Raw genomic sequence first — 288358 nt, 5'->3', positions numbered from 1 at the left:
CACTCCATTACATTATTGTTTTCTTTTCACTGACTGCCTCATCTAAACTTAATGTTCTACTAAACTCTTCATGTTAATCTGTCCTGTCCCTGTGCTGTTAAATATTTAAACCGCTTTATTTCTGCGCACTTTGCCCAGCAAGGGCAAATGCCATGTTTATAACTCTGGATGCTGTTATTGTGATAGTTATGTATAATATGACTCCTGGAAGTATTACATTATTTATTCATTCATTGCTGTGTATGAAATTCAAGGCTCTCAGATGGAGACATCACGATGCCTGAATGGTGCTCATGACACTGCAGCTCCTTTTTTCTCTGATTTGTTGGGTCAAAGAGATTCAGAGAACCTTGAGAAACTTGAAACTTTCAGAGGCAAGATGCAGATGCCTTTTTAGGCAATTTTGGAATAGTTCAGAAATAATGAGGAAACATAACAGTATGGTGCACTTTCTGCTGCAGTAAACATCAAAGGAATGTTTCAGATATTTCAGAATTTTTCTTCATCACGTAACTGCTCCCTTTCCTTTTGTTTTGCCACTGAGCTACATGTTTCTGTTTGTTGTGGTGTAAACAGTTGAGTGATTTACATAATGTTCCAGCAGAATGACTGCGAGGTAAAAGGTCTGTGCAATGGAAAAGCACATCCCAATGACTATGCTGACACATTATCAGGTTAGGAGTTAATGCTCTTATAATCACACATTACATACACTAAGAGCAGAGATGTGTCTGTCATTGTGTCAACAGTAGCTCTCTCGGCTGATAGAGGACTGAGTACTAAAACACACACTAGTCATTACGTGTCACTTGAAAAATAAATCAACTCAGTATTGTCATATTCATGGTTAGATATTGGCCAGTCATTCCTGGGTGGCCACCCATCCACCCATCCATCCATCCATCCATCCATCCATCCATCCATCCATTTTCAACTGCTTATCCGAGGCTGAGTTGTGGGGACAGCAGGCTGAGTAAAGTACTCCAAACGTCCCTCATCCAAGCAAAGCTTTCCAGCTCCTCCTGGGGGATCCGAGGCGTTCCCACGCCAGACAAGACACATAATCCCTCCAGCGTGTTCTGGGTCTGCCCATCAGGCCGGGCCTCCCACCAGTTGGACATGCCTGGAACACCTCTGACAGGATGCACCCAGGAGGCATCCTGATCAGATACCCAATGTCAGAAATCCCAACTCTTAGTTTGTTTTCATCTGGTTTTGTTTTCATGTCTCATCATTAACTCTCCTGTCATTTCAGATCACGCCTCCCTCTCAGCCTATTCAATCTGCTCATTACCTGCACCTGGTTTTCCCCGCCCATCTCCACACCTGTGGCTCATTCTCCCATCAGTCTTCAGCATTTGTATCAGTCCATTTTCCCCTTCCCCTCTGCCAGATTGTCTTGTGTTTCTGCCAAGCTATCCAGCATACTTTCCCTTTTTTGCCTGATAGCCTTTTTGTCCCTCCTCAATGTATATGGTGACTATGGCCCTGTCAGCATGCATAATTAGGCTACAGTTGTCTGGGTGCACAAAGGTGAAGTGGCTGGTCTTGTCATACAAAGTTTGATGAAGTGTCAACTGGACAATATGGAGATATTTGCATCTTGAAAGCCGGACTACAAATGTGGATAGACAGAGAGAAACACATGCAAGCCTAAGACGTAGTAAGATACGATATTCCTCACTATATGAAGTGACTGATAAGAAGATCTGTATAATGGGTTGTAAACAAATTCGTCAGGTTTTTATTTTGTAGACAATTGATCTGTATTTATAGCGTGATGGGATGACAGCACAATGAAGTGTTTAGTATCATCTGGACGACAGTGTGTGACACTGCATTCGAGAGTAATCCATCTAAGAGTAATGTGTGTGCAAAGCTGTATGAAAGCTCTGTTATAAATAATTTTAGTGTAACTTTATCACTTTTTTTCACTGTGAAAACACAACAGACCACCAACAGTTGGTCTTGTCGGAAAGCTATGATTCCGCTGTTTCACGTGATATGTGTGGCTTCTCGCTATGACGAACACTTGCGGAGAAAATCCATAGAGATGAACAGGTGTGAATTTCGATGCACTATGCGTTGTTCGGGCCCATAGGGTTAAGGACTAATCATTTTCACTTGAAGCCATAAACAAGAGCTCACTGCAAGAATTTAATCTTACTGATACAAACTGTTAGACTCTAGTGTCAACACACTCCCAACTGAGGCCTCACACTAAGGTGTCAAGTGGCTCAGAGCTGGATTCATATTTAGAGCTTCACACAGGGGAACAGATGAGCAAACTGCACAAACTACAGGAGCTGATCTCGTCTTTGTTGTTCTGCGTTAACTCTTCAAATCTCTTGCGGAAATAGGACTCATGTCTGCCAATGCTGCTTATTTGTCCTGGGCTTTGAAGTGATTTAACAAACCTCTGCAGGCTCAAAGGTAATTTGTATCACTCTTCACTCACGCCATTCACAGCAGAAGAACTGCAGAGGAGAAGGCCAAATAATTTATGTTTAATATGAATTTGTGGTGCCGACTGTGCCCTGTGAACCTGCTGCTTCTCTCACAGGGTCTTCAGTGCAACTTGAAATGAACAGATATATCACATTTGTCAACCTCTGCTATACTGCTACCCTAAAACAAGACTAAGTAGACCCTGTGTCCTTATTACTCCACCTGAATATGATATATTGACCTAATGACTCCTCAGTGCTTACCATCATCTTCATACACTGCAAGCTAGGTCACATTTATATTCCTCACTATGATCCCCCAGTTCCAGCAGCCACACAGGGGCTCCATTAATTGGCCCTTAGCTGCTCTGTGCATAAACTGATAACACCATCAAAAGCTCGGAGAAAGGCCCCTTACTTAGCAAAAAAAGAGAAACAGCAAAGACAGACTCAAAAGGATATCTCACTTTTGTATAATTTAATCTTTTGGCCCAAATGCAGGTATGTCTGTAGAGTTGCTGACCCATCACCTTCCAAAACTCTCTTCAGTTTCACACCTCAAGTTTAAAAGCTAAAATATTAGCCTCAAATTAAAGGTTAATTCCAGTTATTTAGGTCAATTACATTCATAGAGCCAAAGATGGCAAAGAGTGGTGTAGCAATAGTGCAATTACAGGACATAGAAAGAGAAACAATGACACTATTAGGTAAATTTAAACTTCAGATTACATTTTTGTAGTTTTGGCCATCATCTCTGTCTGCTACGAAAGCATGTTTCTCACAGAAGTAATTGATAATATCTCTTAACATATCAAACACACTTCCTAGAAATTCATTTACTTCTCACTCCAGAAAAACCAAGATGGCAATGGCCGAAGTGTCGAATCAATGCTTCAAAACAGGAGTCCACCAGGGCTGGATTGGCCGCCGGGCATACTGGGCAATGCCCAGTGGGCCACTGGCATATTTTGGGTCGGCACAATCATAATTTACTTAATGTAAAAATGTAGATATTTTTTAAAGCACGGAAAACAGCCCATTGGTTATTTTTCTACACTGACATTGGGTTGGCCCAATGAAATCTCTCAGGCCTTCCTCCTCAGCCTGACCCCTCCCTACTCATTTTCTGAGTCCTCCTGAGTTCGGGTAGCTGGCTGTTGGCCTTGTGCATAGTGGTGGAGTATGTAGCCTACTAACGTTTATTGATGGATGAACCGCCAAAGCGCAAGGAAGGTGCGGAGAAGCTATGGGAGAAAAGACACAAGAACTGCAGTACATCCCGTCGCACCAAACATAAATGTGGACCTGCAAGAGAGTTCAGGAGAAGAGGTGGCTGCTGGTGGAGATGATTCAGAGGAGGATGAGGAGGGACAGAAAGATATGGCCCAGGGACAGATTGAGGAGTAGCCACTGCCAGCCTGGTAAGGAGTAATATCAGCAGAATGAACGAGAGACTCTTTCATGTAGGGAGGGAGATTGTTTGTGTGCATCCGTGTCAGGGTAACTGACCCACCTCCCTACTTTCTCATGGTAGCTACGTCCATTATTTTTAGTCTATGGATTCCAGTGGCTTTTTAGCAAAAAGCTAAGCTGTTTCTATTTTGTTTGTTTTTTTGATAAAAAAAAATGTAATTCTCCAAGTTTCTCCAAAAATATTTTTGCTGTTGTAAAACAGTATATACTGTAAAACTTTGTTTAAAAGCCTAGTCCTAATTAAGAAATGGTCCACCTGCGTGCACTTTCCTCCACTCTTATACATCACCATGTGCTCCTCCCTCTTCTTGAAATACCATAAAACTTCAAATTAAAAGTCTAGTCCCAATTAAATGCCCAGTCCTTTTAAAATTCTTTGGATGTATAAAATGTTGACTATCCACTTAAAGCTATAGTGCGTCACTTCTGTCGCCTCCCAGTGGATAATGCGTTATTACAACTAATAAGCCGGCGGCACTTTCATGTACACAGAGTAACACTCGCCACACACCGTCTACACAGAGTAACACTCGCCAGTCGCCACACACCATACACAGAGTAACACTTGCTTTTGTGGTAGGATCCACTTCTGAACCGTGTCTCGGCCGCTTCTCCGCCATGTTGCTTTCTCTTTCTACCTGTGCTCTACCTCTTGCTGTGACACCCTCTCCTCCCCCTCCCTTCTTGTTGTGAGGAAGCATTTCCTGTGCGCCAGCACGGGAATGTCACCGGTCTACACGCATACTAAAAATGATATATATTGAAATTACCGCGAGATGTTAGAGGAGCCGATCGGCTTAATCAGCATTGTGTCATCTCCTCTAGTAGTGGCTTGGGTGAAACGGACATTTACGGACCTGTAGAAGTTACGCACTATAGCTTTAAGCTAGCATTAGCTAGCTGCTTAGATCACACATACAAATATAAATGTTGTAACTTTTGTCAATGCAGAGATGCTACACATCATTAGCTTGGTTGATTTCAGTTAACTGAAACCATGAGCACCAGAAAAGACTGTTATTCAGTCAGATTTGTCGGCATGGCAACAAAAAAGTGGTAACTCCCTTCCTCTGAAGCTGTCATTAAGTCAGAATATGATAATATAATATTCCTTGATTACCCAGTAAGTAATTTATATTCCTCTAGTCTGTAAGGGTCCACCAATCAAAATAATAACAACTGTTTTTCATAAAAATTAATCCAAGCTATGATTTGTTGTGTTTTAAGAGGATAAAGTGGCGTTGCATCGGTATGCTGGGTGCCATTATCCTCGGAAGCTATGAAACAAGTGTCACAACATAACTGATATGTTATCCAAAGCCTAATTTCTATACAAGTGTACTTTCAAAGACAATGACAGGGTTGGTGTCATCACTACATCATCAGAGTCCAAGAGGGCAAGCAGAAGTCAGTCAGAAAAAAGCAGTTAGACAGGTTGTAACCAAGCAATCAGTTTATCACTACTATCTACTTTATTTTGTTGTTTCTCTCTTCCAGAAGATTTTTTTGATCATCATGTTTTCATTGTGTTTCTTGTCCCTTCTTTGTAGCCATGTTCCTGCATTTTCAGATCTCATCAAGTAACTTGATTACTTAATGAGTGTAGGCTTGTAATTACCAAGAAACTTGTTTTTAAAAAGTTATATTAAAAAAGAGACACAAGTTGTAATAAAGTGAAGTTATCCTCTGACAAGGTTGTGCCAGCATCATGCAGAAAGTTTTCAGAGCAGTCCCCTCAGATAAACACTTTGATGTGAACCTTGAAAACACAGTTACACCTCTGAGACCTTGACAAATGGTGAATGTGTGTTTCCATGGGTCTTGTCTAAATGATATCTTCATGTTGATTCTATTCAGACTGTGTGAAGTGTGCACACCGAGGACTTTCTAAAGGCAAGTCTTCAGGTATACTCAAAGCCTTGACTTCTTAGTCCTTGCCATCAGTAATTGTTCAGTATGTGGTGTGGGACGATTTCTCTTTCAGCTCTCCCTCTTAGCTTTAAATACCTCGAGCCTTTCACCCTGTTCCAAAGCAAAGACACTGGATGGACAAATTAACAGAAACACCTAACCATATAATGCAAACTGATAAGACACCACAATCCAAGGCCTCAAAGAGGCACTGAACCAACACCTCTCTGCTAGACGTGTACAATGTTAACAAACAGGCTGTTCTCATGCACTGTTTAAACATATAGCTATGAAAAGAAATGCACTTTTCATAGCTTCATTTGGATCCCCATTAGTCACTACCAAAGGTAGCAACTATTCTTCCTGGAGTCCACAGAAGTAAAATACATTGCAATACAAAACAATGATCTATTTAAAATTCAGAGACAAAAAGACAGAAAATAACTAGGAAAAAAACAAAAAACAATAAACTCCATCTACAAAACAATCAACAATGAATCAACAGCAATAAACCTACTGATAATGATGACAATGTCAATAACAACAAATTCCTACACCATATCCAAGTCATCAGACCAATGACCCAGCGGGGTAAAGAAGGAAATAGTCACAGATTGCTGGATGGGTCACAAAGCACTGGACTTTCCAGCAGGAAACCTGTGTTTGGAACCATGTGAAACCAAGTGAGCTTTGAGTCATTTTAAGGTATGCCTCACCATGTTTCCTTTTTCTAAACCTAACCTCAGTAACTTTACTTGCCTAAACCTAACCTCCGTAATTTTACGTTAAGTAGATAACTTTACATGATGGTTATAACATCATCCGTGGGGCGCTAATTCATTAGATATCATAAGAGCTGCTGTATGAGGATACGTTCTAACAAAACTAAATGCTAGGCTTTATAAATGTATCTTTCGAATTACTGTCATAATTTAATGATGCTTTTATTGTGTCTACCCTTTTATTTAAAGCTGTAGTTTAGGTTTAGGCAAGTAAAGTTACCATGGTTAGGGTTAGGAAAAGAAACATTGTGAGGATGTACCTTGAATTGAAGTTCACACGGCTCCAACCACCTAGGAAAATCCGTAGTTTTGTGACCCATCCTACACCCCTACCTGCCTCCTTAAAAATTCTGAGGAATCTTTAAATTATATTTTCCTTGGTTCACTCCCATCAGGGCATTGGTCACATGATTGTAGCCTTCCAAAATATGTGGTTTATGCATGAATTACTGGCTCATCATTTTTTGGGATATATACAAATTTGCGTGCATTTCTTTTCATATGAATCCACATTTAACGGTTCAGTCTCAACACTTTCATCAATCTGGTTTAAAGCAGCAGTCACAGTGTAAAGGCTCTGATTACCACCTATACACTACCTGCTCGGCAGCAGCCAGACACAGTTAGAGCCTAGCAGCTGAAGAGGTATTTCCTCTGGAGTTGGTAACGTGGCCTCTCCACTCTGAATAATCATGTTGCTCTGTAACTGCTGTATATGTAGATAAATATAATTTTCTAACATTGCCTTTACAGCAGAGTTGATTAATACTTCTCTGTTGGTTGGTCAGTAGAAGCAGCACCTTTAACATTAAGCAGGGTTTATACTTGAGCATTGAATCAACACCATTTGTATGGCGTGAGCTCTGCTTAGATGTGTAGCCTACACTTAAGCCTGACATGCACCTCCCCCAGAAATGTAACCATACACTGCAGGGATGCAGACCTCCTGTTATTTTTTGTAAACTGAAAATAATTTCTCTCAGTGGAAACAAAGCTTTTATTTACTTTTGTTTCACAGATAAGAAGCAAAAAATCGCAAAGACAACAATGTTCCTACTAAATAACATTTGAAGTCTTGTGTGTGATTATAATGGCTTCTTATAAGCAGAGGAACAGTCCGCTAGCCACTAGGCTGATTTATGCGGGTCCATGTCATTGGTTCGACAGCCCATTGGTTCGACATCCCATTAGTCCGACAGTCCGCGGTGCTGAACGGCTCGCGGTGGGCGTATGGTACGCCGCGACCGGCTTGAGGCAGAGCAGGCTCACGGCTTATGTGTTTGCCACTTTCTTTTTCATTTTAACCCACACCATGATCTTTTCCTGACCCTAACCAAGTGGTTTTTGTGCCTAAACCTAACCAGACCTTAACCACAGGGCATCATGATGATTTGGGAACGGACTTCGGAACAATGAGTTTAATATGGTCGGAACAATGGGATGTCAAACCAATGGGCTGTTGAACTAATGGGCAGTTCCCGATTTATGCAATGGGAAATGTTATAAACTTATGCTAATAAATCTGCAAGCTGTATGTGTCGTTTCCCCACACATGCATCTAGTATAAGACAGTTGATTTGTGAGTTATAATGGAGCCAAATTTTGTAACATTACCTTTCTTAAATGTTGCTGTTGTGCCAGCTAATTATGAGTAGAGGAAAAACCTGTTAGCCTGCTAGGCAAATTTATGCAGTGTAAAATGTCATGGGCTTACTGTATGCTAATAAATGTTAGCATGTCTTATTTGTGGGGAAAATGTATCTATCAAAAGTTGTTTTGTCTGGGAGCCTTGTGAGTTATAATGGAGCTGAATGTAGCTTTTTTTTTGTTTAATAGTGTCACTATTGAGCTATGTTTTATTTGTGTTTAAGGTGTGTTAGTTGAATCAATCAAACTTTACTGCACCTTACAGAAACTCAACACAGTGACACAGAAACCCGACAGCCAACTAGCGTTTTAGAAGAAGAACCACCGGCCAAATGTAAATGCTGACAATGGTTCAGGCAATTTGTGTAGGCTACAGCTACTATAAATTAGCCTTCAGACATAGGCTGTGCACTACATACTGCCTATTAAATTAGTGGTATGCCATTACCAGCACTGTTCAAACTGAAGTATACTCAAGCAGTACATCTTCTCTGCATAACATCACTGTAGCTATCCCGTTGTTACCTGTCCTAACTACCGTTGAATAAAATTTGTTTTTCACAAATCAGCATTACCTCTTCCACTCATATTCAAATTAAAGTTATAAAGTATTTCAGCGTTAAATATGTTTTCTCCAGTGCATTATATATGTGAGCTCCCGCATTTTTCCTCTTAATGTGCCTTAATGTCACTTGTCATTGTAGCCAAGGCTAATTATTTCATCTGACAGTTAAGTATTTTAAATGTTAAAGATATGCTGATCCGTGCCTGAGTCCACTTGCAAAGATGGTCTTGAGTGTGGTTTATGTGTACTCTGGTACAGTGTGCATCATGTGTGCACACTAACTGTACTAAAACACAGAAGTGCACCTCTATTTAACTTGACTGCAAGAGGTTTAATAAATGAAACTGTCTCAGTTTAATACTGATGCCTTGCAGCCCGCCACTGACAGACACTGGCTTTGCTGCTGCCTTCAACCTGCAGTTGGAGCTTCAGCTGGAGGCGAAGAGCTCTGCACCTGACAGCAGAAGCTCTCTCTCTGGCCAAGAGCAGAGCTACGCCTCACTGCTCTGCCAGTCCTCACTGATGATGATCCCTGGGGCAGCAGTGTCTCTCTGTCGGGAACAGAACAACATGACAACAACAAGCTGAGCAGGGGGCAATCGTACTAGAATTAATCTTACTTAATATGAAAATGTCTTGAGTGTCCTTTGGGCTCAGCACAGGCACTTTCACCTCACCTCACCAATATCACTGATGCTTGGTAAATTTGTACCAGTGATGTTCTGGGTGGCTTTAATCACCCGCTGCAGAGCCCTCCTGTCCTGGGCCAGTTTGCAATGTTTCCAGTCAGAAGGCTTTCTATTGCTCCTCTGTAAAGGTTTACAAGAACTTGGCAAGAGAATTTGGCCCTCTCAAGTTTCCTGAAGAAATACAGCTCTTTCTGAGCTTTCCTTACCTAGGAAGAGATGTTTGTACTATGTCAGGTTCTCTGTGGCGCTAGAACCCTGGAACGTAAAACTATTGATTTGCTCCACCTGGGTTCTGCTGTGTAGACAGGGGTGCATTGTCTTCTCCTTATTTTTCCTAAAATCAATCTGTGTTTTTCCAACACTGAGCGGTAGGTTGTTCTCTGAGCACCATTATGTAAGATTGTCAATTTCCTCCCAATATGAATTTACATCTTTGTTGTCGGCAAACTTCACAGAGTTCTCTCAGTGCCAGGGCTTGCAGTTGTGGGTGTGCAGTGTGAACAGGAGGGGGCCCAGCACAAAGCCCTGGAGGGCTCTGGTGCTCAGCAGTCAAGTATAGGAGGTGCAATCACCAATCAGTGCTGTCTGTGGTCTTAGTTATGAGGAAGTCCAATATCCAGTTGCAGAGAGGGGCACTCAAGCAGAGAGTACTGAGCCTGCCAATCAGTTGATTGTGATTGCATTGCCTGCTAAGCTGAAATCAACAAACTGTATTCTGATGTAGGTATTGTTACTTTTAAGGTGTGTACGAGGGCTGAGGGGAGGGCAGTGGATATTGCATCCTCTGTGGATCTGTTGGCTCTGTTTCCAAACTGATGAGGGTCCAGACCAGCTGTGATATTGTTTTTGATGTTCTGAAGAACAAGATTCTCAAAGCATCAGAATGGGTTTGAGATCCACAGGGTGTTAAGGCATATTTATATTCCCTTAACACATAAAAATAGATATGTCTGTTTCAAATGTTGTAAACATCGGACACCCTACAACCTTTATGTTGGCATAGATGCCAATAGATGGCACTAGAGGGTGAGAGCCTAAAGTTTCACACAACAGTAAACAATGTAGACTGCAGTGATCTCTGTTGTATTTGGCTTGAACAACGCTACATTGCTCCCACAATCTCTGGTGGTACTGCTGCGATTCATCCGCATACATATATATATAAATACTGCCGAAATAAACACAGAGCACAGACAGAGGGCTCCATCCATCTCTGTCTCTGTATCTAACGTTGAGCGCAGATAAGCCCTTAGTCATTTAAATGCGGCACGGCAGACTTTTTAGGTGGCTGTCTTAAAGTTGGTGGGAAAACTTTCTTGTGACAGTTATATGTTGAAAATGTCATGGCCAGGGATGTAATCAGGCCCAGCAGTTTTGATCATATGAATTCTCAGAAGGGCTTACATCCATTGTGGATACTGACAGAAGCCAGACCTCCGGTAGCGGGACAGACTTGACACCTGACTCTTTGTTGAGAAGATCAAAGCAAGCAGAAAAAGTGTTCAGGCTTGGTAGATTCGTACCAGTGATGTTCTGGGTGGTTTTAATCACCTGCTGCAGAGCCCTCCTGTCCTGGGCCAGTTTGCAATGTTTCCAGTTTACTGATGAAGTATATTTCTCAAGACTGGTATGGTTCTCCTGGGTGGTGGCATCTCTGAACATATGCACTCAAAACAGTCCTGTAGAGCTACTGTAGCTTTAATGTTTTTTTTTCTGATGATTTGCCCTTTTAATTAGCTGTGAGAGAGTAAGCAGTAGAAGCAGTGAAATATGGTGTGATTGTCCAAAGTAGGGGTGGGCAAGGGCTTTATAGCTGCCAGGAACATTTGTGTAAACATGGTCCAAGTTTTTGTTCTCCCGGTGTGGGTGGGGATGCTGGTGGAGTCTAGGTAAAAGTGATATTAGGTGTGCTTGTTTAAAATCACCAGCTACAATAAAAATACCATCTGGTTGTTTTGTCATGTGCTTGCTCATGACCTCATTCAGTTCTTGTGGTGCACTTTTTCTCTCTGAGCAGATAATATGACTGGCATCTCAACATTAAAAATATCGACATCAGGGAAACATTGTCCATTAACTTTGACTATGTTTGAGGACCAAACATCATTGACGTAAACTCAGAGCATGGATGTATAAATAAAACTGGATACAATGTTGAAAAAAAAGAAAAAAAAAGAAAAAAGAATAATAATATAGACTATAGAAAACAACCCAGAAGCAGTTCCTCATTCATTCCCCTTGGGCTTTCAGTTTGTAGTGTGGATCCAATATTCCTCTCTCTGTAAGTCTATCCCTATCACCACCTCTTTTGCAAGGATGTATCATTTCTATACCTTGAAATTTAAGTGAACAAACATCGGCTGAATGGAAGTGGAAATTTTAATCATTTTTCCTTATGCTACTCTTATGTTCAGAAACCCTAGTTTTCGACTCTTGTTTAGTATTACCAATGTATGCTAACCCACAAGGGCATTTCAGAAAATATACAACAAATTTGGTTCTGCAGGAGATCGTAATGTTGAACTTTTTGCCTGTGTGGGGATGTAAAAAAAAACATCCCCTCTGATCATAGCATTGCACTGGGCACAGTTTAAATATGGGAAATTACCTCCTGCTGGGTTAGACAAAAAATGTTGAGGAGGCACATAACAACCTCTGACCAGGGTGTCCCTTAAATTCCTAGCCTGCTTATTGGCAAAAATTGGAAATTTCATGATAGAATGACCAACAGAGGGATCGCTAGATAAAATGTGGCAGTGTTTAATAACACACTTTTTGACCACTGTGGGGGTCAGTTTGAATGAATGCAAAAAGTATATATCTCACAATCAGCTACAGAGATTTGTACTTAATTTTGTTTGCACTCTTTAGGGTCTCAGGCCATGCACAAAATTTGGAAGTTATTGCTTGAAGAGGGGGTGGCTTATTACATTAAATCTAAATCTCAACATTTCACATTCCAATCGTCAAAAAATCACATCACAATAAATCAAGTTCAATAAAGTTTTTCAGCACATCTACTGAATGATGTCAAAAGTTTGCCTAAATGCAACCTATAGTCAATTCAATAGTCCATCACTCTATATTTTTAAGAAAATGCAAAATTAATTAACATCTATATCTCCAAAAGTCTTCATTCAAATGCAGCCAAAATTGACCCAACGCTTTTTTTTTTTTTTTTTTTTTCAGAATTTTATCACCAACGCTTTAACTGTTTTTGATATCTAAATCAGACATCACTAACCTAGGTGGACATTTTTCTTACTAAGCCATTAAAACAGCATGGCCTAATAGAGATTTAAACATAAATGAATGAGCATCTGTCTGATTGTCATAATATCTGTTGTTTATCTTTAATGCAGGCATCCTAAATTATCAAAGGTCTTGATCTTACCCAATTTTCAACTGTTAAAGGTAGGGTCTGGAGGATTTTCCAGTTGCTGTTTGTAAACACACATTCAAATTTGGCCCCTCCTATCAGGTTCAACTCTCCCGGGTGCACGGAGCCCGGAGGTACGGAAGAAGGCTTCACAGAAGAGGTTCAGGCAAGACTCGCGTTGGTGCATGCTTGGACACGCTCAGGCATGGCACCTGCGCTCTCTCATTGGCTGGGGAAATCTCCGCCCAGAAGCGGTGCGAGCTCACAAAAACATCGAAATACAGTTAAAGGGCAGGAGCTCTGCAAACAGAGTCACCACCACACCTGAGTAGAAGCCCATAGGTGATGATTAAGCAGGATTTCATTTGTATATGTCTATATTTTCTTTTGTTTGAAAATCCTCCACATCCTACCTTTAAAGATCCATGCTGACTTGAACCCCAGAATTGCAGCTATATTTCCCATGAAAGTCGTTCAGTGGTGGGCAAAGCCAAAAAGGTACAACTTCACAGGCATGGAATGACCTCGATCTCTTCACTCTCTTCTTGGGGCATTCAGTGTGGCTGGTTTGGATGAATGGTCAGAATATGTTGTGGACAGTGATCATCTCAAGCCTTGCTGCACTTGATTCAATCCCTGTGCCTCCACATGATTTTGAATTCAGCTAGTTTGACTACTAATCACTCAGTACCAGCCTGTGTTGATATGGAGGGCCTAAATCAGATCAACAGTGTGACACTTACAATTGAGCCTCCTGCCCGTGCTAATCATTAATAACAGAACAGTACCTTTGTCAGCATCAAAAGCCTGCCGAAATGAAATTGATTACTGTCGACACAGAGAAGCCTCTCCTAATTTCGATTTTGGCTGCTGTTGTAGTTTCCTGCAAACTGTGACATTGACAGATGCATCATTCTTCCTTTGCACAATATAGATTCAGGCCGTGCATTTCAATTCTCCTGTCAAATAGAAGAAAATTACTTGAAAAGGTAGTGTTGTTCAATAAATCCTGTTCACAGGATTGTGCTGTGGTGAAGTGGATTGACAGGAGAGTCTTAAATAAACGGTCTTCTCATCTATCCTCGGCTGAAGGAATCAGCACTATTGAATGATCTCATAAATTTAGAATTTTCCTTCCCCCTAAAGATCATGTTCATCCATCACAAGTAATACAGAACACACCACTGATAGGACTGCTTCTTGACCTTTAGCATCAGATTCTCAGTGGTAAGCAAAAAGCAGGGATTCAGTGACTCATCCCAAAACAAGGTGACATATTTGCTACTGATGGGAAGCAGTTTTTGCTATTTATTGCTAGTTATTTCCTTATGTGAGCTTAGCATTGAATCTTTAAACCCACTGAAACCTAAAAGATCACAGCAGAATTTTGCATATTTTTGCCCGTTTTCAGTACATCACATGTACACATACAGTATGTCACATAAGTGAGTACACCCCTCCCATTTTTGCAAATATTTCATTATATCTTTTCATGGGACAACACTATAGACATGACACTTTGATATAACTTAAAGTAGTCAGTGTACAGCTTGTATAGTAGTATAGATTTACCTTCCTCTGAAAATTACTCAAAACACAGCCATCAACATCTAAACAGCTGGCAACATAAGTGAGTACACCCCACAGTGAACATGTCCAAACTGTGCTTAAAGTGTCAACATTTTGTGTGCCAACCATTATTATCTAGCACTGCCTTAACCCTTTTGATGAACCACATCCATCTGCTCCATGATGTCATCATGGAGGAGTGGGAGAGGATTCATGAAGCAACCTGTGAGCTCTGGTGAATTCCATGCCCAAAAGGGTTAAGGCAGTGCTACCAAATGGAGCTAAATGCTAACAGCCACCGCTGCAACTAACAAACTCCACAAATCCATTCAGCAGCTCCACCATCCACAGTCAGACACACACGGCTGATTATCTACTTTATACAGCCTATTATCTACTTTATTATTACCAGCCTGTCGCTCATGCAGTATTTGAACATAACTGAAAGCATGGGTGTTCTTGGCTTCCAATGTACAAAGTCCACCGCTAACATTTTCGTCACGTCTTGATGGTGAAAATGACACATAGATATCGTCCTAGTTTTTATTATCAGGATTTTAAGCTTATTGTTGCGTTTTCTTCAGGGAACAAAAAGTTGTTAAAAAAATTCCTCATCGTTTTCATCAACAAAATTAACATGGACTCTCTGTATCCTGTGCACATAGCAACCTTGGCGACACTGTACAAAGGAGGCATGTGGTGGTATATAAAATGTGGCTACACATTCTGGCTGTGGTGGCTATGAACATACTGCATGAAAACTGCAACAACTATTGGTCTGCATGAGCTGTTGAGTTTTCCACCACAAGTTTCCGATGCCAGTGGACATGAAAGTTCTCATTCCTAGGTCATCAAATACCAACGCTTTGTCACACCCCTCAGCGTTCACATACAGGGTGACCTTAAGCATATTTATGTGACACAAAGAAAAAAGATCATGTTTTTGGTTAAAATAAGTATGTTTGTTAAGTAAAGTTATGTAAAAACGTCATGTGGGTGACATTGGTGCATGACAACTATACGTAAATTGCGTAACATAACATCAAAACATCACTGACTTTGGTTTCACACAGGGCACGAACTGCAGTTTCATGGGTAAGAGTCTTGTTTTGTTTGACACATGCACCTCCTCTTCCTCCAACCCTTTGCAGACTTTCTCCCTCTTTATACTACATCAGTTGTTATCAGTGTCAAGTATAGCTGCAGTTGAAAGTGGTAAGGGTGTAATTTTCATATTTATTACTATTATTGTTTGTAATATGAAAGACACAATGATTTACTGCTTTAAACATCTACACATGAAACTGTAGTGCAGCTTTGATTCATTTTTTATAGAGAGGGATAGAGTAGCTTAGTATCTGTGTTTCAGGACCACATTTGAAACCCAGAATCAGAGCAGTAGCTGTCACTGACCATCTTTATCATTGATGCTCGGGCCGCTTTTGGACATGTTAAATATCCTGAGATTACCTACAGAACATTTGCTCCCCTGGCATGACTTCATACGACACTGGAATGAACTGCAGTAGCAAATATTTAAGGTGGAAAGTTAGCACATTGTAGCACAGATAATTGTGGTTTATCATCTCTGGCTTTCAGCAGACATTTATTCTACATTAATGAAATTAAAGGCACAGCAGAATAATTCCCGGCTCTGTCATTGGCAGCATGTGGGCCTGTTTCTGCTGCTGTGGCCAAGGAAGATAATATGCAAACTGAGTACAAATATTAAAATTCTACAAAATCAGCCTCTGCACTGGGTGAAGTACTAGGAACGTCTTTATCCACCATTGACATATTATAAACATTATATCTTTACTGCTCATCTTACATTGTAGGTTGCAGCCTTATAATTGTCCATGTTTCCAGGCAGGCTGTAGTGTGTGTGTTTATGGCGTCCCAGATGGTTCTGGTAATCCAGTGTTTCTGTTTGTGGTGATGATGATGGTGAACGATTAAACTGTAGTTTCAGCAGCTAGCAGCTAATGGTGCCAGCTGCTAACGGTGCTAATAGCATGAACAGAACTCACAATAGCATAACTGCTGATAGAGCTAAGGGTATTAACCGAAGAAACGAAGGGTGGGCGCTATGCTTCCGCAGCATCGATGATGTCCCTGCCACCATGGGTCTGGACAGCGTTATTAGTGACACTGCAGTGTGGAGTGGTGGCGAGTAGCTAGCCAGTGGGACTGGGAGAGACTCAGTGGCGGCCTGTGGCACAGGCAGTATAGGCGAATGCTAAGGGCGCCATCATCCATGGGGGAAGAAAAAAAAAATCAACATGTTTATCTTTAACCATTTCTGTATTAATACTATTACTACTGTTATTTTGAAATATTACACAAGGTCACAACTACATAGTAAAGCCTACTAAATAATAATAATAATAGAGAGGCCTTTTTTTCTGGGTTCCTGCCGCCCCCTGTCCCACCTTCCAGCTCATTATTATTATCATGGGCAAGTTATCTGACGTCACTTAGACCCTGAAACACACTGTATTGTTATCATGTCAAAATGACAAAAGCTTTCTGGTGCCCACTCAACTACCACAACACTACTGAGAGGAGTAGATGTGGAGAGAGAGAACATGAAAAAAAAAAAAAAGCAATCAGTGTTGACATCGGCAGGAGAAGAGTTAATTATCATTACCTGCAAGTAGCCAGTGGCCACAACCAACAGTTCATGAAGGCTGCATTATTTATACTGTGAAACGCACAAGCTCTATTCAGTAAAAATGAGTACTGAACAGAGGCAAATGATAACACTCTGATGATGTGTTCAATGTACTTGAATAAATACAGCTGTTTGAAGGAGAAATTTGTTGATGTTTTCATAGATTACAAATGGATATTAGAGAGGGAATTGATGATGATGTAACATATATAGTAAAAAGTATTTTTGCTTATTTTTTTTTTATATTTTTCAGTTTTTCATGTAAAAAAAGGCTATGTTAAAGATTGTTTCATAAATGTTTGTTATTATAAAAAGGTAAAATTGTTATTGGCCCAGTATTTCAAAATAGATAAAGTTAATTTATACAATTTATAATTATTTTACAATGTCATATATTGTTTATTCTTCTGATTCATATGATTATTATAACACAAGTACAACATGTTACTGAAAACAAATTAGCGCATATTTTTAGCTTATTTTAGAGCACCAAAAGTTCTAGGACTGGAGGGACTCATGCTCGCACAACTTGGCTGTTTACCAAAACAAAAAACAGAGATGCTCAGCCAACCCACACAGAGGGAGCATAACTTCATTCCCTGCTCAGGACGCCATTACTCTACTTACTATATCCTTATACAATGGTTTGTATGATATTCTATGAATTAGCACCCCACAAATGACACTACGTCCTTAATGAAAGGTTATGTACTTAACGTGAAGTTACAGAGGTTTGGTTTAGAAAAAGAAACATGGGGAAGATGTCCATTCAAATGACTCAAATTTTACACAGTTCTCCCCAGTGGAAAGTCCTGTGTATTATGACCCATCAACCACCCCAACCTGCCTCCTAAATGGACTGCTCGGGACTGCTTCCTTTTTACTCCTGTTCTCAGATTAGTCACTTGATTGCAGCCTTTCAGAATACATGGGTGATGCATGAATAATTATTATGAAGTTTTGGTGCATTACTATTAGGGTTGGGATCCGGATCCGGCTCTTTTTTGGAACCGGTTTCATCACATTTGGAGTAACGGTTCCTGCAAACAGTCCCTAGATTGTAAAAAAAACAACAAAAAACGTCATGTGCACTTCCATTAGAGCGCGGCACGGGCCACATATTTCTGTCCGAACCCGACCGAGCCCGACATTATTTAATTAGCCTACTAAAGCACTAAGTTTGTGTCACACAGTTGTTATAGTTACAGGCTATTTAACAGGCCGGGTGTGCACCGTGGGTGCTCCGCGGAGAGGAAGACCTTCGTGTTTGAGACGGGAGCGGGCGGTCCGAGGCTTCCAGCAAGGGGAGAGGGAGAAATAAAACAAAATAAGATAAAATACGAAAACTTGTCTCCCTCTTTTATTTTATTTTCAGTGTTTAATCAAAGCGGAGGCGGGAGGTCCGAGGCTTCCAGCGAGGGGAGCGGTAGAAACAAACAGCCAATGTGTGTGTGTTCTGTTCAGGTGTTGTCACGTAAATAACAGTGCCCTAGCATGAATGCTTATAAGTATTTTTTATTACATTGCTGTGGTTAATTTGAGGTAATAGTGTGACTGTTGAAATCAGAGAATCACTTTTTGTTGTTATATATTCTCAGGGAGATGATACAAGCTCTAAATCTGAAATACACACCACACACAAATGTGTGTTTTCATCTAATTGTACTGTGCAACAGTTAGAATAAAGTTTTTGTATTTGTATGATTGCATTTGTGTTTATTATATACTTGTTTAAGTATAGCAACTATAATGAATATAATGTAGGAATCGGTAAGAGGAATCGGAATCATTAAAATCCTAATGAGTCCCAACCCTAAGTGGTGGATGGACTTTCGCCCAGAAGGCAGGTGTTTGCTACCTGTAAGATTGTAAAGCCAAACCCATTTTTTTCCTAAACCTAACCACATGCTTTTGTTGTCAGTAATCTGCCAAGGACCAAGGGGCCATCAAAGAGGAAGAAGAAGACTTCCAGCTGCATGCATAAATGCTTTAAAGGTGTTTCATCAAGGAAACACACTGAATGCATTCATGTCCCCAGTAGGAACCAAACGGTTTCGGTCTTAGAGTCACAGACAGATTAGAGAAAGATGCATTAATAGTTTGGAGGTTTCGATCTGCACATGGGTTTTGTTGACCTTATAAAAACAGTACAGTAACATGAGAACTGATGCTCTTTTAGATCATAACCCATATCATATATGACTCCATGCTCCATAGTCCCTACACAATTGATTTTTGATCCAGTAGTGCACCTATACATAACTTGACATCTTGATATATTATATTTTTGAGAGAGAGAAAGAAAAAAATCTATGGAGCTCATTTCTTGAATGACTGACATGCACATCTGAAGTGAAACCCCCTGTGACTTCACCTGTCAGTCAGATCCTCCTCTGCTCTCAGCCAGCACTAATCCTGTCTCTTTATACACTCACTGTTACATCATGAGTGTTTGCTCCTTTCACGGCCCTTAAAAAGATGGACCCATTAAAAGCAGAAGACCTGCTGCTAACAGAGGAGATTGACTGAACTGACACCAGGTGTAGAAAGAGAATAATATCTCAGCTCCTTCAGCTAAACTCTGTGTGTGTGTCTGTAAATGTGGCAGCCTCTTTATCAGTGTCTAAATGTTTCATCAGTCTGTTGTTGTTGCTGCTGCTGCCGCAGGCTTCGGGTTGCTGAAGATTCAACCTCTTTCACTTCTGAGGCTGTCTGAACAGAGCGGACACCACAAAGGCAATCCAAGTGCTCACAACACTGGATTCCAACATTGAGATCAAGTGCTGCTTGTTTAAAGCAAACCGATGTATCTGATCAGTGGTAAAGCAAAATCAGTAACATTCAAGAGTCTGTTGTGCATTTTTCCATACATCAACATTCTTAAACAAAAACCGTGCACAGACTGCAGAAGAATAAAACTGGATAGTGACAGAGCACTGTTTTGCATAACCTAGTTGGTACATTAAAAATCTATTATGTTTTTCATACAATTTAATATATCATAAATCTATACACTGCTGGTACTGTGGTTGGATTTTGATTTGAACCAGTGAAAAAGGTAACACTGTATAAGATTGCATTTTTCTGTCATTGATACTAAAATGAATGGACATTTATTTCATTAGATAATTTCATAATGTCCTGCAGACAGCATGAGCTAAACTGAGCAAATGCTATGCACATTGAATTATCGTATAATGATGGTGAAATGTGGTTAAAGCTCTGGAACAGCTTTTGTTATATAGTTTTATTCACTTGTTTAAAGATTTTTTTTAGCAGCTCTGCTTTTTCTGACAGTAAGAGAGAGAAAGAGAGAGAGAGAGACAGGCAGGAAGGGCAGGGGAGAGATAGAGGAGGACATGCATGACAGGATCCATGCATTTTGCTGCCTCGTGGTTCTGTATGAAAGGTTTGTTTGCAGAATGGAGGAACAGAGTTGTCTCACCTTTAAGCCACCATCAGAAGTAGAAACAGTGCCATTTTGGAGATCTTAAGATGTGTTATGTGTGTGACCCACTGCAGGACATTAAAAAGAGCTGTTAGCAGCTAAGTCAAAGAAGAAGAACAGCAGCCACAAATAGGGAAAGCTATGACAGTGATATAACAGAGATGGTTATTGACATGTTTTGTCAATGTTTGTGTGTGTGTGTGTGTGTGTGTGTGTATATTGAACTTGCTTTAGCTCTTTCATCATGAACAATTTTACTGCTGCTTTTCAAGCATTTCGGGGTCTGCTATCAGACATCTACCTTTTATTAAAATATTAAATGATCATTTTTACTTCTTGCTTTGTCTAAGTCTAACTCAGCTCTGAAATATTGAATGTCACAGCGTCCTTGAATTCACAATGAAGAAACCAGTTTAGAAAAACGTTATATGATACTGAAGCTTTTGCAAAAAAAAACCCCAAAACAAAACACATAAGATGTGTTCCCTGTGATGGTTTGTGTCTGTCAGTCCAGCTTCACCTCCAAACTGAAATGAAAGGAGGATAGGACATCAGCCAAAACACACACATACAGACACTTTTGGAAAATGATTGACAGTGGAGTTCATGGGATTCATAGACCTAGTTAATGGCCAAAAACCTGTCATGACATAGGTGCAGCCCATCAAATACAGACTACTAACTCTCAAGCTGTGAGTGTGGGACAACAGAGGCTACATTATTAACAATCACAAGAGAATCCAAAAGATGAAGAACAGAACCCTTAACTCCCTTCAAGTCCTCTGAAGGGCAATATTTCTAATATTAATGCTATTAATCCAACTCTCAAGGCTAGTGCTTGTAGTATTGACTGTATTCAGTTGTATTTGATGCAGGTACATTATGTATGAGATCGATGTCTGACTGCACAGTGAAGGTTTCATTCATGAAGCTGAAACCCTGGAGGCTGACCATGGAGCTCACTTTTTTCATCACAGGTTGTAGATGCTTTGACTTAACTATTTGCATCTACAGTATGTGATCCAGGATATGATGACCTGACTTTTGGTATACTCATGCAGTGATTCTGAAATTTCCTTGTCTGCAACATGTCATTTGTCTGCAACTCAGTATGAATATGTTGTTGCCTGTCTTGGCCAGGACACTCTTGTAAATAGTGACAAGGCTGATAATTTAAGTTGTAAATGTGATGGGGTGCTTCTATCATGCAGTGTGTTCCAGGCATTTAGTTCAGGCCTGCCTCCTCCCTCAACCACACCCCCAATTAGTGCCAGATTATATAAGGCCCTTGGTGGCTGGGCTCATTATTTTGGCTCCTGTCTTCTTCCCTGTTGTGGCTGGTTGTTAGTGGGTATGTAGTAGACTTCCTTTAGATAAGCCAGTGCTTTTTAACCCTGTGGACTCGGTTGCTTGCCTTTCATTTTTAGCTTTGCTCTTATCTGCTATCTGCACACAATGCACATGGAAACTCTGTTGTCCCACCCATGAGTGATCCTGTTAGTGCCCTATATTTGAGGTGGTAAGTAGGGTTCCAATGCAAATAATTTGGTATGCAGCATGGTGAGCACCATTCATTTTGTTTTCCCTTTTGTAGGTTAACCTGCTGCTGTTTGCCTTTTGTTGTTTAGCAAAACAGCAAAAAGATGGCAACCTTTGTTTTGTTTTTTGTTCGGTTGTAATTCTTTGTGTACAAGTTCTTTTCAGTGAAACAGGGTGCCATCTTGTTGGGAGACTAGGCAAATATGTTGAGGTCTTTTCAGTAAAGCAGCTGAATCAGACTATATTTGCCACTGGAGGATTTTTGTTAGATCTGCTTTATTCAGATCATTTAGTTAACAATATAACAGTGAAACTGAATCAGTGCTTGCTTTGATAGAGGTCCTGATACCCCACTATGGGAAGAGATGTATTCAGTTCAGGTCAATTTAAAGAGGGTTTAATGACAGTTTACCCTTGGCTATGGTCCTGTTAAAATCACTACAGCACAATGAGCTGATTAATACTGCAGGATGTGAACAGGGCTGTTCATGAGTTTACAGCAGAACAAGACAGTCTGAAACACACAATCCATTAAAAAAAACACACACTCAGCAACTAAATGAGAAAATAGAATTGGCTGATTCACTAAAGCCCCCCAAAACATTCAAGCACACAATCCTGATCATTTCTCAGAGCAAACCCCCCTGAAAGATATCTATCTATCTATCTATCTATCTATCTATCCAACTGTCTCTTCCATGTAGATTACTGGTTCTTATGTATCATGTCCATCTTGTGATTATGAGATCATCCTGGCATCCTGGAGATGCTTGGATACAAGATGGACATGATACATAAGAACCAGTACCCTACATGGAAGAGACAGTTGGAGGCCAAGATAAAGGCAACATGGAGAGAAGTTAGCCAGCTAGCAGAGCTACACAATGGTAACATGGTGTATAAAGGGGTACCAAGGAAATAAAACAAGCTCTCCATTCCTGAGGCACTCAAAACTGCCAAACAAAGACTAACTGCTCTGGCCACCTGGCTGAAGAGATACACCAAAGAAGTAGAAGCCAGGGGAATAAACAGGGTGTTCTCGACTGAACCAGCCAAGGTGTTCTCTCATTGGCAGGGAAATAACAGCAGGTCTGACCCACCAAGAGCTGAGATGGAAACATACTTGTAGTGCATATGGGAAAGAGAGTCATCACACTACACCAGTGCCTGATGGCTAGTGGACCGAAGAGCTGGCCACAGCAGTCTCCCTGAACAACAACCAGTAACCATCTCAATGGCAGACATCCAGGAAAGAGTGTCAAAGATGAAGAGCTGGACAGCAGTGGGCCCTGATATGATCCATACATACTGGCTGAAGAAGCTAACTGCACCCCATGAACGCCTAGCAGCACAGATGACCCAGCTGCTAAGGGATGGGACCCACCCAGAATGGTTAACACAGGGCAGGACAGTCCTGATCATGAAAGACCCCAGAAGGCAAGGCAAGGCAAGGCAAGTTTATTTGTAGAGCACAATTCGTACACAAATTAATTCAAAGTGCTTTACAGAACAAGAAAATGCATTAAAATCACAATACAAAATAAAAACATAAATAATCATTATAAAATGAACTTTAAAAGAGAAGAGTGCAGATAAGATCCTTTCAGTCATATATATATATATATGTATATATATATATATATATATATATATATATATGTAATATATATATATATATATATATATATATATGTAATATATATATATATATATATGTAATATATATACATAGAGGGGAACCATCTCATCCAACTACAGATCGATAACCTGTCTCTCCACAATATGGAAGCTCCTGTCAGGCATCATAGGGGCTAAGATAACTAGGCATATGGGCCAATACATGAGCGAGGCACAGAAAGGAATTGGCAGTAACACCAGAGGAGCCAAGCACCAGCTACTGGTCGACAGAGCAATTGCCCGAGACTGCAAGAGCAGGAAGATCAACCTGTGCACCATGGAAGACAACCCTAGAGGCCAACTCAAAGCCGACTGACCAAGTCAACATCAAATGCGACATATACCAAGGGGAGGCATTGTCATCACTGCTGTTCTGCATAGGCCAGAATCCCCTCAGTTAGATCATTAAGAAGACTGCGTATGGATACCAATTCTGAAGTGGAGTAACAATCAGCCACCTGCTCTACATGGATGACATTAAACTGTACGCCAAGAAGAGAGAGAGAGAGAGAGAGAATATATAAGAATAAATGAATAAATAGAAGAGGGGTGTCAAAGGTTTATATAACCACAACACCCCCTATCAGAAAGTAGATGGGAAGTAGAGATGAAATACACTGAAGTAGAGTTACTGGTGCTTGATTAATTATGTAGGGTTATGACATCCAATATTTTGTCTCCTAACTAACCTATCTTACCTAAAATTTCTAGCAAGGAGTCGTAGCTTAGGAGTGGTTAAGGAAAATTCTCAGAGCAATTCTGAGCATGAAAGGAAGAGAAACTTTGACCTTAGTGAGGAGGTGCGGTTGACCCCATTGCTCGGTATAATGCTGATCAAATATAAATCCAGATTCTGTTACTGTATTGCCTATTTCTCACCTCAAATGTTTTCAGAAACATATTTTAGCTTACTGTCTAACTGACTGTAATTTGAGAACTCACTAGTGGGAGCATTTATTGGTCCAGTGCAACACTGTGCATTCTGTTAGTTGTAGGTTTTCTACCTATTGAGCAAAAGCGAATACCACTAATTTCAAGTATTTGCATCTTTATGCTGCATAGACAGTTTTAAGGAGGGACCATCTTTCCAGCAGTGAAATACTTTTTAATGACGGGCAACCGAGCTCTGCGATAGTCTGTTGACCTGTCCAGGGTTTTCCCCCGCCTCTCGCCCAATGTCAGCTGGGTTAGGCTCCAGCCCCCCCCCCCCCAGCGACCCTCAAGAGGATAAGCGGTTGGAAAATGGATGGATGGGTGGATGATGGGCAACCGTTTCAAAAACTTGCAAATGACAGTTAATTAGTCATGTGCAAAGGGTTCAACAAAAATTGTCTGTGTTTATTCCTGGCCTAACTTGATCCTATAAGTCACAGTATTGATGCAACTGTAAAATCTTACGTCTCACCCCTTTAATGTAAATCTTCCATTTGGATCTTGAAATGACTGTTGTATAAAGGGTTAACACGGAATGGTAGAGCTCAGACACAGAGACATTTGTTTTTCATTGCCAGGTTAATGGACTGCAATCTGTCCATAGAGTTTGTTTTTAGTGAACCCTGGGGCTGCAGAGCCTGAACCAGAGGCAACAGAAAAATGAAGTCATTTCAGTGGCAGGAAGACTCAGTCAATGCCACTGTCAGAGACACAGCTGATGTCACAGCATCATTTGTTGTTAAATTGGGATTTAATTCAAAAACCAATAAGCCTTCATCTGCCTTATTATGTGTATTATATAGTTATGTAAAATTCACCTGTTTCATGTTTAAAAGGCTGTTATGTAACTGTGTACACACTGCCCATGCAGAAAAACATGTCCATAATTTATAGTGTCTGTAATGAAGCGCATTGTTGTATAAGATTAGTGCCGGCTTGCCAGTTTGAGCAACCCACAATGTGAAAGAGCATGAAAAGTAACATCCCATGAGGCTTTCAAATGTGGGGCATGGCTACATGTTGCCAGCTGAGATTAAACATTACACTGGAACAGCCAGAACTGCAGAGACAACTGGAGAGCATCTGCAAAGTGCACATCAGGGCAGGGGTAGTACTGGAGTCTGGTCTCAGGGCTGAGGATGTTAGCATGTATATGTTTTCACAACACTGTAGAAAAGAGCATCAGCCCCAAGATCCCAAGCACATACAATGGAGTCAATCTTCACATTGTGCTTTTTTATATCTGGGAGAAAATGCCAGCAATGACCCTCTCTGACTTGTCTCAGCAAAGGTGTTCTGACTCTGACTTATTTCAGTCTCGTGTGTGTTTTGAGTGTGACTTGTCTCAGTTTTGTGAGTAAAAGACTTGTCTTGGTCTTAAGTGTGTTTTGACTCATACGTCTTGTGGGTGTTTAAAGAAGAATATGGCAGGAATTGTGAATGTTTCTGCCAGTTCTGGAGAGCAAAGAGAAAGAAGCTGTGTACGCAGAAGAGACAAAGCGTGTAATGACCATGGGGGAAAAGTACACACTCCTTCTAATACAAACACACGTATGCTGCAAATCTATCGTTTGTCTTCCTCTAACTTTCTCAGACCTATTTTTCCTCTGACTTTCACTGTGCATGGTTGTATGGCTTTTTCCTTCCATCAGTCTTTTTCTGTCTGTCTCAGCCATCACTCACACTGTCTGCTGGGCCAGGCCATCCTGAGCTGAGGACTTGCTTCACGGTGCACCTTAACCTAATGAAGAACTCAGCTGGATCGAGCTGTCACTGTATTATTCATGGTGACCCCCAACACTGTGCACACTGAGCGCATGCACACACACACACACACACACACACACACACACACACACACACACACACACACACACACAAATTCCTCATTAAATTTTGATGAGCCGGCCCGTTGGGCACAGAATCCTACAGTAAACCGACTTCTTCCATCCTCTTCCATCTCTTTCCCATTTTCCCCCGTTTCCTCCTCACCTCCCTAAAAGTGGACATCACTTAATCATCTTCCTCATCCAACCTTCCTCATCTAACTCTCCACCTCATTGCTTTTGCATCTCTTCCCCTGTTTCTCTTACATTCTCTCCTGTCACCTTGCATTCTTTCTCATCTCCACTTTGTAGCAGCTGATAAGAGATAGAAGATAATGAAAATCAACATTTGAAAAAAGCACAAAAAATACTCTAAATATTTATGTTGCTGGTACAGTGAAAATTATTGCTGCAGATTTCAATCCTGCAGGAGGTAGGCTGCAAGCAGTCTGATCAACCTTGGTGATAAGGAACGATTTCAGCTGTATATATTCTAGATACTGTTTCACTAGCAAGGACCACGCCACAACAATATGTCTTTTAACTGTTTAAGGTGTTAGTTGTTGAGGGATGGTGAATGGATGAAAGTAGGGGTGAAGGTGGAAGAGGGATGTCTTCTGTTAGGATGGTCTGGGTGGATTAACTGGAGATTGGGCAGAGGGAGACTCAGTGTGGGGGTTCCATTTCAGGCATGTTTCTACCCAAGCTGATTACTGGCCCCCAAAAGAATCAGAGTCTGGCAACTGTGGATGCAGCGCCAATGCAGAAAGAATGGCTTGAGTAGTGTTCTGAGGATATACCTGAAATGTGGAGGACTTTGTGAGAATGTCTCTGGAATCAAAATTGAGTGGCCATTTTTCCTGCTTTGGTGAGAAAGAGGGTGCTGAGGTGATGCATTGGCTGCTTACCTAGAGCTGATGTATTTGGTCAGTGGCTCATATGGGCTTAGATAGGAGCTTAGGCGGAAAATGTAAATAGGAAAAGAAACTCCCAGTTGGTCTGTTTTGCTCTTTCCGAGTGTGGTGATGTCAGAAAGACAGGGATGATGAGAAGGATTTTAGGAGGATGAAGTAGAGGCAAATTTGGAGCACCTTAGGAAGCAGATGAAAGCCAGCAGAAACATGGATTCTAGGGTTAAGTCGACCATAGGGGATATAGAGCCTGAGCATAGACAACAAACACAGAGGCTTAGATGGTCAGAGGTGAGTGGCAAGCATCTAGCTGTGAGAGTGGGCTCCTGTTTACGCAAGCATTTGATCAGCATTGTGACATATGAGAGTAAGAGACATGTGGACAAAGGCGGCCTGTGATTAGTTTGATAACGAAGTTGATACCTTTTAGATAGGTTTGGATGGTGGAGGACCTGATTTTTTGATGGAAATGATCATAGGTGATAAAACTGCATATAGGCATGACGTCCAGAGAGGGAAATGGCAGCAGGTAAGTGGCATGACATGCCTTGAAGCTCAGAGTGGGACTCTGAGTCAAGGGCTTTGATCTCTGTGGGCCATGCAGAAGCGAACCATTTCCCTCCATAGTAACCACCGAAACCTACGGAAGGAGCTGCATCCATGTAAACTTAAATGTCCTCGCGTTGAGTGATGAAATCGTCATAGAAGAAAGAAATGCCATTCCAAGAAGGAAGGAAATGTTGCCACAAACGTATTTCCATTTTGCATGCATCGACCAAAACAACTTTATCATGGAGAGAGGGGATGGCTTTGGTTACAAGATTGGACAGGAAAGATTTGGCTTGTGGAATTATACAAATGGCATAATTGAGGTGGCCGAGAAGGGCCAGTAGCTGGTGTTTTATGCATTTGTCTAACAGAAGATAGTTTGACAGAAGCAGAGTGATGCACTGTACTTTCTCTGTGGGCACAGATGCCTGAAAAGAAATGGAGTCCGGGTTGATGCCTTAGGAACTTGATGGAAGTGCTAGGCCCTGAGGTTTTCTCTTCAGAGAGAGGGACACCAAGTTCTGAGAAAGCTTGTGTGAGATGAGTGAGCCCGTGGTGAGGAGGTGAGGATGGTGGAGTGACAATTAGAAAATCATCGAGAAAATAAAGAATGTAAGGGAGTCTGTGATTGTTGGTCCGGATCCAGCAAAGGGCTTCTGAAAGTGAGTTGATGATCTTGGGACTTCTGCAGCCGAAGATAAGGTGCACAAAAAAGTAATTAGCTCTCAGAGGTTCTGAGAGGGCAGACTGCAGGTTGTGGCAGATGTGGGAAGTGCAAGGAAGTATTACTAGACCTAGATGGAAACTGTAAGTGAAGCCATTGGTGAGAATTGTTTATGTGGCTGGTTTTGTAGAGCAGTGGCAAGGACACTTACCTTAATGGGTGTGCTGAGATGTTGTGCTAGTCAGTCTGTGGGTGTGGCTGGATTTTGGGGGCAGGTGCTCCTGGCATGAGCACCTCCACAGAAGGAGCGGACATGCAGAAGGCGGCAGTTAGAAAGAGACCAGCCCAGGTGGTTGAAGTTATTGCACACCATCCTGCCTGCCTGGTAGAGGATTGGCCATCCCTGTTTGTTGACTTCCTTTGGCATGGGAACATTAATTGCAGGGTGCATTTCTGCAGGCCTAGGGATGATGGGAGGTGGGGGTGCAGCGGACGGTAGACGTTTGTAAACTGAGGCGCTGTATGAGGAAGAGGGACAGGAGCGTGGACTGTGCATGCTGTGGCAGGGTGGGAGGGGGTCCACATAGCTCGCAAAAAAGAGATATGTGGGCTGCAAAGGCGTAATGAACATGATAACTATAGAATCCTGTGCCTCCAAAATGTAAGGCCATGTCTAGCACTATGGACAAGTAATCATTTAACTCGGATCTTCGAGCAGGAAAAGCTGAGCAGATAATATCACAGTACAGGGAAAATGCAAGGGAAAATTCTGTTGGTGTTAAGTCCTTGGATCTTGAAAAAGGATAGACCAGTTGGAAACTGAGGAGGTGGCTGACAATTGCCAACTTGATTAGCCTGTGGTGGAGCCCCTTGAGCTACTGGATGGGGCTCTTGTGCTGCGGTGTTGGCTGTGACGGAAAAGGAAGGAACAGGAGCCATGTTATTGTATACAGCAGGACGGCTAGAGGGAGGGATGATGGGATGAATGGATATGTGCACAAGGATTTTGTGAAGTCTGCAAACACAGGGATGAGAAGAAAGCTGAGATTATTTGAGAAAAGTCAGACACAGAAGGAGAAGGTACAGAGGGGTAATATGACCTGACCCCCACTAGGAGGGGCTGATGATGCAGGTTGTGGCCCTGGAGACGGCAGAAGCCCAATGACATCACTCGAGACAGCACTGGCAGTGATTGGTTCTGGAAGTGCGGGAGGCTTGGAGATTGTCGCAGCTGGAGTTCTGATGGAAGCTGAATAGAGCTTGAACAAAGTTGCTTTGTTGTAGTTGCTATGGAAGGGAAAGGCGACGGTCCATTCTCTAATGCCGGGCTCTGTTTGTGGATGTGGAGACGGCCCCATTGAAGAGGAGGGCGCATCAGAAGTGCGACGTGGTGGATAAACAGGGGCTATACTGGAGGAACACTGCTGGTGTTGCCAGCGTTGGTGCCAGCTCCTTCATCTGTGTGGGTCGCTATGTTTGGCCCACGTGGAAGGAGGAGAGGAGCCCGGAGATCGATCGGGAGTTGGAGAGATCTTGTTAGACGCCGGCTTGACCTTGGTACAGTTACCACAGAGCACAGACCTAAGTTTCGGCGTTGTCGAAGTTTGATAATGCTATCAGATATGAAGCGTGGTCTGTTCTTGAGAAATCTGAGACAAACAGAGCAGGATGGGTTGACCAGGTATAAGTGGGCTTGCCACTTAATCAGGGGTGGGGTTGAGGTGTGGCCCTGCTCCCGAACCTAAGTTAACAAATGAACTTCATTTATTTCCAATACACAAGATCATATATTGCAATGAGGTAAAATTGGTATGATCAAAGCAGTGCTCCAGGTGAGTGATACCTTATTCGTTCCATATTCATTCCATTCATGTTTTTTATTTATTTGAAGAGAAGTCAGGATTATTCTAAAGGTTTGCGGAGGGATGGTGAAAATTCACAGACTTTAATTAGCAGTGTTTTTTTCCAGGCTGCCCCAAGAGTTTTTGCAATGGCTATGTTCAAAAATCTGTGTTGTTTCTTCATGGCCCGGCTAATGAATAGGAGATCTGAAATGAGGAAGTCCTTGTGTAGCGCTTGTCTTTGTCTGTCCTGGATTCAGCTAGTGTGGTAGGGTTAATCCATTTCATTAAAAATTTAGTTGATTGGCCAAATAGTATTGATAAATCAATTGTGCATCCAGGCTTCTTTGGACTTTGGTTTTCTGCAGAGTTTAGTCAGTTTAGTTCAGGGTTTTTCAATTATTTTTCTGTGTGTGTGTGTGTGTGTGTGTGTGTGTGTCTTGACCAGTTAAATTTTATGTTTGCTTTTTCTTGGGGCACAGATCAAATGGCTGTCATTCCCCTCTTACTAACCCAAGGCCAATGCCAGCAAAGCCAATACAATGGACCATGCCAATCAACAAAGGAGAGGAAACCAAACAGCAGAAATGAGAGGCAGAGGCAAGGAACAAACAATGTGGATGGATCATTTTTGCCTCTTTTCCTCTCTAGAGGGAAAATCAGCCAGCAAACAGCCAAACTAGCAGTATTTAAAATTACACAAACAAATATGGACATGTGCATGTGTGCCCCGCTCTGCTTGGGAGGACTTCCAGCTGACTAATTCCTTTTTCTTGGCTTCTAAATCTGAACCACAGAGTGTATATAAAGATGGACAGCGCTTCGCCACTTCCTCCCACTGGAAAAAAAGTGAAACCAAAATATCGCCAATACAACCACTAGCATCTTGCAATGGTGACTTCATCAGGAGCCATCTGCTAACATAGAGGGGGTGGGGTTTATGACCTATACTGCAGCCAGCTACCAGGGGGCAATCAAGATGTTTCACTTTGGGATGTCGGTGGCTTAGTGGTAGAGCAGGGGCCCCGTATACAAGGTTGTTGCCGCAGCAGCCCAGGTTCGACTCCAGCCTGTGGCCCTTTGCTGCATGTCACTCCCTCTCTCTCTCCCCATTTCACGCTTGTCTGTCCTATCTATTATTATTATGTCTATAATCTCACCACATATTCCTCATAGAACGGTTTGTATGATATCCTACGAAAATGCACACACAACAGTTCTTATGCAATCCTATGAATTAGCACAAGAATGACATTATGTCCTTAATGTAAAGTTATGTAATTAAAGTAAATTTATGGAGGTTAGGTTTAGGCAATTAAAATCACTGCGGTTAGGTTTAGGAAAAGACACCTGGCAAGGATGTACCTTAAAATGACTTAAAGTTCACTCCAAGTTCATACGGTTCCAAACGAGCAAAAGGAAAGTCACAGGGGAAAGTTTTGTGACCAGTCCACCACCCCAACCTGCCTCCTTACAAGACCATCAAAATGTATGAATTTGAATGCATTATTTTTCGTAGTAGATCGGCTTGCTCTCTCTGCCTCAGGCTTTCCTCACTTGTCCGTGGAAGGGCAGAGAGGTATGTTCTCTCCACCTTAGGCTCTCCACTTAGGCACACAGGAGGGCAGGGAGGTGTGCTCTCTCTGCCTTAGGCTCTCTGCGCCTTCTCTTTATGCAGAGAGGCCCCAGAACAGAGCCATTCCGCCAAATATAATACTGTAAATGGAAATAAAGTTTTCTTTAAAAAAAAAAGTGGTCCTGACTGAACTGAACATTATGCAGTCAGTGAGCCAATATATCAAGGTAGCTAAGAACACTACATATTGCAGTGTTATGCAAAACATGCCAATCAGCATCAAAGCACACAGCAATCTGAATTTGAAATGTTTTTTTTTTTTTAGCATCAAGCTAGCACAGAATGTTATTTCTTCATAACGGTGATGGATATAGAGTAAGAAAATTTTTTAAAAAATAGAGGCGGGGCTTTTACTTACCACAACTACAGAGGCTACCAGCTTCATTTGAAACAGACTACATTATAAACGGGCTGTCATTTATTATTCCCTCTGTATTTTAATAATTTTACTTTTTATCCACTCCCGTTTGCCTTGATAAAGTTAATACAGATACAGCCATTCAAACTCAACACTTCCTGTACCTGTATAAATTTAAAAGCCCATTATAACTTCGGTTGAGAGAATCCCTTCATTTTCTAAAAAAGCTTTTATTGTGAAATATTTGCAGGAACTTGTTGTGGAGGATTCAGTGACTTGCATGTTTGCTTACGGTTCTTTAAATGTAGCTCCTGCCATCTGCTGGCACTTTACATGTTACTACAATAACATTTTGGCTGGCACATGAACAGACACAGTGACTGAAATAATAGTAATTGTAATAAAAATAGGACAAGAATTACCCTGTGGTGTGGTTCATGTAGTGTGTCATGTCTGTCGGCCAAGTCGGTACGATTTTATGACTCCACAATCTCGTAATGTGACATAGTGACTGTCAGAACGGACAGAAATGTTGTGTAGTGTGAACCAGGCATAAGTTCCTGAAAAGTTCTTTGAGTCCATAGCAAAATCCCTGCAGCAGAAAAGTGCTATTTACCTTCCTTTAGCATTGGACACTGAAGCCTTGTTCTTGGATAAGAAAAGACATGCACCTCTCTGTTCAGTGACAAGCTGTGATAAATGAGCCTTGTATGTAGAGCATTGCCTTGTGTGTTGTACGCATTTAATCACACTCTAACTGAGTTATATTTGGCATGCTGATCATTAACATAGTGGCATCAAAGGATCTGTAGTTGCAGATGTTCACAGTGTAGACAGAGTCATCCATGTGAAAGATGGCTTCAGTGTGCAATTGGATTGCATGGTTTTCCTCCCATACGTAGAATAAGTCCAACATGGACCCAGTTTAATTTAGCACGAGTAGATTTTTGCACAATACTGCAGTTGTAGTGTATTCAGTAGAAAAAAGGGTGCATATACACTCCCTGGTAAAGTAAATGCAAATTAGAATGTGGTTTGTTTGCAGCATGCAGGATTTTTTTAGGAAAGCCATTTGCCTTGTAGACCTGAGGGACTAATTATTTCTTCTCCTTGAGGATTAAAGTAAAAAACACATAAATCACAAATTGCTCTAAAGCTGAGAGGATGGAAGTGATTGTCTGGATGAGCCTCCTTTAAAGCTGACATACAGAGACTTATCAATGCAGTCTTTACAGGCAGGTGAGTCCTGTCTCACCTCAGTTTAATGGCTTGTTCTCTGGTTTGGTTAAAGGCAGGGTGCAGGGATAGCGGTGTCCAAACTGTAATGCTGAAGCCAAAGACAGCCCTTATATGTACGGCTTCAGGTGGACACAGTGTGCATTTCCTCCTCTTTCCTCTACCTGTCAGCTGGATTAGTTACAGGTCCCCAGGTCAAAAGACAGAGCAACTGAAAGCAAAACAAATAAAAATGATAGAAAAAACAAACAAACAGCAGATGAAAGAAATGAGACACTATGATCATAGCACAGCCAGAAAGCCGCTTTCCACTGTGTAAAAAAATGTTATTATTATGATCAGTCTGGAACAGCGAGCAGTACAGATAATGAGAAATGTTTTTATTTGTCTAACCACTTTCCTTCACTGTAATTAAAGCAAGGTGAGTGGCACATTAGTTTGAATAGAGATTAGTTTGTTTGCAATGTCAAGGGTCGACAGTCTTGCCTTCCTGACAGGGGAAAAAGAGACAATATGAAGCACAAACAATTTGAAAGGCCAATATCCAGTGCCTTTACTCTCTAATTTTAAAAGATTGTTAAAGCTTTTATATAGTTAATGTCTTGGACAGTCATCAATAACGTTTATGGGCCTATTTATAGTGTATTGATACTACTGGTCATAATAGTTACTGTAAAATAAGGATTAAATGAATGTTGCCTTACATAATTGCATGACTATCTCACTGGTAGAATAAAGAAAAAGCTTCTTGTGGTGCTTAATTATTTCATGAGGGTCAATTCTTGGTCCACTTCTTTTTACAGTATGCATAAATAGTATCATCTCTGCCACATCACATTATAATATGCATTTTATGCAGATCATACCATTTAATCTGTCAATGCAGATCTTCAGATCTTTTTTTTTATGCATTTCTGATCTCACTTGTCACACATGAGCTTGTTTTAACTCTTTGTGCTTGTGATGTCATCTCTTGGAGTATCTTTAAATGCTTCATATCCCTAAAATTTGTACAACCTAAGTGAAAAGGTTATGTAGTCAATAAACCATTCATCAGATTTTTTAATTTATCTTTTTATTAGTTATTTGAATTATGTACATTATTTTAGTCTTTGTTCCTCTCGCGCCACCTTGCATTCTTTTCACCACATGTAACATAGCTCAGTGAGTTCATAATTCACTGCACTGCGTTATTTTTCTGCAAGCTGCAGTCACTGATACAATCCTGGGCTGTTGGTAGTGGAGTTAGAAGCCACCGATGCTGAGGAGGATGGTGTTCCTGAGGAGTCTGCTGCATTAATGGTTGATCGAGTTAAATTGGTTGCTGTACTGGTTAATGAGGTGACAGAAGTGTTGTCCTCTCTTTCCTATTATATCTGCACAGTAGGGTGTTTGTAAATAAACAAGGATCGTTTAAATCGGACTCGTGTTAAAATCTCCCCCAGCCACGGCCATTGGTGCATTCATGTGCTCCTCGGACAGATGTTCTTCCAAGTTTAGTGTGTTAATGAGGTTTAAGTTGTAATGTGGGAGCAACATGGATGTAACAAAGACAATAGGTTGTATTTTATTGCTCTGAGAGTTAAAATGACATGTTCATAATGAAAAGGAAACAGATCAGGTGATGGGGGGACCCATTTTTCAGATTGTTTTTCTGACATCACATTACATGGCCCATGTGACATGCCGAAATGCATTATTATTGATGAAAGTTTAGTTTAGTTTAGTTTAGTTTAGTTTTTTGGATGTTGGACAAAGAAAATAGAATACATTCATTTGAAAATATAAATGAAGAGAGAAAAGGAAAAAATTTTTAATATAATTTTTGAGTCCATATGTCCGAGAAAAAGGGGATAGGGAGAAGCACTAAGCTTGTCGTGCCCTACCCCTAGTTTATACCCCTGACCAGTTAATATTTAAAATTAAATAAGCAGCATACTTACTTGAGATTTGAGCTTAGATGGCACTTATACATGACTGGTACTGCACTGAAGAGAAGTTTTGTGGGGTGGGCAGCACTAGCTGTAAAACATGCATGATACATTTACATGTATCACCTTGAAAGAACCGGAACTGTGAAAAGAATTGCACTGCCTATCACGAGTGCTACGTAAATAATGTTATTATACATGTGCTGTCCCTCCACCTTCAGCCTCATCAAAATGAATCAGAGTGCACTGTACCTTACCATGGGTGACAAGTTCCTCACTCAATGTTATATGAAAACATGAGGAGGTCTTAATTACGATGCTCCATGCAGACAGAATGAGTTACAAACTTAAAGTCTCTCATTCTTTTTGAAGATATTTAGACATTATAATAATTCTGAATGCAAAACTAATTTGTCAGTTGTGTATGAGATTTGTGTTTGTCTGTGGTTGCAAAGTCTTACCTACTTACAGCTGTCACAGAGTCACCTATTCTGAGCACTGCTCTAGTTTTAAGTGTGCCATAACACTGCTTCAGCCGGAGCCTGTACCTTGCGATGCGACACCTTCAGTGATGTAAACACAGTGTAATCTTGTGAGGCAGGGACACCACCTCTCTCATTCCCGCAGCACATGTACTCCCCCCAACTGTGCAGGCTGAAAGATCCAGTGCCGGTGGAAACGGGACGCCCTTTGATCACAGCAACTAGAGCTAACTGAGCACTGTGTAGGGTAACCATGACAACCAGAGAGGGGAGGGTACAGAGCTTCCAGGGGGTGGGCAGGAGTGCATAGGCTGAGATTGAAAGTGAAAAGAGGTGAGGATAGTGTCAGATGTGTTGTAGCTCAGAGTAGCATCGCCAAGCACCAACACTTCCCGATCCAGATGCTGATCGCAGGTTCCTGCACATTCTGCAGTAACACAAATGTACTGATCATTGTATTGACTATTCAGTTGTGTTTTTTTAGCATTGCCCTCGTTAGACTGTATAGACTGGTTGCCACTTGACAACACACCCAACAACTCAAACCCAAACCCCATTAGCTTGGTGAATGAATGGTCAATACTACAGCACACACATTTTGACTTGTCACAATAGGAAAAGCACGGCTTGAGCTAAGAAAAAGGTATGGGCCAGGTTTGTGTCTTACTTTTAAACCCCTGCAGGACTCTATATAGGATTCTTGGAGCCTGCTGTGGTGGCTGCTGCTCATCATACCTCAGCTTGACAAAAATATGATATTCTGGCCCCAGGAATTGCTAAGGATTGTAAAAAATTGGTAAACAAAAACTCCAGGGATTCAAATATTGCTTTGTCACAAAGACAGCTTAATGTTTTCCAGTGTGCAAACACTGAGGTATGCCCTTGGGATCTGGATCAGCCTCACAAAGGATCTGCAATGTGCCCACTTCATTTCTTTTAAAGGTGGTCAAACAAAAACCCTTTTTTTCTGTTGCCTTTCAGAGATGTGTGTAAATCTTTTATCAATTATTATAGTTACGATTCTTAAAATTATTGTAATTATTTCCTTCTCTCCTCCTTGTTCTATCTGGTCTGCATTGCACTGCCTTAACAATAGTAATAATAATAATAATAAAAAATGCATTTTTATTTAGAGGCACCTTTCAGGACACTCAAGGACACCTTACAAGACAGTAAAAACAAACAAAAAAAAACAAGTTGCAATGTATCCATAGATCATAAAATCAAACAATTCTGTAATATACAATAAAAGTTAATAAAATGACTAGACAAAAATCACAATTATAAACACTAGGTATAAAATCATTATAATAAAATCATGATCAATATGTATGTCCCCATTAAATCAGACTGAGTATGCCAGCTTAAAAAGGTGTGTTTTCAGACGGGATTTGAAAGTGGAAAGGGAGTCAATATTGCGAATGCCGTGGGGGAGAGTTCCAGAGGCAGGGGGCAAAACGGCTGAAGGCTCTAGAACCCATGGTAGTCAAGAGGGCAGAACGTGATGTGAGCTGGAGTGCAGAAGAGGATCTGAGAGTATAGGAGGGTGTGTAGATATAAAGGACTTCAGACAGGTATGAAGGGGCTTGATTATCAAGGGCCTTGAAGGTGAGAAGCAGAATCTTGAAGTCGATGCGATATTTAACAGGAAGTCAGTGAAGTTGCTGGAAACAGGAGTGATATGATCTATGGAGGGGCTTCTGGTAATGATATGGGCAGCTGAATTCTGAACCAACTGGAATTTATGAAGACCTGAGAGGAAGACCAAGGAGGACAGAGTTGCAATAATCAATATGGGATGTAACCAAAGAATGAACGAGGATGGTTGTGCTCTGAGGTGTAAGTGGTGGGTGAAGACGGTTAATGTTTCGTAGATGAAAGTATGCAGACCGAGTAACATTGCTGACGTGGGCCTCAAAGGACAGAATACTGTCCATGATGACACCCAGACTTTTAAACTGAGGGGACGGAGAGACTTTGGAGTTATCAATGGTTAGAGTGAAACTGTGCGGTTTGGCCAGAGTAGATTTGGTACCCACAAAGAGAACCTCAGTTTTATCACTGTTAAGTTTGAGGAAGTTGTACAAAGCCAAGATTTAAGATCCAGTAAGCAGTCAGAAAGGGATTTGGGGGGGAGAGTGGAAGTAAAATGCACAATATAAAATAAGCTTTTTTGGCAGCAAGGTGGTGCAGTAGTTTTAGCACTGATGCCTCACAGCAAGAGGGTTCAAGGTTCAAACCCACCCGAGGCCTGGGAATTTGCATGTTCTCCCCATATCATATATTTTCTCCAGTTACTCAAGCTTCCTCCCACAGTCAAAAGACATGCAGGTTAAGTGGTGACTCTAAATTGTCCATAGGTGTGAATGTGAGTATGAATGGTTGTCTGCCTTTATGTGTCAGCCCTGTCATAGTCTGGTGACTTGTCCAGGGTGTACCTCGCCTGTCACCCAATGTCAGCTGGGGTGGGCTCCAGCCCCCCCACAAACCTTAACAGGATAAGCGAATACGGAAAAAGAATACTGTTACTGCAGCTGTTAGAGGGACATTTTGCCATTTCTTTAACCAGCTCTGTGATTGCATTATGAGCAGTGTGTGCATGTACTGTACACGACATTGTGCAAGTAAGGGGCCCACTGCTCATTTTTGCCCCAAGGCCCCCAAGCTGGTAACTCTGGTCCTGTCCCCTGCCACTTCATCCAACAACAACACCAGCACTTTGATCCTTTTTATGAGATATTCTGAAAACAACTGGAAAACTGGAAACTGGAAATATTCCTGAATGAAACCTTTCTTCTGGTAAACTCATCAGCTGTTTCTTGTTTGTTTGTTTGTTTGTTTGTTCAACACAGTGTTTTGTTAGAACGTAATGATCACTGCAACCTTTTCGAGTTAGATTGTTAGTCTTGTTACTTTTTCTACCACTCTGTGATGTAGTATGGCAGCCTATAGCTATAAAGCAGTACTGCACTGTGATGGTGCACAGCTACAGAAGAGTGAAGTAGTTAGATAATGTACTGATGTCCTTATACAACTTTGTTGAGGTCACTTATGTGCAGGAAGTTTTGGTTTGTTGGCAGTGAATCAACCCTTAACGTCCTGGACTCTGCTCGCACACAGACTTCCCAATTAAGTCTTCCCCCTCATCGCCTGGGGAGAGCAAGACTTCACTGAGCAGCAGATCCCCGCTTGAATTCATTGTGGGCCTTAGCAAGGCATTCGCTCAGGCGGTGGAAGTTTGGAGGATGATGATGGGGGATGGGGTGAGGTGGGGTGTGGAGCGGGGAGGTGTGATATTAGTGGAGGAGGCTGTCTGCTTGCTAATAAAACTCCAGTGGGCCACCGCCCTTCCAAAGCCCCAGCAATTAAGGCTGTGACACAGAGTGTGGACAGAGCCCACCATGAATTCTGTCTCGTCAATTTGCAGTGATGTTTGGATCATTGCACACACCGCAGGTCACGTATCACAAGTTGGCAATTAGGGAGCGGAGAGAGAAAAAGCACTGTGAAAACATAACAAGCTTGGCAAGAGGAACTTTTTTTTTAATGCAGACTTATTAAGCTCATTACAGTGTATTTTTAGACAAATCATCCAACTGCTGCAGCAGATCATTTTGCTAACTTCACTTTTTTCAGCCACGTGGTTGAAAAAGACGATAGTTAATCTATGATTTCAGTCCTTGTTACACATTTGATGGCTTTAAAAACATCATATTGACGGTATCTAAATAATGTGTCAGAGTTAGGCTATAACATTTTCTGAATTACACTGACAAAATTCTTTAAAGTGTTTTATAGTATGTAATGTGGTAAATGTAATGCAATATTCCAAATCACAATTATTTGCAGCTAATATCAAATATAGCGCACACTTACACTAACATTCATTTTTTTTTTAGATGCCTAAAGCATGTTTTGCTGTGGCCCCATTCACTGCAGTACACTGTTTATCTTCTGTGCCGGTATATTTGGTTTATCAATCAAATCAAATCAAATCAAACTTTATTTATATAGCGCTTTTCACACATTAAAAATGCAACACAAAGTGCTTCACAAAATAAAAAACAATGAAAAACCCTGCCCTCCCACTCCCCACATATACCACGCGCACACACACACACACACACACACACACACACACACACCAACTGTTAGTATAGTAACATGGCAGGGCACTGAGGCACCAGATGAGGAAAAACCACCTATGGAGAGCCATCCACACCATGAGGCGCTGCAGCCACAGGAGTGCCGCCACAGAGACCACCCCAACCCAGATAGACCAGGGTGGACTCCACACATGGTGCAGAGCCCCCCAGTCCTCCAGACCTGAGGGATCTCAATCAATTTTATGTATCCCCAGTTGTCTACCCAGAAGTTAGCGCAACATCATATTTAGACTTGGAGAATGACTAAGTACAACACTGTGGATGACAGCTACTGTTAAATGTTACTGTCTCCTAAATCAGTGTTTCAGCGTACACTATTCCCTATGTATTGAGGCCCTGACACACCAAGCCGATGGTCAGATGTTGGTCGAAGTTGGGCTGTCAGTAAGTCTTTTTTGCTCTTGTTGCTCTAGTCACCCTGAGACCTGTACTACAGAGCCAGTTAAACTTTGCCAGGATATGTCTTTGTTATCTGGCTTAACTGCACCTAACACCGGCCGCCTGGATAACTGGTACTACCAAGATGGTTATCGACTATGGCGGGTGTTACTAATGAGCAACACCATCAGAACCATGAAGATTCAGAGGGAGAGTAGGGTGCGTCATGCCAGTACAGACATTATATCTCTTATATCCCGTATGCAATTATTTTAACCAAAACCATTTTTTGTTTGTGTGTTTGTTAACCAAGAAACTTTGCATTGGCATTGTTTTTCATCTGCTAGCACGTAATTTTAACACAGTTCATGCCCACCACCAAGTGCAGCTTCACCTCTGTGACTACCTCCGCTGCCTGCTTAGCAGTGGAGCAACAATGCCCCCCCCCCCACACCTCATGTCTGTATCTTTTATCCAGAATAGTGAGGCAGAATAATGGCGCAGCAGTCCTGCCTTGAACATGCTGTATAAAGGGATTCATGTGGGTAAGGGGGATAAAAAAGTAATCATCTCCCAGGATATTTTAAGAATACCATCCAATAACCTCGGTATACCACAGCAATGTTAAATTTTTAAAGGTGAAATGCTCTATCACTTAGTGAAGCTAATGAGTACTAGGTGTTTCAATCGTGTTCTAAAAATGTTTAGGATCAGTCATCAAAGGTGACACCACTGGACTGGATTTTGATGAAAATTTGGGGAGTGATGCGCCTTGCCATTGCTTTGTTACATTTAAGCATTATCGGCCAGAATGAGGTGACATATGTGACAATGATTGGCCAGTCACATGACATGTACACTGCATGTGGAAATGTGTTGAGATGAGGTAGAGAGACTTTGCTTTTTCCCCCCTTTAACCCCAATTCCCTCCCTGCCTGTGTGTTTCCTCTGTCACTGGCAGCTTCACTGCCCCTCGGGCTTCACAGTTTTTATTGTTTTTCTCTCTGTCTCCCGCATATTGTTTCTTTCCCTGACACACTGAATACAACAGAGCCTCCCACAGTGATGGAACTTCAGTAATGACAGTAGTCTGATGGGAGTTGGGAGATATTCTGTTCTCAGTATGATTGCTCGACTTTTATTTATCATTATTGGTAACAGCAGGAGGCCAGTCCCAGAGGAGAAACATTAGCTCTCCAGATAATATAAAATCCCATCAATCTTATGGTGGATTCCCACTGATACGGGTCCATAGCTACTGACAGGGAGTAATCTTGGGTGAGAGTAAACTTTTGAAAAAAAAAAAAATCTTCTTATAAATGAAATTAAATTCATAAACAAGGTTTGGGGGGCACACACCTGGCAGGAAATGCAGTAATGTCTTAGTAAAACAAAGCCACTTTTCATGCCTAAAAAGCTGCATGGAAAACAAAAACACCCATGTTTGGTGCCTCAAAAGCCACCGGAAATACAGCAATAATTTGCTAAGAAACAGTTGGTTTTGATGTTGGTCTTAAACAGTGGTCTGCAGCTTGGCAGGCATCTATCGTAGATGTCACACCATCCATCATCCCCTCCAAACTCAGCTCATATACTACGTCAATTGTTGATATGATTCATATGAAAAGAGCAAATGTAACAAATTAGTGGTTTGCAGAAATATACATTTTCTTCTGGCAACTTGTTTAAATGTTAATAATGCTAATGTTAGCAAACTTTGGATATGTTCCTAAAGGCTCTACTTTAGGACCACTTTTTTCCCTTTTTAATTAATCACCTCTCACTCTTTTTTTCTGATTTTCTGTGTATAATTATACAGATGATACTATTATATATACACCAAAAGCATCTTACTTATACCAATACCAACAACGGACGGCGCTGACATTGTTTACCAGTATGCTTTTAAAACAAAACTTCATCACCTAAGTCTTATTTATGACAGACTCCAAGACACCATTGCACAATGTTTGACACTTGAATGGCTCGCTTCATATAAGATGTCCATTTTACTGGCACCACTTAATTTTTTAATGTATTTACTTTAATTATCCTTATTGTCTAAAAAATGTTTTTGTTCGGTTTACGTCAAATTATTCAGTAAGCTGCTCTGATGAGATCCTCATGATAGTCCCCATTCTAACACTAAAGCAGTTGGCCTCTTCCACATGTCCACAAAACACATGTAGACTGGATGGGCAACCTCTCACAACCCCTCCCACAACCCTGCAAGGATAAAGAGCTGGTTCTGGACCAGTGGTTCCTGTCTCTATAACGACTGATCATTGGTCTTTTGATTGTGTCCAGTCTAAGGTTGTAACTCTTTCCATTTTCTCTCTCTTTAAGTTATTTTGTTTTGTCATTGTTGTGTGTTGTACTGTTCTGTTTTTCTTTTGTTTTGTGAGTTTGTTTGGGACCCCAAAACATACAACCTGATATAATGATACACATACAACCTGATATAAATAAAAATATATTGGTTTGTATCTGAGGATCCTTAAGTCCTAAATATTGATTTTCTGAAAACATAAGGTGAGATTATTTTACCTGTTTCTGACACAAGCAGGCTTGTTTAAGATTTTCTTTCTTGTCTCATATTTTCAGTCAGTGTACGTGCGAAGCTTAGAATGATGAAATACACATCTACCAAAAGCAAGTGTAAAAACCAGGCAAAAAGGAAAGGATTGATACTATGGATACACAAATGAATACATAAAGAAGAAAGAAAAATCTAACTATAGAAACATGCTGCACAGCACATCCAGATTAGTCCATGCAACATGCAGCTACAAAGCAGACATCAGTACAATGCTTTGTATATAATGTATGAGGGGGTACAAAAAGTTGAAGAGGCAGCATAGAACCCAACACGAGAATCTACTTTTGTACAACTAGTGATAAAGAAAGTGCCTGAGCTCAGCATCTGTTGTCCAGTTTAGCATTTCCTCGACTGTGTTATGCATGAGAGGGAGAGAAAATGCCTTTTAGAGAACTTCTTAAGCATCGCAGTCATCTCTCTAAAACTCTCTGCAGGGAGCACAGAGAAGCTGACAGATAGTCTTCCATGGAGTTTCCTTCCCTATTGCATGCATTTTACCTGCCCAGACACAAACAGGTTGTGCCTTCACAAACATCCCTGCAGCCATCCCTCCAGCCATAAACTAACAGGAAACACAGCTTTCAAACCATGTGGCTGTTCCCTCCCACCAGGCCTTTAGCTGTTTGAAAAAGGTTCCAATTTGTTTCCCATCCATCACAATATTGCAAAACCCTTTGTCTTCATCTGCCTCTAACAGAAAATATTCCTCATTTAAGTATTTTTAAATGACTGAAAAGCTTGTCTTGGAGGCTGAGCAAGCTGTCTGGGAGTCTGTTGTAGGAAGCGATGCAGCATGCCACCTGTCAAGGATTTTGTTGGTGTGTCAACAGAGCTGCCATCGGTAGTCAGATCCCTTTCCTTTCGTAGAAGCTTATATTCTGTCTCACAGCCAGCATACACAACTTCCATCTCTATTTACTAACTTCTCTCAGAAGTCACTGTGAAAGCTGGCTGTTGAAACACATACTGCTGCCAAGAGAGATGCGTTACACCAAGCCAAATCAAACCACACTCAGTCGTGTGCATACATCGCTCAACAGAAGGTTGAGGAGAGACACAGATTAGTGTTTTCTCCATCATAACACAAAGTAGGCTACAGGGCCACTTTATTCCACTGTGAACTCACCAAAGCATACTGAGCAGGTCATGATGACTGCGCCAAATGACCAGACACATTTTCAGTTCACTGCACTGTCAGACTGCAGATAAAGAAACTTTAAAGTCTACTGCTGTGAGATGATGCACAAAACAAGGCAGGGAGGTTAAAAATAGAGTTTCTCAGTCTCAGTGTATATTAATTGCAATGAACTTGTGGGGGCAGGTATTAATTGCCAGTACTCTCACATCGGCACCGAAATGGCTTGACTCTGTGGCTAGCTGTGTGTTGCTAACAGTTAGCCCTGTCACAGTAGTCTTATAATAACCAGGAGGGGGGGTTACACTGCACGCAACTCTACAATGAAATGAGATTTCACCCATTTTTAATAGACAAATTTACGGTAAAGCTGCAGTGACATAAAATTGCAAAGTCGCTCTGAATTCACAGGGATTGTTGCAATTGCAACATCGTAACATCCTAGAGGCACTGATATTTGTTCTAGTATCAGATTTTTCTATACCAGGTATGTGTGAGGATGCTGGTGTTCTATCACACAGAAAGCATTTTAACAGCTGGAGGCTGATTTTTGTGATTGTTTAATGAAAGTGGAGGTTTTTGCTTGCTCGTATTTGCGTTGCTGCATGCCTCACATTTCTGAACTCAAGGTGCCTGAACTCCTCGAGTTGAAAAAAATTCAACTCAGAGCAGAAAAGCACCCCAAGTTATCTCCACTTTTTTCCCATCGTCCAATCGGATGATTTGAGAGGCAGGTCTTCTATAGTGATCACTTCAAAAAGTTTACAGTTGGCAAACAATGTAGGAGAAACTGGGGGTAGCACTTGCTGGATACCTAGAGCCATACTACTTCCTGAACCACAGTTACAACAATCTCTCATTTACCCACGCAGATCTCCATTCCCTGTGCCCAACAAACTATTTGCTAAGAGACTCTAGCCCTCAACCAGAGCTACAGCAAGTATCCTCTGCCTGTCCATTTTAGGCACTAGATACAAATTACTGTAAAAATAAGTAGGTAGTTTTAGATAGTCATACTAAACAGTAGATTGATTATACGGAAAGTTACAATATGCAGGTAATGGGGTGGTTGCCTGGCAACAGTAAGTGTTTTTGTACTAGTGTAATTCAATAAAAAAAAGAAGAAAAAGACAGTGTGGTGTGCTTCGCATTTTGCAGGCCTAACACTGCCACTGTACTGCAGCCCTCCAGGAGCTCACAGCTGTGTTGCCCAAATCAAATCAAACCAACACATACCAACAGTAAAATGATTAATCTATGAATTAATTAAAGTGTACAGAATTGGCCTAAATTGAAAATTGAACTTAGTGTATGAAAATAGTAAGTAAAAAATTACAGGTCCACGATTAAAGAATAATTACAAAGAAGTTAGTTTCCTCAAAAAACCTACAGAATTTGGTAATGGGGAAATGGTCTATTTCCATTGAATTAATCCCAGTTAATTGCTGTTGTAATTTAAGTCTTTAAGTCATTGCATTGTTTATCTGAACAGGCACATGCTTTACATCAAGGACATTCCTACCATTCATAAAAACCATAAAATAGAGAACACTGTTAAGAATCAATTCAAAAAGTTGCAAAAGGACTCCCGCACACTGTCTAACTTGCAATAATTAATTTATATACGACGTTTCGGTACTAGACCTTCATCAGGCAAAACCTTTGCCTGATGAAGGTCTAGTATCGAAGGTCTAGGACCAAAACGTTGCAAATAAATAATTTTTTGCAAGTTACACAGTGTGCGGGAGTCCTTTTGCAACTTTTTGGTCTTCTCTCTCCAACGCACCTGTCTTTTTTAATAGAAGTGCAAAGTGTTTCCTTTGCTCTAAGAATCTATTCAGAAAAGACACCGTAGAATTCAGTTTTCTCTACATTAACAAAGCATGAGTATCTTAAAACCTACTTTAAGACTTTTACCATACAACAATACTCCAACAAACCACTAACAAGCATAGTCCATGTTTAATTTTCCTTTCAGGTAAAGATAATATATGGTGTTTAAATCATACTTGCCAACATTGGGTTTCCTTTCGGTGCACGTGTTAACCGATTGTGTCATCCACACGCAGCTCCGTGGCCGGCTCACGCCCTGCAGCGATCGTTTCGGCGTCTGGTCTATTTTCTGCACGAGCCACGAGCAAATGTGTCAAGCCGGGTGATGGAGACAACAGCTGGGAGCAGAACCACTTGTTGACCAGCGTGGAGAAATGCGCGTCTGATGTGAACGGAAGTGCTCTGGTTTGCGCGAGAATTTCAGTGCGCTACGCTTCATAGCACTTCCGTGGGCGGTGTGGCCCTGGCGTCAGGTGCCTCTCTTTCTCTATCCATCTCTGTCTGGGTGCTGAACTGAGCAGAAGACAGAAACCAGCGAGTGACTTCTTCTTCTTTTCCGGCAGTATCAACGCTACTTGGCGTATCACTGCCTCCAGTGAGTGACTGAGTCATGTCACCGGCTTACCTCATACACGCAGGCAGGCCAGGGTTGCCAGATACTGCGACAAATATCCCCCACAATATTACTTGTTTCCTTCACTGTAAAATTGGGAGATTAGCGGGAGAAATTACTGATCTGGAGCATCACGGGAGATAGGGTTAAAAGTCTCCCGCATGAATCGGGAGAGTTGGCAAATATGGTTTAAATAGAGGCGGTGTCAGGGTCAGGAGCTCAGACCGGAACAAAAGAGAACTAGATTCCAGATGATCTAGACAGTAACAACACAATGCATTTTTCTCAGGCTTAATGAAAATCTTGAAAATGTCTCCCAGGTTTACGCCGGATTTCACTGGATGTGTGTCCGTTGCGGAACAGCAGCGCTGGTTATCTGCTGCGTGCTCCGCCATCCGTCAATACCCACCGGCTGCGTTTGCTGTGCGGTGTGGTGTAGCTCCGCCGGAAAACATCTCGGTGCACCTCCATGATTAATATCTCCTCGTCCATGGTGTTAACAGGGTGAAATGACGTCTGAAAACCTCTGACCTGTTGACTTCAGGCCTGCCTCTGCCCAATCTGTAGTTTTCAAGGTGTAGTGCAGGGAAATATGATCTGCCGTGAACACTGTGTATTTCATTCATTCATTCATCTTCTAACCGCTTCATCCTCTTGAGGGTCGCGGGGGGGCTGGAGCCTATCCCAGCTGACATCGGGCAAGAGGCAGGGTACACCCTGGACAGGTCGCCAGACTATCGCAGGGCTGACACATAGAGACAGACAACCATTCACGCTCACATTCACACCTACGGACAATTTAGAGTTATCAGTTAACCTAGTCCTCAATCTGCATGTCTTTGGACTGTGGGAGGAAGCCGGAGTGCCCGGAGAGAACCCACGCTGACACGGGGAGAACATGCAAACTCCGCACAGAAGGGCTCCCACGCCCGGGATCGAACCGGCAACCGTCTTGCTGTGAGGCGAGAGTGCTAACCACCACACCACCGTGCCGCCCACTGTGTATTTTATTTTGAAAATGAAGCGAAACATTGACTAGAATGGAATCCTATCGGCACTGCTGCCGTGCCAGAGTGGAGACGCAACCAACACGCATCTGGTGGAAATAGGCCGTTAGACTGATGCATCAATCAGTCGATACATGGAGCCAGTGTGGGTGTTCAGCTGAGACGGTGTCACCAGCTGACATGAAGGATGTGACACATTGTGATTGATTTACTGAAGGACTGCTCAATGCTACAGCAACAGATTTCACTGATATATTCATGAATATTTTGATCTCGATATAAAATCCATCAGAGTGATTATACTTTTGGTTTGCTTTATTGCTTAACAGTATGGGCTCTAGTTTCCCGGCGCAGCGCAGGGTGGTGAACCCCGCGCAGAGCTAGTTTCGAGCAGCGCAACCCGAGGCGCGCTCAGTTTGGTAGTTTGGCAGACCGAGGTGCGCTGAGATGGGTGTGGCGGCGCAGCAGGGGGAGGTGTCGACAGATCCAGCTTGGCGCAGTGACAGTTTCGTGCCAAAAGGCTTTGCCGAAGGTGCGCTAAAAGCTCGCCATCTGAAACCAAGTCTACTGTCAGTGCAGGGGGAGTGCAGCCGGTGTAAGCCGAAGTTTGGCTGACTGGCGGACAGTGCGTACACGTCACCAAAACCTCACAGGCAGGTTTCCAGAATGTCAGGCACATTAACGATGCAATAAATAGCCACATAACCACTATTCAATGCAACTATCTGCAATCAGCACATAAATGTGTCTCTATATCAACTGTCCCGTCACATCTGATGTCAGATCAAAGGGGATTGGCACCGTTTGGCACGTTTGGCACGCGTAATGGAAACCCGACCTGATTTGATTAACACAGCTGCAAACTAATGAGTTCACATCCCTCTCAGCTAACCACAAACAGCCACAGCATCAGATAGGGAGTATATATTCAGCATCTGTCACCTTAGAAAAGTCAAAAGAAAAGAAACAGAGTGAGACTGCGAGAGAGAAAGAGAGAGCGCGCGCGCACGAGAGAAACGCAACATTGATTCACAATTGTGGTGACCTCCTCCCAGGTTACCTTTGCATCATCAGCCCGTGGAGGTCTGCTTGCAGTTCCATATATTCGGACACTGTGAGCTTGGACCTCCTGGACCAAAACATCAGTTTCCTCCTGGGAGAAGTTTGGCTGTCTGACGCTGCTGCTCTCTTCTGCCATGGCGAACTGAGTAAACTCTCATTACGTCTTCGCGTGGTGCATTTAAGGGCGAGGAGAGGGGCTCATTTGATTGGTGTGATGTGTGTAAAACCCACTCCACGCCTTCTCTCCTCCCTCTTTCCGACTTGTGCAGGAAGGAGGGACGGAGGTGGGAAAGAGGAGTAGCTGCGGCAGGCACACGGTGTGCCAAACTTCCAAAATCCGCCTGGCCACACCCAGTTGGCGAAGCGCAGGTGCGCTGCGCCTCCGCCTCGCCCGGTCTGTGAAACTAGAGCCCTTTGTCCTTAAATAAGATCTCAGTGAAAGTTGATATAAAGTTTGGCCATGTGCCAAGGAGTTTGTGGTATAAATCCAGTAATAGGGTTCCTACAGTACACATTTTTCATTTAAGAAATGTATTATAATATATAAATTAATGTAGAGAGATTTAAAAATACTACACAATGCTAAGTAAAATATCTATATAAGTACATATCTCCCCCATCATTACTACTGAGGAGAAATAACATTAAATACACCAGCTATCGAACAACCGCTGCACCTCAGCACAATATAAGCCATCTAAGCCCTCAGGAGTGGTGCTGGTATTTGAAGCCAATTTTACACAGTGGTCAAATTTTGAATTACAACATCCATGTAGTGAGCCATAAAAGTTCAAATTCACTGTGCAAAGGATGAGAAGGGTCGTTAATGATCTTCTCAGCTTTACTTCTGATTAATTCATCGTACAGACTACTCAGCTGCTTCTGTGGTTTCCCTAAGATCTTGGAGGCCATGTTCACTATTTTCTGCAGTTTGTTTCTCCATTTAATGTTCAGATTTCCATACTACATAATCATATTAAATGATAAGATACTTTCCACCAGGCTCTTACATATTGTTTCTAAAATAGTTTGACTCACTCCAAAATTATTGAGCTTGCGTAGCAAGTGGAGGCATTGTGAACATTTTTTAAAAATGTGATCTGTATGTATTTGAAATGTAAGACTGCTGTCAATGTATGTGCCCAAATATTTAAATTCATCAGCCATCTCAACTGTTTGTCAATTGATAATTATTGGCTTCATTATATTTTTCTTATTTTGTAAGATTAGCTCCTTGGTCTTTGAGACATTTATTTCTAAGGAGCTGGTTGAGCACTAATTTTAAAAGGTCGGTACATGGTTAAAATACAAATTCTCTCTTTCGGTATCGCCCTCCTGCAGCAACCAAGGCCATATCATCTGCGTACTTAAATAAACGAAAGTATGTATGATTAATATTAAACTCATTTGTGTACACAGAGAAAAGAGGGTGAAAAAATTGTACCCTGTGGTGCTCCTGTGTTCAATACGATCTCATCTGAGACAATACCATTTACAAGGACTCTTTGTGGGCGGTCAGAGAGGGAGTCTCTGATCCAATGAATAATGCCACCGTTAACCCCTAGATCAATGAGTCGCTGCAAAAGGATATGTATTTGCATGGTGTTAAAAGTAGATGTGAAATCAATAAAAGGAATTCTAACATCATGTGTGGGGACTTGTAAATGCTTTGTTATGGTGCTGAGCAAGGTTACAGTTGCAACATCTGTGCCCCTCTTACTTTTATATGCGAACTGTAGGTGGTCAAGGCCGTGTAATATAGAAGCTGTCATATGTCTACTTAAAACTCTCTCCATGCACTTACCTAAAATGGAGGTGAGTGCAATAAAATCTTTTAATTCTGAAGCCCCTGGCTTTTTAGGAATGGGCATAATGTTCGACATTTTCCAAATTTTGGGTACTGTGCACAAGTCAAGCAGGAGCTGAAATAGTTTAGTCAAAACTCCTTTTAATTGTATAGTACAATCTTTTAACACTCTACCTCTGAGGCCATCAGGCCCTGGTGCCTTATTGGGTTTTATACATGCCAGACTTTCATGTTCTGTGAGTGTCACTGGGACATATTGTGGGATAGAATTAGACACTTCATCCCGTCAGTACAGAAATTTATCAAATCGGCTATAAAATAAGTTTAATTCATGAGCCCAGAATGGAGAAAGGTGGGTCACAGGGGCGTCTCTGCTTTGCCTCCCTCCCCATCATTTGATTTAGACCTTCCCATGCTCTTTAAGCACTGCCAGAATAAAATCAATCAATCAATCAATTTTATTTATAAAGCCCAATATCACAAATCACAATTTGCCTCACAGGGCTTTACAACATACGACATCCCTCTGTCCTTAGGACCCTCACAGCAGATAAGGAAAAACTCCCCAAAAAAACCCTTTAACAGGGGAAAAAAACGGTAGAAACCTCAGGAAGAGCAACTGAGGAGGGATCCCTCTTCCAGGGCGGACAGACGAGCAATAGATGTCGTACAGAACAGATCAGCATAACAAATTAACAGTAATCCACATGACACAATGAGACAGAGAGAGAGAGAGAGAGAGAGAGAGAGAGAGAGAGAGAGAGAGATGCAGGTAATGACAGTAGCTTACAACAACATTATTGAAAGTAATATTATAGTTCTGGCTACTGTGGTACAATATGTTGAAAGTATGTATTAATATCTGGCAGTATACATGTGTGACAATAGTCATATGTGTATAATAATAGTAGAAGTATGACTAATGACTAATGATAACAGCAGCAGCAGGAGGCATCTGGCGGGACCACGACAGCAGCACAACCACACATCACGCTGTCCAGGCACCGCTGCGATATGAGTTAATCTGGGAGACAGTGGAGCACAAAGGCTCCGGAGGAGAAGCCAAGTTAGTGACATCCAGAATGGCCGAGTTAGCAAGATGCAGTAATAGAATACGAGAGAGAGAGAGAGAGAGAGAGAGAAGGAGAGAAGGTGCCCGGTGTATTATAGGGGGTCCTCCGGCAGACTAGGCCTAAGTCAGCCTAACTAGGGGTTGGTACAGGGCAAGCCTGAGCCAGCCCTAACTATAAGCCTATAAAAGTCTTAAGTCTAGTCTTAAATGTGGAGACGGTGTCTGCTTCCCGGACCGTAACAGGAAGATGATTCCACAGGAGAGGAGCCTGATAGCTGAAGGCTCTGGCTCCTGATCTACTTTTGGAGACTTTAGGGACCACGAGTAACCCTGCGTTCTCAGAGCGCAGTGTTCTGGTGGGATAATATGGCACTATGAGCTCTCTAAGATATGACGGAGCTTGACCATTTAGAGCTTTATAAGTTAACAGTAGGATTTTAAATTCAATTCTGGATTTTACAGGGAGCCAGTGCAGAGAAGCTAAAACAGGAGAAATATGATCTCGTTTCTTAGTTCCTGTTAGTACACGTGCTGCTGCATTCTGAATTAGCTGGAGAGTTTTTAAGGACTTACTAGAGCTACCTGATAATAAAGAGTTACAGTAATCCAGCCTTGAGGTAACAAAAGCGTGGACCAATTTTTCTGCATCTTTTCGGGTCAGGCAAAGTGTTTCTCTACTTCATCCTTGTACTCTATTTTTGCTTTTTTCAATTTAGCTCTTAATTCACATCTCTTCTCTGAGACAAGTTCTGTATTCCCGTTAACAAAAGCAAGTTTTTTCTGATTTATACAATCCTTTAAGTCACTGGTTATCCATAACTTATTATTTGGAAATATTCAAACTGTTTTTGTACTGATAATGTTACTTTCACAGAACATCATATAAGATGTGATAGTGTCTGTCAAATCATGTGGGTTATCACAGGAGTCAAAGAAGATCTGACAGTCCATATCTTCCAGACAGTCACTCAGTTCCTCCTTACAATCATCTGACCATATCTGTATATCCTTAGTCACTGGCTTTTCCCGTTTCAGCTTCACCCTGTAACGTGGGAGCCGATGTATGACATTATGATCGGACTTTCCCAGGGCTGGCTGACAGATGGATTTGTAGGCATCAGGTAAATTACCATAGCACCTATCCAGGGTGCGCATCAGACGGGTTGGGCACTCTACATACTGTTGTAATGTGGGCAGATGATTGGACAAGTCACAGGAATTAAAGTCTGGTCCAGGTATATAGGTTAATATGATGGTGATCTGGCCAAGTTCTCTAGGCAAGTAGAAGGGTCGAAAAGATACCACCAGAATTTCATAATCGCGGGAGCAGACTTTCTCCCGAACAGTGTACTGTGTGGCCCATTGATTGCCAACAAAAAGACACATGCCACCACCAACTGATTTCCGTGATAGTGTATTGTCCCTGTCCGGCCTCATCAATGTATAACAGGGCAGGTTTGGATTCATCATCCCATCTTTTAGCCAACTCTCTGTGAGACAGATGAGATTGCTTTGTCTAAAATCACTGTCATACTGGACTTTCGCCATCAGTTCATCAATTTTGTTACTCAAGGAGCGGACATTAGAGAGAGTTATTACCGGCAGAGGATGTTTGCAGCCGCGTTTCCTTAGTCTTTGTTTCACTCCTCCTCTCAAACCTCTTTTCTTTGCTTTAGACTTTCCTCGTGTCCAGGTCTTTTTTAATTCAGGATAAGTGTCCAGTATGTCCAAGTTAAAGGCTCCCCCTGACTTTGCTGGGGGTTTGAGCGACAGCAAGCATTCACATGTGTAAGTGAGGACGCCGTGATTTTCTCCAGAGAAACCTCGTCCTTCGACAAACAGCCATCCAAGAAGGCACACAGCCAGCCACAAAATCGTACCAAGCATAATCTTCATTTTGCCCGCACAAATATCCACCTCCGATCACTTAAAAACTTAACCTGGAAATCCAGATGCCCTGCCCCTAGCGAATTTGCTCTGCATGGGGATCTGGCCCCAACGAGCAGAGCCCGCTGAATCGCCATCAGACCAATCAGATCAGTCTATCTGACAGAGGCGGGCTCTGGGCGGGCATAACATGATGAGGACAGCGCTGCACCATAGGTGTCGAAAAGTAAACAGCCAAGATGGCAGCTGCTGAAGGACCGTGTCCATTCATTCTAACTTTGGAAGAAATGCTATGACATAGCTATGACATCTGCCGGAGGACCCCCCATAATACACCGGGCACCTTCTCTCCTTCTCTCTCTCTCTCTCTCTCTCTCTCTCTCTCTCGTATCCTATTACTGCATCTTGCTAACTCGGCCATTCTGGATGTCACTAACTCGGCTTCTTCTCCGGAGCCTTTGTGCTCCACTGTCTCTCAGATTAACTCATATCGCAGCGGTGCCTGGACAGCGTGACGTGTGTGGTTGTGCTGCTGCCGTGGTCCTGCCAGATGCCTCCTGCTGCTGCTGCCATCATTAGTCATACTTCTACTGTTATTATACACATATGACTATTGTCACACTTGTATACTGCCAGATATTAATACATATTTTCAACATATTGTACCGCAGTAGCCAGAACTATAACTACAATATTATTACTTTCAATAATGTTGTTGTAAGCTACTGTCATTACCTGCATCTCTCTCTCTCTCTCTCTCTCTCTCTCTCTCTCTCTTTCTCTGTCTCATTGTGTCATGCGGATTACTGTTAATTTGTTATGCTGATCTGTTCTGTACGACATCTATTGCTCGTCTGTCCGTCCTGGAAGAGGGATCCCTCCTCAGTTGCTCTTCCTGAGGTTTCTACCGTTTTTTTCCCCGTTAAAGGGTTTTTTTTGGGGAGTTTTTCCTTATCCGCTGTGAGGGTAATAAGGACAGAGGGATGTCGTACGTTGTAAAGCCCTGTGAGGCAAATTGAGATTTGTGATATTGGGCTTTATAAATAAAATTGAAATTGAATTGAACTACACTTATCTTTTTCCTTGAGAGAGGAACAGAAGACTGCCCTAGGAGCTTTCGCTTCCAGGAAGGACGCTTTTGCTGTTTTGCCAGATACGGCAAAAGCATAATATTTTTTATTTGAGATCAATTTTTTATTGGCCATTTTTTTCTTTTTTTAAAACAAAAAACACAAGAAAACGAACATTAACCCTTAGATACATAAGTGGGTCAAAAATGACCCGGTGAGGTTGTTTTCTTGCAATATCGATATAATGAAAAGTTGTCATCATTTCATATTCCAGCTATTCCTCAAAAAACAAGTTATTGATATCATGCCATTTAAATTTTTAACTTACATTTTATACATTTTAAGAAATTTAAGTTCTTGTATTACTACCCCAAGCTTCCATAAGTGGGTCAAAAATGACACTAGCTAGCTAACTAAGCTAACTAACATTACTGTATGTAGTGTGTGTGTGTGTGTGTGTGTCAATTATGACTATTATGTGAAAGAGTATGTGTTTCTCATCATCTATCATCAAATTTGCCTATTTTATACTTTGCGAAACTAGCTAGCTAACTAAGCTAGCTAACAGTACTGTATGTACTGTGTGTGTGTGTGTGTGTGTGTGTGTGTGTGTGTGTCATCCATGACTATTTTGTGAAAGAGTATCTGTTTCTTATCATCTATCATCAAATTTGCCTATTTTATAGTTTGCGAAACAAGTTAGCTCACCAAGCTGGCTAAGTCACAACTGCATATAGTGAGGAGACAAGAAGGCAAGAAAAGAGAGAGGAACTGTCTGGACAGTTACACACGCATATATTCTCTCTTTCTCTCTCTCTCTTCCTCTCTCCCTCCCTCACACACACACACACACACACACACACACACACACACACACAAACACACACACACAGACACACACACTCACACAAAATGGATGTTGACATTGTTCTATTGCTGTTGTGCAATTTTCTTTCTCAGTTTTCAAAATGTTTTAAAAATGTTCATAACGTTGAAAAAGTGAAAAATAAAAATATTTCAAACATGAAATTATTCTTGTGTGGACCACAACATCATACAAAATATAATACAAATTATTATTCCCAACCAAAATGACAAAAGTGACATAAAAACACATTGATTCTAACACGGGTCATTTTTGACCCACTTATGGAAGAGTGTAGGGTCCACTCACTCGTGCATCTAAGAGTTAATACAAGACACAAAAACAATAAGGATACCAATGACAAATAACCACAAGAACCACAAACACTTATACGAGCATACACACACATACTAACCTCCCCAGGACTCATAACCACCCCTGCAAAGATCGAAACAATCAATCTGCTCAATCAGATACAAAGAATAACTAATGAAGAGAATCATAAAAATGACCTTTAAGATAGGCCAACACCAAATTCAACAATCATTTGAAATTGAACACATCACACTTCTGCAGGTTCAGCGCCTGCTTGCATGGCATCAACAAATAAAGTCCATGAGCTAACATTTACAACTTTAGCACCATGCATACAGGCCACTGACATCTCCATACTAGCCAAGTTCACTACTGAGGATACCCATTTTTGAAAAGACAAGATGTGAGGAGCTTTCCATCTTTGAGCTATCATTCTTTTTGCAGCAGTAAGGCCGACCAATAACCAGCGCCGCTGCCTCATGGTCAAATTCAACCCAGAAAAATCATTTAATAACAAAATAACTGGAGAAAGAAATAGCAACATCCAACACCACTGATAACCTCCTAGCAACCCTTTCCCAAAATAATGAAACTGCAGAGCATTCCCAGACCATATGAATAAAAGTACCAGGGGTTCCCAAGAAACATAAATCACAGTTGGGGTTTTGAGATAATTTCACGAGAAATCGTTTCCGGGAAGTGCAATATAATCTGTGTGCATAATTATAATGAATCATTTGATGATTGGAGTTCCTGGAAGACAGAGAGATATTAGACCAGACCATATTCCAATTGATTGCACCACATGAAATAGAAAGATCTTGATGCCAGCAATGATGTACTGTATGTAGGGATTTTTCTGCGGCCTTATTAATAAGTGAGTAAAAACTAGAAACCAAGCCCTTAGTGGCTTTAACTGTACAAATTTTGTGGATGAGATGGGTCTTAAACTCCTCTCCACAGGGGACCCCGTATGCACGTAAAGCACTACGAAGTTGCAAATAAAAAAAGAAAGAGTTGCCAGGTAGGTTATGATGAGATTGGAGATCCTGGAATGCCCGAAGCCTATTATCCTCCAAAATGTCAGAAAGAGTGTGAATGCCTTTAACACTCCATTGACAGAAAGAAATAGGACGATTTTCTATACGGAGAGAAAAATTATGAAATAATGGTATATGAGGATGAAGCTTCAGGTGTGTATTAGTGTGTGATTCTACAATTCTCCATGTAACAATAAGATGAGAAATTATAGGTCCCAATTTAGATTTATAAGTCAAGAGGGATGTTAGAATAAATCACATCTTGAAGCCTTTGAGGACTTACTAACTCCTCTTCTATTGAACGCCAAGACACCTGGGCCTCTGGGTTAAGCCAGGTATGAAGAGCCCTAAGTGTGAAGGACCAGAAATAAAATTTAAAATTAGGAATGTCTAGGCCACCAGAACTTTTTTGTCTCTGTAAAATATACATTTTGAGGCGTGGGCATTTCCCTTTCCAAACATATTTTGTAATTTTTTCCAGTAACCAGCAGGGGGTGAAATAGGAAGCATGGAACTACAAAAGTTGATACGAGGTAATATATTCATCTTAATAATCGAGACCTGAGCTTGAAATGAACTGGAGATAGGTAACCAACACACAAGATCCGACTCCACCTGCTTAAGGCCTGAATTATAATTATTTGTGATGGTGAGATGAAGAGAAGGAAATATATTCAAACCAAGATATTTAAAAGTATGTAGGTAAGTATTTTTGTAGGAGGCGAAGCCTTTCTCATGGCGTCATTCAAGGGGAGAAGAGGCAAAAGCATAATATATCAGTTAGGCCCACTGATCGGCAAACAAATGGGGCTTAGTGCAATGAATACATCACCTTGTTTTTTGTTCTGATTGGCCATAGTGCTATCCAAAATGCCTCAGTTAGTGCTGCCCCTTGGGTAGGAAGGGTGTATCGGTGAGGGCCAGACTCAAAATCTTGTGTGAAAAAGATGTCTGCAAATCAGTGGATAGTACAATATTTTTGAGCATCACAATGCTGCGAAATGATTTGTTTCACTGTCAGGATTTGGTCCATTTTGTTTGATTACATTTTGAAAGTCTAGAAGAGCTGCCCGATTTAATAATTTTATCTCCATTCAAGTCGGCCAGTGGTAGCCTCTATTGTGTTTGCTCTATGGGCCCCAAAATGCGGAAGATGTGGATGGTTTCATACTATGGAAATGGAGCTTTTTTGGCTTCATGCGCCACTGAGCAACTTTCATAGGAATGACAGGAGCCCTGCCTCCAACGCTGTATCCAGTTCTCTTCATAGATCCACGGTGCCACTGACTTGGAGCAGCAACAGCTTTCTAGCTAATGTCTCCTTCTTATCCACAAACATGAAAACCTTACTGGTGTTGAAGCTTGGCGTGTTGAGCCAGAAGCTGAACAAACATCCACTGCTGAAAAAGTGTGTTTCTAGCATCAGTATGTAGCTAATTAGCTGATCAGCTCTGACAGTTAAAAAACCTGCGAATGTCAACATCGCTCAGACGATTAATGGTGTGGTCAGTTTTCTTTGATGCCACTGTGAACAAAACACTCTCTGTCCTTGGCATGGAAGCCACAGTTAGCAGCACAAGTGTGGTGAGACTGTGCCTTTGTGCCTGTATTGCCTCAGCTTTCAGTCAAATACATACTGTACACCAGGGGCCGTATTCACAAAGCTTCGTAGTACAAAGAGTTGCTTCTAACTCGATTAGGTTAATTTTGTCTACTCAATTAAATAGTATAGAGGTTTTTCTTTTTTCAGACAAAAAAAAGAAAAACCTCTATACTAAGAGTTGCTTCTGCTGATGAAATTTAAGAAAATTCTTAGAATTGTGACGTTTTCTCAGAATTTCCTCTTAAGGTTAAGACTTAGACCTTAAGAGAGCTCCCACAGTGAAAAACTGTTTGGAGCTGGGAGGAGGACTTTTAAGAGGCTTGAGAGATTCTTAAAGCAGAGGAGAAACCTGTGGAAAGACAAAGAGGTAGGAGAAATATTCTGCAAACTATTTTCCAGAAATACAATGATCACAATACTAAAACTAGAAAAGCATATCAGTGATGACTTGGGTCTGTCTCAACCTTCTATCAGTGGGGCATTGGTGGCTTAGTGGTAGAGCAGGCGCCCCATGTACAAGGCTGTTGCCGCAGCAGCCCGGGTTTGACTCCAGCCTGTGGCCTTTTGCTGCACGTCACTCCCTCTCTCTCTCCCCCTTCATGCTCATCTGTCCTATCGATTAAAGGCTTAAAAATGCCCCAAAAAATATCTTAAAAAAAAACAAAAACTTCTATCAGTAGAGTGATTACACTAACAATAAAAACCCTTTCACAGTCAGCAGTTCATTTCATTTCCACTTTCCACTGTCTGTGACAACCAATCACACCTGTTAAAAGGATGTATCATACCTAGAAATGGGGTCAACCAAACCTCCTCACTAAGATAAAAGTTTCTGTCCCTTCCTTGCTCAGAGTTGCGTTGAGAACTTTCCTAAATCACTCCTAAGCTAGGACTCTTTACTACACTTTTTTTTAGGTCAGGTTAGGAGTTCCCTGAGACTTTTCTCAGAATGTTTTTTTATATAGCCCCACGTCTCCTGTGTAAGGGTTTGGAAGCTAAAGGAGCATCTCAAATTTATCTCAATAGACATCAGTTCCTTTTAGTCAAAGAAATGGATGTAAAAATGATCTGACATATTGTAAAAAGGGATGTGTCACTTTGTCATTTTAGTTTAACTTTAACATTGATTTTTGATGTTTCTGTGTGGTGACCTTGCTTCTATCTATAGTTTTTTTCCATGACTCAAAGGGATTTTTTTTTGAAGTGGGATTGCATGGAGTACTTAAATATAGACAGTATATTACATACAGCAGTCAGTCAATACACCTTTAGTTTGGAGAAGCAGACTGGGGTCTGACACAGAAGCTAAGCAATGTACTTCTGTGGATGAGGTGAGCAAGAAAATGTATTTTAGCTTCCTGTAATGGAGAGTATTTTCACTGCTGTACCTTCCCAGCTTATTCCAATGGTGAAGCCACTAACAGCTTCAGCTCTTCACCTATTCTCTTGTCAAAGCCACCAGACTCCATTGACAAAAAACGTAATTTTAGCTTGCTGAACATGGGAGCTGCTGGTCTACCACCAGTTTGTGTTACAGTGTGACTCTGTTGCTTCCAAACTAACCCTGTTAAATGCTAAAGTCACACAAACAAACTAAGTGATCAAGGCAGTGGTAGACCAGCAGTTCCTGTATTCAGCAAAATTAAATCATTCATTCAAATCCCCATATGCCCCATATGCCAGAAAAAGATTTAGTATGTCCCAATACAGTATGTCAAATGCAATGTGCCAAAAATACCAGGATGTTCTACTACATCCGATCTGATTTTGCAGTATGCAAGCCAGCATGCTTATCTGGCTGTTCTGACCCACAATCCTCTGTGCAGCAGACAATACGTCACATCGACTGAAACAGATGACAGCTTGACTGCTCATTGATAGCTGTCACAATAACAGATGACAGTGCATTCAAATAACTGATGACCAGTCAAATAGTAACAAAAGGAATATTAATTGTATAAGTGAACAAAATAATAATAAATATTACAAACAACAAAAGGACATAACTATAAAAATAAGAATGACAGAGAACTGCAGGTGTAATTTCACTGTTGCAGATATTTGTTATTGGTACAGCATAACTTTTAAGTTAAGCTACAGTATATTCCTTGGAAAGTGACAACAACAGAGCTCTTAGGTTGATCTCCATCTCTAGTAAACTTGGTAGGTGACTTTGTTTTATCTCCAAGGTAACAGATATAAAAGCAAGAGGGTCAAAGTTTAAGGCGTAATGTCATGAGAAAGTAGTATGATTGTGTGAATACTGCATGCAACAGTATGTACTTTTTAAGGGCAGCTGCAGTACGGCTGTGGCTCAGAGGTAGAGCGGGTTGTCCACCAATCGGAAGATCAGCTGTTCCATCCCTGGCTCCTCCAGTTTGCATGTGGAAGTATCCTTGAGCAAGATACTGAACCTCAAATTGCTCACGATGATGCTTCCATCAGTGTGTGAGTGTTAAAAAACAACAACTGAGTAGCAGGTGGCACCCTGCATGGTAGCCTCAGCTATTCGTGTGTGAATTGGTAATGGGTGAATGTAACTTGTAGTGTAAAAAGCACTTTGAGTGGCTGGATGTCTAGACAGGAGCTATACAAATGTAGGTCCATTTACCATACTAAAAGTAAAAAGAAAAAGTATGCCACTTTGTTTTTCTCAATGGAGTCTGAGTATGAACAGCATGATATAAAGATTTAATTTTCCTTTTGAAAATCACTGTCTGACATTAAGGTAAAGCAGTGAAAATATTCTGAATATATCACACACTTAAACTGATATTGATGTTTTAAGGTAGCTAAAATATGTTTTGTTGTAGCCCCTTCACAGCAGTAGAATCAGTAGCAGTAGCTGTCGGCCTCCAGCCTGCTTCTCCAAACTGGGGATGCACTGACTGACATCTACTGTATGTAATATACTGTCTGTGGATAAGTACTCCATACAACCCCACTTCAAAAAATGTTAACTGTCTCTTTAAAGTATGATATTCAGTTGTAAAGCAACGCAGGTTAAATAATCATATACATTGTGCTAACAAATCTTTGTTTGATATGAGTTTCACAGGGAATAAAAAAACATTCTAAAGCAACCCAGTCAAAAGTCAACACACTATTTAAGTTTTTGTAGAATATACAGTCAAAACTTTTGAGGCTTAAATAACAAAACTTAGAAAGAAACCCTGATGGATCACTTTGTGATGCATGAAAGATTGTTGGCTGCAGCTGCTGGAGTATTCTCTCTGCAGATTATCTGCATTTGAAAACAATGATAGTGTGGAGGAAAGAGTGGAAGAGCAGGTTTAGCTTGATTTCCACTGCAAAGAATCTTTTTCTACAGTATGCTTCTTTTGCACATCCGCCATCAGTACTGCATTAAAGGGGAAAGCGACAAACTGGATGATGTATCTGTATGTGTTCGACGACATATCACAAATTCTGTACTAAAGTTAGCTTCACTGCTCTTCTCCAACCCATAGAAGTGTGGTAAGTCACTGCCATGACAACACATGCTGCCATTTCCTGACCTTGTCTCTGACTGCAGAGCATCTTTACTACTGCCATTGTTCCATATATCCCAACAATAATCAGGATTTTCATTCATCTGCAGCTTCAGGCTCCTCTATCTAGATTTCAGCCAATCATATCCCCATCTATGCATTAATCTCTGAATGTGCTCACATATCCTTTCATCCATCCATAATTAGAATCTCTCGCTGATTGTTCAATCTTTATACATTAACCTTTATCCTTTTCTCCTTTGCTCTCTTCCTTCTATCATCTCATCGGAGACCTTTAGCCTGATCTAATATCAAAGCTCCCTCATATCATATCAAATAAAGCTTTACGGTCAGGCCAAACATGGCCACTTACTCTCCACAGCAGCGTTCATCTTCCCCTCTGTCGCCATGCTTTCATACAGATGTCAAGCAGCCACCTCCAGCTTAGCCACTTGAAGGGAGAGTGAGCTCTGTGCGATGATCTCTAATTCATGTTCCTTCCTCCAAGAAATCACTCTTTATATATTCATTTCATGTTTATTTGGATAGGGACAAGTATGAAACCAAAGCCAGTCTGTAATGTCCGTCCCTATGGGCCTTTAAAATACAGTACATAAAACTCAACAACAAATGTATACATTAATGACACAAACCTCGACAAGAACTAGAATCACCACACCGCAGTTGTATGCCTCTGCGCACCTTGACTCACAAGTCGGTCTTTAGACGCTTTGCTTAACTAAAGACTGATGACTTTCTCCCTGATTTTGTGTTTAGATGGGCAGATACAATTTCAGAGTTTAAAAAAAACTCCCTACATTGTCGAACCAATAGTAAATCTGCAGGGCGGTCCTTCGGTGGCTCGCTGAACTCTTGTGCTTGTAAACATAGTCCCACTAGAAACACGTGTAGCGGTACAAAATGGCTCAGCCGTGCTTGCAGAAAACGCCATCAAAGTTACTGGATGTTTGTCGCGTTTGCGGCGACACATTCTCGCCAACTAAAAGAAACAAACATAATCTTTTACAGGCCATGACTCATCCGTCCGGATGGACTATAGAGGGAATTGCCTTGTAAACAACAAGGCAATTCCCTCTATAGTCCGGGTAGAAAACCAGCAGAGCTTTTAGCTATACATACATATATATATATATATATATATATATATACAGTACAGGCCAAAAGTTTGGACACACCTTCTCATTCAATGCATTTTCTTTATTTTCATGACTATTTACATTGTAGATTCTCACTGAAGACATCAAAACTATGAATGAACACATGTGGAGTTATGTACTTAACAAAAAAAGGTGAAATAACTGAAAACATGTTTTATATTCTAGTTTCTTCAAAATAGCCACCCTTTGCTCTGATTACTGCTTTGCACACTCTTGGCATTCTCTCCATGAGCTTCAAGAGGTAGTCACCTGAAATGGTTTCCACTTCGCAGTAGGCATTGGTGCCAAATTTGAAGAAATTCCCTTGAAGTGTTCTTGAGATAGCGTATTCACATGGATGGGATGGACGGACAACTTACAATCGCCAGTGTGGAGGCATAAAGACAGACAGAATAACATTGCATCCATTGCGCACTAACCTAGCACCACTGAGCTAGCTAACGTTGAACATATGAATTATGAATGCTGGGCTACCTTACATTTGTGAAGAAAAAGGCAAACATATTGATTAATTGGGAACCACATCTAATAACAGCAAAACACCCATTCACAAACTCTCACACAACTTGTGCAGTATTATCCAAGGCTCAAGTTCCATATTCAAATTCCAGTTGTATGCTCAGTACTTCCAAAACACATGCATTTTCCACTAAAATCTCACTTTTAAAACATGAATTGAAAGTTAAACTTATCTATGCTCTCTTCAAAACCAGGCTCCAAAACTAAAGTTTGTTTCCAGTTACTCATTCCCAATGTTTCCCTAGTCATTATTTGAGCCGCTTCTCATTGCAGTCTGTAGGGTCAGATCTTCCTTTTGTATGTTTTTGAATCGACTCATTCGCATAAGAAAAAGAGGATTTCCTGTTCTTCTGCATAATTCCTTCAACTCCATTAAGTACATCACAAGCGTGTACAGCATCCTTATCAATAACTTTGTCCTATTGCATCTTATGTAGTTCACTCTCTCGAGTTAAAGAAATCACATTTTAACTCATGCTTTGTATGGTGGAGATCTTGTTTTTAGAAAAACACTTGGGTATCGTCTCAACAGCAAAAATAAATTTGAATTATTGCACTTCATACTCTGAAAACAAATGAGCAACAAATTCAATATTTTAGTGGCATTTATCATGGATGATTTTCAAAACTGCAATGAAATTTGCAAAGTTGTGTCAGTGAAGATAAATTCTAATTATTACTGTGTTGATTAAACATAACAACATGATACTGTGGAAGACAATTTGAGTTTTGTTGACTAGAACATTTCACATGCAGTATTGATCCCAACACAGAGCAATAATCATGACAAAAAATGTGATCTGAATATTGAGAAAAAATAATTGCTATTATCCATCAGTGGGTAGAATTTTAGATCCCTTCACATTAAGCACTGGTTGAGATGCTCATAAGAGGAAGGAAAAAGCTCTTGAGCTGGTCAACAAACTGCTCAAGGTTGCAAGTCAGGTTTATTTTTGAGGGTTGTATTCTCAGATGCTATGGTAAATTCATTAATAACCAGTCAGTGCTCACCATGCTCACGGTCAAATATCAAAGAAGAACTCCACTGAGGGCTTTATCAAGAAAGCTCCTGTTATAAAACAGATTCTACTGAGAGCACAGATGGGGATTATAGTGTTATGTTTTCAACACCATGATCTGACTTTTAAAAAGAAGTGTGAAAGGAAAAAAACATTTCTATCTAAAAATTGGTTGACTTTAAACTTTGAAGGTCGAATAACTATTATCCAGAGAGGATTACATTTAACACTCTGGCAGTCATCTGTCTCTTCAAAGGTCTCTGTGATGAGAGCTGTGCCCTCAATCACTAACACATTCTCATTCCAAGTTGTCACATATCGCCACTTTGTCAGTGGACTTTCATGTCTACATATTACGTGCTAGGTATTCTCCTGTGTCTGCCAGTGATGTTCCAGGAAGCTGCAACCAATGCCGGGACATCAACAAAAGCTTGTGGTTAGCTTTAGAAAAAACATCATGGTTTGGCTCTACATTCATATGGGAAGAGAACACCGGACTCCCAAAAGAAAGTCCGCCGTTTGTTGGACCCATCCACCATACATGTAACCCGTCTAATTGGGACTTTCCAGCTCCTTATTTTACGTTGTTAGTGGCAGTGTTTCAACCTGACGCCATCCATCAGTATATCATACTGCTGCCACAGGTGCATATGGCCATGTTATGAACTGACACCTCCCATGTGTATCGTACTGCTGCGACAGGTGCCATCTGGCAAACTAGCAGACTATCATAACATCACGAAAGGTTAAATCCGGCTGTGTTAGAAACTAATGCCAACCAGTGACGTATCATATAACCTCAAAAAGTGGCTTTTGATGTCAGGTGTCTGACACCAGAATCACTGACAAAGCGGCAGTATTTGACAACTTTGGAATGACAATGGGCTGGTCATTACATTATCATCCTCACTATTTTGTGTCATAATGCAGGTATCTCTAAATGTGTAATTTACAAATCTATCAAAGGAAAAGCGTTGCATTGTGGGGTTTGTGGCAAAATGCTAAATAAACTACACATAAACCATTCTTAAATATTTCAAGCTGATGCTTTTTTTCTGTCTTGATACTAGTGCATACTGGCTATGTGGCTTCCAATTTGCTGCATTCAGCTTGTTAGCTAAGGGAAACCGAAGTGATCATTTATCCTGGCAGATTTTTTGGCACACACTTGTAATGTGAAATATCTGGTCTACTAGATCATATGTACAGCTATCAGAGATCTCTGGTCTCACTGTTAATCTATTCTGTTAAAAAAAAAAAAGGGGTAAGAAAAAAAGTAACATGGTTTTAGATCTAGACCACGACCCATATTTATCTAACTGCCTAAAGTTAAAAAATGCACTTAAGTGACAGATAAAAGTTGTTTTTTTTTAAAAAAATCTTTATTTTTCTACTACTTGCAACATTAAGAATGGATGCTCAATATTTCACAATAAATTACATTATTATCACCTCACAGGCTTTAAATGTGATATTTAACGAAATTAAATATTTGGTTAAATTTAAAAATTAAATAAATATTGTGAAATTCATACAGGTAAATATAGTAATTTTACAGAAGCATACTGCTAAATCACGGTAATATATGGAGTGTAGTTGTCAGATTACAGTGAAATACAGTAATTCTACAGGAGCATATTGCTAAATTACAGTAATCAAATGTCCATAAACTGTGATGTTACAATTAAATTCAGTATTTATAGGAACATACTATTATATCACAGTAATGCAATGGGCTTGAACTATGAGGTTACAGATAAATAGAGTAATTTTTAGGGCTGTACCCAAATATTCGGATATTCGAATATTCGTTTCTATGGGTAGGTATTCGTTATGAAAATTTGGTATTCGATATTTGTTTTTTTATTTACTTTTTTTATTATTATTATTATTATTATTTTTACATATTTTTTGGTGCTAAATGTAGTCTTTTGTTGTTGGTAAATGTAGGTTATCAATAAAAATCAAAACTTTTAAATTGCATTCTTAAACATGTGAAAATATAGTATCGCCTACCAACTGAGCTCATGCACAGCACACTTCAGCGCATCCGTCTGAGGCTGTGGATCAATGTCAAGTTTTACCACTTTATCACTATTCCCTCTAACTTGTCGCTTTTGAATTTAATATGAATTATGGAACCGTTTTTGTCAATGTTTGTTTCCCCCGTTTTGTACAATTAATTATTGTTTAAAGTTTCAACAAGTTTCTTTTGGAGTGCGTGACACAAGTGTGTTTTGAAAATGGCCGCGGACTGTCACCTGCTCAATGCATCAGTACCTTCGGATGCCATGACAGTAATAGCCAATAATGTCAAAATATCATTTACAGACCGATTTAACAGACGATCACTGCTGCCCGACCCGCAGGTCCATTTGCGGGTCCCGCGGGTTACGGGTCGACCTGCGCATCACTACTCAGCTCAGTCTATAAAGGCTGTACACAACAGTAAGGCTATAGACATTATATTCTATTCAGGCCGGCAGAACCAGCAGCGCATCGGCTCTACAGTGCACGGCACTGCTGATTAACCATTTTATTGCAGCACAGAGTGTCTGCCAGCAACCAGTTACTTGCAGAGGCTTCCTACAACTTGTTTCAGCGGTTCCGATTTAATCAGAAGACAAATTAAACAGGATGACTAGCCAATGTGAAAATCAAAAGAAAGCATAGAATAATGTACTGAAGGAGACTGTTGTGCCATCACATTTTTTTGTGGTTTGAGAGCAAAGATCCAGTCGCCGCTGTGCAAAACTCCGCAATACAATTAGGTCCAAAAAAACCCCAGAGTGCTTCGCAAGGAGTCTTTGAAAGGAGCCAAGCCTGGCGCAAAACCGGAGAGAGCAGGCAGCACGGCCACAGCAAACCCCCCAACCAATAATTTTTTTTTTTTTTTTTTTTAAGAAGACAGAAAACAGCATGGGGTCGCAATTGTTGAAAACTACTTTCAACTGCCATTTAAACAATATACAGTGAAAATAAATATCAAAGTAAGTAAATAAAAGTCAAGTTTTTGATATAGACAATTTTGGGGGGATTTTTTTACAGAAAAAAAATTCTTAAATAATCCAATCAGATTACTTCTGGACGACAGAGCCCATATCTCAGGGGATCTCTAGAGTTAGTAAAGAGGAGGCTGTTGTGGTTGCAGTATGGAAAAGAGATGAGCATGCTGGGATTCACTGGACCACTGATGAGTTGTCATTTGTGCAGACCTAAACTGGACATGTATAGGTTTCTTCTCTGGGTCTTGCCATCCAAGATGGTAGCTGAGACCGCATGTTCTTTGTTATTTAAACAAAGGACAGCCATTTGGGACTCATCTCACAGGATCATAGTCACACCTAAGTGAGAAACCAGTCTTCAAACTTGATTGTACAGTACTTTCACAGTGACTCATGTGACTCTATGTTGTCACCACGCAGGCTTAAGAAGGTCTGCTCTTCAGGCTCTTTTTCTCCTCTTTCTCCTGAGCTGCTGGCGGGCTCCTGCTCCTTAACCTCTGCAGAGGTAGGACATCACACAGGAGGGCCTGCTACACCTTTCCCCCGTTCTCTCAGAAGCAGAACAGTTAGTTAGTGTGCCAAACACAAGGTTTGTAACTAACTTTTCAACAACAAGGAGAACCAAGTTGAGTTAGCACCCCAACGTCTAACTCTGCAAGGACACAGAGCATATCCTCCTCGGATATGCACTTTCGGAACAAGGACAGTGCAAAGACTGCACCTGGAACAACAGTTCTTTCCAGCATTCATCTGCCTGCTAAGAAAGCAGCACACCACAAAGCAACTCTTCCATCCATTCAAGGATTGGTAATGTAACACCTGGGCATAGCATTATCACAGCTGTACAGGCTAAGCAAGACTGTTTAACTTGTTGTGATTGTTCACAGTTCAGTTATCGGTTAGTTGGCTTCGCCAAATCTAAGTGAGGTTAGTTTGCTAATGCTGTTCTCAGTTCTCGAGCATCTTGCATGCAACTAAACATCTTCTTTACTAACCCAGACCTTTTGCAACACATATCGCATACACATAGACATAGACAAATTACAAATTGGCTTTCAACAGAGCTACACCCAATGAGGAGACTCCGCTACTTTTACTTTGTCTTTGTCCTGACTGACCACAAGGTCAGGCAAAACCTCCCCAATCTAAAGCCATCTTTGATTTGGCCATCTTCATCTAGTTCTCTGTTGCCAGCCATTTTGTTTTGTAGGCCAAACGGCCTTTGTTTCACACACACACACACACACCTTCTCTCTCTCTCTCTCTCTCTCTCTCTCTCTCTCTCTCTCACACACACACACACACACACACACACACACACACACACACACATATACCCTCATCCTTTTATATAGTTAGTTAGAATTTGTGTGTTTTGTTGCTTTGCTTTCTTTATGAATAAATATATTTGGAATCATACCTGCTGTCTGTTTAATATTGCACAAGAGTGAATGAATAGTCAACCTCTGCTATGTCAAGAACTCCAAAATCCTTCAGCCTTTACTATTAATATGGTAATTTTGGTTATGGTTATTTCCTGAACTATTAATAAAAATTCCAAATTGCTAGTTTAGTGAACTTTATGAGACTGATATTACCTGGCTATCATTTTTTGCTTTTTGGGAATGGTGCCCCACAAGATGATTTAATGTAAATTAAGTCACATTATTTAATATGATTAATAATTACTATTAATAATTATTAATTATTTTCGATAGCCATTTTGATACAACAAGGGCTGCCCTGTGTTAAGGCTTAGATCCCAACAAGCATCTTATGTGATTTGTTTTGGAATGACTAAAAGATAACTCTATGGGCATTACTCATGATAAATTAATTTCAGAATAGGGCAAAATTTAAGCTGTCAACAAGCGCATTTGTAGAGGAGTGAGGGAGAGAGAACAGGGCAGCACCTGTGCAGTTACATTTGGATGAGAGAGGGAAGTGGTAGACCTATGTGTTACAGACCAATTAGTAGCTTATGTGCAGTATCCTCCATGATGATAATCAACTTATTATTTCGTCATGATGCAACTTTCTTTTGCAAACGTATGAGCAACTGATGCTGGCAGTTTGAGAGGTAGGTAGGTAGGTTCATTTGACAACAATTAAAAAACGTACATGAGTAACTGCAGATCAGTTTCATATACATTAATTAAAAATCGTCGAGGATTAAAATACAAAATAAAGCCCAAAGGCTTATTTCCACTGTGGTCCTCGATGACAATAAAAGCTGGCAACTGTGTCAATGACAGGCAAGAGTGGCATAGTTAAAAACAAACAACCCCCGAAAAACATGTGATTTTTTTTTTTTTTTTTTATGGAACCAGAAAGCACAGAATCTTCAATTAGTCAGCCATTTCCTAAGATTGAATTTAAAATTTCTCTCATTTGAGATTAACTTGAGAGAAACGGGAAGATCACACAGCAGCTAGTTTGTTAAAGTTTTGGAATGAGTGAGATGTAAGCCTGGACCACGCTGTTATAATAATTTGCTTAAAGCAGCTGTGCGGAACTTTTCGTTTTCGTTGATTATAGCGCCCCTTTGGTCGAAGTGGTATGACACCCACAGCCTGGTGTCATAAAGTCGCGACTGCAGCCGGAAATTACCGCATGCATTTGTTTTGGAGAGCAAGAGGATTAACTAACGTCAGGTCAGTCCAAGTAATTAGTGGAAACAGCAAAATTACTTCGTAAACCGTCGTCTTTCTGTTCTGATCTAATCTGTTGTGTATTTTGAGCTACTAAGGCTACCGTAGTAGTGTGAGCCTCTGTCTGTCTGTGCCCTGTCAGTGTTTCCCATACATTCATTTATCTGTGGCGGTGCGCCACGAATAAATTATCTCCGCCACATATAGATATTTCTGCTTTTGGCGCTACCTGTTCGACCTCGCTCATAAACACATTATAATGGGACTCAGTGTCTGTGAATGTAGCTTGTTGTTACAATTCCGGTGCAATAGGTGGCGGTATGCATCGTAAAGACGCACTTAACGCACCTGGTCCACCAGAAGAAGAAGAAGCAGACGTAGTAGCAGAACGGATCCAAAGACCTCTCGGTACAAATATGTGGGCAAACAAGTCCAAAAGTGGTCCGAACAACTCTAACTCATCATGTTATATTAGCTGTTTTATTAGCCTGTGTCTGTATTAACATAGCTGGAAGCTCAACATGTGCAGAGACATTAACTCACGCTGTTAGTAGTGTTAACTGCAGCGCGAGTCCCGTAGCAGCTCGCCACCCTGTTAATCAATTACAGTGGCTCCACTGGCAACGGGAGCGGCACGACAACCCCCGTCTGTCGCGCGACAACTCTCTATTTTACGCGGCTCTTCTATTTTTGGCGCGCTATGCTCCCCTACGCGACTCTCCAGCAGATAAAAACTATATGAAATAGTGTGCTAAACGAGCACAATGTGTTTTTAAATGAATAAACCATTATCAGAGGTGATATGTGATGATTTTTTCCATGCATTTACCCATGTTTATCCGTGACATTGTGTAAATGTCCGTGGCGGACATTTGAAAGCGAGTAGATGACAAACAGTACAGTAAACTTGTAGATAACTCAAATATATGTAATAATTTAGGTGGATAATGCTTTAGCATTTCATGCAGCCTACATGCAGCCTCTCGGCTCGGCAAACAGTAAACAACCCCGCTAGCGTCTCTACGTGTCGCCTCCGTACACAGTCAGTGGAGCCCAAATGAATAGGCCGTGACGCTACGCACAAAAACCACTTGGTTAGGGTCAGGAAAAGATCATGGTGTGGGTTAAAATGAAAAAGAAAGTGAAATCACATAAGCCGTGAGCCTGCTCCACCTCAAGCCGGTCGCGGTGCACCATACGCCCGCCGCGAGCCGTTCAGCACTGCGGACAGTCGGACTAATGGGATGTCGAACCAATGACATGGACCCCATAATCCTAACACAGCAAAGCTGTTACCTGCAGCCTTCGCTTGCAAAGCTAACGCTACTAACATTAGGTCAGTGCAAGTAATTAGTGGAAACATGCTAACATGCTAACGTTACACACAAATTAGTAGTAAAGTAAGACCTGTTCATAAATGTTCTGGTGTAGCTCTGAATTTCTTATAAACTGAGGACAACTGCCTGCTGTATATTTGTGTTCATGGTCACAGTCACAGATAATTTTAGATGATGCTCCTTCGTTATCCGCAATGACATCAAAAGTACAACCAAGTCCTCATAGATACATCTCTGGTAAAACTGTTAGGTGTTTTGTGTTCAGCAATGCTCGTTGCGTACTGCTTACTTGAAGAACACTGTAAACACGGCTCCTTCTTCTTCTGTGGTTTAATCGCTGCGGGCGAGCAGAATCACTTCCACCTCGGGTGTCGTATTCTGGTTTGCTGACTTCCTCTGTGTGTCCGACCCAAGCAAGGTTATGCTAAATAGTCATATAGAGAAATGCTTTTTTGTCGCCGTTGGGTTCAAATAAATATGCGGATCTTCAAGGGGGGGGGGGGGGGGGGCTTTAAGGTTAGGTTACCTTTGGAACACTGTCATAGACAACTTGGCATAAGTGTCGTAGAATTATCATAGGTGATGCAGAACAACCACTGCTCCACCCAGCTTGCTCTTGGTAAGGTGCTGGAAACATCAGTAAGTCCAAACTGCATTTTCACACTCTATCTTCTCTTTATGATTCCAGGGCACTAAACACACTGAATTGCTTAGATGGGGAGATATAGAAAGAAAGATATGCCAAAGGGAGCTTTTCTGGATTGTTACTTCAGATGCTCTTCAGCATACAGGCCTTAATGAGGATTTTGATATGACTGTTACGTTGGAATCCAAGATGTTTTTCCATTTCACAGAATTTGGGGTCTGTGATAAATGATGGTTCTCACAGATACCCTTTCATAACTCTTTATTCTACTTTTGTTATGAGATGTGTGTTTTATAGATTTGGGGATCTCTGATTAATGATGGCTTTAGCCTGATTCATCTCCAAGCCCTATTTACTATGTGATGGCATTATAATTTGACACTGATATAGAGTGCTTTGTGATTTTACATGCTTTTCTGTATTCACTGTGTTCCACTCCCCACTTTTTGTATTTTGGTATTGTGTGACAAGACAAGTATTGCTTCCACTTGTATGTCTCAGTCAGACAGTTTGCCATTCAGTACTTAAAAAACTACAGTTGGAGGTGGAGCGTCTCTCACCACGGTTGTGCACAGGTGTGTTGCTTAATGCCAGTGATTTGACTGAGATTGATTACTCTTGATTGCGTGTCCATTGTTACCTCACCTATGCTCTGATGTAGGTCTAATAGACCGAAAGCTCAACAATAAAGTGAAACACTGCGTGGATGTGAATGTCAGAAAGTCTTTTCTACCAGTTGAGAATTATGTTAGGTGAAAGATTATCGCTTATGACAAAGATTTTATAATTGTGTTAATGGTTAGTTTTGCTGTCTGGTGACTGGTCACATTTGAATCTGTTGATGCTTATTACCATTTGAGCTGAGGCGGTTATGTAATGTAATGTAGAATGTTGCATAGTTCAGAATAGGTAACCTGACAGAGTTAAAGACAAGATTTTACATTGTCATTGGCAGCACTGCTAACTGTGAAACAGTGGTGTTTCTAGTAAATCATCACGTTTGAGTGTCTTTTAGAATGGAGAAGTGACATGGCCTTGCAGGTCCTCCCATTTCTGTTGCCAGAAATATCCAGTGGGAAAGAAGACCGTTTGTCCAGCACTACTGGAAACTGTGCTGGCTTTGTGGATGTGCAGTTAATATTAATATCTTTATATTCCTGAAATGCAAAATGCTAGTAAGAGTGGTATTTCTAATAACTCATGCACTGTTGAGAAAAGTTGAAATAGACCACTAAACTTTATTGTTTCTACAGAGTCCAGACCCTAATGCCTGAGCCCTTCTTCATTCTGCTGGGAGATAAGAGCAGCTCCTCTCTGGATTTCACTGTTGTGAATGGAGAGACAGTCTTTGCTCGAGGCAAAGATATGTGCTTCAAATGTTTTTACGTTTTGACATAAAATACCAAAAGCAATGTGCCCCAGTCTGGGACATTTTGCAGATGGTGGTGTATCAAATGCCTGGCAGAGAGTCTCCTGCCAGTGAATTCACGAGAGCATCCATTAATGCTCATCCTGCTGTTTCTTTCTAGGAGGGTTAGATGTCCTCTTAGATAACTGTTTGGTTCTGTTTTGGAAATTTGGAAATTTCGATGAACTGTTCATTATGAAGACACATTGTGTATTTGTGTGTAATTGTGCTGTTAATGTCTTTTATGCAGTTTTGAATATAATGTAATAAACTGGTGCAATTTTATGGTCAAACTTGTAAAAAGCTTTTGTCTAATCAGAAGGGTAAAATGTACAATTTTTGGATTAAAGTAACCCAATTTAAAGATGAAAACTAATGAGTGAAGTAAGAAGCAGGAATATAAAGATGATGTTGTTATTAGGTTAAAATAACCATTTATTGTAATGGGTCAGTAACCCAGTGGAAAAAAATAAAAACATAATAAAGATAAAAAATAACTCGACAATAAACTAGAATTACCGCCTTGCAGTTGTATGCCTCTACCCAACCAGTTAAGTTTCAGTTTACATCCATGTCTGTCCAGACGTATATGTAGCCATAAACAGTAATTAAAATACAGATATTGTGGCAAAGAAGCTATAAACTAAAACACATCTTCCCCTCAGCACAATAGAAGATCTAGACAATCAGCACAGTTTCAAGGTGGACTCCCAAGGTTAGTGTCACCAATTCAGTATCTACCCAAATGTCTCCCTGTTCCTGAGCTATGATGTCGAGTAATCGACAGAGAGTGGTTTATGCAGAGCATTATGATGTCACTGTGAATCTGACCTTTGACCATTTCGACAGAAAATGTCATCACTTCATCTTTTTATCTTATTAGACATTTGTGTGAGATTTTTTCACAATTAGCATATGCATTCTTGAGTTATGGCCAAAAACTTGTTTTGTAAAGTCACACTGATCTTTGACCACAAAATTATAATCAGTTGATTCCTGCCAGATGAAATGAAATTCCCTCCAGGTGTTCCTGACATATCGCGTTGGGATGGATGTGAGGAAGTTCCCTCAAGGCGTTTTTGAGAGTATCTTGTTCACGAGAACAGGACAGACGGACTGACAGACTAACAACAAAATGCCTTCTGCTACAGCTGGCACCGGTGCAGAGGCATAAAAATCTAAATTAAATATAAATCTGACATCATTACTGTGTCAAAATAACCACATAAATAACCACGTATGGCCGAGTAACCCAGTAACATTAAAACTAGATGTGATTGGTGACCCAGGTTTTTTTATTTATTGGTACTGGGTAAAGTTATGGTAACACAATCAACCCAAAATCCATAAATGTTGACCCAGTATTCTGTTTTAGTGTTTAACCCAATAACCCAATAGGTTATCTCCAACATTTGAGCAAGTGCTCAAATATTGGAGATAAACATACTCATACTTCTTATTTTTCACCCAGAGTAGCACTTTATCTTCCTGATCCTAAAATCCACAAAAGTAACTGTCATGTTTTTGTTTTGTTTTGTTCTGTTTTTTCAAATTGTAAAAATTAAAATAATTTAACTGCGTAAATGCGACTTGGTTCCATCTCTGTTTCAGACACAAATGTATCATTCACTGAGTGCAAACACAACCTTCACTGCAGCCTGCAAAAAAACCTTCACACACCCATGATGACAAGTGACAAGAAACGCAGGAAAAGATTATGACAAAAACAAAGCCCTGCAGGATGGAGGAGACCTAACGATTGCAGAACTAATTCAACAGGTAATCTAAAAAGCTTTTATGAATGTTTACTGGATAATACAAATAACAGTAGGGTTTTTTTCTAATTTGAAGCTGCCAAAACCTAAAATATCAATATCTTTGATTCTTCCCATTTTCCATATAGTGTTTTTTCCCCTCTCAGACTTACATAATTATTAAGGTGGAAGAAAAAATTTAAACCTCAACACACTGAAACTCTAAGCTGATGATATTAACATGAATATAAATTATTTTGAACATGAATTAATGAATAAGAACATGCACTCAATCAAAATACATTGTCAGAATCAGCACAGGTTAAAACATCCAATGAACAGCCAATTAAAATCTATAATAACTATACATCATGTCCATCATATAAAAGTTGGAGCAAGCTGATAATCCAACTTTTAATAAATTACCAATCACAGCAAACCAATAAAACCATGACTGCAATAAAACCTTTCTATTTCAATTACTAAAAAGTAAGAAAAAGAAGAAAGAAAAAAGATATTTGACAGTTCGACATGGAATTGAAAAAACACCAGCCGCAAACAAAAGGCAGAAGTAGTAAAAGAGGGTTACATACTGAATCTCTGAGGCTCCAACTCCATGCTGCTTGCTGCTGAGTCGCTAAAGCAACTGACACCAAAGAGACAGAGAGCAGGGAGTAATACGCTGCCAAGCTCTCGCTACCACCACCACCCCAACCCTCTCTCTCTTCTGTCTGTCTCCTCTGTCTGTGTGGATGACTCTGCTGTGATGGTGCTAACCTAATTTCCCTCTTTTTCTGCCGTGCTCTCTCTCTCTCTCTCTCTCTCTCTCTCTCTCTCTCTCTCTCCTCTCTCTCTCTCTCTCTCTTGCTCTCTTTCTCCTCCTCTCTCTCTCTCTCTCTCTTTCTCTCTCCAGCAGCCTTGGTTGCCATGCACACCAGCTGACAGACTACCTACTCCATGTGTAGTGGTAGTAGCAGTAAACAGATAACGATTCTATTACCTGAGCCCTCAATATCAGACTTTTCTGAAGTTTAACATCATTAAAAAATCTGTCAAGATGTCCTGTTGGTAAGCTAAGACCCGTCCTCAGTCCCAGGTCATCAATTACAGACGCTTAGGGCTCTAGTTTCCCGGCGCAGCGCACGGTGGCGAAACCTGCGCAGAGCTAGTTTCGAGCAGCGCAACCCGAGGCGCGTTCAGTTTGGTAGTTTGGCAGACCAAGGTGCATTGAGATGCATGTGGCGGCGCAGCAGGGGGAGGTGTTGACAGATCCAGCTTGGCGCAGTGACAGTTTCGTGCCAAAAGGCTTTGCCGAAGGTGCGCTAAAAGCTCGCCAGCTGAAACCACGTCTACTGTCAGCGCAGGCGGAACGCAGCCAGTGTAAGCTGAAGTTTGGCTGACTGGCGGACAGTGCGCACACATCACCAAAACCTCACAGGCAGGTTTCCAGAATATCAGGCACATTAATAATGCAATAAATACCCACATAACCACTATTCAATGCAACTATCTGCAATCAGCACATAAATGTATCTCTATATCAACTGTCCCGTCACATCTGATGTCAGATCAAAGGGGATTGGCACCGTTTGGCACGCGTAATGGAAACCCGACCTGATTTGATTAACACAGCTGCAAACTAATGAGTTCACATCCCTCTCAGCCAACCACAAACAGCCACAGCATCAGATAGGGAGTATATATTCAGCATCTGTCATCTTAGAAAAGTCAAAAGAAAAGAAACAGAGTGAGACTGCGAGAGAGAAAGAGAGAGCGCGCGCACGAGAGAAACGCAACATTGATTTACAATTGTGGTGACCTCCTCCCAGGCTACCCTTGCATCATCAGCCCGTGGAGGTCTGCTCATTTGGACACTGCGAGCTTGGACCTCCCGGACCAAAACATCAGTTTCCTCCTGGGAGAAGTTTGGCCGTCTGACGCTGCTGCTCTCTTTAAGGGTGAGGAGAGGGGCTCATTTGATTGGTGTGATGTGTGTAAAACCCACTCCACGCCTTCTCTCCTCCCTCTTTCTGACTTGCGCCGGTAGGAGGGACGGAGGTGGGAAAGAGGAGTAGCTGCGCCAGCGCGCACGGTGTGCCAAACTTGCAAAATCCGTCTGGCCACACCCAGTTGGCGAAGCGCAGGTGCGCTGCACCTTCGCCTCGCCCGGTCTGTGAAACTAGAGCCCATAGTCATGCCCCTCAGCATCTTATAGCCATGCACAGGGCATCCTTTAGCATCTCTGCATAATGCACAGCTGAAACATGGTAACACATGGTAAATATTGTGAAACAGTGGCGGTTAGGTTTAGGCAACAAAACTACCAATACATTCTCATCCTAAAGCTGAAAAAAACATGCCAGTGCCACCACCACGCGTCACAAGTGCCGGCCCTAGCACGCACCGGATGTGTCACACTGCAGCTCGTCAATAGACAACCACTCAAAGTTATAACTTATTTTATTGAAAGATCTGTACCTCTTCTACCTCTGCATTAGCCTAAAGTCATGTGTGGAGAGCCACTAATTAAAGTTGATTTCTCACATGTAGAGCCAATCTCCATAGCTATGACTCACATGGCAGTATGTTTTTGGCCATTGTCTTTATAATGACAGGATTGTGGGTCATTCAGCTCAGCATATTTTAAACCTCACAAGTGTCATTATCCAGTCTTTGTCACACATGAGACAGCAACAGCTACAGAGTTCTCTTTATACATCCATGGTGAGGAGAGGAGTGGAGCTCCCATACGAGCAGAGAAAAAGAGAGAGAAAAACAGAGCTGCTACAGGAGCTGGTATGTACAAGCAGAGAGCGTGTGGGGGGGGAAAGCATTTAATTCCGGGGGCAGCGAGGCTGTAAATAGGACAGTAGCGTAAAGTACCGTGGGATGGCGTATCCAGGATCGCCAATGTGTGTCTGGTGATGTGGGGTTGTACACTGAAAATAATAGGAGCATATTTTTTGACATGTGGCGTTTGTCGCTGGTGTGTTTTGGCCGTAAGTCATCACATATCACTGTTTTGTCAGGGGCCTTTCACATGTACATATTATGGGCTAGATATCCTCCTGTGTTTGCTGTTATTCTTCCAGGATGCTGCAACCAACGCTAGGATGTCAAGCACATAGTTAGGTTTAGGCAGCAAAAGCAGGTGGTCACAAACTGACGCCATAGGGTATGTTGCAGTGCTGTGAAAGGTGTTTTTTTTTTGATTGACAAAGTGGCAGCATTTGACAACTTCGTAATGAGAACAGGCTGAAACCACTTGGTTAGATTTAGAAAAAGGGTCATGTTTTAGGATAAAATAAGGACGTTTGTTACATAACAATAACATATTGTGACGTAAATCCATCGTGAGCGACATCCGTGCGTGTTAACCATACATAAGTTACATAACATTATGTAAAAACAATGTTGATTTTTGGTTTCACACGGTACACAACTCTCTGTCTTTGGTTGTTTTGGCCCATTCACTTTCCCTCCGTTCCACCCTATATGGACTTTCTCGCTCTTTATACTTTGTCAGTTCCTCTCAGCATCAAATATTGCCACAGAAAGCCCAGTGTGTCTCATAAACACCTTAAAAGGTGCCTTTGACATCAATATCCCACAGAAGGGGGTGTGACAAAGTGTCTGTATTTGACGCCCTGGGAATGATATCGGGTCTTCAAGTCTTGATGCGATTAAGGATGTCACGATTACTTGATTTCACTATTAACCGCGATTTTAAACGCCACGGTTAATTATTCGTAAAGATTCCTCAACACCGTCACTCTCCAAAGATTATTATTGTTTCATTAAATTGCTTGTTTGAGGTGACAAATAGACCAGGAATCAGAATCCAGTTCCATTTAATCTCCATCAGTAGTTTTAATACTTTTGTATGAGGGAAGGAGTTTGGAGAGATGGTGAGTCATAAAACTCCTCATCATTCACTGATTAGTAGAGCATTCAGCTTCCAGCCGATCCTCAGTGGTCTTTTTTCATACTTAAATCTCAGCATAAGCTGAGCTCACAGGCTTTGTGAAACTAACAATATCCTGTTTTCTAATAAATAACATGAAGGAAGCAATACACTCCCAAACTGCTCTTCTACAGTGACAAGAGACAGATGGAAGGATGTGATAACACTGAGCGATGACGATGCTGCATTCGTATCACATGAGATGCTGAAACAATTATTAGGCAATTATGGAAGTAGAACATGGTTTCAAACTCATTTGCAGCTACTGTACCATCTATAATACTGTGCCAGACAATGCCACGTTGGTTCGGACATACTTTTGAACCTGAGCCTCTATATGTTTGTGAGAGTCGGAGAGAAAAAGGACAAAATGAGACAGATGGCAAAGAGAAAAAGGGAAGGAAGACAAATAGCACAAAGCCTGCTAGCATCCACTAGAGGCTGTAATTAAGCAATATCACACTCGAGCTCGTGATGTTGTACTGTGATATCGTCACGGCTGTGATTCGGTCATAGGCACGAGGCCACAGACAACGGTTTATACAACAGTTCAACAGTTAAATAAGCAAGGCTGATTCCGAAATTTTGAAAAATGAGGACAAATTAGATAATTTAAGCATTTTATGTGTCTTCCGCCAACAAAAATAGTTCCCTCAGGATTCCACTGTCACCGTTGCTATGTAACGCAGAAATGGTGCGCCAGGCACTTACTCTTCATACACATTTGTCTGCACGTTTCCATTAATTGTGCAGCCGGTGAAATAAGTCTCTGGTGACTGCATGGTGGACTGTGGCTTCACAGGCACAGCCGACTCTGCCTTCTGATCTGACAGTATGTTGCTTTTCTTCAAGTCTTTGAGCTCAGCTGATGAAACACTGACAAACCTGGATGTGTGCTCAGATGGATTCAGCTTCTCCTCTCCCTCATCTTCCTCTCATGACCATTCATAGTTCAATTCAAAACTTATTTTAGGAAATAAATCCATATTTTTGGCTGTTTGACAGTGGATGAATTAATTAGCCTACAACGCAACTGCTGACCTAACTGACACTAACCGTCAGTTTTGATTTGATTGTTGATTGCAATCAGCTGTGAGGCGGAGTGATACATACACAGTGAAATAACCATGATGTTGTACTCCAATATCATCACGGTTTTACTGTCTCTCGACCAATCAGATTGCAGGGCCGGAACTAACTGTTGTATAATGTTCATTATAGCCCACAATATTAAAGTGTTGGAAAGAAAAATGGAAAAAACAAACTGATGATCAATCATGATGCTCTTCTTAAAGCCATGCCAGTACTATGAGCAGCAACACATGTCAGTCATTGTATGAAGTGTTATATCATTTAATGCCTACAGTGTGCACTGGACGCCCCATACTTACGCAGGAATGGTACAGTCAAAGTACAGTAGCCAGGGTGTGCAAAGACAAGTATGGAAAGTGGTAAAATAGCAGCTCATCTGGAGCACTGACACAAGTTGATACTGAGAAATAGGTGAGTGGAGTCCCTGCTCTCCACTGTAGCTGTCAAGATGTACATCACAGAGGGGCACATCCCAACAGCTTCTAGCATTTTTTAGTTTAAACATATATTATATCATTCAATTATTTAATGATTATTCCCATTTGTTTTGCTGCTCTGCATCACTTTATAAACACATGGTTCAATTCTTTCATTCAGATTTTTTACTGCATATGTTGTAGTATTACATTATTTTACACTCCCATTCGTAATGTTCTAACTCTTGTGATTTTTACGCCCCCGTGTCAGCCAGGTTGATAATATAAAACAGGGCTATGCAGAGACCTTCAGGGGCGGGGCTAGGGGTGGCTACTTGGGCTCAAGCCCCAAATGTGAATTTTACTTTGGGGAAAAAAAAAACAAACAAAAAAAAAAAACGTCTCATGAGTAACGTGCAGTACCGGAGTCCAACAGAGAGGCAGCAGCTGCAGGAAAGTAGCCTGCGTACAGCGTGGCCTGCCTGGGCCTGCCCTGAAGAAGAAGTGTTTCCTTGTTTATTATTCTCCGGGGTAACTTTTTTTTTTCCATGACCGTGGGTAAAAGCGGAACACTTCCGATTGTCAGTGAATGGCCCGTGTTCACGGTGAGTACCTAAATCACCACTGCATGCATTAGAGGTTTTTAGGAAGAGCACACATAGTGACAGGCTGATCCCACCAAAATGCAAGGAGATACAGAAAGTCTTTTCTGCCTGCTGCCATACGGCTTTTTAATGTGTGCAATAATCTTATCTTATCCCCTGTCTTAACATCATCATCTTAACATACTTTTAACATATTTAACACTGATGCCTTCTTTTAATCCTGAATCTATTTGTGACTGATTTGCTTTTATTTATAATTGTTGTTTTTCGGTCCAGCATGTGGTTGCAAGTGATGCTGCTGTAACATTACAATTTCCTTTTATGGATTAATAAACTATCTTGACTTGACTAAAGGGTATGAGTTTATGTGTTCTCCAGTCACTTTATTTCCACTTTAAGGTGGTGGTAATTTGAAGGTTGTGGTGTTGCATTAAAAAACAAAAGCACCAATTTTTCGTACACATTTCATTCACCATCTGGGCTAAACCCCGGATGTCTTACAATCCTAAATCCGCCTCCGCCTGTTGCAAAATCTTTGTATTCTAAATGTTTCTTTCCAATGTGGTGTTGCTCTATAGGGCGGGAAACTGTGAAAAACAAAAAAAAATGCCTGCTCAAAAGCAATTTTATCAGTTTTGTCACTGGTTTTCATCTTAATGGCATTTTTATACAGAGATTAAAAAAAACACACAAACATTTACACATTCATTCACATATTCTTTCACAAACACTCAGGGTGTTGGGGTATGAAATGAGACTGTTTCCATGGCAGGATGTCACACAGCCCTGACAGCAGAGCTCACTCTCCCCCAAATGCTCCAATTATATTGTTTTCCTGCATGATTCATTTCCCAGTGGTTTATTTTCTCGACAAACACCTGCAGTTACCCAGAGGGAGCAGCTTAATCCAGAACGCTGACTGAATCTGACACAACTCTCATTTGTGTTCCTCAGTCAAGCCACATCGAATAACAGCAGTGTGTTCTGCTTTAACACACAGCCAGCAGAGGACACATGAATGAACTGCAAATTCTACTTGCTCCACCAGCAAAACCTTAAATTAGCTAAAGGTTTCACTACTGTCACATGGAGTACAAGCTTCAAATTTAATTTTGGTCAGTGTCAGCTCTGGCTTTACATCGTAGAAATCATTCAAAGGTGTGACAATACAAATAAAAGATGTGTGTTTTTGTCAAGCCGCAAACTGCGACTCTGAAAAATGAAGCCAACACAAAAGTGCCAAAAACTGCACTTCTTCTAATGCTCTCTTGAGGCTGGTTCTAAGAGCAAGTCAATCTCCATAGACCCCATGTTAAAATGCACAACTTTAAAGCACAAATAAACATGTTAACTGCCTGGTACAAAAAACAGTTTTGGTCTCTATAGCTAATTTCAACAATCACGACAACTGTATGCAGGTTAAATTTATATGTAACTTACCCAATTACATTTTATTAAGGCTTAAAGTTATGCTTAATTAAGGGCGTGGCTGCTTGAGGTGTCAAGTGTGTGCCATCCACTGATAAGTCACAACAGCGCTGGTAAAATAATGTTGGTTAGGTATCATAACCATGGCGTGACACTAGATTCACAGAGTATAGGTGTAGCTTTTGCTATTTCTGTGTATTTTCAATTAATTCTCCATAAGCGCTTATCCTTGTACAGGGTCTCTGAGGGGCTGGAGCCTATCCCATCTGACATTGAGAAGCAGGGTACACCCTGGACAGGTCACCAGATTATCAGTGTTGACACATAGATACAGACAACCATTCACAGTCACATTCACACCTACAGGTGTTATACTCACCAGTTAATCTAACCTTCATATCTTTGGACTGTGGGAATACACCAAGAGAAAACCCATGCTGACACCTAGAGAGAAGGAGGGACCCAGCTGACTTGCGGATTCAAACCTGGTACCCTCTGTGATGCGACAGTGACACTCACTGCAACACCATACCGCCCATGTAGTTTCAATTCATGAAAATCAATTATGACATTTTGATTTTGGTTGTCTAAAAAGTTTTTATTCAATGTTTGGCTGTACTAAAAGACCCTCTGGGGAATGGGGTGTTCAGTTTTTTCTTAGCAAAAGAAACTTGTTTTTCCCTAGCAAAAATTAGCATTAGCGTTAGGCGTTAGCCTGATAAGCACCACCCTCTTGTAAAAATATGGTCACCTTTCATCCCTTCTGGCTCTAAAAATTTAAGATGGCGAACTGGAGGCGGCACAGGAATAGAGGTTAACACTGTGGCCTCACAGCATGATAATTCCTAGTTCTAACCCAGGGTGGGGAAGTGGAGTATGAAATTTTTATGTTCTCCCAGTGTCATCATGGGTTTTCTCCTGGTACTCTGGCTTCGTCCCACAATCCAAAGACATGCAGGTTAGCTTAATTGGTGACTCTGTCTGTCTCTATATGTCAGCCCTGCGATAGTCTGGCAAGCTGTCCAAGGTGTACCCCGCCTCTCACCCAATGTCAGCTGGGATAGGCTCCAGCCCCCCTGCGACCCTCAAGAGGGTAAGTGGTTACAGAAAATGAATGAATGAACTGGAGGCCTCAAAACAGGAATCCACAAACCAATGGATTGTGTCATGGTTGCTATGTCAATCATTATAGTCTATGTGTATGTTTTTGTGATGCAAAAAGATAGTGATGCAAATGTCACAGAGTTTAGTCCAGCGTCAACCTCGCTGAACCATTTAGACCACTTGCACCAAGTCTAATGTGCCAGCTGTCAGTAGCTGCAGACTGCAGAGTGACAGATGGACACATAGAGGAGTATGTAGTCATATATGGACAGAAAAAAAAGAGACTTATATTATCAGACATGTGGTAACATGGCTAAGAATCTATGTCATGCTAACTGCTTTGTGGGGCTGTGAGACAATGGTTTGAGCTTAACACTGACATCGTTTAGCATGTTCACAATGTCAGTTGAGCGTGTAAGCATATATTTTAGAAGTAAGAGATATGAACACAAAATCTGGTTAAATTGTGTATATGAAGTCATTAGTTTCACTGTTGCTTTTTACATTGGCGCTTCCCCTGTGTTCATGAGCTCATGAGCTCCTCACTGGAGCAGTCTCAGCCCCAGGTAGAGGCTAATGAAGCCTGTCAACACACCTCAAAGGTTGTTGAGCAGCCAATGAGCCACCACTGCTTTCAGCCAATAAAACTTAACCTCCTGAAGCATGATATCAGTCTGACTGACAGATGACCACAGGGTGAATGTTGCAAAAAAACACACACCAGTGAGCCATAGAGCTGTATGATGAACAAATGTTAACCGCCAATGGAGGGGGGAACATATGTGCTGACATGGATGCAACAGAAAAACAGATGGAGGTTGCCTCATGTAATTGTCCAGTTTTTGTGATTGGATTGAATTATTATTACTAGGGGTGGGAATCACCAGAGAATCCACAATACAATAAAATCATGATACTTAAGTTATGATACAATACTACTGCAATTTTAAATATGTTGGGGATATGTATGTATGTATGGAGTATTGCGATAAAATATATTGCAATTTATCACTACGATAATACGATTACTGCAATTTTATTACTTTGTGAACATCTGTATTGTCTAAAATAAATTTTCAGTGTGTTTATCTCACTTTAGCCAATTTTTTGCAGCAACAAAATGTAGTGGACTGAGCATATTATTCCAGTAGGCTACCTCAATTTTAATTTGTATTTGTAATATTACACTTTGAGAGATATGTGCGATATCTTACTCAGAGTTATCATTTAAATGTGTCCATCACAAAGATAAATCTGGTAATCATTTAGTCTAGTTTACAGTAGAAAGCAGAGGCAAAGTGCAAACCTATAGTCCTTCAAACGACTACAACTCCATCTGTCCATTTTAAAACAACTGAGTGGACAAGGGAGAGTCAATCTCCATTGACCCCCATGTTAAAATGCCCAACCTATCAGAAATTAACATGATTTTTGGTCTCTACGGCTAATTTCAACATTCATGACAGCTGTAAAGGTGAATTTTATACAACTCACCCGTTTACTTTTTAAGGCCTAAAATTCCAGGATACAGGAGTTGCTACTAGCATAACACACTAATCACCCAATTGACCTATGGCAAAGTCCCGCCCTCAAACGCAATGAGCCAGTCACAGTGCGTATAGCCATTCCCATACACTCGGACATTCTCTGCCTGGACGTTCATTGAAATGCATTACAGAAAGTCAGTTTTGTTCGGTTTTATCAGCTTTTTCTGAGATTTGAAGTTTAAAAATGGTCAAACGGTGTGCATGGGGTACATGCACCGACACAAGGTATCCTGAGAGGCTGGGCGATGAGGTGTATTTTTTAAACTTTAAACCACATCTCAACCGAGAAAAGTGTCTCCTTTGAATAAATTTGTGTGGTAACGTTAGACCACAACATCAACTCAACGTGAATAAGATTAACAATGATCAAACTGAAGAAATATAAAGTTAATATAAAGTTATCTTTAACAGCTCTAGCTAACGTTAGCTAAAGGTAGCTCCTAGCTGCGTTGTTCATCATGTCACCTTGTTTGCTGGGAGTTCATTAGCCTGTTTTGTTCTAGTTTTTGTACTTTGGTGATCGTACATCATTGTTAGCTGTTGTCCAAAGGGCTCTAGTTAAACTAACATTAACTTCTGGAGCTTAGCTTCATTAACTTATCTGTAATCGCAGAGATAACAAAGGTTGGCAAACATTATGCTGAATGATTCAATGTAAATACTGTAGCACCAAACTAACAGAGAGACACTCTTGCTAAAGATGGTAAAAAGGCCGTTTCTCATATTCTGAGCCAAAAACCTTAACTTCAGTGGCACTTTATCTTGTCTTTAATGGCGATAGCAACGAGATGCGGTTCACAAGCGTACACTGTGACCTGTAAATTTTGGCTTGTAATTTAAGCTTTTCATCGACCTGCTCAACAATAAAGTAATTAATCTATCCCTCCAGTGCATAGTTGGTAACTTCTCAATGACATCTGATCATTATGTCCCCAAAAATCATCAATTTCCTCCTGCAAAATGCCGTGTACTGTGACACCTGTCATAGTGCCAGTCATTGAATGTTGATAGTTTGTCCGACTGAGTGGAGGGGGCGTGGCTTAGCCATAGGTCAATTGTTTGAGTTGTACTATGGGTAATGTAGACATGTTGATTATTTTTTTGAAAAACTGTCCATCCTGCATCTGACAACGTTTTGTTAGTGTAATGATAAACCGGTGGCGTTCTCCTATTAGCACTGCTGCATGCCTACTGCCACAACGCTCACCTGAAATCTATGCTGCCACTGCTGCTTCTGCTGATCTTACAGTATTTCAGAAGTCCCACCTCCAGCCCAGCAGACACCTGTAGGCCCTGAGTCTACCTTCCTCTTGGGAGGAAGCCATTATTTTCCCTTCCTGCTGTGCTGAGCTCGATGTTTCCTTGTGGGGAGTGACATCGCACTGCATTGCGACAAAAGTTGAATCAGGTCCAACTTCCTTAGTGGAGCATTCTGCATCAGGACTCCTGTAGACCCTTGCAGTGGTCTCATTGAAGAGAAATTGGAGCACTTTGAAGCAGAACTACTGTTGGTCTGAACACTGCCTTTGTGTCCCAAAATGTAATTGTTGCTTTAGAGTCTGCTATGCCCTGAGAGCTCTGACACACACTGTGTCATCTTCTTTGACACACAATGTCTTGTGTGTGTTGGATTTTGCATGCACCCGTTCCTTTTTTGTGGTACGCTGCAACAGCTCTGTGGATGTCCCCAGTGTACCGAGTGGAGCAGGGTGCACCCCCAACACATTACCATAGGCCAGCTACTTTGTATCATGTACATTTATCTGTATGGTTCCATTTATCTTGTAACCAGTACAATAAGAGTTTGCTGACTGGCTTCTTTCCTTTCCTTTGTCCTCTTGTGACTAGCAATAACTGTTCGACTCAAATGTTATTTGTAGAAATATGTCTTTTGTGGTGCTAAGTTTGGTATGATCATTGTTAATGTAGAGTGCAGTCTAGCACAGACTGGACCGTTTGTAAATTTGAAGTGCTCTTGGTACTGATTGTTTATTTAGAGCACCACACACTCAGAGTGGCAGCATGCCAAGTGCAGTTAATGTGATTAACTGTTTCTTAATACATATAAAAATAGGACGCATTATTTCTTTGAACAACAGCACTCACATTTTAGTGTAGAGCATCAGATTGGATTTACTAACGCACCAGGACTGTGCTCGACCGATAGAGTTTGAGAATTTAAACGCATTTCAGCAGATGTTCAGTGTGGTGATGTCATTTGCACAATATAGTAAACAAGTTAACTGTGCTGACGACAGATCGTATATATGCAAAAACGTTTGGCCAACACTAGATATCAAACAAAAGCCAGAGACTGTGTGGTATTAAGTTGCTATGAGCTGTAAATTCACTATTTCTAAGCAGGGTAGAGAAGATATTTGGAGCCTTACCGGCAGTTGCCTCTGTGTCCACAGCTGCCTGTACCAAAGAGTAGCTTTAAAGTGAGAAACACTCACTCTGCAGCGAAGTCTGGGGAGCAAAACATCCCCAGAATGCATGCTGACAGACAGAAAATAAACAAACAAAAAAAAAAAAGACAACAGCTTGACAGCAATTTCAATCAACTAAAGGTTCTCTGACTGATTATTTGAAACCCCAGCTTTCAGGGTGCAGCCCTATGAGGCACCCATTGATTAATCTCCCTATTGTAACAAAGGTTAAATTCGCAAATGTGGGTCACTAAAGAGTAGCTCAGCAGCTAAAAAACATACTCAAGCAAGGAGTAGAAGTATACAGCTTAAAAAAGGAACATAAAAAGTACAAGTTCCTTTAAAAAAAAACTACTTTTTTTACTCGTGTGTTACCAGCCCATTCTCATTCCAAACTTGTCAAATACTAGGGGTGTAAATCACCAGCTTCATCATGATACGATATTATATCGATTTGTTTGGATGACGATACGATGCTTGCCGATATCATAAAGTCTGTCATGATACGATTTTGATTCGATTCGATTCAGGAGCCTGCGATCGATGTGACGCGATATCATATGCCCATCTAGCACAATCATTTACATCAACTCACAAAAACAACTAGAATATGATTTGATCATTTTATTTCTGAGCTCTGTTTGTTTGAGCGGAGGTGCGCTTGCCCAGAAATGGTGACACAGACGTGCTATGTGAATTTCAAAATAAATGTGTATTTTTAAGATGACGATATGGATCGATGTTTTCATTTTGCATCGATATAATCGGATTGTTAATCAATGAATCGAAGTATCGATGTGGATCGATGTATCGTAACACCCCTATCAAATACCCTCGCTTTGTCCGTGCAGGCTTTTGCTGGGCACAGCTTGGTTTCCATGAAGTAGGCTGCTTGTGTCCTGTCTGGTAATTTTTGTTCGTTGCACTGAGTTGCAGGCGAATTGTAACACTTCTCTCTGTTCTGCTGTACAGCACTGAGCAGTGAGTTTAGCTGCTTTTACCCACTTGCTGTCTGCAAGGCTTCACCTGTGCTCTCCGGTATGTATTAAATTACGCAATACTAATCATAATTGGCTGTAGATGTTAAGTAATTTTTGTCCTGTGCACCTTTATTTTTAGGCTGTGCTCCGGTGTGCAGCCCGTCTCCGGCTGCCACACTCTGGGACAGACTGCTGTTTTGGCTCTCTCTTTTCCTGCACATATACTCTTTCTTCAGAGTACTGCTTTGGCTTGCCTGGTTAACACTGCTCATTAAGCAGTAACCTTTTATTGGTTTTCACATTGTTTCATTTCTTTTCTCTCCTTTTTCTGAGGTGGATTGATTCTGTGGCCTCAGTTCATTTGGTTGGTTATTTTATTTCGTCTCAGTTATCTAGTATTTGCACAAGTGTATTTGTGGGTTTATTTCGCCTTTGCTCAGGTAGTGTGATTTTAAGGTATTTTACTTCAACTGGTTTTGGTAACTACAGTATACGTCGTGCTTTTAGTAACTGTTTTCATCTTTCTTTTGTTTAACAGGTGCTGGTGGCCGAAGCAAGCAGCAGCCCACATCCCCTGGTGATGGTGTCCCTTCACAATTCCTTTGTTGTTGGTGTCTCTCTTGAATAAAATACTGCATTGACCAACTGAAAAGTATTCTTCATTTCCAATAAAATAATGACAACTGATCAACTTCAGCACAACAGGCACAAGGCCAACTTATACTGGTGTGATATTTTCCTTCATCGTCCCTGTTGTGTGAATACAGAGAGCCAGTTTTGATCGCAGATGTATTTCTGTGTGTAGGGCGGCCTCACCATACCATACCAACTTTATTTATAAAGCACTTTAAAAACCCAGTGGACCAAAGTGCTGTACACAATTAAACATAAAGTGCACAATAGGCATAAGACATAAAATATACATAACACAAAGCATAATAAAAACAATAAAGATAAAAACATAAAGTGCAATAAAATAACACAATATAAAACCAATAAAACATTTTAAGGCACAGCACATAAGTAAAATTAGTCAATAAAAAGAGTAATAGCAAATTAAAAGACATCAATTTATGCGGGATCAAAGGCCATGGAGAACAGGTGGGTTTTAAGGCGCTTTTTAAAAACATGCAGTGATGGAACTTGTCTGATGTCGAGAGGCAGGTCATTCCATAGTTTTGGTGCTACAGCTGAGAAGGCGCGGTCCCCTCTGAGCCTGTTTGTCATTTTGAGACCTTTCAGGAGCAGCTGGTCAGCTGACCTGAGAGGGCGTGTAGGAGTGTATGGCTCTAGCAGCTCAGAGAGGTATAGTGGGGCGAGGCCATTAAGAGACTTAAAAACAAATAAAGGAATTTTAAAATGGATCCTAAAACGTATGGGCAGCCAGTGTAACGCAGTTAGGAGAAATGTGCTCACATTTGTTTGTGCCACTTAAAAGGCGTGCGGTGGCATTTTGCACCATCTGGAGGCGGTTGACGGCAGATGCGCTAACCCCTATATATAAAGCGTTGCAATAGTCTAGACGACTAGTTACAAAGGCGTGGATTATCATTTATAAGTGTTGGCTTGAGAGAAGAGGTTTTATTTTTGCTAGCTGCCTCAGTTGAAAGAAACTTGACTTCACAACTGCCCTAATCTGACTGTTGAGATTAAGCCCAGGATCCATTATTACCCCAAGGTTTTTGATGGTTGGTTTAGTATATTGAGCCATTGAACCCAAATCAACAGGTGGGGTCCTAACAGTACCATTACAGACCATCACCTCTGTTTTGTTTTCATTAAAGTTTAAAAGGTTTAGTGCCATACAGGCCTTTAAGGCATTAAGACACTTAAAAAGTGGTCCCAAGGAAGGTGCATTTTTCTTTTTAAGGGGCAAGTAAATCTGGCAGTCATCTGCATAGCAGTGGAAAGATATACCATGTTTGTGTAAAATGGACCCCAGTGGGAGCAAATATAGTGAGAACAGAAGACCGAACCTTGTGGTACCCCACATGGGAGGGACGCACAAGAGGACGTGAAGTCACCAATGTTGACACTGAAGGTTCGGTCTGCTACGTAGGATCGAAACCACTCCTGTGCTGAACCCCTAATACCCACCCAGTGTTCTAGACGAGATATTAAAATTTTGTGGTCCACTGTATCAAACGCAGCTGTTAAATCTAAAAGCACAAGAATGACATTGTCACCAGAGTCAGTAGCTAAAAATATGTCGTTAAAAACTCTCAGTAGGGCTGATTCTGTGCTGTGGAGATTTTTAAAACCAGATTGGAAGGTTTCAAGAATCTTGTGCTTTTCCAGAAATGACATTAATTGACTATAAACTATTTTCTCAAGGATTTTTGAAAGAAATGGCAGTTTAGAGATAGGCCTGAAGTTTGCAGGGATTGTGGGGTCCAGGGCTGGTTTCTTAATCAGAGGCTGACCACTGCATGTTTAAACATTCTTAGGAAGACAAGGACAGACGGACCTACAGAGGGAAAGACCTCTTTAAAGAGTCGAGGAGGGACCGTGTCACTTAGGGACCCAGAAGGTTTCAGGTGGCCAACAATCTCCTGTAGGAGGGACATAGTAAGAGGCTTGAACTCATCAAAAATAGCAGAGCAGGGGACCAAGATGGACGGGTCATAGGCAGAAAATGTGATCGAAGCTCTGGATGAGGAAACTTTTTCAATGAAGAAATTTAAAAAGGTTTCACAAATAGCAGGAGATGGTTCAATGCCCGCAGTCTGCGGGGGATTAAGGACCGAGTCAATGATCTTAAATAATACTTGGGGCTTGTTATAATTTGAAAAAATAATATTTGAGAAGGGATTTCTTTTTGCATCTCTCACTGTATTGTCGCCAGCAGTCCTTTAGAATTTGAAAAGACACCTGCAGTTTATTTCTTTTCCACTTTCATTCCGCTTTGCGACATTCGCATCTGGCGGCTCGAGTAGCATCATTTAACCAGGGCGGCCTCACCTATGAGAGTATTTTGTTACACAGTGTTCTCATTTATCTAATTCCACAAGGAAATGTCAACTCTTTCTTGTAATCAACAAGCTGAAGGAATTAAGGGACATTGCATCATGGTGGATGTTTTTTTTTTCTTTTGTGTTTTTTGATGTGATCAAGTATTTGATGTTTTGCCGGCTTTGTTGGAGCTGCACTTCATCTATCCCTTAAATTGGCTCAGATGCAGTTCAGTGGTCCAGGGGGGACAATGATTAGTTCTAAGTTAGCTCCAGCTCAGATTGAGCAGCCAGATGTCACCTGAGTGAGGAAGGAGAGAGTGGCATTAAGGCATTGATTTATTCATCTGAGCGGTGGAGGCGTTTCTGGCACAAGCCCAGACATGCACTCCTTTAAGGCTGCAAACTCATTTTCAGCTTCACTCATCATGTGCTACCAGGTTTTACTCCATAACCTTCATTATCATTCATTTTTATTAATCTTCCCTTGTGTTTTCACTCTTTCATGTCTTCACAGATTCTCTCTGGCAAAGTATTTTCTCAGGTTTGCTTCAGTTGTTTTGCTCCTGTAGATCAAGGTGTAGGATTATCATCAGTGCTTTTTAATATCTTTCTATCTGGCTACCTGTCTCCATCACCACAGCAGTCTTTCTCTGTATGTCTTAAGTTCTTTTTGGTCTACTATGTGTGCGTGTGTCCACATGGTGTTTTACTACATCAGAAAAGCTGTGGTAGGGCACTGGGAAGCGCTTCATTAAAAATAGTACAGTCCAGTACATTTTTAATGATGTGCTGCATGTGGGTTTTGTTTCCATGACGTTGTTACAATAACATTAGTTAGGTAGCTAACATACGCGTTCTCCTCATTGGGAGCAATTGAAACTACTTTACTACTACTAAACTTTCATCTCTGTCAGAGAAAATAGATCGCAGTTCAGACTATTCACTTACAGCACAGCTACACTCACAGATAACTGATCCTCCTACCTGCCTGCCAAACAGCATCAAATCATAAACCTTCTGAACTGAGTGGAGACCTGTGGGGATCAACTGTGAAGTTCGGCGGTTGGTGGCTGCTTGCTCCGCTGCCATTTAGTGGCTAACAAGCAGAGCTAACAACTAACAGCCACCGCTACAACTGACAAACTTCACAAATCCATTCAGCAGCTCCACCATCCACAGTCAGACGCACACAGCTGATTATTTACCGCTGAATTACAGCTCATAACTTGCACCAATAGCTGAAATTGCTTTGGTGATTTTGCCAGGCTTGCGGAACATCCTGGCGCAGACTATTTTCTGGAGTTTGCCAGCCTGTCACTCATGCAACATTTAGAAGATAATGGTCAGCTTGCATAAGCAGCGTGTTGATTAATATGTTCATTTAATAGAAGCAATGAGAGGAGGATAATGCACAGTAGATCCAGGCAGGGGCAGATCAGTAGACAATGGGCCCCTGGGCACAGACACACAAAAGGCTCCATGATCTCTCCTACATAGGATCTAGACACACACTTTAATGTTATTAAGCCTCTTTTTGGCTCATTGTTTTGCATCTCTTTGTAATCCTAATGCATCCTTCTATCGTTTTTTTGTCTCTTTGTTGTCGGTTTGTGTCTCTTAGCAGTTCCCTTGCATCTTTCTGTGGTCATTTTAAATCTCTTCCTGGTCAGGACATGTTGATTTGTGCCCAGTAGATCCATTCAGTAATCATCCTGCACCTCCAGGATGTTGCTGTCATGCAATCACAAAAATTAATTATTCCCCTTTAAATCTGTGTGACCTTGCAATTTTGTCCATCACTGCAACATTCCTGCAAATTTGATGAACCATTGCATTTTCCTGTGAGTTTACTGTTAATCCCCATGCTCAGCATCATTAAACTCACTTCCTTGTGTTCTGGCTGTGAAGATGCAGACATGTGCAACAGAAACATCTCACATTTCGCTACAAAAATCACTGCTAAAGACAATACAAGGCAGGTTCTGTTGTTCATCACGAAAGTGGAGCTTTGTTGGAGCAATGTTGTGGTGGAGCACAAAAATAGTCATTCATTGACAAACACTTTTCTACAGCAAAACACACCTGCTGAATGGCTGAAACATGTTCACAACATACAAGACAAATCTATACCAACTGCAGAAAGAATCAAGGTGAGTTTAGCTTTATTTATACTTCAGCATCAAATCAGCACTGTAACCTACGCCGTAGCCTGACATGCAACTCCCAAGAAATGTAACTAAACGACACAGCGACATCAGCCCCCCCTTTTAATTTTATAAGTTGAAAACCATTCCCCTCAGTGGAAATAAAGCTTTTCTTTTCTTTTCTTTTCTTTTCTTTTCCAGATAGTAAACAAATTGTGTAAACAATAAAGCCTTCACAGAAAAGCATTTTCAGTCTTGTGTGTGATTTATCCTTGCTTCATATGAGTAGAGGAATTCTAATCGCTAGGCTAATTCATACAATGTGAAAAGCAGTAGGCTTGTGCTAATAACGTTAGCATGTTGTATTTGTTTGGAAAACATGTTTAGTATAGGACAGTTGTTTTGTCAGTGAACCTTGTGAGTTGTAATTGAGCTAAATTTTGTAACGTTACATTTGTTAAATGTTGCTGTTGTTCCTGGGTTCATATGCGTAGAGGAAATCTCCACTAGCCACTAGGCTAATTTAAACAATGTAAAATGCCATAGGCTTGTGCTAATAACATTAGCATGTTGTATTTTTTGGGAAAATGTGTCCAGCAAAAGACAAGTGCTTTGTCTGTGAATCATGCGAATTAATTTGAAGCCAATTTGTGTACTTGAGTGTACTTGCTATTAAGCCATGTTTAATGTGTGCTTTAAATCAACTAAACTTAACAGCACTTCACAGAAACCCCACCGCCAACTAGTGTTTTGGAGGTGTAACTGCAGAGAGATACAGACACACCACAGGTATAAGTGCTCGCTACAGCATAGGCCACATGCATAGGCTACAGCATAAGCTCTGCATAGAGCTAACCCAAAGGATCAGTCTACCTTCAGAATGAATTTTTTTTTAGAAAAGTTGCCGTCCTGACCTCCCATTATCTGTGGTGTCTAACCAGGGAGAATGTGGATAAAAGTGTATGAGCTCATGTAAATCAAAGGCATGATATGGAGCACTGAACGGACTGCTTGAAGGATTTTGTTGATTTTAGTTTTTTGTGCATCATCATTCAGTGATTTTGTGTCTTTTGATCTAGTGCTTTCATTAGTATGTTGAACCAGATACACTGAGAACATCATCCACGAGCAAGTTACGAGTCAGTGGGCTCTGCAGGGATAAGAATATATGATGAAAGCTTCACCATGAAAATATGTCACAAATTCATACATTAAAACAGATTTCCCTTGTCATCGTCCACTCTGTCTCTACAATGCCTCCATTAGATAGTAACCCAGGACATCACCCTCCTGTTGATCTGCATGAGCTGCAGCTGATAATACATAAAGGGCATGATTTAGTGACCACACCACAACAACACATACATAAAGCATGAGCTTATCTGGAAGAGCAGATGCAGCCTAATGTGCTCACATAAAGGATGGAGTCTGTATGTTAGAGGGAGGAGAGGCAAGTGAGACCGATCAGACCTACCATCTTTTAATGTCTTAACATTTAAGCAGTTCTTTGTCAACATAATCACTGCCTAATGCTTTTATTTCTAACAGGGTAGGAATAGGCTGTAGGTACTGAAGATGACATTTTCCATAAAACATGTTGCTACTGTCAAAAAGGGGATATAGAGCTACTAACACCGATAAGTTATTTCAGCCATAAAGGATGCCATGAGTAAAAATTGTGTTCATTTTGAATATAATGTTACGTGACAGGCAGTTGGTGCACTTCCAAGACTGTCATGGAGCTGTCCTATGTGAGTCATCAAAACAAAAGGCAAGGTACAAGTCTGGTTTGTCAAATTATATTTTGAAGGCTTAAGACTGGCATTATGGCCATCACCTTCTTGGATTTTTGGAGCCACAGGTGACCATATTTGCACCAGCGGATGGAGCTAACACTAACGCTAGCATGGTTAGCATGCTGCATTTACAACGATCTACACTATACCACTATTTACAATTTTTTACTCTAATACCATACTAGTCATAACTATTATGTACTATGTCACTAACATCATGTATGTACATGATGTTAGTGACAACCAATGTTTTTCTAAACACTACCACATGCTTTTGTTGCCTAAACTGAAGGAAATAACATAAAAACGAGGTGTTTGGGGTGCATTATATGTTTATTTTGACAAAGACTGTATGTGTGTACCAAGCAGAAACTGTACATTTCCTGTGAAAACAGAATTATATTTTGAAAAGGCACAATGCATTAACAAGTGGAAATTGATACGCCGTCCCACAATGTCAACAACATATGCAGGAGGTTACCTGCTGCATCTTATTTAGACACTAAAGTCCTCTGACAAAGCAGGGATATTTGACAAGCTGGAATGAGAACACAGCCAGCAGACGTTGAGTTTTATTAACTTTCATTTAGAGTGCTGTTTGTGTCCACCTGAATACAACTCCAATATTAACTCTCTTTTAGTTTATTTTGGTCTCCACCAACTCCTGAGGGAAATATCTGTCTCTTTAGCTGCTAAATGCTCTACTATGTTCACCAGCTAGTCTGTTTGTCTGCCTGCTGTTTGCTGCTGAGTAGGTAGTGTACATTGGGTTTATCTGAGCTCTTTCACTGACACCAGCTGCCTGCTGCTGCTGCTGCTGGAAACCAGGCCGATGAAAACAGAATTTGCAGATTGGAAGCCTGAAATGCTCCATAAAGCTGAAGGGAACAGTGGAGTTTGTGATATTTCTCTCTGGGTTTCACTTTTTATATTCTTATTTGATCCTCTGGAAATATATAAGTAGATCAAAGAATTCAACTACAGCTCCCAAGGTGAATTTCAGTAAGAGACACTGCCAATGCAGCATGCTAATGACAAGTAGAGGTCAAAGATTAGTCTTTGTAGAAACCTGATGAAACTTTCATTATTTTAAATCAGTTCAGTTTCAGATTATTGGTCAATGTCAGGGGATTTTAACAGTTGCATTTTGTTCCTGATGTCAAAAAAAGTGTTTGAATTGTGCCTCTTCTCCATAATGACAGTGGCTGAGGCTCATGAAATATTTAGTTTACAGCTGATGGCCAACATAAACCCACTGGGTTGTTATATTACACAGACATTTCCTGAATTGAGTATATATATTTAAAAAAACAGAATCTACAACCTGCAATTACCGTCCTAATGGTTGTATGCCTCTATGCACCAGTCAAATTTCTCATACAGTTGACATCCATGACTGTAAAAACATGGATGCTTCACACACATCTTCTCCCCAAAAGCACAGAAGATTTATATAATCAGCACAGTTTCAACAACACGGTCTCACTCTGAAGTTGTCGAAAACTGGCACTTGGTCAGTGACTTTTGGCATTCTTTCACATCAGCATGATACGCGGCGGGTCACCAATATTGTTTAACAGCAGCCAGCGGCATCAGGGGGAAACGTGGAGGGACAACAACTAAAGTTAAGGCAGTAAAAGTCGGGCAGGTGGGAGAGGTGGTGGATGGGTCCAACAACCATGACTTTCATCCGGGAGGTCGGTGTTCACCTCCTGCAAAATTGTAAAGCCAAACCCTGTTGTTTTTTCCAAAAACCAACTATGTGCTTTTGTTGCCTGAACCCAATCACATGCGCATGTTGCCTAAACGTAACCACGTGTATTTGTTGTTAAAGAAAAAAAAAACATCAATTTGCAGTGTTGTACCAACATAGTGAGTTTATTTTGAAAGAGACTATATGAAAACTGTACATTTCCTGTGAAAACTTAAGTGTATTTTGAAAACAGACATGTACTGTAACAGGCTGAAGTTGACGTGGCATCCAAGAATGTCAACAGCCAAAGCAGCTAGGGTACCTTGCAAGTCATATCTAGATGTGGAAACTCCATGACCAATATTTTTTGCAGAACATTATGTTTAACATTATGAAGTTGACCTTTGACGTTTTGGATATAAAATTTCATTTTTTAGCCTATTAGACATTTATGTGAAGTTTTGTCATAATGAGCATATTAGTTCTTGAGTTATGGCCAAAAAGATGTTTTGTGAGGTCACATTAAACTTGACCTTTGACCTTTAACCACCACATTCTAATCACTTTATTCTTCAGTCCAAGTGGATGTTGGTGTCAAATTTGAAGATATCCCTTTAGGTGTTCTTGAGATGTTGTGTTCATCAGAATGAGACAGACAAAGTCGCAGTGACCTTGACAGTTGACCTATGCCCACCAAAATCTAATGAGTTGATCATTGAGTCCAAGTGAACATTTGTGCCAAATGTGAAGACATTACCTCAAGGTGTTTTTAAGATATCATGTTCATGATAATGGGACATATGAATGGACAACCCAAAATGCCTCCGATTGCGGCTATTGCCGGCGCAGAGGCATGAAAAAAAATCCAATTGGAATTCACTTAGGAAAATATAATCAGTGGTTTGCTTCCTCTGCTTAGCAATTGTATTTTGCATCAACACTTCATCTTAAGGGGGGTAAACAGAGGCTAGAGGTTTTTCCACACTCTGAACTGTGTTGTACTAACTGAGCCCTCCTTTTTGGTTTTTGATATATATTTCAATGGATGGATGATTTAAAACATGTGTAAAAGACAGGCTGTTATCTCAACAGCGACCTAATTAGTTGATGTTTAATATGTTGAGATTTCAAAATGACTGTGAAAATGTTGTGATATAATTAGAAATGCAGTACAGCGAGACTGTCCTGTTCTACGTTTGCTTCTCCACTCTAAAACACACATTTTTCCAAATAATATCACGCTTCAAGCTAAATGTAATGTACTCTATTGCTTTGTGTGTAGTGTGTACATAGTTACACACACACTCAGAGGGTTAGGAACCTATCCATGGCTTGCAGTCTCATTCAGTGATTTTGGGCTCATAAAGGCGATGGTGCAGCTGAGGACAAATCTCTTTTCTCTGCTCCAGCTGGAGATGCTGCACATCCCCTCCAGCCCTACAGAGAACACTGCAGACATCCTCCCTTTTCTCTGCATCTCTCTCTGACTGTCTTTCTCTGTTATTATTTTGTTCCTATTTTATATTTCATGTCTGACCTTGCTTTCCTCCCTTTCCCATCTGTCTCTCGTGGTTGTGTGTCCTCTTCCTTTTTAATGGGGCTGGTATTTTGTCCTTTCTTTGTCCCTTTGGATTGTTTTTCATTTTTTTAAGTTTATTTCTCATATTACTGTTCTGATGAACAACTAGTCCCCTATCACTCCTCTACAAATCTGCCTAAGGAACACCAGTGTATAGGGAATTTCTACCACTTGGTGGTGTTTACACAGCAGCTTACTTCCTGAGGCTTTTTAATACATTTACTAATTGGCCAAGAACAAGATGACAAAAAATTAATAATGAAAATGTTTTTGACAACAGACCATCTCTGGGAAATAGGAAATTAAATTGCCACCTAATGGTTGCATGCCTCAGCACACTTGTCAAGTTGCAGTTATAGTTTGCATGTCTGTAAAAACATGGATGCTTCATACACATCTTCCCCCCGCCACCACGAATCTATACAATCAGCACAGTTCCAAGGTGGGCACCCAGAGTCATCAGTTCAGTATCTGACCAAATATCTCTTCTTCTGTTCCTGAGATATCACACTGAATAATGTCCAGAAAAGTGTTTTTGCAGAACATTGTCATGTAACAGTAAAGCTGACCTTTAACCTTTTGGATATAAAATGTCATCACTTCATCCTTTTATCCTGTTAGAATTTTTGGTGAAAAGTTGTCATGATCAGTGCATGAATTCATGAGTTTTGGCCAAAAACACGTTTTGTGAGGTCACAGTGACCTTTGACCTACAACTACAAAGTTCTAGTCAGTTAATTCTTGAGTCCAAGCGGATGCGTCTACCAAATGTGAAGAAAGTCCCCCAAGTTGTTCTTGAGATGTCGCATTCACAAGAATAAAACAGACAAGATCACAGTAACCTTGACCTTTGACCTATGACCACCAAAATCTAATCAGTTCATTGCTGATTAAAAGTGGACAATAATGCGGTCTTAAGATATCACCTTCACGAGAATGGGACGGATAACCCGAAAACACAATGCCTCCAGTCACAGTTATCACAGGTGTGGAGTACTAACAAGTAACACCAAGGCCAGAATCGCATCATATATACTATCAAGCAGGGAAGAGCAATGTGTCCTAATTTATAAGGTGATGGTCATGCATGCTGCTTACATCTGACACCTGGTCACAACCTTTAATAATGTCCCAACCTTACCTGCTTGTGTGCCCAGAAACATCCCAAACACAGCAAAATGACAAGAAATATAGGAAAGTCCAGGCAGAGGGCTGAGTCTCTGCAGACAAGCACACCACCACACACTTCTAGTAGGTAATAAGTGATGACTGAAAGACAGAGAGACTTTTGTATGAGTCTTTACAATGTTTTTAGGATAATTCTGTATAGTATGCACTGTTCTTTGAACACAGGTCAAATTTTTAATAGTACATAACAAGAGGCCGCTGTACACTACCTGCTCAGCAGCAAACAAGAGACAGACACAGAGATGAGCTGGTGAACATAGTGGAGCATTTAGCAGCTAAAGAGATAGATATTTCCCTCAGGAGTTGGTAGAGACCAAAAATCAAGCTAAAAGAGAGTGAATATTGGACTGACATTCATCAGGTGGATACAAATGCCACTTCCAATGAATTATAATGTTTCTCTGTGTCTGGGGGTGAGGAAATAGTTGCAGTTGCAAACACATTTGCCTCCATGATCAGAATAATCACCCAATTACCCAATTACACTGATGTGAATTTGGACCCTGACTGATTCAGGTGTGTTGCCAGTTAAGAAAATGAGGTATCTGAGATTATCTTTGCACCTGACTAAACAAATGCACCAGAGCTGGTATAGCAATATCAGGCTTTTCTGCTACAGTGTGGCCCCCTAACATCACCAAGGTTGTCTGACGCAGATGAAGCTGTGTGTGTGTGTGTGTGTGTGTGTGTGTGTGTGTGTGTGTGTGTGCGTGCGTGCGTGCGTGCGTGCGTGCGTGCGTGCGTGCGTGTGCAGGTAATCCACTGGACTCCCTTTTCCATTTGTCATCACTGGTGACATTAATGCCAAGTGACCCATGCTAGGTTTGATAAGTCATCTCTTAATTACAGATTGTAATAAGCTTGGTTAAATGAGTCCAGGTTTTAGCATAAAACAGGTCTCTGACATTTAATAACATGACAGTCATGGCCTGGGGGGCAGGAATGGTAGGAGTACCAAAAAAGCAGCCAGGAGTAGGGAGGGGTCAACTGACACTGGTGCCTCCCCCAGTCGAGGATTTTGAAGGCAAATATGAACAGTCAAATGCCGCATTCTGCATGCACCCAGAGATATTAATCATATGTGACTGATGGCAAAAAAGTTTCCTTTATAGAAAAAGAGAGGGATTTTTAGATACCAACACAGAGACTGATCTCATTATTGGTGTCCTCATGCCTGAGGTTTACATGGATCTTTTATTAGACCTTACATCTGAAAGCATCATTGTTATCCAGCTACAATAAGAAGGAATATTTTACTCGGGCATGTGAGTCTTGCAGTGCTGCAGTGATCTCTGTCCCATCCTACCTCAAAGAGCTGAAACCATCTCAAATAATCTTATTAAGATAGAGAGAAGCACATTTCCGATAAAACACTAACTACGTGTATTTTAATGAACTAGGCAAGAAAATATCAATTTTAAAATAGTAGTCAAATGATTTAGTATTGCACTTTGCAAAAACAGATTTTTTTCATTATTATTATTTTAGGTATGTTATGCTTTTATTAGATGGTAACCCAGTCACAGGTAATGTTCAGGGCAGTGCATTCTTAGTGATGGTCCAAAGCAGAGACAAAAGGGGAGGGTTGCGTCAGGAGGGGCATCTGGCAAAGAAATCCTATACTAAATCAAATTAAATCTGCAGATCATAAATCAGATTTTTTATGCCAGATCAGTCAAGGCCCAGCTTACCAATGACTGAATGAGAATGTCAAGAGTGTGTTGGAGGTGAAGAGTGTCGGACTATGAAGCTGGAAAAGTCAAGGGGTGACTATGAATGTTGTTGGTGCATATGTCCATTAAGAAAGAGGAATCCTAGGGTAAGTTGGATGAAGTGTTGGAGAGGGTGCTAGGAAAAGAAAGTGGTGATTGGAGCGAGTGTCAATGGGCATGTTGGTGAAGGGAACAGAGGTGATGGGTAGGTATGGTGTCAAGGAGAAGGAATGTGGAAAGACAGATGGCGGTGGATATTGTGAGAAGGAGGGAAATGACTGTGTTTAATACGTAGGTATCTCAAGAAGAGGGAGATGAACATGATGATGTCTAAGAGTGAAGGAAGGTGCACATAGGTGAGCTATGTCTTAAGGCTTGAACATGCTTTCTGCATTGAATGGTAAATGGATTGGACAGCACTTGTGTAGCTCCTTTCTAGTCTTCCAACAAGTCAAAGTGCTTTTACACTACATGTCACATTCACCCATTCATACACTCAGACTTCAGCCACACACTGGTGGCCGGGACTACCATACATGGTGCTACCTGCTAATCAGTGACCATTCACCCACACCCACACAATAATGGGGCAGCCAACAAGAGCAATCTGGGGTTCAGTATCTTGCCCAAGGATACTTTGACATGAAGACTGGAGGAGCAGGGGAACCAACCCTCAATCCTCCAATTAGTGGACGACCCACTCTACAGCCGCAGACAGATGCAGGCACATGCACATGCATGCGGTTCCATTCATAGTACAACTGAAGGTCTCTGTCAGCCCCCGGCAGTAAATGGGATTGCTGGAGGGTAAGCTTAGCGCTCCCCTATTGCTGACATTGGGCGAAAGTAAAACTAAAAAAAACGCTGCTTGTTCTGAAATGCATGTCTGTCAAATATCCAAGGTAAAACTAACTTCACTGTGGAGAGGCGGCTGCAACTGGCTTAACTGCAGTGTTTTAGACTGGAATGGAATTTGGAATGGAGTTTGTGATTGACAGTGCTTTGGAAATACACACCAGCATCAGCGAGTGGAGTCTTCCGACAGACTGCCATCTGGAATTCCTTATTACCATAAGCGATATAGCTCATTTTCACCGTTTGTACAGTACACAGACAACACACACTCTAAATAAAGACATAAACTTTGGGTTATTGAGTTTGTACCCTCTTTAGTGTCATTAGTTCATTCGTTTGTTAGTTGAATCACAAAGCTGTAATTGTGTTGTGTGTGCAGGGCAGAATTCATACATAATAAATGTGCGTTTCAGTAATATTTGAGAATGTTCAGAGAATGTTGCTATATAGCACTGTTTGTTACCTTCCCTTTCAGGGAAACTTATTTTGAAAGAAAATCAGTTCTGGTGGTGTAGACATAGTTCAGATGTTTAAACCCATCTGAAGATCTTTGAGGTGTGTTTTGCTGTGGTTCTATGGCATGAGTGTGGTTGAAAAACTGCTTCAATTAAATGTTCCTTTTATAAGTTACTGCCTCGCTACAATATGACAAATTTTATGATGTAAACTTAAAGTAAGCTTCCCCTGTTTGAAAGACAGCAGCCGCCACTGGGTTAGAGAGACAGCTATGAAGGTACTTGGTGTGTCATCTGGACAGAGGAAGGAAGCAAAGGAGACTTGGTGGTGGAATGAGGAAGTACAAGAAGAGGCCAGGAAAGAAGAAGGGGGATAGTCAAAGAAATTAAGAAAGTATACAGGAGTACAAAGACATGAGGAGTAAGATGAAGGGGAAGTTTGGCGAAGGCTAAGAAAAAGGCGCATGGTGAATTGTATTTGAGGTTGGACACTAAGGAAAGAGAAAAGGACTTGTACTGATTGGTTGACAGAGGGGCTGAGCTGGGAGGAATGAGCAGCAGGTTAAGGTGATCAAGGACTGAGACGGAAATGTGCTGACAAGTGAGGAGAGTGTGTTGAGAAAGTGGAAAGAGGAGAGAAGAAAGAGAGGTTGGAGGATGAAATGAGGGCAGCTATGAGGAAGATGAAGAGTGAAAGGGTGGTGGGTCCAGATGACTTATCTGTGGAGGCATGGCAATATTTGAGAGAGATGACAGTGGAGTTTTTAACTACATTGTTCAACACAATCTTGCAAAGTTAGAGGATGCCTCAAGAGAGGAGGAGAAGAAGCATACTGGCACTGATTTTCAAGAACAAGGATGATGTGTAGAACAGTACTAATTACAGAGGTATAAAGTTGTCAGTTGTCAGCAACAGCATGACGTTATGGGAAGGACTAGTGGACGTGAGGGTAACAGGAGCAGTGATGATTAGCACTCAGCAGTATGGTTTCATGCCAGGAAAGAGCTCTACAGATGCGATGCTTGCTTTGAGATTTTTGATTGAGAAGTATTCAGGTCAGAAGGAGTTGCAATTTTAACCTTGTGGAGAAAGCATGTGACAGGGTGCCAAGAGTAGAAGTGTTGTTTTGTATGACAAAGTCAGGTGTAGCAGAGAAGTATGTAAGAATGGTGTAAGATATGTATAAGGATATCGTGACAATGGTGAGGTGCGCAGTAGTGGTGACTGATGGGTTCAAGATGGAGTTGGGATTACATCAAGGGTCAGCTCTGAGCCCCTTCTTATTTGCAGTCATGATTGACAGGATGACAGGCGAGATCATGCAGGAGTCTCCATGGACCATGATGTTCGTGGATGATCTTGTGATTTGTAATGAGACTAACAGGCATGTTGAGGAAAACCTAGAGAGGAGGTATGCATTGGATGGAAGCAAAGCAGAATTCATGTAGGGGGAGGGAATGACAGGGAGCACAGCAGAATGGTGAGGATGCATGGAGTAAAGGTGGCAAAGCTGGGAGAATCTAAATACTTCGGGCCTACTGTTCAAAGTAACTGGGAGTGCAGAAGAGAGGTGAAGAAAAGAGTGCAGGCAGGTTCAAGTGGCTGGAGAAGAGAGAGAAGAATGATATGCAATGGCAGGGTACCAGAAAGAGTAAGAAGGAAGGTCTATAGGGTGGTAGTGAAACCAGCTGTGAGGTTTGGAGGCAGTAGCAGCAGTCTCCCGGGGCAATAGTGCGAGCAGGTGTGGCATGTGCCTATCTATCTGTAGGGCTCCAGATCGCTTATTCTGTCACATTTTGCAACCATTAAGCACCAGTGCAACACTCCAATATTATTAATATATGAACTGGAGAGATGATAGTTTGTTTCCCGCTTGCAGGGATCAAATCCTTATGTTTAAAGGTGGCATGGTTAAAGTTTCACTTTTAACAAGTTTAATGCTATTGTGAGAAAGCGAGGCATGTGTCCTCATATTCTTCAGTGGCCATTTAGTCTCATTTTGTCACCATGGAGCACCAGTGTGACTTGCAAAATGTAATGATATACAACCTTGAAAGCTGTTAGTTTGTTTACAGCTCACAGTTAATAAATTCTCGTGTTTAACAGTGCCACTGTAACAGTTTTAGTGTCCGCTACCTGTTAACAACAACTGTTGACCAGAAGCTTCAAGTTCACAACAAAAACATCAACTCTTCCAGCAAGAAATGAGGTGGGTGCTTCAAAATAAATAAATCAAAACTTTAACTTTTTCTAACATTAGTTTATTGACTAGTTTAGTATTTCAGTATTCTACACTATTTTAGAGGAGATTTCAAAATATTGAGATATATATATCTTGTATCGCGATGTAGCCTAAAAATATTGCGATATGATTTATAGGCCATATTCCCCAGCCAAACCTCAGCACTTGACAACTGCAACAAATGTTTCTCATTCTCCTCTGCTGGTCTGGTGAAAACAGCAGTGATTTTCTCCAAATCTGAAAGTACACTTTCACCATGCGCAGATCTGAAGCCGACTCGTAAGGGAAGTGTGTAATATGTGCAATCTTAACGTAGCTTTTCCATTTTGTTAGATTAGACAGAGCTGCTTAGGATGAGTGCATTGATCTTCATGTATAGAATCGGTCAAGTTCCCCTTTAACTGTAATAAATTAAAGCTTTTGCTTTAATCCCACTTTAACCCATGCAATTCCTGCTCTACACATTCCAGCATTTAACTCTCACATGTATGCATAATTCACAAACACACAGTAACATGCTCCCCTGGTAGAAATTCCTTGGAGCCTTTGATGGTGCATGTAGGTTAGATCACCATCACCCTCTGTCTCATTCAACATTCTCTTTAATACTGCATGATATCATCTTCATTATCTTTCCCTATCGCCTCACTATCTGCTCACACCTCACCACCACCCGTTCCATATTATGCACATAAGAATATTTTGCCATTACAATGTGTTATATAATTCAGTAGCCTAGTGTGTGGCAGTTGGTAAATGGCAACGAGCAAGCCAGAAGTGCTATTGGTGCTAATTGCTTTGGAGAGATAATGAGAGGCAATGTAAGGTGAGCCATCCTTTGGGGGTCGGGGTGTATTTAAGTACATGTACATGCACACACATAAGGATACAATGGAATATTTTCATGTAGCCATGTGAGCTGACTACACGCTCCCTTTAATATAGGGTGAATATTCAGCATTCATATTGATTGTGTTCGGTATTAATTTTATCCAATCTATTCTTCAAACCAGTGCTTCCCAACATTTTTTGCCAGTTAGCCTTTAAAATAAAGCAGTGTCTACTGGCATGACCAGATCAACCCACGGCAAAAAAATGAGTTGCTGTGCCCCCATCAATCCCTCATTCCTTCCATTTACTTGGGATATGTCCACCATCTCTATGCTTGAATGCATTTACCTGGTTTGCCTAGTTGGTACTATAACTTTGCCTACTTTCAGCCGGGCAAATTCAAGGTAAATATCTGGGTGGATTTACACAGAGAAGTTTAATAGGTAACTGTAATTCACAATGGAGGCACAATGGTGCAGTGGTTAGCATTGCTGCCTCATAGTCAGAGGGTTCCTGGTTTGAACCCTGGGGTGGGGGAGCCATTCTGTGCGGAATTTGCATGTGTCAGCATGGGTTTTCTCTGGGTTCTCTGGCTTCCTCCCACAGATGAAAGACATGCAGGTTAATTGGTGACTCTAAATTGGCCATAGGTGTAAATGCGAGCGTGAATGGTTGTCTGTCTCCATGTGTCAGCTCTGTGATAGTCTGGCATCCTGTCCTCTCGCCCAAGGTCATAGGCTCCAGACCCCTAACAGGATAGGCAGTAACAGAAAATCAGCAATGCACTGTGTGTTCCTGTGTGAACAGAGTTGTGGGACTTGTTTTGTTGCGTGGCAGGTTTGAAATCGATAAGAAAAAAGTATTCTCACGTCATAAAAATGATTTTAAAAAAGCCATGCAACAACAACGCTATATGTTCACTTATATGTCCAGCTTTTACAATGGCCATAAATTGTAATTAATTCAAAGTATTTCTAGATAAAAGATCCACTGGACAATAATTAGCTAATACATACAAGAGAAGCTGGACAAAATAAAGACACATTTCTTGCCTTCTCTCTTTCATCATCTTGTGACCCCTGAGGTTTATCCTAGGACTCTTGACTTGACAAGTGCTGCTCTAAACCACAAATCATGTGGAGGGTCACAGGAGGCTGGAGCCTCTATCCCAGTATTCACTGGGTGAGAGGTGGTGTTCACCCTGGACAAGTCAGCAGTCTAACACAAGACTATCAAATATAGAAAGACAAATGTAATCATGTAACACCTGCAGGTTATTTAGTTCACCAAATTATTTTTCATTCACCATTAAAAGTCATTGCCTGGTGAAAAAAACCAAGATATGTAAACTTTGTGCAGAAAAAACCCTGGTGTGTACTAAAACACTGTCCCCTGTCCTCTTCTTTCCATCTTTATCAATCAAGATGAACATTTTAACATAATTCCACAGTCCTGTGTTACCAAGCCAACCATTACTAGACGTGGAATGGTTTCCAGAGACCTTCTGCCCCTCACAGCTCAGGTCAAGCAGTGAGGAAATAGGCTCATTAACCCTGGACCTCTTTACTTAGATTCAACAGAGGAAACACAGAGATGAATGGAAGGCCTCCCTCAAGAAATCAGCTTTCCATTACGAAGTGTCTGATGCCAAGACAATGACTTAATTAAGGCTCTGTCTGGCTTTTGCAGAAATCATGTTGAGTGGTTTCAAATAAATATCAGTGTCTGGCTGAGAAACTGGATTAAAAAAAGCAGGGAGCTGCACTGCCCCCCTCTGGCTGTGTGTACTGCAGAGTGGAAGGAAACTACAGAACATACTGTTCAACTACTGACTGGTTAAAATGCTTTAGCTGAATCTTAATGAAAATAATATCCCCATGTTGTAAGTTCAATTCAGCTTAAATAAGTAGGGCAATATTCAAAGTTTCAAAATGTGGAATACAGATAACATCCAACATGGTCTGTTTATGAAAACACTGCAGTACTATAATAATCTGTATTTTCTCAGAGGAAGAGTTTCACAGTACACCAGGGCTTACTCTCGCACAGCGTCTCAGATTTTCCTACACATGGATCATTTGTGACCTCAGCTCTGGATGTTATTCAGTGACACAGACACATAGCCCCTGGCAGGCATTTTATCTTTACAGACACATAGTCGGCATGTATGAGATCACAAAAATACCTCTGAAGATACAATCTACTGCTGAAATGAAATAATATTTTGAGTCCCTCCCCAGGTTTGCATAGAGAAATACTATGTGAACAAACCTCAGACCTGACACTATGATAGATAATGTACTGTATTTCCATCTTTACTACAAAGAGTGTTGTGCTTTATACTGCCTTATCTTTGATTGTATTCAATTCTAGTAACTTTCTAGGAGAATATGAATGGTGTATGACCATATAGATTTAACCATAAAATATGCAGATGGAAAGTTAGTTTTTAAGTCCTGAGTAGTGTCTCCAGGTTGCATATGGCCCCAGCAATCTTCACAAAGATGATAGGACTACCTTTTTGTTGCCTGAGACTGAAAACCCAGGGCATACAAGCCATTAATAACTCATGCTGTTTGTAAGTGTTGTTAATTGTTGTGAAGGCACTGTAATACGTGATGGTGATGATTTTACCAAAATCAACTACATATATTTTTTTAATTTTTAAGTTTATTGGCCATTCTGTATCCTGCACAGCTCTGCACACACAGTACAGCCTGTTTTCATTCTGAATTTGTCAAATACCACTGCTTTGATGAGAACGTGCTTTGGTCACACAAGGAAATAAATTTGTGTAATACATTGTACATTTATTTTGAAAAACACTGTGTGCATCTAACAATCAGAAACTGTATCTTTCTTGTGAAAGCGGAAGTTTTTTTCAAAAAGACACAATGCATGTACAAAGAGTAGACTGACACGCCATGTTCTGGAATGTCAACAGATGCAGGAGGGTACCCAGCACATCATATGTTGACATGAAAATCCATAGACATAGGTGAGAATGTGTTAAACAGTCTCACGCACGGACACGTAGCATGCCTGGGCAAGCGCGTGCATTTGAACTCTGCTCAGTGGAATGCACGAGTTCAAACACACCCGTTTGCCCAGGTGCGTTACTCATATGTGTTTGGTGATGTTAGAGTGAAAATGCATGTGTTTAGGAAGTACTGAGCATACAACTTGATTATGAGAATTGGATTATACTGCTATTAGGGGTGCAGCGACTAACCCTAACCCTTGTACAACTCCTCCCTCTGAGTGGCCCTGAGACTTTTTTCACACTGCAATAATCCAATGTAACTTGTGCAATAACCCCATTTCACCCTGACTGCATATATTCTGTTTGTGTAAATAATCTTGTTCAGTTTACAATACATACATACATACATACATATATATATATATATATATATATATATATATATATATATATATATATATATATATATATATATACAGATATATATATATATATATATTTACGTTTTGTTTGTTAATAATTCCTGTTTATTTAACTATATATTTGTAAATGCTATTGTTTAAATTTCTTGTATTTTCACGTATCTTTCCTCTCTTGCAAGGAGCACCTGTAACATAAATAATTTCCCCTCTGGGATCAATAAAGTATTTCTTATTCTGATTCTGACTTATCGATCTGGATCAATATATCGATTTAATGATCAGTGATGCAAAGTGAAAACATCAATCTACATTGTCATCTTTTGCATACGCTATTATTTTGAAAGTCTGTGTCAAACAGCGGCAGGCAGATGGCAAGCAGCGAAGAGAGAGAAGAGTGAGGATAACATTGTTTACTCTGGAATAAATCAGCAGTGTGAAAATATTTTAGATTTTGGAGAAAATATAGGACAACAGACAGAGCACATGGCGTATGTAAACAATGATGTTATGAGATAAAATATGACGTAATGTTACCTGCCTGAACGAGCATCTCACTCCGCTAACTTCTAACTACAGCAACATTAGCTGTTCTGTTTCAACAATGTGTGGCTGGAAAAAAAAAAAAACATGGATGCAGGCTGAAATTCAACTACGCAGTTATTTCGGGAGATGCAGAGATTTAAACCAACAGAGAGGAAGAAAACATATAAATAATACATGTAATTAGTTATGAGTAGAGGAAAAAAGTCCGCTCACTGCAAGGCTAATTTATGCAATGTAAACATGCCTTAGCTAATAATGAGTGAGTGTCAAAAAAGAAGTAGTTTGTCTATGAACCTTGACAGTTATTACTGAGCTGAATTGTATACTTTCGTCAATTTAAAGTAAAATTTACTGCACTTAAGTGGTTACAGTTATTTACATTATTCATGTGTTGTTTTTATCTTTTATGGCTTCTTCTGTTACTGATTGTGTTTAATGATACGATATCGTCTCTTATCAATCGCAGACCCCTGAATCGCATCGAATCAAAATCATATCGTGCCAGACTTTATAATATCAGCAAATATCATATTGTTGTCCAAAGCATCGATATTACATCATATCGTAATGAAACTAGTGATATTCACCCCTAATTGCCATGTCTTGATACAGCTTTGATGTTATTAAACACTGTTCCCTTTTATTTCAGTTTATCAAGAATGATCAGTTTTTGGATTCTTCGTTCCCCGTGGAGACGTGAGGAAAGACAAAGTTTTCTTCAGAACTTCAACATGTGAGTGTAGTGGTGAGTAGTTGATACACAAATGATCATTTTGTGGGTGAAGAATAACTCATATAAGAGGTTATATAAGAGGAAGTAACACGTTTGTGAGGAACTATTTCCAGCAGTGGATGGATCCACATTTGGTTCTCTGGCAAGTATAAAGTAACTGTGTGTGCACGCGCCTGTGTGTGTGTGTGTGTGTGTGTACATGGTAATAAAGAAGGAACATTTCACCCAGTGTGGCTCACTGATGTGTTTTTAATCGTTTTTAACACACCAGTGGCACAGAGCAGGAAGATATACTGTATCAGGCTGTACCTACACACACACACTATACTTGTTAGCAGACACATTCAGAAGTATCTTATATCATTTATTTGGCCCCAAAATCTTTTTGCGGTCAAAGTAACTAACAGAAAGTGGAACATGCAGGGCATAATCAAGAATTCCACCTCCTCATGATTAAATCTTGTTTACTATGTTAATTAGAAGTGCAACAAACATAAAAACATACAACTGTGCAGCTAAAGCCCTCATTTTGAAGCTCCATGCTCTACATCTAGTAATGTGATTATAAATGAAAGAAATAATGTTTTCTCCAGCTCCAGTTTATAAGACAGCCATAAGAACCTTGTTTAAACACTGTGTTTGCATATCTGCATTAGTTTGATAAATACTGCAATAAGCCTTATACAATGAATTCCTGTACCAAAGATTGATTTAACATAACTGCAGTGGAAAACTCTGTCCCAGTGTGGAGAAAACTGTTGAGGTGGATTTATCCTCTGCGGCATCCCTGCCTATATGACAAACCCAAAGTAAATCACAGATATTAGAGTTGTCCAGCTCTGTGGTGGATTTCAATATGGAGGCAATGTGGAGATCATATTGTTGGTTGGCAATAAAAATCACTAGATGTCAGCTGAGTGAATTTTTCATAGTGGTTCCACTAACATCATAAAATCAATACATTACTTTTGTTTCAGTAATACAGGAAAGATTAAAGAGACTGTCATATTAAACTGAATTAAAGCTGAACCATGAGTGAAAGCTGGATCCCTGCTGCACTTATTTCAATGTCAAAGCTATACATACTTAAACTCTCATCAGTGTGTTTCATCACAGGCTATTCTCATAAACTGTTTGTATGTTTTCCCACAAAAATGAAGTGATGGATTGTGTTATTTTTCATTGCCACATGGTAAATATGCTTTGTTCTTTCAACATTAGTTTGTGCTGTTAATATGTTAATTAACTAACTAGTGTCAAGACGGTTTTCTGCTTTCCCTTTTTGAATGACAATTACAAACTAGCGCTGTCTGCTGGTATATGTCCTCTCACGCAGGTGCAGAACACACATGCTTGTTGGCTGTCTGTTTAAATCCCTTTAACCAGACATTTGCCTTCACCCAGCTCTTATCAAGGGAGAAATAACTGTGGCAAATGCTAAAGAAATGATTCTCTTTGCAACCTCATGTTAAATTTGAAGGACTTATTTCTTCATACACGTAGTCTAGCATTATATTTGCCATATAATTGGTTCGAAACGTTAAAGTTGCCTCCATTTAATCTACACAACTATCAACACACACACACACACACACAAACACAGAGCACTTTGATTGACAGCCCTCCATCCTCAGTGGGACTTAACAGATGGTTCATAATTGCTTCTGAAGGCAGCATCAGTCCACAGCTGAGACTTAATTGGAGGGTTTGGGCTTTAGGTAAATACTGTAACTGTTCTCCAGCCCACTTCGAACACCTGCAGCCTCCCCTCCATCGTCTTTAACACATTTGTTCTCTTTCTCACTCACTCACACTCACACATACACACACACACACACACACACACACAGACTCAAGCATTTCCTTCATCTGCCTGGTAGTGCTTGTTGGTTGCTACATGTTATTGTGCAGATTGTTTCTGCTTTAGGACTTCAATGGAAGTCTGTTGCACAAAGTATTGTATCAGCTACTGGAGGGCTGAAAGCTGCGTTGACAGTGCTATGTGGCTGTTTGTAACAAAAAATTACACAGTTATCTATTCCCGTGAGAGAGAAACTGGCTTCGTTTTCCAGTTCAGCTTCATACTAATTGAAAAATGAACCTTTGCAAACTTTAACTTCTACACAAAATACCCACAGCTGAGTACCTGATCTGTGTCTTCTGTCCCTGCACTGTCAGTGTCCTCTGTTCACGCCACCACATATTTGTTTTCACTGCACGAAATAATGGAGGTGAGGCTTGTGTTACGGAAACATTTCCATTGTCTTCTCCAATTTGGCATGTTTTTTCGTTTTTGCGGAGCATTCAGCTTCTTGCCTGTGTTGTGAGCATTTGCATTGCGTTATCTCATTTGCTTGTGTTGTGAGGATTTGCAGCGTATGTGTTGTGAAATCGATGAATGTGTTTTCTGAATTTGGGGTTGTTTTATTAATGCGAGTGTGTTGTGTGGAGTCGCGGGTGTTGTGGAGTTTGCATGTGTTGTGACCTCTCTCGGCCACCATAGTGAGAGTCTCATGGTCAACGCGTGAGAGTTGCCAGCTCTGTTCTTGACCAAAAGGAGGATCAGCTGGGAGGCGAGGAAGAGGAGGAGAAACTTCATCTTTCTGTGCAACATTTATGTCTGATTGTCCTGCTCCGGCGTACAAACACATTGGTGTCTAATGACCTTTATGTCAGTTATTGTTAGGCAGCAACCTCTCACAGCTGTTGTAAGTATTGTAATTACAATTTTACTTGCTCACTTGCTTTGAGGCACGCATTTCCCTTAAACATATTTTTAAAATGCTCGTGCAGTGCCACACCACAATGTCAGAGGAGATACACAGTCAGGACACTCAGTGCGTTTACGTGCACAGTTAAGTGGTGCTATGGTTATAGCTCACCTAGGCCATTTAATTGGACCACTGTACTTGTCCCAGTACACAAGCACAGGACAGGAATCTTTTTATTAACCGAAATATGTTCCACTCCGCTACGATAGATGGTGATATGCCCCCTTTCAGCTTGTTAGCATTGGATCTTTCACCTATTATGTCACAGACCAAACAACCAAGCAAGCTCTGGTTAGCTAGCGGCAAACTGGTACCACGATGAACCAAGATACAACTTATCAGGTCTGTCCACTTCATGTGTGCTGTTAAATATTTAACTCTTTCAGCTGACACGGTAGGAACTTTGTCTCCTCGTTGCCCAAAAATGCACGGATCTTGATGTAGATTTCACCATGTTGTTACCACCTTCTTCTTCTATTACACATTTAATGCTGTTTGACTTCCAGGTCAAAGCCTGCATCGTAATCTGTGGAGCATGCGCAGAGCACCTAGGCCAGTTTGGGTCTGATTGACTGTATACACTACATGCAGGGAGAGTAATTCAACTCCCAATCACATTATATGGGTGTGTAAGTCCGACTTTAAGAAATTCAATTGAGTACGATTTCAGTCAGACTAACATGTTTACATGTATTTTTAAAGTCTGGTTTTAGTTGGACTAACACAATAAATTTTCACTAATGTCATGTTAACGTACTGATTGTTGTGTGTTTTTGGCATGGAAATATAAGACCCATACAGATGAGCTCAGCAAGAAGATTTTCAAGTATCCTAAAAACAATTCAGTATTTAGAATCTGTTACTTAGTTTGAGTAATCTACTGGAATGCATCACAAATTACATTTTAGGGCATGTATTCAGTAATCTGTGGTGGAATGCATTTTAAATGTAACCCTCCCAACACTGCCAATAAGAGAGAATGTTGCCCAACATACAACTCCAGACCTCTGGATTCCATCAGTCTGTGCTTTACTGGTGTGCATCGGTCCCCATCAATACCTATTTAAGCTAATTGTGTTTAACACCACATGAAAACAAATAACCTGTCACTGACCAGCCATCAGCCTGAAGGACTTGACTCAGTGCTCTCTTATCCATCTCTGGCAACAACAATTAAAGCAAAAAAAAAAAACACAGCTGCCCTGTCAGAACCCTACTGCTGACAGCAACTGCAGACCTCTACACAGCAGGTGCTTTAAGCATTCAGACAATCAAAGCTCTCCCTGCAGCAAGGACCTCAGTTGCACCCAGCATTAGGCGTAATTACCAAATCCCTCCAACCTACGCATCAGAGAAGCACATACCCAGAGGAATAAATACAGGTTGTAGCAGAACACATGACTGGTCAACAGAGTACAGTAGCCACACTCAAATTATGAAGAGATTCTCATATAAAATTATCTATAGAACACTGTGTATATATACATATATATATATATATATATATATATATATACGTGTGTGTGTGTGTGTGTGTGTGTGTGTGTGTATTTGCACCTTATTTTTATTCTTTGTATTTGCATTCTTCCCAATTGCACTGTTGCACAGCAATTTCCCTTGCGATATATACATTTTTATATTATCCTTATCTATTTAGCCCAGCTACTGATAAGTCATTAGTTGTCTCCCTGAGCCAAAGAAATAAGACTGAAAGTGAAATCTCCAGACCTGCTAATGACCCATAGCCTCATTACACCCTGCAACATCAAAGTATTGGATATAGGGGCCCAAAGGTGATATGAGAAATAAATAAACACATTTCAACATGATTATGAATAAATGAGTAATTAAGTAATAATACCTGTATTTATTTCTGTGTCTGTATTAATTCATTTCTGTGCAGTTTTTTTATTTATTGTAGTTTATTTCCTTATCTTTATAATAAGAATAAATGTTATACCATTAGACTGTTCAAAGTGCTATGTCAAGGGTTTGTTCAGATATCTCGTTCACGAGAATGGGATGTCACAGATAGACGTATGGACAGATAACCCAAAAACATGATGCCCCCAGCCTCGGCACAAGTTACATATTTCTTTGTTGACTGGATTGTTATCAGTGACTATACAGACTCAAGGCCAGCAGTTGTTCAAATTCAGAGGATGAATTTCAGAAAGTCGCAGCCCAATTTGTATTTATTGTTCTTCTCAGTTACAGACCATACAAACCCTGCCAGAGACACACTGATGATGATGCATTTTTGTAGCTGGAAGTTATATGTGTGTCACATGTTACTACTACTATCATCCTGTGTGTCTTCATCCCAAAAATACAAGTGGATATGTAATTTACAAGATGCTGTGTTCATGCAGCAGAGCTTTGCACCAAACTCTCTGCTGATGAATGACATTCGTGTTCTTTTCAGCCATGCAGACAAAAAGAGCCGAGCTATTCCAGCAGGTCTGCAGAGCAAGAAAATCAGCCTGTTCAGAAACAGAGATGTTGCTACTTGACCTTTGCAATTATTTCATTATTTATGCTGTATTCAATTCTGTCGCATGGAAATCTACTTGTGCTTGATTAAGCTCCATTGCATAATTTTGCTATGACAAATGAATGTTTCCTAGCCATTATAACTGAAAATACAGACATGTTTCACCATTTATTTGGTAAATGTCGAGTGTCAAAGCAAAAATACCAGTGAATCACATGTGTAACCACATGTTACACCTCTTCAATAGGTGATGATAATTAGCCTGGTCACACCAGAAAGAGGTGCTGTGAAGTCCATCTACACATCTTTACAATGTATGGGCTAGGGTTAGGGGGTGGTGGGAGCTTGATAACATAGTGCCCATAGTTGCAGGTTGGTGATTCTGTAGTTGTTCTGAAGAATATCACTATCAGCACTACAGTATCATGCTTTAAAGCTGAGGTTGGTAATTTTTATAAAAATATCCTTTTGTGATATTTGCTGAAACTGTCACAACATCCACACAGTGGTACATGAGGCTGATAATCTGTTCCCCTCCCTCTTGTAGTACATTTAATGGAATTTGCTAGAATCCACCCCAGCTGAAGACAAACAACCAATCACAGCTGAGTCTCTGACGCAGCTGACAATCATGTCAATCACTACTCATTAACTACAATCAAACCAGGCATTCATTCATTCATTCATTCATCTTCTAACCGCTTCATCCTCTTGAGGGTCGCGGGGGGGCTGGAGCCTATCCCAGCTGACATTGGGCGAGAGGCAGGGTACACCCTGGACAGGTTGCCAGACTATCGCAGGGCTGACACATACAGACAAACAACCATTCACGCTCACATTCACACCTACGGACAATTTAGAGTTACCAATTAACCTAGTCCCCAATCTGCATGTCTTTGGACTGTGGGAGGAAGCCGGAGTGCCCGGAGAGAACCCACGCTGACACGGGGAGAACATGCAAACTCCACACAGAAGGGCTCCCATGCCCGGGATCGAACCGGCAACCCTCTTGCTGTGAGGCGAGAGTGCTAACCACCACACCACCGTGCCGCCCTCAAACCAGGCAGTGCTGATCAAATATTAGGACTGAGTATCATTTAAAAAAAATTACAATATCAGTACCCTTAAAATCATGCAGGGTGCCCACAATATAATGTATGTGATGGTAAACAAATGTCACACATCGATGCATATTACTTTATGTCGACAGCTTCAGAAGATAAATTAGCCGTTAAGTTACATTACATGGATGATTTTCCACAGAGGACTACTGTAACAATTTCATTACATAGAACAAAATTTCATGACTTTTTCTGGAAATCCAGTCAACCCAAGATGCATCAAGTGGCTGTGATCCAATCACTTACCACTATACCTTTCTGAACCACAATCAGCCTTACCCTCTATAGGAAAAGTGGGTCTATAGCTCATCCCTCTGTAACCTCTGCATCAAACTACAGACAGTGATGTCTAATTTTAAGTCTTCACTAAAGTCTGTTTGATGTTTATCAGTCAGATAATCAGGTTTTCAACCATTCTTAATTCACTGAACTGAAGGCAGGTAAAACTGAATATTGTTTTCAGCAAACCAACCACATGCAGACAGCAGAGACCAGAGACAACTCACCACAACAGGATACCGAACACATTCGATTCCCGACACATTGTCACTCATCACCATGCACAGGCATCTCACGGGTCACAGAAGCAAACACTTACCAACTTTGATGACATTGGCAGACAGGAAGTGGCTGCAGGGAAGGCTGGCAGTGCTCACAAAAGAGTCGCCGTCAGTTGTCACGGTAGTCCTCGACCTCAGCGACAGGTTGGGGGAGTCAGTCACCATGGCCATTCTTGCTGCCACAGACTCCATGACTGCTGAAGAATAATGGATAACTCCAGGTGTCACAGAGTTGACAGAACTTCAAGGATCAGTTACTGACCTCACACCATAAAGAGTCTGTCTGTCAGTGCCTTTAGAATCCAAAAATTGAGCTCAAGAAATTCCAGCTCCAAAAATATTTAATAAATCACTGGAAGGAGTAATCCTGGTATAGGAGCCTGAGAGCTTCCTCAAATTGAAGTTTAGCAGCAGTGAAAAGGGACTTAGGTTGTCTAGAGTGCAATGACTGACTGCTTTCTAAAGCTGTCAAGCTGTCAGACCAATCCTGAGTCAAACATTCCCAAAGCAACAGATTTAAAAACTGCAATCCAATCCAATATTCAAAAGTGACTGAAGTCACAGAAGGAAGTCTTTGATGAAAATTCCCAGACACATTCCTGAGAAGATGCTTGACAAGATCCTCAAATAACACGTTTTATTATTGTTGAGAAGCTGCAGGGGCTGAAGAGATTTCTAGTCTTTCCTCTGTGAAGAACAGATTATGATAAATGGCATCACTCAGAAAAACCTCTGGTCCTCCTGGTCAAAACCAGGGTTACCCACTGTCACCTACAGCAGAGGAGATGGACAGATCTATGGACAGAAGGACAGGAGAAATACATGAGACACATGAAGGAAACACTTGACAGGGTTTATGAGGACAAACACTTGAAAATAAACACTACACATGCAGTATCTGGTCAGAACAGAGAATTCTATCAAACTTGACCCCTTTAGTTTAATCCTTTAATGTATTGCACACAGTAGCCTTAGGTGAAATCAACCCATTTCAGTTTTTGTATTAATTACTTGTGTTAGAGCTCACTAATTTTTATATTCTTTTCATCTGTGATACAGAAAACATTGTGATTGATATTAAAATTAGCAAAAATCATAAGAGAGATGGACTATCCCCGACCCCATAGACTGATAAGACCATCCTGAGGACATGAGCTCAACATTCTGTTTTGCTAAACAGAACAATCACACAAACAATCAGTGTAACAAAACACCGGAGAACATCTTCTTCATCACCAACAGAGCCAGCTGAGAAATAATTTTTTTGCCAAATCCAGTCAGAACAACCGCGAAAATGTCTTTTCCTATAAGAAGCTCTGGGAGTGCAAACTCTCGTTCTTGTTTGACTGTTGTTATTGACTCTATTTCTGCAATAGCTTCACTTAATGCTGTGTTTACTCAACTAATGTTAGAGCTATTGCTTGTTGCTTCGGGAGCTGCCATTACTTAAGCACTATCACATGAGAGGGAGTGATGTTGTACTGTATATCGTCACGGCTGTGATTCGGTCAGAGGCACGAGTCTGAGTCTGAGTCTGAGTCTGAGTAGTACTCTCCAACACCTGGAAACACACACTAATGTGGAAAATATGTGCAATTCCCCTTAAGGTCCCTATGGACAGCCAATGTAGTATCTATTAGTTGTACAGTATACTGTATACTCAATAAAGCTCATATGACCATCATATGACAGTTAGACAAACCACCAAGTCAATAATAGACATAACAGAGTTTGCTGTGTCCCTCTCAATGTGCATTAAGACATATGACTGTCAGGGACCACTGAGGGTTACTTGACCTCAGATTCCATTAGCAATGCTGCTATGTTTGATCACAGCACAAGTCACACATGAAATCATTCAGATAGCTGTGAGAAAGTGAAACCGGGAGTGAACTGACGAAAAAATGTAGTAGTAGGGAAAGAGGAGGAAGAATGTAGTGAGAAGCATCAAATACAAATGCAACTGTCTAATTAAGGGATTTAAAATGTTACAAAAAATTCATGTAAAGCTTTTAAAAGGTTTCAAGACATTTGTTTGCTTTGGTTTGAGACATAAGTTCAGTCTAAGTACAATGTAGAATGACAACTGCCAGCATGTTACAACCCACTTCAGACTCACTTCACCTTTTCTATCTAAACTTCCTTTGTTTGCCTACCTTGACGCCTTCCGCCATCACTCACAGAAACCCACCCAAATAAAGATTGGATCAACCTAAGAACATTTACCTTGCAGCTTGAAAGGCTCCTTTAAATCAGCATTCAAAGTTTAAAGCTCTAATCTTGTGTATGTTATCCGCCGCCCTGCTAAGGACTGAAGAATGTGTCTGTTGTGTGTGTAATGTGTAGAGGGGGAGTGAGTCAGGGTTAGTTAGATGTAGTGGGCCGGTTGGAGGACGTGTTGAGAACTGTTTTTGAAAGGTTGGCGGTCAGAATGGCTGAGCTGCAGGTCTGGGCTCGTTCCTGTTACCATCAAACCCAAATACACACTCCACCTGGACACGGGAGAAGGTGTGTGTGACTTAGCTGGAAGTTGAAGTGGTGACGCCAACATGCCGTCAGAAACGCTTCGGCTGGGGTTAAGATTTGAAGTTTTGAAATAACATTAAATTCAGGTGAATGTTGTAATTCACTTCATCAGTGCACCACATTCTGAAGCTGTTTTTGAAATATGCTTGCAGGAGGCTGCAGTGAAAATCAACACATCTATAGTAAAAAGTATGGATTCATTTAGAAAATACTACCATGTTCCAAATAACCATCAACAGGCCACGAAGGGGAACATGTAATATGAAACATTTAACAAATCTTTTTTTTGCACTCAGTGTTTTGTTAGTGACTCAAATATGACACAGAAGTGTATTCATTCAACAGGATGTTCAGTCTACCCATGATTCCTTTAAGAATGGTTCAGTGCTATTTGAGAGCTCAATGGGGAACGGCGGTATTTTTCAGCCTGGACCTTATTTTCTCATGCTTTTATGTCTATGTGCGTTTTTATATTAGGTACGATTGGTTTGTGCCAAGCCTTAGTACAATATGACTGCTGTCATTAAGTGTCATTCGGTCTTTGTAATAACAAGTTGACATTGTTTGGGTTGTCTTGATTATGACAACTTGACATTAATCCAAGTGACATTACCAGAAGTTGTCTTTGTCATGACAAGTTGACATTAAATTTGTTTGGGTTGCCCTTATAATGACAACTGGACATTAACCAGAATGACATTACCAGAAGACGTCTTTATCATGGCAACTTGACATTAACAAGAAATGCATCCTTTTTTGTGTTTATGACAAGTTGACATAATGATTATTATGACAAAAACTGAATGACACTTAATGACAGCAGTCATAAACATTTATGACATACATAATGTTTATGACAAGTTCATGACAGTGTCATAACATAGTTATGACAGTGTCATGTCACCCTGATGTAGATACCTTCAAGTAAAGTGTTACCAACAAATATTGAGGTTAGCACAACAAACAGATTGGCTTGTGAGTCAGTCACTATCGTAAGCACAAATTAATTCACCGGAGCTGGAAGACCCACCTGCCAGTTCCCAGTGTGCCGGTCAGCTACAACAACACCATAGAGAGGGTTGTGCATAAGAAGTGGAGGGTGTGCCGTTGCTCTACAGTTGTAGGGGTGTGAATGGAAAAACATCCAACATGCTAACACACATCCAATGGCATCACCCAGTTTTGCCATTCACTAGTACAAGGAAAAACAGACCAGAGGCCAGCTCTTTATCCCCACTGCTTTTCAGCAGCCTTAGGAAGCAGAATGGGAAACGCTGTATGTGTTGCAGGTATATTAATGGAAACACACTGAACATGATAATGTACAGTGCAGCATCACCCAGATGTGCTGGTCACTGGCACACTTCTATAATGTAGCCTATAATGACATGACAAGACACAACAACTTTTGGGGGATATTTTTTTTGTCAGCACACAAGTGGATGAATGAAGGATGAATAAGAGAGAGAGCGCGAGAAACAGACTGCAGTGTAACCATTCAGGGCAGGTGAGCCCTGTCAATGTACATTCATTAAGAGTGCTTGTTTTTGCCAATGACAGGCTCAGACTGTTATTATGGGTGTCTGACAACATGACAGAAAGGACCCAACAGAGAAATTTTCTGTACTACTGTCCCTTGTTTTGTGTCCAAGTCTCGCGAAAGATGAATTCCTGTTCAGAAATCTTACAGACTTTATCACGCTGTCGAATTCAGCTGAGAGTTAAAAATGTTTTAGATAAGAGTAATATATGCTCTCTGTGCTCCAACACAACAAGCTTTTAGCAGCATTCCTCTCTGAAACTATTCGCATTTCTGTTTTCGTCCTGGAACAAGTCACCTCTTGTGAAATTTCAGAACGGGACTTACTGCTAGCAAGACTCGGACACAAAACAGACAGAAACAAGTGAAAGGCACAGTAAAACATTTAATTTCTCTGTAGGGTCCTTTCCGTAATGTTGTAAGGCACCCATAATAACAATCTGAGCCTGCTGATCAAATATTAGGACTGAGTATCATTTAAAAAAAATTACAATATCAGTACCCTTAAAATCATGCAGGGTGCCCACAATATAATGTATGTGATGGTAAACAAATGTCACACATCGATGCATATTACTTTATGTCGACAGCTTCAGAAGATAAATTAGCCGTTAAGTTACATTACATGGATGATTTTCCACAGAGGACTACTGTAACAATTTCATTACATAACAAAAAATTTCATGACTTTTTCTGGAAATCCAGTCAACCCAAGATGCATCAAGTGGCTGTGATCCAATCACTTACCACTATACCTTTCTGAACCACAATCAGCCTTACCCTCTATAGGAAAAGTGGGTCTATAGCTCATCCCTCTGTAACCTCTGCATCAAACTACAGACAGTGATGTCTAATTTTAAGTCTTCACTAAAGTCTGTTTGATGTTTATCAGTCAGATAATCAGGTTTTCAACCATTCTTAATTCACTGAACTGAAGGCAGGTAAAACTGAATATTGTTTTCAGCAAACCAACCACATGCAGACAGCAGAGACCAGAGACAACTCACCACAACAGGATACCGAACACATTCGATTCCCGACACATTGTCACTCATCACCATGCACAGGCATCTCACGGGTCACAGAAGCAAACAGCCCTCCCCATCCCTCCCTCACAGCCCCACACATACTCCCGAGCCTCGCTCTCCCTCACCACACAGCAGCCCTCCCCATCCCTCCCTCGCGGCCCGCACATACACCCCCGAGCCTCGCTCTCCCTCACCACACAGCAGCCCTCCCCATCCCTCCCTCACAGCCCCGCACATACTCCCGAGCCTCGCTCTCCCTCACCACACAGCAGCCCTCCCCATCCCTCCCTCGCGGCCCGCACATACACCCCCGAGGCTCGGCTCTCCCTCTCCGCAGAGAGCCCTCAGCTCTGCTCCCACGGCCGACCCTCGCGCCCTCCGGCCGGGCCTGGCCCCACCTCACCCTTCCCCTCCCTCCAGGGCTCCGGGGAATTGAGTTCTGTCTTCCTTTTTTTGGGTTGTTTAGCCACGTAGGCAGTTGTAGCCAATGCTGGAATAGCTGTTTTACCTGGTGCACTGTTCGCCATTGCCACTTGCTCTCCTCTTCTGCCGGCGGCACGGGAACACGCATATGCAGTAGAACAGCCAATAGGAACACAGTGGTCTGAGCTGACCTTTGATTGGTTGATGCACATCGGCACGATACTGATTCTTTAGAGGCCGAACACAGAGCCATGGTGAGGTGCACAAACCTATTGTTTGTCTCAGACCGCTTGATTTACATTATGCTTAGAGGATAAAATTTTTACTCAATTATACCAAAACAGTGTTGCCTACTGGAGCTTTAAGAAAAGACCTTTGGCGTTATCCCAGTGACAAGCCCATCATAAAAATTACTCCTGGAAATGAATCTTTACTTTTATGTGGCACTAACAAGCTGACTGACTGTCCCAGTGTTGCAATAAATTAAAGCTATAATCAGTATTAGTTACATTATTAATGGTATCATAATCACAGATTATTTCATGAGCCTGACAGGGGGCAGATGCCATAGAGAGCCTGTAGTGGAGGAAGAGAGGATAGTGGTGTGTTGCAGAGAGACCGTGTTGAATCCATGATAAACTATGAATGAAAACCCTCCCTGTGTATTTTAGTTTAGTTTCTATCAGTATTCATTTGTTCATCACTTTGGTTTTACTGCCTACAGCTTTACTGTGTTGGTTCGGTTGTTTCCAGCAGCTACTGTTTTCTAACATCACTGCACACTACCTGCTCAGCAGCAAAACAGCAGACAGACACAGTAAGAAACTAGCTGGTGAACACAGTGGAGCATTTAGCACCTAAAGAGACAGATATTTATCTCAGGAGTTGGTGGAGACCAAAAGCAGAGCTAAAAGGAGAAACATTATGGATGCAATCACGACTCCAAATGAATGAGCATATTGCTCTTTGCCTACTGTATATGTAGACAGGCACCTGTTTGCCGTATCAACATATTAAGGTAATAATATGGCAATGTTGAGCTCCAAGTCAATGTGGCTGGTTTCACTGCCCCAAAAATTATTTAATACAAATTTAATTCATCATTTTCTGTAACCATCTATCTTGTTAGGGGAACCTGTGCCAGACTATCACAGGACTAAGACATAGAGACATTAATGCTCACATTCACACCTACAGCCAATTCAAAGATATTTGACAGTTCAGCACAGGGGAGGGGTAGAGAGAGAGAGAGGGAGTGACATGCAGCAAAGGGCCACAGGCTGGAGTTGAACCCGGGCCGCTGTGGCAACAGCCTTGTACATGGGGCGCCTGCTCTACCACTAAGCCACCGACACCCCTCCTACAGCCAATATAAGAGTCACCAATTAACCTTCATGTCTTTGGACTGTGGGAGGAAGCTGAGCCAGAGTACTCAGAGAAAACCCATGTTGACACGGGGAGAACAGGCAAACGCAGAAGGGCTCCCCCACCCTGGGTTTCGAACCCCCCACCCAGGTTCAAACCAGGAACCCTCTTGCTGTTAGGCACCAATGCTAACCACTGCACCATCGTTCTGCCTTAACACAGGTTTAAAATGAAACAATAGCTCTTTTCACACAGAGATCTTGCTGTAGGGCCGCTATGAAGTCACTTTTTTATGCAGCCTTTGCATTTTTACACAGAACCAAAAAAACAGCAGCATCATGTTGCTCCAGTATGTGATTTTATATAGCATGCTGGCATTACGGAATCAATTGAGGCATGACATATAACACAACAGCACTGGCCTCTAGTGTGACACGTTGGCAGCACTTTATTAACAATAACAAAAACAAAACATGTCAGTAACAATCATTTATCGTCTCTGTTATATGGTGGCTGATCTCATCCTCTGCTTGGAGGGTGAGGAGCTTCCAGACCTCATTATTTTCCCACTTTGTAGACATTTCTGGGTGCTGTGCTTCTTTTTTGACTTAGCTGCTAACTGCAAACAGCTACATTTTAAATCTGCTGGCTGTCCATTTGTACAGACATTGTTTAGGCGCTGTTACTACCTCCGTTACTGGCTAAGAATCAAGATAACTCTGTCCCCCCATTCCGCGATTGTTTCCAACCTGGACCTATTTTCCGATCTACTTTTGTCTAAATGAATGATAGGATGTTCAATATGTGACATTTCTCCAGTACGAAGCTAGGGCTGACATGCCTGCAGCCTCTAAGCGTGCGATATATTAAATAATAGGGCACTGGGACAGTATCAAACAACGTCAAAATACGTCCACTAAAAGTGCATTTTGACCACCCATCCGATAACATAACAGAAAGGAGAAATGAACGTCTGTGTTTACCTTCAGGTGAAAATTCAGCCATGACTACTCCAAACAAACACAGTAACTCCCCGCGTTTGTAAGATCACTCCACGTGAGATTTCAGAGCCAGACTTTTACTCTCTGAGTGAGTGTTTTGACTTGCCACAACAAACATGTACGAATTTTTACCTGATTTTGACCAACTGGATCTGGATGAGCCATTTGAATTTGATGACCGCCTGTATTTATTTGAACACAGAGTACACGGACGCAGAGCTCATTGAAATTGAAAAGCGGACGAGGAAAGAGAGGGAGCAGCAACAGGCAGAGGAACATGTCCGAATCCAGCTAAAGGTAAACACAGACGTTCATTTCTCCTTTCCGTTATGTTGTCGGATAATTATACTAACAATCCGAGCCTATCTGTGTGAAAAAAATGCACTTTTAGTGGACGTATTTTGACGTTGTTTGACGCTGTCTGAGTGCCCTATTATTTAATATAGCGCGCGCTCACAGACTGCAGGCAGGTCAGCCCTAGCTTTGTCTGCATATTTAGACAAAAGTAGATCGGAAAATAGGGCCCAGGTTGAAAAAAACATTAGTTCCCCTTTAAACAGGCAGTGTAAAAGGTGTTAATGTTAACATGTGCAAACTAACCCATGCAAGGTGACCAGATTACTGAATGAAAACCAGGGACATTTCCAGTTCAGTGGTTAATATATCATTAAAATAATCTGTGTTATCTGTTCAATAAAAAAGGGAACAATTCTGGCTTTTATGTATTTTGACCATTGGTAACTGCTGCACTGTAATAAACTATGTTGACTGACTGATGAAATTGGGTACTAAGTAACTTTTTAGACACAAATCAAAGAAAATAGTCAAACTACAGTGGTTGAGACAGTATACAAGACAGAAAAGACAGACAAGCAATACTACCAGACTAGCACACTAACAGACACACTGTGTTAGACAGAGAAAACAACTACATTACACAAACACTACAGACAAGACAGAGCTTGGCTAGCTTGGGGCATCCCATATTTTTAAGAAGACATGCAAGCCTCTCACTTTTTTAGCCTGACGAAATGCCTTAACCACTTACTTAACCCATAGCTGAATCAATATCATAGTGAGGACAAACTCTTGCAATTTTTTTTCATATAACTGAACAATATAGTTTACATGTTATGCCTTATATTTGTTTATATTACTCGTTATACATTAATTGTATTTAATTATATTATTATATTATTACACTATTTCTACCATGATATCATCATACTTTTCACCAGAGGTGGCACCAGGCCATTATTTTGCAAGTCACAGGAAAAGTCCCAAGTCAAGTCAGGCAAGTCCCAAGACAAGTCCCAAGTCTCAAGTCCTAACTTTGAGTTTTGAGTCCTAAACAAGTCATGAGCTGCTCTTCACCACATGTAATGGCATTTTAATATTTGTTGGACGTTGTTATGTTTCTGTCTGCAGTTTTTGACCCCGATGTTTTTATAATGTATAATATATAATGTTTTCTTGTTGACCATCGAGTAGCCTAGTTAGTATTTTACTTTACAAAACAAAATTATCTTTGGGATAATTTTTTTTCAACTGGAATTCTTTGTGGTTCACATTTAAATAAGATATTTCTCATCTCTGGGCTTGGTGTAAGGTACCAAGTAGTTTTAAGTCAAAGGACTCAAATCCAAGTGAAGTGACAAGTCATTGCTGTTAAAGTCCAAGTCCAAGTCTAGTTGCAAGTCGAGTCCAAAGTCATCAAATTTGTACCTGTAAAATTAAAATCATGCATCCCTACTTTGCTGTATGACTGTAACTGTATCTGAATATGAATACTTGAAAGAACATTAAAAGATAGCCTACTGCAAACGCGTACTGGTGACAATAAATGACAATAGCAACATTATAGATAATACTTCCTGATCAATCAATTTAAGTTTATAATGTTGATAATAATGATGAATGGTGTAATGCTCTCTTTACAAACCTGGACAAACAGTGTGACTTGTGCAGAAAAAGTCACCACACGTACATGTCCAAGCTAAATGGACAGACTGAATGCTTACCACATTTCCACTCTGAGGCTAGGTGGATGTCTTATTCTTTTGATGTTTTGGTAGCTGAATCCCTCCCTGCATTCAGAAAAGGAGTCACTTAGAACAACAAATCCATGCCTAGAGACTAGCAGAGATTTCTACTCATATGAAGCCAGGATAAATCACACACAGGACTTAAAATGCTATTTTGTGGGGGCTTTATTGCCTTCACAATTTTTGTTTTTTTCTTATCTGTGAAATAAAGTCAGTAATATGTAAATGTAAGTACACGTCGCTGTGATTACATTTCTGGGGAGGTGCACGTCAGGCTATGGCGTAGGTTATGGCATAGGTTCTGTGTCGATGCAGGGCCTACATCATAGATATGGCATTGATTTGAGGCACAGGTATGAATCCTGCTTAAGTCTTCCAGTAAATAACAGTAATCCCTGAACACAGCAACTCTTTCCTGGAGAACTTTAACACTTCAACAGGTAACTTTTACTCATTACTGTTTAAGCTAGCTTGTGAACACTAAACTGCTTCCTACAGGCAGTTGGCACCCTCTTGTGCACTTTAACCCAAACTTTAACATTAATCTAACAATTTCATTAAATGAACTTAAATTTTTCATCATAATCATAATCATCATTTAGCGAAAGATGTTCCACATTATATTCTCAGCCTGTCCTTAGCACCAGTTCTAGCTAGTGGTGTCTAATAAATCAGCATGTTGTGTGTCAGCTAGTAGCTACACTATGTTCTCAACGTTGAGCAAAGCTATTATGAAGAGTAATGACTGTGAAATGGAACAAAAGAGTTCCTTTAGGCAGTAACATTAAACTGTAGGTCAACACCCTTTTTGTTGCTAAGTACAACAAGTTCGAGACAAGCTCAAGCATGGTCATGCACTTCACCTCTGTTTCACAACACCAAGCCTGACTAAACTGAACAGGAGAACAAAACCATGGTGTAGCCTGCGCTACAGTCTGCATAAAAGGGGTCCAGTCGCAGTGGCTCTTGTTAAAGTGTCAGGGCACAAGACAACTCTCATGACTAAAATTTACACAGCCACAATGACAGCTTGAATAACGCATTACAAGTGTTTTCAGGGGGTGAGTCAGTCTGTTTCAGCAGAGTGTGTTTTAGTTTGTGGTTTGGACCATCGGGTGTTATGACTAGCTTATACTCTGTGTTTTGTAGTGGCAGCTTTACTAAGCTATAATAGAGCAGGAGCCATCTAGGAGCTGATATTATCTAAAATATTGATGAGAATACCCCCTGTGTGTGTGTGTGTGTGTGTGTGTGTGTGTGTGTGTGTGTGTGTGTGTGGGCGTGTACAAAAGTTCTTGTACTTGTTTATGGGATTTAGCATGCACACATGCAGTAACAGCGGGTAGCCTGATGTTACAGGCCAACAGTCAAAGGCAAACTAACACAATGACTCTTTCTTCAACATTCCCCACCTGACTGCTCCCTCCACACAACACATGCACACACAATGGGATCCATTCAGTGCGCATAATTTAAAGAGATTTCATGAAAGTGTGCAATCAGTGGCATCTAACATAATGTGCATGACAATGAAGGCTCATAGTCCAGGCCATAGATGGCAAATTTTATTTTTTTATTGTGAATTTTATTAATACTTCTTTCAGTCTTGGCAAGGGCAGCGCATACCAGTTGCACTCCTTCCATTAGTACCTTTTACAATTTAAGACTTAGACATATATCTCAAGTTCACTCCAAGCATTTTGCTAAAAGGAAACTCAATTAAATAGCCTACAGTAGGTAAGGCTATACAACAACTTCAAGCAGACTGCTAAACGCTGCTTTGGGTCAATAGGATTCCGTTAGTTGTTGCAAATCTGCAGCAATGCTTTCAAAGTGTGGCAAATTGGCATCACTACTAGTATGAATAGTTTCTATGCAAAATATTCACAGGCAAGTATTTTATTTGCTGTCCATGGGTTCCAGTTTAAAACTACAGTCGTTAACAGTCACACAAGAATTACTATGTCAATTAGGTACAGTGTTGTGCTAGTTACTGAAAAATAGTAACTAGTTACCATTACTAGTTACTTAATTAAAAAGTAACTCAGTTAGTAACTCAGTTACTTAAACCAAAAAGTAATGCCTTACTGAGAAAAGTAACTTTTTAGTTACACCCCCACCCCCACCCTCCAAAAAAAACTCGACTTAGGACTCTCTTCTTGGCTCGCCATCACGCCATGACCTTGACGCATGCACACTATTGTCATCTATACTCTGAGTACATCCTGGCTGTAGATGACTGAGTGGGGATGCTAGAGGGCACTAGGTGCTTTTCTTTTTTGCAGTGTAGTTTTTCTAAGCCACAAAGAAGACAACGTTGCTAAGAAGGATCATGTTTTGGTAAACTCAGCCCTGCAGCCCAAAACATTTCCTAACTGTATTGGCTCATAGCTACATCGCCTAAGCGACAGCTGATGCAGTTTAACCAAGGGACTACAACTTGAATAAACAATTGAACGGTATAGGAAACATGCAACCGTCTTCTACAGTGGAGTCACTCGCTGTCAGGCAGCTAAACGTGTTACAACTACGGTACTTGGATACAAATATGGAAAATGAGCTAAAGAGAACATTTGAAGAGCTAACATTACATGATGATGTCGAGTCTGTCGCCCATTGTCTGTCCACAACAAAAGCTTCCTCGGGATAACAATGGATATCACGTCACTGAATATGTTACTGGGACTAAAAATCTGCAGAAGCGCTACCGCTTAATGTAATGTTACAGCACTGTGGTGAGGCCAGCAGGTCAACAGTGACTTCAGAGATAGTGGGAGACATGTTTCATTCAGATGCTCTGGTAAGAACTGTTCATATACCTACATCTGACTTGACTTTCTTTTATTGTTCAGGGCTAAAATGTTTTAGTGAAAGGGAATTTCAGTTTGTGAAGGAATACTGTATGCTGCACACCGTTTTAAAACCTGGCCAAAAGCGACGAAGTAATGCACAGTTTGGTAACGGTAACTGAGTTACTGAAATTAAAAACTAAGGCCAACTAACTGCCATGCAGCTCAACACAACAAAGACAAAAGAGCTGGTGGTGGATCTGAGGAGAACGAGGACACCAGTGACCCCTGTTTCCATCCTGGGGCATAACGTGGACATCGTAGAACACTACAAGTATCTGGGTGTGTTCATTGACAATAAACTGGACTGGACTAAGAACACTGAAGTCCTTTACAAGAAGGGACAGAGCTACCTCTATTTTCTGAGGAGGCTTCGCTCCTTTAACATCTGCCGGACTATGCTGAGGATGTTTTATGAGTCTGTGGTGGCCAGTGCCATTCTGTTTGCTGTGGTGTGCTGGGGCAGCAGACTGAGAGTAGCCGACGCCAACAGACTCAACAAGCTGGTCAGAAAGGCCAGTGACGTTGTGGGGGTGGAGCTGGACTCCTTGACAGCAGTGTCAGACAGGAGGATGCTGTCGAAGGTGCGGGCGATACTTCAACATGGCTCTCACCCTCTCCACAACGCTCTGGTCGAACTGAGGAGCACCTTCAGCCAGAGACTGATTGCTCCTAAATGCACCACTGAGCACCACAGTAAGTCATTCTTACCTGTGGCCATTAAACTGTACAACTCCTCCCTCTGATGATCGGACTCATTTGGCTATTTATAAAACAAAACACACAATATAATTACTCATTCTTATTTCATTTATAACGCTACAACCATTTCATTGTATATTCTATATATTTCAGATTGTCTACTTTACTATTTTATTATTTATTTTATTTTATTTTAATGTCTACTTTAATATTTTATTTTATTTTAGTTATTTCATCGTCTATTTTAGTATTTTATTTATATCTTCATCTTTATCTCTTGTTTCCATTCATGCTGTATTTCTATTTCTACTTTGCACGGAGCATTGGAACAAAAACAGTTTCCCCCCGGGGATTAATAAAGTATTCTGAATCTGAATCTGAATAACTAACAGCATTATTGTAGCGCGTTACTAATAACGCGTTACTGCCAAACACTGTTTAGGTATGGCACCAGTAGGGGCACTTTTTTAGGAAACACTTCTGTGGGACAAATAATAACTGTTGATCACCTGACATTTATTTCTAGCATCATCAAGTTTAAATTGGGATATGTTGGAATATGTTGGAATACTCTGTTTATTACGAAATTAATGTAATTCTCATCAGCCTCAGCTGTACTTTGTGTCTCATGCTAAATGTTATATTATTTTACAATCTAGATGTGTAAGCATAATTATTATTTCAGATTTATTATTGGTTTTAGAGAGCTTGCGGTTTGTGTGCTTGTTGGGCTGTTTCTCGGATGCTTATTTTACATGATTTGTAATAACTGCTTCCCAAGGCCTACTTCCCCCTCCTCCATTACGTCCTCATTATGTCTATGATAGGCGTAGGCGTTGGCAAGGTAACGTTAGATACACGGAAGAGGAGAGCGAGTGTAACGTTACAAACAAGACAGTCAAACGCAAACCCGGAGTTTTAAAACTCAACTGGAGTCGGTGATGACTGATGAGTTTTAGAATAAGCTAACAGTGCTAATGTTAGATGGTAGCGTTAACGTTACTAGTAAGTGGAAACGCACAAGGAAGATAATGTTAATGTTTCAGAGGCTATGCTACAGTAGGCTAATGTTAGCCATTAGCAACTGGATGCTGTGTTGTCATATAACATTATGAACTGAACTGAATTTCATTTGTCTTTTTTATGCGCAAAACAAAAACGAAATGACATTTTGCATACCCCAAACAAAAACGAAACAAACATTTAAAAACAATTTGTGCAACATATAGCGCAATAGTGAGATGAAAAGGGTCGACATTTCACAGTCAAAAACTCCACATCCTGAGAGCAGAACTGTGAGCTTCTCTTCACATCACAGCACCATGAATTGTTTGTGTATACACCACGGAGCTTACCAGACGATGCAGCATCCCTGTCTGCTCTATGTAGTGTTAGCCCCGTTAGCTCAACACCAGAGTCTGATATGTTACAATTCATCCATGTCTCAGTGAACACAAGGACACAGCACTCCCTCACTCCTCGGCGAGTGGATCTCCACAGTCGGATATTATGCGAGCGGTTACGTCAGTCAGAGGCCTCCACGTAGGGAAGACAGACAGGACACTCAGCGAATCATTGCATTCACTCCGAATGCAATGATTGGTCAGAGTTTTATTAGAACCATATGAGAATGGTATAATTATGAGTTTTTATTTCTGGTGGAATTCACTTACATTATAGCGTGCCATCAGCTTATGAATAGCATTTTAACCTAAACAAAGAAAAGTGTAAAATTTCCAGAAAGTGTGGCTTTAAGGATAGAATGGCAATGTCTGTTATTAGGTTATTAAATACTTGACAAATCAAGGTGCTTTGTCACATTGATGCAAATTATCAATATAAAAACCCAAAGCTGGCATTTATCAGTACAGCTCATCAATGACAAAATTGCCTTATATAACCTGAGATATTTCACTGGTAGTGATAGATACCACAATATAAATGGTACGGCAAAATACCGTTTAGTGGTCTGTCATACTGTCATATCATCTAACCCTAACTCTTAGTGAGAGCCAGAACATACAAATAATTTCTGCTCTGCTTTCATTTGGGCAAAAGAATGGTGGCATCAGTTTGTCCAACACTGAGTTCAGAGTAAGATTTCTGTACAACCACATCATCATGAAATTTGACATGAGTTTTCATGGTGCCCAGGAGATTATTGCTGATAATTTTTGACGGGCTTTTCCTGTGGTCCACAATCAGATAAAAAAATAAAAAAATAAATAAAAATACCAATTTTGTAATAAAAATAATTAATAATCTTATTAGGAAAATACTCTAAAATTTCATGAGCACATTCATGTTCTTAAGAGGACAAACCTTTTGCATTTTGATGACTAATAGCTTTTTCTTTTAAAATTGTGAAATAGCAACATCATCAGTATGTAGTTTGTTTGATCAAAGGATGAATCACTTCCATTTGTTTGCTATAATGTTCAGTCCTAATCCATTTTTTAGGAAATATGATATCAGTTTTCTATCTTACACTCAAAAGAATCCTTTACCTCAGTTAATGTTTTATTCTGCTGAACAAGTAAATGTACACCCACACACAGCACCAACAGCAACAGCAGCAGTACACTTTACCGGGAGCTTGGATTGTTGAATCTCTCACGTCTTTAAGGTGCTGGGTTTCGATTCTGTTATATCCCCTGTGACTGAGCTGAAAGAGGCTGAAAACCAACACCCTGCTGAAAAAAAACAAGCCTCTACAAAGGAATAGAAAACCGGCTTTTCCCATCAAACAACAATCATGATCATAGCTGCCAAGGTGGGGTGATACAGTTGGCCAGCGGCATGTCACAAACTGTATGTGGTGTGTTAATTGCAGGAAAGTCTCACACAGAAGCACACACACACACACACACACACACACACACACACACACACACACACTTTTAAAGTTGATCTAGCTATGATGAAACAGATAGAATAAAATATGAAAATAGGTTTCTCAGTATGTGTGCAAACCCTGCTGTTCTCTGTCAGGATGCCAAATGAGAGCCGATGTGGTTTTATTCTTTTTTATTCAGGGAAGTGGCAAAATTCTCTAAAACAAAAGTTGATTTATTATAGTGCAGTTGTGGAGAATGAACATTAGTTAGTGAACATGAGGGGCAGGGATGCCGCATACTGTAAAGCCCTCTGAGGCAAATTGTGATTTGTGATATTGGGCTTTATTAATAAAATTGAATTGAATTGAATGAATTGAATTATGTTTTTAGCTGCAACTAAAGGTCCCTGTATTGGTTGGTCAGTCGGACTGCTGGCCTGCCAGTCCACAAAGATTTCCTAACCCTTTGGTGGCCACAGTTTTTGCCCTAGGAGGCGTGTGTGTGAAGGTGTGTGAGGGTGTGTGTTTGTGTTCATTCCAACTAGCTAAAAGGAGGGGCAGTGAGAGTGGCCTTTAACAGAAAGGTGCATAACTTCCAAATGAATTCACAGACTTGCCCAAGATTTTGTGGAAAGATTGATGCCAACTGGGTAAAATGGGGGAAGGGGGGCAGTGGGGGTTGGCTTTAGACAAAGGCACATTACTTCAAAAAGTGACATGGCTAAACTTTGTATAAAGACATAGAGTGTGTCTCAAAACACATACTTCTGTTAGTACACTATATACACTACATAGGGTGAATTAAGGGTGACTGGGGCATAAGGTCAAATGGGACAGTATAACTATACAGGTTTTATTTTCTCACCTGATGAGTTAACAGAAAATTACACGGAGTGTTAATTCATAATGATGAACAGGAAAAGAGAGGTGTGCATGTGAAATTATATCAAAGTATCAAATAAATTGTGTAATAAATATGCTTACAATAACCTTGTTCAGTGATAAGATATGCTGTCCCAGTCACTCAAATAACACAAAAAGAAAGAGGTTTAGGGTCAGTTTAAAAGGGTATGTCACACCTCCTTGGAATATGATAAAACTTTCTTTTCTCCTCAGGTGGATAGGTAACATCTTCAGTATTACAGAAATGTATCAGTTGTTGGCGCATTTTTTAAATTTATGACAAGAAAGCTTACAGAAGGAGGAAATTCAAAAATTGTCCTTCACAAATCAATCAGTGGATGGGAAACACTGTATTGTATGTCCAACTCCACAATAGGTGGCGATATGCCCCCTTTCAGCTTTGTTAGTATTACACCTCTTTCCAGCTGACCCATTATGTCACAGACCAAACAATCAACAAACAAGTTAGCTACAGTTAGCTGGCACCAAACTGGTACCATGGTGGACAATGTTAATACTCAATAATACAGCATTTCATACTGTACGCTTTTTTCTTTTTCATCTCCTCCTCTGTTAAGCATTTAATGCTATTCAACTTCCAGGTCAAAGCCCGGGGCAGAAATTGTGCAGCATGCACAGAGAGGACCTAGGTCAGTTTGGGTCTGATTGATTGTATAGATGCAGGAATAATTCTACTCCAAATTGCATTACCTGGGTGTGTTAGTCCAACTTTAAGAAATTCAATTTGGTACTATTTCAGTCGTACTAACACGTTTACTTGTATTTTAAAATTCTGGTTTTAGTCGCACTTACACAATAAATCGTTTTTCTCTAATGTAATGCAAACGTACTGACTGTGAAGCAGGTGGCCCCTTGTATGGTAGCTTGGCCACCAGTGTGGGAATGGGTGAATGTGACATGTAGTGTAGTGCAGTCCATTTAGCTTTGTTTTTTATGGGCGAGGACATAGATGACAGAGAGGCAGAAATTGGAGAGATCTGTTTGTAGCTCAGCTAAAAAGGAAGGTAACGTCACCTCCATCTAGGCCTGATCAGCGATCAAATCGTATATTGGTGATTGGAGGGTTGCCAGGTGATTTGCTGGATATCAAGGTGAATTTGAAAAAAATAAAAAAAAATGGCGTTCTACCATGCATTAAGAGATGTTTTTGGGGAAATACATGACTGTCAGATACATGCACTGTCAACCCTGCGCTGACAGTGCAAATAAATATTGTTTTAATGTGTAACTATTGAAATGTTCACAAGGGTTTTCATAAATTCCTACAATGTTGCGGCACTGCTGCCTTTGCAGGTTAAAACTTAATGACAGCGACTTGAAGTGAGGAGGAGCAACACGTCTCCGGCTTGTCAGCGTAGCGGTGCCGACACAGCTGCGCTGACAAGCCGGACCCCCGGGCTTGACAACGCCCCCCCCTTGCCGATTTAATCGTGTATCGGCAATCTGGAGCAATGACAATCCACAATATGATATTTAGAGGCAATCACACAGCCCTACCTCCAAACTTGTGCTTTGGGGTCTTCATGGACATGTGTGTGTATATATATATGTATATATATATATATATATATACACACACACACATATATATATATTTATATATCCTTTATTTAACCAGGTAAAAGCCTCATCGAGATTAAAAATCTCTTTTTCAGGAGTGACCTGGCCAAGAGGGCAGCATACAACATTTTTACAAGTTACAATATGGACAAATAGACATATACAACTGTCATACCCAACAAATGAATAAAAACCACAATATACAATTAATATGAAATACAAGATCCAGGAAAAGAACAAATATGATGTGAGTACATCTTTAAAATAAGCAACAGTCACGATCCTTTAAAATCAACTTAAATTCCCCCCCAGTGATCAGCTCTGCCAGTTTCAGATCCTTCTGAAGATTATTCCAAGATGAGGGAGCAGCATATTTTAGCTATAAAAGTCTTTGCAGATGTTTTAGGGCATAGAACAAACAGCGACACAGCAAGTGTTATAGCTAACATTAGTTAGGCTGTGGGTAAGTGTTAGCATTAGCAATCATTCTACAGTTGCTGCTGCAAAGCTAACATGCAGAAAGGACAAGACGGTTTCCCTGAGCCAGCATACCAGCTCAAGACAGCAACACCCACAGTTGACCAACGGGTATTAGTTTTGTTGAAAAGTAAAACTAATGTTACCCACTTGTATAGCAATAACGGAGCAACCTCTGCATCTGTCTTCATGCTTTTTAACTCTCTGAGGTTTCTCCACCGTTGGAAAGCCCCATCAAAAGCGGTTCTTCGTCCTAGCCATTTTCTTTCTCTGACAATGCTCCTTTGTGTTTGTTTCTCAGCCATCTCTCCTTTTAATAATGCACTATGAATTTCTGCACCTCAACATGTGCTGCCAGATTTACTGCTCCTTTCACTCCAACTACCTTTTTCTTTATCCACGGCCTTTCCCCTGTCCTGTGCATGAGCACGGTGTGGTTGCGTGGCTCGGTCCAAGCCATTTTGGGGTCAGGGCTGTGTATGAACACTAGATTGTTTTTCAGACAACACAGAACAGACAACTGGCAGAGCATGAAAGTACATTCTCTGAATTTGACAGTAAGTGTTTTGGTTTAGAATCCCAGACTCCACCTTCAACGAAAGTAAAACCGGAATATCATCAGTCAGTGATCACCTCAGATCTCTCATAGGGAAGACTAAAATTGGATGTAGACATGAAGTCAGTTATGAACTTAAATTGCTCAATTGTAAAAAAAAAAAAAAAAAAAATACATCCACAGAACGTCTAGAAAGGTGTAGAATTAAAGTCTATATTTTCCTGAAAAAAATAATTACAGTAGAGAAATAATTGTTTTAGAAATTTTGACGGGCCCAAAATATGTCAATATTTTGATATGGTTACGTTGCAGAGGTATGGCATCATCCCAGCGCTATCCGTCGCAAATTCTAGCCGGCCAACGGAGAAGCAAAACCAGAATCAACATCAGTTCAGCCTTTGATCATTGGTGCCAGCTGAAGGCAGAAAAAGGGCTAAAAAGCCACGCAGAGGTTGCCGCTTTCCTTCTGGACAGGCAAGCTAATGTTTGTTTGCAACTAATGCAGCAGGGATGTAAAAAGAAATATCTGCTGAATATATCTAATGTCTAGTAAAGCCGTACTAGTAATTACACTGCATCTTCATGAAATATGCTAAGAAAAAGTAAGGATGATGGTTAATTTAAGATATTTTAGCAAGTTCTCTAGAAACAGCGGTTTGGGACTGTGATTGTTCCAGTTTTAGAGTTGTCAAATAGCGTCATAAAAAAGTAAATCTACTGAATATATCAAATATCTAGTACAGCCAAACTATCATGTTGTTATTATTATTATTATTATTGGTGGGAAATTATAACAGAGGAATATATTTGCCGTTTTAATATCAAGAACACTTTCGTGTTTTTGTTGGACGTTGTTGAATCAGGGAATCCATGTGTCCACCACAACAAAGGATCCTAACTGACTAATTACGTTAGCATTAGTGACGAGTAGAGCTAAAAATGCTTTATGGAGATTGTTACAGTGTGTTACAGGGCACACAAGAGAGGATTCATGATTTATTATTATTATTTTTTAATTACTATACCACAGAAGACTCTTCACTTGACATCGCTGTCTCCAGTGTCTGTCGTTTACGAACCTGGCAACCTGTAGAACTAAGGAGTGGAGTGAGAGTGGGCGAGTGTGAGTGCGACACCTACTGACAGGGAAGAATGAATCCTATCTCTATCACCTTTAAGGTAATCAAAATCAGCCAACTACCACTTTAAAAGTGACAATCAAGAGTCATGTCTAAACAAGATGTAGAAAAACGTGTGTATGTTTGGGCCAGGTTGTAATCGTCTGTGTACAGGTCTATCTGAAGAAAATGTTTGCCACTGATTCAGAACACTGAAATTCAGAAAAAAAAATGAAGCACACTCCACTCTTCAGATCACTTCACTGAATATTTGTGTCTCAAAAATTGATTTTGACGGACTCCTATTTGTTAATTTTTCTGTGATCTGTTTCTGTTTTACAAACTTTCTTAACATTTAATGTTACAGATAAGAGTGAATACAAGACAAGAAACTGAGTGTAGTCATAGTCAACTTTTCCCCCCAAAAAAGAAAACTGACTGCGGGCATGTTAGGACTTTGTATGCATGTGCAAGATTTACGTCTTAAGGAATAACTAGATTATAGCCCCATTAACCTTATTATAGTCTCATTTACATTATTATAGCCTTATTAACATTATTATAGCCTCCTTAACATCCAGACATCAGTAAGAATTACCTCAGACAAAGATTAACAAAACTATCAGGTTCTAGTTTCAGGCAGAAACGCAAAGAGTAGACATGTCTATTCAATATGTGAAATAATGAAGTTATACGGTCTTAAAAAATATCATCATCATCATCATTTATCATCTTCATAGAGAACATTCAGCATGTCGAGGAGAAGGCAACACACACATCACCTGCTTTGTCTGTTTTGCAGTGCTGGGAATGTAATACACAAAAGATCAAATGTCAAAGACAGAACTGAACTCCTGCACACACTGGTACATCTATGACAAAAAACATTTGATGAAGACCTTTTTCTACAAGGAAAGCAAGACAAAACGTAACCTAGAAATATGTCTTCTTCTGAAGTGGATTTTGTTGCCTGAATTGTTGGATTTAGGCAGTGCTTAATTTGTAAAATTAGAAGTAGGGGAACACTTTGGGCCTCTGAGAGAGCAGTGTTCCCTGACTCCCATAAGTGGGGGAACACTTTTTTAAGCGGCACCCGAGCCACCTCACTGCACGACTCCGAATGGAATGGTTGTGACATCTAGTGTTGTCACGGTACCAAAATTGGGACCCACGGTCGAGAAAAAGTGAAAGTATCACGGTTCTGAGTAGTATCAGGATACCACAGCCAAAATGAGGCAGATGTGCCTTTTGTCATTTATAAAAAGATAAATCACTTTTCTATAATACATCACTGATATTTCAATGGAATAAATTACTTATTGACTTATTCATACTTCAAAAACAGCATCAATCAATGATTAACATAGGGGGGATCAAAATAAAATAAATTAATAAAATAAAAATCACCCAGCCACCCTCCTCCCCTGATAAGTTAAGAACAGTCCCTTAAGCGCAGTGAGGTTTGTGGGCCATTACCTGCCACAAAGAGAGAAATGTGAACGGCTCGTTTCTCCTCTGACACATCACATACCTGTGTGCTGCCATGGCTCGGCTGTTCAGGTACTACTGGGTAGTTATGACGCCAACGAAAGAGGAAATTAGGCTACTGGACCTGGAGTCTGACTTCTCTGTCACCGGTAAGCCGTTATCTTGCGCGTTATCTGCTGTATTCCTGTCTGTGACCCCTGTTCAACCCACAATCACCTTTCGTTTCTGCTGCTGGTTGAAATCTGTACTCGCACAGCGTGCTGAATGATTTATTTTACTCGCACAAAACTATTTTTAGTCGCAAATGCGAGTAAAATGCTCGCACGTAGAGCTCTGTGGAAAACAAATCACTGCCGACAAGTAAAAAGAAATAAATAATAACTTTCACTGCTCAAAGATACATGTCTGGAAAACAAACCACTACAGCAGCATATTGAGTGCCAGGTGGCCAGCACGCGCCGTTATTGAACAGCGTGCGCCGTTATTGGACGGCGCATGGACACTCATCCTCTTCGATTGGACTTTGAACTTATCCCACAGTAGTGGTACGTGAGGCACCGTAGTAATACGGTACTCCACCCTGCAACACTAGTGACATCAGCCAATACTGTATGTAGTTTTTAGATGTGAACATTTCTAGACCCATGCAAATTAGTTCCGGAACGCACCAGGGCCTTTTCTGAAAAGATCCTGGTATGCGTTCCAGTACGTTCTGGCTCAAATTAAGCACTGGATTTAGGTCTATGACCCCCTTTACACCTCGCATTAGAATACATCTTGTATCCGACTGTGGATATGATAACCCAATTATATCAATTATATTATTTTCATATTAACCCAATTACATTTATACCTGGTAATGATATGTGTCTCTAGTATCCACAGTGAGATCCAGTTGAGATCCAATCGCTCTGCCCAGCTCAAAGAACCACCCTGTCCAAACAGGCCTGCCCTCGCCCATCAACAACCAACTAACTAAATAAATAAATAAATAAAATAATAATCAACCAGCCACCCTCCTCCCCTGACAAGTAAAGAACAGTCCCTTCATAAGTAAAGAACAGTCCCTAAAGTGCGGTGAGGTTTGTGGACCCTTACCTGCCACAAAGAGAAATGTGAACGGCTCGTTTCTCCTCTGACACATCACATACCTGTGTGCCGCCACGGCTCGGTTGTCCAGGTACTTTTGGGCAGTCATGACGCCAAGAAGAGGACATTATTGGAGCCGCCATATTTGACAGGAATACGTATTCCTGTCTGTGTCTGTGACCCCCGTTCAACCCACAACCGGCAGGATTCGCCTTTCATTTCTGCTGCTGGTTGAGCTTTGTACTTGCATAGTGTGCTGAAAGATTTATTTTGCTCGCACAAAACTATTTTTAGTCGCAAATGCGAGTGCAGTGACGGACGGAGTAAAATATTGCCACACTGCTGACGTTTTACTCCGTCCGTCACCGCACGCTGTTTGATTGTGTTATCAAAACACGCCGCTATTATTTGGCCTTGCTTTTCACTTATTCCACCAAATACGGAATGTGTGGTTTTTTGCAATATTCGGCCGAATATATTTGGTTACTGAATATTCAGTGCATCCCTAACTGAAACTTCATTAGTTTTTGATGACGATAATTAAACTAGTGTAGGGCTGACTATATAAAATGTGACTTACTTATATACATAAGAGATACGCCCAATGAGGTGTCAATTATCGCTTTTTAACGGCCGATGTGGAGGTGTGCGCATCGGAAGGTTGCCTCTGTGAAGGCCTTGAGATGTGATTATGGACACCACAAATGGCATTATTATTATCCACTAACACCATGGTCCCTTACCAAAGACATAAAAAGTTGCAGTATTCATTCATATTTTTATGCTTTTTGCAGTCAAAATCTAAAGTTTTTCACAAGCCATAACTCCCTGGTAACAACGGAGGGTTAACCTAATACCTGGAACAAGCACTGACGCCCCTTAAGGTTCTTGTGCATAAAACGCTACCCACTACTCCAGTAAATAGGACCTTGGATACGATCTAGCAATGGGAGATATTCTTGTCTGCCCAGCTCATGCAACCCTTTGGCCAAGGTATTAGCCAGAAAGCTAACGCTATGCTAGCAATATTCAAAGTCAATAACACTGCATATAGTCAATATGATTTAACAGCAAGACTGACTAGCTATTCTGCTGTGTCACTGTCCCCAAATCAATATCAAGATTTTCATGAACAAATGATTGTTCATGTCCATGTGTAATGTTAATGCCAGCCGCAGCCTGAAGTAGTAAACTGAATAGCAGATGGGATAGGAAATGATACACGGTATATAAACGACTAAGACTAAAACTAAATATCAGGTGCTAAGATTAGAAAACATTTATATGGGGGGCATATTGCTTGGCAAAGCTATAGCTCTAAAAGAAAAAAAACATCCCTTTCCAGAGCGCCGAGGCTTTACTCCACCAGCAAATATTTGACAGTCAAAAGTTAAGTTATCTTATGGCTCATTTCCAAGTCAGATGTGGTTTTCCTTTCTACATGGTCAACCAGATGATCTAGAACAGCCAGCATGTGAGCAACATATCTGAAAAGGTCAGAGAGACTTGCAACCAGATGCATAAGATGAAAGTGGAAAATTATTTGGTAGGAAAAAAACTGTACCTCTGAAAAGGTCATGAAGTGTTCTTCAATCTAGCAGAGACTGGGAGACTGGAGCTGTTTTGTTGTGTTTTTGGGGAGGGCAAAGGTTGATGATATTCCCCCATATTCAAAGAAAGAACAAAATGTGTGGTCTCTACCTCTCAGAATGTTAATGTGATTTTGTCATGTTTGAACCTGCTGTCACTCTCATCTAGATGTGCTGCAGTGGTAATTACACACTTCAGACACATTAACTACTATTCCCACTGCTCAGTATTTAAGATGTGATTGAGTTTGTAACATAATGACTATTGGGTTGTGTCACTACACAGTACACACATGCTCCCACTTGTTATTCTGCCAGAATAACAAGTGGCAGCATGTGTGTACTGTGTAGTGACACACACACACACACACACACACACACACACACACAAACACACACACACACACACTATAGTGATAGACAGAAACAGAAGTGAAATATCCTGCATAGCTGATGGTATGAGGGGAGGGTAAGTGAATTTTTGTGACAGCCCACATGCCTGTTTTTTACAGGGTTTATGTTTAATTACAGGTGGTAATTTCCCAACCATGGCAAACAGTCATAAGTATTTTAGCCTATATTTTTTTTATTGTCAACAAATGACCAAAACCAATAGTGTGTTAGTCTGTCTCTCAATACTGTCTAACTTTTCTACCCAGTCTTTGGCACTCAGTCCTCAGATCCTACTGAACATGTCATTCTATGGAAAGACTAAAACCAACAATGTGTAAGATGGGATTCAGCCTTTGTGAAAACAGCTCTCCGATAAAACAGCACAGGAGGCTGGACTGGTGGGGCATGTTGTTTATTATCAGAGGCTCTGCCGTTATCACAGCACCCACCATTCTATTTATCTTTTATCATGACCATTGTGAGGTAAACAGTATGATACAGCATTTGCATTACAAAGTAATCCATCCTTGCCAGATGAACAAGCTTTGCGTTCCTGCAAAAGGTGATCCATGTCCACTTTTTTGTCAGACAACCGTAATGTTGTATTGCCAGAGCCCTGTGTCCTGTGTTGGCACCCCCACTAGTCAGTCTGGACTTTTCCTTAGTCTTTCTCTCAATACTTCCTGACCTCCCCACCCGGTCTACAGTACTAAGCCCCAATCCCATCGGTTCCTACAGATCATGCAAAATGTCTGGGTTTTTTTAAAGCCTCACGCATACATAGCTTACCCTGAACTTTTAAGCAAACATTCTTGTACTGAATTCCCATAGGGTGACAATATTAGCCAGATGAATGATGGAAAATGGAAAGGCGGGACTTCCGGTTGAGAGCGCATGGAGTAGAGATGTGTTAACCTCTAGCTACTCTAAATACACCCCACCTGTGTATAACTGCCTGGTAACCATCGGAGATTTTGTTTATTACTTTCATAGCCATTTTCAGCTCCTTTTATTGGTAATGATGGCTCCCAAACTGGTCAAACCAAGCAAAAAAGCAGAAGCTGACACTGCCGTTAGCAAAGCTGATTTAGTCACTATACTATCGGACCACAGATCAACTTTGCTCTCCGAGCTCAAAACATCGTTTAAAGAACTGAACAAGAAATTGGATGGGCTCCAGACGACTGTCACCGATCATCACAACAGGTTAACCTCGTTGGAGGAGAATGCTGAGACTCTTTACCAGCAGCTGGAGAAGGTGGAGGCCTCCTGCAGTTCACTTCAGGCCAACAACCAGAGGCTACAAGCTAAGCTAACTGACCTGGAGGGTAGGAGCAGGAGGAGTAACATCCGGCCGGTCAGCTTCCCCGAGGGGATTGAAGGCCCCCAGCCCACCAAGTTTTTCTCCCAGCTACTTAAGGAGACTTTCAGTGAAGAAGTTTTCTCTTCTGCCCCGGAGCTGGATCAGGCGCACTGCAGCCTTGCTTCCAGGCCGGGCCCCGAGGGCAGGCCGCGACCTGTCCTGCTTTGCTTTCACCGCTTCCAGAGCAAAGAGCTGCTCATCCGGGAGTACCGAAAGAGAGGGACACTGACGTACCAGGGTCACACATTCAGGTTCTATGAGGATTACTCTCCAGAGGTGGTGAATCAACGAACAGAATACCGGACCGTGATTCCTCTCTGAACAAGATGGGGCTGAAACCCAATTTAAAATAGTTAGGGAAGCTGTGTTGTTAGTTCTAACAGCTGATGTCACCTTAGGGGTTGGTAAAGGGTTTTTCTGTCCTGCTGTCACTCCTTGTCAAGTTGTTGTTTATTTTTCTTATCTGACCATCTGGTTTAAACTTTATCTGCTTTATATTACCTGTCTGATGTGTAACTTCCTGTGCACACCATATCATTCACAGAAGCAGTATGAATAGTGACCTTAACTAAGCCTTAGCGCATCTAAAACATCTGAGGGCAGGAATTGCCTTTCTTCAGGAAACTCACCCTCGAAGTTCAGATTATTCCCGTTTAAACTGTGGGTGGGTGGGACAGCTCTTCCATCCCACTTTTCAGGCTAAAGCGAGAGGCGCTGCCATATTGATAAATAAGGATGTAGTATTTACCCCCTTTGACCCTACAGCAGTTTCATATAGATGCTACATTATAGTTACGGGTCAGCTTTATAACACTAAGGTCACACTGGCTAATATATACGCCCCTAACTTTGACGATGCTCAGTTTTTTCAACGCCTCATTAAATTACTTCCAGACCTAAATTCACATTTGCTCATTATGGGAGGAGATTTTAATCTCTGTTTGGACCCTGGAATGGACAAGTCATCAACCAGACCTGGTTTTGGGGTGACTAAATCAGCTTCCTGCATACAATCTTTTCTCTCAGAATTTGGAATTTCCGATAAATGGCGTTTCCTACATCCAAATAGTAGGGAGTACTCTCTTTTTCTAAAGTACACCACACGTACAGCAGAATTGACTATTTTTTCACTGACAATAAATTGATGCCCTACGTCTGGTTGCGTGAATACCAAACTATAATATCTGACCACGCTCCACTTGTGTTGAAACTAAATCTACCTGAAGCAAGAGCTGTTAGAAGAAACTGGAGGTTCAATTCCCTTTTATTAGCAGATGAAAATTTTGTGAAATTCTTATCAGATCAAATTACTTTTTTTTTTTTTTCTTTTTTTTTTTTAGAAATCAATATGACCCCAGATGTTTCTGTTTCAACTGTTTGGGAGGCACTAAAGGCATTCTTAAGAGGTTAGATCATATCTTTTATGGCTAATAAGAAAAAGAAGTCGCAAGCAAAACAATTAGAACTTAGTAAACAAATAGCCCAATTAGATAAATGCTATGCTCAACATCCCTCTCCATGGTGAGAAGGAGAGGGAAATTTTGGCCAGACAACTGAGGGGTGCTAGAGCCAAACAAATTATCAGTGGGGTGGTCTCCCAGACTGGCAATGTTTCTACAGACCAACAAGAAATAAATAATATCTTTAAAGATTATTACTGTAAACTTTATACTTCAAGCAATTCCTCCGATCTTAATACCATGCAGGACTTTTTTAGGGATCTACATATCCCGTCTCTGTCCCCAGATCAGGTCCCAGATTTGGATAAACCATTCATACAACAAGAAATAACAGAAACCATTAAATCACTACAAACTCAAAAGTCGCCAGGTCCAGATGGTCTGCCAAGTGAATTTTATGTCACATTCTCTACACAGCTAACCCCCATTTTGTCAGCCATGTTTTCAGACTCACTGAAATCAGGATCTCTCGCGTGTATAACACTACTGGCAAAAAAGAACAAGGATCCTTTAGACTGCGGATCATACAGACCAATCGCTCTGTTAAACACGGATTATAAAATACTAGCCAAAATACTGGCACGCCGTTTGCAAGACATTTTACCTTAATATTATATCTCCAGATCAGACAGGCTTTGTCAAGCAAAGATGTTCCTTTTTTAGCATCCGCCGCTTGTTGAACATTATTCTCCTTGCCAAAATTCTTCAGAATACCTTCTCTGCAGCATTTAATGTGTGGCATGGGAGGGGCCTGAAATGTCTCAATGACCTCTTTATCAATAACAAATTTGCCTCTTTTGAACAGTTGTCAAAGAAATTTACCCACTTCCCATGTTTTTTTTTTTTTTTTTGTTTGTTTGTTTTTTAGATATTTACAGATTAGGCATTTTATAAAAGGGCTGTCCCACAATTTCCTAACTGTCCATCCTTATCTGGTATCAGAACCGCATGGGAACAGGATATGCAAATAACAATCGATGAGGGAACTTGGGATAAGATTCTGAAAAGAGTTCACTCCTCCTCCATGTGTGCTCAACACTCTTTGCTTCAATTTAAAGTGGTACATCGGGTGTATCTCTCCAAATCCAAACTAGCTAAAATATATCCACAAATTGACCCTACTGAATGAATGCAAATCTGCGGAGGCAACATTAATTCACATGTTCTGGCTCTGTCCCAACTTGGAGGGGTATTGGAAAGACATTTTCGAAGCTCTCTCCACAGTCTTAACAGTTAAACTTGATCCAAACCCTCTCATATCACTGTTCTAGCTACCTGTGGGGGGCCATAAAGTTGTTGCCTTTACTACCCTCCTGGCTCGCCAACTGATACTTTTGAGGTGGAAAGATGCTGCCCCACCCTCAGTCTTTCACTGGATAAGGGATGTGTTGATTAACCCGAAGCTTACGTCTTTGGCACGTGGGGGTTACAGCCTTGGCACGTTTCTTACGTTGATCACTACCACGTTATTTTAATATTTTACATCACATGCAAAAGTGAGAGTCTCCGGCTTGTCAGCGCAGCGGTGTCGGCCGAAGTTGCTGTCATTAACTTTTAACCTGCAAAGGCGGCAGTGCCGCAACATTGTAGGAATTTATGAAAGCCCTTGTGAACATTTCAATAGTTACACATTAAAACAATATTTATTTGAAATTACTCTATTGAGAGATGAGATGAGAGATGCGCCCTGTCACTGTCAGCGCAGGGCTGACAGGGCACCTTCCGCTGAGAGGAGAGGAGAGGAGAGGTGAGGAGAGGAGAGGAGATGGATTGTAGGTCTGTTTGTAAATGGGGCTTCTCTGACAGTCATGTATTTCCCCAAAAAACATCTCTTAATGCACGGTAGAGCGCCGTTTTTTGGTGTTTTTTTCAAAATCGCCTTGATATCCAGCAAATTGCCTGGCAACCCTCTAATCGCCAATATACGATTTGATCACTGATTGTCCCAGGCCTAGCGCACACCATGTTGTACATCCCTCTGTAATGTGAAACAAGTTTAACCAACAGAGCGACAGCAGGGAGTTAGGGTTGTTCGTTTTGGGGTGCGTATTGTGTTGTGGGTTTTTTTTGTTGTTTTTTATTTTTTTTGTGTGTGTGTGAGTGTGTATATATCTGTGTAAATTGCAAATTCAATAAAAAGAACTTTGAAAGAAAGGAAAATGGAAAGGTATTAGATAGGATGATGACTCAGCCAGAACTGGGGTCCGTTATCAACTAGGTCTCACTCCAAAGTCGTCAAATCTGCTGCTTGGTCAGTGACTTCCAGCATCAGACACTAACGAAAAAAGCTGTCCTTTCAAATTGGCATGACGCATGTCCGGTTGCCATTATAGTTTAACCACGCCCAGTGGCGCCAGGGGAAACGCGGCTGGACAAGAATCAAAGTTAAGGCGGCGAAAGTCAGAGAATGGCAGGCAGGAGGGGTGGTGGATGGGTCCAACAACGACTGACTTTCACCCAGGTGTGTGTTTATGGTATGATTGTAAAGTCTAAAGCTGCTCTTTTTTCCTAAACCCAACCAAGTGTTTTTGTTGCCTAAACTTAACCACGTGTGTGTGTTTGCTCAACGTAACGACATTTGTTGTTAAAGGAAAAAACACATCAATTTGCAGTGTTGTACCGGCGTAGTGGGTTTATTTTAGAATAGAATAGAAAGCCTTTATTGTCATTGTGCAGGAACAAAGGATGCGACATACAACAAAATTGTAGGGGCTACTTCTTAGGTGCAGACAAGAAAAAAAGAAAATAATTGCATTTCTTGAAAGACACTGTATGCAAACTGTACATTTCCTATGAAAACGGAAGTGTATCCAGGTGTGTCCAGGTTGCCTGGCAAGTTGTACGTGGAAATGGGAAGTCCATGACAAAACATTTATATGTGACGAGGTCAGAGTGAGACTGTGTTGCTGTTAACACTGTTCATGCATAACCTAGTTAGTAATTCCCAAAGACATATACGTAGACACCACATTGACTGTCTCAGCCCATTGCAGCGATGCGTCAGCATTGCCATTATATTGGAAAGAGCAAGACTTGCCTATAAACTAATACAAGAAATAGAGGAGCTGCAATTTTTCTGGATGGAAAGCAGTCTAATGTTTATATTCATATTGAAGGGTTATATTGAAACAATTCATTGTCACAAGTAGGGATAGGCATGAGTACTCGAGTACTCGAGTACTCGTTTTGAACGTCAGTATTCGTTACACATATTGAGATTCGAGTACTCGCATTTCATTGGACGGGGCGGGGTCACGTGCACAGCCGCATACAACACAGACGCAGGTAAGCCCCGTCACTTGACCCCAAAATGGCAGCGATGAAGAAGTTGAAGAGTGATGTTTGGAAGTATTTTGAAAAGATCGACGAAACAACCGTGGATTGTAAGCTGTGTAACATCAAACTAGCTTATCACAGAACAACCAGTTCTATGCTCAACCATTTGCGCATCAAGCACAAAGAGAAGACCGCGGAGACAGACAGTAGGCAGCCTCTTATCACCGGTTTTGTTAGCAGTGCTAGCAAATGCCACTGCGATGCTGCAAGAGCGGAGAAGATAACCCAGATTCTAACAAAGATGCTCACTACAGATATGCTCCTGTTAAGCTTCGTTGAGGGTGAGGGGTTCCGCAAGCTCATGGAGTTTATCGAGCCAGAGTTTAAACCACCATCGCAGCGAACAGCGACTTTGAGAGTGGAGAGGATGTGTGAGGAAGGCATGGAGAAACTGAGGGATAATCTGCAAAATGCCGACAAGGCGGCTATTACTACAGACTCATGGACAGCTCTGACCTTATGAATGTGACCCTATTCTAATGCATTTTTTTTTTGTTGTTGTTGTTTTGCGAGTACTCGAGTACTCGTCAATAATGTAATGAGAGTACTCGAATATGGAAATTACTTAGAATGCCCATCCCTAGTCACAAGGTACTGCAAAACCCTACATTTATCAGGTATAGTCTGGACTTAAGTTAGCTGGTTAATGCTGTCTGCTTATAATCAGCTCCGTGATCACACCAGAACATAGTAACTTTCACCACTGCTCATTTTATAAAGGCCACTACAAGAAAACATGTTCTTTGTTGGATCAAAGATGTTTCTTTCGGGTTTCCAGCGATAGCTAAGGTAGCTAGAGCTAACAATAGTGAGCCTTCATTTTCCCAGGGTTGTGCCATGGTGCAGACAGGAACCAGTCCAAACCAATATTGTCTTACATTAACAAAGAACAGGTTTTCTTGTGGTGGCCTTTCTAAAATGAACAGCTGTCAAGGTTTTGTTATGATCATGGAGTTGATGCAGAGACAGCATTAAAAAAGCATTGTAAAAAGTTGACTCCTTCCATTTTAAATTATAATACATAATACACTCTTCACAAGCATTATCCACGAAAAATAAGTCAAATTTACAATTACCTATCACAATGAATTTCTTTTTCATCACATAAGTAATTCAGTATACGTGAGCCTAACACACTCACGTGTGCTGCTTTCAGCAGAGATTATAGCCTTAAGCCTAAAACTATTTTCTGCTACATGTCGGTCATAAATTCTTGAGTATAAAAATGACTCACTGCAGTTGTTTGAGATATGTAAAAGTATAATGCTTTTTATATAGAAAAAAAACGCAGCTTTCCTGTTTACTTACACTATGTTTACAGGTAAGTCTTGCTCTCTCCAATACGATGGCGATGTTGACATACGATCCAGTGGCCAATGAGGCAGCTATGTTTCTGTATCTATGTTTACTAATCTTGGATATCATACATATACATGATGTCCTGGAAGCTGTAACTGTTGATAAAACTGTGCCTGACAGGCCTACAGACCATCAGTAAAGTTTGAGTGCAATCAAGACCTCTGCCCCTGTGTGTTCTGTGTTCCAGAGACGCACTGTAGATGCGGAGCTGACATACCACTATAAAGGAATATTCATCATTCTCATCATTCTAAACGGTATAATTACTCAAACAAGAGGAAATAGTGCATTTCATCAGGTGGATTTTCAGCAGTAGTGTTCAGTGTACAGGCTGCTGCTTCTGCGTGCCTCCCCTGTTGGTCTGTGGCTTATTCAATTAAACTGAATATTGTTCATGTCTGCACTGCTGGAGAAAAGCCAAAGAGAGGTGCACACTGTGTACATTGTGTTGGACCAATAAGCCAAAGCCTGATAACCACCCTCGTACATCACTAATTGCTGGACTACGAGCTGGGTATTACCATTAATAGGGTGTCTGTATGTAAGTCCAGAGGAGCAGTCCACCTCCTGAGGCAGCGAAACAATTATGATAAACATATTAGGCTGGACCTCCATAATAATTACTGCCAGTTCCGATAAATTACCTTTAGATCAGAGAGTATTACATTGTTTGTCTGCTTGATTCACTGTACATGATTTAAACAGACACTTTATTCTCCTCTTAAGCACGTGTTACAATCAATTTTATATCCAATTACAGTGAATGACCTGTGACAGGTATCAGCTACAGCATTTTGAAAGCAGCTGTCTGTGATATGCTCCAATATGACCTGCATTACAGTATATTAAATGTAGACAGCTAAAAATGCTAACAAGAAATTGTAAATTATGAGCATATTGCAATAGCATGTCCTGAGGTCACATGACTTGGACCAGTGGTTAAAGTTACAACATTTTGTTATGATCAAGGTGTTAATAAGCAGACAGTGTTCGCTAGCTAGCGTGCTAGCAAGTTAATTTTCCCACAATGAATTATATTATATAGGGACGTCTACACAATTATTTAACCAAGGAAAATAAGCTGAATCCATGTTTGACAAACACGGTTTACATTGCTTCATGACAACAAATTATTTTACACCACATAAGTAATACAGTTAATGTAAGCCAAACAAACACTCCTCAGCCTGCAGCAATTATAGCCTAAATATCAAGATTCTATTTAACTAAAGCCAAAACTTGTGTTTTCTACTGCACATAGACTGCAAACCCTCAAATATAAAAATGACTCATTGCAGTCTGTTTAGAAATATAAATGTTGCAGCGTTTTTTATCTCGATATTCTGCAGCTTGCTCTTTTACTCACATTTGTTTACAAGCAAGTCCTGCCTCTGCAATATGGCGCCGCTTGTTGACATACGATCCAGAAGGCAGTGAGGCAACTATGTTTCTATATACACCTTGGAACGCTGCTCAGCCTTGCAGCCAGTTTTACCCAGTGGCCACTCGCTGTATTGCAGTGAAAAAATCAGAGGCCACCAATGTCATAAAGACCTCTGTAAAACTGTTGACAGAACACCTCAAACTGCAAACACAGTTCGTTATGACTATTTCTATGATGATTTTTTTTTATCCATGGCGTGTTTGTATTTGTAAAAGTTTCCTCAGGCTGAGAAAAAAGTTTTAAAAATCTGTGACATCATCACAATGTTAAGTCTATGGGAACTGGCAAGCAAGGCCAGTAGAACAAACACTGCATATTCAGCAGGCTGCATACCACATAAGTAAACCACAGAAGCTAGAAACTTATATGTGCCAGACGAGCAACTCCATTGGAAAGAATAGGTGCCATTTTGGTATAATACATTTGAAAGTAATTAAGAAAATGAGAGATAGTAGATACTACTAAAACCAGTAGTCGTAATAATGGCATTTTTTAAAGTTTATTTATGATTATAATGCCATTAGCTAATATCGGATGGGGGTGCTTGGTTGCCTTTCTGATTCAACATATTGGATTGGCTGAATAAAAGCCAATGAGTGGCCAATGAGGGCCAATGGTGCAGGACACACCACAAAGACTGGGGCAACAGGTGCTCACTGACAGCCCAACATTGTCGGCTGTCACCATCGGCTTGATGTTTGGGGGCCTTCAGACCCTTAACTGATCAAAGCAGACCTTGAGACAGGCAACACCCACTGTGAAAACAGGACCTGACTCCAGCCACTGGAGCTGCCATTTCTATTTTTTACATTTCATCTTCACTACAGATGAATTAAACAATATAAAATGTATTTAAGATAGTTTTGGAGTAGTTGGAAAGTTATTTTGAACATCTGACAGAGCTGGACGAGCTGTTTCTCTCAGCTCTGATCAGACTGTTGAGAAGTCAGTGCAGTTCTGACCTACAACATTTTATTGTTACACAGAATCTCTCCTTTCATGCAATGAGCTGCTGAGAGCAGACAGACTGGTAAACCATCATGCACACTGCGATACAACTGATACGGAGGCTTAGAGCCGGTGACTGGAATGTTTAAAACTGTTTAACTGTTAAGCCTAGCTTATGCTCGACGCAGTCGCTAGTGTGCCACAAATGACGTAATCGCACACCTGGCAACAGCCGCACACGCTGGCACTAAGCGAGGTCACGCACCTCCAGGATTTTGAAACTTTTCGCAAGCCGCGCTAGTGTTGCTCAGTTCAAAATAGATGAATTTGAGGGAAGACTAGCTGAGCTGGTACGCTCATACCAGTATTTGTACAACTCATCACTATGAGATTATAAAGACCATCTCTTCATCTACAGCCTGCGTTGGCTTCACAAGCTGGCTGTGCTCCCCAGTCAGATATCTCGCTACATGTAACGGGCGGACAGACCATCTTCTTTGCAACGCTTTTGTCTGGTCAAAAGCCATAAACATAACAATTCCTCCTCCTCTGCAATCCATACTTTTTCGTGCCGCCATCATTGCTGCTTACATTGTTTTCCACTTGCTTCTACTTCTACTGTTTTTTGCCTGCTTCTACTACTTCCTATAGTATTTTTTCTCTCCCGCCCCCTGTCTTTGCGGCGAATATTGCAACGGAGAATGCGCCAAGTATAAATGCCCTCGCGCTCTGTTGAGGTGCGCGCGCAATCTACGAACGGAGCCAGGCGAAGGTATAACTGAGGCCTTATACAGTTGCAAGAACACATAGTAGTGTTCTTACTGAGTCTCAGACATTATCTATTGTAGTTAGCATGTTTATTGGGATGCGCGCACACACACACACACACACACACACACACACACAAAGGAAAAGGTGCAGTAGAATTAGATGAGATTGATTAGATTTTGGGAAACACCTTGTCCGCTTTCTTTACAAGACTGAGATGTCAGGTCACGGTTAGCCTTGGCTAGCATAAAGACTGGAGGCAGGGGGAAACAACTTGCCTGATTCTGTTCCTGTAGTCAGCATGCCAATGACACGCTCCCACAAAACTTCAAGACATGTGTAGTGTGTAGTGATCAGAGAAAATCAACATGCAAAGCAAAGTGCTTCCTCTAGAAAAAAAAACCATTATTCCAAAAAGAGACTTCAGATTTGACACAGACTTTTGAGTAAAACCATGTGACTATCTCTGGCCTGCAAAGTAATTTTGAAACAAACACTTTTATACTTTAACTTCATTAAGTTTTACTTTTACTTAAGCAATTTTTCATGGGAGTAACTGGGAGTAAAAGATTTCCAGGACAAAATTAGCATGTGTAGCATGTGTATGCAGGTTTTTCAAACATGCAAAAACCTGCTAAAAATAGGCAATAGACTCCTTACCCATTGCCAGTCAACCAGCTGTGTACATGGCTCTGCAGTAGAGTATGCTGTTCTATGTGTGGGTTTTTTCTTTTTGTTTTGTTCTGGGTTTTTTGGGTGTGTCACATCATAAATGGGCCCAGCAAACGGGTTAGTAAACAGCAGAAAGCAGCATGCAGGCCAGTGAAGTCTTTGGTTATTTCTTTTTATATATCTCTTACTTATTCATACTTTCTTTCAAACCAGGTGCAGACTAATTTGGATCAACATTGAGTGCTGCTTGGGCAGAAACAGATGGTACTTTGTGGTCACAGGTCATTTTATCTCGCAGGTAAGTGGGCTAAAATTCGAGCTGGAGCTGAGGAATACCTGTTTACTACTGCAGAGTCATTTGACCGAGGTGTGAATACTGATTGTAACCTTTCACATTGCATAAAAAAGCCATACATTAATGGGTGTTAGCAGGGTTTTTGTGTGCAGTGGAAAAGGGGCTTAATTAGTCTCTTCCTCTACCTCCACAGGGACATCCTACAGTCAAACTGTTGAGGCCTTTCAAACCAAACTAAAACTCATCTTTTTCCCTTAACTTTTTAATTAATTGCTTATTCTCTCTCTCTCTCTCTCTCTCTCTCTCTCTCTCTCTCTCTCTCTCTCTCTCTCTCTCTTTCTTGATTCAGGCTTCTCTGTGTTGGACCTGGCTGTCCTACAGCCCCCCTGTCTCTCAATCCCACCGCCCTTCCTGTGATCTGGATCTTAATCACTTAGGAGATTCAGCCTCTCGTCCTGTCACTCTCTCACTCTGTGTGTGAATGATGTGCTTCAGTTTTGCTTTTTGTATGTTGGAATAGTCTATCCTCTTTTCAGGTCTCCATGGGTAAGCGGAGGACAGAGGGTGCTGTGTGCTGTACAGATTGTAAAGCCACTTGAGGCAGATTCATGATATTGGGCTATATGAATAGAAAACTGACTTGACTTGAAATGTAAATCAGCCACTACTTGATATTCATTGGAATGAAATAGGGCAATATTGTGATTTAATCCACTGAGAAAGATGCAAATGAAGCGTCACTCTTTTTGATGAAGTACACTTTGAATATATTCATATCTGAGAGGAATAAGATTTCATACAGTCACAGAAGGCATTTCATTAGTAATGAAACACAGTTCATCTAAAATGTATTTCAGGTGGAGTTTTTTACTGTCAACAAACCATGTGAAAGACCGAAAAAAATGTAACTACTAATGAGTACTGTGTGTGTATCAAACCCTGATATATCTTCTACCTCTGTGCTATGGAGCTCCATTATTGTCAAAAAACTATTAAAACACATCAGTGAGCCACACTGTGTGACTGAGTAACATGTTCTATCATTACCATGAACACATACACACACATCAGTTTATTCTGACTCAATCCCACATGCACTGTCCTGCTGCCACACATACTACTAGAGCACCAAATGTGGATTAATCCGCTGCTGAAAATAGTCCCCCATTAATGCAATATTTCCTCCTGTTTGCATAATGTATGATAAAAATCTACAGTTGGCAACTATATATTTAAACTATGAGCTGTTTATAAGATTTACCCTCTATGGATTTACCACTGGGCTACAGACTGAGGGATAAAGACAGAGTAAGGAAGATGGACAGTTTTGAGAGACAGACTCATTTCCACTTACATATGTGTAGACAAGTAAACCAGAAGTCCATTCATTCTTATGGCAATCTCCTCGCTATCAGATGTGCCTGCAAAAGTCCTCCCCTCCATAATATTTCAGTCTGCAATTTGCCGCGAGTAAACTGAACCTTTGTGGTGGATTACGAAGAGACCGTATGACAGTGAGTTTGTATGATTAAAAAGAACGTGTTTATCTAGTTTTAACACACTGTGAATCTGAGTAATGTTATTCAGCTAAAATATGGGTATATTTTGTATACAGTCAGTTTGTCATTATGGCTCATTCAGCCACCCATACGTCTTTTTAATGAAACAGACATGCCACATACCTAGAAATCAAAATGTTAACTGTACTGGTATTTGTCTATGCACATCAGATAATTACTAATAGTGACTATAAAAAAACATATGGTAGTTTTCCACTAGTGTATATACTTCAGTTATCAATTTAATCAATTCAATTTTATGTATAAAGCCCAATATCACAAATCACAATTTGCCTCACAAGGCTTTACAGCATACGACACCCCTTTGTCCTTAGGACCCTCGTGATGGCTTTTAGTTTTGGTGCCAACCCAAAATTTTCAGTGGCCCCATCTGGGCACCCCTGTGAAAAATGTTTGGGGGTGCACTGCAGGACTTTACATAAATGAACATCTTTCACATTCAAACCCTTGTCATACAAGTTCACACAATGCTGAGTTTTGGTGTCAGGTGTCTGTGGCAACTTTCCAGCACAGGAGCACCGGAAGTGGACGTCAACCAGACAGAGCAAAAGGGGGGAGAGATTCATTTATTTTTTTATTTTGTGTCTATTTCTGTTTAGCACTGCTTGCCCTTTTGTTTTCTTAATGTTTCATCTGTGTGTACGTGCTTCTGATGTTTTCTTCCGATACTACATACAATGTGCAAGTTGACATTTTGAAATACATTTTGAAAACAAACAAACAAAAACAGTAAGGGTAAATAAGACCATAGCAACGGAGCAGTAGTGGGCAGAAAATTCTAAGAGGTGGCCAAGGAGAGCTTCAGATAAAGAAAATAGTTAGTGATTAGAAGAAGGGTTTAAGTCAAAAACTCAACTCAGTAGTGTATTTCATGAGACCCTCCCTGCCTGGTAAGAGTTCACATCTTACAAACTACATGTTTACAGTGTGTAATGCAGGTTTTCTTTTCACAATGAGTGGTCTCCCAGTCCAATGTCACTTCTCTCATTTCCCCTCGTGTTTCTAATGTTTTTACAGGCTGTGTAGTACTCCCTTTGACAGTACATTTATATTGATACGTAAAATCTTTAAAATTCTGAAAACAAAATAAATTGGATTCATCATACATAAATGGAGAAAATGTATTATATATGAAGGCTGAATGTTTTTCCCCTTTTAACTTGTGGTGTTTAGTCTGGTACTGGCCAGTTTTGAACTATGTGGCATTCAGTTCATACACTCACTTTAAGTGTGCACAGTCCTATCAGCACCAAACAAACCCCTGTTTGTTTTACTTTATGGCCTAATAAAAAGCCATATGGTACGATACATATCCTCTGACTTCAAATAGTGTGTGAAGAATGTGGCAGGGATCCTCTCATGCTTTTAAGCTACTCAGATAGACTACTTACATTAAGCCCGGGGTTGAATGAGATTTACTGTTAGGAACATAATTGTGTGAGGGATGACTTTCCCACCCTAGGTACTGCAGGGTGTGGAAATCAGGAGTCTACAGCCAATGGGACATAAATATGTCAAGTTATAAAAAGTGTACTTGAACAGCATTTTTAAGACTGGATAAGTCACCTCATGACACATTTAAGTTCAGTAGCTTCAGATAAACTACCACATGCAATTCAATCACACCCAGCCAAAAGTGTTAATATCTGCTCCAAATGGCCACACACTGAAGGTGAGACGAAGAGTAAGTGCGTGTGTTTGTTTTGGCCTGTGAGTGTGTGTCATGGGGTCCTTTAAGGATGTCGTTATACAAACACACACACTCTACAAAGGCTCCTGTAGACTCTAATGTTATTTCATACTTGTACTTAGTTTAGCTTCACTAACACTAGTTAAATTCTGATCACTATAATATAAGCAACAATAAATGATACTGACACTTTTTTTGTTTGGTCATAATTCCACATCTGGATGACTCAGTAAATCATATGAAAACACAAGTTTCACATGTTATATCACATATGAAACACCATTTCACTAGTGATAACATTAATCTGACTGTTACAACTTCCACTCCTGACATCACATATTGTAAATCACAATATCACTTTGGATACATTTATATTAATAAAGTAATATATTGATATAGACACAAGTAAATGGTAAATGGACCTGCACTTGTGTAGTGCCTTTCTAGTCATCCGACCACTCAAAGCACTTTTTACAATACGAGTCACATTCACGCACACACATTCATACACTGGTGGCTACCACACAAGGTGCCGCCTGCTACTCAGTTTTTGACACACTCACACACTGTATCTGGAGCAATTAAGGGTTCAGTATCTTGCTCAAGGAAGGATACGCCGACATGCAGACTGACCGCTGATCTTCCGATTGGTGGACGACCCGCTCTACCTCTGAGCCACAGCCACACCGGTTTTACTTTAAATACCATATCTGAATAACCATTTCATATTAACACGGTGTGATGTCAACTTCACATTCTCTATAGCGCTATATAGTTTTATTTCACACACACACTACTGATTAAAAAGTTTGGAATCTGCTGCCACCAAAGCTTGATGGGTCCAGTCAGATATCTGAGAGGAGTACTCTATATGTTTAAATGGTATTTGATGCTTTTAAGCTGTATAAAGTCCTCTTTACAAATAGATATTAGTATGAAGGCTTTGTTGTGTACATGGAGTACTAAACACTGTACAACAGTTCAACCAGACAACTGAAAGAGACAGTGAACCCTCTGAGCAACAGCTAAATAAGAACAAAAGAAATTAGCCCTCATTAGTAAGGGAAATTGGAAGCTAAGAATCAAAATGGGCGCAGATTTAAATAAGAACAGATTCCTGTTTCACTGTCAAGTGCAAAATAATGTATTTAACAAGGGTTAGTACTGTTTGAATTGGATCAGGGAATATCAGCTGAACATATTATGGACTGACAAATCACAATTAATAATAATCAGTCCAACCACTGAGTAGACTGCAGAGGGTGCAAAGAAAACAGACTAACTAAATACTCAGAGCCCAATTGCACTGTTGTGATTCAATAATGACAGAGGGTCACTTACACTTTTCTGGACTGGAAAACAAATTTCAGAGTCAAAGGTATTTGTCATTGGTAGAGTTCTTGTCACTACCATATGCCACTGCCACACCATGACCTACACCATTGTGAGCATTTATACTTGTGTGATGGTGTGTCTGTCACTCTGCAGTTACACCTCCAAAACACTAGTTGGCGGTGGGGTTTTTGTGAAGTGCTATAAAGTTTAGTTGATTCAAAACACACCAAAAACCAACATTAAAATTGCTTAATAGCAACACTTTCAATTAGAAGTACACAAATTGGCTTCACTATAGTTAACATGCTAATGTTATTAGCACAAGCATATGATATTTTACATTGTGTAAATTAGCTTAATGACTAGCGACGATTTCCTTTACTGTTATGAAGCCAGGATAAATCCCACACAAAACCTGAAATGCTATTTTGTGGGGACTGTATTGTCTTCACAATTTATTGTTTCTTATCTATGAAATAAAAGTCAATAAAAGCTTCATTTCCACTGAGGGAAATGGTTTCAGCTTAAGAAAATAGTCAACATATAAACCAATCAGCTGTTAGATCAGGTGAGAGCCAGGCGTTTCCCATCATGCTCTGGGTCTTGTAGTGGGTGGAGATCAACTGCATCGTCTGACTCTAAAAACTGCAGCTGCCTCCATTTCATGAGAATTTTGTAGTCCACTTTTGCATGAGGTCAGAGCAAGTCGGGATGAAGCTGGACACAAATCTAACCAGCATGCATTGTGCGGCGATCGCTGGTCATCAAATCTGTGCCACCATGGCTCATCTCACACAAGCTTATTGAAAGAGTCTAGCCAGTCTTGGGCCTTTACACATGTGTGGCCCCTAGGCTGCAGCCTAGGACAGCCTGTGCATTGATCCATGCCAGGGATGATAGAGGTAATATCACATTATCCCATCTAAAGTGTGACAGGTAGTGTGTTTCACATTTTTTTTATCTCCCTATTGTTCTAGAAAAAAGGATTAGCATACCATTATGTACCGTTATCATTCCGGTACAGCATCAGAAATTGGGCCCATAAATCAAGCGTATCATGCTCCATCAAGGTATCATGGAGGCTTGGAATAAGGTGGATAAATAGTTATTAGTTATCAATAGCGGCTCGTGGTGAAATTGGGTGGGAGGGCTAACACATCAGGCCTATGGCCTATACTGATCAATAGTTCAGCTGCAGTAACATCACACTGAGATACAGTACAGTACCAGGTTACAGCAACAATGCACTACAACAAAACTAGAGAATTAGGCTAACTACAAAAATGTTCTGATGCCAAAAGCTCTCTCTCTCTCACACACACACACACACACACACACACACACACACACACACACTGACTATTTTGAGGCTATACACACATACAGGAAAGGTAAAGAAAGGGAAGGAGTAATGCTCCTTTAATAAGAGGTTAGAGCTTGGTCCTAGAGCTGCGTGGTATGGCCTAAAATCAATATCATGGTATAATATGGGGGGGATGTGGTGACGGCATGATATACCGGTTTTGTCTTCTCTCTTTTTTTTTTTACACCATAAATAAAACAATTTAAAAAGCCGTACAACTCTAGGATGGAAACTATTTATCGTCATAAGTAAAACAGTGGTTAATCCATCTATTATTGTGTATAAAACGTTATGTATAAACTTAAAGGGAAGAGGGAGTGCTCCCCGGCCCCCTTCTCCTGCGGGCCTGGGTTTGGTGCGGTCGGCCAGGCCACCTCCATCACGTAGCGAGGGAGGAGCCGGCCGCCGGCCGCCGGGCCCCGTTCTGCCGCCGTAGCCGGAGTACTGCGTTATGACGGTAACCACAAAAGCAGTACCGCGGCTCATGTTGCGGTAAGATACCGTCACCGCGAATACCGCCCAGCCCTACTTGGGCCTACCTTATTTGAAGCGAAGCTCACATCGACGGCCTTTCTGGGATGCAAACAGGTTAATCACCAAGTCATTTAAGTCCGCTGATTTTTGGATGAGGTCCCGCTCGACAGACGGCATTTAAAATAATCCACCTCGTTCAGCATGATGCTAACGCAACGCTCACTCTCCCACTACAGTAACAGCGGGCAGGCCCTCACTGTACTTCCACGCACTGTCATTGGCCAAAAGTCTGTGGCCTGGGCTGAATGAATTTAGCCCAACTGCACAGTAAATCAACAGGGCTTGTCACAACACCTGTCACTCACCATGTGACAACAATGATTGGAAGCTGATTCTAGGAGTATGGGCTGTAAAAAATCAGCCCATTTAGATAAATCCTGCTTTTATGTGACTATTTTAGTGCTGTTGCTGCTATAGGTTCCACCAAATACAATCAGTTCTAGGGTTCAGTAACTAATATTTTAGTATTTTCTTTAATTTAATAATTTTCTCGTCGTTATTGTGAAAGATAGGCAGGGCTTAGCCCATTTATACCAGCCGTCTCTGTTAGATATTAAGAAAAAAAAAACCCACTAAAATTCCAAGCTTTTAAATGGCAGTGTGTCAAATGTAACATTCACATGTAAAAATGTGTTTTCTGCATTCAACACATGAAAACCGTTAGCTTCTGATTAAGTGTTGTTTCACAACAAAAAAATATATAAATCTTAAAGGGGAACTAATGTTCTTTTCAACCTGGGCCCTATTTTCCAATCTACTTTTGTCTAAATGAGTGATAGGATGTTCAATATTTGACACTTCCCCAGTACAAAGCTAGGGCTGACCTGTCTGAAGCCTGTGAGCGTGCGCTATATTAAATAATAGGGCACTCAGACAACATCAAACAACGTCAAAATACGTCCACTAAAAGTGCATTTTTTTCACACAGATAGGCTCGGATTGTTAGTATAATTATCCGACAACATAACGGAAAGGAGAAATGAACGTCTGTGTTTACCTTTAGCTGGATTCAGACATGTTCCTCTGCCTGCTGCAATTTTAGTATACAGTCACTCAGAGAGTGAAAGTCTGGCTCTGAAAGTTATTGCCGGAAGTAACCGCTGGAGTGACCTTACCAAACGCGAGGAGGTACTCTCTTTGGAGTAGTCATGACTGAATTTTTACCTGATTTTGACCAACTGGATCTGGATGAGCCATTTGAATTTGATGACCGCCTGTATTTATTTGAACACGTACATGGACGTACACGGATGCAGAGCTCATTGAAATTGAAGCACGGACGAGGAAAGAGAGGGAGCAGCAACAGGCAGAGGAACATGTCCCCATTAAGCCCCTTTTACACTGCCAGATTTTCCGCAAATGTTTAGACATGCAGAGCCGGATTGGCGAGTTGATCCGAGGTGCCCAATTTTCTGCCTCGTAGGGTAGTCATATTGGCAGAACCCTTTTAGTTTAAAAAGACCGAGGCGGCCTTCTGCAACAGGAGGGCCTGTTGATGACTTGTGGGAGGAGCTGTTGATGACGCCGCATGTGCGAGCCACTGGCGGTGGATAAACAGGAAACAGCTGATAGCAGGAATTAGTGAGCAGCTAGTAGCAAGAGGGAAATGCAAACCTGACAGACACTGTAAAAATGAGCAACTGAGGAGACAAGAAATTGCGCGCCCTTCTTGTCCTCACAAGTGAAGAGGCCATGAACCGTCAGATGACGGGGACGGTGAAGAACGGGCCGATTTACGAGAGAATCACCGAAGCCCTGACCAGCCACGGCTTCCCTCCCACGTCACTGTTGACGTCACATGCTGAGCTACATGTTTTGTTACTTGCTCATGCCCCCATTGCCCCGAGGTAGGCAGCATTTTGCCGCACTCCCCGATTTTGTTTTTATACTGCCAATGCTGAAAAAAGACTGATTGGGCTTTCCTGCAAACCTGCACAATTCCTATCTAAAAAGGGCTCTAAGGAAACACTAAATAAATATATAATAATATATAATAATAACTTGCACAAAAAGTCCAATTAAAAAATATCAGTATTTGATATTTATGTGTAGATGGCGTAGGGATATTCAGCAAACGCTCTCCTGATAAGACTGAAATGCTACGGTAACACAGCAGGTGTGTATTGGAAGCTGTGACTGTGATTTCATACCTGTGATAACTCCACACAAGTCTGCATGGTGATGTTTATCTGTTATCATTATACTGTCTGACTGTATTTCTGTTGGCTTCTAACAATCAGTGCTGCTCCGCTCACATATGGTGAATATACTGCACCTGATGTATCAAATGAAGAATCCATTAAAACAACAGTGCTACTGAAAGAAAACCTTTACCTAAACTGACTGGTTCAGTGTCCGGGAAAGACTTTTACTTTTCTCTTGTCTAATCAGAATCAACATCAGGGGGACGTTCTGAAGATTCAGAACTTTTTAAGCGCGACAAAAGCTCCAATTTAAACATGATAATCACAAAGCAGAGCAGATGTGATTACTTTAGTGTCTTTATCAGCCTTCCAAAGCCTGTCTGGGCTGATGCCTTGAAACCAGCTTAGCGAACAAATACTGTAGTTTGTTGCTGAATTTTACACAGCGCATGCAGCCTGTCAAATATGTGTCTTACCTGTCGAATTCCCAGACTCTCCCTGTGTGCTCGAAAGTGGTTTAGTCCAAACAGCAGTGTTTCCCACCCTATACACCTTCCATCTGCAACAAGTAACAAGTAGCTCTTAACTTAAAGGGAGGAGGGAGAGGAAAACCTCAGCTCCTCCCCTCACTAAGAGCAAAGTTCAACTTCCTGGATGGTAGGACAGACTGTTGATACAAGTGCTAAGAAAAGTCCCTGTAAAAGGATAGGAGTGGGCTTATAATGGGATGTTCTCCGTAGTGGTTATAGTATACCTAGCTGGCTCTGGGAGCTGCACTGGGGAGACAAAGAAACTGGTTCTGCAACTTTCCGGGCAGATCACAGCAAAGATGCCTGAGCTTTAAATGAATGAATGAATGAATGAATATACTTAACCTACTTATACAGGTTGGTAGAAAAGTGCCTTGTAGCAACTTGTACTGTGGATCTTTATAGCTGCTGTGTTACAACAAGGAGTTTTTAGCAGCAATTGCGACATTGGAGTAAATGCAAATTTTGGAGGTGCAGTTAAAGGCATAAAACATCATTAAAACTGTTTCATAATATTGGCCAAGTGTTAGGATATTTAGTAGGTTGTACTGTTGTGTTACCAGCACATTGATAATGCATTAATGTGCAGTGTTTAATCATTCAGTAAGCATGATTGAACACCATTTAGACATCCATGCTGAGAAATAAAAGGTGCACATGATATGGTCAAACAGGTAACTTAATGAAAAAAATATGAAAAATCATTTTCGAGACTTTTGTTGTGTTGGCGTCAGGGGAACTTGTGACCTCAGTATTTGTAAAATCCTGGCTGTGAGCCTGACTGAGTCTTCTTTTAAGTCACTCAGTACGTTTACATGCACAGTTAAATCGAGCTATAGTCACAGCTCAACTAGTTCATTTAATTGGACTGGGAATTGGATTGGGAAAGGAGCTAAGTAACACTCCATAGTTAGGCTAAAATTTGTCAAGAGAACAAATGATATGGCCATTTTCAAAATGGGTTCTGAACTTGTGAAAACTTCATCCCAGTAAATGTTTTGTTCTTTGTACTCATATTCATATTAAATCTGTTTATTTCTCTTTTTAAGGAAAGGACAACCAACCTATGTGAAGACCAATGAATCACCTAACACATACAGATATATAGCACATTAAAACAGGATTGTTGTGGAACTCATAATGTTTACAGTGCCAGTATTAGTCTATGCACATAAGATAAGTAACATTAACTGTAAAATAGCTGATGATTTTTTTGGGCTGAGTTGATCACTCTTTGTAGTGATTTTTTGTCAGCTGCCGAGCACCCAGAGTACCACACAGACACACAGGATACTCTATGGTGGAGCGATAGAAGAGCACCAGGAGCTTCACAGACAGGTCACTTTTTTTGAGAAGCCTGAGAAAGTGGAGTCACTGTTGTGCCTTCTTCACTGCTGCCATAGTGTTGTCTGACCAGGTCAGTCGGTCAGAGATGATGGCACCCAGGAATTTGAAGCTGTGGACCCTCGCCACAGTGTCTCCATTGATGGACAGAGGGACTGGGTCGGTACCCCGCTTCCTGAAGTCCACAATGAGCTCCTTGGTTTTCTTGGTGTTGAGTGTCAGGTTGTTTTCTGTACACTATGTGACCAGGTTGTGGACCTCTGCTCTGTAGGCTGTCTCATCCTCCCCTGTTATGAGCCCGAGCAGTGTGGTGTCGCAAACTTTATGATGGTGGGCAGGTGCTCAAACAAAAAAAAAAGGGCAGCCTTCTCATGATTATTGATAAAAAGATAAAGTCACATACAATATCACATCTTTGACTTGCTAACATATTCGTTAATTTATTTTAATACCTATATAGTGATGCAGACAGGGTGTCATATCATTTGAACATTGCTGGGAACACATATTAAGTGGGGGTGTCTGGGGGTCCTCCCCCAGGAAATTTTGAGCCTCAAACACTTCATTTCCTGCAGTCTGGTAAAGTTTTCTGCATTCATTTATGGTGGAAATGTTGATTTATGTAAAGGAAAACAAAATTCATTGTCAGGCATACAACACACATTTAACTGACAATTGATGCCATGGGCCAAAATTAAAAACTAAAATATAGAATTCAAAAAGGAAAAGAAAAAACAAGTCTTGCAAAAAGGGCACTTATTACCTACAGACCAACAGGGCAGGTCCTCAGGCACCACCTGAAGTCTATCTGTGCTGTGTCTGTATAGCCTTGTCTTATGACCTCAGAATAAAATGACAGGAAAATCAATCTTAAATCATTCAAATCTATGTGAAATGATGATGAAACGAAAGTTTTATTCCTTTTCAAATATCCTCTTTGAAAATACAAGAGTTTATAAGGGAGCTTGTTTCTAGTTGAAGGTGTGCATGTAATACCTCCTCCGACCAGTAAGGGGCACTGTTGTCTGTTTTGTTTCTTACAGAGCATCAACTTCCTATTTGTTTCCTGGACTTAACCAGAGCCGTAGAACAGAATATGAAACCCATGCAGAATATAAAGACTGAGTGTGACACCATGGAAACAAGACAGTAGTTAATTTAGATGCTGTTATCGGTGTGCTGTGTATTTTCTGCAGCCCCGTATCATCTTTCATGTTTATTAGTCTGAGCATTCAGCAGTTTGTAGGCTACAGGATAACGTCAAGTAAGTGTTTTACCGGGTTGACAACAACATGCTGTAAAACTGAAAGATGAGCTCTCTGTTGTTAGCGTAGGGTTACAATGCCGCTCGCTCCTGCGAACCAGTCCCAGTTGATTCGGTCCAGTCAAAAGGACGAATATTATCAAAGCTTCCTGAGAAACAACGCAAACGAAGCTGTTCAAACACTTGCTGGTAAGTTTGTTCAAGTTCAGCTCACTGGGAATGAACGTTTTACCGTTTGTCTTCTTTAACTAGCTCACCTAACTAATATGCAACGTTAGCTTTAGAGCAAATTAGATGCTGCCTCACGCTGTCATGGCTCCTGCTGTCCACGTTGTGTTTTAGTAGATTGTAGACTGGGGAAATAATGGCCCGACACATAAACTTAAAAACTGATATCGATGTACAATAATTGTTCAATAATTTTATAACACTGTCGTAATTGGTGAAGTAATTGAAGCAACAGCAATACTACTTGTGAATGTATATTTAACATATGCTGCACATATGGTATGTATCGAATATATTTCTTACTCTTATTTCTCCTGATGTATATATTCTGTTGTACATTGTCACATTATGCACATATTATATTTCTAACTTCACACTAGTTTTATACATTGTAATATGGCATAAGGCACATATTTTATATTGCACACCTTATATACTCAGTACATCATGCATATTTTAGTTTTTTAAAATATTTTACATACTTGTGTTTAAAGATGCACGATTATATCAGCATGTCATTGGTATCGGCCAATATTGGCTTTGAGAGAGCCGGCCAACATGCTTTTTTTTAATTTGCACAATTAATGAATTTTGCATACATCGAAAAAATATTGTATTTCATGTCTCCATCTGCTGGTGGGCCATCACCATAAGAGTATGCATGTGTAATATGAAGTGAATTCCACCACAGAAGAGACTTGATGATCACTAAAATAAGTTAGAGAAAAAAAGTGTATATATTTGTATCGGTTATTGGTCAAATGAGTTGTTACATATCAGCATATTGGATGTCAGCAAAAGATCCAATATTGTGCATCCCTACTAGTGTTAACATTGTAGCATATTGCTGATTCTGACTCTCTGACATGTCAACTGATATAAATGTTGCTTTGTCACTTGGTAAATGCAGAGTTGAAGAGTAAAAGTTACAAAAACAGTCATGTATTGGTTATCGTAGGTTAAGCATGGTAAAAGGACACACAGATATCCATCCATTTTCATCCACTTATCTGGGGCAGCAGACTGAGCAAAGTACTCCAGACGTCCCTCTCCCCACCGATGCTTTCCAGCTCCTCCTGGGGGATCCCGAGTCGTTCCCAGGTCAGATGAGATATGTAATCTCTCCAGTGTGTTCTGGGTCTGCCTCTGGGCCTCCTGCCAGTTGCAGGTGCCCGAAACACCTCTAACAGGAGGCATCCTGATCAGATGTCAGAACCACCTCAACTGACCCCTTTCAACGCGAGCAGTGGCTCTACTCTGAGTTCCCTCTGGATGTGTGATCTTCTCACCCTATCTCTAAGGCTGAGCCCAGACACCCCATGGAGGAAACTCATTTTGGCCTCTTGTATCCGTGATCTCATTCTTTCAGTCACTACCCAGAGCTCATGACCATAGGTTAGGGTTGGGGCGTAGATGGACCAGTAAATCGAAAGCTTTGCCTTCCAGCTCAGCTCCCTCTTCACCACGACAGTCTGGCACAGTGTCCGCATCACTGCAGACAACGGGCCTTACTGCCTATCCATCTCATGCTCCATTCTACCCCCACTCGTGAACAAGACCCCGAGATATTGGAACAGTTCAAGTTGAACTCCTTCATCTGGGGCAGTGGGAGATACACTGATATTTGGTATTCATTTTCCACACAACAGTGAACTACGTCCGAGCTTGTGTGTTGTTTTCAAACCAAAGATGAACTGGTCATCATTAAAATAAAAGCTATTTTTGTACGTCAAAGTGATGAAGCAGTAGTTCATATCTGAAGCTTTGTTGCTGTGGTCTGGTCTGTGTAGGAAATCCAGCTCTTGTTCTCTTTTGAAGTTTGTTGAACTTCCTGTAGGGTCCAAACGATGGCTGGACTGGAGGAGAGAGATCGAGCTGCTGTCAGACCTTGCATACTATGGTTTAACAACATTCTCAGGTAGTAGCAGACTAAAGCAACAACTTTACTTATGTATGTTTAATTAATAGTATTATGATTAAGTAATAACGATATGCATCATTTTTCTCCCCAGGTTACCAAACCCTGGGAGAGGAGTATGTCAATGTCATCCAGGTGGATCCCACTAAACGTCAAATCCCCTCTCGGGCCAGACGAGGCCTCTTCATCCTCTGCCATTCCTTCTTTCCTTACCTCCTGGACAAGGTCCTGGTGTGCCTGGAGAACGAGCTGGAATGTGGACAGGAGAGCCGCAGCGGTGTCAGGCAGCAGCAGGCAGCATCTGGGCTGTGGAGCCTGGAGTCTTGGCTGAGGAGATGGATGCAGAGGGCCGTGGGGCTGCTGACAGAACCCCAGAGGAGAGCGTGCCTGCCAGCTGTGTTTGTCCTCCATCAGGGCCTGACCCTCCTGCACCGACTCCATGTGGCTCTATTCTACATCAGCGGCTCTTTCTATCATCTGTCCAAGAGGGCGGCTGGTATCAGCTACGTAAGTGATTTTTTTTTACATTTGTATGTCTCACATATTAGACTGAATAAAAACTTTGTTTTTACAATGTATTTGACAAATAGATGAGTAGGCCCAGCCATAAAGTAACATCTATAGCCATGTCTGCATTCACACTTCACTCATGTAAATGCACATTCTCAACCAAATATCAGAGTTTGAGTGTTTGTACCACCTCCATAATGTATTCACTATGATTTATGAAGTTAAAGGCAGTTTGAGTTTGTTAATTTATTTATTTTTTTTTATTGGTCCAACTTTTAGTTACGCAATGTATAGGGCCGCACAATAATAAGTAGTACATCATCGGTATCGGCTGATGTTGGCTTTAAAATAAATTATCGGATTCGGCCAACATGACATTGACAAGTGGTGAAACTCCTCACCTTGTGCTGAAAAGTTGGTAATATCAGGTTCAGTTGACCAGTTAATAATAATAATAATAATAATAATACATATTATTTGGAGGCGCCTATCAAGTCACCCAAGGTCACCTTACAGAGCATAGAAGATAAAAGATCAGTAAGACATCATTAAAACAAAACATCAACATAAAAACAAGTGTAGTGCACAGTGTCCAGTTAGAGTGAATATGCCAGTTTGAACAGTTGGGTTTTGAGTTGGGATTTGAATGATGTGATGGAGTCTGACTGTCTTATGTGTGGAGGGAGGGAGATCCAGAGTCTGGGTGCTGAGCAGCTGAAGGCTCGGACACCCATGGTAATGAGGCGTGAGGTGGGGATGGTGAGGAGTCCAGCAGAGGTTGAGTGGAGGGTGCGGGGGGGGTGTATACCTGAAGGAGGTCACAGAGGTAAGTGGGGGCCAGATTGTGGAGAGCTTTGTAGGTGAGGAGAAGGTGTTTGTAGTGGATGCGGTATTGTACAGGGAGCCAGTGAAGTTGGATGAGAACAGGGGTGATGTGGTCAGATGATTTGATGCAGGTGGTGATCCGGGCGGATGAGTTCTGAATGATTTGCAGTCTGTTGATGAGTTTGGTGGGGAGGCCGGTGAGGAGGGCGTTGCAAAAGTTATCATCGCACAATGAACTGAAATGGTAGTATATGGAAGGCTGATAGGCAGAAACAGTGGAGGAGTTTTTATTGAGCAGTGCAAGGATGGCCATGTCATCAGCATATTTAAACCAAAGGATAATACTGGATGGACTTTGACAGTTGTTTATAGAGAGGGTGTCGAGAAACAGACTGAGTCGCACCCCTGTGGAGCACTGGTAATGAGAATAATGGTGCGTGACAGTGAATTGTCACCCCTTATTGCTTGTGGTCTCTTTCAGATTAAGTTATGGATTCAGTGGATTGGTAGTGATGGAACTTGGAGGGGCTGTAGTTTCTTGATCACCTGGTGGTGCTGTGGTGTGTTGAAGGCAGAGGTAAAATCAGTGTAAAGAAGTCTGGTGTAGTTTCCATATGTTGTAGCAGACAGTGAACTGCATGATCTGCACCTCTCATTTGCTCAGATGCAGATAGAAGAGGATCCAAGTAAATACATGTTGTTTGTTGTTTTTCAGCTTTTCAACATTTTGGGACATATTTCCTACTACTATTGTAGTTAATTAGTTTACCATTAGTTGCGCAGGCAGGGTGCCAGTATGGGATCTACAGTAATGAATAACTCTATCTTGAAGAGAGTTTGCTGCCCATAATTTCACAGGTTATTGCAGGACCTCTCAGATTCTTACGCAGAAGCCATTTTGACATGTCACAGCAGGACAAGCACAGATTTAAGAAATGAAATTAACGATGCTGCTGTTGCTTTAATTTCAAGATCCTGGTATTGTGCATGTGTGCTTACTGTCACACTCACTGGGATTCTTGAATAGAACTGAGCCAGTGTTAATGTCTTCAGCACTCGGACTGCGGCCTCGTGCCTACGACCGAATCACAGCCGTGACGATATCACAGTACAACATCACGAGCTCAAGTGTGATATTGCTTAAATAACAGTAGTAATAATATTAGCAAAAAAATAGTAAAAGATAAAACATTTTCATTGATTATTTTTTCCAACATTTGTGGCGCCCCCTATGGATGACGCCGCCCTTCACATTCGCCTATACTACCTCTGCCACGGGCTGGCACTGTAAGAACGTGTGGGCTAATTAACAAACAGCTTCCAGTAAAACACAGTATAATTCAGCACCACTACAAACAAAGTGATCCCAGAGTTGAATCAACATTTTTCTAAAACAGTTTCAACACAAACAGAACATTGTAACTTTCATGATGGAGGATTTAATGTTGGACTATTGGATTGGACTGCATTGGTTTGAGCTATGCGTGTATGTGACCTTGCAGAATGAAGATGATTGATTACTTATTACATTTCATTTTAAGAGATAATGGATACTGTTTTTACTTAAAAACCTGAATACATTGAATATGTCCTACATTTTCCAAATGATCCTCCAACATTTATGTAAATCCTCACCCTACAGATCTTAAACTGCCTGTCTATTATAAACTGAATGTGTCTATTATTAACTGAATGTGTGTGTGTGTGTGCGTGCGTGCGTGTGTAGCTGCGTGTGATGGGGCTCAACAGCGATGATGGGACCATCAGAAGCAGCTACAGGCTGCTGGGGGTGGTGTCCCTCCTCCAGCTTCTCATCACTGTGTGTCTGCAGCTCAACAACTTTAGACAGAAGCAGAGAGCCAGACAGGAGTGGAAGCTCTACAGGAACCTCAGGTACAGCACCAGACCCACACCAGAGGACATGTGTAGGACGTCCACTTACAGTCAATATACATGGGGCGCGTACACGATGCGTAGGCGAGGCTGAGTGGGGTTTTTACCTGTGAGACTATGTCTCTGTAGCATGTGGTTGCTGTCAGCTTCACTGTGTGCATACTGAGATGAGACAAGTGATAATGCAGTTTTTTATCCAGGGTTTGGGAGTGTGGGCTATATTAACTGGTACTAAAGTAATTACTGGATTATTTTAACTACAGGATGCACTGATTTGATTGATTTATTGTAATGTAAAAACACAGACAGGGTTGTTCTGCAGCTTCATGTTACCTCTGGTACATTGAAGTATTCATTCAAATCATTTTAAACACACCACACTTGTTGTTTTTTTTTACACAGCTCTATGTAGTTTTAGAGGAAAATAAATAAACCAGCCAAGTGAAAATAGACTGGACAAGGGTGGCTTCCGTGGTCAGGGTATTAACTTCAGTTGATTATTACAGTGGAGCTCTACTGCAAGCATGCCATGGCAGACATGTTGCATTGCTTCCGTGTCCCATGAATTTTGGCCATTAGACCCCACCTCTGTCTAGTCTTAATCTAAGGACAGAATTTTAGATTAAAACAACCGATCTTTACTCTGCAGTTTAATATTTTTAGTGTTGAAGTGAACAGACTTTTGTTGGTATCTCAAATATTGTCCTACTCAAAGACATTAGAAGTCATCCTCCATGAAGAAAATTGTCAGTAGCTGCTTAGATGTCTGCTCTGGACAGCACAGACCTGGCAACAGTCAGTTGAAATGGTTATAATCAGGTCATTTCTTTTGGTCTGCAAGCACTCATCAAGTGAGTCATAAATAAAATTGTGAATGATGATTTAAGATTTCCAGTCATCACTAACTAGATCAAGATCAAGCCAGTGTGAGAACTACTGGACATTTAGTGGTAGAGGTATGGTGTAGCAGTAAAAGAATGAGATCCATGATTCGACCTCTTTGTACTGTCTGTCTCCAGTCCTCAGCACACACACAGGTCTGGCCCCAGAGCTGCTAGCTGTATCCTGTGCTTGGAGGAGAGGAGACACTCTACCTCCACTCCCTGTGGACACCTCTTCTGCTGGGAGTGCATCACAGAGTGGTGCAACACCAAGGTCAGGCTTATTTCATGATGAGCACATTTCATGCTATTTTAAATCAGCTGTCACACCCAATCACTATCTCAAACTGTATTACATAACTAATTGTTGGGAATTAACAACAGTCATTTTGAGGTATTGCGCAATTACGGTTCGAGGTCTATATCTATTATATATTTCCCAGAGGGATGTCAATGGTAAACCACTCATCAGTTAACTGCTGAGAATATTTTGACTAGTTATGCATGTTGGTCTATAGGTTAATTTTGCTACTCTTCTAGAGGTGTCATTTTCAGTTACAGTACAGGCCAAAAGTTTGGACACACCTTCTCATTCAATGCGTTTTCTTTATTTTCATGACTATTTACATTGTAGATTCTCACTGAAGGCATCAAAACTATGAATGAACACATGTGGAGTTATGTACTTAACAAAAAAAGGTGAAATAACTGAAAACATGTTTTATATTCTAGTTTCTTCAAAATAGCCACCCTTTGCTCTGATTACTGCTTTGCACACTCTTGGCATTCTCTCCATGAGCTTCAAGAGGTAGTCACCTGAAATGGTTTTCCAACAGTCTTGAAGGAGTTCCCAGAGGTGTTTAGCACTTGTTGGCCCCTTTGCCTTCACTCTGCGGTCCAGCTCACCCCAAACCATCTCGATTGGGTTCAGGTCCTGTGACTGTGGAGGCCAGGTCATCTGCCGCAGCACTCCATCACTCTCCTTCTTGGTCAAATAGCCCTTACACAGCCTGGAGGTGTGTTTGGGGTCATTGTCCTGTAGAAAAATAAATGATCGTCCAACTAAACGCAAACCGGATGGGATGGCATGTCGCTGCAGGATGCTGTGGTAGCCATGCTGGTTCAGTGTGCCTTCAATTTTGAATAAATCCCCAACAGTGTCACCAGCAAAACACCCCCACACCATCACACCTCCTCCTCCATGCTTCACAATGGGAACCAGGCATGTGGAATCCATCCGTTCACCTTTTCTGCGTCTCACAAAGACACGGCGGTTGGAACCAAAGATCTCAAATTTGGACTCATCAGACCAAAGCACAGATTTCCACTGGTCTAATGTCCATTCCTTGTGTTTCTTGGCCCAAACAAATCTCTTCTGCTTGTTGCCTCTCCTTAGCAGTGGTTTCCTGGCAGCTATTTGACCATGAAGGCCTGATTCGCGCAGTCTCCTCTTAACAGTTGTTCTAGAGATGGGTCTGCTGCTAGAACTCTGTGTGGCATTCATCTGGTCTCTGATCTGAGCTGCTGTTAACTTGCCATTTCTGAGGCTGGTGACTCGGATGAACTTATCCTCAGAAGCAGAGGTGACTCTTGGTCTTCCTTTCCTGGGTCGGTCCTCATGTGTGCCAGTTTCGTTGTAGCGCTTGATGGTTTTGCGACTCCACTTGGGGGCGCATTTAAAGTTTTTGCAATTTTCCGGACTGACTGACCTTCATTTCTTAAAGTAATGATGGCCACTGGTTTTTCTTTACTTAGCTGATTGGTTCTTGCCATAATATGAATTTTAACAGTTGTCCAATAGGGCTGTCGGCTGTGTATTAACCTGACTTCTGCACAACACAACTGATGGTCCCAACCCCATTGATAAAGCAAGAAATTCCACTAATTAACCCTGATAAGGCACACCTGTGAAGTGGAAACCATTTCAGGTGACTACCTCTTGAAGCTCATGGAGAGAATGCCAAGAGTGTGCAAAGCAGTAATCAGAGCAAAGGGTGGCTATTTTGAAGAAACTAGAATATAAAACATGTTTTCAGTTATTTCACCTTTTTTTGTTAAGTACATAACTCCACATGTGTTCATTCATAGTTTTGATGCCTTCAGTGAGAATCTACAATGTAAATAGTCATGAAAATAAAGAAAACGCATTGAATGAGAAAGTGTCAAAACCTTCAAGTCTCAAGCAAGTCCCAAGTCACTGTGGTGAAAATTTAGCAAATCAAGTCCTTGCTATGAGACCAGTAAGTTCAGTCGAGTCATCGGTCATGTCAAGCAAGTCACAAGTCAAGTCATATTCACAAACTCATAAAGATAATATAACATAAGCCGAAGCAGTCTTTCCTTCTCATGCCACCGTCCGCCTCTCCTCAACTAAATTTATCTGACAGCTTCAGTTATTAGTTACTTTACAAATCAAGATTTTGCAATTGAAACATATAAAAATGTACAAGTACAGCTGGAACTATGAATCAGTTATTGAATTGACAGAAAATAAATTTGCCATTATTTTCATAATCATCTACATCGTTTTTAATGCAAAAACATTTCATGGTTCCAGCTTCACTAATGTGAGGATTTTTTGCTGCTTTTGTTTTTTTATTATTTAGTATTTTTTATGTTGAGGTTTGAACTGTTGGTTTGACAAAACAAATATTATAAAGGTATGACTTTGGGCTTTGGGTAAGTGTGACACTATCTCTCACAATTTCTAGCATTTTTACAAACCAAACAATCGATTAATGGAGAAATAATCAGCAGGTGAATCAATAATAATAAATAATCATTAACTAATGAAAATGAGCTCCATCTTAACCAACTGTAAAATCCTGCTTTAACATTAATGCATCAATCAATCAGTCAATCAATCAATCAATTTTATTTATAAAGCCCAATATCACAAATCACAATTTGCCTCACAGGGCTTTACAGCATACGACATCCCTTTGTCCTTATGACCCTCACAGCAGATAAGGAAAAACTCCCCAAAAAAACCCTTTAACGGGGGAAAAAAATGGTAGAAACTTCAGGAAGAGCAACTGAGGAGGGATCCCTCTTCCAGGACAGACAGATGTGCAATAGATGTCGTACGAATCTAGTGTGCAGATACTTGTTTTTTATGCCTCGCCGACACAGAGACATAAATGTTTCTGGGCATAATGTTTTCGGGTTGTCCGTACATGCATCCGTTCGTCCTTGTGAAAACAAAATATCTCAATAACACCAACAAGGTGTTACTTTAAATTTGACGTCCACTTGGACTGAAAAATAAATTTATCAGAATTTTGTGGTCAAAGGTCAAGGTCAGTGTGTCCTCACAAAATCTGTTTTTGGCCATAACTCAAGAATTCATATGCTAATTGTGACAAATCTTCACACAAATGTCTAATGGGATAAAATAATGACCTTTGACCTTTTGGATATATAATGTATCCAAAAGGTCAAAGGTCAGCTTCACTGTGACATCATAATATTCTGCAAAAATACTTTTTTGGCCCTTATTTAATGTCATATCTCAGGAACAGAAGGGGAGACATTTGGTCAGATACTGAATTGGTGACACTAATCTTGGGTGTCCACCTTGAAACTGTGCTGATTGTATAGCTCTTCTGTGCTGTCGGGGGGAAGATGTGTGTGAAGCATGTATGTTTTCACAGGCATGGATTTAAACTCCGTGTACCACCGTACATGGAGGCATGCAACTGCGGGGCTCTAATTCTATGTTTTTTTACAGAATCTGCGCCCTGCACCTGCCCTTAAATGTAGGCTTGAGTATTCCCACATCAGTTTGTGTGTGTATGTATGCAAATATAACATTGTCACATGTGTGTTTGTGTTTACAGGCGGAGTGCCCCCTGTGTCGGGAGAAGTTCCAGCCTCACCGACTGGTGTACCTGAGGAACTACAGCTAGAACTAGAGTCTGATAATACACACAAAGAAACACAGTGGTGAGCTGTAATGCTTTGTAATGCCTGTGCTGTCAGGCCGGCCTCAGGAACATGTGGAGACATATCAGCGGTTTCCAGCAGTCACACAGAACTTTGTGCCAATATACTGTAGTTTCTAAAAATATTAACCTGTATATTCTTTTCATCCTTTTTTTTGCTTCTTTTGTTGTTGATTGAGAATTAAACATTAGATTGTATCAGTCAGATGTTGTAAATATCACTTTTAATTTAATTTAATCTGCTAATAAATTGTGAGAAATGTCAAAATATTTGTCTGTTTTGTTTATTAGGTTAGTTAAATATGAATATGATTCGAGGTGGTGTTGCTCTACAGTGATTATAAGCGGAACATTTACAGATTACTGTTTTTTTTTGGTAGAAAAAGTGTGTATGTAGCAAAATGTAAACACTATACTTTTGTTTTTCTACCTATTTTTTTTTTTTACAGGTGTAAGATCTCAGACTTTTTTATGCACTCAATATATTTCTCTAAAATTATACTCACAAATTTGTTAAAATTAGTGAGCACTTTTTCTGAGATAATCCACCCAGCTGACAGGTGTGGCATATCAAGCTGCTGATTAATCATCATCAGTACTACACAGGTGTGCCATGGGGTGGTCACAATAAAAGGCTCCTCTAAAATATGCAGTTCTATCACACAACAAAATGCTACAGCTGTCACAAGTTTTGAAGGAGCTTGCCATCGGCATGCTGACTGCAGGAATGTCAATCAGAATGGTTCCCCTCGAACTGAATGCGCATTTCACTGCTTTAAGATGTCTCCAATAATCTGCCACGTCTTTACCACCCTCCTGAAGTATTTGACATCACGATGGGGTCTAATGACCAAAGACTTTCCACGTCTCATACTTTTGTGCACATGAAAATTAATATTCTTTTCTCTAAGAACGAGTCTCTCCTGATTGAAATGATGCTGTTTACTGAGCATCTTGATATGCCACGCCTGTCAAGTGGATGGATTATCTATCTGCTCACTACCATGGATTTTAACAATCAATAAAATTTGAGAGAAATGTCTTGTGTGTGTATAAAAAAGTCAGTGGAACACTGACAGACTATGAAACTGTGAATGTAAAGATATCGCTTTGCAGAAGTCAAACAAGTATGTATCGTCAGAACACCCTGCTGAAACCAAACAGATGCTCTATAAAAGGAGCATTAGCAGTGAAACTCAACGTATTAATGATTATCTAGAGCTTTCTCACGCCCCAGACCAGCTGGCAGCACTCAAAAGTGTTTACACCCAAACATCGAGTCCCAACACTCTGGTGGCATATTCTCTGTCCTGTTGACAACCAGCCAGTTCATTTACACCGCTGTCATTTGGATAATCTGGTTTTCCCCTCCATGGAGAATATGGCTGACGGTGGAAGCAGATGCTGCCTGACTAGCACTGATCCCCGAGCTCAATCATGTCTATTAGAAACACTGCTATGATGGATGTCTGCTGCTCTTCCTCTTCTTTCTCCTCATCATTAACAGCCAGGCAGTTGGTGAATTACACCCTAAAATAGTATTAATTTGAAAATATGAAACTTCTCTGATTTTGACAGTAAAGCTGTGGATGTTTGCTGGAGAATGATCTCCATCTAGTGGACAGAAAGAGACTGCAGGCTGGGACACCATTAACACTACCAAACTAGAAATGAGTGGTTAGTATTTAGTGGTTTGTATAATACAGCAAACACTAAATATAATTATATAACTAATATAAGTGAGTGCATCCAGATGAACATATTCATTAGTGAAAACAAAAGACATGAGATTTTAAATGACATGTCATTGAACTGATATTCATTAATTAAAATGCAAACTTCCCTCATAGTGACAGGGACAGTATGACAGAGAAACAAACCAAAATTAGAAAGCACAGTATCACCTAGAAGGAAATTTGTATATTACTAAATTGCGTTCATAATAATGTTGTGGTGACAACGTAATTGCTGCCTGGATGATATTCAGAGACTTTTCTTTCAGTTAATGAAAGTCTACGTACCACACTGGATTCACATTGAGGTAGTTGGGCTGGATGACGGGCATACAATGTACAGCAGGCACGTGCACAGATAGACTTCAGGTGGAACTCAGGCATCTGCCCTTTTGCCCTCTGACTATATTATTTTTATATTATATGATTATATTTTAGTTTTTAAATTTGGCCCATGACATTAATTCATTCACAATTTAAAAGTGTGTTATATGTCTTACAACTGCATCTGAGTTGAGCCCCTGCCCCTCCCTCTTCAGCTTCCCTTGTGTCAGCCACACACAAATCGAGCGCACTGCAGACCAGCATCATGTTTCCCTCATCTGCTTTCATGGCCTAATCTGCCTTCATCTGTTTTCAGTATCAATATTTTTTGCAACTTGCCAGGTACGTTTATTATCAGCATTTTCTCACTATATTAATGGCTCACATAAGTGACCTAGCATTATGTCTCTTCAAAAACGTATCTGCTGCTGATTGGCACCTGAATATCAGCACCTGTGAGCATGGGTCCTGCTACAGTGGTCAGTTAGTGTCTGCTCCAAGAATCAGCATGCCACATTTAACTGATCTGGATAGGGCCTGTGCGATAGGGCAACTTCAACTGGTGTTCCGCAAAACCAAGTTGCGGCATTATTTGGAGTGGGCCCTAGTACCATCTGCAAACTGAAGGCCAAGTTCCATATAATGGGGGATGTCAGAGACAGGCCGCAAAGTGGGCGTCCCATGAAGATGGCACCTCAAGAAGACAGTTTCTTCATCCTGTCAGCACTTAGGAACTGTAAGCAGTCTTTTACAGATTTGCAGTTAAGGCTTTGCAGGACGATAGGGCCGACGGCTCTCTGCCCATACAATCTGGAACAGACTGCACGCAGTCAACCTCCGGTCTGCTGGGAGGCCTGCCATGACTGCCCTTCACCATCAGGCCCATTTGCGCTTGTGCAGGCAACACATGCACTGGAACCTGAACATGTGGAGGAATGTTATGTTCAGCAATGAGTCCCGATTCTGCCTACGGCAGTTGGATCGTAGGGTCAAAATGTGGAGAAGACGCGGAGAACGCTTTGCTGATTGCTGCACCGAGTAACATCTTTTGGTGGAGGCAGTGTGATGGTGTGGGGTGGCATCTCCCTCACTAGAAAAACTAGGCATGTCATCATTGGAGGCAATCTCGATGTAGAGAGATATCGAGATGAAATTGTGCAACCAGTGGCAATCCCATATCTCCACAGTCTGGGACCGACCACTGTCCTCCAAGATGACAACGCTCGCCCCCACAGAGCGGGGTTTATCAGAGAATCAGAATTTGGGAGTGGAGAGGATGGAATGGCCTGCCAGCAGTCCTGACCACAACCCCATTGAACACTTGTGGGACCAGCTTGGGCGTGCTGTTCGAGTGACCAACACAACCACGTTGGCTGACTTGTGACAAATGCTGAAAGACAGACTGGAATTCTATTCGGGTAAAATGGAAATACTAATTTGAATATTTTATATAGGTAGCCTACTTAAAGTTTACACTCTGTGTTAGACTCCTCCTTCCTTATTATTTAAAGGGGTCTTACTAATTAGTTTGTGCTAACTTAATTTCAGATCTTCGGGTAGACCTCTTGGCCAAAAAGGGCCATGAGTATACCAGAGAGCAGAGAGAATTTGCCCTCACGCTACACCTTCATGGTCCAAAGGCATATAGCTACCTGAGAAAGTCTCAACATCTTCCTCTCCTGCATCCCCATACATTGCAACGGTATTCTTCATGTTGCCTAATTGTTAAATAAATTAGCAGTTGCTCTCCGTACACTGAGGGACCTGGGCTACTCACAGTTTAAAGACTATGAAGCAACGGCTGAATTCATTGAGGTAATATGATTAGGGATGTACATAGGGCCATAGAGGGAGTAGAGGGAAGTTCCAAATACTTGCATGTTGAACATATGGAAATTTTGAATAGATTAGTATTAATTTGATATGATACCTGTTTAAAACACTCTTGTGGAGATGATTTTAGGTGCTTAAAGTTAATGCAGATATTTGCTTTTAGATGATTGACAGGCTCTTTGACATCATAAACAGCCGCAATCCCCGTGCCAAAGGATTCAAAGCTCCCCTAGGGGCATAAGTTCATATAATGCTCTGTTCCCATGTTCTGCATCGAGTTCTCTTGTTCTGATTCAGGTTCAAATGATGCTCTTGTTCCAATGTTTTTTTTTTTTTTTACTGTTGGAAATATCTTGTATTCAGTGTGTTTTCAGGTCATTACGGTATGCAGCAGGTAAGATGACACCTACCATGACTGACGTCTCTGTGCACTCTTCCACAACTGTCCTCCCCCAGACCAGTGAAGTTTATATGATAATATGATGCTGTCTTGTTCCAATTTGTTTGCTGTCTGCATTTTTTCTATGAGAATTGTTTTGTGTTTTTCAGGTCCTACAGGTGTTAAAATGGTAACTATGACACTGTGTTAACGTCATGCAGGTGTAAGTATTGCATGTTCTTTTTTTCAAGCTTTCCCTGTTCTCTGTTATAATATTGTTCCTAGTTGCTTCAGCATCCTAGAAGAAAATAAGGTTTGCAACCCTGTAAGAAGCACACAGTAATTTTGTTCCCAGTAAATTGGCAGTACAGTTTATCCACAAGGGATGCCACAGAAGCAAAAGATCTATGACAGTGGCCATCCCTGTCACCCTTTGCTGTTTCAGTTCTGTAGGATATGGTGGCAAAATCAATTTACTGCTTTCAGTCAACAAAATTCCTACGTGCTTCCTTGAGGTGTCTTGTTTTAACATGATCAGGGATATAAAACATTTTCTTTTGAAGGTACCTGTCTGTCATCGGGTTTGTCATCAACTCTGACACCTTGATGCTGATGATACCTGAGCTACTCCATGTCCAGCGGTATGTCTGCACCTACCGATTTAGCCAAGACCACTTGGAGCTTCTCTTTAATTCAATCAGAGCATCAGGTAGGGTTCACATTTTACAGTCTTTAAAAAACAATCAGAAAAGAACTTTTAAATAACTGTGCATGTGTGTGTGTTGTTTTTTTCTTTTAAGGGGGCTGGAACAACAATCCATCTGCCAGCCAGCTCCAGGGCATCTTCCGGCATCCGATGGTCCGATGTGGTGTCTCACCAAGTGGGCAAGGCAACGTGGCAGCACAGGATGGCACAGTGTCCCTGCCTGCTGTAGAGGTGTCCTCTGCTGAAACTGCTGGAGAGCTAGATCCCCCATTTGCCAACATTGCAGCCATCATGTGTGACCACAGCTTCCTTCGTGCGCACTTTGGTGGTCTTGTGGACAATGCTCTGGTGTACATTGCAGGATTTGTTGTTCGGCAGGTTCTGAGAAGACTCTCTTGTGTTGTGTGCCGTGCCAGCCCGGTAAAAGACGCCATACTCACGAGCTACCACCTTCTTGTGCTGAAAAATAATGGTGGGCTGATGATTCCATCAGATGGCACAGTGAAGGTCGTGAAAGCAGCAGAGCGGGTGATTCGCCAGCTCCAATTAGGGCAAGCTCTCAAGGTATCAGTGGTGACGCATGTTGTCCAGGAATGGATTGGCACAGAGGATGTGTTTTTGCTCAGGGAACATATTGAAGAAACACAATTTGACATTGACAACCACCATTCAAATGGATGCCTGCCAAATGCTGAAGCTTACTGAGATTAGTAGTGTCTGTGTTTCTCAAAATTAGGCTGCACCACATTGCAAATATGAGTTCACTCAGGTACCAGAGTGGCAGCACAAGGAAGAAACTGTGCAAAACAATTCTCTTTCAGGGATTTCAGCTCCCATAGCCCTCATTAATGAAAGACGGGTTTTGTAAATATTCTTGTAAATATTTTTGTAAATATCTTTCTAGGGGGATTCTTTATGTTCTTGCACTTATCTTAAATATTCTGCTACTTAACCCTCCGGAACCTATTTTGTTTGAATGTTTGGAATCAATCAATCAGTTAATCAGTAAATCAGTAAATCAAAGGCACATGCAAAGGTTAGTCAAAAAGTTCACTAAAAAGTGCTGCAGTGCTGTTTATCTTTATGATGGGGAGGGGAGGGAGGGGAAGGGGGCATACTGATAAGGGGATGATGGGAGTTTAGGAGCTGGACAGCCACGGGAACTCTGTGTCCTGCAGCCTGCAACAAAGTCTGTGTCCTCAGGGGAGCCACTCAAACAAATAACAGCATGTGATGGATCCTGTAAGATCCTGCAGACTGACAGTCTGCTGTTCTCAAAGGGTAGAGACAGCTGATTTTATACCTACAATAATAATAATAATTAGAGTGATAATAAAAATAATAATAATAACGATAATAATAATAAAATAATGATAATAGCAATATAGTTATAATAGTGATAATAATGATAATAACGATAATAATAATAAAATGATAATAGCAATATAATTATAATAACGATAATAATAATAAAATGATAATGATAATAGTAATATAATTATAATGATAGTGATGATGATGATAATAATAATAATAATACAATGATAATGATAATAGCAATAATAATAATAATAATAATAATAATAATAATGATAATCAAATGCAATATATACCCTACAAGCAATTCTCTAAATAAAGACCTGAACACACCTGAACGTTTTCTGGGTTCCTTTTGTTCTCTTTATGTCTGTATCTGTCTGTCTGTCTGTCCTCCATGTCTGACGTTTGTAACAAACAACCCGCGTGAATATATGTTGACAATTGAACGATTTATGATCACTTTAATAGAGCAAACACGTCATTCCTCTATAGACCTAATGCGCTGTAGGAGCGAGTGGCACTGTACCAAGATGGCAGCGCTTTAGGCACACCCCTCCAATCGGCAGCAGTCAGCGCGGCGTCTATGTATATATGTCTGTGGGGGGGCCTCGGAGTCCAGGGGCTCCTCCCCCACTGGTTGTTTTTTTTTCTCACTCGGGTTAGCTGTGGGGGGGCCTCATGTCTTTCCGTTACAGCACTGATGACGGGGAAATATCAGAGGAATATTTACCACCACCAAGAAGGTCATATATGCAGCTCGGCGTGGGCGTAGTGGACGCGGGGTACGTGTGGGACATGTCCCCCGCACTTCCCATATCTGTGCCCTCCGTCCCCCGCACTTTTTACAGCTGTTCCACCGTTCAATTTGTTTTTCACAATGTGGTAACGTGTTTTTTCTGAGCCGTCTTTAAATGCACCATGAGTAGACTGCGCCAGGTGCATTCACATGCTGTCGTGTTGTGATCTGAATCAGTTGCACAGACGAGACGTGTGCTGCTGGGCAGTGCTGCTGTGTTAACTATGTTCAGCAAACCAGCCAGCAAGAAGCAAAAAACCTTGCACAGTTTCTTCCAAACAAACCGTGTAAGTTGAGTAATGTTGTTGCATGTAATGGACCTGCATTTGTATAGCGCCTTTCTAGTCATCTAGTGACCACTCAAAGCGCTTTTTACACTACGAGTCACATTCACCCATTCACACACACATTCATACACTGGTGGCCGAGGCTACCATACAAGGTGCCACCTGTTACTCAGTTTTAACACACTCACACACCGATGTAACAGCCATCGGGAGCAATTTGGGGTTCAGTATCTTGCTCAAGGATACTTCGACATGCAGCCTGGAGGACCCGGGGATTGAACCGCCAATCTTTCGATTGGTGGACGACCCGCTCTACCTCTGAGCCACAGCCGTAGATAATGTTAGCTAAATGATGACTAATTAATAGATGCCAATATATCGAGTTACTTTAGTTAACAAGGACGCTAATTGTTACCTGTTGAATCGCTTGCTAGCTAGTTTCAAGAATAAAGCCACTCCTCCTTAATTTCTGCACAGAACTTCTGCTCACTATTGCTTTGCACATATTTTTTTTTAATCTTTATTGCCACAATAGAAAGAGCAGGGTCAGGGAGGAGACAGTGGACCAGAGGCCAGCAAGGATGATCATGCAGGGTCTTCACAGGTGAGGAGAAATTATAACTGGCTGAGAAACAATATCTATAGCATAAAAGTGACTTTGAGGTTAATTTCCACTGCAATTTCACTACTACTATTCCTAATTCTATTTCAAAATTTTGCTTTCCACACCTTTTTTTTTAAATCTTTAAATCTTTATTGCCACAATAGAAAGAGCGGGGTCAGGGAGGAGACAGTGGACCAGAGACCAGCAAGGATGATCATGCAGGGTCTTCACAGGTGAGGAGAGAATATAACTGGCTGAGAAGAATATCGATAGCATAAAAGTGACTTTGCGATCAATTTCCACAGCTATGTCTCCACTACTTTTCTTAATTCTATTATAAATTTTGCTTTTCACATTTATTATCTATATTATTGCAGTAGATAGAAGAGAGACAGGGAGAAACCAGGCAAGTATCAGGACAGGGACCTGACAGCAGCACCAATTATCAGCCCTTCACAGGTAAGGAGAAATTTTAACTGGCTAAGGAAATGTCTATAAGATAAGAGTGACACTGAGATTAATTTTCACAACTATTTCAGAACTACTCTTATTTATGCTCTAAAATGTTTTTTGTCTGTATTGCAGTAGGTAGCACAGGGAGAAGGCTTAAAAATATTTGATTAATTTTGCACACCTGTGCTGTCATATTGGACTAAAATATAAAATACATCTTGATATTGATATTCATTCATTTATTCATTCATCTTCTAACCGCTTCATCCTCTTGAGGGTCGCGGGGGGGCTGGAGCCTATCCCAGCTACATCGGGCAAGAGGCAGGGTACACCCTGGACAGGTCGCCAGACTATCGCAGGGCTGACACATAGAGACAAACAACCATTCATGCTCACATTCACACCTATGGACAATTTAGAGTTATCAGTTAACCTAGTCCCCAATCTGCATGTCTTTGGACTGCGAGAGGAAGCCGGAGTGCCCGGAGAGAACCCACGCTGACACAGGGAGAACATGCAAACTCCACGCCTGGGATCGAACCGGCAACCCTCTTGCTGTGAGGCGAGAGTGCTAACCACCACACCACCGTGCCGCCCTTGATGTTGATATGTTTAGCATAAATTAAATTATGTGGCTTATTACCCTGTTATCTTGTCACTTGCATTCCATTTTGTGTGCTAATAACTTGCGAACAGGAATGGTGTTTTACTTAACTTTTCGTGTTCAGTGTTGTCATTTGGCATTTAGTCATCTGGCTACTTACCCTGTAGATGCTTGAGGGTCAGTGTGTTTCAACTCAACCAGTTTTGCAGCTGAAACTTTAGACTTTGATAGTATATCATTTTAAAGAACTCAGTCCCCTAGTGCTGCACTGTGGCTGTGTTATGTGGCTCGTTAGCCGCTAAGGAGAGGTGCAACTGAATGCGAGAGGATGATAAATCACTCAATAGACCTCTGAACAATTTGTCCTCCTCACTTCTGAAATGATGGCTACGCCACTGCAGCTCGGTTTGTGTGTTTGTCAGCAGAAAAACACCTGCCTTGATTTTCATGTAACTTGGTGAAAAGGGTGTAGCATGGGCTGAGGAAGAACCCCATAAATTTTGGAGCAACTCTGAATAACTGAAGAAATACACCAATTATCAATCAATCAGTTTATTTGTTTCATGAAATCACGTAAATCTTATGTCAGTTAAGTGTAACTGTTGTTAGTTTGGTTAATATATAGTAGTGGTAGTAAAACATAGATGTCAGTGTTCAGGATAAGGCAGGATCATTATTCAGTATCCTTGTGGCTTGAGGACAGAAGCTCCTCTTGAGCCTCTCGGTGCTGCCTGATGTATCCGGCACTTTCTTCCTGACCTCAGCAGAGTGAAAAGGCAGTTATCCAGGTGCTTTTTCTCACTTTGCAATATGTGACATTTATAGTTTGGCTGGGTTTGTTCACACCTCTCATCTCAGACATCACCAGCAAACACGAAATCAATGATCCATCACTAGAAGAGGGGTGGGATGTTAATGATCGAGGAGATAGAAATCCAAATTCAATTTTTCTAAGAGCAATAGAAGAAAAGGAAATCCTGAGTATTGTAAGCAAGTGTAAAAATAAAATGTCTACTAATTGGATTGAAATTGATACGACTCTAGTGAAGGAAATCATTGATGGAATTGTAAACCCACTGACCTACATCTGCAACTTATCCTACAAAACCGGTACATTTCCATGCCAAATGAAAACAGCAAAAGTAGTTCCAGTATTTAAAGCTGGGGATAAACATCACTGCACCAATTACAGGCCTGTGTCGTTACTTCTCCAGTTCTCTAAGATATTGGAGAAACTTTTTGTTGTAAGGTTGGACGATTTGAAGAACAAACTGTTGATGGACAGCCAATATGGCTTCAGCGAAAACAGATCAACATCTATGGCACTGATGGAGCTATTAGTAGAAATAACAACTTGTATTGATGATACAAAATATGCAACAGGGGTATTTCTATTCTTATTTCTATTTCTTGATTTAAAAAAGGCATTTGATACCGTTGATCATGACTTGTTAATCAAGAAGCTGGAAAAGTATGGCATCAGAGGGGTAGTGTTGAACTGGATGAATAGCTATATACAGAACCGTCAACAGTGTGCAGATTGGTGAACATAAATCTTCATGCATGGACATAACTTGTTGGATCCCACAGGGGTCAGTTTTAGGGCCAAAACTGTTTGTTTTATACATAAATGACATGCAAAATATCAAAAACATTGAAATTTGTGTTATTTGCGGATGACACAAATATTTTCTGCTCTGGGGACAATCTACAGCAACTTTTGGAGGTTGTCACATCAGAAATTAGTAAACTAAAAATGTGGTTTGACTCAAACATATTATCACTAAATTTGAACAAAACCAAAATCATGACAAATACACAAGTATACATTAAGATAGACAGTGTTATTTCCACCAAGCATTCCGGTATGGTTCAGTTCAGTTCAGTACGCATTTTTTGCGTTTCCAAAGTTGTGGATGGTACCAATGGAACAAGTACACCGTTCCCTACTGTCCCTATTTTTGGTCACCCCTCTGTTGAGGTACCCAGCACATTGATCTGGTACTAAAATGTGGAGCTAGAACCACCGCATTCCGTTGATTGGTCAATAGTGGATGGTCACTCTGTCTCAGGGCTGAGTTGTGCCTGGTTTAGAAGCTTATGTAACCTCTGTTCATACCATGGCAAGTGAATCTTTCGGCACACTTTAAATTTCAATATGACAACTTTGACCATTACTTGAATTTTATTGTCTTTCTTGGATGACATAGACTTTTAAAGAGTGGATCTTCAAGCATTAAAAAATATTTATAAATTTCAACCAGATTATGTGAACTGCATATATTCTAATCCTCACTTGAAGAAAAAAAAAAAGTGTTGTGTGTTGTGGAGCATCTTAAACCCCTGTGCTTGCCTGAGAAGGACTAAATGCACAAACCTGCTATTTTTAATATCCCATGGAGAGAGACTCTCACTCATCTGTTCTATTTTGTTCTGAAAATGTCGGCATGCAACCAGGTTCTGTGGATGATAAATGAGGTGCAGACTTCCCTCTGTGTCACCTGTGAAGAGGAAGTACAGCGAGTGCTGGACGGAGCAGTGAGTGACAACAACCCCGCCCAAATTTGAGAGTACTGTCTGTGGTGGAAATGCAAAATGGACCTAAGGTCTAGGTACCATGTCTGAGGGATTACTTTTGGTTCCAAAGTAGCCTTGGACCAAGACGTTGCAATTGCATGAACGTCTTGAAAACGAACCTCGTTTTTCGTGTGGGGGTTCCCGCTCTAGACCGATTCATGTCTCCATAAACGTTCAAATCAAACATGTAATGTACTCACCTTATAGCCACAGATGTTAGGAAGGTGTACGGGGGGTTGCCATGTGTTTGCATATCCGTTATTGTTCAATAAACATGCATTTTATCTCGGATGTCTTGAAATTTTCTTCACCCCTTCTTCGTCCTGCAATGAATGAGTGCACTGGCTTTCTACTGGGCCACAGCGCCACTATAGCGGTTGGGAGGTGTACTACCAATCGGCAATACACCTCCCAACCGCTATAGTGGCGCTGTGGCCCAGTAGAAAGCCAGCTATAGTGGCGATATACAAACACACGGCAACCCCCCATACACCTTCCTAACATCTGTGCCTATGAGGTGAGTACACTACATGTTTGATTTGAACGTTTATGGAGACGTGAATCGGTCTAGACCGGGAACCCCCACACGAAAAACAGGGTTCGTTTTCAAGACTGCAATGAACGTCTTGGTCCAAGGCTAGTTCCAAAGGTAATATACCTTAAGTGTTTGGTGGAACCACGGCTTAACAGTGCTGACAGAGCTAACAGATCATACAGGGGTACTCATGAGCACCGCTCTTGCATGCACATCCAGCCCGGCCAGTGTGCAGTGCAGAGCAGTGGCATTTCACTAGCCAGACTAATATTCGCTTGCTGTACAGATACAAACTTGCAACTGACCAAGTAAGCCACTTTATAAAATGAAGAAAACATTTCCTTATTCTCAGCTGATGGAGTGAGTGTTTCTCCTCAGACTTGTGCTGAACTCTGATGAGGCTAATGCTTATATACTAGTGGAGGGATAACCTACTAGGGCTGGGCGATATATTTTCAATCAAAATATAGATTTAGACAATACTGTTCATATTGATATAGGGTCAAGTTGCGTTACATAATGCATACCAGTGTGCATCTCTCCTCTCTCACATTCTACTCACAGCTCCATCCCACTCCAGATAAATGAAAGGACCACAGTAGCACACATGCATTTGAGTGCTGCGCTTCATGTGTGGGAGACAGAGCTGCCTGACTGTGTCAGGTGAGTGTTTGTTTGCTCGTTTGTGTGTGAGGTGGGTCACAGAGCATTGCCATTCTTCTCAGTAGTTGTAGTCTATTGTGTGACACTGAGACAGTGCCTAGATGCAGGCGACAGAAAAAAAAAATGCAGCAACAACAGACATTTCATACACAAGACGTATATACCGCGGACAAAGTGTCTTGCTCTTTCCCTCCCCTGGCCTCTCTGTTGATGCTCTGTGCATAAATAAATGTATAGCTGACATAAATAAAAATATTTAAATCATATTCTAGCACTAGATTCATTTTAAAACAACTTTTTAACTCCCCCCATGAAGATTTTTAATTGTTTCAAACAGTGGATTCAAGCCTACTTGATCCTTCTATACTCTTGTTATAGTTTTGTGTCTTGTGCTTCAAACCTTCAAACCTCTGTAGCTCCAGTGCTATGTACAACGTACAGCCCTGCTATTTATTTTATATCATTTTTCATTTGCATGTTGTGCAGCTGTGTATTTTCAAACGGGAATAAAATCCCTGTCTTTGTATTTTATTTTTATCAGTCTATTTTTATAAAAGTGCTTGTGACATCTCAAACGTGGCTTTGACATGTAGCTCATTTTGCATAAAATACAGAGATATATATCGTGTATTGCTGTTCAGCCTGAAAATACTGAGTTATGAATTTTTGCCTATATTGCCCAGCCCTTTAACCTATATACGTCAGTATTTTTTAACGAGCTCAAACTTTTCAGTCTCAATACTGTCACCTCTTGGTCAGCACATACAGCTGTGAAACAATCCAGGTATGTACATGCAGGGCTGTAGTTGTAAAAATAAAGCTGAGCAAATGATAAATGAAAATCATAAAAATGGTGGATGAACTACAAACCTCAGTGACCCATATACCAGACCAGAACCATTGAAACCAATTCATACGCTTACATTCGCTTTATTCCCCAACAGCCCTGTGTGCATGACACTGCACTGAAGCCAGGGTTATAATTATGTTAGTCCTTGTTAACTCAACAAAAAGAAACACAAGCAGTGGGGCATCGGTAACGTAGTGGATAGTGCTGGTGTCCCATGTACAGAGGCATTTCCTCACTGCAACAGCCACGGGTTCGAATCCGGCTCGCGACCCTTTGCTGCATGTCAGTCCCCATTCTCTCTCTGTCTTCCCATTTCACACACTGTCCTGTCATTAAAGGTAAAAAGCCCACAAAAATAATCTTAAAGAAAAGAAATCCAAGCAGTAGCATAGGATCCACTAAAAATAAATGCATTAACTTTGTTAGAATGTTAGAGGTTCTCCTTTCAGCCCGAGCTGTTTCTCAACAGTTCCAGAGCTGCCTCTTTCTCTTTGAGAAGCTCTTTGAGTCTTCTGATCTGTTCACATTGTTTCAGTTCATCAGAGTCCATGGATGTTGTTCTGTTACTGGCTGAAGCCTCATCAGAAGTCTTACAGTTGTGCTTCTTCTTAGCTGTTAGACAGCTGATCCGTCCAGATGTTTTTACATATTTTCTTACAGCCTTTGTTTTTCCCCCTCTTTTATTTGTCTGCTCTGTCCTCCAAGCCCACTTCTCTGGCTCTTGGGACCTGGCGCTGGACTTCACTACAGGATCTTGAGTACAAGGGATGCAACATGGACAGACTGTACGCTTCCTCGTTCTTCCCATTCTCCTTGTTGTGTTTGTATTCAGATCTGCACAAGTCTGAGTTTGTGGCCGGCCAGCTGTGTCCTGTGATTTGGGGATGTCATCTGTGCTGAGGAAATCTTCATCTATGGGTTCCATGTAGCCAATGACTGGCTCAGTTTCAACATCACATGATATTCCTTTGAGAGACGTGTTATCTGAATGGCACTTCTTCCTCAAAAGAGAGAGAGCTTGTGTGTTCAGTTTGAAATGTGAACATTTGAGAGGTCCGATGTCTGTGTGAGGACTTGGAGTGGCAGAGTCTTCTGACAGCTCCTGTCCAGTTACTTTTCTAACATTGATGTGACCATTGCTGCTGTCAGTGTCTTGTAGACTGTAAAGGTCCTTTAAAAAAAGTTCCTTCTCTTTTAGCTCACTGTCTGGTTCCCTGTGATCTGACCTTATGGACTCACTCCATAGAGGTTCAGCAATTAGAGACCAGTCTGAAGCTCCATCAATCCTCTGCAGGCAAATTTTCACATTGGCTGTTATCCCAAATATCTGTCTCAGCAGATTATCAGACCTTTGAAGGGATTCTGGTGCCAGTGAGGATGTACAACTTGCTGTGGGATTCACAGAGCTCTGCAAGTAGAAAAAAAAACTCTTTAAAAAAAACAAACAAACAAACAAACAAACAATAAACAAGACAACAAGTCTGCAGCCATGTTAGTAGCTCTGGCACAGTGGTTCTTTGAGCTAAATGCTAATGTCAGCCTGCTAACATTTCAAGATAATACTGAAATGCTACATATGTTCCCCATCCTCATTTAATGAGACATTTCCTAATTAGAACTGATGAGGCTGATGGGAGTGTCAAGTTTTTCAGGTGCTACAATAATGCATAAAGTTGGGAGATGCAGGTTAGGTTGGGTTTGGGTGGTAGATTAAGCCACATTGTTTGCTGGTTGGATGGCGCAAGTCAGAATTTGAAACAATTTCTCATCTTTTATAAATGGAATGCAGCTAGTGCCATATCTTCATGCAAGAATGTGGACGAACTCATAGCTCTCTTAACTTTTAATTGTTGTTTTTTTAAAACAATGTTTAATTAAATTCTTCTACTATATGCTACTTTAATGAAGAGTTTGTCCCCCACAGCGTCTGCTTAGGAACGTTGTGGCCTTCGGACAAATAGTTCAGAAATCCTGCTGTAAAGAAGACCCTTGAGACAAACTGTGATATTTGATACTGGGTTATATTAACAAGCATGACTCAGTTTGACTTTTCTGCACTGTCTCTGGCAGAGTCTGTTTTAGTCTCTGTACAGTCAATTGTATAAAGTTTAACACTGTGCACTTAAATGCAAAATATAATTCCCTCAGTCCATAGTAGGATGTCACAGCTAAGTAACGGTAATATGACAGACCCCAGGCAGAAGTCTGATGAGATGCCGACTAAAAAGTCATGACTGTCCCAGTGATACAGGATTTTTGAAGCTGATACCAACATCAATATTTAGAAGTTCCAAAATCCAATAACTTCTACTTGTAGAACTTGTATTTCTACTTGTTGACATATTGACATCATACCGTTACTCATGGCAACAAGCATGGCTGAAAGAGGAATTATTAATGACTGCAGCTTCAGTAGTGTGGAATAAACTGTGGTGTCCTGAATGTTTTATGAACAGCCCCGGATTTCTCAGACTCTTTTAGCGACTTACCGCTCAGAGGGAACTCATTCAGTGGCTCCTCTGGCAGCAGCACTGCGTCACTCCCTCTCCTCACTCCTGTGTTGTCAAGTGATTTTGTCATAAACCTTTGATAATGTAAACCTATGTGATGCTCGTGGTTCAACAGAAAACTACATATATGTGAAAGTCCAATAGTTACGGTATCATAACAGCCTGTCACAGGTTACAGCGTGATGATTAGAGAAATGGCAAAGCACGAAGGTCCAGGTGGAAAACAATACCTCAATCATTTAGGATTTTGCTAAAAGAGAAGGAAATCACCTGTTGATATATACATTATATTACATTTTTTGGATTTGGGAGCTGTTTAAATGTGTAGTTTTTGGTATATTTTATTTTGTTGAACTATTATGTATACAGAATCAGAATCTCACTCTGAGTTACTGTTGATGTTCACAAACTAAAGAAATGAGAGATCATTTTTATTTAGTTTTTACTGAATATTTAAAGGCAAACTGTTGACATGTAAAATGATGTCACTTTTTTGTTGTAATTCTTTTTTTTTTTTTTTTTTAAAGATATTTTTTGGGGCATTTTTAGCCTTTAATGGATAGGACAGACAAGTGTGAAAGGGGGAGAGAGAGAGGGAGTGACATGCAGCAAAGGGCCACAGGCTGGAGCCGAACCCGGGCCGCTGCGGCAACAGCCCTGTACATGGGGCGCCTGCTCCACCACCAAGCCACCGACGCCCCGTTGTAATTCTATGTTCTTAAAATAATAATTTTTTTAATACTCATTTGTCATATTGTCAAGAACATTGTTAGGGCAAAAATACCCGGAAATATTGTTATATTATTTTAAGTCCATATCGCCTAACCCTATTGATAAGTTCTGAACAGTCTGAACTGGGTATTGCCACTGATTTCCTGAATTGATTTAATTTTGATTCACAAAGTCTCAATTCAATTCAATTTCTGATTCAATCTGATATTGCTTTTAATGGGGATATTTCAGTTACAATATCAATTTTTGCTATTTTTGTATACTGGACATTTTACAAGGAATTAATTAGAAATTAACTGTTTATTGTTCATGATGCCTGAAAGCAGCAGGGATAAGGAGTTGGCCTCCAGATCACTTTTTCCTCCTCCCGTTAATCGGCACATCTGGGTGATGCGAGCTGGATGTGTTTCAATTCACATCCCCTACAACTACAGAGCAATGCCAGCCACAGTCCCATTCGGTGCTGTTGTCTTTGACCGGCACACTGGTAACTGCCAGGTGGTTCTTCCGGCTCCAGTGTTTTACTTTGCGCTCGTCATAGTGACTAAATCGCATGCCATTCTGTTTGTTTTGCTAACCTCAACATTTGTTTATTGTGTTTCATATCATAGGCCAACAAATATTGATCCATAACTCAGAATTATCAGACTTTGATCCTCTGCCTGACCCTCCCTGTGTCCAAGGCTCTTTGTTAATTTTAAAAAAAACTTGGTTATTTAATGGTTCTTAAAAATGTATTTCATTTAATACAAAGTGGTAACTACTGTATGTGAATGCATGAATGGGTCAGACCTGCAGCACTGGATTTGAAATGAACTGTAATAAACTGGAGCTTCTGTGCTTTGATTAGCAGCTGTGAAACAACATGACCCTCATTTCTTTAAAATTAACATTAGTTCTTCTGAGCTCATTTTGGTCAAAGTAACACAACAGTAGTGTAATAAGTCACTTATTACTCTGCACAGAGACTAATATTGTAAAGTAACTTACTTCTTTCAAATGATGATAACTAATAATATGTAATATATTACATTTTGAGAGTAACTTGCCCAACACTGATCACAAGATAAACTCAAATCTCACAGGCAATTCAGATTATTCAGATTAACGGGGTTAAAGCTTCACACATCTGTGGAAAAAAGCGTATATTAAAAGATGATCTTGGATTTTATGAAGCGATATCGGGTAATTCAAATGAAGATCGATTTAAATCAGATGAATCGATTATTTTAAACCAACCCTAACTGTGATTGGTTGTTTTAGTGGGCACTGCGAGGAGGAGGAACCTGATTGTTTTCACAGATTATCTGTCTCATATATCACTGTGTGGACAGACAGTTCCAGCAAATGTGACAAAAAGGTATTTTCAAAGAAGTTACCAAATGCATTAAAAATCTTAAAATGACACGGTTACATAATTTCCTGCAAGAAGATTGTTTTTAATCATAAAAACTTCAGAGTATTCCAAAGTCATAAAGGCAATAGAAGTGTCCTCACCTCCATTCTGTGGGTGTCCTCCTCTATTTGAGAGCATATTCCACTGCTGCTGTTAGACGTGTTGGGATCAGCTGGACTTTTTGTTTCAACATCAACTTCCATCCTCTCCAGCTGTTGGGTGGAGGTGATCTGCTGACTGCTAATATGTGAGCCCTCATTATCATGCATGTTCATCACTGGCAAATCACAAATATGTCTAAGATTTTTGACTGTGTTGTATGACATACTCTGGTCAGTTGCTCTTCTTCTATGGGCACAGATTTCATTGTCAGTTGTTCCATTCAGGTTCTTCTGTTGTGTTACACCACTTCTTGTGTCCGTCTGATCTGTTTCCTTTCTAAGTGGCACTTGTGTTTGTGGTCTCAAATCTTGTGTTGACTCAGACTCAGCTTTGGGTGGAATATATGACACAAATATTACATTGTCTTCATCTGGTTGAGTGACTGCTGACATTTGCGCTGAGGCCGCCTGTTGAGACGAGTCATCATGACCATCATCGTCACAAAGGTCAATCACCTCATCTGATTCATGTGGAATGATAACCCGTAGGCCCTGAGGTGCAACTGGCTCAAGTGATTGTTGGGATGAAGATACAATGATTTTGTTGAATTCACAACTTTTTTGTGCTGCTGTGGGTGAGTCACTTGTTCCCATTTTATATGCTAGGCTGCGATTTTTGGCCACATAAACCACATTCCTGTTGTCCGTGACCAAAGTGTTTTCCTGTCTCTGTCCGCTCGACAAAGAGGCTGTTTTTTTAAGGACGTCACAGTGTTTGTTAGCATTTTCTCTCTCTGCAACAATTCGAAGAATCTCTGAAGTAACACAAGGGGTAACAGGATCAACAGTTGGAGCCACTGTGCTTTCCTCTTCTTCAATGACCCACTTTATTGGGCTGTTAGGCCTTTGTGAAGCTTTTGGAATTAATTTTAAATGTGGTTTTGATCCTTTGGATGGAGTTCCACATGAAGTGCTACTTGATGTCTCACAAAGCAACCCGAGTGAGTGAAGTGGAGAATCACTTTGTAGAGTCGTGCTTCGATTGACAGTTGTGATGGGTGGCACGTAGACCAGACTAGATAAGCTTTGACTTGGAGAGGAGCTGGGTGGTGGAGTAAAAATCTGTTTCTTGATACCAGCAGGTCGTTCAGATGCTGGGACTTGTGAATTAGAAAGAATCTGAAGGGACTGTCCTCTGGGGAGTGCTGTGACTGAGGGCTGACTTGGAACTCTTCCTAACTTCCCACTGTTTGTTGCAGGTGTTGCCACTGGAGGTCCTATGGACATCAAATTTACATTCTGTTGCTGTAGTGGGTGCTTATTTAGTGAATGACCAAGATCCAAATCTGCTTGATTAGGGAAGACATCCATGAGTGAAAAATGCTTTCTGACAATTTGCTCTGTGGCAGAAGGATTCAAAGCTGACTTCTTTACCACCTGAACAGGTGCCGAGGCAATATTTATGGTTACAGCTTTCTGTGATGTAGGATTCGTTTTGGGTTGACTTATTTGAGATTGAACAAACTGTCCATTGACAATTTGTACAGGAATCAGTTTCATGATGTTCTTTCCATCGGCTCCAACAGCAGGCATTGCCTGGTAGAAGACACCGGTCCCACTGACAGAAAAAACAAAACAAAATAAAACACGGAAATACGTCACAAGGTTGTTTTAGATTAAAATACCCTTATAAAAATGAGTGAAAGAATTTCTCATTTACAAGTAATAAAATCAGGAACACAAATTTTAAGTTTAGACATATATTTTTATCTTACTCCTATAAAGATGCATACAATTTCAAAATATAACTCAGCAAAATGCCTTAAATTCAAAACTAAAGATGGAACATTTGTACATCTGGTTTGAGAATATAATCTGCTGACAAATTTCTGGAATTTGATTAATTCCCTTACTAAATCAGTTTTGGTTTAGTGACTTTAGTGAGTAAGAAATTTCTTAGAATTCTTAGAATTTCCCCTAAAGTTAAGACTAGGTCCTTGTAAAGATAAAAGTTAGGGTTAGGGTTAGTCCTTAAGAGAGCTCCTAAGGAGAAAAACTGTTAGGAGAAGAAAGGAGGACTTTAAGAGGCTTAAGAGTTTCATAAGTAGAGGAGAAGATGGTGGAAAGACAAAGAGGTAGGACGAATATTCTTCAAACACTGAAAATATTTGTGGTCAGTGTTATTAGAGATACACACACATTTAACACCCAATGCAATAATGCTGTAACACCAGAAATGAAATGATCACAATACTAAGATATTTGGAAAACTGGAAAAATGTAGCAGTGATGACTTGGGTCTGTCTCAACCTTCTATCAGTAGAATAATCACACTAACAATGACAACCCTTTCACAGTCAGCAGTTAATTTCATTTCCACTGGGTGTCCACACCTTGCAGACTCACAAAGGGGTGTGTCTCTGACAAGCAATCACATCTGTTAAAAGGATGCATCAAACCTAGAAATGGGGTCAACCATACCCCCTCACCAAGATAAAAATTTCTGTCCCTTCCTTGCTCAGAGTTGCTCTGAGAACTTTCCTAAATCACCCTTAGCTAGGATTCCTTACTAAAAGTTTTAAGGCTAAGTTCTCTGAGAGTATTCTCAGAATGTTTGTGAATACGGCCCCTGACAGCACCAGGAAAAAAAACACATAAGCCCCATCTTGTGGACCAAAAAAGCAATTGATTTATTATTCTAGTACCAAAAGTTGTGTATTTGCAAAAATGAATAATATAAAAGACTGATAATTGGCATCTGTGAAGCGATACAATATCACCACACAAAATATTGCAACGCTATGCTGTATCGACTTATCGACCACCCCTAGTATAGAAACAATTCTATTGTGTGTGTGTGTGTGTTTATCAGTTTACTCAGTGTATGGTTATGGTTATATGCTCACCCATTGGTGATTACTGATACTTGTACACGCTTCTGGATTTAAAAAAAAAAAAAAAAAAAGAAGGAAAGAAGGAAAAGGTAAAAAAAAAAAGAAAAAAGCCACTAAAGATCAATGGTAAAAATACATTTCATTTTACATGAGTTCATTTGGCAGGTGCTTTTGTCCAAAGCGCCAACCAGAGGCGTAAATATAGACTGGGCAAACAGTGGGGTGGAGGGGCCCATAGAGAGTGGCCCTTGCAAGTGATTCAGATTGCGGCCTTGAATATACACACCTGTGTTTAAAGGGGCCTGAAAAAAAAAAAAGTTCCTAGTTTAAAATGGTGTCATTTGTTATTTATGTCCTTAAAAAAGGCAAACCCATCTACATCATGGTTTACTTAATTATTTTGTTTTGCATAGTCAGTCACCCTCTAAAACAAAATGATATGCTTTTTCTACATAAAAACTACTAAAATAAATGATTCATTTCTTACTTTCTTCGATATTTTTGTCAGATATGCAATGATGACTGCTGGGTAATCTGTATGTTGATGTTGTCTGATGACAAGTCCCTTTTTTCGTCAAGAAAAAACATGTATGATAGTGTGCACTAGGGCCCATCACAATAGTGTATGCTGGGGCCTATCATAATAGTGTGTAGTGGGGCCCATCGTAACTGCCTTATGCCACTGGTGCCAACATTTGGTCTGTTAATATGTCAAATAAAAGCATTCATAAACAATACAGTTCTATCTTTACAGTGCAGCAGTTGTGCAGTCCTAAAGGAAACATTTAACATTTTTGGAAATGTTCTTGTTTGTTTTCTTTCTGACAGTGAGCTGGGCCCTATTTCAGAAAGCAGGCTCAACAAACTCTGAGCCTAATCCCGATCTCCAAGTTGACTGAGCTTGAGTTAGGAAAATCAGAGCTTTACGGCTCCAGAAAAGCTGATCAGAACTAGTTCAATCAAGTCTGAGTATGTTCAGCCTTAGGGAAGGCTGTTCACAGTGAGCACCACAAGCCATCATCAATGGAGTGCAGATAACATGATGCTCAGTGGTAGAAAGCGGTGTTAAAAAGCAGAGCCACTTACTTCATCCCAACTGAACTGGAGAGTTTAATGACCGCAAATGAAGACTTTGGACATGAAAAAAAAAAAAAAAAAAAAATCTATTATGGCAGCTGCAGCTAAACAGCGTGGTGACGGGAAAAGATTGCAGAGCGTGTTAAGAGGTAACGTGAAGTGACGCTTTGTAATGTGATGTGTTAATGTGTGTCTAATATACAGAAAAGATATGAACTCTTTTACATCTTAACAGTATTTACATATTTTAATATAATTTGCTATATCATCATTTTCAGCTGTAATCTGATGGGACCCAAATGCACTGGGCAGCAACTCAAAATCAAACACAAAATATTGTTCAGACTCGTAAAAATTTTGCTTATACTTACGTCATTCTTGCAGTATTAGTCATGTAAATTGAATTGCTGTGAAATGATTTCCTATTCACGTGATCGCCTTTATTCTCAGATAGTGCTACGATGGGGATGGTGAGTCCCATAAATACAGCCTATAACACCACAGAATCTCTGAATATATGAAAAGTATTCATGAATCATTGCATAATGTATCCACGTAGATTATTTTCGTATCTACACTGACAAACCTGCAGTTCTGTGGAATTCCTCTGTGATGATCCATTCTGATTTATGCCCAGGGAAAACCACAAAAAGAGGCAAAAGTCTTTTCAGAGCCAGAGACACATTTCTTATGGCCTGACAAACCGCTGTCTCGCTGATGTGTTCAGTGTTTCTGATGTTATTAAGAAAACTGCTGCTGCCTATAAGAATCAAAGGGCAAAGCATAGAATTTGTTACGATGATAATGCAAATCCACGATGTGTAATATTTGATTAATCTGGGTAGAACAGATTTTTAAGGTAAATGATAGAGTGTGAGGTGAAATTGTATCTTTCATATAGACACTCCTCCAGGAATGATAAGACAATCAAACGGGGTCTAATCACCATTTCTTTACACAACAGTCCCTAGATAAATTGTGCCTCAATGTTCACGACTTTTGTGGTGGTATTCAATACATCATTTATTTCAAAAAGGTTGGTAACAGGAAGTAGTTTGAGCGGAAGCTCTGTATCTTGGGTTGTCGGATGTGTAGAAGCTTGATCAATAATAATGTGGTTTAGCATTAAAGCAGCTTGATGTTACACTCAATGTCTGCTGCAGTAATCTTTAACGCACAACACGGCAACTTTATTCAAAAAAGGACACACCATTTCTCTCCTTCCTGCTATATGCACAGCAGGCGATCAACCTCAGGCTTAGATTAAACAAACCTGCGAGTCAGCAGGTTAGCTTCACAGAGTATGTTGCTATAGTAACTGACTCAGGGTTTCGCTGAACTGGCTTTGTGAAACGTTAAAGTCAGAGTTTCCCTCATCTCAGGCGGAACTCAGAGTTTTTACTAATCCTGCTCTCTGAAATAGGGCCCAGGTTGAGATCAACAGGCATTCGCACAGCAGACGATTTTGACTTGTCACAGTAGGAAAAGCACAGGTGAAAATAATGAAATTAAAGTTGTAGTTAATAACTAATTAAAAAAAAAACTTTTTGTCATTTTGCTGAACCTATCACTGAATCCACACAACAGCAGATAGATAATCTGTGAAAAATGTTTCATGCTTCTCATGACATTTACTTGAAGGCACCACAACTTAGCATGATGACTTCGCCAGGCTAAAAGAGAGCCACCTTCGTGACACTCAAAACTCTGGCTTCAGGCAAACATACCTCTCTGACAGACTAATCTCGTTTCACTGTTAATATTACAACCCTCAGGAAAACACTGCTAAACCTAACTGAGCAGACTGTGCTTGTTTTACACCTTCTGTTAATCCACACGTTGTGATTGCTCCAATAAATGTTACTTGTCATATCTTGTAAATGCTATGACCTATATCGGGTGAGTTAAAGTTTCATTCAACTCTACCTGTGAACCGAATCCATTGCCTTCGTTGAGGGATACATGACTCATGAAATCACGTGAATTTTGTTTCGTAATCTCCCCATCCAGCCGTTCATCGTAAGGACAACAGCAGCATTACTGAGTCTCGACTCAGTGTAATTCCTGGAACATGCTAACGTTAACGTTACATGTGTTTACAAGAAAGCCACGAAAATTCAACGTTGCTGGCAACGCCAAAGCACGCTACATATTTGCGCCGTTACTTCCGTGTCTAAAGTATAACAGGAGGCTGTCTATAACGTCGCCATGGCCATTCACAGACAAATTAAGCCACCGTTTTGTTCGCACCAACAACATTTTATACTGAGTTTTCTTCTGGCGGTCCACATCTCAACTTCCGTTTCTATAGCGCATCCATTACATGAAACTTCCGGTATGTTACGTGCGTTGTGTTCGAGGTCATTTTCATGCTTACTTTGATGTTAGATTCGCCGAACAGTGTTAGTTTGCAACCATAGACTCTCTGTTTGGGACGAATATAATTCGCTTGTGTTTTTTCCCAATGTCTTTTTCCATTTATGGATGCCAAACAAAACGCAAACACTGGTGTAGCTTTTCAAGCATCCTTTCTACTAACATCCGCTTAAACATGACATGTTCAGGTTCCGCTCAGTGCTGTGAGAACAGCAAGAGTAGGAGTTTCCAGGGTATGTTTCCTTTTGTAATAACAGTACGGTGAGGAGTAAGAAATAGGGTGAAATGATGTGACGTTACACATTCCTTCCTGTACAGTAGGTGGCGGTATGCACCGTCAAGCTGTTTGCTATCTGCCATTTAAACACAAACGTGGGTCCATTCCGTCCATTCATAGATCTGCTTTGTTCCTTCATCCACTGGTTCCCAACCTGGGGGTCCCGACCCCCACTAGGGTCGCTAAAGCTTCGTGGGGGGCCGCAAGGCTTTTTTTAACTAAGGAATGTAAGTAGGGCTGGGTCTGATTGCCTGAACCAGTTCAAATCACAAGGTCCCACTATGATTATATTTCTGATATGGTCTGATGTAATATGAATTTGATTCAGAATATTTCAGTTACAATGCCAATTTTGCTTAAATGTGAAAGAGATTCTTAAAAGAACGAATAGGCTACTGTAAATAGTACAAGGAATTATTTAAATAAGAAATAAATTCAGAACAGTATTAGAATTTAATATTTTATAACTAAATGTTGGGTCCTGTGCAGCAATGGTACAAACAGCAAAGTCACTATATAAAACCAATAAGATCTCACTGCAAACTAATCTAAACTGTCAATAAAATATATTCCTGACATCACAATACTGAGAGTAGTTTAGAACAAATGAAGAACACAAAGTCGTTCCTCCCTCAGGTACTGAGGAGTCACTACAGCTGGTAAACTTTAGGATATGTGGCAAACTAACCTCTCTCCCTCTCTCTCTCGCTCTCTCCCTTCATACATATATATATATATATATATATATATATGTATATGGTTTACACTTTTGTATATTAACTTATATTTGGAAAAATGATGCCTATTACATTTTGTATGGTGGCTTTTTATCAAGGCAAAGTAAAGGGACAAATGAGATGTAATACCTTTATTTTGAGTCCGTTATGTTTTGAAACCTCTATATTTTATGTTCCATGTGGTGCTGCTATATACAGTCAGTACCATGTTTTGGTACAGATTCGTCACTCTCATCACTCCTGTTTCGAGTAGCAGCAGGCTCTGATAAGCCCACTTTACTCTACCTGCTTTGCAGCAACAGCAGACAGACACATTTGGGGACTAGCTGGTGAACATAGTGGAGCTTTTAGCAGCCAACAAGACTAATTTCTTTCTTAGGAGCTGGCCATGACCGCAACACCAAAACAATACTTCTCCATGCCTTTTCCATGTGTCAATACATATCAGTTGACTAGAAGCTGGCCATATCAACTTAACAAATTCATAACTAGAATTACTGCCTCATGGTTGTATGGCTCCTTGCACTAGTCAAGTTTCTCTGACAGTTTACATCCATGTCTGTAAAAACATGGATGCTTCCCCACAACAGCACAGATCTATACAATCAACACAGTTTCAAAATGGACACCCAAGATGAGTGTCATCAGTTCAATATCTGACCAAAAGTCCCCTCTTCTGTTCCTAAGATATGACGTTGAATAATGGCCAGAAAAGTGTTTTATGCAGAATATTATGATGTCACAGTGAAGTTGACCTTTGACCTTCTGGATATAAAATGTCACCACTTCATTATTTTATCCTATTAGACATTTGTGTCAAATTTTGTCATAATTAGCATATGAATTCTTAAGTTATGGCCAAAATCCTATTCTGTGAGGTCACACTGAACTTGACCTTTGACCTTCAACCACCAAAATCTAATCAGTTCATTGTTGAGACCAAGTGGACATTTGTGCCAAATCTGAAGAAATTCCCTCAAGGTGTTCTGGAGCTATCATGTTCATGAGAATGAGACAGAAGCAAGGTCACAGTGAGCTTGACCTTTGACCATCAAAGTTTTATCAGTTCATTGTTGAGTCCAAATGAACACTTGCCTAAAATTTAAAGAATCCCCTTCATGATGTGCTCTTGAGATATTGTGTCCACAAGAATGAGACAAGACAAAGATGCAGTGACCTTGACCTTTGACCTATGAACACCAAAATCTAATCAGTTCATCGTTGAGCCCAAGTGGATGTTTGTGCCAAAGTTGAAGAAAATTTCTCAAGGTGTTGTTGAGATATTGTGTTCATGAGAACATGACAGACGGATGTCCCAAAAATAAAATGCTTCTTGCCACAGCTATGGCCGGCACAGAGGCATAAAAATAAATTCATAAATAAATAAAGCAGGGTTTTTTTGTTGTTGTTTTTCAATTTGTAAAATTGTCTCAGTCATTAAGTGAATCTTGCTGCATACTGTGGTAGATTGGTTTCCTTACAGTTAAATTCTGTTTCTGCTGGCTTCACCTGTCAACTTCAACATCAGTAACTATGTAAGTACAAATGAATGCATTGCAATGCAGTGACATAATTTGCATACATGACATTGCACATTTAATATTTAATTTTGTAATATTTCAATATAGTACATTGCATTTATTGGCCTGTAAGTATACAAAACAGAAGCATGTCACTAGTACTAATATACTCTAGCATCTTTCTTTAACATACACTATGATTCCCCAGTATGTCTGAATAGCTGTTTGCATGCTTTGAGCAAAGTACAAACTGGAATGAATAGGATGTAAAAAAAAATACATGTTCCTTAAAAAGTCTTCAAAGCTGGCTCAAGAGTGCATGAAGAAGGCACATCTTTACAAAAGTGATTTTTTTGGTGTTAATGTTTCATGTATGATGAAAGCAGGATGGTGCCTCAGTGGTTAACAATGTTGCTTTACAGAAGAAAGCCCCTGGGTTGGATATCAATCCAGCATGCTCAATTGTTTTAGTATGGAGTTTTAAGGTTCTCCCTGTGTCTGTTTCTGCAGGCATGCAGCCAGGTGAAGAGGGAAATCTAAACTGCCTGTAGATGTCAGCATGAGCCTGAATGAGTATTAGCCCTGACACAGGAATGTACATTTAAAAACAAGATGTCAGACAGGTGCAAAGTACAAACAGTCTGACCCAAGAAAGGTACCTTACATTAATGTCAATACAAACTAAATATATAAAGAAGCTTTTGTTGTTGTTGTTGTTGTTGTTGTTGTTGTTGTTGTTGTTGTAATATAGCTTCTCAAGAGATTTTATGAGCCTCTCAGTGACTGGATGTTTGTGATGGGATTAAACAACCTTTACAGCAATGCCTTGTTAAAAATTAGTGCAATTTGCTTCATAACCTGATTATATTGTGGTGTGATTCAGTAAACAGACAAATCAGATTCAGTCTGGTAATTACAACATTCATGTCAGACTGCTCAGTCCTTGTTTGCCAGCAGATCATCCAGAATACGCTCACACATGTACAGGCAGCGAGGCACGTGGAAGCACCCTAAAGAGGAGGAGAGAGGAGAAACACAGTTATCTTACTGACCAGGTAGAGCAGGAAGCTGCCCTGGGGAGCACGGCCACTGTGTGGCAATTAGTTTGTAATCAGTTGTTAGGTTATACCGTATGCATCACTAAAGCACAGTATAAACTGTAATATTAAAGGCCTTAAAGGGAAATTCCACCAATTTTCCTCCTCAGTGTGTATTCGCAGGTGTTGGGGATATGTGGACACAGTCATATAAAGTCTTTAGTGTCTCCAGAGGGAGCTGTGTGAAGTCGGCTAAATGTCCTCAAGTGATGTCACTTGAGTGAGTTTCGGTTATTTAGAAAAGTTAGAAAAAGTGGTAATGAAGGCCCCCTGCTGCATCGTCTGACATCAACATGTCTCAGCACATGAACACATTGCAAAGACTACAGCCAGTGGCCAACCAGCACATACAGTACAGGCCAAAAGTTTGGACACACCTTCTCATTCAATGCGTTTTCTTTATTTTCATGACTATTTACATTGTAGATTCTCACTGAAGGCATCAAAACTATGAATGAACACATGTGGAGTTATGTACTTAACAAAAAAAGGTGAAATAACTGAAAACATGTTTTATATTCTAGTTTCTTCAAAATAGCCACCCTTTGCTCTGATTACTGCTTTGCACACTCTTGGCATTCTCTCCATGAGCTTCAAGAGGTAGTCACCTGAAATGGTTTTCCAACAGTCTTGAAGGAGTTCCCAGAGGTGTTTAGCACTTGTTGGCCCCTTTGCCTTCACTCTGCGGTCCAGCTCACCCCAAACCATCTCGATTGGGTTCAGGTCCGGTGACTGTGGAGGCCAGGTCATCTGCCGCAGCACTCCATCACTCTTCTTCTTGGTCAAATAGCCCTTACACAGCCTGGAGGTGTGTTTGGGGTCATTGTCCTGTAGAAAAATAAATGATCGTCCAACTAAGCATAAACCGGATGGGATGGCATGTCGCTGCAGGATGCTGTGGTAGCCATGCTGGTTCAGTGTGCCTTCAATTTTGAATAAATCCCCAACAGTGTCACCAGCAAAACACCCCACACCATCACACCTCCTCCTCCATGCTTCACAGTGGGAACCAGGCATGTGGAATCCATCCGTTCACCTTTTCTCGTCTCACAAAGACACGGCGGTTGGAACCAAAGATCTCAAATTTGGACTCATCAGACCAAAGCACAGATTTCCACTGGTCTAATGTCCATTCCTTGTGTTTCTTGGCCCAAACAAATCTCTTCTGCTTGTTGCCTCTCCTTAGCAGTGGTTTCCTAGCAGCTATTTGACCATGAAGGCCTGATTCGCGCAGTCTCCTCTTAACAGTTGTTCTAGAGATGGGTCTGCTGCTAGAACTCTGTGTGGCATTCATCTGGTCTCTGATCTGAGCTGCTGTTAACTTCCGATTTCTGAGGCTGGTGACTCGGATGAACTTATCCTCAGAAGCAGAGGTGACTCTTGGTCTTCCTTTCCTGGAGTCGGTCCTCATGTGTGCCAGTTTCGTTGTTGCGCTTGCTTGGTTTTGCGACTCCACTTGGGGACACATTTAAAGTTTTTGCAATTTTCCGGACTGACTGACCTTCATTTCTTAAAGTAATGATGGCCACTCGTTTTTCTTTAGTTAGCTGATTGGTTCTTGCCATAATATGAATTTTAACAGTTGTCCAATAGGGCTGTTGGCTGTGTATTAACCTGACTTCTGCACAACACAACTGATGGTCCCAACCCCATTGATAAAGCAAGAAATTCCACTAATTAACCCTGATAAGGCACACCTGTGAAGTGGAAACCATTTCAGGTGACTACCTCTTGAAGCTCATGGAGAGAATGCCAAGAGTGTGCAAAGCAGTAATCAGAGCAAAGGGTGGCTCTTTTGAAGAAACTAGAATATAAAACATGTTTTCAGTTATTTCACCTTTTTTTGTTAAGTACATAACTCCACATGTGTTCATTCATAGTTTTGATGCCTTCAGTGAGAATCTACAATGTAAATAGTCATGAAAATAAAGAAAACGCATTGAATGAGAAGGTGTGTCCAAACTTTTGGCCTGTACTGTACGTTCTGCGCCTTCGTGAAAGGAAACAACTGCTTGTCGCTGCTAATTTATACAATGTAAAATGCCATAGGCTTGTGTCAATAACGTTAACATGTTGTATTTGTCTTAAAAATGTGTTTAGTATAAGACAGTTGTTTTGTCAGTGAACCTTGTGAGTTGTAATGGAGCCAAATTGTGATGTTACCTTTACTAAATGTTGCTGTTGTCCCTAGCTTCATATGATTAGAGGAAATCCCTGCTAGCTGCTAGGCTAATTTATACAATGTAAAATGCTATAGGCTTATGGTAATAACATTAGCATGTTGTACTTGTGGGGAAAATGTGTCCAGCGTTTTGTCTGTGAATCCTGTGAGTTATAATGATGCCAATTTGTGTACTTTACAGGACACACTGGTGATTTGTTATGATTTTTTGAAGTATGAAATGTGAAATGTCTTGAAATTTAGATTTAATGTAATAAGCCACACCCCCTTTAAGCAATCCTTTCAAATTTTGTGCATCAACTGAGACATGACACTAGATGATGAAAACCAAATTTCATTCAAATGTCTCTGACTGATTATGTGAGATCAACTTTCTGCTTGTATAGTGCCCCCTATTGGTCAATTTGAATCAAACTTTCAAGGTATGATTCAGTTACTTATGTAGGTATTTCCAACAAGTTTTTTGATGACTGGCTCAATGGTTAAGGAGTAAAATCAATTAATGGGCTGAGCCTCGCCCCCTCTAAAGTTCATTGGTCAATATCATCAAAACGAGAGCTTTGTCTCTTGATGATCCACACCCCTTGAGATGTCAAAAAAAAAAAATTTCAAAAAATTCAATATGGTGGACATCTAGTCAGGTGGACCCTGAGGGTTCTTGAGGCTTTCATAGAACCTATTCACCTGAACCTGTGTCGAATTTTAACTCAATCTGACATGTGGTGCGAAGCCAGTGGCCTTTCAAATCAAAATTTTTTCAATCTTAATTATAGTGCCCCAATATGGCCTATTGCCATTACATTTCTTGAGCACCATTTGCATGCAAACTTCCATTTATTGGTGAAAATTTAATGTCTCTACAATGTACCATCTCATGGGAATTTGCGAAAACATTTCTGAATGATAATAATAATAATAATAATGATAATAAAACATGACAAAAACAATAGGGTTTTAGCACTTCAGGCTTGAACCCATAATAAATACAGATGCAAATCATATAAATACATTCTGTTAGTAGAAGTGGTTCCTGTGCCTCTGAGCAGGGCTCAGTATAAATACAGAGGTGATGTCGGCAGGTGTTTGTTTAACAGTGAGAAATCACTGCTGCTCTATCACTGATAACTCTATTACCTTTATTAGTTTTAGCCAGAGGTGGAGTAAGTCACACATGTGCAAGTCTCAAGCAAGTCCAAAGTCAGTGGGGAGAAAATCAAGCAAGTCGAGTCCTTGCAATGAGTCAAGAAAGTCATTCTCACAAACTCAAAGATAAAATAATATGAGCTGCACCCAGTCCTAGAATGTAACTAAATAAATTTACTCAGGTATGCTTTTTTCCATGCCACTTTCGGCTTCTATTCCACTACAGTTTAGAGGGAATTATGTACTTTTTACTCCACTTCATTTATCCGACATCTTTAGTTACTAGTTGCTTTATGATGTTGGACTTTTACACACGAAACATAGAAAAACATACAAGTACAGCTGGAACTAAGAGTCAGTTAATGAACTGACAGAATATTAATTGCAGACTATTTTGAGGGATGCTAAAACATTTCATGGTGTCAGCTTCACAAATGAGAAATGTGCCGCTTTTGAGGTTTGAACTGTTGGTTGGACAAAACAAATATTATGAAGGTGTCTCCTTGGTTTCTGTGTAGATGTGACACCATTTTTCCACTATTTGGCTATTTTTACAAACCAAACAATCAATTGATTAATGGAGAAAATAATCAGCAGATTAATCCATAATGAAAATAATCATTAGTTAAAAGTTCAAAATCAGCTCCACCTCAACCAACTACAACAATAAATTCCTGCTTTTACATGAATGTATGAGTCACAATCATCTAATGAGATCATATATAGTAGTATAACAGTCACAGACATTTTTACAGTACTTTTACTTGTAGTACTTTAAGTACGTTTTCTTACTTAAACTTAAAATTTTGAATGCAGGACTTTAACTTGTAACAGAGTATTTTTAAAGGGTGGTATTAGTTACTTTTACTAGAGTAAAGGTTTTAAATACTTCCTCTCTTGCTCCATGCCCCGTCTGAATCATTAAGATCAAAGACTCCACTCACATTAACATAAATGCTGCTGTGAAAGAGCAGGGAAGATCATTATGCAAGAGTAATGCGAAATGCGAGGAGAGCAGGAACTGGAGGGCTCACTGAGCCGCAATGATGTATGAGAGGTAATTATCACATAGTACACAGGTGCGCACAGCAAACACACTCACACACAGCTTATGTTGGGAGACAAGGCAGGGACAGTTGTTACACACTGTGGCAGTTACAAAACCTCATACAAATAAGACAGAAGAGAGCCTGAGCATATACAACTAGCAGTGCATTTTTTAGTTGTCTGCAGTGATAAATGTGTGTGGCTGATGGCCCAAAGCTGACAGTGTGTCACTGGTTGCCAAGCACATTCAATACTGACTGAGTTATTGACAATTTAACTCAAATGTATCACACAGATAGAACTGAATAAAAGAACATTGTGAATCTCATGATGCGGCTGTACTTCTTTCACTGCCATTCCTCTGAGGAAAGTCATGAAGGAGGACAGAGCTCTTGTAGAGTGACCATGAATATTATCATCATGTATTGTGAGGTCAAACTGACCTTGACCTTTGACCCCTGAAATCCAATCAGTTCATTGTTGAGTACAAGTGAACATTTGTGCCAGATATAAGAAAATTCTGGAGAATTTTTTTCTGGATATATTGCATTCAGAAATGATACAGATGTGGGGTCACAGTGACCTTTGACTTTTGACCACCAAATTCTAATCAGTTCCTCGTTGAGTCAAAGTGGACATTTGTGCCAATTTGAAGAAATTCCCTCAAGGTGTTCTTCAGATACCAAGTTCACGACAGTGCAATGAACGAGGTCATAGTGACCTTGACCTTTGACACCAAAAACTCGGATCAGTTCATCCTTGACTGAAAGAGGATGTTTCTGCCAAATCTGAAGAAAATCCCTCATGGTGTTCTGGAGATATCACATTCACATGATTGAGATGGATGTAAGGTCTCTGTGACCACAAAAAAATCAAATCTGTTCATCGCTGAGTCCAAGTGGGCATTTGTGTCAAATTGGGGTACCTCAAGGCGTTCTTGAGATAATATGTTCACAAGAATGGGACGAACGGACGGATGGATGATGGGCTTAGGTATTATCTAATTTGTCATTCCTTCCTGGAACTTCACCGGGTATATACGGTATATGAAGGTATTAGTGCTGCTTTACCCAAGCTCTCAGCTTTTACTGTATAATATATACAGAAAAGAAACTCACAAAAAGTCAAAAAATGTGTCATTTTACACCTCTTTTCCTTAAAGCCCCTACAAAAAACTTTCATTTTGAGTTGATTTTGGCGACCCCTGTGGACAAAAGCAGTAGTGTTTTGCCGGAATGAAGCCTACATTTCCCATGAGCTCTAGCGCGTATTGTCGTAAAGATACTTACCTGGCTCATGCATGTGTTTGTTTTGGGGATGAATGAACCAAGACGGGAAAACTTTGCCCCCGCTCCTATCGGGGATCCCAGCTCACCTCTGCCGCGCCCCAGCTCCACCTCTCCAGCATAAGCGCCACCACCGCCGGGGTAAACGCAGCGGTCGGCTGGTAAGGCTGAAGGCCTGTTTGGCGAGCACTTCCACGGCTTCTTGGACTGAGTATGGAGCGGTGCCTCGCCTCTTCATTTCTCGGCACTCGCTGGACCCTGTCGACGCCTTGCTGGTACCTGTCGTCGGCCCCAATGAGGTGTTCCAGCCCCGCGGCCCCTGCTCTCCTCGTCCCCACTGGCGCAGGGTGAATCTGCGGCCTCTGTGTGTGGCTTCCCGGACAGCTAAAGCTGTGGACCTGCCAGCTCCTGCCAGGATTGGGCTGGTAAATGCTACATCGCTAGCGAACAAAACGTTTATCCTGAAGGATTTCCTGCCTTCCCGAGGATTGGATTTTCCCTGTGTGACTGAGACATGGCTGACTGTTGGTGAGTCCAGTGCTTTCACACAACTTTTACCCGGTGATTGCTGCTATCTTAACTCCCCGCGGACGTCGGGTCGAGGAGGAGGAACTGACTATCTATAAGCGTCACTAAATGTAAGCAGCTAGGTAAGATGACGTGTGCCGTCTGAGTGCCGTAAATTGTTTCATCCTGGGACCGACCCGGTTACAGTTTCCTAAAGGTATGGATATACACTATATAGAAATAGCTTATCTTCACACTGATGGTCTCATTTGCTGTTGTAGGTCACGCACAGACATCAGCAAAAACGAGAGACTTTTGCATATCCGGTTAAAAGTTCCTTGTAGCGGCTTTAATAAACAGAGAACCATACGCTTTATGAATGTATGTTTTGCTCTTTAACCAAACGATGCCAGGCTTAATTGCCTATTTAACTTGTGGTAAAACACTCTTCATTCAAACTCGACAGACACAAAATAAAACTCACTAAAACCATCTCGGTTAGTCTTGTTAGTCCTTCAGTTAATTAGTCCACTGTTCCAATAATCACCAGCTCTGGTTTGGTCAAAATTAATTCTTTATTCACCGGCTAATATGCAAAAACATGTTGTTTGTGTGGTCTTTCAGCTGTCACTGCTGTTGTGAACACAACACAGGCCAGCTGTTTACAGTCAGTCCTTTTAAGTTTATCTCCACCTTTCGCGGTAAGCTCAGATGCCTCTTGCACCACGTCAAGTCTAAGTCAAGTCTCAAGTCAGGAATACCAAGTTAAAGTCAAGTTGAGTCTTTTATCAGTGTTAAGCGGGATTGACTTCTGCGTCAAACCAATGCCATACCTACGGCATTGCCTCTGCTTTCCCGGAAATGTACATTGCAGCAACGCAGACCTCATAGATGAGAAACAATAAATTGTAAAGAAAATAATTTGCTTATAACAGCAGCATGTTGTATTTTTGGGGAAAATGTGTCCAGATAAAGACAAATGTTTTGTCTGTGAATCCTGCAAGTTGTAGTGAAGCTAATTTGTGTTTGAAATTGTCCCTACTAAGCCATATTTAATGTGTTTTGAATCAACTCAACTTTACAGCACTTCACAGAGACCCCACTGCCAGCTAGTATTTTGGAGGTGTAACTGCAGAGTGACACAGACACACAATGGCGTAGAGGTGCGTAGGCTATGGCGTATGCTCTACATGGAGCTGTCGCACAAGTATCAATCCACCTTTAAGGCTCATTTATACTTCCTTTACGTAAGAAAATAGATGCGTGTGTTTAAAGTGTTGTGAACATTACTGTCCTCCTACTTCCATGTGTCCTTTATGATGGCAGATACAGCTAATAGATGGCACTAGAGGGCAGAGTTAAAAGTTTCACACAACAGCAAACAAGGTGATGGTGGCGGTGGTCAGAATCAGTCATTATATTGTTTCCTTTAAACGGAGGCAGCGTTGTAGACAATGGTCGTCTCGACAGCCAATTAATACATCCCGACATCTGGACCAAGAATTCTTTTCACTATATTACCAATTTGTTCTGTTCCACCACTCTTTAAGTTTCTTCATTATCTCCTAAGGTTTTATATCGCTTGAACTACACTACACTGTCTACATGATCTCTGGTGGTGCTGCTCCATTTTCTATGTATTTGTAAGCTTTCAGAAAACATGCACAAATACGGACAAATTGTCTTTGTCTCCACATCTAACATTGAGCATAAATGAGCCCTTAATCAAGCAAGTCTCAAGTCCTTAAATTTGCTACTCGAGTCAGACTTAAGTTATCATGTGACTCAAGTCCCCAACTTCTGGTGTTAGCACACTGAACGTTGGCAGAAACAAACTCCATCCAGCAGTAATCAGCTGCCGCTGTCATCAGAAACAGATGTTGCTTTATTTGATGCTTAAGAGACTTAAGATGAAGCCTTAGTTTCATATCCAGCTCAAACCTAACAGGACAACTACAATGATGGGACTTTTGTGAACCTTGCTGTTATCGGCCAAGAAATACATCTAACAGCTACAGTGCTGATCTGTTTTAAGCTACTCTGTGTTCCAGTAGCATTTCATCCAGGTCATCTGGCAAGTTTTTAGGTTGATTTGGCATTCATTTAATTCTCCATCTCAGTTATGGTCTTACCTTTAAAGGGGCCTCCTTTAAAATCCAGTGCCACTTTCCCTTCTTGTGTCAAATAGCCGAACCACTCGCCACACTCACCATCAGGAAACTGTACAGAATCAGACACAAATACAGTATATCAGGCCTACACTGCACTGAAACATACAAATATACAGTATGTATTTTGTATATTCAAAAAGACATGCATTTAAGTTGAATGTTACGCAATTTACATTACATTACATTTATTGAGCTGACAGTTTTATCCAAAGCAACTTACAATAAGCCCTGTGTTCAAGTACAGAGCAGTAGTAAGGACCTAGTTAGCCTAGCTTGGCATAAAGACTGGAAACGGGGGGCAACTACTAGCCTGGCTATGTCCACTGACACCTCATAGGCTCTCTGATTAACATGTTCTTTCTTATTTGTTTAACCAGGGCGGTGGGTAGGTATGTGCAGGAACTATTTCACCCTTGCAGCTCTTATGTGCAGGCTCCAGCTATAGCATGAGCACAGGTTATTAGTTTCTGTTCAAACACGATAGTACCAAACCTGACATCCTCATTTAGGCCTTTTGCACTGCAGGAACGCAATGACCCGTAATTTAAGGTGTAGCCACAGGGTCTTGTATTCCGCTGTACTTTTAGTATAAACCTATATTTTGGCCCTGCTCAGGGGTTTAATAATTCCAAGTTGAGGTCCTCTTGGCAGGGAAGAAAAGTAACAGCTATTTAATAACACTTTAATCAGCCATAAATCAGGCAGAGCTTGTGTTTAGATAAGTAATGCAAGGAAGTTTATGTTAGTTTTAATGGCATATACTAGGGCTGGGCGGTATTCGCGGTGATGGTAACTTACCGCAGTAAACATAAGCCACAGTACTGCTTTTGTGGTTACCTTCATACCGCAGTACTCCAGCTACTGCGGCAGAACGGGGCCTGCCCCAAACCCAGGCCTGCGGGAGAAGGGGGCCTGGGAGCCACCCGCCCTCCCTCTTCCCTTTAAGTTTATACATACTATATAACGTTTTATACACAATAATAGATGGATTAGCAAACTTTTACTTCTGACGATAAATAGTTTCCATCCTAGACTTGTACGGCTTTTTAAATTATTTTATTTAAGGTGTAAAAAAAAAAAGAGAGAAGACAATACCGCAATATCATACTGTCACCGCATCCCCCAAATATAATACTGTGATATTGATTTTAGGCCATACCACCCAGCCCTAGCATATACAGTATGAAACATGTTTTTACCATTTCACCAAGCTATATCCAACATCCTCTGGTTTGTGAAACACACTACAAATGCACAACAGGAGTGAGAACAAAGACCTTATGAGTTGTTAAAAGTTTAGGTTACGGGAAGCTGCAAGTTAGTCATTAAGTTTACAGTTTGAAAAAGAGTGAACTGCGATGATAACACTCAGTGATGTTGTACACATTCACTGCACCTGGATGTTACTCATCAAGACAGTGGCAACTATTCGACAATATTTCGAATAATCCACCCCCCCACCCCCACCCCCGGAGACACGCACACAGAGATCCATTCATCTTTAAAGGCCCGAACATACTCGGGCCAAACGTACGCGGAACGGACTCTGCGGAGGTCCGCGCGGACTCAAAGCGACGTCCACAAGCCCTGTGCGCGCAAAGCTCCGGTGAGCTACGCGCACCGGTGACTGCTTGGCATGTATTTTTCACATCACAGGGATTTTTCACGGACATTTTTAGAGGAAAATACAACGCGGAAACGCACTCGACTATGAAAGCCCGAATGACTGCGGACATTCCTCGCGAAGTAGTAGTCTCTGCATGTTTCTCCTGTTTGTAGAAGAGCATCAAACTAGCTGGTAGCCCATCTCACACCGCTGTAGCAATCCTATACTGCGGTTAGGAGCTGAATTGCATGTCAAATAAAGGGGGGAAATAAGATGGCGAATAGTAAAAGTCGCATTAAAAAATCGATTTTTCAAAAATAAAACGACTATTCAAAAATTGTGACCCATCCCTAGTTTTTATGCTAAGCTTGGCTAACCATGTCCTCACTGCAGCTCTGTAATTACAGTAACACACATAGACAGTGTTGAGATAACCAAGCCCCTAGGAACAGCACTGGGATTTGAGGCCCATTCCCCATGGTGGCTTAACCATGGAATTACACCATTCAGGTCCATCGTGTGATGCCATCGGGCTCAAAAAGACTTTTCCCCACAGAATTTGGAAAGACACATCAGTGGGGGGATTTCTTTGTGTGTCACAACCCCTGTGAAATGACTCATTTCACTATCAGAATTTGATCCATTCAGTCAGTTGCCATTTCCAAAGTCTAGAAGAGTCGCATGATTACATTATTTTATCCCCATTAAAGTTAGCAGAGAGCTAAAGCAAAAGTTAGCTGCTTAGCAGGCAAGAGTCTTTAGTGTGCTTGCTCAGTCAGCAAGTGTTAATGTCATTGACGAAAACTATGATGAAAAGTTTTCGTTAACAACCTTTTATCCTTGACCAAAATGAGACGACAAGCTAAAAATAGATCTAAATAATAAAAACTCAGACTAAGTATGTTTCATTTTCATTGACGAGACGGGTCAAAATGTTAGTGGTGGACTATCTAATTTCTAAACACGATAAAGGCCGTGCCTGTAATTACCTTCAAATGCCGCATGAGCGACAGGCTGGTAACCTCCAGCCACCAAATACACTCACACTGAAGCAGCGTCACACTGAAGCAGCGTCTTCTTCTATCTTCTGTTTTTGGACTGTATATAGTATTTAAATTATTCCATTGTTTTTATTTACATTTTAGACAGTGTCCCAACTTTTTTGGAATTGGGGTTGTAGTTTTATTTGAGCGAGTTACAACCTACCGCAGTGCTGCCTTGATTCTCCTATTGAGCCTTATTTTGTGCTGATATGTGGGCTTTTGGAAGGTTTAACATTTTATCATTAATTGGCAATTCCATGACGATGCAGCCGTTGTTATGGTGTAATGCAAAAGTAATGTAACAAGTAATGTAAAAAATAAAAATTCTACAGGGAGTAAATAAAAATTCAAATGCACTACTTGTTTTTTTTTAAAGTAACCTAATGTGTAATGGAGCTGATCTCTCACTCTTGAAAAGAAAGAGAAATGTGCATTTCTCAGTATGTTTAAGTTTCCATTTAAAGAAGTGATAAAAAATGTACAGTTGTCCTTTTGTGCCCTGTTGACACTGCAGTGTAAACTCACATGGGCAAAGGTGTATTCATAAACTTCGAAAAATCTCTCCAGCAGCTCTGACTTCTTGGTTTGACTGTAGGCCATCAGGAAGGCAATAAGAGCCTCACAGTGGGGCCACCACATCTTCATACTCCACTCCAGCTGTCAAATACACAAGCAGGATCAGACTACCTGATCTGATGCATTTAAAATTTGATGATCAGTCAAAGGAAAACAATCTGTAGTTACACTATCTAGTACAAGGAAAATGCAGCAGCATCCATGATCTAAGGGAAAACACCATCATGTGTATCAATAGTTGGTTCACCTGTGTGGGGCAGTGACCATCCACATCCAGGAAAGAGAAGAGGCCGCCGTGCTCTTTGTCCCAGCCATTCTGATAAGGGAGTTCCACAAACTTGTTAATGGCAGTCCTCTGGAGCTCCTCGTCCCCCTGCTCTGCACTGAACTGAAGTAGGAACCAGCCTGCTTCCAGGGCATGGCCTGAGCCAGCAGGGGTTAGCATGTGGGGAGGACCAATGAAAAATGTAAAATGTTGAAGTAGGCAACAAAGAATAGGAAAATAGTTCAAGTCAAGCTCTCCCATGCAGTCTCTGTGTTTGCTATCGTCTCGCTGATTGGCCAGCAGGCAGCGCAGTGTTTACCTGGGTTCTGCACTCGGCCATGGCAACCCGGCAGCTCTGCTCCCTCCAGTGACACACTCTCTAGAATAGCTGTGCCATCTCTCTGTACCAAGAAACAAGACAAAACTAAAATAACCACCCTGTGGTTGTATGCTTCCACACACCACTCAAGTTTCTCTTACAGTTTACATCCATGTCTGTGAAAACATGGATGTATCACACACATCTTCCCCCCACAGCACAGAAGATCTATACAATCAGCACAGTATCGTCATTCAGTTTCATCATTTTTTCATTTGAAAAGAGCAATATCTCTTTCCAGAAATAATGACCTGGGGCCTCATTCATAAAACTGTGTGCAAGAAAGTTGACTAAAGGCGACGTACAAACAAAGCACAGAAAGTGCTTACGCACAAAAATATCCTGATTTATAATACTGTGCACACGCATGTCCCACACCTGTTTCCCTTTATGAATCACAATCAACTCGACTTTCGGCGCAGGTGAAGGAGCGTCTTGCCCCACCCATAAGTGCCTATAAACGGCCAGTGAAATGCTCTGAATTAATATTCATTAACAAGAAACAACACAAAGAGAGCACGTCAAATGTAATATTATTATTATTATTCTGTGCGGAGTTTGCATGTTCTCCCCGTGTCAGCGTGGGTTCTCTCCGGGCACTCCAGCTTCCTCCCACAGTCCAAAGACATGCAGATTGGGGACTAGGTTAATTGGTGACTCTAAATTGTCCGTAGGTGTGAATGTGAGCGTGAATGGTTGTTTGTCTCTATGTGCCAGCCCTGCGATAGTCTGGCGACCTGTCCAGGGTGTACCCTGCCTCTCGCCTGATGTCAGCTGGGATAGGCTCCAGCCCCCCACGACCCTCAAGAGGATGAAGCGGTTAGAAGATGAATGAATGAATTATTATTACTATTATTATTATTATTATTTTCTTGACTCAAATTATTTCTTAAAATATGTCTTGTTTTCATAAGCGATGCATCACATCCAGACACTGCCGCGCAGCAGCATTTTGCTCAAATGCCCGGGATAGAGGTCTGGGTCGGGGCATCAAGCGGTAGTGGCATGTTTTCAGCTGCGTCACATTGTGCAGCACAGCACCGGCACAGCTTGGTTCCTGCAGGTGCTCCTTTGTAACGCCAAGCCCAAAGCAGCGCATAGATCCAGTAGCACCGCATGCGGTTGTCAGAACTGGCTCATAAGCCACTCATCATCTTTGGCCAGTAGGTCCTGCTGGTCCCTGAAGATCCACTCCCTCTGGAGTCTCCCATCATCCACATCCTCTAACAGTGGCAAATAAGCCATTGTGCGTCTTTGCACACTGTGACAGCTGCTTTTCATAGCCCCCAATCAACTGATTGATTGCATGTGAAAAGGAATTCCCTGATTTGTTTATGGTTTTGTTTTAAGTGCACTCTTCATATATAAAACGTGAGAGGTCATATCTGTCTTTATATCAAATTCACAACATTTCTTCCTTTTCATCTTTCTGCCACAGGGGTCGCAGTTTCTCATGTCTACAGTTATTGTGCGTACGCATGGGTCAGAGCTTCCATGGAAGTCTGTACATTTTCCCGTCAAGTTTAAATTTTTTTCTATAAATCCCAAAGTTTGGGTAGAAAGTACCGTATGCTGCCTTCTTTGCGTCCGCCACGTTTATAAATGAGGCCCCAGGTTATTCAAGATAATCCACAGACCTTATTGTCAGCAGTTTTTTGTAGGAACTATTTTCTTTCGACTGAAAGATTCCCACCAACAGTATCACTGCACAGAAGGAAGTGTGTATCTTCTCATGCACGAGAGGCTCATAACAGCATGAGATATAAACATTAATGGCGTGTTTCTCGGTTGAGCTGTAACATTAGCTGGCTCAGTGGTGCTAGGTGAGCTAGCAACAGATCCACCTGCAGAGCGGGAGAGCCACCGTTTTAGATTTGTGCATGCATTTGTTTCAGAGCCACTGTTTCAAACTTGTGTGCGCATGTGCAAGCTCAAGACTGCGGGGCATCATGTCACCGGCTTCCATTGAAAATGTCTTGTAGCCTGTTGCTATGTCTCTCGTAGTGTGAACACAGCATTAGCGGTTAGCTCACTATCTAGAGTAGCTCACTGCAAGTAGTCACTACGTCACCAAGTCTAGAACCACCTGATTTGCAGGGATGAACAAATGAACTGTGCTGTGCTGAACTTTGCAGCATTTTATACTCAAAAGGTATATTGATATATACACTTCAAATTAACTATGTTAAATTTCATCACTTTATGAAGTCATTTCAACCACAAAGCATCAGTCATATTCTGTGTGTCCATACCTGGATGTGTTGGAGAATCTCATGTACACACCAGCTAGCCAGCTCTTTGTACTTCTGAACAACCTCCTGACCCCGGCCTTCAGTTAGCTGTCGCACCAGACACAACAGCATCATGGGAACTGCCATGCTGTTGGTGGGAACATCTCCTGGAAGCTGGGGCCGACCCAGGCCTGACGAATCCACCCGAACCCAGTGGATCAACTGCTCCATCATCTGTTCAGCCTCCAGCTAGCAACACAACAGAGCAGAATGCAGCCTATCAGAGTGATGGTGTGATAATGCTGTTAGGATGGCAGGAGAGGCTTAAGCTCGTTCAGGCATGTTTAACAAGAAATGGAACCTTTCATATAGACCCTTTTACTGTTAGTAAACAGTATGATGTTTTTTGGTGGGCAGGGCTTAGCTGCAGGCAAAACAATTCTCCACAGACATTAGCTAACGCTAGCTAGCAAGTTCTGTTGGCTTGTTTTAGACAATGGAAGAAGATGATGCAAGTGATGCATTCAAAAATATCCATTCCGAGTGCCGGAGTTCACTCTGGCACAAACTGGACCGTTCATAAATTCGGAGTGCTGTCTGAATGTACCATTGAATTATTCAGAGCGCGGCACTCTTGGAGTGGCAGGGCGCAATCTGGGCACTCTGTCTGGGAAGATCACACATCAGAGCGCCGAGCGGAGTGAATGTGTGATTAACCTGACCATTTGTTAATTCATATAGAAATAAAACGCTCCGCTAGTTCGACCAGCAGGGCTCTCATTTTAGTGTAGTAGAGCCACAGACTGAATTTATGAACGCACCATGTCAGGTCCCTCACTCTCTAGGACCACGAGTGTTACTTGAAAAAGTAAACACTGACCAACGGGACCGACCCGTACTCTCACTCAATGGATGGATGATTTGACAGGAATGCTGAAGGTGGGATGGCCGTCTTTGTGGTTGATTACTTTGCCAATCTTACAAAGGAGGTCGATACTTGAATGGTTTCCTCCAGTTTGTTTTGCTTTCAAAGCTAATGTTAGCTAATGCGCTAAAAAGTTAGCATTACAGAGAAATCCAATATTACTCTTAACACCTCCCCAATTTCCGATTATTTGGACATGATAACCCTTGATACACATAATGTTACTCATCCCTGCAACAGTAAATACTTTTCCTCTAAGCTGATATGAGGTGTGCGCTATACATTTTTGATTATTTCCTCCATCCAGTCCTTTGGTCTTATTACATTTAACCACGCAGTAGTTGTCTTCGTTTTTGTTGACAGGCAGTGGCGGCTGGTATGTGATCAAATTCAATTATTGAGCCATGACTCCTTTTATTCTGGGTCCCAATAACACAACAAGACAACATTTTAAGACTCCTAGCCTACAGCCCTGTGGTGGCAAGTTGTATTTTGCCTCTAGCTAATAAAATGATTCCATTGTGATGTCGGCACTAAAAGGGTCTAAAAGCTTCATGTAAGCTGAACCACTGATGAATGATGTGTCTACATAACACATGTAGTTAGATAGCAATGAACACATCAGATTTTTTTCCCTCTGGCAGAATGATAATGGTTGCTTCCAGACCTTTCTCTAGTGCTGACATGTAATTTACAGCCTGGTACAAAAAACAGTTTTAGTCTCTATAGCTAATTTCAACATTCGTGTCAACTGTACGGGGGCGAATTTTTTACATGACACACCCATTTACATTTTATCAAGTCTTAAAGTTAAGCATAATTAAGGGTGGGCCGCTTGAGTGACAGGCCAATAGTGTCCTGGGTTTCTCAGTCAGACCACTCCTCACTCCTCCACAGTGCCAACGCCTCACCCAAATATGGTCACTTCTGGCTCAAAAAACCCCAAAATGGCGACAGCTGAAATGCCAAACGTGAGGCTTGAAACGAGAGTCCACAAACCAGTGGGTGATGAAACAGTAGCTTTGTCCATTATCTTAACAGTCTATGCTGCCAACACATTCAATTGACCATATAAACATCTCTGAGGATCAGGAATATTCATACCATTTCATAGCACTCTGGTCAGCAGTCAGAATATCATCCTCTGCAGAGTTTGACAGACTGACCAACACTGTATTCTTGAGGCCCTAAAACTAGCAGCATACAATCTGGCAATAATATGTATAATATATAATCTAGTTATTGTTGTACAACCTATTATTGTTTGTACCTGCATTTCCTTGTCACCAACGACCCTGCTCAGTTCATCCATGGCCATGATGTAGAAACACTCACTGAATATAGTCCTCTGGATTTTGACTGCTTTACCATCTCTTGTTAGGCAGAAGGCACACTTCCACTGGCCACTGCTGCCGCTAGAGACACGGGCAAACTTTCTGAGGAATGCTCCTCCTAAGATGCAAACAGAATAACACAACATTACCATAAGATTAGACACATCTATATGAGCAATGAGTATAATACCCTTATCAGACATGAAAATTGCTGGCTTTATCTACCTGTTTAAATGGTGTCATTTAGACAAAGGAAGAACAGTGTTTTGTGTTCTTACACAAACTCCAGTGATTGATTTAAAAAACCCATCACTGACCACAGACTGGGCTTATAAAACCCACAACCAACTGCTGGGGTTTTTAAGTGCTACATAGTTGAAATTTTCTTCAGTACCGTATATTGTTGCCAAACTCTAATAGTCCAGTCAATCTAACTAGTAAGAAAGGGCCCAACATATCACATATTAAAAGTATACTTTAATGGATTTAGTGCAATTTTTTTTTTCCAAGTCAAAAGCAACATGGTCTGGGTAAAGTGGGACACCTAAAATTTTGGGGGTCAATCTTTCCAATAAAACACATTCTGAGACAGTATTTTAATGTCGAATACCTGTATTTGGGGTTCTACTGCCCCAGCACCCAATTTTTGGTCCAAAATTACCTCTTACATTCTGTGCCTCAGGGCTCCCTTCTAAACTGGGTCTAAGCTTTTCCATTATATCACTGTAAATACAACTAGAATTAATGATAATAATGAAAATATTGAAATATTGAAAATATTAACAACACACAATTAAAGGTTTCACATGATTGTTTTAAACATGATGGCTGAGTCACAAACTTTATAATTTTATGGCTTAAACAGTACACCAAAACTGAAGACTTATGAGGAGAGAAATATGCAATGCAGATACAAATTATTGATTCGTATTTTATCAATGCTGCCTAGTTTGACAGTCTAACCACAGTTTGAGCAGCGACTGACATGACTGACAGCTGCATTAGAAACTCTTTGGCTCTGACTGTTTGTTTGAATTGAAGAAACGGCAGCAAGGTATCCAAGCAGGCGTAGTCGGTTGTAAGCGGACATCGTCTTGCCCCTCATTTTCATACAAAGAGCGCTGTTTATTTTGCGGGGTGCATAACAGATATGCAGGCAACAGTTCAAACTGCAGATGAGTTAGCTGAAGCCTTCAAGTACGAACTCTGTGGGTATCCATCTGCCCTTTTGGAAACAAAAACACTGCTTCTCCCAGCAAACAAACTCCAAATTGCAAAAGCAATTGGGAACGCTGTGCCACATGATGATGCACCAGAAAGAGACATCCTATACGTCTTTGATCACCGGGCCCTACTCCACTGAATACCCTGGGAGATAGGGAAGACAGTGGAAACTTACATTGGTTACATTCTTAAACATTATGGGCAGTCAGTGGTGATTGTGTTTGATGGGTACAGCGGCCAGCCATCTACTAAGGATGGTGCCCATAAAAGAAGGAATAGGAAGACTAGATCAAAGGTTTCGTTCACGTCAACCGTGATGCTGAGGTTGGAAAAGCAAGAATTTCTGTCAAACAATGAAAACAAACAATGTTTCATAAACCGGTTGGGGGAGGGACTAAAATTTGCAGGGTTAGACGCTGAATGTTCAGGGAGACCCAGATGTGCTAATAGATCAAACAGCAGTGACAGCAGCATTGAAGCAAACAACCGCCCTTGTTGGAGATGACACTGACCTCCTCATTCTTCTGCTACACCTCTATCAGCAAGGCAAGGTGTACTTCATGTCTGAGCCTAAGATGTCATGTTTGGAGTTGGGAAAAGGGTCTCTCTGCGTCTGGTTCAACAAAGTGACTCATTCAGAGAACAGGCCAGCATTTTCAAAAACAATCTGCTACCAAGGATGAAATTGCTGCTGCAGGTGAAAGGGCAATGTTGCTTATCTACAAAGGCGGAGAAATGGATTCTCTCAGCGACCTCAGGCTGAAACGCTTCTATGCTAGGATGACTGATGGCAAAACAGCTATGCACCCTTGCAACTTGCCACCAACAACTCCCTCTGCCAAGTGTCATAGCTTCAGAGTGTATCATCAGATTCAGGAGTGGATGGGAGACTTGTTACCACCAGCGGAATGGGGCTAGAGGATCCAAGACTCATGCCTCATCCCTATCCATTCCAACCAAGACCCTGCTCTTCAGTCCTTGTTGGAGCTGGTGCAGTGTAGCTGCAAGTTAGGTTGCGGCACTATGCCTTTCAAATGCCACTGTCAAGGACAAGATTGCTCCCAAGCCTGCACAGAGTGCAGAGGTGTGTGTGTGCATATGTCAGCACATTTGGATGAGGACATAGAGTGACGATAATATGTAGGCCTACAGTCAGGGCATGTTTCAAGCTTAGCCTCATTTAAGGTTTTGTTTTGTGTGCTGAAATGCATCTTAAGCCCCTTTACACTGTCAGATTTTTAGCGAAAGTTGGGCCGTTTTGCCGGCAAGCTGCGAGCGTTTAGACACACAGAGTCGGATTGGCGAGTTGATCCGAGGTGCCAAATTTTCCGTCTCGTAGTGTATTATTGGCGGAACCTTTTTGGTTTTAAAAGAACGAGGTGCCCTTCCGCCACAGGAGGGGCTGTTGAAGACTTGTGGGAGGAGCTGTTGATGACGTGCAACCCACTGGTGGTGGATAAACAGGAAACAGCTGATAGCAGGAATGAGCAGCTAGTACTAGTAGCAAGAGGGAAACGTAAACCTGAAAGACACAAGAGCAAAGATGAGCAATTGGGGAGACAAAGAATTGTGCGCCCTCCTTGTCCTCGCAAATGAAGAGGCCATTAACCGTCAAATGATGGGGACGGTGAAGGACTGGCCAAATTATACGAGAATTGCCAAAGGACTGACCGCACCTTCCCTCGGAGCACATCACTGTTTACGTCACACGCTGAGCTACATGTTTTGTTACTTGCTCACGCCCCTCATTGCCCCAAAAAAGGCACATTCTGTATGAACAAAAGTAGGCAGGCGGCATTTTACTGCACTCCCTGATTTTGTTTTTATACTGCCAATGCTCAAAGAAGACTGATTGGGCTTTCCTGCAAATTTGCACAATTCCTATTTAAAAAGGGCTTTAGTTTTCATGGAAAACATTGCTAAGACATATTTGTATGTGGAGAAAATTCCGAGATAGTGAATGGTTTAATTGACTTGAAATTGAGAGATACAGATTCTATAAATTCTGAAAATGTCTGCCAGTAACATCACCTGAAAACGTACCATACCATAACTATACCATTATTTTCATGTTACAAGGCACACCAACTTGTATTGCTTTGTTAAGGCAGTTAAAGCTTGTTGGAAAGTTAAATGTTTACATGTAGATGATATTCAGTATATTATTTCATCTAAAAATATGTTTTAAATGCAGCTTTGTTTGCACAATTAATGTTTATGTTATTATCTTTTATGTTAAATAAAGTGTATTCTATAATTTACCGAATGAACCCCCTGGTTTCTTCAGGCTTCAGTAGTTATCAATATATTGTTTAAACTAGCACCATTATCACCAAATATTATGCTAATAATTTTTGCTATATTGTCCAGCCCTACTTAGGATTCAAAAAAGGTCATTTTGATGAAAGGTTACCCCCAAAGTGCACATATACATTCAGAACAGGTCATATCTGATAGTTGTATGTGAAAGAACATCCTTAAAAACCAATATATAGACATAAATTACATGTAAATGGCATGTTCAGAAGCAGAGATAAGCCCTTGTTAGTGTGATGCTGTGACACTAAGGCCCTAAATTTTGACCCCTGAATTTACCTTGTTCCACTAAGTATATTTTGGTATACTTTTAATATGTTATTTGGGTGTCTCTAAGGATCACATAAAACCTTCAGTGATTAGTATTGCAGTTTTTCCTTGGTCAGATCACAGATTGACTGGACTGCAAATAAAGTTCATGTTTTGACTTCATTTAAAAGTACCATTGTACTGTAAAACCCTTTAAAAGTCTCGTAAATAGTGTCACAAATAAACTGTGCTTGAGCTAAAAGCATGGCTGTTTTTCTTAGTTCCTTTAAAGATAATATTTTACAGATCCAAGATTTCGACACAACAGTGGTGACATGTTGTGCACTTTGTCGTGTCTTGATAATGATTAGCAGTAAGTACAGAGCAAACACTACCATGGCTGTCATTAATCACCTAAGTCTACAAAAGGACACTGCCCTGTACCATCTTTTGCAAAGATTAACCTGTGGATGAGTAAAACTCTGGGGTCACATTAAACAAATGTTAATGTCAACTACACATGAACACCTATGCTTTTAAGTTGAAAATATATTGGGGTCTGTAAATCTGAATAAACTGAGAGCAACTGATTTGTCTCTAATTTACAATCTGTGTTTGGCCAAACTTTAGATATTTCTTAAATACATATTTTTATTTACAAATGTTTCCATGGGATGGATTATGATGACTGGTAGTTTGTAAAAACAAACAAACAAACAAACAAACAAACAAAAATAACTAGTCCATACCCATTGAGTGCACAGTTGCCCACGTACAGTTTCACATGGTGTGTGTTTGGGACACGGGTCATAGGAAATTGCAGATAAAATAGTCAACTGAACCCACTAAAAAGAGCAATGTATTCAGACAGAGTTTTTATGAATTTGATAGTACGATTGCTTTATTGAAAGTACAGTAGTACATTGCCAATAGTGGAATAGTTATATGTTTTATTGACTTAAACGTGGGGCGCACTGGTAGGATGACTGGCTGACTGACAGAATGACACACTGACAGTTTCCGTGATTATGTACAGCATACCATGCCATGACTTAGTCATACCAAAAATCAGAAAAAAAAACCAAACATTTGGCCACGGGGGAGCCACAGCAATCAGTCGCATTTTAGTCATTTTTAAGCATTTTTCTGTTGTTATAGCGCCGCCCAGTTGCCAATTAGAGTTAAATTTCTCCAGTCACCTTGAGGCGTCCTGTTCTACATATCTACCAGGTTTAGTAAAAATCGATATGGCGGTTAGGCCTAGATAAGAAATTAGCTCTCTAGCGCCCCCATTTTGTTTGATCGGGTCAATAATGGAGGGGTCCCCTCAGATTATGTGTGGTCATATGCCTACAAAGTTGCGTGGTGATCAGTGAAACCCTTGAGATGTTATACACCTTTATGTGATGAGCCACGCCTTCCGCAATATTCATTGCCTTATAGAAGCTCAGTTTTAGTAAGTTTTCCAACTTTTGCCAAGAGGGACTTTAGATATTGGTCCCTAGATTATGTTCACAGAGTTTCATGCAGATCGGTCAAACTTCCTAGGAAGAGATCGATTTGAAGTGTTTTTCAAAAAATTCAAAATGGCGGAAAATCTATATAACCGGAAGTTATGGGTTCTTGAGGCAAACTTGTTCCTCATGAGGAGAGGCATTTCTGTGCAAAGTTTCATGTCTCTACGACATATGGGGCATGAGATATGCCCATTCAAAGATTGCAATTTCAATCGGTTGCTTTAGCGTTAAAAGCCTCCCGACAACGGGAGGCTTTTAACAGATGACGTCCTGATGTTAGCTTTGCTGCTGCTGTTAGCTGTCCCTGTCAGCTGCAGCCACTGATGCGTTCTAGACATCGTGATTTCCCAAAACTGAATAAATACCACACATAGCAACACAAAACTGCTTTGCTAGCTCAATCATGTTGTAACTAAGATATCCGCTGGAAAAGATATTTTTTCACGGACCGTTTAATGAGTTATTACCTATTACAGACACCGCTAACAGCTAACAGGGCTAACAGCCCAGCTAAACGTGCACACAGAAATAGTAATGTTTGTTCAGTCATTGTGTTTATAGACTTTACAAACATCGGATTAGTCTAAACGGGGATATAGTGATGTGAAAAATGTGATATAACTTATAGGCTATATATATATATATATATATATAGCTAAAAGCTCTGCTGGATTTCTGCCCAGAAGTATTTGTAAACAACAAGGCGATTCCCTCTATAGTCCGGCCGGAGGGATGAGTCATGGCCTTGTATAAGATTATGTTTGTTTCTTTTAGTTGATGAGAATGTGTCGCCGCAAACGCGACAAACATCCACTAACTTTGATGGCTTTTTCTGCGAGCGTGGCTGAGCCATTTTGTACCGCTACATGTGTTTCTAGTGGGACTGTGTTTATGAGCACAAGAGTTCAGCGAGCCATCGAAGGACCGCCCTGCAGATTTACTATTGGTTCTGCAACGTAGGGAGTTTTTTTAAACTCTGAAATTGTATCCGCCCATCTAAACACAAAATCAGGGAGAAAGTCATCAGTCTTTAGTTAAGCAAAGCGTCTAAAGACTGACTTGTGAGTCTAGTCATGTGCTAGTCTTATTCTGTGGTGCACTCAGTAAAATGCAATCTCCACAGACAGCTGTTCAATTGACTCAGATCTCCCAAAGTGCACATGTTGTGAACCTATGCACTATAACCAAAAGTCCAAAAGTGATGCAGCCTGAGAGAGATAAAAAAAACAAACCCTCTCTCAACACTTCAGTAGTGATAATAATAACAGGCCTAACTGGTTGAATCAAGCTTTACATTCACACACACCAGCTTTTGCTGCTTCAAGAATTTCAGGCTTGCGGAAGCGATCCATGGTTCGGTACAGGCGACAATACATCCACACCTGTGAAAGAAGCAAGCCAAAACATTCACATAACATCTAATGAACACATTTCATAAAGTGGATTACTTGTTTTACACTACCAGTAATACAAAGACCTACCTGTCTGCCCTGCAGCCAGACATACTTCAGCTCATCATAAACCTTCCCATTCCTCCCAATACAAGTGAAGAAGCCTCTGAAACACAAAGCAGACGTTCAAGCATTCTTCACAGGAATACAGACTGCATGCACAGTGCAAAGAAATGTACACAACTGCCAGGCATGGAAGCTGGAAGTATTATTTAAAAAAGCCATTACCTACAATATTTTCAATTCAAAAGCATTCAGGTGTAACTACAGTACCCGTGTACAGTGTCATGAGAGTATTTGAGCCAGAAGTCCACTGCATTGTCCAGTGCTTTCCGAATCTGCTCTCGACATTCCTCAAGCTTCGCCACAGACATTTTCCTTTCAAAAGGAATATGAAAATCAGTTTGTGATAGATGATAAGATGTACAACATTCCTTTGTTTACTTTCTCCTGAAAAAATACTTTTTGTCTTTTAATGTTGTTTTTTTTTTCTTTATTTACAGACAAGGTGTCACCACTCCAGTAAAAAAACTAGAATAACTGCCCCAAGGTTTTATGCCTCCATGCACCAGTTACATTTCTCTTACAGTTTACATCCATGTCTGTGAAAACAAAGCAAATGGCTGTCTGCATTGGCCATTCTGACTAATACACAGTAGCGGTTGCCAATAAAGCATTGAAGTTTTCTCAGGCTGATAGTACAAGGCAGGTCAATTTAATCAACGTTGTGATAGTCTGTAGTTGAGGAAAAACTTACTGGTAAATGGTAAGTTAACTGCACTTGTATATCACCTTTCTTGTCTTCCAACCACTCATAGCCCTTTTTACGTTTCATGTTACACACATATTCACACATTAGTGGCTGAGACTACCATACAAGGTGCCACCTGCTACTCAGTAACCATTCACGTGCTCGCACACACAGATGAACAGCCATCGGGAGCAATCTGGAGTTCATTATCTCTCCCAATACTTTGACATGTGAACTGGAGAAGCTGGGGATCGAACCGCATGCATGCCCCAATGGTGGAGTCACAGGTGATCAGAGATGGTCAAAAATGTACGAACAAATCTTTTTGAATGATTCTTTTAATTGTCCAATATATGCCAGGTCAGCCTGTTGACATCCGCTTGCTCATGAATCCCTCCTCCCACTCACAGCTACTGTAGGGTACCACTGTCACTGCCTGTGAGTGGACCAGATAAAAGACCAAGTGAACCATTCTCTCAAGCTAGGACATTTTCTGCTTGCCCAGAAAGTACGACAAATCGACCGTTTTTTTTTCCTGCGTGCTGCAGACACTGATACAATCCTGGGCTGTTGGTAGAGGAGTTAGAAGCCACCGATGCTGAGGAGGATGGTATTCCTGAGGAGTCAGCTGCATTAATGGTTGATCGAGTTAAACTGGTTGTTGTACTGGTTTGTAAGGTGACATGAATGCAGCACAAGGCTGTGCAGGTTACTGAGACATCTGTAGTGCTCTCCCTCAAAGAAGCTTACATGGTGGCATGCTGAAATGTATTAAAATGAATATAGGCTTTATTGATGTAAATTTAAACATTTAACAGTTAAACATGGCTGGTACTGCACTGAAGACAAGTTTCATGGAGCGAGCAGCACTGGCTGTTGAACATGCATGTACAGAGTGTCACAGAGAAACTGACATCGTATTTTGCAGGTTTGAAAGGTTTGATACATTTACATGAATCAACTCGAAGGAACCAGAACTGTAAAAAGAATCGGACTGCCCATCACTATGGGTGATCAACCTGCTTAGTGCTGCCTCAGTCAGTGACCTAATGAACGTTTCTGCATGACACCATGTTCATTCCCGGATAATACACAATAACACAAACAAACTAAAAGATTAAGGCACCAGGTACACCAGCAACTCTTGTGTGCTCTGTAATGTAAAATTACTGTTTCTGTCACAGGAGTCTGGTGGCTTTGAAGAGGCCATAGAGCAGCTTCAGTTTCCTGTCAGAAAAGGCTGTCTGATGGCAAGCTGAAATGGTAAAAAAAAAAAAATAATAAAAATAATGTCAATATAACATTAACTTAAACTTACCTTCATATTCTTAGGTGGTCTTTTTTATAAGGCCAAAAAAACATTTTGCTGCTGCTCAAAATGAAACAGTCAACAGACCCCTTTGACAAAAATAAGTAAATTTACTGTCCACAGCAGTACATTGCCAACTGCATCTGTTGTAGGTACTGCACTGACTATCAATTTATGTACGTGTTTATACATTACAAATGCAGTCTTATATTATACTGAACCTTAATGTGTTTTCACATGTTTGACTAAAGCTTTAATTATAATAGAATAGCACCATCTTCCAGCTCAAATCTTCCGAACAAACACTTTGCTCATTCTTCATGCTTACACACTGTCAGCAAAACTGCATGTGTTGGGGGAGAGAGGGGAGGACATCAGCACTATGACCTACATACCTAACCCTCACTTTTTGCCAAGGGCAGTGGGAGTTTCTATTTGAAAAACAGAAAAGAACACAGATGGACCCACCCTTTAACACTTTGCAGAACATGAATTATGACTTTTAGTAAAACTGGCATATTATTTACAACAAAGGTGCTCTGGTTAATGATAAATGCAAATGAATGAATTCACACAGCTCACTGTTTTCCTAAGCTGTTTTCTGGTAGAACAATGAGGTAACAAGTATCACACCAAAGATTTAAGTTGAAATTCTACCACAATTCTCTGAAACTGTATGCTGAAATTAAGGTTCAAGAAGTTAAGGTTGGACAGATATTCCCAGATTCAGACCTTGCAGGTCAGTAACTCATAAACGAAATATTGTTGAAGCACATATGACACTACGTTCTTACCTTGGTGAGGTAGACAACAAGCTACAACGTAAATTTCGTCAGAAGAAGCCATCTTTTGAGCTCGGCCAGTAACATTGATCTCTATGCACAACGAGTGCGCAGGGACCACCATCGTCTGATGCAACTCGTCCTATTTTGTTATAACTGTTGTATTCTCTTTTTATAGAAAAACTCAAACTGCAAAAATCAAGCACAATCTATATACCCGATACCAATCCGATAGCATTGCTGATTTAAGAAGCTACAAACCTTAACAAGACAAACACACTGAAGGCATTGGGTGTGACTACACTTTTCTTTCCTGAGACAAAATATAACAAGATTAAAACAAATTAATTCAATGAACCATTTATATGTTACAAAAGTAAACAGTTGTGCAACAGCAGCAGTAACTTCTGCATCAGCATTTAGATTCAAGTAAATTCGGATACAATCTTTTAGAAAGAAATACAAATGTTGCAGCTGAAACTGAATTGGGCAAACACAGAAACAGTAATCATACACACAGTAACCAAATATTAAAACAAATAGTAGTACACCAGAAAGGCAGAGAAGAGGAAATCTCCCTTCCTGTGTGTGCCAGTTGGTTTAGTGGTTTATTTCTGAGGTTCATCTATTAAAGATAGATTGTGTGATTTTTGCAGTTTGAGTTTTTCTATAAAAAGAGAATACAACAGTTATAACAAAATAGGACGAGTTGCATCAGACGATGGTGTTATTTCTTTTCTCTTACATCCTTTCCTGCATTCTGAGCTAAAAACTCATCTATCCCACTGTCCATTTTTGTATTTCTACTTTAACACAGCAGAGGACAGCATAGTCTTCTGATGTGCAGCTCCTCTTCTGTATGATTCAGTAGGCTGTTTGAGTCTATTGCACTGCCAGAGGGGGGTTTACACATGAACACAAGATTAATTGTGCAATACTCCATTGGGAAACCAAATAACTCCATATAGCAGACCCTTTCGTTCGCTCCATGTTGCTTGTGTTTGCCACTCTCTAATCAACTCTTGCTACATGTGGCACACAACTGTCGTTGACGTAGCTCGTGTTGCAAAGATTTAAAGGGGAAGGATCGGTCTTATGGATCAGCTGCTTTTACAGATACCCGATCCAGCTATAATGTTGATATTGCGGCCGATAACCGATCATAATATTGGATTGGTGCACCCCCTGGTGGGTGAAATGAAGGCAGTGGTGCCACACTAATAGTGAATTTATTGAATCATTTTACTAATAAAAAAAAATCAGAAAAATTATGAAATAGCATATTCCTCCAAATTGAGTTTTGTAGTATGATCAGCAGGAGACCATTAATGTGTGAAGTAATTGTGGGGATGCTACACTGCATAGTATTGACATTATTGAATAATTTTGTTTTATCTCTTTTCGGTGTTGCACTTTGTAGACGTCCCTGCGCACTCGTTCCGCAGGCTGTGCATAGAGATCAATGCTACAAGCCGAGCTCAAAAGACGGCTTCGTGAAATTTACGTTGTCGCTTGTTGTCTACCTCACCAAGGTAAGACAGTAGTATTGTATGTACTGCCACAACATCTCGTTTATGAGTTACTGACCTGCGAAGTTCGAATCTATGAATATCTGTCCAACTTTACCAATCTGGTTCAGAAATAGTAATCAGCTGGGTTAAGAATGAAAATTGGCTCCTGTTTTTGTTTTGTTTTGTAGCTTTGCCTACAAGACTTATTAGTGTATTATCTGTGTACCCAGATTATGGCTATAAGAAACATCCTCATCATAACCTCAGCCGATTGTCTAAAACACAGGCTGCTATATATGATTCCTACTGGTGTACTTGTAAGCATGGTGCTCATTCAGCCATCTGAGTGAATGAATGAGCTGAAGTAAAGACAATTCCTCCTATAGTGCCACACCAAGCAGAAAGAAATGAACAAGACAGAGTTCTAAGTAGGACCTTTTTTGTACCTCATTATTGAGCCATTCTAAAAGTAAGATTTATTTTCCTAAACTTGCATGTTGTGTTTTTTTTTTGTTTGTTTGTTTTTTTACATTATGCGCATAAGATTAAAATAAAATCACCTTTTATCTTTTAACTTTTATCTTGGGTGCACAAGTTGTTACGTACCATTACAAAAAAAATCACTTTGTATCTCTTCACTTTTATCTTGTGCACACACATTGATAATAACTTGTACGCACAGGATTTAAAAAACACGTTTTATCTTTTATCTTGTGTGCACAATTTTTGTTTTTTCAAAAATCACCCTTTATCTTTTAACTTATTGTGGGTGCACAAGTTAATATTGAGTTTCAGGACTTCAGGGGCTCCGTATATTTTAAAAATTGACTTGGCTTGACTTCATAAAAATCCAGTCATTCTGATATATGGGCTTATCACACCAGTGAGCAGAGCAGATGGTTGTGGGGAGAGGTCTGCCTATACGGCTTTCTGCCAGAACGGCATTTCTTGGCGAAGGTTAGGCGAAAACATTGTGGTTTGGGTTCATCGACCAATCAGAGCAGACTGGGGGTCTTAAAGAGACAGCAGGCAACACACAGACAAGACTTGGGGTGAATAGATGTGCTGCACCAATGGAAACAGAAGCTTCCCCTGCACATCACATCATGTAAGCATGTAGAGCCGCGAATCAAAAGCATAAATCTGAGAATTAGCATCACGTCACCTTTAATTTTGAATAGACGCACGAAACGCGCACTTGTCATCTAATTTTTCCCAACTTGGTATCTTCCCCCATCAAAAGTCAACAGCAAGCTAGCGATATTTTCTAACTAAAATCCGAGTCGGACCAAGACTTGTTTTCCCCTGGTGTCGCTTCAAAGCTTGACAGACAATCCATCTGCTGTCAGTTCGCTGCAGCAGTCTGTACTGTCTCTACTGTTAGTGTTCGGTTTATCAGCTGTGAGAAGAACCTGCAGGTAAAACTGGACTTATTAGACTTACCTTGTACTCCAAGTAAGGCAGAAACTGTAGAGACTATCCTGCAGCCGCTCTCCCCTGTTGTCATATGACCAGAGGCAACAGTGGCTCTGGAAAGGAAGTGGAAAGCGGATCTCAGCGCGGTTTGAACCGGAGTGCTCCTACTCTAGTAAATGTACCCTCACTCTGCGATCGAAAGACTGGAATCTGCTCCTGTGGCATAAAATCTAGATTACTTTATGGTTTTTAAGGTGCTGTCGGACAGAGGTCAGAGACCGGGGGAACATTGTGCAGTTATGTTGGAAACAAGAGAGAGCATTAAACACTATTCTTTTTAATTATCCCTGAAAAAAAAAAAAAAAAAAACAGAGAGAAAAGATTTTACAGCATACACACACTGTGTCCACATCCTGACACAGAGGAGGTAATCAAACTGAAGATTTTTAAAAGAGGAGAAAAACTTTATACTTAAATTTTTGGTGTGGGAGCATAATAATAAGCATTACGAATGAATGAATTAAACAACTGTGTTCTTTAAACGCACATCACCACCACATGATCTCAAGAAAGTACCAGCCTATGATGTGACTGGGTATATATATATATATATATATATATATATATATATGTATATATATATATATATATACAGTACAGGCCAAAAGTTTGGACACACCTTCTCATTCAATGCGTTTTCTTTATTTTCATGACTATTTACATTGTAGATTCTCACTGAAGGCATCAAAACTATGAATGAACACATGTGGAGTTATGTACTTAACAAAAAGGTGAAATAACTGAAAACATGTTTTATATTCTAGTTTCTTCAAAATAGCCACCCTTTGCTCTGATTACTGCTTTGCACACTCTTGGCATTCTCTCCATGAGCTTCAAGAGGTAGTCACCTGAAATGGTTTCCACTTCACAGGTGTGCCTTATCAGGTTAATTAGTGGAATTTCTTGCTTTATCAATGGGGTTGGGACCATCAGTTGTGTTGTGCAGAAGTCAGGTTAATACACAGCCAACAGCCCTATTGGACAACTGTTAAAATTCATATTATGGCAAGAACCAATCAGCTAACTAAAGAAAAACCAGTGGCCATCATTACTTTAAGAAATGAAGGTCAGTCAGTCCGGAAAATTGCAAAAACTTTAAATGTGTCCCCAAGTGGAGTCGCAAAAACCATCAAGTGCTACAACGAAACTGGCACACATGAGGACCGACCCAGGAAAGGAAGACCAAGAGTCACCTCTGCTTCTGAGGATAAGTTCATCTGAGTCACCAGCCTCAGAAATCGCAAGTTAACAGCAGCTCAGATCAGAGAGCAGATGAATGCCACACAGAGTTCTAGCAGCAGACCCATCTCTAGAACAACTGTTAAGAGGAGACTGCGCGAATCAGGCCTTCATGGTCAAATAGCTGCTAGGAAACCACTGCTAAGGAGAGGCAACAAGCAGAAGAGATTTGTTTGGGCCAAGAAACACAAGGAATGGACATTAGACCAGTGGAAATCTGTGCTTTGGTCTGATGAGTCCAAATTTGAGATCTTTGGTTTGGGGTGAGCTGGACCGCAGAGTGAAGGCAAAGGGGCCAACAAGTGCTAAACACCTCTGGGAACTCCTTCAAGACTGTTGGAAAACCATTTCAGGTGACTACCTCTTGAAGCTCATGGAGAGAATGCCAAGAGTGTGCAAAGCAGTAATCAGAGCAAAGGGTGGCTATTTTGAAGAAACTAGAATATAAAACATGTTTTCAGTTATTTCACCTTTTTTTGTTAAGTACATAACTCCACATGTGTTCATTCATAGTTTTGATGCCTTCAGTGAGAATCTACAATGTAAATAGTCATGAAAATAAAGAAAATGCATTGAATGAGAAGGTGTGTCCAAACTTTTGGCCTGTACTGTATGTATATATGTGTGTGTGTATATATATATATATATATATTTATTTATAGCCTATGTATTTAGATTCAAGGCTATTTTAAAACATCTGGGGCTAAAGCCTTGGAAGGCCAGGCTACACAACACCAAGTAATTTCAACAGTTTTTGGACAGCGTGTACTAAACAAAGTGGAACAAATACGTTGTTACTGATTATTTTGTGTGAGGTGTCCTGTTGATGTATGTGTTTGGGAGGAAACATTGTGAATGATGGAGAGAGAATAGATGCGTTCCTACTGTGTTGTTGACACACCAGCAGATGGCAGCATGGACTAGTCCACTGTGCCAGAATGCCAAGCCTGCTTGTCGTTTGTTCACATAACACACCAGGATTATGTAAACTTTTTTTTTAATGCTTCTAAAGGGAGACTTATTTCAGACAGTTTGCATTACAAACATGTACAGGGAGGAGAAGTGTGTGTGTCTATAGTGTGAAATTCTTCTCATCCATAATAATCTGGGTGAAGATGATGTATCTGTTCCCACAGTAAAAGTTAAAGGGGGATACATATTATTTCAAATAGCATATTCGGTCTGTCAAAAACTGTGTTATTGTTATGAATTATTATTGTTAATTACCCTTTAAGGGGGGTGGATTCAGAACCACTTACAAAACCCAAAGGTATATTACAGTGAGCATTTTGAGGTTCAAAAGGACTTTAAAAATCGCTGATGGTGAAAAGACATTCAGAATTGGTTTAAAAGTTTATGTTTTTTCACTGAGCTTTTGAAGACATTGATTGAACAATTACATGTAGACCATATTTCATTGGGATTTGCACTACTGACTTTCAACTGAGAAATTTGGATGTGATTTCTTATTTAGGCTCCAATATGATGATAGACTATTATTTCCATACTGCAGAGGATGAAAAATCTCACTATTGCAAATCCTGGTGAAATATGTCTAAATGTGAATATTCTAATACTGACAATATATACCACCTAGCATGACTTTAGTTTTCATATAGATTTTGAATGTAAAATTGCTGCACTGAACATGACTGTACGCACACAGAGCAATGGAGACATCACGGTACGACCACACACAGTCCGCTTCTCCAGTCACCTTACGAAACATCTTCACCACCTGCACATTTCGACTGTGTAAATTAGCAAAGTCTGGAAATAAAGCCAGTGACAGCTCTCACACAATTATTACAGTCCACATTCTCACGGTGAGTCCTAATCATATAGCAGACCAAGTTCACCAAAACAAGATTTAATAAATAAATAAACAGTGTTCACCTATCAAACTTCCATTTTCAAATGATATTCCATGATCAAGCACAGACTGCAATGATTTTTGACACAATAAGCAACACACTGATTGGTTTCAATGTTGACTCAACAACAAGATGTATTAAATAAACTTTCCTTTGTGATGTAAGTCAGGGATTTAGATGTTATTTGTCTGATTTGAAGGTTTATTCTGTCAACAGAATACATGTGTTACTGATGGAGATGTCTAGGAGTCAAACTAAATACATTCATCATAAACTATACACAGTCTGTTGTATATTAGCATTGAACTGTTTTAATTACTGAAGGTTTTAGCAATACAAAGACCTGCAGTAAGTGCAATGTGAGGATTCTTAAAATAACATCTGTACAGATGTGAAGCCCTGACTATATGTGACTGATCTTTAATGAAAGCTGTTGTCTTGTATTTCTTTCCTCTGAAAACATTAACCTAACAGTCAGACACAATTTATGTAGCCTGTGTAGTTGAGGGGACAGGTCTGCTCTGCAGCAGCAAACTGATATGATGCTGATTTACATGAGAATTCATGTAAATTTTAGGTTGAACCATGAACATAAATTACAGATCACCTGTAAAGAATATTGTTAGCTTATTCTGAGTGTTTCTATGGCTGCATCCCAAGTCCCTTAAATTTACTGCTAACCACCTAACCTAGCCACCTTATCTGACTGTTTAGTCCCTCCCACTTAGGAAAACATTTAAGGAGTCAGGAGTTAGGAGTGAGGAGCGAGGATTGCTGATTTGAGACATGAGACGGCCCTACTCTGAAGCGTCATGTAAAGCGACGTCCTCTTCTGATGACTGCGGCACCTATGGGCGGCACAGCTGGATCTGCTGCAGAACGGAGCCAGCGTTTGACGTACATCCCAAGTCACATTATATTCGCTGATCAAAGCCGTAACCTCTCGTGTTTCCTTCATCATTGCACCTAAAAGATCCCTCCTAACGCCTAACGCTAACTCCTTACTGGCAGGAATAAGAGACATGAGACGGCCTTAAAGATGGCAGACCTCGAACGACTTCCGGTTCAAGTCAGGAGTTAGGAGTTAGCAGTATACAATTAAGAGACTTGGGATGCAGCCTGATTCCGGTCTAGAGAGTAAAACTTAGTAAAATTAAAATTTAAAGTAAAACTTTAAATTCTGGCGCACCATTGATTTGGGGCGATGAGGGGTGTAAGAAAATCGATTATCTTAATGGCTTGGGGCTTTTCATGTAAATTATATTCTTTAAATTAAAAAGTTTCACAGCATTTTTATTAGCTTGGTGCTTTTATTTTGACGGAAAGGCGCATCCATCGAATTCCGGATCCTGTCTCACTCGCCCTGGTTCTGGTTCCTTACCAAACCAAAACAGCCACTTACGGCCCCAGACTAAAAAAAACGTATCCGGAGCTAACAATATGCAGGGGGGGCGGGGGTTATAAACTGATGATAATGTCCGGTTTTCCGTGTGTGTGTGTGTGTGTGTGTGTGTGTGTGTGTGTGTGTGTGTGTTAGAGTGCGGTACGGGCCGCATATTTCTGTCCGAACCCGAACCGAGCCCAACATTATTTAATGACCAAAGCACTGAGTTTGTGTCACACAGTGGTTACAGGCTATTTAACAGGCCGGTCGTGCTCAGCGGAGAGGGAGACCTCCGTGTTTGAGACGGGAGCGGGAGGCGGGAGGTCCGACGCTTCTAGCAAGAGGAGAGGGAGACATAAAACAAAATAAGATAAAATAGGAAAAACCTGTCTCCCTCTTTTATTTTATTTTCAGCGTTTAATCAAGGCGGAGGCGGGCGGCTGGAGGTCCGAGACTTCCAGCGAGGAGAGAAATGAAACAAACAGCCAATGTGTGTCTGTGTGTGTTATGTTTAGGTGTTGTCACGTAAATAACAGTCCCCAAGCAATAAACAGGACAGACAATAGGATTTTATTTATTTTTACACTACATTTTCACTGAAAGCTGACCGAATCCGACCCGAGCCCGAATACAATTTATAGCTACATTTCTGACCAAACCCGGCCGACCTGTCGGGTACCGTCGGGCTCAGAAGGCCCCAATAGGGGACACATACACACACTAGAGTGTGGCGATCTGAGCCCAACGGTACCCGACAGGTCGGCCGGGTTTGGTCAGAAATGTAGCTATAGGCCTAAATTGTATTCGGGCTCGGGTCGGATTCGGTCAGCTTTCAGCGAAAATGTAGTGTAAAAATAAATAAAATCCTATTGTCTGTCCTGTTTATTGCTTGGGCACTGTTATTTACGTGACAACACCTGAACATAACACACACAGACACACATTGGCTGTTTGTTTCTACCTCTCTCCTCGCTGGAAGCCTCGGACCTCCAGCCGCCCGCCTCCGCCTGTTAAATAGCCTGTAACCGTAACAACTGTGTGACACAAACTCAGTGCTTTGGTCATTAAATAATGTCGGGCTCGGTTCGGGTTCGGACAGAAATATGCGGCCCGTGCCGCACTCTAACACACACACACACACACACACACACACACACACACACACACACACACAAACACAGGGAAAACAGATTATCATCAGTTTATAAAACCCCTCCGGACGCCCCGGACGGGACGTGAAAAGTGGACATGTTCGGGCCAAAGAGGACGTTTGGTCAGCCTATATACTGCTAACTCCTGACTTGAACCGGAAGTCGTTCAAGGTCCGCCATCTTTAAGGCCGTCTCATGTCTCTTATTCCTGCCAGTAAGGGGTCAGCGTTAGATTTAAGAGGGATCCGTTAGGTGCGATGAGTAAGGTAACACGAGAGGTTCCTAACAGGAAGTCTTTTTCAGCTTGAGGCCATGACATATAAATACCCGCCCCCTACATCTGGCTCATTTGAACGAGATGGCGGAGAAACAGCGCAAGTGTACCTGTTACATGCATTCTTTGCAATGAAACGCTGTAATTCACATTCCTACGTGACTACAAAGAGTAACGCTGATGATATTTCGTGCAAGACTGTCATATTGTAGGCCAATTAAGTTTATTTCATTCACAATCCGTTGACTGTCGGTGATGTGTGGCTGTTAAATGTGCAGCTGCTCATGTCCAGAACCACACGTGTTGATATAACACCACATACACACACACACACACACACACACACACACACACACACACACACACACACACACACAAACAAACACATTTGCCCATCATTAATTGTCCTGCATGTCATGTGAGTCGAATGTTTAGGCTAATAGCTTGTAGGTAATATTAATTAGCCTATTAATATTAATATTAATATTAATTAATATTATTACTTTCATTGATGTTGTTGTAAGCTGCTGTCATTACCGTCTGTCCTGCATCTGTCTCTGTCTCTGTATCTCTCTTTCTGTCACATTGTGTCATACGGATTACTGTTAATTTGTTATGTTGATCTGTTCTGTATGACATCTATTGCACGTCTGTCCGTCCTGGAAGAGGGATCCCTCCTCAGTTGCTCTTCCTGAGGTTTCTACCGTTTTTTTCCCCGTTAAAGGGTTTTTTGGGGAGTTTTTCCTTATCCACTGTGAGGGTCTTAAGGACAGAGGATGTCATATGCTGTAAAGCCCTGTGAGGCAAACTGTGATTTGTGATATTGGGCTTTATAAATAAAATTGATTGATTGAGGTAGACTGACAGGTCTGATGTCTTATTCACTCAGCAGCTGACTTGTTGAATGATGGCGAGTGGATTTAATAATAGTGATAATAATGATGATTATAATAATAATGATAATGATGCTCATCACAGTGTCAGTGGCAGGGCTACAGACCGTTCTTTCGGCAAATGATCAGCGAATATAATGTGACTTGGGATGTACACCAAATGCTGGCTCCGTTCTGCAGCAGATCCAACTGTGCCGCCCATAGGTGCCGCCGTCATCAGAAAAGGATGTCGCTTTACGTGACGCTTCAGAGTAGGGCCGTCTCATGTCTCAAATCAGCAAATGGGAATAGCTCAATTAAACTAAAAAATGGCACTTCTCCTAGATTTGAGTTAAAACGTGGGATACATCAAGGATGTCCTATCAGTCCTGATTTACTTTTGCTATCCACCCAGTTATTAGCTATTCATATCAAAGCTAGTGGCCTAAAAGGCATATCAATCATAGATAAGGAAATCATTATCAGCCAACTGGCTGATGACACGACCCTTTTTTTTTTACAGGATTCCTCTCAAGTCAAAAACTGTGCGTTGCCATCTGTCTGTAATATTCCAATTAAGGAAAGAGTCACCTATCTGGGGATAGTTATAACTAAAAACCAGAAAGACTGATGTAAATTGAATTTTATCTCGATTTTAGAAAGAACCAAAAAAAACTTTATCAATGGCTTCAAAGAGACCTATCATTAAAAGGTAGAATACTACTCTCTAAGGCAGAAGGCATATCCAGGCTTACCTATGCTGCTATTTCCTTAGATGTTGATAAAAAGATTAGCAAAGAGACTGACCAGTTACTTTATAACTTTATTTGGAAGAACAGAACTCATTATATTAAAAAATCTGTCTTAATGAATGACTATAATAACGGTGGCCTCAACTTTCTTGATTTTACACTAAACAACACATCCAAGGTTAATTGGATCAAGCGCTATTTAAAAGAACCTACTTCTGTCTGGAATATTATCTCGTGTCATATGTTTTCTAATTTGGGTGGTCTGAAGTTTCTTCTACTTTGTAATTATAATGTTGATCGGATACCTGTCTTTCTCTCAAATTTCCATAGGCAAATGCTGTAGGCCTGGTTCCTTATTTGTAAGCACAATTTTTCTCCTAATAGATATTTTATGGAACAATAAGGATGTTTGTTACAAAAAGAAATCTTTATTTTTTGACAGTTGGTTCAGGAATGGTATTGTGCAGATGAATCAACTTTTCAATAAGGAGGGAAAACTTTTTGGTTACCAAGAATTTCTTTGTCATTATAAGATCCCTGTGAGACCTAAAGATTTTGCTGTGGTTTTTGATGCCATTCCATCTGGTGTTGTTATGCTCTATAAGGGTAATACCTTTCCTCCTCCTATTACGACACCTTTGATTGATCCAGTTGACACGCCTATAGGGAAAATATGTTTTCAACCAGTGTCCTGTAAAAATAACAAAAAAATCCACACTTTATTCCAAACTGATTGTATCTCTGTCCCATATGTATCTGCAACCTGGAATAAGCATGTTCAGGACTTATGTGCTTTGTTTGAATGATGTATTATTTGGCTTTACAAATTATAGGAGAGAATCAGACGGTGTAATCTCATCATATTCCTGGCCAAGTTTTATATTCATAAATGTAAGGTATTGAAAATCAAACCTTCCTTTTGTACCTTTAAAAAGGAGGCAGAGTCCTACATTAAAACACTATCCACCTCTTGCAATAGAAAAGCTGTGAAAACGCTGAAGCTGTGCTCCAAATTTAATGTACTGTTATGATTTTAATATATATATTTTTAATATTCTGTGCACCATTTTTATTTCATATTTGAATTTTGTTTGTAACCCCTGGCGTTGTATATTTGCTTGTTTCTTCATTTTCTTATTACTACTCATGTTTCAAAACATGATATTTATGTACATGATGCTGATGATGAACAAATAAAGTTTATTGAAGAAAAAAAAGTCTCAAATCAACAATCCTCGCTCCTCCTGACTCCTTAAATGTTTTCCTAAGGGGAGGGACTAAACAGTTAGATAAGGTGGCTAGATAAGGTGGTTAGCAGTAATTTAAGAGACTTGGGATGGACCCTTGGGATGCAGCCCAGGCTCTTCGCCCTACGTGAAGAGCCTGGTGACGCGAGGCTACGTTTTGTTAACCCATTTTTGGTGACGCTTTTATACTGAAATGTACGACCCGGAAATCCTGTTTTTCTGACGAAGTGAAAATACAGGAAAACACAAGCCAGGGACGTCTGTGAACTCAAGGTAGGCGCAAAAACAGAGGGCCTTTTTTTTTTTAGTTTGTTATCGACGATAGTATTTGTTTCGATGATAACCGAAACCTCATTGTTTCATGGCGTTGGTAACTTTAGCTAAGTTAAGTCCGTGTTAACTAGTTTCTACAGCATGTCGAGTGGAGAGCTACAAATAGTTTATTGTGACGCATCTGTTCGTTGGAACATCTAAGCAAAATTGTGTCTGTTAAAAAGTGATGGACGTCAAGAACGAGACGATCTATCTTCTCCTTCACGTCATACGTTATTTTCTAGATAAGGTTAGAAAGACATTAATGTGGAATGTGACGATGTTTATAACCCAAAGCCACTTAAACCTGAGACCTGTAAGCCAGTTCAGTTTACCCAGGTTATCTTCTAGTTATCTGGTTTGACTAACCCTAACACTGTCTGTATCAAACACAATTTTTTTAGCCTATGTAGGCAAGGGACAACAACATAAATTACAGATCGCCTGTAAAGCATGCTTAGCGTGCTTAGGGCTCCAAATCCACAATTCATCTAGTCCACAAGGGACCTCAAATGAACTTTCTTTAGACTGCCAGAGAGTCCGCTTGGGGTGCAGACTTCACTGATTAAATAACCCACATTTCATTGCAACACAGATGTGACATTGTGGGTTTTTGAACTGCCGAAAAACCGTATCATTGTGTAAAATAGTTATTGATAGTTAGGTCTATTAAAATGTTACTTGAATCGTGTAGGCCAGGAGTAATATTCCATCAACGTAGCTAAGAATATCCAGACTAAGGTGTAATCTTGAAGTTTGACTAAATGCCAACTCCCAATCTAGCGCCAACCTGTTCTATCAAGTGAAATCAGCTGGCTCCAGTTGACACTAATTCAAGCCCCTCCTGTTAAACCTCAACTCATGCACGCGCCCAGGGAAAATAAAAAGCCCACACTAGTCGAGTGCCGAACATGTTGCAAAATGTCAAAAAGCAGAGGAAAGGCTTTTTCTGCAGTGAGGCAAACGCTCCTTATGGAAGTGTATGAGGACTATAAAGACATGATTACAAAAAAAGGCAATACTGAATATTGCCGACAGGCTAAATGCATAAGTGACAAAGAAAATTCAGCATTTCAGCATAATATCATGTTCTATAAATCCCGCATCAAAGGGACAAAATATATGTAAGAACACCTATTAAATCTAACAATTCAAGTATGCCTAATGAAATTCACCAAATGTGTAAATTAATATTAGTGATAGACTATTCATCACATTTATCTGCTGATTCCTATGGAAAGTTCAGATGATGCATTTAATCAAACTATTTTATGTGAATCATCGCATTTATCATATAATTGATTGTAGATTATGACATTTCCGAAATTATCAGTTTATAGGAAATAATCACATTACATTTATCTATTGATTGTAGAAAATTCCATTTAGCAAATCCATCAGTTCAGTGGAGATGAGAAAACCTGAATGCAGGTGATAGTGAATCATCTATTTCTCATCATTTTGGAGTCAATTGTAAGCTCTATCCCTTATTATATCAAAATAAGGAAAATCCCCTTAAATATATGGAATGTGCTATAGCCTCCTGGGTCCCGGCAATTCATTTTTGTCCTCAGATTGTGTTCTGAAGAGGACATCCAGGGCTTTCTAATGATGTAGACATTATGTGGGTGGGGTTAACAGGGCAAACACACACCCTTTTCAAAATGGCTGCCATTATGTTTTTCTCATTTTTTGCTGCCAGAGTGGTAATTGATCATTTTCTGGCAAAAGTTATGATTATTTTGTTAATATTTAATTTGTTTACTGAATATCAGGGTCTTAACTTTAATTTAGAGAGATTTCAGAAATCCAGAGTAATTGTAACCTTTTCAAAATACACCTTTTATTCAATGTCCTCTGTAGAGGACATCGGGATTTAGTACCCCCTGTTTTTTTAACCAGTTTCCACGATTCAGCAGGCAGAAGGCCATTAAAGGGAATGATGGTTTTTTTTTTCATAATTTCTAATACATTTTAAAGGTTAGTGTGAAAGCAGAAATTTGGTTTGGAGTGAGACTCTGAAGTAATATGTATGCAAGAATTTGGAGGTTTATTGGAAAATAAGAACACCTTAGGTGAACGTACATTCCCATGCATCTATGGTAGGATACTACCTAAAAGGAGGATTTCGAGAAACTTCTTGCTCTATTTCCTTTAAACAATGACAATTCTTGCTGAGAGTGTATTCACACATACAATAGTATCTATAAAGCTTCACTCCACTGTTCTTTACCCTTCCTAGGCCACCACACACAATAAAATATACCTGGTCTTTGGGGTCTGTCACATAAGGGTCATAGGTCAAACTATGGGGCTCCCCATCACTTCTTATTGCCTGGGCAAGTGTTAAATGACTACATAGCAAGCATTACACCTTATCACATCATAGATAGTGAGGGGTGAGTGCAGTTGGACCACTAGGCCCTTAAACCCAGTGGTACAGGGTACCAATCCTGCACCCTGACTGCAACGCCAGGCCCATTGGTATAGCTATTAAGAATACACTCTACCTTGCTACATCTATCCATCATAGTGTTAAGCATTGAAGACAGCCACATAATAATTCCAGGGGAGTAAAAGTCCTTTGTAGCTCATATATTTAGAGATAAAGCATAAAATACCCCATAGTCCCATTGTAACTCAATTGAAACTCATTGACTAACTAACTAACTAACTGGAAATTTAGGACCCGACTAAGTCCCGATGTCCTCTACAGAGGACATGTGATAAAAAATAAATAAATGATATATATATATTTTTTTTTGATGCAAAATGTTTCTTTCAAGTCTAATACTTAAATTACATAAAACAAATCTTGATATCAAAACCTTTTTCTTCTGGGTCCCAGTACAAAACACCTAAGTGTAAATAACAGTGCAAAAAAACTATACTGTGTACTATAAACTATATAAAAACTTGGTAAATTTAGTCCATTGGAGGGGGCTCAGGCTGGGACTGGGGCTTAAAGATCATCCCAAACATGGCCAAAAGTCCTTGCTGGAATGCAAGCATCTGCTGCCTGGATTCCTAGATACCAGATCTAGGTCCAGATACATTATAGCAACATTTATCATTCAATATCACAATGTTCACCCCGAAAAGCTCTATGCCATCTAACTGACTTATAAAGGGTAGCAGATGAGTCTCAAAACCAAAGTTACTCATCTCCAGACTAGCTTGTTAGGTTATCCAAACTGTTAAAGTAAGTGTAGTTAAGCAAATATTACCTGCAGAAAAAAACCTCATTGGGACAAGCCATCGACACGACACTGATATCCTCCAGCGCTGAAGTTGGGAACTGGTTTGTTGTTGTTGACGGCTGCGGTGGTGGAGCTGAGTCCTTTGTTCCCGGGTCACTGGTGTAAGTTGGCTGATGTCCGAGTATGGCATCTAACTGGGCGTACCATTTATTGACTTGTTGGCACCGCTTCTATTGTTGTGGTCCTTCAGGTTTTTGTAATCCTGTTTCAATTTCTTAAGTTTTTCGCGGCACTGTTTTGCGGTGTGGTGAATGCCCAAGGAATCTAAATGCGCTGATATCTCTTGATAAATCTTCTCATTTCGCGAAGATGATTCAAACCTCTGCTGTATCACGTCTTCCATTTCTTGCTTTTCTTCTTACGACTCCTTTTAAAAATGCGACTACTCGTCTGCTGAGTTTTAAAAATGCCGGTTGATTTGTCGCTTTCTGTTGAAAACCCGCCTTGAGTATATCAAATCAGCACCAAGTAAACCCCAAGCCCCACCCAGGAGTTTTTTGGGACCGTTCTGAGTACCAACTCCAAGGCAGGGACTTCTTTAGCCCCTGTAAAAGTTCCGGAACTCTGTCCTTTGGGGGTGGTTCCTGCGGTGGAGACACGCACCAACGGCCTGCCCCCTGTAAAATTACCCCGAAGTTCCTGCGGTGGAAAAGGGCCTCTTGTCAGGCATTATCCCTAACTTAGCAACTGCCATTTTTAAGACACATAAAAGCTTCAAAATTCACAGTGGGGTATTTTCTAACGTATTTTATGTTGTAGATAAAACATTGAAGTCTCTTAAGCTTGTGATAACCACAAACCGTATTTCAGGCATCTAACTAAAAACCCATTCAAAAACATCATTGACTTAGAGATGAGGGAACATGGAGTGCCAAAATGCTAACTCATATCTGGGTATTAGGGCTCATTCCTGGGACGCTCTGTGGAAGTTGGTTCATGCCTTTTTCCCTTCAGTTGTTGCTATTGTAAAACTGGTCTTAAATTCCATTTCAAGTGGCATTAAAAAAGTCTTAAGAAGTTGTAAATCTAACTTTCCTTAAAGGGAAATTTTGGTTTATTTCAACCCGTCTCCTATCGTCCTAAATTTGTTTCAAGTGACTAGTGACATAGAAAAAATAGTTAGCATGTTAGCCGTTAGCCTAGATACAGCCGTAGCGTCAGACCTGTTAAAACGTAAGTGAACGGGCATACCTTTAAGTGCAAAGTTAGTCCACTAAACAAGCTTTTTTTCCACAAAGACCGCCTCATATCGTTAGGATAAATGTCAGAGAACATATAGAAAACGACATGTAAACGTGTTGTCTTACCTTACCGGTGTGCTGCCATGTTTGTTTACCCCTTTAGCTCTGCTTTCCAAAGCGCAGCCGAAATATATCTCACCAGCTCTAGATAAGGCCCAGCTGGATACTACTCCAGGTGGAGGTGTCTTGTACTCGGTCACATCCAGCCCTTGAAAATAAGGCTGCAACTGGTCCCATTCCTTGCAACAGAGGTATTCCTCTTCTGTGGGCACTGGGGCACAGCGTTCACAGGTACACCACCAATCTCCAGAGCTACGCAGCCTTGCAGCAGCCATTCCTCCTCTCTTGTCCTCTACCTGTTGTGCCTCTCTCTCTCCTCCTCCGTTCTTCAATTTCACAAAGCTCTTCATCAGTGTATTCTGGCTCAAATAAATAAGGACGGCCATCAAACTCTACAAAATCAAATTCTTCCTCCGCAAAGTCGAAGTCTGGCAAAAAGTCAGCCATTATTCTAGAAATCTTTCATAAAATAAATGAATGAACTTTTCAGGCTGCTGTCCGGTTCAGCCTTCCAGCTGCTGCTACTTGTTCAAGCACGCTATGAGATCGCTGCTTGTTCTCGCAATATTTCGGCTGCGCTTTGGAAAGCAGAGCTAAAGGGGTAAACAAACATGGCAGCACACCGGTAAGGTAAGACAACACGTTTACATGTCGTTTTCTATATGTTCTCTGACATTTATCCTAACGATATGAGGAGGTCTTTGTGGAAAAAAAGCTTATTTAGTGGACTAACTTTGCACTTGAAGGTATGCCCGTTCACTTACGTTTTAACAGGTCTGACGCTACTAGGTGCGCCCCGGCTGTATCTAGGCTAACGGCTAACATGCTAACTATTATTTCTATGTCACTAGTCACTTGAAACAAATTTAGGACGATAGGAGACGGGTTGAAATAAACTCAAATTTCCCTTTAAGCTGTAGGAACCTTGATGTGCTCAGACTGCTAACAGGGTCAAAGCCATAATTTTATTTATACTGAGTCCTAATTGTAGCTTACGAGTGGAGTGTTTTTACTTGGCTTTGATTTAAAAATGATGTAACAAAAACTGACTAATGTAACTTAGACAAACATGTTGCAGAAGAAGGAAAGCAGGGCTCTCAAGACAAATTTGATAGAGATATGGCCAACATGAATTATATTGTACTCATCAAATATGGCACGTTTTCTAATGATATTTAGGCTATAGCTTATGCAAAACCATATACACCACAGTTTCCACCAGTTTTAGTGTAACCACTGTAATCAAGAATGTGTCATCAACAGAGGGCACTGCACAATGCACAATGGAAGTAAACAATAGTAGCAGTTGCAGATTACATTGATTACCTGTGAATATTCACATTTTTCATTTTGTCTGAAAAATTAAAAGGTATTCAGGTTGTGATGATGGGAAACAGAAAATAGTGTCAATTTGTCAAATGAAATCACTTATCAGTTATTTAAAACTTTGATGTAAAGAATCATCTAAACTTGTAAAGTACCTAATCATTGCAAGAACTGTTTCGCCAAGGAATATAGAATGAGCGTATAAGAAAATATGGTTAAATCTCATCCCTTAATTTCATTTCAGAACATTAGTATTGAGCTGGGAGGAAAAAAATGGGAACTGCTGGTGTTACTGGGATCATTAACTCATAATATAACTCTTAATATGTACACAGGTAAACACACAGAGCATGGAGCTCCTTGCCAATCTAGAGATCTACATCCCAGTGGAAGCAGAGGTGAAAAGCATCCCTATACGGAGCTTACCAAAGTCAGTGCTTAGACGAATTGGCCTCCCTCTGTCTGACTCTGAGGGCTCCAGAAAGCTCACAGACTCTGCAGAAGGCATATGGATTTGTCCAGTAATCATGCGGATGAAAGGCCAGAAATGTGCCACCAACACAGGGAACAGTGTGGTGGAGAACATGTCCTCACTGCTGGGCAAAGAGTTTAGGGCTCAGCCGGGTCCCTTCCAAATGTCCTTTGTCTCCGCCAATCCCACAGCTTACAAGGTACTGAAGGACAACATACCTGGAAAAAATGTCTCCACACACACATCTCATCTCACCTCTCCATTACCTCATGGCACAGCATCGCAGACATATGAAGATGCTGTTGTCATTTACCACGGAAACGTTTACCTGTCTGCCAGGAGGCCCAGTCAAAGACGGAGTCAACGAGAGACTCGTGATCCACAGCCAGCGTCTCTGTCTTCCATTCCTTCAGCATCAGACTTGTCAACTAAAAGCCAGAAGAAGGTAACATGACATTATAGTTTAATAGCAACAAATCAGTAAAACAAAAAAAAGTGAAATTAGGAAATCATGGAAGGTCATTTGACAAGCGAGTGAAACAAGGCTGTAAAGGAGTCTTCAGTCATGCTAGTGGCTCTGTGAGGCTGTACTTAGGCACAGTGGAAATAATAACATGCTGATGTTTTGCAGGTATAATCCTCATCATGCTCACTATCTTAATTAGCATGCTAACATCTGTTAATTAGCATGTAGCTTAAAAACAGGAGGTGCAGGAGCAGGTATTTGGTCACAAACTTAAATATTGGACAAATTAAAAAGCTGACCTAATGATGGCACCAGATGAAAAGTCAGAAGACAAACAAATGCATTGTATCTCATCCTGAGGGGCACATTAGTATGTGTACCAAATTTCAGGACAATCCTTGTGACATTTTACTTAAAGCCAAAAATGTCAGCCTTGCATTGGCCATTGGCAGAGAACAATGGAGGAGAAACTGGTGATGCTCAGTTACTCACCAGGACCAGTGGACTCCCTGTAGTTAGTATTTATTTTTGTTATGCTAAGCCCGACGATAAACAGCAGGTTGTCAAACTGCCCCTGAGTCATCCTAAAATATGCCCAGAAACAGCCATCATAGAGGTGAGGTGAAGGTGAAGCTCCTGGACCAACTAGTGGTACTCCATGTGATCCACCCTCTTTTTTAGGGTCTCATGTACCCACACAGATCTCGGTTTCCTTGTGCCCATCAAACTATTTGTGGACAGCTTCTCACCCCCAACCAGAGCTACAGCAAGTACCCTCTGCCTGTCCATTTTAGGAACTAGATACTAATTACTGTGAAATAAACAAAATAATTAATTAAATAAAATAAACTGTAGACTGATTACACAGGACGGTTAGAATAAGGAGGTGATGGGGTGGTTGCCTGGCAACAATTAAAAGAAGCAGCAAGTCTGAATTGAAGTAGTGAACCAGTTGACATAGCAATCACTATGGCTACACAATGAGAGTGGCTATAGAGCACCTGGTAAGAGCCCCCAGACTTTGGTGACTCCTTGGAGTTGTATCAAAAAAAAAAAAAAAATAACTGGTGTAAACTTGGTAGACTCTGTGACTATTAACTCAGCACCACTGTTATTTCAACTTGTGCACAAGGAACATTAAAATCTATTTCTCAGATTGTCATGGAATTTAGTGAATGCTTTCACGCTCTGCAGAGGATGAACTCTTTTGATTTGAATGACTGCATGACCTTTCCTCTAGCTAGCCCCATCCTTAAGAAAAACTTTACATATTAACTCCACTAATTTATCTCTTAGAATAGCTAAACATCTGTATGTTGTTTTTTCTGTGCTACATTTTTGAGTTGTGTGGTGCAATTAGTGCTTCAACCTCAACTGGATACTTGTGGGACTTAACACCTCCTTTTTACCTACCCTTCGTCACACTGTTACCTGGCTTATTGAAAATGGCTACCATAAAGCACATTTTTTGTGTGAAGTTTAAAGCAGAAATTTGACCATTGTTATGGAATGATTTTGTGTGCGGTAAGATTTATCTGAGATTTCTTTGTCCTCCTGTAGCACGGCTCTTCGGAGGCTTCTATTGAACCTGCAGACACAAAGCCAAAACGGAAGAAACTACGTGTCATTTTGCCCCAAACCTCCTCAAAACAGTTAAAGGATTGTCTCATAAAAAAAGATCATCTCTCCACCACAGACCGGGTGAGTATAATAATAATACACTGAACAGATATTTAAATGCAACACATCTGTTTCTGGCAACATGGTGGTGCAGTGGTTAGCACTGTTGCCTCACATCAAAGGGCTCTGGGTGAGTTCACCAGCCAGCCGGGCCCCTCTGTGTGGAGTTTTTGTGTTCTCATGTTTTCTCCAGGTACTCCAGCTTCCTCACACAATCCAAAGACTTGCAGCTTTATTGGTGACTCTAAATTGCCTGTAGGTGTGAATGTGAGCATGAATGGTTGTCTGTCTCTATGTGTCAGCCCTGTGATAGTCTGGCGACCTGTCCAGGGTGTACCCTGCCTCTCACCGAATGTCAGCGGGGATAGGCTCCAGCACACCCGCAACCCTGTGTCAGGATAAGTGGTTACAGAAAATGAAAGAATGAATGAACTTTTGTCCCTGCTCCCATTTTTCACACGTTTTTGGTCATAAACTTGAAAAATGTTAGTGAGCAGTTTTCCTATTCCAAGATCCCCCAAAAGGTGTTGCATATCAAGATGCTGATTGTACAGCATTGTTCCCTCACAGGTAACAGGTCACTAAAATATGCAATTTTGCCTGACTAGTGCTCCAGAAATGCATTTTTTATGGTCACAGATACACCACAGAATCAGACAGTATCTGGTGTGACACCATGAGCCTCATGCAGTGTGACACCTCTCCTTCACGTAGAGCTGATCAGGGTGTTGATTGTGGCCTGTGGAGTGTTGGCCCACTTCTCCTCAATGGTTGTGTGTGGTTGCTGGATATCAGCAAGAATTTGAACACGCTGTCCTTGCATCTCCAACATGCTCAGTGGGTGACATGTCTGTTGAGTCTGCCGGCCATGCAAGAACTTCCAGAAGTCTTGTACAGATCCTTCTAACATGGGTCCATGCATAATCATGCTGCAACATGAGGTCACAGTGAGGATGAATGGCATATCAATGGATTTCAGGATATCACCATGGTATCTCTGTGTGTTCAAACTGTCATCAATAAAATGCACCTGTGTTAATTGTCTATAGCTTATACCAGATCATACCCAGCATCTGACATTAATAATGATAATAATAATAATGATACATTTTATTCATAGAGTGCTTTTCAAGGTACTCAAAGACACTTTATATTGGTTAAAAACAATCACAAAATAGACTTCAATAAAATCCACACTACGTTATTCACACATTAAAAGCCGTTTTGAAAAGATGTGTTTTGAGTAGTGATTTGAACTGGGACAGGTCAGTGCAGTCTCAAATGTTTTTGGGGAGAGCATTGCAGAGGGAGGGGGCAGCTATGGAGAAGCCTCTGTCGGTGCTTGGTCTTGAGTGGTGGAGTTCGGAGGTTGGCATCAGAGGAACGGAGGCTGCAAGGAGTGTGGCAGTGGAGAAGGTCAGTGACGTAGGAGGGGGCCTGGTTATGGAGGGCTTTATAAGTGAGGAGAAGGACTTTGAATTGGATGCGTTGTGGGACAGGAAGCCAGTAGAGGTTCTGAAGGACAGGGGTGATGTGATCGCAGGATCGGGAATGGGTGAGCAGACAGGCAGCAGAGTTCTAGATGTATTGGAGTTTATTTAGGAATGAAGATGGTGTACCATAAAGAATGCTGTTACAGTAAACATTTCTGGATGTGATGAAGGCATGGGTGAGAGTTTCAGCAGCAGTGGGGGAGAGTGATGGGCAGCGATGAGCTATGTTTTTTAGGTGGAAGAAGGCAGTAATGGTGATGTGATAGACATGTTTTTCAAAAGAGAGGTTGTTGTTGAAAATGATTCAGAGGTTGCGGATGTGTGGGGAGGAATGCAGAGTGGAATTGTCAGAGGTGAGGCAGAAATTGTGAGAGGTTTTGGTGAGTGATTTGGACGGATGATTATCATGTCAGATCTTTCACAGTTCAGTTTGAAGAAGTTGGGATGCATCCAGGACGTGATGTCGTTGATGCAGCTGGTCAGAGTGGACTGAGTTTCTGTGGTGATGGATTTAGTGGAGATGTAGAGCTGGATGTCATCAGTGTAGTAGCAGTGGAAGTTGAGACCATGGCTGCGAATGATGTTGCCAAGGGGGAACATATAAAGGATGAATAGGAGGGGACCGAGCATCGAACCCTGGGGGATGCCTTGGGACAGAGGAGCAAGGGAGGACCTGCAGTTTTTAATATAGATGAACAGATGAGGTATGATCTGAGCCAGGGGAGGGCAGTACTTGTGATGCTGAGCATTGAGAATGAGAATTGTGTGGTTGATTGTGTCAAAGGTTTCTGTAAGTTCAAGAAGGACATGAATTGAGAGGTGACCAGTGTCTGAGGTGAGGAGAAGATGGTTGGTGGTTTTGAGGAGGGCGGTTTCCATGCTGTACTGTGAGCGGAAGCCAGATTGAAATGGTTTAAACAGGTCGTTGGGGGAGAGGTGGGCTTTAAGTTAGAGGCAACAGCACCTTCTAGTATTTTTGACAGAAAGGGGAGATTTGAGGTGGATCAGAAATTACTCATGTCGTCAGGATCAAGTCCAGATTTTTTGAGGAATAGGGGTGACAGCAGGCAGTTTGAGCGTTTGAGGGACTGAAGTGGAACTGAAGGATGAGTTGATTATTTCTGTGATGATTGAGGAGATGGCAGGGAGGCAGTCCTTAGCAAGTTTGGATGGGATGGGGTTGAGAGCATAGGTGGAGTTTTTCATTCTGGCCATCAACTTGGGCAGCTCCACTGGGTGGGGGAGAAGTGAGTCAGAGTCTGATTGGTGAGATGGGGCGAGACAGGTGAAGGGGTTAAGAGAGTGGGGGTGTGGTAGTTGCTGTAGATGCAATCAATTTTTGTCTGGTAAAATGAAAGGAAAGAGTTACACTTGTCAGCTGTAAAGGATATTGAGATGTTGTCGTAGGGTTTGAGAAGTTAATTTATGGTGGAACAGAGGGCCTTGGGATTGGTGGAGCCAGAGTGTATGAGCTGTAAGTAGTAGGTGGACTGGGCTGTAGTGAGAGCAGTTTTGTATTGCTGAAGATATTGTAAGACCAGTGGAGCAAACTAGGTAGAGAATAGCCCCGTTTCCACCGAGTGGTATGGTACAGTATGGATAAGGTAGCTGGGTCAGAAAATCAGAGAAGTCTCATAGAATCCCTGACAAGTAGATTTTCCGTGAGGCAATTAATTCTCAGAGTCCTGCACTGGGTATGTAACGGATAATCCCCAAAATGCCGTGTAACAGCATAAAAAAAAAAAATAATAAATAAATAAATAAAATTATGTGTATAAATATGTATGTACATATTTATACACATATATACATACCATATAAAATGTCCTTTTCAGTCATTTTTCAGTTTTTATTTTTTGATAACTTTGGCTGTGTTCATGCATATAGCATGACATTTGGTCAGAAACCTTATTTTTGGTGATATTTTTGAAATTTTAAAGCCGTTCCTAAATCAGGCCTAAAATACACAAATGGCAACCTTTTACGACATCTCGCCCTCTCGGACGAAAAACGTACCCATTGAAACCCATTAAAACGACAAATGCAGAGTAGATCAAAAAATGGTCTTGCTGTGCTCATAAGGATGTGACAGTGTGGTCTGTATAAAAATATTGCACCACCCAAACAACCGATGCAACTGAAGAATGGTCTCAGATGATCTTGCAGGTAAAGACGCTGGATGTGGAGGTCCTGCGGTTGTGTGTCCAGTTGGATGTACTGCCAAGTTCTTGGAAACAACATTGAGTACAGCTTACAGTAGAGAAATGAACATTCAGTCTACGCAAAACAGCTCTGGTGGAAATTCCTACAGTCAGCATGCCAATTGCACACTATTTCAGAACTTCGGACATCTGTGGCATTGTATTGTTTGATCAAACAACTTATTTAAGAGTGACCTTTTATTGTGACCATACCAAGGCACACCTGTGTAGTAATGATAAGTTTAAATCAGCATCATGATATGCCACACCTGTCAGGTGGATGGATTATCTTGGAAAAGAAGAAGTGCTTGCTAACACAGAAAAGAATAGGGGCCAGAATTAAGCCTTGGGGTACACCAAGCAACAGGGCTGCCCCTGACCAAATTGGGGCCCTAAGCGAAATTTTATTTGGAGGCCCCCATCCCAAATGTATCATAGGTACAAAATGACCGTACAACAACTTGCTATTTAACTTGACAACCTTTATTGGCATTAACAAATGTACTGTAGATACAGTAGTTTGGCTGTATGAGTCAAATAAAATAAAAATAAATAAATATGGGGCGGCACGGTGGTGTGGTGGTTAGCACTCTCGCCTCACAGCAAGAGGGTCGCCGGTTCGATCCCGGGCGTGGGAGCCCTTCTGTGCGGAGTTTGCATGTTCTCCCCGTGTCAGCGTGGGTTCTCTCCGGGCACTCCGGCTTCCTCCCACAGTCCAAAGACATGCAGATTGGGGACTAGGTTAATTGGTAACTCTAAATTGTCCGTAGGTGTGAATGTGAGCGTGAATGGTTGTTTGTCTCTATGTGTCAGCCCTGTGATAGTCTGGCGACCTGTCCAGGGTGTACCCTGCCTCTCGCCCGATGTCAGCTGGGATAGGCTCCAGCCCCCCCGCGACCCTCAAGAGGATGAAGCGGTTAGAAGATGAATGATAAATAAATATTAAATAAAAATAACTTCAAACTGAAATAAATAAATAATCTGAGTCACAAATAGCCATCAGTTACTCATCAAAAGAAAGTTACTTCCACCACCTCAATCTCCCACCCTTGATTAAACACTGAAAATAAAATAAAAGAGGGAGACAGGTTTTTCCTATTTAATCTTATTTTGTTATATTTCTCCCTCTCCTCTCTCTGGAGGCGTCCGATCTCCCTCAGCCCTCCGCCTCTCCCACCTTAATTAAACACTGAAAACAGAAATAAAATACAGAGACATTCTTTTCTATTTTCATCTTATTTAGCTATATTTCTCCCTCTCCCCTCTCTGGGAGCATCCGACCTCCCAGCCCCGCACATACCCCCGAGGCTCGGGTCTCCCCCTCCGTGGAGCTTGCCCGCCCTCCCGTTCCCGCACATACTCCTGAGGCTCTTTTGGACGACATGTCGACAACTCTTCACCTGCTGCAGCTCTGCAAGTGCCTGCCAGTGCACCCCTCTTTTTGTTCAGATGTCGAGTGCTGTCAATCACTGCAGCGACGCATGGGCGGTCAGGTCTCTTCTCTCCTTCCTCGAGCTGATTCTATGCGCACCTCACGGTAGCGCATGTGCGTATCCATTGCGCATATGCGCAAATGCGTCCCCTCGCACAAAATGTGCCCCCCCATGGAAGATGAGGCCCTACGCACAGCGCGTGTTCTGCGTTTAAGGAGGGGCGGCCCTGCCAAGCAAAGTTCCTCAGAAAAATGCCTGCCAGAGAGAGAGGATTTAAACCACTCTTGAGCCAACCTACCTGTTGCCACCAGTGTGAATATTGAGTTTGATGTTAGTATGGGTTAGTTTTGTCCAGTTAGTTACCACACATAGGCAGAAGACAATATGGCTTGTGTCTCAATTGTAAAATCCAGTTCATTTACAATTATCAATAAACACCTGACAGAAATGACTCAGTATGTCTACAATATGGCAGGTTTCTGCTTTCATGTACAGTTAGTTGTATTCCTCTGCTGTCAACTGTGGATTTATGGTTTATCATGTACTGTTACTATGAATCCTAACAAGTGAACATTAACCTTATGTTCCACTACTTTCTATATCCTTCAGGAGCTGCTTAATGACCACAGGCCCAAAGAGAAACACACAACATGTGAAGTAACCCACAGTGACAAGGAGAAGGATGTGACACACAGAGCAAGTGATGTATCCTCATCCAAAACTGCACATAGTGTCCTTCGGTCCACTGACAGTCTACACAAAGTGGACAGTCATAAAGATGCTGATGGAGAGCAGTCTGCAGAGAAAGCAGCAGGCACAGGGCCAGCGTGGCTTCAGCCTCAGGGGGAGCAGGAGGAGGTGTTCAACAATGACAGTGGTGAATGTGAGCTACAGGACCTGGGCAGTAAGGAAGCTGACTATATTCAAATTGGCAGTGGTGAATCTGATAGCTTAGTTGGTATTGTAGAGCAAAGACGCAACCAGAGCTGGACCAGGAGAGAGTCTCAGGGTGCAGCTCGTGCCTTTACATCACTACCGGAGTGTGACTTCAAGGGGCTGGCAGAGGAGGAGGCGATTGATCGAATGAAGGCCAAACTCAGAAAGCAAGAAGCTACTCTCAACAGCCTGCCCTCTTCATAATGACAGCTCAGTCAGAGTGAGAAGCAGTAATGATGTTTTAGTTCTCCAGAATATGATTAGGAACTTAAGGAGACTCTGCTGTGTAGGATTTAGGAGGAATCGTAAATTGCCAGAAATGGAACATAATGTTCCTGACTATGTTTTCATTCATGTATAATCACTTGTTTTGAATTATTTACAGTAGCCCAGAATGGACAAACCAAACACAGGCTATAGATAGGGCCATTTGCATATTCGTGTCAGCCACCGTGGTTCTACATCAGTGATACTGAACTTACAGCTGACAGGCCGGATTTAGCCCACAATAGGGTGCCTTGTCACCCCCCAACCACATTTCAGTTCACAGTGAAATTAAAGTGATTCACACTGGGAGTTTTATTTGTACTTTTAACATACATTAAGTTGTTTTTACACAGCTGCTTGTCAACTGCCCTGACAACCGTCTATGTTCAAAACCTCTTTTCCTCTGCTGCCTTCCCCTCACTGAAATGACTGGAGGCAGTGAGTTACTGCGGTGTGAACACAATGCAAGGTGCCAGGGTACATAGTAAAGGATAATAATAGAGCTTGTTTATCAAAAAAAAAGCTAGGGGAGGATCCCCTGGTCCTTAACAGAAGTCCTAGCTAAGCTTTGAATGTCCTCAAATCCTAGGAACACCCCTGCATACATGTGCGGGGCTGCTGACTGGCCCCTGGGGGCCACATTTTACAAAGTGGCCCCCAGGAAAAACAAGTTGAGTATCGCAGTTCCACATGCTTATAACATGGATAAGTTTCAGTTGGTTGCAACATGCAGTCTCACCACCAGATGACACCAAATCCCACACACTAGATCAGTAAAAACAGGATACTAGTGTGCATGGAAACTGACTTGGTGACAGGATGATTGAAAGCTAGAAATTGCATTTCCTTACAGTCCCTGTGAAACGGAAGTTAGAGCTTCTTTAGTTTCTGTACTGTGATATATTTTCCAGTGAAACAGAATACTTGAGCGGTGAACAGTAACACAAGGGATTCACATCCAATCCTTTGCATTTGAATGGACAACTAAAAAATGGGCGGGCTTAGCATCTGAATTCAGAGCTACGGTGGAGTCCGCTGCTGTGGGGATTGTTGGCTCCACAAACACGTTTGTCGTTGTTGGATCAGGAGGACGTGGGAGAGATGCATGAATTAGATCTGAGCAACATTGTATTGGTAATAAAAACAAAGGTTTTGTTCTTCAGCTTTATTTGATTATCGTTTTACCTGGTTTTACACAAAAAGAAAAGACGGGGGGTTTTTTTCTTTTTGATTAAAACTTGTAAAATATTTTCATTTTATTTTTGAGGACTTCCATATTTGCTCTGAATGATGGATACTGTTGTTTTCTGACTCGTAACCTTTCCTCTAGGGTTGCATGAGGCCAAGCTTTACATGTGACCTAAATGGTGCATTCCAATAGCACTGGGAAGTCAGGATTTCCCAGTTCCCAATTGGAAATTTCAATTGGAACGACCTTTTAAGTTAAATTTCTGGAAAGCTGGAGGAACTTCACCAACTCCAACCTCAAAATCCAAGGTTGATCTGTGCATCAGCAGTAGTGAAAGCTGTTGTAATATGCTGTTCATTAGCACTTCTGTCCTATTTGTGTCTCACTGGAACAGTCATACACATGGTCCCGTCCAATTCCACAGACATGAACAATTCCTGTTTGTGGAATTGTTCCTACAATGTTTGTATGAGCAAAAGACAGAGTAATGTGTTGTTATGGACAGGTACTGCTTTTGTTATTCCCAGCTCCAAATTATGACTTACTAGGTAAATGGAAGGCAGCAAAACTGCTGTTGAGACTGCACTCAGCTCTCTCAAGAGACATGGTCATGTCGTAGTGGTGATTTTTATCTAACTTTCTTGAGAAATGCTTGTCATAATGGGAACATTATATGTAGATAAATGTCAGTTTTCCTCAATTTGTCATTTTTGCTGCTTTGCTCTGGGACCCTTGTTTCTCTCAGTTCCATTTATTAAGTGCAACACACACCGCCGCCATACGCCTCACGTCAAAACGCCCGCCTCCATTAAATTCTACAAACCAACCCACACGGCTGACGCGCCGCGCCGCTCTGCTTCAGCCCACTGCTCCATTTCCAGCATGGCCGGTGCTCATGGCGGCGCTGCGAGAAAAGCCTTTTATGTACGTTTCGGCCGCCGTAGTATCAACTCCGGTTTTTCCTCTTCTTCTTCCGTTACTAGCAGTTGGCAACCGTTGGCAACTAGTGTAGGTACAGCCATCTAGAGGGCTGGGGTGGGAAATACACGTCAACGGTGCCGCTGCACACCGCTGCCAGTGTGTTGGGGAGCGGCACTTGATGGCCACAGCACCGCGCCAGCGGCGGTGTGTGTTGCACTTTATAGTTATGTACACAAATCTTATACCTTGCTGACTTTTTAAGAGCCTGAAAACAGGTGCTCACCTGTTGTTTTGGTGACTCAAACAGGAGACTTTTCGCATCCATCCAAACTTGTCCCTGAATTGATTAAATTCAGCAAGTTAAGTTATGTGCTTGTGCCTCTGGTGAAATATTTATTGTCAAAGATATATAATGTTGAACATTGGTATTATTTTTATTTTTTTTCCAACAAAATCTCATAGAATATATTTCTGTTGCTGCAAATATTTATGTCTGCAATAAAAAAAATGTGTGTACAGAGTTGTGACTTTGTCGTTATTTAAAGGAACTCTTACCTTTCTTGCATTTCACACAGCACTTAAAATTTGAACATCCACAACCCCCGCCTCCCTCCAAAGTCCCATCCTCCTTCAACTCCACCTCCCTCCAAAGGTCTACTCCCCCCTCCTCCATTATTTCCTCATTGTAGACGTAGCTGTTTGCAAGATAACATGAGACACACGGAAGAGGAGAGCGAGTGTAACGTTACAACAAAGACAGTCAAATGCAAACCCGGAACTCAACTGGAGTCAGAGATGACTGATGAGTATTAGAATAAGCTAACAGTGCTAACATTTGATAGTAGCGTTGACGTTACTAGGAAGTGGAAATGCACAAGGAAGATAACGTTAATGTTTCAGAGGCTATGCTACAGTAGGCTAATGTTAGCCATTAGCAACTGGATGCTGTGTTGTCATAACATTATGAACTGAACTGAAGTCATTTATTTGACATCTTTATGCGCAGCACAAAAACAAAATGACATTTCACATACCCCAAGCAAAAAGAAACAAAACATTTAAAAACAACTTGTGTAACATACAAGAAAGAACATATAGCGCAATAGTGAGATGAAAAGGGTCGACATTTCACAGTCAAAAACTCCACATCCTGAGAGCAGAACTGTGAGCTTCTCTTCACATCACAGCACCATGAATTGTTTGTGTATACACCACGGAGCTTACCAGATGATGCAGCCTCCCTGTCTGCTCTATGTAGTGTTAGCCCCGTTAGCTCAACACCAGAGTCTGATATGTTACAATTCATCCATGTCTCAGTGAACACAAGGACGCAGCAGTCCCTCACTCCTCAGTGAGTGGATCTCCACAGTCGAATATAATCCATTTTCGTGTCCAGCGAGTGGACGTTCACCAGAAGGCCGCTGGGAACAGCTGGTTTGATAGGGTTAGCGCTTCCCCCCAGTTTTCTTAGAACCATATAAGAATGGTATAATTATGAGTTTTCGTCTCTGGTGGAATCCACTTACATTACTTACATTGTGCCATTAGCTTATTAATAGCATTTTAACCTAAACAAAGAAAAGTGTAAAATTTCCAGAAAGGTAAGTGTGGCTTTAAAGGAGCATTCAGCAGATTATCTCTTACATGACCTGCATCCACCTGCCACTACTACTCACATACAGTGTAGGGCTGTAACCAAGCCTTCTGCTGATTGTAATGTAGTGAGTTTAAAGGAATGCGCAGTGATCACAGACTCAAGGTAGCCTGTGTAGAGATTGAGCACGTCATCAGGGTGTTTACGGAGGCTGCAATACATGTACGGTCTCTCCAGTATTCCTCCTATTAAAGTCCAAACCCTGAATATACTGCAACGGACTGATTATTGAACATTACACTGATAGCTTAACAATTCACATCTGAATCATGTAATCACAATGTTTAATCTAAAATCAAACTTGCAACATTAGCTTATCCTTGTTGTGTTCTGTGTGACTTGCAGCATTGCTGTATTTTTTGTTTCCTCATTTCACAGAGGAAGGATGTTTCCTTCATTTCCTTTTGTTTTGTCTGTTAGCATGTGTTTTCTGAAGCTGCAGCATGGCGTGCTCTCAGGGTCACTTTCCACACTTCACCTAGGGTAGAATACTAGTAAAGTGGGACACTTTCTACATTCTGCATAATTTTTAGTTATGATTCAAATGTCTTAGCCCTCCATAGGATACTATTCTAAATAGCCTCAGAGTTCTATTACACTATACAGAAGGAAAAACAAAGAAATATTAAATGGATGAATCCTCCTCAAACACACAGTAACCCAAAACCATATTTTACCAGGTGCTACTGTTAAAGTGGGGCATCTATACTGGCAAACTGTAACACTTCAAATACATTCTTATTCAAGTGTAGGCCTAGTGAATACACAATAATAATATAAACAACAACAACAATAAACATCACCTTTTTTCTTAAAGGAGGTGTGTGGGTACAGCAGACTCCCACCACCTCCCTCCCTCCCGTCCTTGTCCCCTCACAGTATTTTGGAATGGGTGTAATTTATTTCATTTAAATTCAAAAAGAGGGACCTTCATGAAAAAAATTCTTAAAATTAATTCACAGGCTAAATTTGATTTCTGCTTTTTGCACAGCAGGTTATTCTACGCTAGTGGTGTGAGGTAGTTATGTTGGGCCCCAGTGCATGCTATTACGATTTCTTTATCGGTTTATGTGAATACATTTCTGAACTGATGGGCCCAATAGTGAACGCCATAGTACACATATTGTCTTGTCACATGATCAGACACTTGACACTGGATAACATTAACATACATATCATTACCCAGCAATCATCATTGCATATCTGTTTATCACAAACAATAACAAAGAAAATGAAGAATTATTTATTTTATTTAACAATTTTAATAGTTTATTGTAGTTTTTTTTTGAATAAGCATATACATTTATTATAGATGCTATTGACTATTTTACCGAAAAAAGAAGTGTTTATTTTCTTTTTTCTTCTTTTTTTTGGATAAAATAGTCAAGAGAAAAGAAACACACGATGGAGATGGGTTTACCTTTTTAAGGGCACACATAGCAAATGGCACTGTTTTTGACTGAGAGTTCTTCATTGAACGCAGACATGTTTATTATTTTCTATTTAGTGATGAAGTCAGTGGTTTTTTGTTGTTGTTGTTGTTGTTGTTGTTGTTGTTGTTTTTTGTTTTCTTTTGTCCCACTTTACCAGGGCTCACCCTATGTCCCATACAGAATGAATGGGACCAGACAATTGTACTCACTGACAGAAATGGGGTGGACAAAATGAGAGAAACAAATCACATAACACATCACAATAAAATCCAATACAATTATTATCACCTTTATTTATTCAGGGAGGGCCAATTGAGAGCAAGCTCTCATTTCCAATGGCGCCCTGATTACAGTACAATAAAATACAATTCAATACACATTACAATACGTATCAATAACAATAATATACACACAACAGAAGCATATAATGAAATCAACAAGTACATGTACATTCAGAAAGCATGAGGTCAATAAGAATGCGTTTAAAATGATTAAAAGGAATCAATGTATCCAACTGAAACTGAGACAGCAGATTATTCCATTTAAGAGGAGCGAAATAACCAAAAGCAGTTTTTCCTACCTCCGTTCTAACAGTTGGGATATTAAGAGCCAGTGAGTTTTGTGCATGAGTGTGGTAGTTAAAAGATCGAAAACTCAGTAAGCTCAATAAATAGAGAGGAAGTTTTTTAAGCAATGCCTTATAGATAAACTATATACAGTGTTGCTCCCTTCTCAGAGCCAGGGAAGTCCAGCCTACATTCTGATAGAGTTGGCAGTGATGGGTCATGAACCCATCGCCAGTAATAAATCTAATAGCAGAATGATAAATTGTGTCAAGTGGTTTAAGAATAGAGGGAGAAGCATGCATATAAATAATATCACCATAATCTAAAACCAATAAAAAGGTAGCAAGTACTAATTGCTTTCTACAGTGCTGAGGTAGACAGGATTTATTTCTATAAGAGAATGCCAATAAAGGCTTCAGCTTCTTTAAAAGTTCTGCAACATGTAAATTAAAAGACAATTTGTCATCAATCCAGATACCCAAGTACTTATAACAGGAAACCCTTTCCAATTCAACAGCATCACAAAATAAATCCTTTTAAAATGACTGTTGAATCAACAGTTTCAACTGAAACTGAACATTATAACCTCTTTAAGCAGATGATTTATTGTAGTGCTGTTGTATTGGGGTATGCACTTGTTAAAATTCAGTTCCAGCTTTCAAAAATGGATATCATGTTAACTATGATGAATATCCTGTTGGTAAGAACACAGTAGAACAAGTTCATCCCCAGAGACAGCATGTTAAGTCATCTGATATGAGCTGAGATGAGATTTGAAGCGGTGTGAGGAGTGCAGGGAGGAGACCTCAGTGCTCTGGTCCTGCCCTCCTGCTGCCAAACTATAAGACTAAAGGTCTCCTGGAGTCAGTCGACTCTGACAGGATGTGCTCCGCATGCTGCCCAGCTGCCACTCCACAGACACTGAAGGTAAGACTGAGTTTCCCTCTGGTGATTTCCCTCAACTGCGACTGACAAGTTGCTGATGCACCTGCTTCTTATCGAAGAGTTAATAGGAATTGTTCATAGTAATTGAATCACTTGGTCTCTGCTGTTTTTGTTTCTGCTCTTCTCTGCTACAGCTTTTTTATGGGTGCAAAAGTTTATCGCATCTCCCCAGAGAAGAGCTGGTTTCTACTGTAAATTCATAGAAAGGCTATCATTCAGGTTCTGACTGAAGGAAAAAGTGGAGGAAAACTGAATTAATGTACTTGTATTATTTATTTTTAGAGTACAGCACATCAGCTTACTCTGCAAAATATCAACATATTTGGAGAATTAAGTTTGCCAACAGTAAATGAACAATGAATGAATATTTGCTTGGATTGAATTGAAACAGTTCCCTCAAGGTTCTTCCTGTGAAAATGAACAAGTCTTATAAACTGTCTCCCTTTGGCTTTGTTTGACCTGTTATTAACACCACATAATTCCTATTTCTAGGAAACTTCCTGAGAAATTATTAAACATCAAGGAGCTATAAAATAAAGCATTACTTCATGTCTTTGTGTGCAGTTTGGATTTTGAACTGTTGATCAGACAAAACAAGCACTTCAAGGACATGAGTTTAGCTTTGGGAACTGCCGATGTACTTTTTTCTATTTTTGATCATTTATAATGTTGTTAGAGCTGATACAGTTCTAAGAGAAAATGAATTGGCGCAGCAACTTTCAAGTTTCATTTATACTGACAAGGACTTTTAAATTTTTTAAATTTATTTATTTTTAGCTTTTTCCAGAGCTTTTAACCACATTTCACCGTCCATCTTAGTGAATGGAGTCATAATGGTTTGCACACTTGCATACTTGTATTCAACCCACTGAGAATTTCCTCCCCACACATAAAACTACATTACAACAGTATATATTATGATTCATAATTGAATCTACAACTTGACAGCAGTCTGATTGCTGGATGGGGTCATGGACCTAAAACAGGGTCAAGAGCAGAAAAGGCTGAAAACCCTGCTGCATTCACTGATAAAACAACAACAACAAAAAAAACATTGTTAGTTGTGGCACTATATCTCAAGTATATCTACACTGAAACAATATCATTCAATAAGAAATCAAATGATACATATTCATAGTGTACTAATTTCTTCAGCTGCTACAACACTACTTGAGGTTCTGAATCTTAAAGGTTCTGTATGGACACCTGTCTCTGAGGCTGTTAAGTGAACTGCAGTCAGCAATGGCGGATTGGCCATCAGGACATTCAGGATGAATCCCGATGGGGCGGTCACCAACTGGGCCGGTGGGGCTGGTGGTCAAAAAAAGAAAAGAAAAAAAAAGACTAGTGAATGTCAAGCTAGTTGCTAGCTGACAGTACTGCAATGCGCGCTCCTCCCATGTTATTTGTTTCCTGTGAGAGGTTCAGAGGAAACGTAGGTGTAAATATAGATAAGATAAGGGCAGCCTCTTCCAATACGAAAGAGACCCTCGTTTTTCTTGAATTCTGATTGGCTCAACCGCAGTCATCAGTCATTACTCATGGCAGACCAGGCTAAGTTAGTTTGACCGAACCGGATAAAGCCGGTAAAAAAAGAAAGGGTGGCGTGGAAAAAAACTCAAATAAAAAAACTTAAATCTTTACAAGACGAGGCAGCAAAGTTCTCCAAAATAACCGACCTGTTTGGCCGCGGTGTTGGTCGACGGGCTGAGGCTGCTGGTGTTGCTAATGACGGAGATGGAGCTGGAGCCGACAGTGCCATTATAGCAGGTGCGTTAACGTTAGCTAACGTTCGTGAGTGTGTAATGTGCAAGGTTGGCTTTGGCAAATTGCGTATTTCTTCTAGGTGTCTGGTTCAAGAGGCTGACTAGCCTACTAGGTATTGCATTAAGTCATTATAATTTAAACCTGTACTAAAAGAAAATATGTGCTTGCTTTTTGCCTGTGGATGCATCATGCAATTAACGTTAGGTGGTGCTCCCAGTCCCAAGGACAATGAAGCTGAGGGACAGACTAACCCCAGTCGTGATGAGGAGGAGGATGAGACCAGAAATATGACAGGTGCAATGTGAAGGCATAGCCTACTATTCATTACATTGTAGTCAGAGGAAAACCTTTTTAGTAGTATTAAGTGGGATTTATTTGTTGTAGTAATAAGTTGACTAAAAGTTGATTATAGGGCCTATTGCCCAATTTATACCTCCTTAGTTCATGGCTGTGAGCCATGGAGATGTAAATTGGGCTGGGCAGGGCAGACAGTTATATTGTGCATAAAATTAGATGCATTAGGATAGAGTCATATGCTCTTATTTTAAGTTAAATAATAAGCACGTAGCCATTTGTGGCCAATTCATTATTGCATTTATTTTATAGTCTGGAATTAAACAATAACTGCTGATTTTCTTATGCAGTTGATTCTGAGGACAGCGTTTGTGTACTGTATACAAGCATATAGAAGATTATAGGTAGAAACGTGTGGGCCAGTGTGTGGGCTGGTGTGTGGGCCTTGGGCCGGGCTGAATTTGTGTCCCAGTCCGCCCCTGGCAGTCAGCAATGATTGTTTCCTGTAAAATTGGTCTTGAGTGTTTTACATAGACGACAGCCACAGGCTGTTATAGAGTGCTGCAGGAATGAGTATAAACCCTGAAATGAGTTAGCATTTTAGCACTCCTGGTTCTCTCGTCTTAAAGTCAATGTATTTTTTGAATAAGTCTTTGGTGAGATGGTTGAAATAAGGTCTGTGGTTAACACAAGCTTAAGAGGCTTTCATGTTTTGTTCTACAACTTAAAATACGTCAGTAAATACCCCCCTGTGGAATTTGAAGCTTTTATGTGTCTTATAAACGATGGTTGCTAACAAGTGGCTGAATGAGACTACAGAACAATATTGAAGAACATGACTGTAGTGTGTTTATAGCCTAATATTAGCTTTTTACATCTGCCGATTGCATTTATGGTGTGGCACTGTGCAGTGGTTAGTATTGTCACCTCAAAGCAACGAATGGGGTGAGGGGGCCCTTCTGTGCAGAGTTTGCAGGTTCTCCCCTGTCAGTTGCTTGGCAATACAAAAGAAATGAAAAAAAAAAAAGTTACATAGTACCTTACTACTACCAACTAAAAATTACTATTGATCATCATTAATATATAAAGAGCAAGGCCACAGCCAGGGCTGGGAATATAGAAATACTAACAAAAAAAAAAAAAAAAAAAAAAAAATTTAACTGTACCGTCCTATCTCCTTTGTCCACATTACTTTCAAATATATCTTCTCTGAATATTATGGACGATTGTCTGAACACTGATTCAAAACCCATAAATACAGTAAGACACATTGCTTAACTGACTGAAGCAGCAGTAGCAGATCCTGTGTGTTACATCACTGTTTTTGTCGATGGAGGTTGGTGGCTTTGAAAAGAGCATAGATGGAGCACTGAAGCCGTTTAGGCTTACCTGTCAAAACAGGTGTCTACTGAAAAGTAAAGCTGTGAAAATACTCACATTATAGTGTAAACTTACATGATTTCAATTGTTTTAGGTGGTTTTTTTTTTGTTGTTTTTTTTTTTAGGTGGCTACAATACATTTTGTTGCTGACCCCTCCACAGCAGCACATTGCTTAGCTCCCATGTCAGATTCCAGCCTGTTTCTCCAAACTGGGGGTGTGCCGATTGACATCTACTCTATGTAATACACTGACTATGGATAAGTACCCCATACAACCCCACTTAAAAAAAATCCGAACTGTCTCTTCCAGGTTTCATGGCTGGCTCCTTAACCCTTCAGAACACCAGGGCACACCTAGCACATGGATTTCAATCTGTTTTCATCAAGAACTTGGACAGAAAATTCATCCACGCTTTTGCTTTTGTTTAAGTTATGTATTAAAAGATTTTCCTCTTGTCTCCAGGTGTTCTGTGTTTGGGTGTGTATGTTCTACTCCACCATGTGTCTGGCAGCCTGGCCGCTGTCCTCAGAGGCAGCCAAACTCCGCTGTGGTTCTGATCTCCTTAGTGACCTCATATTTGTGTGTGGGGATCGTGGAATCTATTTAGGTAAGTCTGAATTTATGTTATCCATATGTTTTGCACAACTATCTAATGACACCACAAATGGAGAGATGTCAGTGTGGGGGCTGCCTATTGACAGGCACCCTGATCAGTTGGTGATTCAGTGCCTTGCTCAAGGGCACCTATCCTGTCCACACTCCATACTTGGACCATACAGGGTTTTGAACTGCAGACCTTCTGGTTCCCAACCCAAGTCCCTGAGCTACTGCAGCCCTATTGTGGCCGTAGAGGTTAGGTCACCAATATTATTAAGATTCATTCTCTGGAAACTGAGATGCAAGTAAATGCAAGTACACTTTTTAGATATAAACAGATAATTTTTTTGGACAAAAATCAATATTTAAGCTTGTGCCTTTTTGATGACAAGCTGAAGTTAGGGATTGTCCTAAAAGTACATGCAAAATGACCAAAAAGCTCCTCCAATCTTTGTTGAAAGGTTTTTAAATTTTCATATCATGCACACTTCAAACCAACTTTACTTTATCTCTGCTTCCTCCCACAGTATGCACAAAATGATCAATTATGCATTATGGCCCAATAAGCTTTGTAACTATTGTGGTTTTGTGTGTGTGTGTGTGTGTGTGTGTGTGTGTGTGTGTGTGTGTGTGTGTGTGTGTGTTTTGCAAATGTCAGACTCTGCTGTTTGCAGATGAAAGGAAAATGATTAAAAACATTAGCTGTAAATTCAGTTATTATAAAGCAAACATAAACTCAACTTGTTATGCAATGTATTATCTTATGATTCTTCTGTTCTTTGGGCCGAATTTGTTTCCACAGTTTTATATAGTACTGTTTCATCATTAGATACAACTGAAAGACATCTGACTCTGCTCACCAGTCAGCTCATTCTGACAGAATGAGCTGACTGGTACAACATGGGTTGAATTGACAACAGCCACTTCACAGTGGACCTTATACTGTGAGGCATGATTATATTAGAATATAATCTTTCCCACTGCACACAGAAAATCAACCACAGGCCCTTTCACTCGATTACCTTTACCCTGCTCTGGCCAAGGCCACTCTCTCCTTATGTTATCAGGGTGGTGGCAATCCACCAAAGTGGCAGCATACTCACCAGAACACTGTGCCTCAATGTGTGATAGCTTTGTTGTTAAAACACTTGTTATCTGAGGGCAGCAACACTTTCACACTAATGACAAAGAAAGGTGTAGACAGCAGTGAGGAGGACAGAGCCTCTGAAACTGAAATGGTTTAGAGGACACGGTGACGGAGCAAAATAGACAACTCACAGAATTTACTTTGCAGTGGATAGTGTGCTGAATGAGATCTCCATTTCAGACAGATTTTGCATACTAAAACGAAATATTTCATTAATGTAGTTAAGTGCTTTGGGCTAAGTGCTAACATCTGCATGCTAAAATGCCCACATTGACACATTGTTAACATGCTAATGTTTAGCAGGTAATGTTTACCATGGCCACCATTGTAGTTAGTTTACCAGTGTGCTAGCATGCTAACATTTGCTAATTAAAGGTCCAGTGTGTAGGATTTAGTGGCATCTAGCAATGAAGTTACAGATTGCAACCAAGTGAAACTTCCATGTTCCAAGTGTGTAGGAGAACTATGGTGGCTGATGCGAGAATGCAAATGGTGAGGGCCAGTGTTTGAGGTATCCACCTTGGGCTACTGTAAGAACACCATGGTGGACTCTGTGGAAAAGTTCCCGCTCTGCATGTCGATATAAGCGGATCAATCTAAGATAATAAAAACACAACAATTATTAGTTATAGGTAGGTAATTATATATTGATGAAAACATAGTTATTAATATTACATTCCATTTTTGCCAGTGCATCCTTCAAAATTCTGCACACTGGGTCTTTAACACTAAACCCAAAGTAGAACTGAAGCTGATAGTTTTGCAGGTATTTGGTCAGAAACCAAGTATGGGACACATAAAAATCAGGATCTGATGATATTGCTTGAGGAAACATCAGAAGACCATTAAAATAAATACAGTTCAACCTGAGGGGAACATGAATGTCTGAATTACATTTCACAGCTTTCCACACAATAGTTGTGGAGATATTTCGCATTACATCAAAATGGTGGGGCTAGAGGAAATAAATCACCAAAGTAATGAGGATTCGTCTTCTGAGAACCATAAATGTCTGCATACAATTTCATGACAAACTGCTCAATAATTGTTGAGCTATTTGAATCTGTATCAAGATAATGGACCAACCAACATATACACTGCTGTCCACAGAACACCCTGCTGGCTTGACTAAAAACACAAGCAATGCTAACCTGTTATCTTGTAAGCAGAGTAGCAACAGTATGAGATGTTTACAGTGCGATGATTGTCTCAGAAAATATCACAGTTTCACTGTATCACAGCATTACAGAATCATTATTATCATCATCATAAGACAAAATGACACTTGATGGAATGAAAACAGAGGGTTATTTTTGTGTTGAACAAACATTTTATTACTATAAAAAACCTGAAACCATTTTCTGATGGAAGTTTGGGTAAAACATAAAATTGAGATTGACTGCTACAACCCTACTGGAAACCATTTTGTAAAAATAGAAGTTAGTGTAAAAAGTCTCCCTTTTGACAGTTACAAAAATAAAGTTGTGATTCTCTGTCCAGTCGTGTTTGTTTTCAATATTGTACACAGTATGATAACTGTTACCTGTCAGATCATACCTTAAAACCAGTATACCACTGCAACCCTATTTATAAGACAACATCATTACATTTAAATGGGTTTTCACATGTGGCACCTTACAATGACAATGTTTTTCCTGCCTGTCATTTTTGTCTAGAGGAAGATAACTTACACCTACTAGCGAAATTGACATGAAATGGTATTTCTATACTCCCTAAGGAGTATAAAAATGGTATTTTTAAACTTTCCATTTCCTCCCTCGAGCAAGACCATGTAATTTTTTGAAATGCAATGGCTAAACCATCAGGGCAAACTATGCACATGTCCAATACATATATGTAAGGTGTAATGACTATTGCAATCAGTAGAAGCAAAAGACTTTGTCAGGCATGCAAACATTCAAAAGGTTTATGTATTTATTGCTACCATGAATGTTTTGCCTTTAGTGACTTCCTGAGGACATCTATGCTGGCCTGTTTTCTTATGTAAAGTAAGGAAGGCTCAAGAGAACAACAGGAATCTCACATTGGACGTTTGTCTCTCTGCAGGTAAAGGTACGTGGTCTGGTTACGGCACTCGGCCCAGAGGGAAGGGTATTGTTGACCAGTGCTGTCGGCCAGCTGGCTGTGAACTTCAGCATCTGGAGATGTACTGTGCCAAACCAAAGAGCCAGCAGCACACCACAGCTTACCCAGCCACAACCACAGCACTGCCTACCACTACACTGGCAGACACGGTAAGACCTCTACTGCTTGAACATGATATTTCAGTCTGACCTCAAGGTGCACTTACTTGCTTTTCCCAGTGCTGTTGCATCTCATGGTGCTCAGCAGTGACTGGAGTTGGCTCAGGTGTTGTCATGTGAGCTAAGTATGGAACTTTGGTCATAAGATAACAGGTGTCTCGCCTGTCTCTGTTCAAGGTGGTTCGGGGGTCACAGGGTGGGATCAGAAAGATCAAGTAGGTCAACCAATTCTCATTCTAAAGTTGTTAAATACCGATGCTTTGTCATGAGCTGAACAGGTAGAGGCCAGCATGAATGCCAAAATCTGGGCACAATTTGAGACACACCCATAGAAAGCCTACCCAAAGCCGACATGCATTAATACATTTTAAAACAAAGAGAGACCAAATCTGAAAGGAGACAGAGGATGGTCTGACCCAGTCCAAGTAGACCAGGGTATCAGTAGACCTGATCCAAAAAAGACCTACAGCAATACAAAGGGACCCGACCCAACCTGACTCAGAATAATTGGGACCCAGCCCCAGTTGGGTCTGGGACCCATGTGGACCCTTATGGACCTCTGCAAAGAGGCCAGTCACATCCAATGACAAAGATCTCCCCTAAATTAAGAACATTTGTACTCTTGACCAAAGCTGGATGTAATGACAACGAAGTACACTCTCAAGATAAGAATATTTTGTCAAGCTCTTCTGCTGTCTGAAGTAAAATACAACGCAACTTTGTCCTACACTTAGCATAAGGCAACAACCACCACAAGAAAAATTTTTTAAGAATAGTTTAAGAAAAGTATCCATTTATACATTGGTGTTGTTGGCTGATTGCAGAGTTTAATATATATATTACAAACATAAGGTCAAATCAGAATGTGAGCAATAATGAAGAGTGCATGAATAGTGACTTTAAAAAACCCCCAGCATAATAAAGTTGGTATCGGTGGTAAATCCCAGCAGATCAGTACAGGCCTCACACAGGGCCAAGAACAGCCAAGCTACATGTCCTTGAATCAACTCCTTTTTCTTATCTTTGTCTTGCAGGCGCAGCAGTTCCAAGCAGTATTTCAAAAAAGACTTTCTGAACACCTGGGGCCCCCCAACGGACCAAAGAGGGAAGCTTACAGAAGGAGAACACAGCCTTCTCTCAGACGGAAAAACAAAGTTTCATCATCCCGCAGGAGAGTTAAAACAAGAAGCACCACCAACAGGCCTCCCTTAACCTCTAGGCGTCCCCTTCATAGAATGACGACATTTGAATCATGACCCTTAACCTCATGAAAAACTAAATATTTATAGTTACTAGATTGGACCCAGCAAGTTTGAAAGACTGATGCTGACTGTTGTAATAAGATAAAAATTCTCTACTAAGTAGGGTTCACAGTGGTCAAAATCAGAGAGAGGGAGGGGACCACAGGGTTACCAGGTAACAAAACATACCCATACTGGAAGTCTTCAGTGCCAGCAAAAAATAGACAGTTGAAGTCCTGACACCATCTCTGGGCTACCTGCTATTTTGCTAGCCTTTTGCTAGCCTTTGTGGAATTTTCTTTCTCTTTCATCTGTTGTGGCGCAAAATGTCATTGTATGTATTATACACTCTTTTCTAATGTTACTGTCTAGTGTTTTCAGCTTGTGTGCAGTACTGTAACAGACATGTCTGGACTAGGGAGCTTGACAAATTCATCCTGATAGCTCTCTACATGGCTGGACATGTTCTCATCCCAAGTCGTGATATATTGCAGCTTTGTCACTGGCCTTTCACGCCTACGTATTACGCCTTAGAGGTTCTCTTGCTTCTGCTGTTGACTTTCCCAGGCATTGCAACCAATGCTGGGATGTCAACAAAAGAATGTGGTCAGGTTTAAAAAAAAAAAAAACATCATGGTTTGGCTCTACATTGATACAGGAAAAATATATCGGGTTCCCCGGGAAAGTCTAGGGTTTGTTGGACCATGAAGGCTGCTCAATGTTAAACAAACAAATGGAGTGTGCCACATGATGCACTATTTATTTTTAAAGAAATTTCCTCGTTTCAAGTGTGATTGTGTAGGAGATTTTCTTCCTTCTCCTTCAGAACCCAGTAGTGTCGCTTTTACTTTGGCTCTTTATTCAGCCCAGTCACCAGAAGAAAATATTGGCATTGTTCATTTCTGCAAACCATAAATATGTTACAAATGTATGTTTTATATGTATCATATCAATGTTTCTACAGGGACGTAGTATATGAGCTGAATTTGTCATCAGGAGGTGAAAGGGTTGTTGGATGGTGTCACGAGGCGAGACGTCTATAAAGTGTAGACCACTGTTCAAGACCAATAAAACCAGTTGTTATTTAGCGAGTCATTTTAGGCATGAACAGCAGCTGTTTTTCACCCAGACAAATAATGGGGATTGTGCCCCCCAAAATAGGTATTTTAATCCAAAACATAATCTCTTCCTAGTCATAACCAAATGGTTTTTGTGCCAAAATCTAACCACAAGTTAACCACTGCATTATTGAAATGTTAAGTTTTGACGCATCTACTACATCAGTGGTTCCCAACTGGTGGGTCGCAGTCCAAAAGTGGATCATGGTTCCATTCTGAATGGGCTGCAAGTAACTTGAGATGTGTCAACTTACTAAAAAAAACAGTTTTTTTAACAGTGAATTGAACAGTCAATTTCCAGCACAGAGCTTTTATTTTGAAGTGCCGTTTTCTGCTGTAGAGTGACTGAATAACTAATCTATTCTATAGATAACTATCTATTAAACTTATGACTAAGGAGCAATCTGGACCCTAGTGGTGGACAATACCGCAAAATTTGCTTTCAATCCAATACCAAGTGAAACAGGGCCAGAATTGCCGATATCAATACCAATACAATACTTTTTATTATTTAAAATGGCAGATTTTTCTTCTGAAGGGAAAAGCAGTGTATCTTGATGTATGGGGTGAATAATCAATCTATTTAAGTAACAGCTAATGATGACCAATTACAGTTGAAAGTGTAAAATGAACCAATACTGAAGATCTGATTTGACTAAAATATTATTTTCACTAAGCTGCTATATACCTGTATGAGCTTCTCTGAACAGACTCTGCTAGTGAACTCTGTCTCTGTATCGGGGGTCTGAATGTTGAGGTGTTTTCCACTCCCTCCCTTCTTTTGGGTTGCAGCTCTGAGTTCTCTTTCCCCTGTTTTTACCTCTGTCATTAAGCCATGACTGCTACTGGTGTCGGATTACACTAGTCATGCTCGGACACACCTTCCTTATCAAATGTTCATCCATGGAAGCACAGATGCACACGCAGTTTTATTCCTAGTACAACTGAGGGTCCGTATCAGTCCTCAGCAATAAATGGAACAGCTGGGGAGGTGAGCTTACCATCCTCCTACTGCCAACATTGGGTGAAATTGAAACTGAAAAGATGCTGCAGGGTCTGTAGTAAGTTGATTGAGTGTGGACAACAAAAAAGCAGTAGAGAAGCAAAGAGTGCATGCACTAAATGTGTTCATGACAACAGAACATTGTTTCACAGACAATAACAGAAATACAAATATTTACAACATAGAAGAGAGAAACTGATCCCTTTTTGGTAACGATTTTATTGGTGCTAGGATCAATCTTCAAAATGAAAACATAGAATCGAGGGTATCAATATTTTGGTATGGATCCGCCCAACCCCACTTGACCCTGTGGCTGGAGCAGTTCAGAACCACTGCCCTACATGATAACGTGTGAATGTCACATATCTGTGGTTTTGTAGAAACGTAGTATGCCACGTTTTTTTCCTGGCCATTGGGTTGCTCTATTAGTCCTTTTCCACTGCAGCAGCTGAAGCTTCCAATAACCTGAACTGTTAAAACCCTAGTGTTTCCACTGTAATTAAACCTGTAATTGTTGTTTTGGATTCTTGTTTTATCACCTTTACAGTTATTATGATAAATGTGTTAGCAAATAGTGACACACATTCATGCTGAGCAGGTAGTGTACAGTGGGGTGTTTATGTGTAATGTTACATTCCTGCAATGGAAAAGAGTTTTGTTGCATCAGTTGATAATGTGTCTACTTAGATGTGCTATTTGAAGAGTGCGCAGATTAATCATGACACTGAGATGTTAGCTTGTTAGTTATGGTAGCTAACAATGCTTTCTGGTTTGTCTTTTTTAAAACACACTAATTATCATAAGTGATTTATAACATATATGTGACACACCAAACTCTGTGTCGTGTGGAATATAGTGCACAGCATCTGTTCACATGTATTGTAACACTGTTTTATAGCACTTTTGACTGAATTACAGTATGTAGCTTTACTGGGTGTTTGGGGTGCAGACATTATAATGTACCAGGGAAGTTTGTGGTCTGACTGAATGGGTCTGATAGAACTTGTGCTGAGTTTTCTTTTTTCTTTTTCTAAGATCATGTTTATTATTTTGTGTTTTATGTAGAAGACTTTTAATGCATTCATTATTTATTTCACTTTGACAAAATAAGACTATGATAAATATTAAAACTTTACAATTCTTTGTGATTTATAACTTATTTATAGCCCATCCCTCATGGGATTATTCAGACACATTTTAAACAAAACACTTTCCAGTGCCATCACGCCAACATAACATAGTAAACATGACATATACACAAGCCGCGAATGAACATCAACAATAGTAAATAAAACAAAATAAAATAAAATAAAATAAAAAGGACAGTCTTTAGAGCCACGATCTATCTGTGTGCATAAGTTGCCTGTTTTCTTCTATTCCACGCTTTGTGGATATAATTAGATATTGCAAATATATGATTATCAAATAACCATTTAATTATTTGGTTATCCTGGGACAGACCTACATGTGTTGACACTTTGTCAAAGAGTGTTTCTCTTAGGTCATCATAAAATGGACAGTACAGCAGGAAGTGAGTTTCATTCTCTACTTCACCGAGCTCACAGTAGTGACATAATCTTTGATCTTCCTCAGTTCCAATGTAGCGTCCTGTCTCAATATGTAGCGGTAATATCCCAAAGCGAAACTGAGCACACAGAGATCTTTGGCTCTTAGATAAATCATACATAACATATCTTTCACAAGCATACACTTCTTTAAACAAACAATGTATGCGTAATTTTGGTTTATGATTAATTTTGTCCAGCCAATTACTTTTGTATTTTGTCACAGCAAATTCTTTAAACATCCCCACATCCACTCTCTGTCTGTGGCTATAGAGATGTTGAAGCCCATGCTCCTGAAGCAGATCATACATCTCTGACGCCCATTCTCCTTCCACTGAGAGATCCCACATGATAGTATACATATGTGACATTAATCATATGTGTATAATAACAGTAGTATGACTAATGATAACAGCAGCAGCAGGAGGCATCTGGCTGGACCACGGCAGCAGCACAACCACACACATCATGCTATCCAGGCACCGCTGCAATATGAGTTAATCTGAGAGGTTGTATGAGGTTTCACCATGCCATCCTTCCTCTGGTATGTTTCACAGAGCATGTTGCTCACACGCACGTTAAAGATTTTTAAACTATACACAAATGGACCTTTAGTTTTGACGTTCAGTTTCAGTACAATCATAAACAGCTGACTCATTTTATTTTGACATGACTTAAGTTATCTCTTTGTAAGACCTTTCCAAGAGTTCTGAAGGCCACCTCAGCTCTCTGCACAGAGCAGACTGAAAAAACAAATGGCTCTTCTTATTCTGTGATTAGTCAGTACATTTGTACACAATCTCAGTGTTCATTGAGGGTAAAGGAGTACTGTGGTTTATTTTTGATCAGGTGCAGTTATCGGGACATCTTCACATGTACAGCCTATCAGTTAAAAAGGATATTAATATAAGGTAAACCGAACAGTGCTGTAAGTGAATATCAAACACAACTGGAATTTGGAAAGATTTCTCTTGCTTTCCCTGAGGTAGACAAATTTAGGTTGTTCCGTCTCTGTGGTGGCCCCTCAGTTGTAAATCTGCATATGACATTATAATGTATGCAAAACAATTTGCCAAAAAAATGTGTGCAGCAGATCCTGTAGAACCAGTTAGGTGTTGAAGATATAGTCCTCAAATGCCACTAAAATAAAGGTTACAATCTACAAAACTTGAACTTTTCAATTACATGTAGTCCAGTTTGAACAGACAGCTGGGGGCTTTTGATAGCTGCTCCAACAGCTAACAGACATTTTGGAAGAAAAAAACAAAAAGTAAAAGCCTTCATAAAGGCATGCATGTGTTTTTTCAATGAACACAAGCCCATTACTCAGGCCGTATCCCAATACACCCCTTGCCACTAGCACTTAGCCTTTACCCCTCTGTTTTGCGTATTCATGTCTAGGGGTAGGGTGTCCCGATTCTTGTTGGGATAAAGGGGTAGGGTAGAGTGAAGTGTTATGGCTAAAATATATGGGGCAGGTACCCAACCAGGCTGTTCTCACAAATGTTTTTGTATGTTTTCTTACAAAGATAATGCACCCAAATTCGTACATATCCCATGTATTTTGAAAGACTGTAATCACATCACCTGGGACTTTACCCTGGAGTCATGTGTTCGGATCCCTGTGAATTTTGAGGCATTTTAAGGTACGTCCTCACTATGTTTCTTTTCTTAAACCTAGCCTTAGTAAATTTACTTGTCTTAACCTAAATACTCCCAACCATGTTTCTTTTCCTAAACCCAACCTCTGTAACTTCACATTAATTACGCAACTGTACATAAAGGATGTAACATCATTCGTGGGGTGCAAATCTGTGGGATAAATTAAAAACTGTTGTGCACGCATTTTTTGTAGGATATCATACAAACCATTCTATAAGAATCTGTTACATCACATACATGGGCGGAATAAACCGTTTTTTTTTACCTGCCACACAAACTCCGTCTCTGCAGTGTGTGGTTGCTGCCAGCATCACTGTGTGAGTTTTACCAAGTAATAATGCAGTTGGTTATGGAGGATTTGGAAGCATAGGCTGTATGGATGTAGGCTACATAAGATGCATTGATGTGATTGATGTATCTTAATGTGAAATGCAAAAACACACGAGGCTGCTCTGCTGCTTCACATTGCCTCTGGTACAATGAGGTATTCATTTTTAAAGAAACTGTACTCATTGTTTAAACAGTTCTGTATAGTTTTTACCTGTTGGAGGGCTGCAGAGCCACACACACAGAGGATAAATAGACCAGCTACATAAAAATTAAGCAGTGCGGTGCCTGCATGGGCAAGTGTGGCTTCTGTAGTCAGTGTAGCAGCTTCAGCTGATTAGAATGGATGTGCTCTGCTGCAGGCATGCTGTGGCAGATGTCTCCTGCTGCAACTTTAATTCAAAGATAACTAAACAAGACATGATGACCTATTTGTTAATAACATGTTAAATAGGTAGAATTGCAGGATTTCTTTCTCTGCCAGTCGAACTCCCCTGACTTTGACCCCCACTGAACTTAACCTACACCTCTGGCTGGGCTTGATCTGGTTTAAACTTGACAAGCTCTTTGAAAGGTCTCTTCTCAGGCAGGAAGGAAGGTAGGTTTCTGTCTCCACAACATAGTAACAGCTGTTCACTGTTGGCTTGATAAGGCAGGAGAGGAGAGCTTTCTCCTTGTAGCTGCATGCGTCACAGACAGATAGTGTTATGTACTCCCATCTCTTCCCATGCAGAGCTATTGTAATAAAGCCCCCACTTTCATTTGATTCTCATAGCCATGAGTTGGCTGTTGTAGTCAGCCCAAACTGGTAAATGTCAGACTGGCAACAGTTTGTACAGATTTTATTTTTGACAATTTTTTAACAAGTCAATGGTGAAGGAACACTGTAACTTTCCTGTGTGCCGTCATCGGTCAGAAACAATTACTTTACAGTATCCTACAGTATCCTTCTGTCAGCAGCAGCAGCTCTTTCCCCTGTTTGTCTGTGTCTTCTAACTTGTGATTTTGGGATAATATATCCAATACATGACACCACATGCAATATGAAGATGTAAAATCTCAGGATGCACTGTACAGTATGTAACAAGTCTTCCAACCTAATGGACAAAATAAGTTACGTGTCATTTTCCCCTCTAATAACCCGTATGAGTGTTTTATGGCCTTTAGCCTTGATCTTCAGAGCATTATTTCCTAGTACCAGACTCCAAACTGTTACACATGACATATAATAAAGATTCATATGAGTGTTAAGATATGCAAAAAAATTCCTCCGCACACTGACATGGACTTTACTATCGAAATTTAATGAAGGGAACAAGGTGAACCTGATGACGCTAAACGCGAAACGCGTTATTCCCTTCATTAAATTTCGATAGTAAAGTCCATGTCAGTGTGCGGAGGAATTTTTTTGCATATCTTATGACTCACGTTCCTGCTTCCTACCAGCACCTGACGATCTGTGGCTGTGCAAGGAGATTTCATTGATTCCAATTCACATGAGTGTTTTCTGATCTGCTGCCTCTATACAAGGCCAGATTACCATCTGGGTGTTGAACCTAAAACTTTAATGTTTGCATAATTTTGTATAAATAACATTGAACTTATGGTGTATGGGTCCAACAACCCCCAGACTTTCAGCTGGGAGCCAGGTATTCACTTCCCACGGACCAAGCAGTGATATGAGGTGAGTTGGGATAAGAACAGGTTGGAATGAGTGTAGATGAAGAAAACAACTTGTAAAATGCCACAGCAAGCGACAAGCGAGAGAAAGAGTGACAGTGGAAGCTCTCAGAGCAGAGGGGAGACTAGCAGTAGTTGAATGGTAGTAAATGCATAGTTTAGGTTTCAAAACCAAGTCCAGGTACGTTCGATTCAATTGCCTTAAGATAGTTTAGGTTTCAGTTTGTCTCTGAGTAAATGCTGCAGCTCATCAAGACCAAGTTCAGTCACGATAAGTCAGTGTCCCATCAGTGTCCCGGAAGCTGAAGCAGGAAAGGTTAATGTCTTTACAACGAGGCTTTGAGTTATCTCAATGATTTAGAGTGGTAGAGCCATAGTCAGCATGCACTTTAGTTTGTATGATTTGTTACTGTAACTGACTGAAGATTCATATTTATATTTCATACATTAATGTTCACACCTTGATCTGTGCCTTATTGGAGTGAAGTCATGATGGTTATATTATATGTTTACAAGGCTTGAAGTTACAAGTTACACTATTGCACTGTGACTGAAGGTTTTTACATTTCAGTAGCTAAATAAAATGATGTTCTTTATATGAGTTCATGCATTTTTGCAGTGCATGTACAAAATTGGCACGAAATGTTCATAAGTTCATTGTAACCCACACAAAACAATCTACAAATGTGTACCATGATCCACAAATATTTTACTGTCCACAAAACATGTCTTTTTTGTGCAGTGCAGTTTAACTAGTATTTAAATGTATCAAATAAATGTAGGGTAGTGAAAAGTAAAATATTTCCTTCTCAGATATAATGGAGTAGAAGAATAAAGTAGCACACCATGGAAATACTCAATTACCAGTTCATTAAAATTATACTTAAGTACAGAACTTGAGTAAATTTAGTTTTTTACCTTCCACCACCACCACCATTGCAAACTAGATTTAAAATAATAATTTATAAAAAATAATGAACAAAGAAATTATGATGGATAAACATATAACTTGACTGCTACCTGCAAAATAAGCCCCACATTTACCAGCCTCAACATTAAAATGATAAATAAATACATTTATACATCAGTAGTTTTATTTGATCTGAAATGGACCGTTCTGCATGATGAGTACTTTAACTTTTTGTTTCTCTTGTACTTTTACCTGAGTAAAAGATCTGAGTACTTCGTCCACCACTGCAACCCTATGTTAAATTAGGCCAACAGCTCCATGCTAACACAAGACAGAATTACTTGTAACGCGCATCTGAAAATTAGCATCGCAATAATATATTATCCTTACTAATGATCAATGAACATAAAAGAAATATGTGCTGATACCTAAAGGCATAATTTCCCCATGCTCTCTGGAAAGGAACTTCTGTCCCTGTGTCCAGTTGCTGTTAATGTTAAGAATGCGAATACTAGATCGGCTCTTTGTTTAAGCCTTCTTGGTACAGTTATCTCATGTGAGAGAATGTCGCCACCTGCTGATGTGGCGAGTATCTGCAGATATTTTTTTTTTTACAGATCCTGCTGTGGTAGGAATTGGACAAAATTATGCAAATACACAGGAGGAAAGTCACAAATGTCACATGACCCAAGAACTCACAGGAAGCAATCCACAAATGTGCAAAACAAGTTTCATGACTAAAAATGGGTCCACAAATGCGTAAATATGTGAAATTAAAGTACGCATTTAGAGAGTAAGCGCAATTGCAAATCATGCTGTATTTTTGTGGACATGACTTTACACAACACAAATGTAAAAAGACATGTTTCTGGATAGTAAGATGTTTGGGGATCATGGTACACATTTGTAGATTGTCTTGTGGGGGTTACAAATAATTAAGTCCAATAGAGACGTCCATAAAAATGCCAGCCTGATTGGCGTGTGTGTTTATACAGAGCCTGTTATTTGAATAGACTGTCAACAGGTCCATCTGCCTTTATCTACAGGAGTTCACAGGCAGTATCTCTCTGTCAAGGCTGCTGAAGGATCTGGATGCTCTCTTTTTCCTGCTGCCCTATCAGCAGCCTTATATCGGCAGCAGAGCAGCTGGAAACACAATGACAAGCTGTCAAGCTAACAGCTAGCACTCAACCTGGACCAATGATGAATCATTATCTGAAAGCATCCACAGCTAACAGCATCTGCCATCAAACGAGATGACAGAGTAAAGGTTTCTCAGCTTTGGTCCATGAGCTCCAGTATAAACTACTTCACTGTGCCACAACAGCTGAACCTGCTGACACATCCTGGCTCGACTACCAGTTTCCTAATGGGACCGTTTCATAATTTTATCTTGTATGTCCTCTGTTGTTTTCCCTATCTCTGCTTCTTCTCTGCTTGTAGGCTTTTATCATGTTGTGTTGAATTGTTTCACTTGCTTTGCATTTGTTAAGCTGTTACCTGGTGAGGACATAGTACAGGCATAGGCTTAGGTGGGACTACACGGATTTCGTTGCTACAGTGCCATTTAATCTAAATGGCATCATCAACAATGAATGATGTTTACTAGTGACAGCTTTTACAGAAAACAATTATACTAAAATTATACTGACTGTAGAGGAAGAAAATCAAATGTTCAGATAAAGAGAAGAGTGTTGACTAGATGCAATTTTAACAAGTAGTAAAAAACAAAATCCTCATGAACAAATGATGAAAGACAGTGTTTTCACCTATTTACATGTGATCTTATTTCCGGTAATGACATCTGATCACGAGTCTCTGCATTTATACCTGGTATTTGTTCTTGTTATTTTGATTCTGCATTGTGATGAGATTTCAATATGCAAATACTGTAGGCAGAGCAAACATGGTGCTTCTTAGGTCAGCAGACGCAAAGACTAAACTCCTGCAGGGCTGCTGTGACATGGAATGCTAAGGTCATATGCAGTGGCATAAGGTAGTTACAACAACAGGCCCCAGTGCATGCTATTGTGACGGGCCCTAGTGTATGCTAGGTACAAGTTATAAGGCACGCACACACACCACTGACAACAGTTTATAAAAAAGCCAAAAGAATTTAATATAGGGAGCTGTTCTACTTTTTCCTCTTGTTCATTTCACTCTTGTTCTTTCTTACTGTAACTTTTCTGTTTAAAAGGTTTGACTGCTCACCGGACCTATAGATGTGCTCAGCTTGTCAGTCTTGAAAGATTTTGCGCCTAAACTAGCTACTGTATCGTTTTGCCCGGTCACATGATCATATACTTGGCATACTTATTTTTATGGGCATTTTTTGCCTTTAATCGACAGGACACTGAAGTGTGAAAGGGAGAGAGAGAGGGCGAGACATGCAGCAAAGGGCCACAGGCTGGAGCCGCACCCGGACCGCTGTGGCAACAGCCCTGCACACGGGGCGCCCACTCCATCACCAAGCCACCGACGCCCCAATAAGCCTACCACTTAGGCTAAAAAAATAAATAAGCCTCTCACTTGGGCCCTAAACTGTACATCTGACACAGCAAAAGTCTCAGTGAACCATGACATGGAAACAACAAGTAGCCAAATGGAAGACAGAACAGACTACCATGTTGCAAATGCCCCTAGCAGACAAATTTACAGTAAACAAGAATATCCCTGAGAGTGTGCACAACAATGGTGATATAGCACTCGCCTCCTTGTAAAGTCAGAGAACTCAACGTGTCAACTGTCAGCATAAACAGGTCCCCACTCACAATTAGGTCCTTGTCTTCTACGGTAGAAATCGGCCTGCAGTCAACAGCAATCCATTTTGCAGTCGCGTTTGTCAGCTTTTCAGAGGTATTCTTGCTCAGGCGCTTTCCCTTGGTAAACATGGTTTGGCGAAGCACACTAGTGCTAGTAGCAATGCTACTGGGGCCGACAGTTGTGGAGCTCTTAACATGTTTTGCATTGAGATGATACGTTAGACTAGAAGTGCTCTGATGGTATGAAAATTCTTTCTTGCAGATATTGCATATGACCATGGCCTTATTAACTGTCCCGTCTCTGAGTTTTTTAAAATGTAAACTGTCCGTTTAGAGGGCCCAGCAAAGTTTGGTCATCGGCCTCAGCAGGTTCCATCTTGCAACAAGTTGGGGCAGAGCGAGAGACAGTGACGTAGCCTACGGGGTCATTCATAGGTCAAAGGCAAGAATGTTCCTGCCGCTTCGGTTAAGTTAAATCAGACAATGGCGAGGCATTTGTGCCTCCAAGTGGGTGAAATCCATCAGTGCGATTAATTTGTGTTAATTTTTTTAACGCCTTAATTTTTTGCATAATTAATTAATCTAATTAACGCGTTAAATTGACAGCCCTAATATGTATATAGACAATACAGGCAGTACAACATTCATGTTTGAACAACAGTTCAAACATGAAGCCAATGAGGAAGTGACAAAAACTTCAGTTTCTCTAATGGCCACTTGATGCTGGTTCCCAAAGCCAGTCAATCCACATAGAGCTCCATGTTAAAATGTCCAACTTTACAGTAGAAACAAACATGTTTACAGCCTGGTAGAATAAAACAGTTTGGTCTCTATAGCTTAATTCCCCCTTCGTAACAACTGGCATGACTTTTTCTTTTTTTTTAGAACTCACCTTTTTAAATCTTATTAAGGCTTAAAGTTACACATAATAAACGGCATGGTTACTTTCAGTGGGTGCTGTCTGTTGACAACTTGCTGCCATGGCAACAACATTGGTTAAGCCCAGTTCAGACCAAAGATTCGCAACAAGACAAAACTGTTTTCGAACACTGCAGAGAAAAGTTGCAGCGGTGTGAACTGGCTGGTCTGAGGTCGACTCCAGTCGGGTGAAGTCTGCTGGTCATGACAAAATGACCGCAAATGGTGTATTTGCTTGCTGCGACAGATTCTCTGTCCCCACCCAGCCCTCTGTTTCTGTCCTCATGTCGCACTGGTGTTGGATGGTGGGTTGCTGCTGCTGCTCGCTATATGTGCTTATTCAAGGATTCAAGGATTTTTATTGTCATTCACATCACATTTACATGCAGTGGAATGAAATTTTGATTCTCAGGTCCCGGTATAGCCCATGTAAAAGTTGTACACAATACAAATACAATAAATATAAAAATATGAAGAAAATATAAAAAGATAAGTAATAAAATATAAAAAGATAAGTAAGAAATATAAAAAAATAAGTAAGGGGGCGTCGGTGGCTTAGTGGTAGAGCAGGCGCCCCATGTACAAGGCTGTTGCCGCAGCGGCCTGGGTTCGACTCCAGCCTGTGGCCCTTTGCTGCATGTCACTCCCTCTCTCTCTCTCCCCCTTTCAGAACTTACCTGTCCTGTCCATTAAAGGCTAAAAATGCCCCCCCCCCCCCCCCCCACTTGCACAGGTAGCAGCATACTTTGAGTTGTGCAAACAAACAACAGCAAACAGCAGCAGCAGCATTGCTAAGGTAGCCTAGCATAGTCCAGTGCAAAATAGCTTATGTGACCTTTTTTTTTTTTTTTAACACACCCTAGCAGTCTGGCTCATCTGATTTTAACATGGGGTTTTCCTGATAGAAATTATATATCCAGGCATAGATTACATGTTAATAACAGGTGGAAATTAAAGGATGCAAAGATTGCTCGAGGTGTCCAACCTGCAGGGATCTGGGGTGTGATCATAGCTCATACCAACCAATCAAAGACAGCAACAGCCCCATGGGACCCAAAAGTCCCAGCATCACCAGTTGTCAATTGTTTTCAAATTTGGAGATAGTGCCGTCAGTAATGTACAAAAGTAACTAAGGCTGCATTCTTACCTAATGCTGTGGTCTGGTCCTTTTGATGGGCCCTACATCAACATCTAGTTTAAAAAGGGTTTGCTTTCTTGTAGTTTTAATAAATGACATTTCTTTTATGTGAGTCTCTCACATGGACTCCCTCCTTGTCCATCACATTCTCACTCTGACGTCGTCACGTATTAGCATTTGGGACTTTCCACGTCAAGATATGACATGCAAAGTACCCAAGGTGCATTGGTTGTCGATGTTAGGAGGCTATGTCAACTTCTGCCTGTTACATGCATAGTCTGTTTTCAACATCTGTTTTCACAGGAGATGCACAGTTTGCATAGACATGAGCTTCCTCTTTTGTCCAGTGTTCTGTCGCCAGTGAGGGAGGTGAGCCTCGTGTCAGAGGCTCTGTGATTTTTAACTTTTAATTGGTTTTATCCACGTATTGCCCATATCTTGTTGGTACATGTTTGTATCTTGGCTTTTTGATCCATATCCTGCAACTGGATAAACTGTCTCTGTCACTGGATGAAGATTGTAAGTTATTTTACTGACATGTCATCTGCAAGTGCTAACACGGAAGAGCGAGCACACAGGTCCGGGCCTTTCAAAACCTGATTTTAACTCTATGCTTTTACCAATCATGGGATTACTTTTAATTTGCTGTTTTAAGTTCTCTTCTTTTAACGATTGTGCTGTTTTATGACTTATTTATGAACTGAACTCAATCATAATGTCTATGTGCGGATTGCACTCGTCAGTACTCACAGTTATGGGAGGATATCCAGAGGCTGAAATCAGAGCTTCGGAAAAAGGACAGGATGATCGAGGGATACATATCCGTGGCTGCTGCCCAGTCAAAACAAATCTCTTTTCTCCGGTCAT

At 40.8% G+C, this 288358-nt stretch overlaps 5 protein-coding genes across 9 annotated transcripts; 3 read left to right on the top strand and 2 right to left on the bottom strand.

The window, feature by feature from the left end:
- Positions 1-167007: 167007 nt before the first annotated feature.
- Positions 167008-262411, top strand: pex10 (peroxisomal biogenesis factor 10). 2 transcript variants are annotated; one of them, XM_049581751.1, is made up of 7 exons: positions 167008-167396; positions 169273-169353; positions 169448-169860; positions 172415-172581; positions 173601-173736; positions 177302-177375; positions 262400-262411. In XM_049581751.1, the coding sequence occupies exons 1-6, from the start codon at positions 167285-167287 to the stop codon at positions 177368-177370; spliced, it is 978 nt and encodes a 325-aa protein (XP_049437708.1). In that variant the 5' UTR covers positions 167008-167284; the 3' UTR covers positions 177371-177375; positions 262400-262411. The 2 variants fall into 2 exon arrangements, with proteins under 2 accessions (XP_049437708.1, XP_049437707.1); XM_049581750.1 differs by lacking the exon at positions 262400-262411 and having other exon boundaries at positions 177302-177662.
- Positions 191135-202306, bottom strand: lrif1 (ligand dependent nuclear receptor interacting factor 1). 3 transcript variants are annotated; one of them, XM_049581653.1, is made up of 4 exons: positions 201707-202306; positions 196037-197427; positions 195810-195948; positions 192341-192478 (listed from the first exon to the last, which is right to left on the bottom strand). In XM_049581653.1, exons 1-3 carry the CDS (start codon positions 201742-201744, stop codon positions 195833-195835), a joined length of 1545 nt encoding a protein of 514 aa, XP_049437610.1. In that variant the 5' UTR covers positions 201745-202306; the 3' UTR covers positions 192341-192478; positions 195810-195832. The 3 variants fall into 3 exon arrangements, with proteins under 3 accessions (XP_049437609.1, XP_049437611.1, XP_049437610.1); XM_049581652.1 differs by having other exon boundaries at positions 191135-192478; positions 195810-197427; positions 201707-202300; XM_049581654.1 differs by lacking the exon at positions 201707-202306 and having other exon boundaries at positions 191135-192478; positions 196037-196133.
- LOC125892012 (renin binding protein) lies at positions 204741-238002 on the bottom strand. The gene is made up of 12 exons (XM_049581723.1): positions 237970-238002; positions 235036-235121; positions 229513-229617; positions 229270-229345; positions 229095-229170; positions 222419-222600; positions 220245-220472; positions 217933-218014; positions 217596-217771; positions 217298-217429; positions 214085-214172; positions 204741-205700 (listed from the first exon to the last, which is right to left on the bottom strand). Exons 1-12 carry the CDS (start codon positions 237985-237987, stop codon positions 205627-205629), a joined length of 1323 nt encoding a protein of 440 aa, XP_049437680.1. The 5' UTR covers positions 237988-238002; the 3' UTR covers positions 204741-205626.
- si:dkeyp-110g5.4 (uncharacterized protein LOC561637 homolog) lies at positions 243909-261634 on the top strand. The gene is made up of 4 exons (XM_049581733.1): positions 243909-244134; positions 250396-250977; positions 252559-252699; positions 258415-261634. Exons 2-4 carry the CDS (start codon positions 250411-250413, stop codon positions 258943-258945), a joined length of 1239 nt encoding a protein of 412 aa, XP_049437690.1. The 5' UTR covers positions 243909-244134; positions 250396-250410; the 3' UTR covers positions 258946-261634.
- A 3166-nt stretch (positions 262412-265577) lies between the features above and the next one.
- Positions 265578-277755, top strand: igf3 (insulin-like growth factor 3). Of its 2 annotated transcripts, XM_049581794.1 has the most exons (5): positions 265578-265698; positions 269622-269766; positions 272971-273158; positions 273345-273382; positions 274202-277755. In XM_049581794.1, exons 1-5 carry the CDS (start codon positions 265654-265656, stop codon positions 274377-274379), a joined length of 594 nt encoding a protein of 197 aa, XP_049437751.1. In that variant the 5' UTR covers positions 265578-265653; the 3' UTR covers positions 274380-277755. The 2 variants fall into 2 exon arrangements, with proteins under 2 accessions (XP_049437751.1, XP_049437750.1); XM_049581793.1 differs by lacking the exon at positions 273345-273382 and having other exon boundaries at positions 265609-265698.
- The last annotated feature ends 10603 nt before the right edge of the window (positions 277756-288358 follow it).

The sequence above is a fragment of the Epinephelus fuscoguttatus genome, linkage group LG7 (assembly GCF_011397635.1).
Source record: "Epinephelus fuscoguttatus linkage group LG7, E.fuscoguttatus.final_Chr_v1".
NCBI classification, from domain to species: domain Eukaryota; kingdom Metazoa; phylum Chordata; class Actinopteri; order Perciformes; family Serranidae; genus Epinephelus; species Epinephelus fuscoguttatus.
The sequence above is the reverse complement of the archived record's forward strand: the minus strand, read 5'-3'. Positions and strand labels throughout refer to the sequence as shown.

Excerpts from the sequence above, each read along its gene's own strand:
- LOC125892012 (XM_049581723.1), bottom strand. Across the intron at positions 218,015-220,244 it reads AGATTCTCCAACACATCCAG|AGAGATGGCACAGCTATTCT; the intron begins GTATGGACACAC and ends TTCTTGGTACAG. Across the intron at positions 217,772-217,932 it reads TGGCCGAGTGCAGAACCCAG|GCCATGCCCTGGAAGCAGGC; the intron begins GTAAACACTGCG and ends CTGCTGGCTCAG.
- si:dkeyp-110g5.4 (XM_049581733.1), top strand. The coding sequence starts at position 250,411 with ATGGAGCTCCTTGCCAATCTAGAGATCTACATCCCAGTGGAAGCAGAG. Across the intron at positions 250,978-252,558 it reads CAACTAAAAGCCAGAAGAAG|CACGGCTCTTCGGAGGCTTC; the intron begins GTAACATGACAT and ends GTCCTCCTGTAG. Across the intron at positions 252,700-258,414 it reads ATCTCTCCACCACAGACCGG|GAGCTGCTTAATGACCACAG; the intron begins GTGAGTATAATA and ends TATATCCTTCAG.
- pex10 (XM_049581751.1), top strand. The coding sequence starts at position 167,285 with ATGCCGCTCGCTCCTGCGAACCAGTCCCAGTTGATTCGGTCCAGTCAA. Across the intron at positions 169,354-169,447 it reads TGGTTTAACAACATTCTCAG|GTTACCAAACCCTGGGAGAG; the intron begins GTAGTAGCAGAC and ends TTTTCTCCCCAG. Across the intron at positions 173,737-177,301 it reads CAGAGTGGTGCAACACCAAG|GCGGAGTGCCCCCTGTGTCG; the intron begins GTCAGGCTTATT and ends TTGTGTTTACAG.
- lrif1 (XM_049581652.1), bottom strand. The coding sequence starts at position 201,744 with ATGTATCCCTCAACGAAGGCAATGGATTCGGTTCACAG. Across the intron at positions 197,428-201,706 it reads GCAATGGATTCGGTTCACAG|TGGGACCGGTGTCTTCTACC; the intron begins GTAGAGTTGAAT and ends TTTTTCTGTCAG. Across the intron at positions 192,479-195,809 it reads AGGACACCCACAGAATGGAG|AGCTCTGTGAATCCCACAGC; the intron begins GTGAGGACACTT and ends TTCTACTTGCAG.
- igf3 (XM_049581793.1), top strand. The coding sequence starts at position 265,654 with ATGTGCTCCGCATGCTGCCCAGCTGCCACTCCACAGACACTGAAG. Across the intron at positions 269,767-272,970 it reads GGATCGTGGAATCTATTTAG|GTAAAGGTACGTGGTCTGGT; the intron begins GTAAGTCTGAAT and ends GTCTCTCTGCAG. Across the intron at positions 273,159-274,201 it reads CCACTACACTGGCAGACACG|GCGCAGCAGTTCCAAGCAGT; the intron begins GTAAGACCTCTA and ends TTTGTCTTGCAG.